The sequence below is a fragment of the Trachemys scripta genome, chromosome 4 (genome assembly GCF_013100865.1).
Source record: "Trachemys scripta elegans isolate TJP31775 chromosome 4, CAS_Tse_1.0, whole genome shotgun sequence".
Taxonomy (NCBI): domain Eukaryota; kingdom Metazoa; phylum Chordata; order Testudines; family Emydidae; genus Trachemys; species Trachemys scripta.
In genome coordinates, this window is record NC_048301.1 from 82,192,489 (window position 1) to 82,480,846 (window position 288,358).

The 288,358-nt window shown below is 40.6% G+C and overlaps 3 protein-coding genes across 17 annotated transcripts in view; all 3 read right to left on the reverse strand.

Moving 5' to 3' along the window:
- The window catches only part of PPFIA1 (PTPRF interacting protein alpha 1), a 93,263-nt gene extending 64,457 nt beyond the window's left edge, over positions 1-28,806 (reverse strand). For 5 of the 13 annotated variants that reach the window (XM_034769746.1, XM_034769739.1, XM_034769738.1 and 2 more), the window contains exons 1-2: positions 27,224-28,804; positions 25,462-25,725 (exon numbers count right to left, since the gene is read on the reverse strand). In XM_034769746.1, the coding sequence (XP_034625637.1) occupies positions 25,462-25,725 (264 nt within the window). In that variant the 5' untranslated portion in view covers positions 27,224-28,804. Of the gene's footprint in view, positions 1-25,461; positions 25,726-27,223 lie in introns of all 13 variants that reach the window. The other 8 variants (XM_034769736.1, XM_034769734.1, XM_034769735.1 and 5 more) reach the window with 5 other exon arrangements.
- A 16,585-nt stretch (positions 28,807-45,391) lies between these two features.
- FADD (Fas associated via death domain) lies at positions 45,392-52,109 on the reverse strand. Its single transcript, XM_034769748.1, has 3 exons — positions 52,006-52,109; positions 51,319-51,627; positions 45,392-50,654 (listed from the first exon to the last, which is right to left on the reverse strand). Exons 2-3 carry the CDS (start codon positions 51,614-51,616, stop codon positions 50,377-50,379), a joined length of 576 nt encoding a protein of 191 aa, XP_034625639.1. The 5' UTR covers positions 51,617-51,627; positions 52,006-52,109; the 3' UTR covers positions 45,392-50,376.
- A 25,931-nt stretch (positions 52,110-78,040) lies between these two features.
- Positions 78,041-194,188, reverse strand: ANO1 (anoctamin 1). 3 transcript variants are annotated; one of them, XM_034769758.1, is made up of 29 exons: positions 194,038-194,188; positions 193,684-193,767; positions 149,345-149,523; positions 143,104-143,430; positions 137,735-137,833; positions 135,819-135,970; positions 134,257-134,311; positions 130,468-130,519; positions 126,828-126,893; positions 126,059-126,114; positions 124,445-124,486; positions 118,593-118,657; positions 115,898-116,032; positions 111,380-111,540; positions 104,604-104,686; positions 102,557-102,568; positions 101,597-101,668; positions 99,565-99,642; positions 98,357-98,431; positions 96,372-96,573; positions 95,235-95,346; positions 94,584-94,641; positions 94,387-94,487; positions 93,758-93,903; positions 91,710-91,862; positions 89,163-89,215; positions 85,708-85,892; positions 82,484-82,589; positions 78,041-79,700 (listed from the first exon to the last, which is right to left on the reverse strand). In XM_034769758.1, the coding sequence occupies exons 2-29, from the start codon at positions 193,739-193,741 to the stop codon at positions 79,440-79,442; spliced, it is 3,144 nt and encodes a 1,047-aa protein (XP_034625649.1). In that variant the 5' UTR covers positions 193,742-193,767; positions 194,038-194,188; the 3' UTR covers positions 78,041-79,439. The 3 variants fall into 3 exon arrangements, with proteins under 3 accessions (XP_034625649.1, XP_034625646.1, XP_034625647.1); XM_034769755.1 differs by lacking the exon at positions 99,565-99,642; XM_034769756.1 differs by lacking the exons at positions 99,565-99,642; positions 126,828-126,893.
- Between the last annotated feature and the right edge of the window lie 94,170 nt (positions 194,189-288,358).

Below are 288,358 nucleotides of genomic sequence, written 5' to 3' on the forward strand. Positions count from 1 at the left end.
TTTAATATTGATTATTTGGCTCTAGCCACACCCTTGGCATCTCTAAGGCCTTGGCGACACTTGCAGCTGTACAGCGCCGTGAGTTAAACCTGTCTTCGTACAGCTGAGTAGGGAAAGCGCTGCAGTCTGTCCATATTGACAGCTGCCAGCGCACTGTCATGGCCACATTTGCGGCAATTGCAGCGCCATTGGGAGCGGTGCATTATGGGCAGCTATCACACAGAGCACCTCTTCCCATTCTGGCACCGTGGGTTGTGGGAAGGGGGCATGGGTGCGGGGGATTCTGGGTCCTGTCCCAACACCGCTTCGCATCCCAGAAATCCCTTTGTTTCCGTCCACCTTTGGCGCCATCTTTCAATGGTTTCTGTGCAGCGCGATCTGTCTGCGGGAAATGGAGCCCAAACTGAGGCGTATGCTGACTAGTCTCGCCAGCACGTCATGTTTGGCTGTCGAACTATTCCTGAAGATCCAAAGTGACAGTGAGAGTGAGGAGTCTGACGATGCTATCGAGCTGCATAACGCGTACAACACAAAATTGCTTGTGGCATTCATGGACATGCTCAGCACCATGGAATGCCGCTTTTGGGCTTGGGAAACAAGCACTGAGTGGTGGGATCACATCGTCATGGAAGTCTGGGATGACGAGCAGTGGCTGCAGAACTTTCAGATGAGAAAAGCCACTTTCATGGGACTGTGTGAGGAGCTCGCCCCCACTCTGCGGCGCAAGCACACGAGATCGAGAGCTGCCCTGCCAGTGGAGAAGCGGGTGGCTATTACAATCTGGAAGCTGGCAACTCCAGATAGCTACCGGTCAGTCGCAAACCAGTTTGGAGTGGGAAAGTCGACCGTTGGAATCGTGTTGATGCAAGTTTGCAAGGCCATTAATCGCATCCTACTCAGAAGAACCGTGACTCTGGGTAACATGCAGGACATAGTGGATGACTTTGCACAAATGGGTTTCCCTAACTGTGGAGGGGCGATAGATGGGACGCACATTCCTTTCTGGCACCCCCCCACCTAGCATCTGAGTACGTTAATCGGAAGCGGTATTTCTCTATGGTTCTCCAGGCGCTTGTGGATCACCGTGGTCGTTTCACTGACATTAAGACAGGCTGCATGACGCACGCATCTTTCGGAACACTTGGCTGTTCAGTAAGCTGCAGGCCGGGACTTTTTTCCCCAGAGTGGAAGATCACAGTAAGGGAGTTGAAATGCCCATTTTAATCCTTGGAGATCCTGCTTACCCATTAATGCCGTGGCTCATGAAACCCTACACAGGGAGCCTTGACAGCAGCAAGGAATGGTTCAACTACAGGCTGAGCCGGTGCCAAATGACTGTGGAGTGTGCCTTTGGCCGTTTAAAGGGCCGCTGACGATCTCTGTATGGGAAGCTGGACTTGGTCGAACACAGCATCCCCACGGTTATATCTGCGTGCTGTACCCTCCATAATATTTGTGAAGGGAAGGGTGAAAGCTTCACTCAGGCATGGACCTCCGAGGTTCAACACCTGGAGGCTGAATTTGCACAGCCAGAGAGCAGGGCATTACAGGGGCCCAGCGCGGGGCTGCAAGGATTAGGGATGCCTTGAGGGAGCAATCTGAGGCTGAAAACCAGCAGTGATATCTGGTGTCCCGCATGGGAGTGAAGTGCAGTAGTTCCAATCTTTAGGAATCAGTGTTTGCTAAGCAGACTTGCAGTGCCTGTTTATTTCCTGGGCTAAGGAATCTTTTACTTTATGCAATAATAAAGAAGGTTTTCAAAGCCAAAAAATCCATTTATTGAAAAGAAACACAACTGCTTGGGAATCAGAAAGGGCAAGGGGGTGGAGTGGGGAACGGTGCTATCACAGATTCGCGTATGTCCTGTTTGGTGTGCTGTGCAGTGAGTGCTGCACTTCAGGATAGCTATACTGCATGGTGATGGGGGTTGAGTGCAGAGGGTAAGGATCGTGGCTTTCAGGGCTGGGTGGTGAAGATACTGGTATTGGAGACAGCTGGTGGCGTGAAGAACCCGGAAGTTGGGGAAAGTGAGTTGGAAGTAACAGTGGGGCACAAGGGAAAGAGTTTTGGGACAAGGGCTGCGGGGGGCGCGTTTGCAGTACTGCTCCTTCTGCATGGCTACAAGCTCCTGGATAGCATCTGCTTGACGCTCCAGGATGCTTATGAGCCTATCAGTGCTTTGCTGCCGGTGCTCCGTGCTTTGCCGCCGGTGCGCTGCATTTTCCTGGTAGATCCTGCTTTCTCTCTCCCTCTAGTTCTGTGCTTTTTCATTCTCTTTAATAGATTGCCGCATCACTTCTTGCAGCATGTCTTCTTTGGTTTTTCGCGGTCTCTTCCTGAGTCTCTGCAGTCTCTGAGCAGGCGATAAGAAGGACGGCTGAGGTCTCAAGGTTGTTGCAGCTGTATAAGCAAAATGCAACATTTAACAGAGGCAACATTGTTTATACCAGAGTAATGATTTTCCCCGCACTTAAGGAGGGCACACACAGGGTCTACACAATAGCATAATTTTCCAACCCAAACAGAGCACACACAACCCATGGGAGCCTCAAAATAGTGAGTAAAGTGGACTGATTGTTTCAGGGCTATACTGTCCTCTGGGTTTCTGTGCCTTGGGGAGAGCCAACAGCTGCAGGGGGGCACCTACACTGAACACTGTCCCAACATTTTCCACAGGAGTTCGTCCTGGACAATATCTCGCTGCTGAGGGTGACCTAGGAAGCAAGGGAGGGTCTTCTACTGCAATGCGGCTTCCGCCCTGCCCCACATGCAGCTTGCCTGTGTGCAGCAAAATGGTCCCCCCGCCCCTCACGGCACAGTGGCGTGCATACCTTAGCTTGGCTGGGACAAGGACCACGGTGGCTCTCCCGATAAACCTGCGCAAGCGCATTGCACACGTTCTGGATGAGACATTCGAAGAGATTACCGAGGCTGATTACCGCGATGTGATAAACCACATCAATGCACTATTCCGCATCTAGGCATGCATGCAGCCCTAACCCTCCTCTCCCAAAGAGACTGCACCAAAAAAATTCCTTCCCGAAAAAAAAAACTTCCTGAAAAAAAGACACTTACTGGGAACCTGTGCTTCTGTTTGTCCTCCACCAAGTACCAGCTGCCGCGACTGGCTACCTTCCTCCTGGCTCTAGAAGAGCTTCTGGCTGCATGGCTCCAGGGATTCCAGGTGTCTCCATCCGCCCCACCACCCTCACTCCCGTTTTCCTCCTCCTCCTCCTCCTCATACCCCGGCTATGAAGTGTCCAGGGTGGTGCTCGGAGTGGAGGTGGGATTAACCCCAAGGATCGCATCCAGCTCTTTGTAGAATAGGCAGGTTGGGGGGGGAGCATCCGAGTGGCTGTTTGTGTCGCGGGCTTTGTGGTAGGCACTCCTCAGCTCCTTCACTTTAATCCTGCACTGCAGGGCGAACCGGTTATGGCCCCTTTCCATCATGTCCTTTGATACCTTCCCGAAGGTATCGTAATTCCTACAGCTGGAGTGCAGCTGGGACTGGACAGCTCCCCCCCCGCAAACACTGATGAGGTCCAGCAACTCGCCATTGCTTCATGCTGGGGCTCGCTTGGCGCGTGGAGGCATGGTCACCTGGAAAGATTCGCTGATAGCACTCCGCGCCACGCCTGGCTGAGCAAACAGGAAGGGGATTTTTAAAATTCCCAGGGAATGTCAAGGGCGGGTCACATGGTTGGTTACCTGAGGCCAGGGCAGTAGAGTTTGAACTGATGACCAGAGTGGCTAGAACAGGCATTGTGGGATACTGCCAAATACTTCTGGAGGCCAGTCACAGCGCATTGGGCGGCCACACTGGCGCCGCCACGCTGCAGCGGCGGCGCAATACACAGTATTCCTCTCAGGGAGGTGGAGTACATGTAGCACTACAGCCACGGAGATACAGCGCTGTATCAGTGTGGACGGGGAGTGAGTTACAGCGCTGGGGGAGGCTTTATTGCGCTGTAACTCGCAATTGTAGCCAAGGCCTAATCATCATGAGGGGGAAAAAACAAGCTTAAGAGTAAAGAAAATCTTTGGGTAAGCACCAGTGAAGTATTCTGGATGTTTTATTCTCAGGGAAAGAAATAAAAACAAATCTTGAAGGTACACAAGTCTTACCTGAAAGCATAAAGACTTAGTACTTCAGCGCACTGATACCCAATTGTCGTTTTTATATTTTGTTCCAAGAGGACTCAAATTTTTGGAGAGGGACTATAATAGGCTAACATAAACCTGAGTAAAACATTAAAATATGGTTGTGGCATTAACTCTTACTTCTGAATTGTTAACTTTAGTGAGGTTTTTATGCTATGAAACATATTTGAGCAGGTATTTGTTTTTTAAGAACAGAATGTGCAAATGGAAATATTTAGTATAATAAAACCTGTAATGCAATTAAACTGTAGTCCCATAATTTTTCCAACTGCCAGTCATTTTCCTTATGTTTGGAAAGTTATGATAGCACTTCAACAGGGGAAATTCTATGTTTTCTATGGCTTCTAAAACACAATTCTAGCATTACTAAACATGAATGGAATTAATAGACATCCTTTAATTAAAGCATATGACAAAATGTTTGGTTGTAACGATCAGTAACTAACTTTCTGTTGACTTAAACTCCACATTCAATATAACTTACAGAAAAAGAGTTACAGTACTGAATAAAGGCAGGGAAATTAGGGGACTGCAGTGGGGGGGGGAGGGAAAAAGTGGAGATGGGTGGAAATAATGATAATTACCTAGTTTTTTATAGCACTTTTCATCGGTATATCACAAAGTGCTTTACAAAGAAGAACAGTATCTTTACCCCCATTTTACAGATGGTGAAACTGAAGTACAGGGGTGTAAAAGTGAGGTCATCCAGCCAGTAGCAGCACTGGAAAATAGAACCCACGTCTCTGAATCCTAGTCCAATGTTTTTTGTGAGGAAGAGGGAGAAGTGGAAGACCTTTCAGACTCGCATTGTCCCCTCTCTGGCTGGGCTGTGGGGGATAGAGAACATGCCTCTCCTTCACACCATCTCTCAGCACAATGGCTGGGAAATGGAAGCGAATGCACCTCACACAAACATAGAATGGGGCAACTGCGAACTCCAGCCTTTGAGAAAGGTGCGGACCATGCCATATACGAACCAAAATCTGGAAGGCCCTGCCCTGTTGGGGGCATCTGAGCCATTCTTCCTAACCCCCACATGGGAGGGGATGACAACGTCCATTGAGATGAATGGAACAGTTCACACCTCTCGGTGCTATTATTTCAAGCACTGTTCATCTACATAGGTGTTCTCATCCAGCTCTCTCAAAGCCTCCCAGGCTGATGGACGTATAGAGCATCTTCACCATATACCAGGCCCAGATATAGGGCAGGGATTCTGAAGATATATCTACACTACGGAGACCATTAGCATGGCTGGGAGGCCATAGCTATGACAGCATAATCCTGTAGCGCGTAGACCCCAGCCTACACCAATGAAAGGGATTTTTCCATTAGCTTACAACCACCACCTCACCAAGCAATGACAGCTACGTCGAAGGCAGTAGCTGCCTTCCATTGACATAGCTACATCTGCACTGGGGGGTTAAGTCGGCATGGCTAGGACATTCAGGGTGTGTATTTTTCACACTCCTGACTGACTGACATAGCTATGTTGACCTAACCCTTAAGTGTAGAGCAGGCCTGGATTAGCACTCTCCTGTCTCCACCTAGTACATGCACTTCTCACAACCTCACCACCCCATGGCCCTTCCAGACTTACCAGGGCACAAAGTGGCAAAGAGGAGGGTGGAGTTGATGAATGCACGTGACAGGCTTGAAGCAGCGAGGAAATGGGGAAGCTCAGCACTGTAGCAGTGGTAAGAGCAATGAACATGATGGAGGTTATGCTGTAGGAATTGGAGCAGTGAAGCAGGGTCAGGGCAGTAAGGGGAAATGTGGGGTGTGGTGAAGAAGAGCAGGAATGAGTGGAATGGAAAAGAGACCAGAGCTATGCAGCAAGGGATATTGAGATAGCTTCACCTGTCTCCTCAAGCACCCAACATGCATGTCCCCCTCATGCCTGTCTCCACTTCAAAAGATTTCCACTGACTCTATATTAGTCCCTGCACACACTCCCCAGTTTCTCAACCTGCAGATCCTATGCTAGTGCCTACCTCTCGATAGTGGGGAAGGCTGAATCAAGAGCAAGAATCAGACTGTGCTGGATAGGCAGAGAGATGGGACACAAGGATATCATGCAGGCACAGCAAATGGACTAATATGTGGCCAGTGCAGTCTGTGGCTGGGTAATCACTGCCAAGAAGCCAGAAGCAACAGAGAGGGAGATCTGAGTTGTGGTATACTGGGTGCTGACAATTTTTATTTTTTTTTAAAACGAGGAAATTAAATTACCAAAAACTTTACCACAAAATTAAGGTTGCCCAGTGTTGCCTTGAGACTTTTAAGAATGTAGTGTGTGGCTGCACTGAAACCTCTGAAAACCAAGATATGAAGAAAAAGGTACATGACACCCCCGCAATGTAACTTTAACGCTTTCCTCTTTGAGCTATGAATATTAGGCTATGTCTACTCTACCACTTATGTCGGTATAACTTATGTCACTCAAGGGTGTGAAATAATACCCCAGAGCGACATAAAAGTTACACAGGCATAAGCACTGGTGTGGACAGTGCTATGTCGGCGGGAGATCTTCGCCCACCAACATAGCTACCTCCGCATGTTGAGGATAGATTAATTACATCGGCGGGAGAGCTCTCTCCCGCTGGCATAGAGCGGCTACACTAGAGATCTTACAGTAGCACAGCTGCATCAGTACAGCTGCGCCACTGTAAGCTCTCTTGGGGAGACATAACCTTAGCACTTTATCCTTAAAGATGCTACAGAACACTTTGGGAAAAGAGCACTTGAGATCTGTAGAAAGAAGTTTAACATCTTCTCTTTGTTAAGGCAAAACTTTAGGCCAGGAGTGGCAAACAGGATCTACTTACACCACACCTATACGTAAACATTGTGTCTACACCATACAACCCCAACCACAGCCTTGCAAAATGTTATCTCCCCTTCACTTGTGCCCTGAGGATTCCTTCTGAGATACTGCCTTCACTTACCCTTCACAAAGCCCTGGAGACCTCTGCCATGTTTGCCACCAGGCTGCTGACATTCCTTATGGCAAGAAGATACCCTAGTGCTCCTCTACTGATACAACCTTCAAAATATATCTTTGAAATAAGGCATACTTAATCTCAAGGTACACATGCACTTTTCTTCATATCAGTCACAGCTCTCCCAGGCTGATCCAGCTAATCCCTGCATCACTTTTCAGCTATATCGAACAAAGTGAAGACAGCTGGTGTGCATGCAGGTAATTGCTGGAATTCAAATCTGTGGGTCCCAACAAAATCAATGGCATATTCTCCTAGTCCTTCCTCATGTCTACTTATTGTTGATTCATAGATTTTAGAGACTATAAGGGACCATTAGATCATCTAATCTGACCTCCTATATAACAGGCCTGATAAATTCATCCATTTACTACTGTACTGAGCCTAGTACCTTGTGGATGAGTAAAGTCTCTCAAAGGCATCCAATCATTGGGCAAACTTAACTCTGCATTAATGAAGGTTTTAGGTATTTAATAAAGACACATAAGATGCAGTTTGAGCATTTCCTAAAGATATACAAGAAGGAAAAACTTGAATTTCTAGAAAAACAATTTAACTACAACATTTTGAGTATAGGTCTAAAGAAATTATAGAACAAATACAATCACTTCTCTACAATCCTCCTCTCTCCCCACACTTTAAAAAGTGGAATTAGGAAGGAGGTGGGGGTAATTTCTAGACATTACTCAACTCTATTGCTTCTAATGTGCAGTAAAAATCAACGGAGAAGAATTAGTCCCCTCCTCATGTGACTAGGAAAGCCCACAGAATACGCTGGCTCACCAATATACTTAAAATTTCTTTACTGGTACATCCATTCATATGATGGATACAAGCTTATTTTCATCATGCTCTTTTATTAGAAGCCAAGCCTCTGTCTTTAAGCAAACATGACTAAATCAAATATTTTTAAGTCACTACAACTTACATTATTTTACACCTATAAAACAAATCAAAATTCAAATCTCCTAGAATGACAGACTCAAGGGTCAAAGACCTCATATTCATCTGAATGGACAATACTTTACTGCAGAAGCTTCATTTATCCAAAAAGATATCAAAGATTAAAATATGTCTATATTTGGGAACAACAAATATTTCTTAACAGTATTAATCCTTTGTGAATCCTTTGTGAATGAAAACGTGAAGCTCGATTGAAAATGGCTTATTCAGATTGTTCTCCCTCACTGAACAGCCTTCTTAAAGTAATACTTTCAAATGCTGGCAGCAACTTACAGCCAAATGCTAGCAAACAAGAAGAATATCACAAACAAGAAAGGATTCTTCTCAACTTGAATATTTATTCATAAACAGGTGGTAGAGCTCATCCCTCCATCATATGGCTGCAATTGTTACTTCGTGTATTATGCAACATATTTTACTTTAGCTGCTCTTGGCTGGACAGCATATTTCCACTAAAAGTGTACCTACAGTACACACAAAGACTTATTATGAACATAATATCCTATTGAATCTGAACAAAAAGAAAAATGTTTTTAAAAGCAAATACTAAATTTAATTGCTAAAAAAAGTATAAACCATAATTTTACAGTGCATGACTTCTAATTGAATTACACACAGCTATTGTGACCTGGTAAACAGCATTAGTGGGTGTCCTAGACAATACAGAATTTTCCTCAAACTACAGGAGATTAAGGACGAACAAAGAATATTTGTAGTTAATATAGGAATAGTCTCTTATAATGCTCTGCATTTGACTCTTCAGTGGCATTGGGTCTAAACTTCTCATGAACACAGATGCATTTCTTATTACCACCTTAAATTAATGAAGTCTAACACTCTTCGGGACTGAAGAATCTTTCCAGGATTTCACAATAAGAACATTCAGAATCTTCACCATCCCCCAATCATGTTTTGATTGGCAACTGATACTGCACGACTTCTCAGAGATGCCTAAAGCTACAACTATCTATGGAGCTCATGTCAGTGAAGAAGCTCCCACACCTACTTTTTCCTCATCCCTCACCACCATTATGGCAAAGAATACACTTTTAGTTTAATTAGAAAAGAAAAATCCTGTGCCACCAGTTTGACATGGTATGAGGCAAATCCATCTAAATTTCAATGACATCTTTGAGAAGTTTTCTTAAGAACGTTCCCCCACTCCTTCCCTCTCCCCGCAAAAAACTGGCTGAGATCCTCTAGGATCCCACACATGCTGGGATATAACAGAGAAAGAGAGAGAGACTGTCTGTGTGGAGGGGTGAGGGTGGGTGGTATGCATGGCTCCTGTCCCCAGAATTCTACGTATATTTACATTTGTGAAAATTTAATGAGAATTCAGCATTTCTGCTGGGACCTCACATTATAGGACTGACCAAAAGCAATGCATTCTGAAAGACCAAATACTCTGAAATCAAACATTACTGAATTGCTGTTTGCCCAAAGGAACTTACAAGTATTTTTCTGTTTGTAAAGTACCAAGCATACTTTCTATTCAAAATCAATAAATAATGGTAGAATTCTTGTCAACTTGCATTTCAGTATTAAATACATTTTTAGACTTTCTATAGCGTTAAGATTTGTCTGCAATTCAACATTTATAAGACAATTAGTCACTACATGGGTATTTAATATCTAGTTTTTACTGACACCAAATCTAGATATGCTTGCAAGAACAGATGCTGGTCACAACATATTCTGCATAATAGTTTCAATGGAATGATGATCCTGTTTGTGAAATCTGTGAGAAGCAGCTGAGGCACTGCCCTGACCCACACAGTCATTCATCTTTGCCTCCGGCTGGCAGATTTACCTCTATAGCAGTGGTTCTCAAACTTTTTTACTGGTGACCCCTTTCATATAGCAAGCCTCTGAGTGTGACTCCCCTTATAAATGAAGAACACGTTTTCATATATTTAACACCATTATAAATGCTAGAGGCAAAGCGGGGTTTGGGGTGGAGGCTGACAGCTCACGACCCCACACGTAATAGCCTTGTGACCCCTTGAGGGGTCCCAACCCCCAGTTTGAGAACCCCTGGTCTATGGCTAGCAGTTGTATAGTAAATTTTTCAAACTGTGTTAAAGGGGAGTGTTTTGGGAACATCTGTAGGAGGTTAACCAAGCCACACGTTAGGCAAGTGTCAACAAGAATTCTCCCCCCCCCCCCATCCATCAGTGCTCTCATATAATTTTTTTTGCCAAGTGACGAACAGCGTGGTTTTATAATTCCAAACTTGCTCAAGCAGGTAGTGCTCAATAAGGACAGATACCTGTAACAAGTCTACCAGCATTTGAGAGAGAACTAAAGTTATGAGTGCTTAAATTTTTCATTTTATGTTTATACTATATTGTATACAGGGAGTAATATTAGTTATCCAAGTTTATTTGCCAGTTAAGAACTTGGCATTCACTCTGAGCAAAGTAAAATAGCTCATTTTATTGATCTACGATGTAAGTGTACCCTAGGGTTAATAGCTATGGGAACTGTAACAAACACTGGGAAGTTCAAGAATTTGTTAGAAGTAATTTTGAAAAATATGCTTTAAACCAACTCGGCTAATATAAAAGAATCTTAGCAATCTTAAACCTGTAACTTGATTTCTCATTTGTTGTATGCCACAGTTCTAAACGTGAAGATAAACGTCTTCATAACAGATATTTACAAGACATTTTGGTACAGTTATCTAATAAAGTAATTCAAGAAAATGATGTCAAGAATTTCCCCAGTGCATGCCTCTCTTCCCAAAATTACTAATACTTACTTTAAAACATAGTTAAGAATTTAGTTTTTATTATATAAACAAAACAAAAAAAAGCTAATTTCTATTATACAAGCTAAAAAAATATTTAGTTTCAAAGTCAGCCATTGTGAAGTTAAATGCTGTATTTATAGTTGCCTACGAAATTTTAATTCTGTTCCCTTGTGCATACAATTTGTGCAATACACAAGGAACGGTCCTGTGAAGAATACTTAGTATGTGATCTTGTCATTAAAGACTATATCATAGTGCATATGTACAAAGGGGCTGAATTAAAACTGTATAAGTCTGGCATTTCTTAACTTTCAACTGCTTGACTTCACAACCAAAATAACTTTTTAATGTTTGTTTGTTTGCAGTTTCCCTTTTTTAAAAAATGTCTAAAATAAACTGTATTATGTATAATTATCAGCTCCCATATGTCATCATGGTTTGAAATCTGTACCTTCAGCACTGCACAACAGAATACCACTACTTGGGCTACAGGACTAACTTTATTAGGTGGCTGGAGAAGATTATCATCACAAGAGAGTGGAGGGGGGGCTAATCGTCTCCCTGTAAAACTGCTATACCAGTTCCCACACCTTAAAATTGTCATGAGAATCTTTTATAATGGAAAATGTTAGACAACCTAAATATAAGTGTCACTACCACCTCCTCCTGCGATTAAGTAAAGGAATTTTCAACTGTGCCCCTCCTCTACCCCAACTACCATGAATTTTGACTCTGCATCACTGTCCTGTCCTGTAAAAGAACAGTGGGTCTTCAATGGATGTGTGAAAGGTAGGTAAAGGGTCATGTGACCTGTATGTAACTAGTAGTCGGAGTATCTGTGTATAGATTCAGGGCACCAAGGGAAGGTCAGAGTTAAGGTTCCTCTTCAAAACTAAAAGGTATCCTTAACAAATTCGCTTGTCTACTCACATTTAAATTAAAATCATGGATTGAGAGTGCTATGCCAAAGCAGTGCCAGTATTACAGGAGTTCAATGTTCATACTTCCCTCCTGAAGATAAATTCACAGTGGGGAACGCAGACTTCTTGTGCAGTGCAGGAGGAAAGGAGCCAATTTTTTATTTTTATTTTTTGCTTCTTTACTCTTAACATCTACTACTAACATCTGTACACATTAGTGGCAAGTAAAATAGAATATTCTGATTAGTTACCCACTGGATGATTTGTCAAGAGTTTACTGAATATCCTTAATGTAGCATTTACGTTCTCAATCAGGATGTTTATTCTTGCTACAATTGGTGGGGAAGACATTTCTCAGACTTGTGTGCATTCATTTTTGTTGTTACTGAAGTATACTATAGCACTTTATTCAGGACTGGTATCAGCATTTTCTACAAACCCCCCCTACACACGCACGCTTGGTCACCAGATATGCAACTTCCATGAAAAATTACATCGCGTGGTTGGCGCCATTAGCTGCTACACAGTTAGTGTTATTCTGCTATCTCTAGTTTTATACAAAAAATTGTTTGTCTATTCTCACATGCTCATTTGATACAGACTAGATAAACAGCACCTGCATTTTTCAGTCCAACAGCCGCAACATTCAGTTTAACAAACAACTATCATTATTAACAAGCTATTTAAGTAGGTTAGGATGATATGTTCAGAGGGGGCAGAATTGTTCCATATCTGCATAAGATGCGGGGGAGAGGGGGTTTCACTTCCGCCAAAATACCTGATGATGGCCATTATCCAGCACAAGATACTGGACTAAATGGATAACAAGTCTGATACAGTATGGTCATTCCTATGTTCTTATGACTTTTGTTGAAATGTTTGTAACTTCAGTTACCACTTCCATGCCTGCTTTGCTGAAAAGTGATTTTGTTTATTATACTAATAGACAGACCCTGATGGGCAAGACTGTTAAACAAATGAGTCTGGAAAGTGGTTTAATTACCAAAAAGTGCCATCTGGCAGGAAAAAGGGGCCGTAAAGTGGGATCCTTAAAGGTAATTTATGTCTACTTTAAGGCCCTTTTACACTGCCAGAACTATGTAACAAGACCCTAGGTCTTGTCTACATAGGATAGTTTTACCATTTATACTGATATAGTTACACCAGCATAACCCTCACTCTCTTGTGCAGATACTTTTATTCCAGTTTAAGAGTGGCTTTTTTTCTGTTTAGCTAAACGCCTTCCCAAGCAACATCCAGCTAAACCTAATTTTGTTCTAAAGTGACTTTTTCCAATTGACCACACTGGGATTTATACCTGTTATAACGATATTGATTTAAATTCACATCTTTAATTATAACAGTGGTTCTCAAACTCTTGTACTGGTGACCCCTTTCATATAGCAAGCTTCTGAGTGCAAGTCCCCCCCCCCCAAATTAAAAACACTTTTTTATATATTTACAACAATTATAAATGCTGGAGGCAAAGCGGGATTTGAGGTGGAGGCCGACAGCTCATGACTCCCCATGTAATAACGTCACGATCCTTTAAGGGGTCCCGGTCCCCAGTTTGAGAACCCCTGGATTATACTGAATAAAAAGCTCTAAATACAGACAAGGCATTGTCATTTACACTAATCAGGGCTCTGCGTTTAGAAGCCTCCTCCAAAGAGCTCATACTGAAAGTGTGACAGTCACTCTTCTGCAAGTGAATCACCTTTACCACCATGATCAGAAATTCCATTAGTAATTACAATGTTCTTTATAATTGTTAATTACAAATTACTACCTTGTGAGCTTTTAAACTATGAGACAAGAAAGTGGGTTCAGTTGTCTAAACATTTGACCTCAAATTATACTAAACAGTACTAAGTATTTTCCCAATTCCTACAGCCTACTTAGAACATGGAGACATATTGATATTGCACATCTAAATGGTGATTCAAGTCTTAGAATTTTCACTTCCTACTTTGGAAGCAAAAACTAATTGTATTGAGGAGTATAGAACAAAAAAGGCTCAAGTTTCAGAAGATGGCATTGTTGAACCCCACCCATAAAATACAATTTGAAGGCTAGCACAAACTGCTCTAAGGGAATAAAAAATCTCTAGTTACACTTGCCTGCCTGATGTCTGACATGTTTATAGTTGCATACAACACCAAGAGGAAAAAATGAGTGTAAATGAAAACTTTGTAGTTTTCAAAGCATTTTCTGTGGATTTTTTTAAAATCACCTTTGATTGCCAACATGCAAAAATACAACTCCAGAGTTATCACCATACAAAATACTTTTCATAAAAATAAGAACCCATAATATCCCAAAGCAGTTTTTGAACTTAGATATATAAAAATAACTACATCAAGCACTAAAACGGTTACAGTGAAAAACAATCTACAACAATACAAAAATTAGGACAAACAAGTGAAAAAGTTCTGTGATACTCTGGTATCTCAGAATAGCACCAGGGAAGCCCCATGTTCACCACTGATACGATTATGTGTTTTGTGCAAAATATGCCTTATGAGATATCATTTAAGAAGTCTTGATTTGTTGAACATTAATACCTTTTGAATTGTGTGTGTTACCATTGTATCTGAAGTTGTGTTTTGCTATGTGTGTTACTGATATATGTTGTGAGGTTGGGAAATGCCCACAGCTAGCCTTTCAGTGGCAACAAAGGAGCACCTAAGACAGATTTACATCAGGACCAACCATGGCCCATTAACGGGAATCCAGGATTTTTCTAGCAGTTGGAAGAAAGTATAAAAGAGGGACAGTGACATCATCACTTGGCCTCTCTCCTCCCCCATCTCAACATCTGGAAGATCATCTTGAATACAAAGACTTTGAAGTGGGGAGATTGGTCCCAGCCTGAATGGGAATACAGCCTGTGTATTAAGAACTCTGAGCTGTCTGTAATATCTTTTAGGGTGAAAAAATGCTTGATTCAAATCTTGCTTAGTCTACAGAATTTAGACTGTAAATTTATTTTTAGGTCTTATGTAACCAATTTTAATCTCTATGCCTGCTACTTATAATTACTTAAAATCTATCTTTCTGTAGTTAATAAATCTGTTTTATATTTTACCTTAAATAGCTTCTTCCTCTCAGGGAGATGCATTACCTATGGTGACCATAAAACCCTCACATCAGCATAGGTGGTGTCCACACTGAAGCGCTGCAGCTGTGATGCAGTAGCACCGGGGTAATCAACAGACTGACTGCTGTCCAAATACAGATTGCCAGACACTTTTCAGTGGACCCCAGGGGCAGAGGCAACGCGGGGAAGGGCCATGCCGAGTCATGTGCCCCCCCCCCCAAATTGCTCTGGAGGATATGCCCAGAAGCGAAGAGGCAGCACTCCTCCTGGCAACGGTGCTCTCAGTGTGCCTATATAGCACAAGGAGGGAGAAAGCAGCATGGCAGTTGGTTGAACTCCTCCCTGCCCCCTACATGGGGCCCTTCCCTGCTGCCGGAGTACCAGCGCTGACTGCTTTGAGGACCATCTACAGGTGAGAGGCAATGCATGGGACTCCAGCAACAGGGAAGGCGAAGCAGCCCATGTGCGGGGAGGAGGAGGAGCTCAGTCAGTCACCCTGCTGCTTTCTCCCTCCCAGCGGACACACGGAAAGTGCCACTGCCAGGGGGAGAGCTGCCTCCTCGCTTCTGGGCATCCCCAAAAAATCGGGGGAGGGACATGACCCCCCCAGAACCTTTTATTTGTGCCTTCATCCTGACTAGCTACAGCTACATGCTGCCTCTCCACATGGACTGAAGCAGTGTTGAGCCATGCTTGTGCTCCATGCAGTCCCTGGAGCCTCCAGTCCCAACCTATCCCCTGAGCATATCCCCCTCCAGTCTTGTGTCCTCCACCCACAAGCAGTCCCCAGATTCCACTACCCCTGGGCGGTCTCTGGAGTCCCCCACCCTGGCCTCATATCTTCACCCCCTCCCCGTCAGGGCCAGTCCCCAGAGCCCTCTCTAGGCCCCTCCCCCACCAGCCTCTTTCCCTTCCCAGTCTGCCTCGAGTCACCAGCTTCTGCCACATCCTGGCCTCCCCACATCTCCCCAGGGCTGCTCTCTGGAGTCTCCTTGGTCCCTCCCACTACCCGGAGCCTCCTTCCTGACCCTCTGCTATCCCAGCACCCAAAGGATAGCTGGATCATAGTCCAATGGCTTCACCTCCTGTCTCCGAGCTTAAAAGTACTCAGTCACACCCTACTCTTTTGCCCAGATCCCAGCACATACCCATTCTTCTTCCCCCGCCTCATATTTGCTACTTGGCTTAATTGAGGGCACAAAGGAAAGTTTGGGGACAGGAGGGGAAGCAGCCACACCAGGCAGCTCAGGCCAGCCTCGTGCATCCTGTTTTCAATTTAGGGAAATAAGATCACCTTACGCTCTGGACAGGATGGGCGAGGAGCTGGCAGATGATTGGGAAGCTGGCTGGGGGTCTGGACCTTGAATATACTTTGACCAAGAAATCTGGACCTTGACAAAAAATAATTTGACTACCCCGCTGTGACATTTCAAGTATAGACAAATCCTCAGTCCTGCCTCAGTGCAGGGGACTGAACTAAATGACTTATCGAGGTCACTTCTCGTCTTGCATTTCTATGATTCTGAGAGTCACTGAAGGGAGCAGGAGGATCCCAACGAATTCTTCCCCAAGATCAACAATGGAACTCAGTGGTTGACTGTTCGGAGCTATTTGAAATGACCTATTCGGTTTTGAAGCTTCAGCAACGGTATCAATCTCTGCTTACAAAACAAAAATAAAACAAACTTGGAAAACTGATTCATTTTAACATTATTTATTAGTACTCTTTTTTGACCTTGAACTGTACTGCAAACACATGACAATGACTTATATTAAGGCTCTAATACCTGCCTTTCTGTGGAAAAACATTTTTCAAAGAGAAAAAGAGGGAAGAATTAATTCCATTTAGCATTCTTCAGTGGGATCCATTTAACCCTCTTTTAAAATTCTATTGTACTGGAAAAGATGGGTGAATGCTCCACCCCAAATAAATATTTTTTTATGAAAAAGTTTTCATTCAAAATCAGGTGAAAATTAAACTTCAGTGTTTAATGATGGATCATTTAAACTTAGACAACCATTCCCAGCACAACATTATATTAAAAGTGAAGTGACCTAATTCAGAATGGAGTAAAATAATTAAATCCTTCCTCTTCAGTCAGGAATTGTCTTTATAGGTCTTGCAGTCCTGAGCACAGTGCCAATAAGTAAATATTAATTCAGTGCAGGTACTGAGCATTCTGAATGACTTATCCCTTAAGCCACTAGCCTCTCTTCATTCAAATCCCTCTGCAAAACTCAGTTGTTCCATGATACTTACAAGTAATTACAACTAATTAAACTGAGGAAAAATTGTGTGAATGAAGTGCATTTATTTAAAAATATGCACAAAAATATGAACATAAGAAAGGCCGTACCGAGTCAGACCAAAGGTCCATCTAGCCCAGTATCCTGTCTACCGACAGTGGCCAATGCCAGGTGCCCCAGAGGGAGTGAACCTAACAGGCAATGATCAAGTGATCTCTCTCCTGCCATCCATCTCCATCCTCTGACAGAGGCTAGGGACACCATTCCTTACCCATCCTGGCTAATAGCCATTAATGGACTTAACCTCCATGAATTTATCCAGTTCTCTTTTAAACGCTGTTATAGTCCTAGCCTTCACAACCTCCTCAGGTAAGGAGTTCCACAAGTTGACTGTGCGCTGCATGAAGAAGAACTTCCTTGTATTGGTTTTAAACCTGATGCCCATTAATTTAATTTGATGACCCCTAGTTCTTGTATTATGGGAACAAGTAAATAACTTTTCCTTATCCACTTTCTTCACATCACTCATGATTTTATATACCTCTATCATATCCCCCCTTAGTCTCCTCTTTTCCAAGCTGAAGAGTCCTAGCCTCTTTAATCTCTCCTCATATGGGACCCGTTCCAAACCCTTAATCATTTTAGTTGCCCTTTTCTGAACCTTTTCTAGCGCCAGTATATCTTTTTTGAGATGAGGAGACCACATCTGTACGCAGTATTCGAGATGAGGACGTACCATCGATTTATATATGGGCAATAATATATTCTCAGTCTTATTCGCTATCCCCTTTTTAATGATTTCTAAAATCCTGTTTGCTTTTTTGACTGCCTCTGCACACTGCGTGGACATTTTCAGAGAACTATCCACGATGACTCCAAGATCTTTTTCCTGACTTGTTGTAGCTAAATTAGCCCCCATCATATTGTATGTATAGTTGGGGTTATTTTTTCCAATGTACATTACTTTACATTTATGCACATTAAATTCCATTTGCCATTTTGTTGCCCAATCACTTTGTTTTATGAGATCTTTTTGAAGTTCTTCATAGTCTGCTTTGGACTTAACTATCTTGAGCAGTTTAGTATCATCTGCAAACTTTGCCACCTCACTGTTTACCCCTTTTCTCCAGATCATTTATGAATAAGTTGAATAGGATCGGTCCGAGAACTGACCCTTGGGGAACACCACTAGTTACTCCTCTCCATTCTGAGAATTTACCATTTATTCCTGCCCTTTGTTCCCTGTCTTTTAACCAGTTCTCAATCCATGAAAGGACCTTCCCTTTTATCCCATGGCAGTTTAGTTTACATAAGAGCCTTTGGTGAGGGACCTTGTCAAAGGCTTTCTGGAACTCTAAGTACACTATGTCCACTGGATCCCCCTTGTCCACATGTTTGTTGACCCCTTCAAAGAATTCTAATAGATTAGTAAGACACGATTTCCCTTTACAGAAACCATGTTGACTATTGCTCAACAGTTTATGTTTTTCTACGTGTCGGACAATTTTATTCTTAACTATTGTTTCGACTAATTTGCCCGGTACAGATGTTAGACTTACCGGTCTGTAATTGCCGGGATCACCTCTAGAGCCCTTTTTAAATATTGGCGTTACATTAGCTAACTTCCAGTCATGGGTACAGAAGCCGATTTAAAGGACAGGTTACAAACCTTAGTTAACAGTTCCACAACTTCACATTTGAGTTCTTTCAGAACTCTTGGGTGAATGCCATCTGCTCCCGGTGACTTGTTAATGTTAAGTTTATCAATTAATTCCAAAACCTCCTCTTGTGACACTTCAATCCGTGACAGTTCCTCAGATTTGTCACCTACAAAAGCCAGCTCAGGTTTGAGAATCTCCCTAACATCCTCAGCCGTAAAGACTGAAGCAAACAATCCATTTAGTTTCTCCGCAATGACTTTATCGTCTTTAAGCGCTCCTTTTGTATCTTGATCATCAAGGGGCCCCACTGGTTGTTTAGCAGGCTTCCTGCTTCTGATGTACTTAAAAAACATTTTGTTATTACCTTTGGAGTTTTTGGCTAGCCGTTCCTTCAAACTCCTCTTTGGCTTTTCTTATTACATTCTTGCACTTAATTTGGCAGCATTTATGCTACTTTCTATTTGCCTCACTAGGATTTGACTTCCACTTTTTAAAGGAAGTCTTTTTATCTCTCACTGCTTCTTTTACATGGTTGTTAAACCACGGTGGCTCTTTTTTAGTTCTTTTACTGTGTTTCTTAATTTGGGGTATACATTGAAGTTGGGCCTCTATTATGGTGTCTTTAAAAAGCGCCCATGCAGCTTGCAGGGATTTCACTTTAGTCACTGTACCTTTTAACTTCTGTTTAACTAACCCCCTCATTTTTGCATAGTTCCCCCTTTTGAAATTAAATGCCACAGTGTTGGGCTGTTGAGATGGTCTTCCCACCACAGGGATGTTGAACGCTATTGTATTATGATCACTATTTCCATGCAGTCCTGCTATAGTTACCTCTTGGACCAGCTCCTGCGCTCCACTCAGGACTAAATCGAGAGTTGCCTCTCCCCTTGTGGGTTCCTGTACCAGCTGCTCCATGAAGCAGTCATTTAAAGTATCGAGAAATTTTATCTCTGCATTTCGTCCTGAAGTGAAATATTCCCAGTCAATATGGGGATAACTGAAATCCCCCACTATTATTAAGTTCTTAATTTTGATAGCCTCTCTAATTTCCCTTAGCATTTCATCATCACTATCACCGTCCTGGTCAGGTGGTCGATAATAGATCCCTAATGTTATATTCTTATTAGAGCATGAAATTTCTATCCATAGAGATTCTATGGAACATGCGGATTTGCTTAAGATTTTTACTTCATTTGATTGTACATTTTCTTTCACATATCGTGCCCCCCCCCCCCCCCCCCTGCACGAGATTCTGCATACTTTAACCATAGCCCTCTCCCCTACAACACACTTAGCCTGCAGGCTAAGATGAGAGGTAGCATGCTATCTTCCTATGCATTTGTACAGAATCTAGCATACTGGGGCCCGTATCCCAACTGGAACCTCTACATAATACCTCTGAAGAAATAAATAAATAAAAAGGAAGGCTCAGTCATCTTTCAAATCTGCATCTAAACTAAGCCTCTTCTAAAAGTCTCTCACTAGATAAACTAAACATTTGGATTGCTATCTCCAAAATTTCCCACTTACAAACTGCCTAACACATTACTTGAAAAACAAAGCCTGAGGACAATTTCAGGTTATTTTTTAAAATGTATCTGTATTTGAGGATTTAACACATCAGGATAACACTGAAGTTAATTCACAAACATAAAATGCTCAACACTTTAAAATCAAATTTAACTAACAGGGATTTTTAAATAAGAATGATAAATCAATTTGAAAATGAATAAAGGGCACAATACCGTCAGTCATATACAATCAATGAAAATCTGCTCATCTATTGGTTACAGATGGATTTTGCTTTTTAATAGGAAAGAAACCACTAAAATAAACCCGTTAGGATTTGCACAAATTTATTTAAATTAGGGTAACTGAGCAGTCAAACCAAATGCTACAGACTAAAGTAACATACAGATGTCCTGAACATTCTCAAGCAGAGCCTGGAGTAGCTCAAATGTCTACTCAAAGATCCCAGAAGGTAGTTCTGAAACTGCTCATCTGCCCCAAGGACACTCTGACACATGGTCCTGCAAGGCTACATTCCGTCACTCCTTCTGCTCTATGTGGAAAGCTGGAAACCATTAGGAGCATTAGTGAGGCATTATGAACAGTAGAGATTCTCAATATGCAGACAGTACTCTGATTCCCACATCTCCTTCAACCCAATCAATAAAGCTGTAAACAAATCTATCCAGTGCTTAAGAGACTGGGGCTTCAATGAGGTTTAACTGATGGAGGGAAGCAATTGGAAGAGTCAGCAGTTTATTTTTATCACCTTGATTTAGGGACTTTGCCTGTTTTGGCACACATTTGCACAATCAGGAAGTCTTATGAGATTCCTGTTGCTTCTGGATAACTAACTCACAGCTTTGACCAAAAGCTTTTGTTTTTAAATTTGATAGTCATAAGTTTGCTATCAAATGCAGACCTTGCTACAGTAATAGGTACAGCCTGGGCCACCTCAAGAGCGGATTGTTTTAATAAGCTCTACATAGGGCTATACCCAAAGATCCGTAGGAAACTTCAGCTGCTGAAAAACATGTCACTTAACTAATAGTACTTCCCACAGAGAGTACATTACATTTGTGTTCATCATATCTGAGTGCAATTAAAGATGTTGTTTCTAATCTATAAAACTCTAGATTATTTAAATTCAGGATACTCCTTGACAACACAAAGAAAATCAACTGTTGCTGAAAATGTTAATAATTATAAAGATGAGACAACGGAATCCTGGCAGTTGCAACATAAGTAATCACTGTAAATTATGCTCTAAAAAAGGTCTTAAGATTAAATGTTCAATGTGGTTTTGTAAGAATCTCATCTGATGTACCTGTTCATGTTCTCCCAATGAATGTAATTAAACCAAAAATGGATTATGTATGTTCACTATATGGTTTGAGAAAGATGTTTATATAGTTACCTGAATATTTTTTTATTACCACAACTGCACCTGAACTCTCACTTGAATATCATTTGCAACCACTCACAATCAATATTTATACCTCCAAAAGTGCTAAAATGTGGAAATCAAAAATGGTACAGCAAAGATCGTGGATCAGGGTCTTAATTAAAATAAAATACTACAAACTGTTACCATAATAAAACCAAACCCATAAGCAGCTTTTCTCCTTATTCAAACTCTGCATTCCACTAGAAGCTCAAAAATGCATACGCACAATGCAGTTCTTATTCCTGACTTACATAAACTTGATTTTTTGAAATAAAGAAATTTTGAATAAGATTATCATCAATACAGAAGATAAATGATTCCATGCTATAATACTATTGTTTTTATACCATGCAAGATGGTGAGTCAAAAAATAGAGTCTGTGTTAGCACACCTTTTAATAATATAAATGAATATCCAGAAATATCTGTTTCTATATTGTTTAGCATAGTTTGTTTTAGCAACATCTAGAATGTGTGTAAAACACACATGCTGCGATTGTCACCTCTGCACAAGTTGCTATGCTTGCCAGTTATATTTTTCCCCTTTTATTTTTGGCAAATATTTGTGTTCATATAAATTAAAGTCTAATATAGAACTAACCTGAGCCACCAGTAGTGTTAGCAAAGTTACAAAAGTTTCCATACACTGTTCATACGTTAAGTGCACCCTACTAGTTCAGAATACATGTGATGGTTATAGTCTACAGTCAAGTGAAGAGGAAGGGCAGCTCCGTTCTCCTATGAAGGAAGCATTGCTCTGGGCAACAGAGAGTGAAGTTGCCCAAGACTACGTATCAGTCAATCTACTTCAGTTAGAATGAGTTCTATAGGCAACACATCCAAATTTAGTTAAAAAAAACACAACCACCATTTTTATATTTCTTCCTTTATTTTAGTAGCCTACATATTTGTCACTGCATTCCATTAGCTATCACAGGTCTTTCAGTAACTGATGGGACTACTGTACTAGAAGAATATTAGCTCTCTCTGGTATGTGTCTGACATACAAGACAATTTTATGAATTTATAAACAGTACCATTTATAAATAGACGAACTGACTGAACTGTGATCCTACAATTGAACCTGCACAGGTGGACTCCCTGAACCTATGCAGAGCCAATCAAAGATTCAGTGCCTTGATTAATAAACCAGAGTACAACAACAACAAAATGTATTACTGCTACAAATACAGTTGCCCCAGCTATCTTGCATTTCTTCTTTCACACAAACACAGCTCTGGAGTCTTCATAAATAGTTGAAATACCAGTTCATTCCACTGTATAACAAACCTAAATATTACCTGAACATATGGAAAGGGGAAGTATGCATATGGACTACTGAAAAAAAATAATAGGTTCAGTAGGGCAGTGGTTTTCAAACTTTTTTTCTGGCAACCCAGTTGAAGAAAATTGTTGATGCTGAAAATGGGGATAAGGGGTTTGGGGCGAGGGAGGGACTCAGAGCTGGGGCAGAGGTGTGGGTGTGAGGGCTGCAGGATGGGGCCGGGAATGAGGGGTTTGGAGTGCAGGAAGGGGGTCTGAGTTGGAGGGGGGTGGGGGGAGATCAGGGCTGGGGCAGAGAATTGGGGGTGCGGGCTTACCTCGGACGGCTCCCAGTCAGCATCTGTCCTGCCTGTCCTGGCACCGCAGACACTGAGCCCCGGAAGCAGCCAGCAGCAGGTCCAGCTCCTAGGTGGAGGTGCGCAAGCGGCTCCACATGGCTCTTGTCCGCAGGTTCCCGGCCAATGGGAGTGCGGAGCTGGTGCTCGGGGCGGGCGCAGTGTGCGGAGCCCCATGGCCCCCCCGCCTAGGAGCCAGACCTGCTGCTGACTGCTTCTAGGGCGCAGCACGGTGTCGGAACAGTTAGTGCCTAGCTTGCCTTCACCTGGCAGCACCGCCGACGGTACTTTTAACAGCGCAGTTGGCGGTTCTGACCAGAGCCACCGCGACCCAGTGCCTTACATTCTGCGACCCAGTACTGGGTTGTGCAGTTTGAAAACCACTGCACTAGGGCAAAATACACAACGTAACAAATACAAATAAAGCTATGACTAGTTCAAAAACCACTTTGAGAAAGATATGACCTACTCCTTAGTTAACATATTGGTAATCATATGACTAAATAATTGACTTCTAAGTCAATTCTTATCAAATACTTCCTTCGTTAAAAAAATATGCTGTATTCCTTTTATACATTTGGAGAAGAAAAGTGATTAAATTAGCTCTTTTTTCACAAAAACACCTTAATGATGACAATGACATGTCTACAATGGGCCTGCTTCGGCTCGCTCCTGAAATCAATGAGCAAACAATGGGCCTATTGAGAGAAGGAAGTTTAAAGGAACGTTCAACCTGAAACAATGTCAGTTTATAAGAGTGAGTTAACAGTTTTAAATACCATGCCTGCCACAGTTTCCCCACCAATTTGTGTGGATTTACCCATTTTAAAAATGTTTCTCCCTATTCCCTCTCATTCTCTCCCCCATCCTCCACCCCACTATTCTGTGGAAAACACCACACATGTAACTGCAAAAGACTAGCATATTAAGAAACGGCAACTAACTTTGAGTGCCCAACTTGAGACACCTTGGGCATTATTTTCAAGAAGTGCTAAGCCCATGCAGTTCTTCCTGAATTCAATAGGACATAAAGGTAGATGCTAAGCTTTTCTGAAATTCAGGCATTGTCTCAAGTTGGACACCCAACATTTGGTCATTTGTGAAAGTTTTGGCCTCACTTTATTATTTCATTATACTGCTGTAGCATTACTATATTAGCATATATAACATGACTATATATCTATATGGTATTGGATAAATTCCAGTGTAATTTGCCATATCATAGTGATTATATTTGTGATAGGAGGGTAGCTTAACTGGGAAGATGTAAAACTACTGTATTAGAGTGCACAAATAGTCATTGAATCTGTTCAAGAAGGTAGGTTTATTTAGAATAAATAAATAAATAAATAAATACACTAGTGTGAGATTATTAATATATTCACAAGTAATGAGCAAGCAGGCATGCTGGAAAAAGTGCAAAGTCATGGAGAAAAGCTATGCACTGGTTACTGTAGGGTTGCAGCTAAAGCACAGCAGCAGTGTTCCAAAAAGAGTCTTTGCAGCTTATAAAATCTAAAGCACTAAGTACAAGCTACTGTTGTCTGATGGCAAGTCTCTTTTCTGGGGGGGGTGAGCTAACCATCTTTGACTGTACCCCTTTAATTGGAAAAAAAAGCAGTAAGGTGTATGAACACTGCTCGTCATTCCTGACCACACGCTACAATGCCTATACATCACAGCACAGGATATATATTCTTTGGTATTTTGCCTCCTACAGAGGCCAGCAGCTAATACTTCAGTGGAAGGCAAAAATCAAACCCAACCTCATAATGCAATTATTGACCTAAGTCAATTCTGCAGTGTTCTTAGACTTCTGCTCCGCCACGGCAACACAGTGCACATTAACACAGTATCAGACCTAACCTTTCAAAGTTTGTTACACTTATTTTAAGATTTTGTGCTACATACAGTATTTCCTAGGTCTTAAATAAAAGCCACCAAAAAAGTCTACTTTCCTTCCAACAACCAACCTATATCTGGAATATTTTATTTCATTCACACATATTGTAAAGTATAAAAAAATAAAACGAATACTAAGATTATTACAAGATGTATGCCATTCAAAGCATCCATACCTGTGGAAGTGCCGTATTGAGCTGTCTCTGCAAGGAATCTCTTTCATGACTGACTTCATGTAGCTTGCCCTGGGTCAATACTAGCGTTTCTTGAGTCTCTCTTAGTGTGTCCAGAAGTCGATCCCTTTCCTCCAACATGGATACCATTAACTGCTCAAAATGAGAATCAGCATCCGACTGTAAAGGAGAGCCTGAACCATGGCCTCCATTTCCTCCTGAGGGAATCTCTGCCTCGCTGATGGTTGGCATCACCTCACACATCATCTTGAAATAAAAAATTCAATGTAAAGTTATCAATAGTAACTAAAAAGTGCAAAGAGTACAAGTCCAAACAAAATGTCTGTAAACCAATACGCATAAAGACCCTGCCTATACTAGGAAAAACTAGCATCCATAATAAATCATCAATTTAGCTTCCCCAGTCATACCAACACTGGAGGCTGACATAACTTAGGTGTTTACCGCTGTTGTGTAATATTACAGAGATGCAGTGTACAATGAGCCAATTCATTGAAGACTCAGTTTTTACAAATATTGGTGCAACTTCCCATTAAAGACCTTGTGATTTTCTTGCAAAGCTGTATTTCTATAGTACTACTTGTGACCTCATTTTCTAAGAGATTTATGTTTTTTCCTTTTTAAAATTGTTGCTAGTACCTTCAAAAAGTATTGAAACCACACATAGCCAACAAAAATGACAATCAATCATCTACTGTACTACAAAGCTATTTGGAAAGAGCAAAAGATGATTCCCCCAAACTTGTGAAACTCTATTCTGACATCAAGACAGATGAATTAATTCATGACAGAGCACCAGTACTTTGAGCTCATTATACTGGCCATACAATCTCTACTATAGCAGCTTGCTGCAAGAAAATGCAGTAGCACATTTCTGTTTCGGGATACAGCCATTGGAAAAATCAGACAGTTTAGCCCAGGGGAAATTAAAACCAAAGTTAAGGATGTGAAAGGACATTAAACCTCTCAGGTACTAGTATTAAAACAAAACCAACAAGGCTTCAACATGTGCCTACAGTACATTATAGGTTGTCACTGTAGAGGTCAATAGTAAAAGATGCCTGTAAAGAAAAAAAGACTGAGGCACAGAAATTTAATAAAAATATGAGAGTATTTTTGTGCCATTATGCTTCATAAATGGTAAAAAGTAACAAAACCTTACAAGAGGAGTTCAAACTTGGAAGATCGTCAATTTAAGTAGAACCCTACAGCCCATTTTGAATGCTGAGCCATCATGATTTTGGAACAGAACTTGGAGAAACTTCTGTTCCTCAAATTTAAATGCAATGAAAACGAGAAAGCATTGTTAGTCAGCATTAGCACTGAGCCACTAAGACCTTCAGGAATTCTTGGGACAGAGTGTGCCTTAGCCTTCTTTACTAGCTTACAAGAATAAAAATCCATTTGCAAACACATACAAACAGAGAAGCAATCAATTTTCTTATAGGGGTTGAAAAAGTACATTGCACACTCTTCCCATGCTTTCAACTACTATATAATGAAAATAGACTTCATACTTCATCTGAACATCTAAATTAGTAAAAGTTTATTCTTCTCCAAAACTGCTGAATAAACTTTGCATTTCAAAATTAATTCGAAGATATCTCACTCTTGGGAAGAAAGATTTTACAATGCATTTCAGAGATATTGTCTCAATAATTATATTTATATATCTATATCTCTATATCTATATATTTCATTTTAAACCATCAGAGGCCCTTTATTTTAAACACCACTAATTTACCTTGTTCGAAGAAACAAAATGGCTTGAAAACAGCCCCCAAAATTCCAGCAACCCCAGAACTTTCCTGTTCTTTTAGCAGCTTTGTGTGATCCCCAGACACCTTTCAGACTGTAGATTAGCCATCCACCTTGGGTACAATGTCCATTTACTAAACAACCCCCCACACAAAAGAATAAATAAAACTGCTGAGCAAAGAATAGGTCCAGGAGGAGCAGCAATGGTTTCAGCCGGCCTGTGAAGTCCCCAAGGCAAAAAAGAATGAGTGCAAAGAAACCAGTCTCAGCTTCCCTTCTCTCTACTGATGGCCCACAGTTCCTGCAACAGCCCAGGTGGGGGAAACATGTGCAAAGGCAAAGTCACTTCTATCCTGCTGGTGCAACAAGCTTCAACAGTGCATGGTTCAGAAATCCCTCTAAGGTCGCAATCGCATTATTCAAAAGAGTAAAAATAGGAAAAAAAAGAGGGAATAGCTTTTCTTGTGGGGTATTTAGAAAACCTCTCTCTTTTCCCCCCTCTGTTAGTAACGGTAGGATCCTTTCCTTCCCTCGGTTTCCTGGGTCTTCTCTCACACATTTATAATCCCAGTGGTGGGTGCCGCTGGATGCTGTTTTGAAAGTCGGGAGGGGCTGTTGGGGTATTTGTACTTTGGGTTATTGTTCCATCCACTTACACTCACACCAATGACTCTTCAGAAGAGGCTCCGGCGCTGAGATGTCCTGATCCAGCCCAGTAACCAGTCCTCTCTCTAAAACTAAACAACAGGGTATCCCACGAGGCGGGGGGAACAGGTAGGTCCTGGGACCTAGAGACTGACTAACTGGGGGAGAGATCGATGGTTTGGAACCGAGGTCCCTGCGATGATGGGGTTGTTCTCCTCTCCCCAGAGGCCCCAACCTCTCAGGAGACTCGAGTTGCGAGAGTGGATTAGGAAGTAGATAGGAGGCTTTTCCCCTGCCGGAGGCCCCAGGGGAGCGCCGGCCTGGGGAAGGGCCCCTTTCCCGGAGGCCTCGCTCCCCTGAGCGGCTGGAGTAGTCTCGGCTCCCGGAAGCCTTAGCGAGGAGTCGGGCTGGGGCTTCCTGGGTCCCGGAGAAGGGAGCCGGACTTGCAGAGGGGGCCCGGCCGCCGGGGACTGTTCTCTCTCCTGGTCCCCGGGGCAGAGGTTGTTCCTGGCGCTCGGATCTCTCCTGGCCTGGCCTGGCCCGGCTCCGTCCGCCGCCACCTCCACGGTGGCCGGTGCGGGACTGGCCGAGGCCGGGTAGGTGCCGCTCCGTGCCCCGGCGGCGGCCTGGGCCCAACGATGTCCCCGCGGCCCTGGGGGTGGCAGCTGGGGTGGGCAGGCTTCTCTCCGTGCGGCCGGCCGGGCCCCGAACCCGCCGCCTCTAGTAACGCCGACACCGCTGCCTCGCGTCCCCTCAGCCGCTACCGCTTGCCCCGGCGCCCTCCGCGGCTCGGGCCCAAATCAGTGCGGGTCCCAGAATGCACCGCGCGGCGCCAGGGGCTCACGGAGCCGCTGTCCCCTTTCCGAGTCTCCTCCACGTTGCGAGGTTGCAGGTTCGAGACTCTCCGCGTCCGCCCCCCCTCGCGGGCCCGACCCGGCCCGGAGCGCTCAGTACTGACGTGCCTCTGCTGCGTGCACAAACCGCGCTGCTGCCCTGCGCGGATGGGGAGGAGCAGGGTTGTGCAGCCCGAGAGTCAGAAGTAGGGAGGGCTCAGGGCGGAGGTGGCATAGTCACTACGGGCGGGGCAGTGAGGGTGAACAACACTGATGTGTGGAAATGTCCCTGTTCTTGCAGTACAGTGGCAAACGCTGATGTCTTCCCTCCAGCCACCGTGGGTGGCAAGCCAGTATATGCTAGGGCGTTAGAGGCACTGCCCTGAGCCTGCCCGCTGTGCTGCTCACTGTTGGACATCGGCCGGGCTGCCGAAACCCACGGCAGCAAACCCCCACCTACTCCTTGTTCTCCAAACTGTTAGTTTTTATTTAAAATACTAAGGATCATCCTATACTTAAAAGTTGTACCAATATCACTATATCAGTTAAGGGGGTAATTTTTAATCAATATAGTTATATCAATAAAATCCCTAGTATGGATAAAGTTATGCCTTGGTGTATAAAGGTGACTTATGGCACTTATTCCCTTTCCCATACATGAATAGCTATACTGGTATAAAGCACCTTTAAACCAGCATTAGTGCATGTACACTGGGGGCGGGGGGGGGGGGTACTGCTTTGACTATACCAAAACAGTTAAAGTGGGACAACTCTCTCGTGTAGACAAGCCCCTAAGGCTTTAGCTGTTACAGTTGTGAAGAAAACCTCAGAAACATGAACAGAGCTCTCTAAGTAACTCTGCAGACTGCCTGGAACAATAGTTCTGAGGGGCATGAACTGCCCAATTCATATGACTGAGGTTTAAAGGGTATGACTACACAGCAACTAGACACCTGCCATGGCTGGACCAGGCCAGCTGACTTGGGCTTGCAGGCCTCACATTGCTGTGTAGACTTCCTGGCTCAGGATCAGTCTAGGACCCTGTGAGGTGGAAGGGTCCCAGAGTTCAGGTTCCTGGCTGATCCTGGAAGTTTACACAGCAATGAAACAGCCCCACATCCCGAGCCCCATGAGCCCAAGTTGGCTGGCATGGGCCAGCCAAACGTGTCTAGTTGCTGGGTAGACAAACCCAAAGTTGCTGGCTTAGTGATGATAATTTAAATGTCAACATTGTTAACTATTTTATTCCTCCTACCCTCCTTGGAGTCTACAAGAAATGATCCATAGATTACCAGGCCAGTAGGGATCTATATGATCATCTAGTCTGACCTTCTGTATAACACAGGCCATAGAACTTCCCCCAAATAATTCCTAGAGCATATCTTTTAGAAAAAACACCTAATCTTGACTTTAAAATTGCTAGTGATGGAGAACCTATCAAAACCCTTGTTCTAGTGGTTAATTACCCTCACTGTTTAAAAAGAACGTATACCTTATTTCCCTGTCTAAATTTGTCTAGCTTCCAGTTCCAGCCATCTGATCCTGTTACACCTTTCTCTGCTAAACTGAAGAGCACAGTATTAAATATTTGTTCCCCATAGATTGTCATCAAGTCACCCCTTAATCCTTAACCTTCTCTTGCTTCTTGAGTCTATCACTATGAGGAATGTTTTCTAATCCTCATTCTCATGGCTGTTCTCTGAACCCTCTCCAATTTATCAACATCATTCTTGAATTGTGGAGACTAGAAACAGACACAGCATTCCATCAATGGTCACCCTAGTGCCAGATACAGCGATAAAATACCCTTGCTACTCCTACTCAAGATTCCCCTGTTTACACATCCAAGGATTGCATTAGCCTCTGTGCCACAGCATTGCACTGGGAGCTCATGTTCAGCTGATCAGCTACCACAACCCAAAATCTTTTTCAGAGTGTCTGCTTCCCAGGATAGAGTCCCACATCGTGCAAGTCTGGCCTACATTCTTTGTTCCTAGGCGTATACATTTACATTTAGCCATATTAAAACACATATTGTTTGCTTGCGCCCAGCTTATCAAGTGATCCAGTATCAGTGACATGGCCTCTTCATTATTTACCATTCCTTCAATTTTTGTGTCATCTGCAAACAATATCAATGATAATCGGATGTTTTCTTCCGCATCATTGATAAAAATGTTTAACACCATAGGGCCAAGAACCAATCCCTGAAAGACTCCCGCTTAATGATGATTTTCCATTTACGGTTACACTTTGAGACCTATCAGTTATCCAACTTTTAATACGTGGCATCTTAATTTTATATTATTCTAATTTTTAATCAAAATGTTTTGCAGTACCAACTCCAGCATTTTACAGAAATCCAAGTATAATCAACACTATTCCCTTTTATCAACCAACTTTGTAATTGCATCAAAAAATATCAAGTTAGTTTCACAGGATCTATTTTCAATAAACCCATCTTGATAGGCATTAATTGTATTACCCTCCTTTAATTCGTTTTTAATTGAGTCCTATTTCAGCCACTCCATTATCTTGCCCAGGATCAAAGTCGGACTGACAGGTCTATAATTATCCAGGTCAACCTTTTTAAATATTGGCACAACATTGGCTTTCTTCCAGTCTACTGGAACTTCCTTGGTGTTCAAAGACTTACTGAACATCAGCATTAATGGTCCAGCAAGCTCCTCAGCTGCTTTTTAAAACTCTTGGGTGCAAGTTATCCAGACCTGATTTAAACATGTCTAACTTTAGTTGCTACTGTTTAACATTCTCTTGAGGTGCTAGTTGAATGGAAAGAGTATTATCATATGATATGACTTATATGATCTGTTTTTTCCCCAGATACAGAACAGAAATATTTACTGAACACTTCTGCCTTTTCTGCATTAATATTACTAATTCTACCATTCCCTTCTAGTAATGTCCCAATACCATTATTAGGATTCTTTTTGCTCCTAATATACTTTAAAAACTCCTTATTGTCCTTAATGCGGCAAGCCATAGATTTCTCCTTATGTCCCTTTGCTTTCCTTATCAATTTATAGCTTCTGATTTATATTAATTACTATTAACTTCCTCCTTTTTCTATTTCCAATATTAATTTTTTATTTTATTAATAAATGTTGCAAGAATGTTTCCCCACTCCACCTCGTGAACCACGCTGCTCTGATTCCTCCTCTGTGACTGCATACTACCTTCCCTGTTGGAAAAGGCTAGAGCTGCAGAAAAGAATTAATTCTGCTTCTAGCAACATTAACTTTCTCTAGCAGTCTATTGATGTTGGAAGGGAGCATTTTGTCTACATCAGCTTCCCCTCAATTCCAGACGACCTCAGTTCCATCATCTTCCCTGACCCACAGATCCCTGGCTGCACAGTGGTACACAGATACTTATGGGTGCAGAGGCTTCTAGGGAAGGAAGAGTATGTAGAGTTGACTCCTTTCTACTCCTCCGATATTTTTTGAATTGTATCTGCCCTTGTGTATTCCTTTTGTTTCGCTTTCACACATTGAGTAGAGAGAAGCATATATGCCATGATGATTTTTGTATCAGCAGCTCTTAAATTCAACAGTTAGAGGTGCACTGTAGAAATACCCTAGGCCCTGATCCTGCAATCAGACCAATGCACATGAAGCCCTGCCCCTCATGCTGAACCACATTGAGCTAAGTTGGACTCCACATAGCCATAAGTGTCTGCTCCTGGGCAGCAGATTTCAGGATCAGGACCAAAATTAGAAACCTTTGTATCAAGTAATATCATACTCTGTACACATCCTATAATGTATGTTGAATATAAAAACAATGCAAGGCCTAGTTATTTTCATGTTTTTATAAAGAGTGTATTTTACAGATTATTTAGGGTTCATAGTCACTCTTAGCTCAGTGGTTTGAGCATTGGCCTGCTAAACCCAGGGTTTTGAGTTCAAGCGTTGAGGGGGTCATTTAGGGATCTAGGGCAAAAATCTGTCTGGAGATTAGTCCTGCTTTGAGCAGGGGAGTTGGACTAGATGACCTCCTGAGGTCCCTTCCAACCCTGATATTCTATATCAAGAAAAATATTTTTTCCTTACCAAAAACTTAACCAGAGCATATAGAATAGGCATTGCATGAGGAGAAGAAAACCTTGGCACCTTAGTTCCCTATAATCAAAGGAGTTTTACCCTCTTTGTACCAGATCAGCAAGCTATCTTGGTAGTTGGGTGTATCTCAATGAATAATAAGATGTTGTTATATTTCTAGCTGTGTCCACATAGAGCCATTCTCCCTGTCAGTGGAAATAAAATAATCAGCACAATGAATCCCACATGTTAAATGTCTTGTTCAGCTGTTTCACCACAAGACAATCATATAATCAAGTTGAAACAAAAGTAGTTGGGAAATGGGAGGATGAAAAAAACCCTTTTCTTGGTCACATGGTAAATTAGATCTCAGCATTTATCAAGCTCAGCAAAAGAGCAACTCCTACCACCCTCTTCCTCTTATAGTTTTACACAATAAGGTCATTGGGTTCAGCTGTGCAATGAGAACAGACAGCTGTTTCAGTATAAGAGTCCAGAGGTAAGGTTTTAATCCAACCCATCACCTCAGCTATAATATAGAGTGTGCAATCAGAATCTGAACAGACAAAAGGGCTGTTCTTTCATGGCAGTATATAATGGTATTTATGCCTTAAATTCAAATGCTGCCCACATAGTACACTGTGGTTCACTTGTATTGAGATTTTTCTTTTTGTTCCTCAAAGCCACCCTCTTACATAAAACCTCCATTGGGAAATCAAAGATTGCATGAGCTTAAAGTACCTTATTTACTCCTTGTCTTGTATAGATGACTTTGACTTATCAGGAAAATATGTTTTGTACACATTTCAAGGTCATTGCATGCTGAATTGAATGGGTAGAGAGAATAGGTTTGGTTGTTTTTTGCCAACAGCACTGATTATTCTTTTGTTAATAGATAGATGTGACTTAGACTCTGCCCTTGCTATAGAAGATGTATCTAGAGGTAGGTAGAAGAAAGAGATCACATTCCAGGGAGAAGGCATAAGAGGAAAAGAAGCCTGAGGGTAACCTACAGACAAGAGGACAGAAATAATTAATGGTAGTGTCCATTTATAAAGATAAGTGCATTCAAATGTATGTCAGCCCTTTGGCTATAGAATTCAAGATTTCCAGAAACTAGGGTCTTATTCGCCTTTCATTTACATCAGCTCTGCACTGATGTAACTCCATTGATTTTTCTGGAGTTACTCCTGATATATACTAGTATAAATAAGGTCAAAATCAGGTCCACTAAAGAATAATTGCATTTTTGAGCTGGATGCATGTTATATAAGCCAAGGGAAAACAAACCAAAAAAATACAATATCATATATTTGCAAAAAAAAAAAAAAATCCCAGATTTCTAGTTATCTCTTAATATGCATGAAAGATGTTGTTCTTTTCCAATGTTTTCCCCAAAATTGAACAAAGAAATTTGTGGCTAAAGTTTCAAAGGCATTGGGTGAGCCTATAGCCTTTATTTTATGAGGAATCACGCATGGCTAAAAATCCTGTGATATTTTCAAAATGTAGTCCCCATTCCTGCAATGAGAACTGTATAGGCAGTCCCAAGCACAGCCCCGCTGAACACAAAAGGGTCCTCTGCCTAGGAGTTTGCTTATGTGATTTTCAGTTCAGGACTGAGGTCTTAGTACTTACTCTTGTCTTACTTTTGTGATTTATAATTGAGAGGAGTATCTCCAAACTGGGAAGATTTTTAAAATAAATAACATTTTGATTTAACTCAAAGTAAGCATCCATCAAAATTCAGTAATATGTACTAGACTGTCGGCAAGGAAATTAATTTTAATAAATGTTAATCAAATAGCTTTTGAAAATAACAAAGTTTGAATAACCAATTTAAAAATTCAAACAATTATAAATTAGGGACATAAGATTGTACAGTAGATCTGAAGAAAAATCCATTTCTTATTTACTTTCTGTCACATGCATTGTTTTCATTTAATTAAAATTTACATTTTGGAAGGGCCAGATGCGTGCACAAGTATGTGACAGCAATGATAATTGAGAATAATGATGAAGCAAGAAGTGGCTAGAGGTAAGATTTCAGAAACAGCTCCAATGTGCTATCGTTCTTGAATAACTAACAAAGTGCTCAAATGTTTCGGAGACCTTGCAAAGTGTGTTAGGAAGTAAACCAAAATGAACATGAATGAAAGAAGTCAGAAATAAACAGTTGTGTTATCAAGCTACAACTGCTTATTGCTTTGGATTCAGTCATTATTGCTGATTTTTGATCCTTATTAATTTTAATTTGACTGAAGTTGATCACCTGTGTAAGTATTTGCAGGATTTGGGTCCAAAACAGTAGAATGAAGAGAAATGCAATGATGTTCTCTTAGAGCCTGATCCAGCCTGCACTGAAGTCAATCAAAACTCGTATTGATATCAGTACTGTAGGATGAGGCCCTGGCAGTAATAAATTTAAGTTATTATTATTTTAATACTTATACATGTAACTAACTTCATGTAGGTTAGTCACAATGAAGTGAAAAGGATCTGCATAGATAAAATGTTACACCTGTGCAGAGTTCTGTTGACTTTAGCAGGACTCTGAGGAAATAAGGCTCCACCCATGTGGATCCCTTTGGAAAATTTTGCAGCATCAAGTCCATAAATTGACATACAGTTGTCACACACCACCAAAATGTATCCAGTACAGTAGCTGTTGAACAGTGCCAAGCAACAATACACAAACTTTTCTTTTCTCCAATCATTCTCCTTTATAGTGGAGCTTAGGCATTACTTGTAACCATGGTAGGTAAATAATTTTCAGACAGGCTACATATGTTGGTTTTGCTTCAAAGGACACCAGCAATCTAAAAAATATGTTTCTGTGATTGATTGTAAATTATTTACCAGTTGTAATACCTAAGCTTTCCATAAATTAAAGAGGATGAGAGGAAATAATCACTATTTTCCCCCAGTGTGCTTACAATGGAAGGGCCCCCATTGACTTAGGGCCTGATCCAAAGTCAATTTAAATGCATTGGATTGCATTTTCCCACCACAGCAGGGAAGAGAAAAACTTTTTTCTAAAAAAAAAAAAAAAAAAAAAAAAACCCCAAACACCAGACAGTGTTGTTATAGTGGCAGGTTTTGTAGTTGAAACTACTTTTAACTCTTTTTCTTTAAATAGACTAGCTTTCAAGTTGATAATATCCCTTTATTATAGAAGCATCATTTGTGTGAAATTATATCCCACAGTTACTAAATCAATCATATAGAACTGAATTGGATTGAAACATCCACCTGTAGAATCTTTTACTAATTCCATTATAATATAGCCCAGACAACAGAACCTTTTGGTGCAAGTTTTCAGTTCACATGAAAATACCACTTTACAAAAATTGTTTCTAGGAAATACATTAATTCATGTACGTATGCAATGGACACAAATGTATTTTTTTCACAATTTCTAATTTTTGCCTAGAAATTTTGGCTGGACATTGATTTGTTGAAATTAAATTGCTACTATAGTTCAAAGCCATCAAAGAGAACACAGCTACGCCAGGAAATCATAACAAGCACTAGATAAAATTTTTAAAAAGCATGGAAAAAAATTCAACTTGTGGTTACAGTAATATACTTGGCCAAAATGAGCTCACCTTCAAGATGATTCCAAGGTTCCTAATTAAATTATCTGCCAATAGCTATGTCCCATTAAACTGCTATCAAAGGAAGCTCACCTCTAATACTATTGTCTTGTAAGAATCAATAGCAAGTCTCTCTTGGCTATATTAAGGTAGAGCCAAACTATTTAAATCTGAATTTTTCCTTGGGCATTTGGACATGAAGAAGGCTGCTATTCCAGGATCTGACAGGTAAGATAAGTATGTTTGAGAATCATCCATGTAACAGTGAATACTGAGGTTATAACATCTAATATTAGCTGCAAGCAGCAAGATACAAGTTTAAAAGAATTGGAACCAGAAATAGAATCTTCAGGGACGACAAGTGAAATTTCAAAAAGGGCAAATGTACTGTTATCAGAGAAACAAAATGAGACCTTTGGGGATAGTTCTCTAGTCAATGCAAAATAAATGTGTGTGTGGGGGGGGGGGGGGAAGTGAAGGAAACACAGCAAGCATGTCTTCTCTCCTTTGCAAAAATATGGTACATACCTGTACTGTTTGTTAAAGTTGTAGGGATTTTGAATGTTTGCTTTCCATTTATTTTCCACTGATCAGAGCTTTCCTTTAAAATTCCTTTTCTGCTGGCTGTTGTATGGACTTGACCCTCCATCAGTAAATTAAACATGCCCCAAAGTTCTATGTATTAAATTTTGAAATTTAAATATACTTCTCTAATAAATGGGGGGACATATCAGCTGCAGATCAGTAACTTGCTCTTATATGTATTTTTTTAACATTGCCGCTGTCATACTATAATTTTAAAATGGGCTATTCATAGTGAGTGAAATTCACTTCACATTCATGAAACCTGAATAAGTAGACAATGTGGATGACATCTGCAAGGGCTGTAATAGGTAAAAATCCATCTCTCCCCAACCCAGAGCCAGAGGACTTGCAGGACAGCTCTCTCCACAACAGTTACCCCCCCCCGCCCCCCGCCTAGGAGATGGAATACTGGCTGGCCCCTTTCCCCTTGCATGGATGGTTAGTGCCACTGGATCCACATATTTTTTATGCAGGTGGCTGGCTGAGTTCTTGTTTGAAATTATTATTGTAATGCTGCTGGACTATTACTGTATTACTTTTTATGTATTATGGTACCTAGAGCCTTCCAGGGGCATCTTTTTATTATTTAGCTAAATAAGAAAAATAAATAGTAGATCCAGTAGCTCCTCCTGTGGCCTGCCATCAGTGATGTCCTCTGTACTGGCCTGACCAGAGCCACCCTCCCAGGACACGGTGAATAAAGGAACCTGCTGTATGGCTCCTCCAACCATGTGTCCTCCACCAGCATAGTGTAGCATGGAGAATTTAAATGGCGAGGACAGCCTTGTGCAGACTATTGGCCCAAAGGTGGATTTCATTCACTATGCAAAGCCATAGAAGATAGATACCAATATATATCCTCTCAGCCATTATGAGTACATTCTGTAGATGCACCTTCTGTGCAGACATATTATCTGACTGTTTAGAATGTATTTGCTCCCTACCTTTTGACACTAATCTTTCAACTACACAATTGGATTTCAATTCAGGTAGCCAAGTAACTAGATTTCTATTTTTAATTGATTTTAGGCCAGTAATATAACTGAGAAAATAATCCCTAAGGTAAAAGCTGACTGAAGCCTCCAGTCAATTCCTTTCTCAGTCATTGGTTTCAGTATAGCTTCTCCCCTCTCCTGCTAGGGACACATCCACTTATGAAGTAACAGCTAGCATTCAGAATGAAACAAAGCATGTTTAGAATAATAACTGCACGTCCTCATTTTGGACTACTAGCACTCTGCATTTCTACTGTCATATAGTTTTTCTGTATTTAGTTCATCTTCTTTGCAGATTAGAAGTGTGTAATCTAGGGTGTCATAAAACTGCATTTTTATACTTTGTTATATTGGACTTTGGACCCAATTTTGCCATCCTTAAGCAGGCATGGCTCCTGTTGACATCACTGGCAGATTTGCCATCTAAGGACTGTAGGATGTCATCCTTGGAAAGAGTTAAAGTGTTGCTGTTGTGGATGGCTCATGCTTGTTGGACATCTTTTGCTCTTTAAATAGGTGTCACATTTCTTTATGATGGTATCACACAGTTTTTATGGAGGTGTAGCAAAAGCCACATAAAATCCATCTGCTGACTGTAAGATTAGTAGACTAGCTATCTCTGGAGACGAGAAAGATGGGAAACATTTTCCCCTCTTCCACCTTCTGACAAAACATCTATTGTCTTGAGGGAGTGGGACAAGATCCTGGCTCAGCACTGCTTGTTGCTATATAATAATTATATCTAACACTTAATTAGCACTGTACAAACATTAACTAGTTAATCATTAACTAATATCTTACTGGATGATAATGTGATGATGGCAGTAAAGACTAGCAAATCAACAGTAACAGGTGTGTGTGTGTGTGTGTAAGTAAAATGAAGGGAATAGAAGTCCAGGATGGAACAGTCAGGAATCATTAAGGGAATCAGTCTACAGTTACTGACCCAGTAATAAGCAAGGGAGACATTTTCTTGCCCTCAGTTTATTTCCGGGCTAAAATACATGTTCCTCTAAACTCTGCTCACATGAGACATTTTGACTTGTGCGATATTATTGACATCATGACTCTCTCATAAAGACTCCTAGGTTGGGCCAAAAGTAAAGCTGTTAAAACAGAGGGAAAAAAACATTAAATTCTCGTACATAGAAATGCAATATGCTCGCCTTTTGCCTACTTTAGGCAATGCATATAGCTTGTTTTAATTCAAAATATAGTTCAGAGCCCATCCCAAATCAATATGCATATTATTCAAGGGACAAAAAGAGGTTCTATTATGTGCACACTTTATTATTATTTTGTAACACTTTATTTAATGGTTCATATTTCTTCATGTACAAAAACCACTATTTTGATTTGGAATATTTAACTGCTATGAGATTAATTTGATGGTCTCAGTCCAGTTACCAGCACTTAGATGCCATCCTCACAAAAGTCACCATTGAAATTGGTACCAAATAGCACTTTTGTTGGCAGAGAGAATGACCTGTCCTTTACCACCTAGAGAGAGTCATTCAGGAGAGCATGGGGAAATTTGTACTGCTGCTATTAGAGCTGACTTATTTATGAATAACTAAAGGACTTCATTCTCTAAAGCTTCCAGTCCAACATGTTTCATGAGCACTGAACTCACATGAGCTAAAAAATGGACATAAAATGACCTCCCTTCCATTGTGGCCCATGCATGCTGCTCCATTGCCATACAATGGTCATAAAAGCCCTGCAGCCAATGATGAAAAGTTCTCAAGTGTGTACAGCAATCATAAATGATCCTTTGCTGCCATCCTGCAGGGGGCATGGGGCTAGGGGGCAGAAGAGGTCATATAGTACTTCATAAATTCTTTGCAGCTCCATGTTAAGGAACAGCTCTAGGAAGTTTTTGGGGGCTGCTATAAATCAGAGAAGCCCATGGTTGCTCTAATTTACACACGGTACATCAGCTGGCCCCTATAATGCTCTAGATTTGGGAGAGTGTAAAGAAGTTATAAAGCCCTCTTTAGTCCCTTTCCCTTGGGCAGCACATTCTCTACTGGGCCTCTTGACAGAATCTCTCCAAGAGCTATACCTTATGTGCTTAGGGTTTATATAAAAATAGAATGCAAAAAGTCTTAACAAAAGGTAGGCTCCCCCTGGAGGTTGCCACAAGGAAATAGACCCATATGGAGATACTGGCAAACTATAGTCCTTAGAATTGACTTGGCATAATAAATAGTCCTTACAGGATAGTTTTGCTTTTCCAGATCATTTTACAATAATTTTATTTAGAAATGTTTGATTATATCTGGGCAGGAGGAGGCATTTGACTTTAGTCTCAAACTCTTCATTGTAATCTCATAGTAAATTGTGCTGTTTTAGCTTAAGTAACAAATGTGATTCCAATATATATCATCTTCCAGGCAAAGTACAAACATTGCTTTTTGCAGCAGTAATCAGCTGTTGGATACAAGCTTGATTAACCACATGCCAAGGGGAACCTTGAATAAGTTCAGCTAGTTAACCTTTGGGCTAATCAAGGGAATTTTCAATGTAACTAGTAGATGTAGTGGGACATAACAGGGAATTTGGGATTATCAAAAGTGTCAATTTTCAGGCCTACCAGAATGTAGGGTGTCAATTTAATAGTTTCTGGAGATAGGTGTGAATGGCAAAATTCAGATCTGGATTTGGATTTTGGAGTTCCCAAAATAATGAAGTGCTTAGTTCTAGGGGTGGTTCAGTCCAATATATATAGAGGTGGTAGCAGTGAAATTTGCATCAAGTCCAAGTTCAGATTCCACTCTACTCTGGTGGTCAGAGGTTGATGAGGCTAGGTGGTTTGATTCAGGCCCTTCACTAATTTTGTTTTATTTTAAATATCTAGAAACTCTGGGTCTGAGTCTGAGATATGCAGAGTTCTTCCTGCCAAAATCAGCAGGAATTTAGGTCACTCAGCACCTTAAAGTAATTTTTGGCATTTTGCTGCATTGGTCTATAATTGTCCTCTATTCTTTGAAATTGCTTTCCTTTATAGTGCCAAGTGGAATGAAGCAGCTTTTCTGTGCTGTATAAAACTATCACATTAAAGTTTGGATGCTTTACCACATATTCTGGAAAGACAGGGACATGTAATAATTACAGCATTGTTGCTGGCAACTTACAGCAGAGAAGACCTTCACCCCAGAAGTTGAACTGCCAGGAGACACACAGTACATCTTACCTATATCAGTTTACAGTCCGAATCCTGGAGAAAAGCCTGTATCCAGGGCCACTTGATAATAGTTGAAGCAAGTTCTATAGAGAGCATGAATGAAAGGTTTTTCAGCTCCTGTGGTTCATTTCAGTTGCATGATTTGTGTTTTGTTTTGCCAGCCTTCAGTGATTAGTAATTGCATGCACAAACATGCAGCTTGACACACAATTTCTAGTTTTCATGAGTGAATGTGACTGCAAAAACTGATGCACCCTCAAATATTTTAGGAACATTTTTAGAAGACTTGAAAATAAGTTTTTTAATTCCTAGGCCCCAACCCCTCTGCTGTGCCCAGTCTCTGCTGGATACAGCAATGAGGAAGGGCTGTCAGGACCCAGTTGTTGCTACCTGATCCTAGAACCGTTTTTTTTTTTTTTTTTGCGCGCCAGTGTAGAGTAGTCTGAAGGCAGCTATAAACTCTGCCAACTTGTAACAGCTCTCACAGCATGCTCTGTTAGTTGGAATGGGTAGAAAGCAGTACACTCCACCCCCCAAGGTACAGGGTCATAGGAAGCTGCCATGTGGTGGTAATTAAGGAGCCAGCTAAGCAAAGCAGAGTATGACTGCTAGCAGTTCCCTCACCCCAGTTCTGCTCACTTTGTGCCACTGGAGCAGGGTAAAGGGACCAAGATCTATCTTCTAGGGTGCATGGTTTACTCCTACAAGGTACTAAACACTCTTAATTCCCACTGTTTCTGTAAATTGCTATAATTGAACATTATATGCTGTAATGCCACAGAAAGCATTTGCCCATGAGTCTACTGTTCAGAAAAGATGATAGGGTGATGGGGGGCAGGGTTCATTTTATTGTTTAGATATAGTTAGTTCTGTGTCTAGTTTAATAGATGGAAGGGGTAAGAGAAGACATTTCTTAAAAGTGGAGACACATGCCTACTTAAATTTATTAGGTATTGAATAATAGAGAGTGATTATTCTACAAGAGAAATGATAATAGCTTTGAAACCACATAAAACAAAAAGAAAAGTTTCTAAGCTACTTAAAGAGGCTATACATAGACTATTTGACCAAAGGTTTGCATGCACTCTTTTTTGATCCAACTTTAGATATCCACACTAAATTTCTGCAGATAAGTCAGTTTGATCTGTATACAAAATCAGCTATCAATTTGTATGTACAAATGCCTTTTTTGTACACAAGTGTTACAGGGCACCTGTGTTACTACCTTGTGAACCTCACTGCCTGGCCAGTTCAGATGGTTTCACAGTCACAAACCAGGCTGTTTATCTTATACCCAGATGTGTATTTATTGCCCTCCTATATAGCAATACTGTGCAATACAGGCTTACAACAAAGATAGGCTTTTCTAAAGCCCTCCCCAGCCCACACTCACCTTCTAAGCTCCTTTTGAGCAGCCCTTGTTTCCTCCCCTTATATTCTCCTTCCAATTACCTTGTTAGCCCAATGATTGTCACCCAGGTGCTCACCAGTCCCCACCAAAAAGTGTATAATTGCCTTCAGCTGGGTCTACAGCCTTCTCCAGGCTGCAGCAATGTCAGTGATCAGGGTGCTGCTGATAGCACTCTGTCACAAGTCACTTTTTGCACAGACAAAACTTTCACATATAATTGTATGTCAAAATATATGCATGCAAAATTACACCCATAGTTCTAGAGCAGTGGATACAGCCCTTTTGAAAAAGTAGCTCAACATATGAAGTACCTATTGAATTGAGTCCAGAGCCAGCAAACTTTGCTCATATGACTAGTCCTATTGACTTCAGTAGTAGTAAAGGAGTTTAGAAAAGCAACAAAAGCATACAAAACAATTTTACCAAATTTTTGCTTACAGTGGTTATTTCTTAGCACAAAAGTAATATGAAAGACCTGCTTGCAAATTTTTAATGAACACATAGATGAACATAATTTGTTGGGGAATAGTTAACATGGTTTTTGTAAAGGGAAATCATGCCTCACCAATCTACTAGAATTCTTTGAGGGGGTCAGCAAGCATGTGGACAAGGGGGATCCAGTGGATATAGTGTATTTAGATTTTCAGAAAGCCTTTAACAAGTACCCTCAACGAAGGCTCTTAAGCAAAGTAAGCAGTCATGGGATAAGAGGGAAGGTTCTCTCATGGATTGGTAATTGGTTAAAAGATAGGAAACAAAGGATAGGAATAAATGGTCAGTTTTCAGAATGGAGAGAGATAAATAGTGGTGTCCCCCAGGGGGTCTGTACTGGGCCCAGTCCTATTTAACATATTTATAAATGATCTGGAAAAAGGGGTAAACAGTAAGGTGACAAAATTTGCAGATGATACAAAACTACTCAAGATAGTTAAGTCCCAGGCAGACTGCGAAGAGCTACAAAAGAATCTCAGAAAACTGGGTGACTGGGCAACAAAATGGCAGATGAAATTCAGTGTTGATAAATGCAGAGTAATGCACAGTGGAAAACATGATCCCAACTATACATATAAAATGATGAGGTCTAAATTAGCTGTTACCACTCAAAAAAGAGATCTTGGGAGTCATTATGGATAGTTCTCTGAAAACATCCATTCAATGTGCAGCGGCAGTCAAAAAAGTGAACAGAATGTTGGAAATCATTAAGAAAGGGATAAATAATAAGACATAAAATATCATATTGCCTCTATATAAATCCATGGTACATCCACATCTTGAATACTGTGTGCAGATGTGGTCACCCCATCTCAAAAAAGATATATTGGAATTGGAAAGGGTTCAGAAAAGGGCAACAAACATGATTAGGGGTATGGAATAGCTGCTGTATGAGGAGAGATTAATAAGACTGTGACTTTTCAGCTTGGAAAAGAGACGACTAAGGAGCGATATGATTGAGGTCTATAAAATCATGATTGGTGTGGAGAAAGTAAATAAGGAAGTTTTATTTTGTGATGTTGTGAAGGCCAAGACTATAACAGGGCTCAAAAAAGAACTAGATAAATTCATGGAGGATAGATCCAAGAATGGCTATTAGCCAGGATGGCAGGGATGGTGTCCTTAGCCTCTGTTTGCCAGAAGCTGGGAATGGGCAACAGGAGATGGATCACTTGATGATTACCTGTTCTGTTGATTCCCTCTAAGGCACCTGGCATTGGCCACTGTTGGAAGATAGGATACTGGGCTAGATAGACCTTTGGTCTGACCCAGTATGGCCGTTCTTATGTTAGAAAGATGGGGGAAATGGACATGATATTAATGCTAATTGAGTTTCTGCAGTTAAAGTAAAAAAAGCTGTGGTATGCTTGAAAATACACTAAAATTAAACAACTTCAGCCTCTGTCATTCATCATATGTCACTGGAAATGTTGAAATTACTAACTAAACATACAGATTAAAATAAAACAGTGCATTGCAAAAAGAAACTCCACACTGTGATTTTTTTGTGAAGCTGTAGCTATTTTAGTGATGAATGGGTAAAATCCTCCAAAAAGTAAATCAGTATGAAAGAAATAATTCTGCTGATGAAACTTATGCCTACTTCAGTAAAATCCCTTTATAGCCTAAAGGGTGACTGCAAGTTTGTATAGGTTCCTATATACAAGTGGGTATGGGTTTCTTTATGTCATATGCATGTCTGTATGTGTTTCCTTATTAAGTTAAAGAAATCTGAGCTTCATTGACTATAATCTTGGCAGAATATAATGTATTTCCTTTCCTTTAAATCTATTATTTCCAGAATTCCCTGCAACATAGACTCCTTATATAGCTTTAATTGCTCCAACAATGAAGGGATTATGCAAGTAGCAACACTTTTTAAAGTTCTTGTAGTTTTACTAGTTGTAGGTCAACATCATGGAAGGAGGCAGCCCCTTACCCCCAGTAAAAAAAAAATTTAACTTTCCTATGGTAAACAGAAGAGGCAGTGAATTCATTTCTGTGATTTCATCATTGTACTTTTAAAATCTGCAGTAAAAACACTGGCACAGGAAATAAGTAATAAACCAAAGGGAGCAGTTCAGAAAATCTCTCCTAATGATGGAAATTTATCAACATATTTCAGGGGGTAAAAGAAGATCTCTGCAGGGAAAAGGAAAGAACCTAAAAGAATAATATGAACCAGACTTAAAAATGGAAGTTAAAAATATTCAAGACACGAAAAGTATGAGTTAAGAAGACAGAGGTGAAAGGTACAGCTCAGAAAGATTCAGCATGTACACACACAATGTGCTGCTTGTGTTAATGAGGGGACTATATACAGCAGTTAGCATGCTGGTATTTCAGGGCAGTGAAATGTGCGATAAAATGTGCTCCAGGGATAGAGAATGTGGAAGCAAAACAAACATTGCACTTAAACCTTTTGCATAAAAGGAATTTTAATTATGACCCTACAGCATAAGTACTTAAATTCTTTCATTAATTTCTGGAAAAATAATGGTACATGGATTTTTTTTACATTTAAACACATTATATATGATTCATATTCCAAAACACAAAGGCAAGTTGGGGGGAGGAGGTCAGGGAAGATGACAGGCCCACTATCTCCCCTCTCCAGTGACCTGATGAAAGAGCCCTCCAAAAGTACTGTGCCTGAGATAAGAGGTGGGAGAGGTGCCCAGCATCCTTAGCACTGGTAGCTCATTTTGATATATTTTTTTAAACAACTCATTAGCAGACCATGGGTCTGAGTAGGTAAGGCTTTAGTAATTCTCATGAAGTATTTGGCCCTCACAAGGTGGTGGAAGGATAAGGTATGAAGTTGCTAGAATGAGCATCACAGGCACTCGTATTACAGTAATACATGCACTATATAAATATATCTATATTTTCAAATGGTATGGTGTCACATTTGTACTGGAGTGACTATGCTAATGTCTGTTTAATCTCTGAGCATGCCCAGATGTCTCCAGAAGCCTGAACAGACTCAGATTGAGCTGTGTTCATGCATTTTTTTTTAAAAAGTGCTGTGCCTTCTCTCCTGCCAAATAAGCCTCCTGAGTCTCTACTCAACATTGCGTGGTCAGATTTACAAAGAAAGAGAATTTTAGGGCACTCTTTTACATCACATCTCTTCCCCATGCAACACTTTGTGCAGGGATTTGGTTTCAGGCTCTCCAGAGGAGGCAGAACCTTTCTGAGATGACACTGGCCTACTTTAGAATGATGTGGTACATTCACGTCTCCATACTGTGGCAATTGTGCCCCAGTAGTAACTATAAGAAATTCCAAGAGACACAGCAGTAAGTCTTACATGTTATATTGTTCGAATTTATGAAAATGAACATAGTAACCAATGCCCAAAATGTAGGTTTTAGTATTGCCACTATTTAAAAACAAGGTTTAGTATTCAATTTAAATGTTTTAATTCAATTTAACAAGTATAATTGAAAACCGATTTTTGTTTGGCTTTAAGCATTCACCTATATTTTTTTGTAATCTAAGCATTTCATCATTGCGCATAAGAATCAGGAAGCAAAACTCACTAGCAATGCACATTAAAAAAATCTAGTTTATTTTTATTGCACAAAAAGTGAAATACAAAAAGTAAACACAGAATGGGGAAATATTTCTAACATTTTTGAGTTCTCATGCTATTTATTATTTTAAGGATATGACTTTATGCTCTCCCTTTAAACTATATATTAAAAGGTTATAAAGGCTGTAATATGACTTCATTTATAAGCCACATAATGTAGGGATTCACAGAATTTAAATTAGAGATTAACTCTGCATGTCTTTCATTTAAACTTTTGCTGTTCATAATTTGTGAGTGGGTGAGGGAGCATTAATGACAATACTTTGTTCTCAGAGCTCCTGATAACTATGGTGAACTCTTTTTACTCCCATTCTATAATTGGGGAAATTGAGGCATATAGAGACCAAGTGATTTTTTTCCTCTCCAAGCTTAGTGGAGGCTAATGGCAGAATTAGGAACAGAAGAGAGGTCTTCTAGTTCCCCTACTAATCATTGGACACAGTTTCCCTCACAGTTTATGTGACTATAAGAAGCTGAATTTTGGATTTTTAATCATAACTTTTTGATATTGGGAACTCACGAAAAAATTAAACTTTGAATGAAGGCTCCCATATTTCTCCTTTTCTTCTGTTATGTCAAAACAGGGAAATATATAATTGACCACTGCACATTTTTACCTTTTTCTCCCCTACCAACACAGATACCAAATTCATTTTTTCATGACAGGAAAGATGTTTTAAGAAATAACATTTGTAAAATGCACATATAAAATCTTACATTACAACTTCAACCTTACATGCAGAAATTCAAACATGATCTATTTGGTGCATCCTACCAATCCCCTCCCGTCCCACCCCATTGCTTCCTTATTTCACAGGGTCAACACATTTTATATTATGTTCCAATTCTTGAGCAAATTTGGTTTTTAACCATAGTATGGGTCAGGTGCTGCTCTCTTCAAAAATACGATTCAACCACACGTAAAAACTATTCCAGTTCTCAAAAGAAGATATTCTAATTACATGCAAGAAGTACCAAATTTGTAATCTTTGTATCATATATATGTATATCTGCTGTGATCCAAAAGTCCATATGTTATGTTAAATATTAGGAATAAAGGGGGAAAAGTAATGAGGACAAAATGCTTGGGACATTGAACTTTGAGTTGTTGCAGAGAAGGTTTGTTATTTCACTTGCTATTTCACTACTCAATTACATTTGCGTTTTCTGTAAACATAACAGCTCATCCAGCCAACATTACCAAAAATCCCCCCCTGAATATAGAGAATGATGGGCAGAAATTTTTGAAACAGCTAGTGTTATCTTTAGAGTGGGAAAAATAATGAAAAAAAAATCCATAGATATTTTAACAAAATAAAATTTGTTGAATTAGTCATTCAGCTCAAGATTAGCATTTTATTCAGCACTGAATTCAGAATCTGTTTATTTATTCATTAGTTTTTAAGAACTAAACTCTTCTGAAGTCTGTATGAGATACAGGCAAAGCAAGCTATTGTTCTATTTAATTACTTTAAACTGTATATACACAAAGGCAGATATGTGAAAGCTAGAGCATCACCCTTTACTCCTTTCTATGTAGACACTAGCAAACATTGGTCTCTGGCTTATTAGGATCATAAATATGTGTGTGCCAATCTTTCATTGTTCAGTGTCTAAAGAAAAGCCCTTATGACAATGTTGTATGAAGGTACTGGGTATACATTACTTCAACCTTTCTAGTAATTGTAATCTAGTAATTGTGTTAACTTGTCAATTTCTGAAGCTCAGACATCAGCTGAATTGAAAATATGGAGACACTCATAACAGTTTTGTGTTGTTTCTGCCTGCTGTCATTCCTATTGAATTTCAGGCTTCTTGTCAATTTCTGGTGCTGAGTGCAGTGATGCTGCCATGTAGTGAGAAACTGACAAAGAGCAGGATGCTATCAGCTACACAAAATAAAACGAGACAGGTTCAGCAGCAAGGTGAAGCCTCTCCCTTTAGGTATGAATTTTACATTATGTTCTTAGTAGGATGTTTCAGAGTCCACCCGCTGTCCTAGTCAGTCACATCAATTCTGATTTCAGAGGAACTCATGCAAGATGCTGGCACTAGACATAGATGACACAGAGGCATGAAAGCAGGTCTTAAAGTAGGTGCAGTTTTCACAATCGTGGGTTAGTGTAAGGGCCCAATTTGAAGTTTGCAGGAGGCCCCACATGACCTTAAACTGGCCTTGCCCATCCATGCTTTTTTGACTGTGGGCTATTTATGGGTTCCTTGAAGGGAGTGGTGTTAAGGAACTGATGTGAAGGAAAACTGAAGAAAGCTGATGAAAGGAGTATTGGACCTGGAGCTACCTTCAATTAGAGCACCATGTGGTGATGGAGAACTGATCCTCATCTGCATAGCAAGGTGGATAAACTGTAGGTGATGGGATTATATTTTCTTCAGTAACTTCATTTCTCCATAAGAAAAGCTTTTGTTTTATTCACTCTGTATCTCTTTATCTTAACATGCGATGTTATCAAGAGCACAGACAACTGAATTCTACTTTCCCCATTGAAAACTGGGTGGATGATCTGAATGGGGGCAGTGCTCTGGCTTCTACTAACAGGGTGGGCTGTCAGAGTCTCTGAGTTGGTGGTGGCTGTGAGCAGCATCTTCAGATGTACATTTACAATGGCGGAAATCTTTTGCAGGAGGAACAAGGAGGGCCCCCTACACAACTACAGGGCAAGGTCTTTCTATGTATTTTACAGTGTCAGGATAGCATCCCTTTCTTTATGGCAGGGAAGGTACTTAATATAAACCCTTTGTCTCAGGCAGTTTATTCTGAAAACAGGGACGTTTGAGCTGAGGAAAGGCCATAAGAACTGCTGGGCTCCTCGCACTGCAATCTTAAGGCCTAATTCTATATGGTGCTTAATATCCTTGCATGAAAAAAAAGCGCTTGAAGCACCATTCAGAACATATTCCTTACCTCTCAAGATCTGGCAGGAAGGGCAGCATATTGCTAGTGTCTGTTTTGGGTTTTTTTATTACAAACAAAATTATTTAGCCACCTTTAAAAATTTGGAAATGCATAGAAGTCAGGTTCCCACAGCAATGACCCTGAGTACATATTTCAAGGCAAAATTTTAAAAGCATCTGCAGTCATGCAAAATACCATATATGGATAGTGGGCTGAGTTATGGCTACTGAAGGAATTGCAACTTTGAATTTCTTGATTTTTGTGAATTTAAGAATAATATTTTGCACTTAGGAAGAAGCACTTCATTCAAGGAGCATAAACTTCCTCATAAGCATTACATGAATAAGCTTCACAACACTCCTTCGAGGTAGGTACCACAAGTACATAGTAATATTCCTATTTGGCAGATGTGGGAGGCAAAGTGAATTTCATACTTGAGTGACTAAATATGACCATGGACATCAAGATTTAAGTGTCTACAAATCAGAGGCTAAGGCCAGAATTTTCATAAGATACTAATGATTTTGGGTGCCTAACTTGATAAAAGATAAGGATTCTCAAAGGGCAGGTAATCAGCATTTTCTGAAATATCAAAACCCTTTAAATTGCCTCAGATTGAGAATCCAAAAATTAAGGACCCAAAATCATAAGAGTTTTCTGAAAGTCTTGGTCTATGTCTCTAAATGTGAATTTAAGCTCCTAAATCAATAATGGAGTATCCTAACTCTTGTTCTAACAATTAGACAGCATTTCCTCCCTTTTTATTTAAGCTCTCAGTTTTAATGTTGCATTTTATATATATTGTTTTGATTTCATTTAGTTTTAGTCCTCCTGTTGGAAAAGTTCATGTTCAACTTTGTCTGCTACTAAGTTCATTTTGCAATCCCGAAGGGCTTTTATTAAGTCAGCAACCTTAGCTTCCTTTCCCTTCCATTTCTGCCACTCTCGAAGTGACTGCATCAATTGTTCTTGCAAGTTATAAGGATTGGCTGTCAGAATTCTGTCAATTTTTGTATCAGAAATTCCTAATCTTCGAACTAGCATTTTCCAGTTCTTCCCAACATTGTCACATATAACTTCAAAAGCTACATTCTGTTGACCTGAAAAATAAACAAAATGACAAAATCCAGTTTATGCCAAATGAGTGATTTACAAAGAGACATTTACAATGTGCATTTCTCTATTAATTCTTACTGTATAGGTTTGTCCACGTACATATTAAGGACCACATTGTCGCAGTAAAGCCACTGGATGTGCTGAGGACTGTGTAGAAACACCTCAGACCTGATGGAGTTTTCAGAGGCCTTGTCTCACACAGTGACAAAACTTGTCCATGAGTGCCAGAGTAGCGCAGCTCCCCTATCCAAAAAGCTGGTTGCAGCATGTACTCCCTCACCCTCCTGCATGTGGCCAGTGCAGAAACTAGTATGTAGAATTCCATGTGGCAGTCTACAGCCAGAAATAGTGCTAGTTTGGAAGTCCTTGTTAAGGGTGAGTGAGACTCAAATAATGCATAGTCCATGTACTGGCCTTTAGCAGAGGGGTAAATTTCATCACAGAACTATTTCCGACTATTTGAAACATTATTCGCTTTTTTTTTTAAAAGAGCGAGGCAGACCTCTGCTCCAAAGTGTTCCTATGCAACAGTGTTAGGGGTTAGACTGAAAGATTTCCACATCTAGCTTACTAAAAAAAAAAAAAAATTATCAGTGTTTGCCGCGGTGTTAGTTTGCAAAATAAAAATAAGAAGATGAGTCCACTTACATTTTTCTTTCTCATCTAGATGGTCGACAACATCGCCTTGTCCACCTTCTATGAACTCCTGTAGTTGCATTATCAGATCTTCTCTTTTAATGGTTTTGATCATGAGCTGGAGAAAATCTACCTTCTCTCTTGCAATCTCCCGCTGTTCAAGGAGGATGGTGAAGAGATCATTGCCAGTTTTGACAGACTCAAGCTTCCTTTTGCCAATTTTGCTCAGGCACAGAAATTTAAGGGCAGAGAGCTCACTGTCAGATAAGCTCATGGAAAATGAATGCAGAAGAGACAAAAATGGGTCCATTTTGGTAAGCCCTGTGAAAGAATATCAAGAAAAAAATGTTTTGTGTGTAAGAAAACATACAGGAAGTCTCACAAGTTGTTTGCTTTCTACATGCCCAGGAAACACCTTTCATTTGAAGATAAAACTTTCTTTTATTAAATATACACGTTCTTAAAAACAAAAATAAAGCTCTTTGGCATGATTACCTTCCTGGAAGGCAATGAACATTAGCTATTTCTCTACAAACATTTCTTACTTTCACTTTCACAATGCACTGTCATTATCAGTAACTAAAATCTTACACTTTCCAAAGTTTGGAACAAATTTCAATATACTTTCTCTTGGAAATCGAATTGCTGTTATGAACAATATGTGAAGATATGTTTCATTTCAGAGGAGTTGCTACTTACTTCCTGGTTTAATCTATGTTGCCCTGAAAGCCTAGCTGCGATGAAGAAAAACTTCACTGTACTGAAGGCAGCTTTCCTTTTACACAGAGATCTGACTGTCACCGGAAATCACATGAATGAGTGATGCAAACATTTCAGCCTCAGGGAGTGCTCTATTTTCCAGTGAACAGTAGATGGCAATACCATACAACTATCTATCCTACCATATATACACACTCATACCCTGAATACTGGTGCCATGTACACACATACTACTGAAAAACTACATCAAAATCTGTAGTCTAAAGATCAACAGAAGACCTGTCCAAAATGGTCCTAAAATATTATGAAAAAGCAAAGCAATTCTATTGTATGCTAAGTAAAACATCACTGTTAAGGATTGTGTATATATTTAAATCAAATCCTTCCCCTTAAGAATTGTAACATCAAGAGTAAAAACTGATGTTCAAAAATACAAAAAATAGGAAAGAATGTGAAAGTATTCAGAAGTTCTACTCTGAATTATTATAGCATAAAGGTTTATGTCACACTAAAAAAGTGGGATAAATTTATGCCAGGTGTATTCCCTTTAAGTCAGTGGATTTATACTAAGAATTGAGTTAGTGTATTCTTCTTACTAAACCAATACTAAGCCCTAATCATAAGAGAATCACAAGCCTATTTTCACACCTTGCTCAGTTCTCAGTACCTAAACTGAGATTGAACTATGACATCATATTTAAACCGGACCCGTGGTAGCGTACTTGGATTTTTCAGTGTAGGGGTAGATAAATTAGGATGGGGCAATTATGGAGTAAGTCAGGGTGCTCACTGTTAAGTACACTGTGCCTATTCCATATCGTTTCCTGGAGAGATTAGCATTTAGGATATTAATAGCACAGAAAAGTAGGTGACCAAGATCAGAATATATATGAGGGCAGGTTAAACCTTATTTGAAAACTACCCCCATAGTGAGGAATGCATAAAGTTAACAGTCATTTTATGTTATATTATACAAAATGTATGTGTTTGGTGCAAACATTCAGTTCACCACCTGCCTCCTGCTGCAGGAAAAAGCAGGTCTAGCTGCTTGGCTGGTTATCTGTGCATAGTTTCCTGCAACCCTGTTTTACTGCTCCCCCTATATTTCCCCTTGTTGTTTTTCTCCTCCCATCCCTCTGTAAATAAATATTTCTCTTTCTTCCTCACTGTCCCCCTCCCCCGTAGGAAAAAGATTTAAAGGAGCCATGCTCTCTAAACCCCAAAGGGGTTACAAATGGTAAGTGTTTAAATAAGCCAGGGGTTCTAGGCCCCCATTTGCTGAAGGATTTTATGGCTTCTGGTTAAGTTTAGCATTTACATAGTGCTTTACAATCTATCAATCAGCACTTAAATCTGAAATGCCTACTTATTATTTTCTCTTTACAAGAGGGGAATGAATCACAGCAGTTAAGTGGTAAAGTGAGTTGATAAAGGCCACAAAAGGACCCAGTGTCACAGCCAGGGTCAGAACATAGGGGTCTTTTATTCCTTGTCCCTTATGCTATTAAGATGCTTCCCCTTGTGACCAAAAGTCAATGGCTGCTCAGTGGAGGAGTCAACTCCAGCTGCAAGTATCTGTGGGAGTAGCAGCAGCTGCCTGAGTTATACTGCCATCCACAGCAACAAATTGATATCAGGTTCTTCTAAAAGCTGAGGGACCTATTATCATGAATTTCACTGACCTCAAAGGTGAAGCCTAGAATTATGAATACCTCATGATTATTAAGAAAATCAGACAAATTTTCAAACCCAGCAATCAATATTTTTAAACCTATTTTTATACAGAGAAAGCTTTTTAGTTTTAAGAAAAGCTCCCAGCATAAGTTTAGCCCTGACATTGCTAAACTCTGGGGAACTTGCGATTATGGGCTTTACAGGGACCAACCCCTGGACTTTTCTCATAACTTTGTAACCCAACCTGAACTTCTCCCCTGTACTCTGGTGTGTGTGTTGGAGGGGGAGCTCTCTCACTCTCTTCCCCAGATCACACGCATTATTAATTATTTACAGCATAGCCTTAAGTTTACTAGGCACTGTACATACACAGAAGGTACAGTCCCTGCCCCAAAGAGTTTTCAATCTCACCTACATAAATTCAAAGGTTATTGTCTGTATCTCCCACATCTCCATCCTCACACTCCAGTTTTAAGGAGGCCAAAAGCCATTTTCGACAACTTAACTTTCTGGCAAAAATAGTAAAAAATCCCAAAAGAACAAACCACCCCCAAACAAATATTCCCTTTACATTTTATCATCCCTATGGTACATGTGAAACCTTCTCTGACCCTACCTCCAACTAATCACAAAAATCAGGATTAATACTGGTGTCTTTACCAGCCTCCTCTCTTCCTCTTTGATCCAGTAGTGGGTGGATTTCCTATCAGGCAGGTGTTATAAGCTGCCTAATGTATATGCAGCACCACTGCCCTCCACTGGATGGAATATCAGACCTGCTTAAAGGACTGGTTCTGTGGGAGCCCCAAATGATGCAGGAAGGGGAGAATTACAAGCAGCAGTGTCATATGGAGAGGATATGCTAATACTGGAGAGAATTATTAACACTGATAATGTGGGACATGATAGAACTCACTCCAGGCACTTACGTTCCCTGTTTTCTAAGAGATAGAGTAGGTCTAGGTATTTTCTTTCTTGTGTCCTGAAGATGCCTTTAAACAAAGGCATGAGACACCAGAGTTACTGTGGGCTGGTGTAGTGAGGTCAAGCGGGAAAGATCCATTCACATCACAACAATTTGAAATACTCAGATTCAGAATGTAAGGAGTTATTGGGCATAAAGCCAAGTAAACAATATAAAGTCTGTATAGAATGTAAAGTATAGAATGAGGCATTTTAGTGTACATTTTTATTCTGCAATAAAATATGAATCTATCAAACAGTGCACCAGTGAAACAAGAAAATACAGGGAACTCAGTTCAGGCTGAGTCTATGCAAAGGAACTCTAAATTACAATAATTTACACCTTTTTGGTAGGTCCCTCAGCATGTAGATTAAACCATTTTAAACTCAGATTATTTTAGACACCCATAAGGGCCAGATTCAGAGCTGATATGTGAAGTGATGTAATTGCAGTTCAGTATGAAAATATGAGTGTAAGGGAGTCTAATTGGTATCACTGACACACTGAGGGGCTTAAAGATATAACTCAACTCTGTTTAATTCCCTTAGCCTCACTTCTGAAATTTGGCACAATGGAGTTGCACCCATTTTTACCAAGCTTGAATTTGGTCTGTTAAGGCTAGTCTGATACATGCACAGTTGAAAAACCCAAGCAGCTTGCTTTCCTTTAGCCTATGCCTCTAAAGCCAATTCACAGGATTGATTGAAGGAGATGTCTGCCAATGGGCAACAAATTGTAATCTTTTCAATGTGCAGAATAAACTCAGTGGTTTGAGCATTGGCCTGCTAACCCCAGGGTTATGAGTTCAATCCTTGAGGGGGCCACTTAGGGATCTGGGGTAAAATCAGTACTTAGTCCTGCTAGTGAAGGCAGGGGGCTGGACTCAATGACCTTTTAGGGTTCCTTCCAGTTCTATGAGATAGGTATATCTCCATATATTAAAAACTACCATATGTATTTGACAGTTCAGATTTCAGTGACAGTTTTCCAGATATTTAGATCTGAGAGTGATCCTGTCACAAAATCAAATGATATCTAGATTTCATGGGCAATATCTTACAAGATCAGGCAGAGGGAGCTCAAAGCTTTATAGAACATTAAACAGATCTGTGCTTCAGAGTTCTGAGAATAGCATTAGTAAGAACTCCAACTCTTTAGAGTTCTATAGGGTGCCAGTCTCCAAGGTATCTAGGCATCCACTGAAGAATGCAAAATGTTTTCTGTAAAGGATTTTGCTCTCTGCCCTCTGAGTTGGCTTCAGTTACTTTGTGCATGTAAATGTGGTGTAGATGGTACAGCTTAGATGTCTATTGAGAGCCACATAATTTGTTTACTTGTTGTTGCTTTAAAAGCGGTAAACCAGGTTGTGTGTATTGTACATTAATGATATTTAAGTAACATATATAGCACAGTGTTTGAAATCCCCTGAGCAATGACAGTTTTGCTAAGTGGGTTTGTATTACACTTTTGGAAAGTGCTTTGCGTAGGCCAGCTTTGGCGTATCTGGCTGGGTATGCCCCATTCTACAGTCTGGTCCCCTGCATACTTCTTTCTGTATTCTAATAGCTGGGATCACACAATGCTTCCTGTGGGACCAATGGTTTACCTACTCTAATCTAATGTAGGTATCAGTGCTTATTGCCATCATATTGGAGCTGCTGTATCCAGCTGCAATTACAGTGCTTTCTCTATTACTCTCAAGCAGTGCCCTCTGGGTCTGAGGTCAGTGCGTCTATATAAATTGGCCAAACAGCCTCATATAAACAATGTCTTCCACTCCTCTCCTCAATGACATGCCTGTGGTAAGCCTGGAAAATAAGGGATCTGATTTCTTTATCAGACCACTCTCTCTCATTTAAAAGAGATTGCTTTCCCTTCCCATGACTGGGAACCCTGGGTACAAAGTATATAATATATATTGCAGTATCACTTTATATATTTCATCTCTTGCCTTGTTTCTGAGCTACAAGTCTGTCAGTTCATATTTATTTTGCTTGCCTTTGATATGATGAAAGTCTAAATCAATTTGATACTTTAGCATGGTGCCCTGCTCCCTCATATACCTGAATAGCTGAGGTAAGAGGGCATGGTGCTCACTGGATCGGTAGTAGCTCATGACTGAGATTGTACAATTAGAGGAGAGCTCAGGAACATGTCTTTAAAAGAGCTGCTACCACATACATGACCTGACTATCCGGATCAAAATTGGTGCCCCAGCTGCAGGGTGAAGAGAAAGCCAACAGGTTGCTTCAGAGGTAGAAACTGGATTCAAACCGGATGGGACTTCAGAAAGTTTGTCTCCCTCCTGCTGTTGCTTTACAGGTGGATAAGTGGCTTTTGTAAGATTGGCTGGGCTGACTGTCATAAGAGTGGGAAAACTGGCAAGGGCCATGTGGTTTTTATCTTGGCAAATAGAAAGAAGAAAGGGGGCATCCAAAATGGTGTGATATTGAAATTAATTGCATTCCAGCCAGGTGTGATAAATCATTTTGCTGGCGTCCTCTTCCTTTGGAACGGAAGGGATCTCCCAAAACACATCCCAGCCCGAATGGGGCTATGAAAGAAAGCAGTCTTACTTTTCTGGCCAGAAAAAAAGAGGAAACTTAATTGAAACTGGCAATTGTCAATGGCTGAACGAGGGAGTCAATTGGTAACTGGAACTTAGAGGTGATGTCTTCAATTTAAATAGGCTTAAATAGATTTGAATGATGGAGATAAGTTACCTATCTGACTTTCAACTAAATACACCTCTACCCCGATATAACGCTGTCCTCGGGAGCCAAAAAATCTTACCACATTATAGGTGAAACTGCGTTATATGGAACTTGCTTTGATCTGCCAGAGTACGCAGCCCCTCCCACCCTGGAGCACTCCTTTACCGCGTTATATCCAAATTCGTGTTATATCGGGTCACGTTATATCGGGGTAGAGGTGTAGGTATCAAGTATCATTCTCCTTTAAGGAACTTATGGGTATCTCAGACAGAAATACTGAAGAATATTGTAGTTAAGGAGAAACAAAGTAAAAATCCAGAGGGAAGTAAAAGAACAAGGACAAGAAAAGTAATTTAGCTGGATAATATCTCATTTCTTTGTACTTCTAAGATAGATAAGCTGAGTTCCATGAAATTTGTTATATATCCAGGTTCTTACACTACTCCCATCTTGAGGGTCTTTTGTATGTGAGATCATGAATGCTCTGCATGGACATTAAAGCTCCCCTGGTACTTTTCATTAATGAAGTGGTTTGACCTTGGGTCTTTGGCCAAAACTTACCCTTCTCTACAAGTGTGCTGTGTGCAGTGTTGTGGCTGCCTTCCACTCCACAGGTGGCTGCATTTTGATGGGGAAGCTGTTTCTATACTGTTTGTAAAGTGCTTCTGGATCCTAAAAGGGAATTGTCCAGGATGAAAGGGACTATTGGAAATGTAAAATTATTATGGTTCAAAAGAGAGAAAATTAGAGATGGACTTCTGAAATAGCTCTTTGTGGGGAAAAAAACACAAGTACAGCCAAGGAACTGAATGAATTTCGGCATACATATCTTGCAAACAGTTAAAAAATGTGGCCAACTAACAACAGCAACAAAAAAATCAATTGTTACCAATGGCTGAATTTACTATTGAAACAAGGGGAGCCTTAATCCAATCAACTGTTGATACATTTATGTTGTGTTACTATTGGCAGTAGAAGGCTAGCATCAGCTAAATTAAATTAAATTACTTTTAGGGGAAAGGTAAATTTTAAACTTTTGTTCATTTTTCCCTAGCTAAAAATCTCTTATATTTGATTTTTCCTTAAATATGGATATCAATGTTTATCATACAATGTAATTAACAGACATTATAAAAGCATTATACATGTAACTATTATGATACATCCACACGTTAGCTTAACGTTACATTGCAGTCCACTAAAACCACACTTTTTAATTAAGCCACATATAAATTTTTACACCTGGGGAAACTGAGGAACAGAGAGACTAAATTATTTGTCTAGAATCACATAGTAAATCAGTGGCAGAGTTGGCAATATACTCTAGGAGTCTTGACTGCCAATCCCAAAGCTAACTTGCTATCACTTAGTGTCTAAATATTGTATACATTTATTCTCTTACTTACCTGCCATCTTCCTTACAGTTCCCAACCCAATAAAAACAGGGGAAGGGAAATACTTAACAGAACTGAAGTAAGTGTGTGTGTGTGTGTGTGAGAGAGAGAGTGTGTGTTGTCTCTGCCTATGTTGGAAATACAAATGTATAGACAGTTATAAAAAAAGAGGTTTAAAGTGCATCACCATGAATTATTTTACAGAGAGTGGGTCAATTTTTGCACCAACTTAGGCCCCACTCTTGGGAACATGTTTTGCAAATGCCCAAGCATGTGACTAGTCCCATTGATTTCAGCCTCTGGAATCCTGCTCCAACCTTGCTCAGCAGAAAAGCAGCAGATGTTCTGCTAAAGAAGCCTCTGTAGCTGCAAAAATAAGGACAAGATTTTTCCTGTGTGAATATTGCAGCTGTGAGCTCTTCCAACTGAACAGAGTTCCCTTTGGAGCCTTCAATGTTATATCCTTTATTTGGCTGAAGGGGGTGCTGTTGAGTAACATATGCTTTTTTCTGCCAGCACCCAAATATTCTGCTTCTCCACTCGCTTCCCAATGCACTCGTAGACTAGAAAATAAAATCTGGTCCCCTCCCCTCCATCAATTACTAAAACTTCCATTTAACAAAGAGAATGAATGAAGCTGGCTTCACACTAAGAAAATGGGAAGTAATTCTGAATGGGACCTCACACTAGTTTTACACCAGTGGTGTTTTCTCCACTGACTTCAGAAGTTACTCTTGATTGACAATGATGTACGTGAGAGCAGAATCAGGCCTATTGTTGTCACAGTATTGAGCACAGACAATGACTCATAATTTAATACCAAACTAAGGTGCATTTATTTCTTAAAGAACAAGTGCCAATGCAGACACCTGGGATTGTTTAGTCTAAATATAATCACTGATTAGAGGTGTGACTAAGTACATTTTACTTTTCCCATTAAAGAACATAATCAAACAGTCTTTTCCCTTTCTGTATGAGTCAGTTGGAAGGTGCACATTTTTTGGACTCTGATTAAAAAGGGAGGTGCCCTGCCTGCTCAAACAGTGTTCTTCAAGTAGTCATTTCCTTTTACATTCTGGATAATTCAGTGCTGCCAATAAGTGACACAGGATATGACTAGGCTAGTTACTCATAGGAATTCAGAAATAATGAGTAAGAAAACAAATCTACTGTCACAGAACCCCACCCTTAGCATTCAAAGTAAAGATTACCTCTGAAATATAGTATATTTTTCTATTCTTTAAACAAACCCTTCAATACATGATGGGTTCATAGTGCAGTGTTGAATTCAAATACACATTGTGACGGGAAAAGGCCAGATGGCTATAGGAAAGTAGTGAGAAACAGGTATATTAGCCCCAGGCTAAACAAATCCTGTTACCATGGTAACCAAATGGCAGTTGCTCCAGGTCAATTAAGACACCTGAGGCCAATAGTCCATAGTGGACCACCTTAGCCCATTGGCATACCACATTGAAAAAGATGGAAAACTAAAATAGGTACATGTTTCACAAATTAAACTGTTTACATAAATAATGATGTTTGAATTCTTTGCAGAAAAGGACATCCCGGAACCTGAGCATGAGGCGCTGCTTAACCACCACAATTTTAAGCCACAGAAAATGAGACTCCAGTGTAAGGGCTGGCTTTATCTGCTTCTGAGAACTTTTAGTGCCCAGATAATTAGAGCAATCATGGGAGAAGATGCAGCCCTCCTTATAAGCCAATACTTAAGGAATAATTCACTCCCCGCCAACCAATCATGAATTCCTACCTGTGATCCAATGATCGTTATGGAATGGTATAATAAAAATACTAGCCAACTCTTAAAACCCTTAGGAAATACCAATATGTATTCCCTGGGAAGGGGAAGTGGGATTTATAAACACCACAGGAATACCAAACCACTGGAAAATAGGGGTTAAAATAAAGGGTCCCTATGGGGATACCACCTGGAGTTCAAGCTACCCACGATTACCATATCAGTGGGATGAGCCAGTTATTGTAGAATACTATCCAATACCCCATAGTGAATTGAACCTATGGTTCCCAGACACATGCAGCAGAACCTGGACCAGAGAATATTCATTCGAAAGAGATACCCCAAAGTGTTTGTGATTCAAAGTGATCCAGTAAAAGTCCTGATAAATCCACTGTTAGTAAAAATAAAAATTGGTATGGATTGAAGTTAAAACGTGTCTAAATTGGAACCCAAATGTTCACTCTACTCCCTTCCTATTATAATGGCCTGGATAAAAACACATCAACACTCCAATAGCCGAGCAAAACGAGATGTAGTAGACACCATACTAGGAGAAGTTGGATTTGGAGCAGGAATTATGAATACTGAAGACCTAGAGGTAATTAAGAATAAGTTAAGTTTCTTGTCACAACTATAAGATAGTGTCATTCACAAGCAGGCAGATAATACTGTGGATTTGGTACAAATAGGTCTGGGAAACCTAAAAGCAACATGGAATATGTGGCGGTGGCTAAACACCACCTCTTGGCTGCTGTACAAACAAGAAATAGAATTAGGGAATAAAATTGCCTTGGCCATAGGATGTACTGAGATGCAAATTCTTAGTTTAGCATCACTGGAACATGAAAAGTTTTAGGTAATATCTGGGAATGTTCAGGTATTAGCACATCTTTTAAACAATGGAAGAGGCCCTTGTTTGACACCTACCAATCTGAATGGATGTAATATGTTTCCAGCATGGTTAAGTCTGATTTGTTGTTAGGTGAAATTATTGTTAAAATTGCTCACCAACAATCTATGGAGACAAAAATATGGAAAGTGAGCCTGCTCCCAAAATTGACCATGGGATCCTTTTGGCTACCCTGAGTTATAGGTCAGTGGGCTGGGAAAGAGGAGAAATTATTGGATGCCCAGAGGGTATATGAAATGGAGTCCTCAGAAATGGGTGTGCTTGTCCCTACCTGTCACCACAGAACCATGCAGCAAGGACACATCATTGGGATCATGTGTATGGGACGAACTAGAAAAGGTGACTCAGTTTTTACAACAGACACAGAGGGATATAGGGAAGCATGTCATTCAAATATTACATGCAAATGGAGACATGCTAAAAATTGCTAAGTCTGAAAAAAGAACTGACAGCCTATCATTGGTACGATGTTTTTACAGGCTGGGCCCCGACCTCTAAGGGCATATTATCTATTATGTTTCACCCATTACTACTCGTGTTAATATTGTCCTGTGTTTGCTTGCTTGGAATGTGTTGTATGTGCTGTTGGACAAAAAGAACGTTTGTTAAATTACAACCACAAGCTCAAATTGTCTCTCAGTATATTGCTATGAAATAGTTGTATAAAATATGACCCACTCAAGAATTGTTTTTGAGGGGTAAAAAGGGGGACATGTACTAGTTGTAGGATTTTATGTTTGTATTTTATATAATTTAGAATGAAGGATAAAGAATAATAATGTAGCATGTATTAAATGTATTGGTGTATGATTTGATCATATCCTGCCAGCCACCCTTTTTGAATAGCAGAAAGGAATGGCCTAATGGGCCATCGGTAGAGATACATCATCCAGAATCTGTGTCTGTGCTGATTTCAAGGCAGTGACAGACCAATTTGTTGTAGGTTTAGCATTTTAAAATAAGTAAAAGAATGCAGTGATGGTTTTTCTTTTGCATTGCAACTTGATGTTCCTGTTCAAAATGTTCTGTGTAAATTAATTTTGTTTTGTGTGTGAATGAAGAATGTGTGTTTTAAGAGATAAGTGTGAAGGCCATCGCTGAATCAGGTGGTCTAGGGAGGAACCGGAGACAGACGCAAGGGTGCCAGAAGGCTGCAACACGCCCCTATTGAAATGTCAGAGGAGGGCAGATTGACAAGTCTAAAGATGAGACAGGCACCTATCAATGGGGACAAGATAGCTGTGATCAAAACCAGCATGGGATAACTCCCTGAGTAACTTGATGAAAGAACAAGATAAAGGATGAGAAGGACAATTTAAGAAAACAAGCACTCGTCAAACAACAATTGATTACAGCATGAGGATGCAAAACTCATTGGTCCCAATGAAGGAAAATCTCTATATAAACAGGGTGCCTTGCCATGAAACTTTGGGTTCGTCCTGCCAAGACTTCCCCAGAGCATTGTGTTGCAAGACTTCCCCAGAGCATCGTGTCGCAACTGACGGAACCTGGCTCCTCCCTACCTGTGATCAACCTAGCTGATCACTAGATTGATCCGGACTCTGGACTGGAAACTATAACATTGACTGGTGGGACAGTGTGTGTGTGTGTGATTGAATGCATATGCTAATTGTTGTATCTTCAATAAATGTGGCGTATTGCCTTTTCCCCTGAAAAAGATCCTGTGTGCTTCTTATAAGCATAACAGGAGGCTCTGAGGTAAGGGTGAAGTAGATGTAGAGGAAGTGGGGGCTGCTGTGGGGAAGTGGCCCAGGGAATTGTACTCATCCTGTTTCAAAAGTCAGCTACCAATAGCTGCTACTATTAGGGTTCCTGGACTGGAACCTGGAGTCGGGGGTGGGCCCGGGGTCCTCTCCACGAGTAATCACAGAGACTGTGCAACAGAGGGTTGCTTCTTCCCACCTCCCTTACTGGCTTATGATGAAAATGGTTCAGTGGACTGTGACCCTTGCCTCTAGAGAGAGAAGGACTAGGTAGAGGGTCACAATGAGCCTCTGAGGCTAACATAATCTGCCTGGAAGCGCAGGACACACTGAGACTAGGTCGGAACTTTGTCACAACTGGTGTCAACTATGGGATCGATTGTTCACAGCATGGCAGAAGACAGAGGTTAAAAAAAACTGCACAGGGGGTTTGGGTTTTTGTTGTGTACCACAATGGAGGAGGTGGTGAGAGCTCTTGTGCAAGCCACAGAGGCCCAGCAGGAAGCCACCTGGGTTCAGGTGATGGCGCAATAGGAGTCTATGCGGCTACAGCAAGAAACCAACCAATTATTAGTGGGCCAGGTGACCCAAGATCGAGCCCTCCTGCGAGAGGTAGTGGACTAGCTGAAGATCCTCACCACCCAGGCCCAGGGGTCTGACGGGACGTGAATCCTGAGGGCCACTGGTTGTCTGCCAAAGATGATGACAGAAGATGATGTAGAGGCATATCTCCTCTCATTCAAAAGGACTGCTCAGTGTGAGGTGTGGCCAGTGATCAGTGGGCCAGCATTCTTGCCCCTTTTTTGTGCAGAGAGGCCCAGAATGCCTACTTTGATCTGCCTGCCGAGGATGCCACTGACTATCCCCGGCTGAAGGCAGAGATCCTAGCACGATCAGGGGTGATGGCAGCAGTACGGGCCCAGAGGTTCCAGGAGTGGAAATATCAGGAGAACAAACCTCTGAGGTCCCAGCTATTCGACCTCATACACCTCGCACGGAAGTGGTTACAGCCCGAGGTGTGCAGTCCGGGGGAGATTTTGAAGACTTTGGTCGTGGATCATTACATGCGGGGACTGCCGCCAGATTTCCACCCAGAGGTAGGCCAGAACAACCTGTCCACCTATGACAAAATGATCACACTGGTAGAAAGATGGATGACAGCCAGGGATTTGACCCAACTACCCAAGGAAGGCCCCTTATGAAGCAAGCGCCCAACCTCAACCCTGGAAGGTTGGGCAGCCAAACTCCCGGGGAGCCCTAGGTGGAAGAAGAGGTGGGCTGAAAACCAGCTGAGAACCCAGAAGGAAGGGAATGGCCTGAGTGGGGGAACCCTGAGAATTAACCCCCTAACCTACGTGATAGAGGAGTGACTAGAAGCAATTAGATGTTATGCATGTGGGGAGTGGGGACACATAGAAGCACAGTGTCCCAGCACTGAGGAGCCTATGCAATGTAACTTGGAGGATTGGGCGATCCCGTGCTCCCTTATGCACCTCACGGTGGTCAAATTAGCCCTGCATAACTATACCATGCATGTGAGAATAAACGGGGCGGAGACTACAGCGCTTGTGGACTCTAGGAGTGCTATCACACTCATATTGGGTAAACTGGTAAAAAGTAGCCAGCTGCTACAGGCCAAACGCCTAGCAGTGATGTGCGTACATGGGGCCCTGAGCCATTACCCCACCATCCTGGTGGAGATAGAGGTTCAGGGGAACCTCACTGAGGTGACAGTGGTGTAGTTCCTAAACTCCCATATCCTGTAGTCATTGGGAGGGACTATCCAGGGTTTGATAATTTACTTCCCCCGGAGAGGCTGGAGGGAGGAAGGAACCCTGAGGGCAGCGACTTGTCACCAAGGGAATGTCAACCCCCGATGTTTTCTGAGATTTCTCAGGATCTGTTCCCAGCTCCCAGAAAGACCCGGAGGACTAAAAAAGAGAGGAAGGCTGTGAAGGCCTTGGGAATCCGAATCCTGACTCAGGGCCAGAAGACCACCCTAGTAGGCAGATGGACATGGGAAGCAGACAGAGAAATTACCACCGTGGAAGGTGAGCTGGAGGCTAGCCCCAGCCGTGATGGCAGCGAGCTGCTAGAAGAAGCAGAAGCCGGCCCCTGGCAGCTCGGGCAGGTTAGTCCCGGAAGAGAGACTTTCTGGCGGGACCAGGCTGAGGATCCCAGATATGATAACACCAGGAGAGAGGTGACCGAGATAGACGGGATACCTGTGGATGGGAAGGTCCAGGGACCGGGACCTTACTTTGTAGTGAAGAAAGATCTCCTGTACCGGGTTGTGCAAATGCAGGAGCAAAAGATACTGCAACTTCTGGTGCCACGAAAGCATCAAAAAGCCATCTTGAGCCTCACCCACACTCACCTTTTTGGAAATCACCTAGGGGTAGAGAAAACCCAGGCACGGATCCTGCGGAGGTTCTTCTGGCCAGGAGTATATGAGGATGTCCAGCGGTACTGCACCTCCTGTCCGGAGTGTCAGCTGCATTGCCCTTGCCCACACTTGAGGGCCCCTTTGATACCTCTTCCAATAATAGAGTTATCTTTTGAACGAATAGCCATGGATCTGGTAGGGCCCCTAGAGAAGACAGCTTGGGGCCACCAACATGTGCTTGTTGTCCTGGACTATGCAACCCGGTCCCCCTACGCAACACAGCTTCCAAGACAATAGCTAAGGAGCTAGTCCCCCAGATCTTTGCCCGGATTGGGCTACCCAAGGAGATATTGACTGATCAAGGGACACCTTTCGTGTCCAAGCTGATGACAGATCTCTGTTCATTGCTCCACATACAAGCCCTACAGACTTCTGTATACCACCCACAAACTGATGGTCTTGTGGAAAGGTTCACTAGAACCCTAAAGGCCATGATCAGGAAAGTGGTGAGCCGGGATGGGAAAGATTGGGATACTCTACTGCCTTACCTCATGTTCACCATCTGGGAGGTCCCTCAAGCCTTCACGGGCTTCTCTCCGTTTGAACTACTATACGGGTGCCACTCCCGGGGCATATTGGATATAGCCAGAGAAGCCTGGGAAGAGGAGCATAGTTGAGCATGTACTGCAGATGAGAGATCGTATAGCCCGAGTTATGCCCATTGTACGGGAACACTTGAAGAAAGCACAGGAGACCCAGTGAACCCATTACAACCACCAAACAAAGGTTTGACAGTTCCAACCGGGGGATCAGGTGATGGTACTGGTGCCCAGAGAAGAGAGTAAACTTTTGGCCCAGTGGCAGGGACCCTATGAAGTGGTCGAAGCCATGGGGAAGGTGAACTATAAGGTGAGGCTGCCAGGCCGCCGGAAACTGGAGCAAATTTACCACATCAATCTTCTGAAACCTTGGCATGACCAAGAGGCATGCTTAGTCACCCAGGAGACCCTTTCCCAAGAGGATAACCTACACGAGCAAATGAGGATATCACCCAACTTGACACCTAACCAAAAGATTGAGGCAGCCAACATGATCAACCACAACCGAGATGTGTTTCCTATGAGACCGAGACCTATCACCATATCCGCATGATCCCCGGAGCCAAGGTAACATTGAGACCCTACTGAATCCCAGGAGCCAAAAGAGAAGAGATCAAGGCTGAAGTGAAGAAGATGTTAGAATTAAGGGCCATTGAAGAATCTCACAGTCAGTGGTCCAGTCCAATCATACTAGTGCCTAAACCTGATGGTACCACAAGATTCTGTAATGACGTTCACTGATTAAATGAAGTATCCCAGTTCGATGCATACCCCATACCATGTATTGATGAACTGGTTGACCGACTGTGTAGTGTCTGATTCCTAACTACCCTGTATTTGACAAAAGGGTATTGGCAGATTCCCCTGACCAAAGAAGCTAAAGAGAAGACAGCGTTCTCCACCCCAGAGGGGCTATTCCAGTACACTGTCCTCCCTTTTGGGCTACATTGAGCCCTGGTTACCATGGTAACCCAATGGGAGTTGCTCCAGGTCAATTAAGACTCCTGGGGCCAATTAAGATCCTTCTAGAAAGCAGTGGAGACAGCTAGGTTGATTGGGACACCTGAAGCCAATCAAGGGCTGGCTGGAACTAGTTAAAAGCCTCCCAGTTAGTAGTGTGTGTCAGAAGCTGTAGGAGGAAGCTGCACTGCTGGAGAAACTAGGCAGTAAAAACCCTATCAGGCACAAGGAAGGAGGCCCTGAGGTAAGGTGAAGTAGATGTAGAGGAAGTGGGGGCTGCTGTGGGGAAGTGGCCCAGGGAATTGTACTCGTCCTGTTTCAAAAGTCAGCTACCAATAGCTGCTACTATTAGGGTGCCTGGGCTGGAGCCTGGAGTAGAGGGTGGGCCCGGGCTCCTCTCCCTGAGTAATCACAGAGACTGTCAGACAACCGAGACTGTGCGACAGAGGGTTGCTTCTTCCCACCTCCCTTACTGACTTATGATGAAAATGGCTCAGTAGACTGTGACCCTTGCCTCTAGGGAGAGAAGGGCTACGTGGAGGGTCACAGTGAGCCTCTGAGGCTAGCATAATCCACCTGGAAGTGCGGGACCCACTGAGACAAGGTCAGAGCTTTGTCACAACATACAAACACAAACTAAGGACAAGTTTCTCGCACTCAAAAGCTTATAATCTAGGAAGACAAGTGACACATGGAAAGTGTGGGAATTGGATACAATCAAATCTATATAATTTTTATATATACACATTATATACATTTTTTAGTTTATTAAAATTATAACAATTAAAAGACACCTCCAGTATGCCTAACTGCACCTCAACATAGTTCAACACTTCACACTTTTTTGTGATAATTATAAAGCATCTTTCTTAAATACAAAGTGCATACAATTACAACTATGTGGCTTGCAATTTGAGAGCACTTGTACACACCTACACCCACCCAGCCACATTCTCACTCTATTTTGCCATTTTTGTGTAACTTTGAGGGAGGACCTTTAGAGCAGAGGGGGCCTTTCCTTCCATCTCTGCTCAATCACCTGATAGTGAATGACTAATATTTCTTACTCGTGGTTAAACCAAACAGTGGCAGAGAGGTCCTTCTGTTGACTTTAGAGCTACATCCCTCTATTTAGAGTTACACCTGAACCAAAAGCTCAGAGCCAAACACCTATGGACTTGGGAGAAATTTGACTCCAGATCTGAAATTTGTGGCTCTTCCCTAGAAGGGTTCAAACCAAATCCCATATGATCATACTGGCTATTAGGAGAAGTTCAGTTTGGGACCATCTTTACTTCTGCTCTTTGATCTCATGGAGGAGACAGGATACCATCACTGACATGTAGCTGCTTCACTTTTCTTTCATATTCACTGCTAGAATTCCTATTTCTCCTTTCCTGATCACCAGTATAAGGTAGTGCATGCCAATTTGTCCTGCACAAACACCTAGTTTCCTATAATTTATATTCCCCCCCCCACTTTAAATTTATATTCACTCTTGGCTGCCAAGTTCTCAGTAGCAAAGAAGGACTTTGGATTCCTTCCCATTGCCTACTTTCTTTCTTTAAGCTTACTATTTTATGCAATTAAATTTTTAGACTACCTTTGGGAACAATATCATCATTGGGCATTTAGGCCAGCTTGATGATTGTAACTGGACATCTATAGTGTTTTTAAATGGTAGAGTAGTCCCTTGCTTTGATTTTACTATAAACGGAAGTCTGAATCTTTGGCAGGAGCACAATCTCCAGTGAGAATGCAGTACTTGAGGTAATCCATACCTGAGGCTGAGAGGAATTGCTCTGCCCCTTCTTTAAGCCTGAGAAAAAGAAAAACCTTCTCCAGAGAGCTCTTTGGAGTCCTTCCACTCCAGTGAGCCCCAGCATGAGTTCTTGGAATCCACCTTTATCATGAGTTATTAGTGAGCTGACGTGTACCACAGCATCCTTTCAGCGAGTAGTCTGCGTGAGAAAGGGTTGAACCACATCTCGTAATAGCCACCAGCATTCCTTTAGCCTTTGTTTGAAAGCTGAGGCTAATGGCATCCCTATTGAATGCTATGGCTGCATGGGGAAGTAGTTTACTGACTGGCCAAAGCAGGAATCTCACAGTGGTAGTGAGATCACTTTCTTGCCTGAGATTTATTTTCCTCTGGCGATTTCTTTGGGCTTAGGCTTTGCGTAGCTTTAATGTTGATTCACGGTAAAAAGAGCAGTTCTTGCCTGCAGATGCTACATTTTGCCATAGCAATAAATCATGGCAAATACAGCCTTTCACTTTTCATAATCCAAGATTTTAGCAGTTTGGAAAGCTCCACAGAGCTTTACAGTCAATACCTTTACTAGTGTTTACATGTATACAGGTATGTTGGAGCCAAATATACTCAGTACTTATATAGGATAACTTGGCTGACTGGCAACATGTTTTACCTGAACTACTTGTTGTATTTATAGTTTCTATATCCACTTTTAGCTTTTCACATTAGGATACAGTAAGCATGATCAGTACTATATCCTGTCCTATATGTGGGTAGGAAATGTCTTTGAATTTGGTATTGTTTCACACAGACGCTGTAGCACTGAATCCACAAAGGGAGAAATACCAGAGAGCAGTTCCCTTAAAGCTACTAAAATGTTATCTGCAAGCAATTAAAAAAAGATGCCATTTTTAGCTCCTTGTCCAGACTTTAAAAAAAATTGTTTAAAGGGCTACTCTAGAGGGGTTAATATAAAATGTCACTTATCTTTTTCTCCCTTCATATCTCTGCAAAATCTTTCAATTCATTATATTTACTACCCTCTCTTTCCTCCGCAACAACAACAGAGGTTTCAGTGATTATTTTTCTGAATTGGACAAATTAGAGGCACCATCTCAGGACTCATATGCAACTGTACAATAAATCACATGAGCACTTGTGGTTTAGAGACCTGTTGAACTTGCAGGAGGTTGAGTTCTAACCCCTCTGTGGCTTTGGATAAGTCATGTCTCAGTGACTCAGTTTCCTTCATTGTAAAATGAGAATAGTAATATTTTCATGGGAATAATTGCTTCTTTTATTATGGTATGAGCCTGGGGATAGGGCATGAGCCCGGATTCCATTCTGTTCCTACACAGACTCCCTATGAAACCTTGGGCAAATCACCTCTTCTCTGTATACTTCTGTTCTTCATCTGTAAACTGGGAATACTACTACTACTACTTTACCTCGTAGGATACATTAAAGAGTATGAACTGTTCAGATACTCATACGGTCCACAATATCAGAGATAGATAGGAGTTTATTTGTTTGAATGGTGCTTTGAAGATGAAGGGCCAGATACTCAGCCCCTGCTTTTTTCATGCAAAGCAGCAGAAAGACAGCTTAGCTGGCTACCCGAGGATTCCCTGAGGCACTTCTAAGCGATGCTGTGGACTGAGCTAATACAGAACGAGCTCTGGGCTCAGACTGTCAAAAACAACTCCTTTACTGCTTCCCCATCTCCGTTGCAGCTAGCGCCTTTTGGCTGTAACTGATATGCTAGCAGCTAGAGGGTTTCAAATTCCATTGCACTGCGATCCCCTTCTGACAACAAAAATTAATATATGACCGCAGTGCCCTGTGTTACTCTACAACCCTGCCACCTGGGGCTGAAGCCCTTGGGCTTTGGCTTCAAGCTGGATGGCAGGGCTCAGCTTTCAGCTTTCTGCCCTGGGTCCCAGCAAATCTAGTACCAACGTTGGTGATCCCATTAAAAGGAACTCACTACCCACTCCAGGGTCATGATCCACTGTTTGAGAACAACTGCTAGGCCATAAAAGCAACATGCAGTACATCTTGAGAATTATTATTACATAGAGGAAATGGATTTTAGCTGCAACCTGAACCAGCTAGTTAATAAACAGTGCACTAAGGACCTGATGCAAAGATATCTAAATTCATAGATAAGTCCGAAAGGATCACTGTGCTCATCTAGACGGACCTCTTATATCAGTATACAAGAGGCCACAGAACTTCCCTGAATTAATTGCCATTTGAACTAGAGCATATCTTTTAGAAAACCATCCTGTCTTGATTTTAAAATTGCCAATGATGGAGAATCTACCATCACAACCCTGGGTATGTTGTTCTGGTTAATTACCTTCACTGTTAAAAAATTGCCCCTTATTTCAATCTGATTTTGTCTAACTTCAACTTCCAGCCATTGAGTCATGTTACACGTTTGTGTGCTAGACTGAAGAATTTATCAACTTTTTGTTCCCCATGTAGGTATTTACAGACTGATCAAATCACCCCCTTAGCTGCCTTTTTTAAAGCTAAATAGATAGAGCTTATTGAGTCCATTATTATAAGGCACATTTTCGAATCCTTTAATTGTTCTTGTTGCTCTTCTCTGAAATCTCTCCAATTTATCAACATCTTTCTTGAATTGTGGATACCAGCAATTAACACAGTATTTCAGTAGTGGTCACACCAGTGCCAAATACATAGGTAAAATATCTTCCCTACTTCTACTCAATAGTTCTTTTTAAACATCCCAGGATCACATTCTTTCTTTTGGCCATAGCATTGCACTGGGAGTGCATGTTCCGCTGATTATCCACCATGATCCCCAGGTCTTTTCAGAGTCATGCTTCTCAGTTTAGCATTCCCCATCCTTTAAGTATTGCCTAGATGCTTTGTTCCTAGATGTGTAACTTTGTGCCATATTAATAATGCACATTGTTTGCTTGAGCCCAGCTTATCATTACTTACCACTGCCCCAGTCTTTGGGTCATCTGCAAACTTTATCAGATGTTTTCTTCCAGGTCATTGATAAAAATGTTAAAATAGTGTAGAGCCAAGAATGGATCCCTCTGGGACTCCACTAGAAGCACACCTGATTGAAAATGATTCCCTGTTTACCGTTACATTTTGAGATGTGTCAATTAGCCAGTGTTTAATCCATTTAATGTGTGCCGTGTTAATTTTGTGTTGCTGAAGCTTTTTATCAAAATGTGCAGTACCAAGTCAAATGCCTTACAGAAGTCTATTACATCAAAACTATTACCGTTATTCAAATTTCTAATGTAATCAATAAAATATATTTTTAGTTTGAAAGGATTTAGTTCCATAAACCTATGTTGATTGACATTACTTATATTACCTCCTTTAATTCTTTATTAAATTCCACATCACCCGATTCCATTATTTTGCCTGGGATCAATATCCGGCTGATAGGCCCATAATGAACTGTGTTGTCCAGTTTGCCCTTGTAAAATATTGGCACATTAGCTTTCTTCCAATCCACTGTAACTTTCCCAGTGTTCCAAGAGTTATTGAAAATCAATGATCTAGTGAGCACCCTGGACAGCTCTTTTAAAATTCTCAGAGGCAAGTTATCTGGACCTGCTGATTTAAAAATGTCTAATGTTAGTACAGTAACTCCTCACTTAAAGTCGTCCCGGTTAACGTTGTTTCGTTGCTGATCAGTTAGGGAACATATTCATTTAAAGTTGTGCAATGCTCCCTTCTAACATCGTTTGGCAGCTGCCTGCTTTGTCCATTGCTTGCAGGAAGAGCAGCCCATTGCAGCTAGCTGGTGGGGGCTTGGAACCAGGGTGGACAGGCAGCCCCCTATCAGCTCCCCGCTCCCCTAAGTTCCCTGTGCTGGAGCCGCCCAGCAGGGTATCAATTGCCGGCAGTTCAGCTGTCCCTCCCCCACTGCCATGTATTGCTCCTGCCCTCTGCCTTGGAGCTGCTCCCAGAGACTCATGCTTGCTGTGCAGGGCTAATGTCAGGGTGTCCCCCTCCCCACCGCTCCTGCACCTCACGTACCCCTTCTCCATATAGAGCAGGGAGGGGACACGGATGGAGAGAAACATAGAGAGCTTGGGGCAGCAGCTGCTATCTCAACTTCCTGATCCGTTTAAAAAGACAATGCACTTAAGAGTGGGTCAGCTTACTTAAAGGGGCAGTGTGCATCTCTCTCTCTCCCACACACAAGGTGTGTGTCTGTCTCTGTCTGCTATGCTGTCTCCCCTCCCTTGTGTTCATGCTGCCTTGTGTGAGAGGCTACATTAACAACAATGTGTTAACCCTTGAGGGCTCAGTCGAGTGCTAGTTCATCATTTAGCAGCAAGGCATTCCCTGGGAAATATCCCTCCCTCTTCCATCCTGTAACTTCACCACCTCAACCAAGCTTCACAATCATCATAGCTGTGAACAGTATTAAATTGTTTGTTTAAAAACGTATACTGTGTGTATATATCTATATAATTTTTTGTCTGGTGAAAAAAATTTCCCTGGAACCTAACCTCCCCATTTATATTAATTCTTATGGGGAAATTGGATTTGCTTAACATTGTTTCGCTTAAAGTTGCATTTTTCAGGAACATAACTACAACGTTAAGCAAGGAGTTACTGTAGCTGTTTAACATTCTGAGTTCCTATTGGAAAGTGTTTCACCCCCATTATATGATATGACTACATGAAACTGTGTCCCAAATACAGAACAGAAATATTTATTGTACACTTTTCTTTTCTGCATTATTATTGACAATTCTACCATTTCCATCTACTAATCATTGTTAGGATTCTTTTTATTCCCATTACACTTAAAAACCTCCATCTTATAGTTGGTTCTTAATTCCTCTGACCATTGATTTCTCCTTGTGTCCTTTTGCTTCCTTTATCAATTTTCTGTAATTCTTAGCTTCTGATTTGTATTCATTACTGTCAACTTTCCCTTTCTTAGTAATTTGATTTACACTGAAGTCAAAGGGAGCCAAAGAAAGACTTCCTTTGATTTCAGTAGGGTTTGGATTAGGCCCTAAAAGAGGATGCTAAAAATAGAGAGATACTTTTAAAGTGTCCTTTAGGTCTTTTAAAAAAATGATGTCCCATTTAAATAATTACTTTCTTTCCCTAAGTATGTGTCTGTTTGGCTAAAATAAAAAAATACTATTGTAATTTATTACTGTATTAAAAATGGCATATTGTGTTTAAGTCTTGAAAAATAGCAGCTTACATGTGAAAATAATTGTGCAAAATGAGTAGAATAATAGTGAATTTTAAGACACATAAGGATAAAAACAAGGAGAGTTCTTTACTTCTGAAAATGTCATTGGAAAATTAAAATGCTTTCAAATTATATAAAAGCGTTAGTGCTACCCAATCCTCTCAAGTAAGAAGATGAAAAGCAAATTTTTATTATTAAATATCATGCAACAACCAGAAAGATCATTAGCAGCTACAGTACCATACATCACTGAAGGGTTAAAAATAAAAGCATATCTGTGCCTTGACTTGAGTCTTATTTACCCTCAAGCAATTTAAGTCTGCAAAGTATTTGTAGTGCAGTAACTTAGAAACACAATGACAAGGAAATCCAGAACGTTTAGTCTTGTAATGTCAACAGAATTGGGTGTGAGTAATTTCCGCTTCAAACATACAAACAAATTGTCTTTCCTACTTTTGTTAGTGAAAGATAAGTAGTGTATTATAGCAATATTTTAAAATGTTCTAGCTAAATACTTCCAACTCTAATTTTTCCTGCCCTTCAGTCTCCACTTGCTAAGTGCACAGTGGACTATTACTTTTCTATTTCACACATTCACACAAAGTTATCTTTGCATTCAAAATTTTTTTTGCCCCTTGGAGAAAATTGCTTTTGCATTTGTGGGATCACTAGCATTCGACATGCTCTGCAGGAAGCAACCCTAGTGTGCTAATTGATAGGATGTCAGAGCAGACACCTTCATGTTAATGCAGTACTCAGCTGAGGGAGATGCAAGTGCTACCCATCTTCACACACTGGACTCCTGCCCGCACTGTAGCGGAGAATCACATTCAGGTCTTTGTAACTAGTACTATTATTTCTTCCTCACTCCCAGCACTCTGGTTGTGAATTAATGCTCACCGGTGTTTCTGTTTAATCTTTTATGAACATAATCATTCCTCAAACTGTTATCTGAAAGGTGAAACAAACTTGCCTCCACTTGCACCAAGAATATAAACAGAGCTTTCATTAGCATCAGATAACTAACTGAATTCTCATCTCTATGGCACACCTGCCTCCTACTTTGTTATCAGTCTTTCAGAAGTGACAGTCAAACCAACCACCAGTTAATCAATGCCTTATCGTCTTTTTACAAGATTTGCTCACTCTGGTCCAAATCTATTACCTGAATAACATGAACTGTGACTCTGTGTTTGACATGGGTTATTGTTAAAGTTTGTTCTTAGTATATTTGATAAGACATCTTTAGTACAAAACTAAGGCCTTACCTTTGTTTGGATAACACACCAGCCCAAGCACAATAATATAAAACACTGCACATTAATCAGGCCACTGAAACCAATATTTCAAGTTAAGTGTGTGTTTTAATGCTTTTCTGATTTGGGGCCTTATAGGTTATATTAAACTCCTAAAAATAAACTATGTAAAGTGTCTGTGTGTAGTCTAGGAACACTTTTCAATATCCAATATCTCAGAACATTACACGCTACTTTCTAGTTAAATTCTAAGTGCACTGATCAAAGTTAGCTGAATTGCAGATTTTGGGGGCTGAAAGAGAAGACTGGTATGAAAGAACACTTTTTCTTTTTTGCTCTACTGGAAACTCCAATTCAAAGGTTGGAGGACATGAAAATTAAATTGCTAAATCCAACCATGTTAGTTGAACAGGTCTGACAACTGCAATAAGAATATAATCTGCACAATCTACCCCTTTCCTCTTCTCCACTCTTCCACAATCCGAGATGAGTTAAGCAAAGAGCGATTTGAGAGAATGAGCCAGTGTTACTGCTTTAGTTTTACCCTGTGGTACAATAACATTTTTACCTGCTATTCAAACACACATCTTTGCCAGGAGTCTAATTAAAACTATGCTAATGAAGACTCTTAGGTGCTGAGCAGCCTCAGCTCTGACTGAAGTCAATGGGAGATGAGGGCAGTCAGCATCTCACACAAGGGGCTAACAATCAGTGCCGGTGCTAGTCCATTGTGGGCCCTCAGCAGAAATATTTTGCTCCCCCAACACATTAATTATGAATAGTGCTTGAACTGCTCAGGGCCCTAACTGCTTAGTCTGCTTATGCCTAGCACCAGCTCTGCTTACAATAGTATCTATAAACAGATTGATTCATGTATAATGGCAGAAAGATTTCTCAGCTCTTGTCACTAATGCCCACACAAAGCACAGCGTAAAGCAGTGGTGGCGGCCTGTCAGGGTAATCTGCTGGTGGGCCGCAAGACAGTTTGTTTACATTGACCATCTGCAGGCACGGCTGCCCGCAGCTCCCAGAGTGACCGCGGTTCGCTGTTTCCGGCCAATGGGAGCTGCGAGAAGCGGCAGCCAGCACATCCCTGAAGCCCGCACCACTTCTCACGGCTGCCATTGGCCGAGAACAGCAAACTGCAGCCACTCGGAGCTGCGGGTGGCCGTGCCTGCAGACAGTCAATATAAACAAACTGTCTTGCGTCCCGCCAGCAGATTACCCTGATGGGCCGCGTGCAGCCCGCGGGCCGCAGGTTGCCCACCACTGGTGTAAGGAGTACTGCATGTAACAATATTACTACATTTATGCAAACTGTAGTGCATTCATTCAACTCATTTTCCACGTCTCTCAAGTCCAACAATACTCATGTTTGCACACAGTCTTTGGTGATGACGGGGAATAGAATCTGTCCCACAGGAGAAACTCTTGTATATTTAAATTTATTCTGAATAAATGTTCAACAAAAAAATTAAAGCATTTACTTTTCTTAAAAAATGGTTTCCATGAAAGGATTTTTATATAGTCATCTAAGTAGTAATACAGTATTTATATACAAAATCTCATTTCAAACAAACAATTTACTGTACAAAAGAAAGTATAACCATCAGTTACTCTTATGACTTCAGCAAATAATAAAATTTATGACAAATATGTACTTGGGTATAGTTTACTATTTACAGGAATGTCAGTATTAAGCCAAGAATATTAGATAAATTATTTACAGTTGAAATTCCTTCAGAGTAAGTTCCCTCACATTTATCTTCATCAAAGGTGTCTGTTTCTTTCTAGAGACTTTTTAGGTTATTCATGAATGAAATAAAGATTATATTTCTATAAGGAGTATGGACAAAACTCTGCTTGTCTTACTCATGCTAGTGACTCTGCTGCAGTCAGTGAGCCTGATTTTGCATACAGGTACTACCAGGCATAGTGCTTACTCTGTGTGAGAATAAATCAGACAGGATTTGGCCCTATTTTACTAAACATCTCAAATTATAATTAAAAAAAAAATAGTGACATTCCTGCAAGTCAAAATATTAGAGAAACAAGCATTAACAAAATATAAGCCCTTTATTAATACAAATCTTTGGTTGGATCAATATTTTAAATTAGTTTCAACAATATTTGGTTATTATAATTCACTTCTTTCCACATAATTTCTCTTCTGGTGTCTTTTTGAACAGACTACAGAAAAAACATCTGAAGGTAATCACATACTTTATAGTAAAACCAATAAATATTACAAAACAAAGTGTGGTATTTTTAAAGTTCTATTTTAAATCTTTAAATTACATTGGCAAACAAAAATAAAAAAGACACCCTCTCCCCCATTTATTTTCATGAAGTATAAGTCTTTTGACATTTGATTTTGGAACAAACCATACAGTAGATAGACTGAAACTTTTGGTTTTATTTTAGTTATTTGGTTTAGTTTATTGTTTAGCTTGCTGTTTTCAGTATAAGTGCCATGGACAAGAGAAGGTGTTAAAGGGAATGAGGTTAATTGCACCAATATTATTAGGAAGTGCAGTTTATCACTAGACAAACCTTAAACTAAATTTACTATACATGAAAAGAGTTGCACTGATGGGGTCTGGATACGCATTCCAGATAAGGATTTTAGATTTATTTTAAGGAAATGTCTATTTTTTATTATTTTTTATATATATATATTATATATATATATATATATATAATTTTTTTTAAGACAAAATAAAAGTCCTGTAATTGAAGTTCTGATCCTGTAGTTCCAAAGTAGGCAAAACTTCCATTAAAGACAATAAGATCATATTCACACAGAATCTACCCTTACTCTTCCTGGCATAGTCTGTGGTAGATGTTATTAGTATCAGAAAGTCTGCCATGCTGGGGAGACTGTAGCCAAGCAAAGTGGCTGTGACATTGTGACCTCCTCTTCATTGCAAAGGAGAGTGAGCGATAGAGAAGGAGCTGGTGAGGAAAGGTGGATTCAATGTACCCTTTCAGCAATGATGGTGCCTGGATATTAGGTGGGGCAGTGTAAACTACTGTAGCTATACATGTGCTCATTAATTCAGGACACTTTTAAAAATGTTCCACAGTGCTCTGGCTGCTGGGAAATCCTATGAAATTGTGCTGCTGCTGTGCTGCTACTGCTTCAGAACCCTTAGTAGACTATAACAAGACCACAATACTGTCTAGGGCACTGGAGCACCTGGGCATCAACATGAATCGTTCACCTGATGAGCTTTTTGGGTCAGTGAAGAGCTGTCAGTGGCGCACAGAGTTGGGGTTAAGGTTAACGTGTTCTGCGCTGACTTCATCTTCTCATTTTTCTGAGTGGGGAAGTGCCCAAATGGAAGACTCTAGTGCACAGCAGACTGCTAGCAGGGTCCCTATGGAGTCCCAGCTTTTTAAAAAAAAAAAATAAAAAAATAAAAATAAAAAGCTATTCTCTCTCCCCTCCTCCCCCCATCCCTGTCGATGGGGTGAATCTCCCAATGGGTAATTTACCCTGCACCAGCTTCAGTGTATATAGCCTAGTGACTGCAATGGGAATTTTGTTTGCCTAGGATCTGCAGGTTCAAATCCAGATTATGTCTGGCAGGGGAGCTGACCTGCATCTTTTGAAACTGAAGATGCCTTATAAGGTTTATATTGTTTCCTTTCTCCTGTTATATGAAATGCTAGAGCACATTGTAAAATTGACTTTGCATATATTTTGTAGATCTGCCCGAAGCCTTTCAGGAATGGACTGCTAAAAAGATTTAAAATTATGATTTGAAATTTACTTTGGTTATTTCTTAATAAGCTAAAGTCAGATTCTCAGAGAACATTTCTAAGTACCAGCATTTTGTTAACACACACTAACATTCATAGTGTTATCTAACTATGAAATATAAAAATTCCCTGCATTACTTAAAATTCCTATCCGCAATAGAATGTGGCCTTCCATATTTGTAAGAAGTGCACTTCTCACAAAGATGGGAGCAAAATGGTTGCACATACTTAAACATTCACCTGGTTGTCCATAAATCAAGTCTTGCCCTTTAAGTGATGGCTTGTTTATCAATGGAATGCCTGAACAAAACAAAAATACCCTCCTCTTCTATACATCAATGTGATATGAATGGCAAGAGGACATGCTCCCGCTTTGGCTCCTTGAGAGCTTGGGGCTGTGGTTGTTACAGTTTTCACCTTTTTTCATGTCCTTGTCTTTCCAGGTTTCTAGCATTTGCAGCTTTCCCTGTTCTTCTTTCATGAACACCTCCACCATGAGAACTTTCTCTTTATGAATCTGCTGACTAATGTCCTTGGGAATGTCTGGGATAATCCAGTCCACAAAGTCACTCATAAACATGACCAAGTTCTGAAAAATAGATTTTAAGAAAATGTTAGCAAGGTCAAATGAAATTAGAATATATAGATAGATATATAGATAGATATATAGATATTTAGATTTTTGTTGTAGTTCAGAAGGGGCAATATTCTAGGCTGGGCCTTTCTCTTCATCACAAGTATGTTGAAAGTTCCACGTGTCAGCTATTTAGCTTTACCATCCCTTTCCCATAGGGGAAAATGGCAGGGCTAGGTCTCCCTGACTGATGCAGAAAATATACAGTAATGAGAAGACAGAGGGAAATACTGTAGTTGGTATATGGCTATTTATGCTTGACATTAACAGTGCATGAAAAATGACTAAGTAGGCTGAGATTTTCTGACGGAACAGTTCACTGTTACAAAATGCTGATTTGACAAAACAGAACATTTCATGGGAACATAACCATTTTGTCAAAAATGTTGATGGAATAGTATCAAAACATTTCAATAAGGTCAAAATGTTTAGTTTTGATTTCAATTCTGATGTTTATGTAATCCATTATGTGAAATATTTTTATTTAGCAAAAAATACAGAGATTTTGGCCTTTTCCTCCCAATTTCAGAGGAAATCAAATTTTGAAATCTTGGCATTTCCCATGGCTAGAAATTCATTTTTTGGCCTGCTCCAGAAATGACTCTAGATGAAATCCACTCAGGACTAGCATAGCAGCCTACGTATCACTTAAACAAGCTTGGTTTAAATAATTTTGAGGCCCTGTGTTCTATGGAAATTGGGGACTGTGATGGGGCAGAGCGGCACTGCACTGTTACCGCAGGGGTTAACCCTTCCTGTCTAGCAGAGGAAGCCATGCCCCTGAGCCTCTGCTGGGCATGCTCCAACTGGAGAACAAGTATAAAAACCTGCAGAGCTGCTCAGTCTGGGCTGACTGCTGGAGGGGAAGGAGACACGCTGCCAGCTCCCAAGGAGGGACAACCTGCGCTCCAGGATCCGGAAGCCAGCCAAGCTGGGATGCACCCTGATGCCCAGACGGAGTACGTCACAGCAGGGGAACAGAACGGAGGACCACCCGAAGCAGTGAACCCAGAGTTTATGGTAGGAAATGACCCAGGGGAACTTTAGAGGAAAACGGCATTAGAGCCTCACAGATGCTCGGCGTGTTTCGGGCGGATCCCCGCTGAGCTCGTGGCAAGGGGAACTTGCCACTACCAGGGACCTGGGTCGGGACCCGGTGGAGAACGCGGGCCCAGGTCCCCCACATCACGGGAATCCTACAGACTCTGGCCACTAGGCCACGCTACCCTGTCTGAGATGGGTGATTATATGGGCTCTGGCCCTTGGGCCACACTACCCTGACACTTGGGCAAGTTACCCGGACTCTGGCTGTTAGGCCACACTACCCCACCTGTGAGGGGGGAAATTATATGGACTCTGGCCATTGGGCCGCACTGCTCCAATGCTAGGAGTAATTTATATGGACTCTGGCCATTAGGGCACACTACCCTTCCGAAAGGCTGATTGCGTGGCCATTAGGCCCATCGGGCCGCCCACAGAGAGGCGAGCACACGAACTTGGGAGTGGTGAGGTTCCGACACCCCATCCCACCCCTGCCACAAAGGGGCGGTGTGGTGCCAGGCCTGCCACAGGGACCTACATTCAAATTAGGTCCAGTGACCGCCACACCTCATCTGCTGTCATGACAGGGGTGGCTGGGCCAAACCTGAGGGATGCTGTGACTGCTTGAGCTTTGTTCCAGCTGCTGCCAGATTTGCACAAGATAAATAGGAGGGCCGTTCAGCAAGCACACCCAACCCATACATACTTACCACACCGAGCCCCAAATGCACCTCCCGACCAATATATACACCAACTGCCCTTCCCCAGTCCCCACTTATCCTGACAGCCCCCCATATATCCCATCAGCCCTGACATACATCCCCCCACTGAAGCCCCCAGAACCACAGCCCCAGTTGCCATAGCCCCCACATCCTGGCCCCCCAACATGCCCCACTGTCCCCCAACAGCCCTCATAATTCACCCCACTGCTTCTTAACATTCCCCACTTGCCTCCACCTCTCACCCACAGCCCTAAATCCCGTCCCACTTGCCCGATAGCCCACCAACAACTTACCCCCAGTCCCTCACCCTCTGCCTTGGGATCTTCCTGGGGGCTCACCAGTGGGACCCCCATTCCTCCCCGTCCCAGCCCAGCACTCTGCTGCTGTCCTGGGCTAGGGAGGGTCCTCCTAATCCTGGCCACCCAGCGACTCTCTTCACTCCCACTGCCTGCCCCCCGCTCGCAGGAAAAGACGGGCAGGCAGCCAGGCCAAATTTGAATGAGTGTCATTTCTACATGGCACATGGGGTCACAGCGCCACTCAAGTTTGGCCCATTGCAATGCCACCCATCAAATCCGGTGAGCAGAGCACCCCCTATGTTGGGAGACCTGTGCAAGTGTACTGAGTGCACATTGGTTACTCCAAGTCTGCTCTTAAATCCTTTCTTAACCCCTGCTTGTAGGATTTAAATGGGACCTGTGTGATGCCTCACCTCCCATTAAAGTTACTGGTCTATATACACTGCATGTGGTGCAGGGAGCTGTGTATCCCTGTGGAGGATACATCCTGTTGCTGTTCGGTGGCTTTGCATCATGCTTGAGAAGGTAGTGAAGATCAGTGCCCTCAGGAAGAACCTCTGACTGGTAAATGATATTCAGTGGACTCATCTCATTTAGTTAAGGAATAGTTTTATGTATGTATATGTGATGTCTCTTTCCTTGTTAGAAGTCTGAAAAGATTTACATCGAACCGTACCTGAAAAACTATCACAAATGCTAATCTTGCTGCTAGGACAGCCCAGAAGTCCTTTGAAATTTCATATTTGTTTTCAGACCATGGGGGTTCTCGGTAATCTTTGTATCTGTAAAACAAGACGTAATAAATCAAGGATGTTGTTTTAAAATGTTCACACAATTAGGATTTAGTACGGAATATGCATTAAACACTAATTCAGACCTTCTTGATACAAATCCCTCTTACAGAAAGGCTGTGTAAAAAGCCATCCAAACAAGACAAAACTAATACAGCCTTGAAATGTTATGTGGATTAGAAGATGACTATTCTTAAATGTTTATGCTTTCTGATCAGTATGAACAATATAAAGAGTAAAGAGGAGCTGAGCTGCAAAAGTCAGATCACAATCTCAACTTCTTCCAAGTTTGGGAGGTATTTTATGTTTCAGGTGCAGCTATAAGAGCAAAATACTAATCTCAGATTGATATGGTGGATCAGAACTCCAATATTTAGATTTCCACAGATAGGAAGAACAGAAAATTGGAGTCAAGCTCTTGCTGAGTGGATATGAAAGAAGAATTTCACCATAGCACTGGCTTATATATTCTGTGAATCTGATGTATCCACAGCAATTTTATTTTGTTTTTAAAAAGTATCCTGACCAAAAAATGGAAGAATTTAAATTAGCACCATTCTATTATATGTATCCAGGAATTATATCTCCATATTCTGAAATGTGATTTTACAAGAAGAAAGGGAGTGTGAGAGAAAGATGGAATGGGAATTAAAAAGGGACTTGTGGGGAAAGGAGAGAAGAAAACAGTGCTGTGTATTGGGTCATGAAGCCTACTCTTTCCTTCTAGTCATAATTCTACACTGAAAACATTTCAATCAAACTGGTATTTCCTCCCTCAAGAGAGATCATGTCAGGGATACAGAGGAAAGGAAAGGTAGGCAAGAGTAGATAACTTTGCTGATTCTAGTTGGTTTTCACTTTCATGTCACAGTAAAAGTGATTTTTAATTTTAATAGGCATCTTAACAGTAACTTTTGATTTCTTCGATAGTTGTAAATAGTGTAAATTAAGAAACTCTGAATGATCTGCCTTTTTCCCCCCCTCTTGTCAATTTCTGTCATTTTTCCAATAGAAACAGACCAAAATCCTGTATTTTTTTTTCTGCAATGTCTCCAATCTTTGTCCTTATCTTTGCTGTTTGAATTGATCTCATTGCTGCTCTTGGCTTTGATCCCCAATTGCAGGCTTTGAGAACATTTTGAAGCTGATGCATATCTAAGTTAGCCTAGGCAAAGAATGCATTTCAGTGCTGACCCAGATTTCTTGACCAGCTGAAATATTCAGCAAGAATTTTCCTTCAAAAACGTGAATAATATGTAACATTTGTTTTGATCACACTAGTTACATGTATATTAGAATTTTAGATGGGCCTAAGACCAAGGATTTAATTCTGTCAGTGCTGAAGTCAATGGGCATTCCACACCAGGAGGGATGGCAGGATTGGGCCCATAGTGTAGACAAAGTTGCCATTATTGTCAGCTTGAACTACTGGATCAACTGGACAGTATGATAAGTAGATCTTGAAGCAGTGTCATTGCATTAGTACATCATGATTAGAGTTGGCAGACTTCAATTTTAATTTTTTTGCATTTTTGATTAAGATGGATTATTATTATTATTTTAAACAATTTCGATTATTAAAGTTGTCAGAAGCTAAGGGAGATAAGGTTGTGGTTGGATTTAGGGAAAGTGCTGACAATGACGTTGCAGGGAATTCCAAGCACTGTCCGCTGGGCTGCAAGGACCCAAGGGCTGAAGGGCCCAAGACATTAGGGAACAAGGTGCAGTGGAGGCTTCAGTGCTGGCCCACCAAAGCAGAGACCCCCCCCAGCCAGGACTGCAATGAGGAGGATGAAGACGAACTATCGGCCTCAGAGGAGGCCACCTTGCTGCTGAATGGCTCCATCCCCAAGCAGGAGGCATTCAACAGCAGGGTGGCCTCCTGGTGGCCAGAAGCTTGTCCTCCTCCTTGCGGCCTTGGCCGGGGGCAGGAGGGGGGAGGGTGTCTTTGCTCTGCCCTGCCCCACCAGGACCATAGCCTTCCTTGCACTTTGTGCTGAAGGAATCCAGCATCACTGGCCCAATAGTCACAGACTCTCTGCAGCTTTTCTGCGATGGCCCCATTCCCTCACTTCTGTGACAGCAAGGCTGCAGATGGCTCTCTGCACTGTTGCAGAGCCAGAGACATCCAATCTTTGCAGACACAAGGTGCATGGGGAAGGCTGCGCTTGCACCATTTGTAACCAATGGATATTTCCCCCCGCGTCTATTTCAATTCGGCAGTTGAAATTGATGTTTACCGATCTCTATCTATTTAAATTGATTCCTGCCAAGCTGAATCATGATGCAATATTGTGAAATCTTGGCAAAATGTCATCTTGTTGCCCCAAAGCATCAGTATGCTGTGAAGTGACGGCATCAAAACATCATGTCACAGCACAACATTATGATGTGATGATATTTTATAAGCCTCAAAAATATAATCATGGAAACATAAGATCTCAGTAAACTGGCACTATCCTGGAACTAGCATGTTCCAGAAGACCCTCATATGATTACAGAACTAGAGGGAAATACTGGTAGTGACTGGAAATGATGCAGAGGCTTTTTGGTCAAGCAAAGGAGAAAAGTGCTTTGCACTGATTCACCAGCAGCTTTGGATGACTAAGAAGTCTTGTTGCCCTATCCTGAGCTTGAAGGATGGTGGTTATTACTTTGTAAATGTGGAGGAGAAACTCCTAAACTCACCAATCATGCTAGATCCTGAAGTTGGATAGAGGAGTTACATACAATGTTGGAGGCTTGGGTTTTTTTTTTTTTTTTTTTTGCTCCTTCCTCTAACACAAATAGTTGATAAATACTTAGTCAGCAATAAACACTTTGCAAATGCCCTGGCAAGTATTTAACATTTACGTGGTAAGCTCATTTTTTCAAACTAAGCAATGCATATGCTGCAAGTGCTGTGGTAACTTTACCTATATGCAAAGATTTCAATGGTAACTGCTCTCTATATAGGATAAAGAAGACTGAACTGCCAATAGACTACAACAGGACCTAAATCAGGTGGTATGTGACTGTGTAATTAAGAGTCCCACCAGACACATGAAGAAGCTAGTACCTCCATACAACAGGGAAAATAATTTAAAATGGCTATCATTCAAGAGAGTACCTGCATATCTGAACCACGTAGCCAAGTTCCATTGGTTCATTTGGAGCTGTTCCTCCTTGAAAATCGCTGACATTAAAAGAGGATAGCGTATGGTTCACGAAGCCATGCATGGTGCCATTCTCACTGTACATATACAGGTACACGAGGCGTGGAATGAAGTCAGATGTGAATGAGATCACAAATGCCTAAGCCATAAGAGTAAAGAATGAATGCAATATTCAGGTAATGCTTAGCGGATAATATATGCAAGTGTATCTTCCCCACATAATGCTTATGAGTCAAAGAAATGTTATGCAGTGGGGTGATTCAGACAATAAGTCTAAGTCTGCAGCCCAAAGGATGCTAAGGATATGGAAACCCCATCAATGTGATGTTTGCTGCTCAAGTTCCAGAGCTGTGTGGTGTCAACTCTAAGTAGCTTCATGTTGGCTGAGATCTCTATGTAAATAACTTGAGCTCCCTGGGGTATCCAGACATTGTCCCCTTTTTCATGACTCAGTCCCCATCACCCTTATGTAGCACAAAACCTCTATCTGCTATTCCTCGAATTCCACAAACACGTGTACAGGTCCTGGACACACTACTTTTTCTGTTCCCACTTCAGCTCCCTCCCAACCCCTATCGCAAGCCCTCACATTCTGTGTTTAGGGTAGGCAGAGAAGATTGCAGACTGAGCTTTAGGCCTTGAAGATGGGGGCTTCAAATAAATGACCTTGTGGAGACCCCAGATTTGTTTCAGTTGGCCCTGCATATCAGATAATAGTTGATCACAATAAAAAGGGAACAAGATCTCCTTGTAGCAAAGCTGCTAAAGATCACTTCAACTTGATCAATGATGATCAGACCCAGACTCTAGAGCTTCTTAGACTTTGCAGGGTTTTTTTTGTTTGTTTTTTGTTTTGGTCTTTTGCTATTCTTAGATAAATGACTAGAATAAATAAATAGCAGGTATTTTTCTTATTAAATACCAGTAATGTTTCCAACCTTAAAGGCGTCTTAGATTTTACTGTGCTTTTCTGTTGTGTATTAATTATATTACATCTATGACTGTACAAAATAACTTGTGCAACATTGCTAAAAAGCAAAACACCATGCTGTTTCCCTCTGCTCCAATTACAACTGGTCCCAGATGGATTGTATAAGCTCTGATTGATTGCTCTGGATGTACTTTTATGTGCTGCAAATAACTTATGGTGAATCAACTCTTTAAATGCCCTCTGCTTTGCAAAAATCTGTTAATTTTAATGAAGGTTTTTAACTAGATCAAGATAAAACAGCAAGCATGTTGGGCCAGATGGCCTTTTTACAGTCACTAAAATTTCTTATTCTCCTCAGGTTTTATAAATAAGTGTGATACACAGAATACAAGGGCAGCCAATTTAGTTGTGTTCTCAATACCTTTTGGCTTTTCTCATTTATCGCTATCATGAAAAAGATTGTAATTTGCATGCATCTCATGTATGTATGCAGTACAAAAAGTTTTACTTATGCTATGATAGAAAACAGAGAGTAGATAGATTAAAGTAAGGAGAACAGCAGTGGGTAATGCCTGAAGAGAGATTGCAGGGAGGAATGTGGGAGAATAGGAAGAATTTTCTAAGGAAAAAGAGGAGAAGCAGGAAAGATGAGAAAGGGGAAATTAAAGGCAGCACACCAAAATAGAAGATTGATTGGGAACTAGCTCTGCCAGCAATTCTGGGTGCTGCCTCTGTGAAACTTCCCTGCTTGGAAATAAGGGCTTGATCCAAAGTTCTCTGAAGTCAGTGGAAGTCTTTCTATTGATTTCAATGGCTTTTGGATCAGTCTTCAGTGGAGAAATCACTTCCCAAGCTACTGAGGTGCATGGTGGAGCTAACCTGCTTAGAGGGATGGTGATGGGCTATATGCTCTTTGCTATCCTGAAGACCACTTCAAGAGTGGCACAAGCCTCTGAGTGGCCTCTCATCTTCTCCTTCCAGTTAGAAGAAGACTCCACAATGACCACTGTTTAGTAGCTAGAGAGGGAGCTTAAAAGTAGAGCTGTGCAAATAATAGATTTGTTTAGTCTGTCAAGTCTAAAAATGCAAGAAAATAATAATTTTGGGTTGACCTGAAAACAGAAATTTTCAAAACTTTTAGTGAATAGAAAAGTTTAAAAAAAAAATCATTTTGGGTCACACAAAATGTTTTGTTCTACTCAAAACAAAAGGCTTCATTTTGATTTTGAGCCTCTCTTTTTTAATTTGTACAAAATGAAATTCAAGGTAATTTCAAAATAAAAAGTCATTTTGAATCAAAATGTTTCATTTGAAATGTTGAAATGAAACATTTTTACTTTTTCAGAATTTTTTGTAGGTTGTTGTTATTATTATTATTGGACCAAAGCAATTCAACAAAATCTATACAAATTTGCACAATGTTTCCTGAAAAAAGTTTTCATTGAAAGATTTCATCCAGATCTATTTATAAGATAATGTAAGGGGAAATCACATCCTTTGAACTTAAGGCTGGGAGAAAACCAGAGACTCCACAGATGCACAGTATTCAAGATGAGCCACATATCCAGCATTGTCTCCTCTCTCGTTGTTTCTAGACCCTCTTTTCACCTTGTTTGTAACTTTGACACAGATCTAACTTTTGTTGGGTGTGAAGGGACTGTGAGATGAAATAGTGTTTGTTTATGTAAGACATGTAATATATACATACACACATACAAACACAGAAAAATGTGTAAATGTAAACGAAAGTTAGAGCTATTCTACTGTTTTAACCCCAGTCTAAAAGTTTTCTGAAGACTCAAATGATCCAAAGCAGTCTTATTGTATGACACATTGACATAGTCTTGCATGTTTTCCTAAGGGCCTAGTCGGCATTCATTGAAGTGAATGAAAACATTCTTATTAATTTCCGTAGCTACACAAAGTCCTAAAGACATGGATCATATCACATCTTCCTAATAGGAACACATCATTAAGAGCCAGATCCCCAGGTGGTGTAAACTGAATGCAGTCAAGCTAAACTGACGTACACCAGCTGCAGATCTGGCCCAATAAGTGTAGAGGGGTGACAGGTTTTTTTAATTAGCGTTTGTTTAAAAATGTGGTCAAGGAAAGATACTTGCAAAATATCTAGACTACTAGGAAGCAAGGCTAGTTTAAGGTCAGCAGATGCAGTAAAAATAGTCTGGAAAAAAGATGCCAAGACTACCACTGATTATGTTTACTATGGCTTTTATTGCAAATTAGCGTTTAGTGCTGAACCTTTTAATTTTGCAAGTTTTTATAAGGCATAAATAATATATGATACACTGTGACAATGTAAAACTAAACCCTGGATCTGATTCTCTAGTCCATTAGCTTGCTTTAAATCATGTGACTCCACTGATTTCATTGGAGATTAGTTAGAAGAAAACCAGTGTAATGGAGTGGAGAATCAGGCCCATTGCATTCAAATTTTACTGATAAAGAATTACTTACATTTATTATTACAGCAAGTTTTCCTACACCTCTGAGGATATTATACCAGATTCCTACGGGAAAGACAAACATGGTAAATGCTTTCAGATTGTTAAGCTTATCATTGTTAACTGAAACTCTGTACATCCATATTTAGACACCTGCCTCATTTTTAAAAGCACCTGAGTCAGCCACTCTTTTGTGGGGGAAGGGAAGGGAAGGTTACTGCAAAATGGAAGAGAGTAGCAGATACATAAGGAAAAAAAATCATGACGTTTGATCAAATGGGCCCAAATAATTTTCAGTAGGAAGGAGGAAAAAATGACACATGGGGAACTAGAATCTCCACAGAAGATCCCTTTGCAGAATATATTCCTCTGTTGAGAGTACCAATCTTAAGGGATCTGTCATAAACCAGGGCTTTCCACATGGATGCCTTATTTCTTTGCATTGCCTCTGCCCTCCTCACCAGCAGCATGGTTCCAATGGAGCCTCTCTGGTAAGGTTTCTCCTTCCTGCCCACTTCACTGTATCTGGGAACCTCTGAGCATGGTTTCTGCAGTATGGAGGCTGTGCATTCAAAAGATATACTGACAGCATACTAACTTAGTATCATCCTTGGGGGTGTGGTGGAAGGACGATGCACAAAGATCACCCAGTCCCACTGCCCAGTCTCTCCTTATATTCTGTGGTGTCTTGGTATAACACACCGACTTTGTGTATGTGATAACGCACCCTACCCGTGACTGTCCCCCAGGATTGGAACAACCTTCTGGTTACTAATCACAGTTAAAAGAGTTCTCCTTTAGCTCAAGTACTAGGGGCCTGTGCTTTTGGTGCTGAATGTCCCAGGTTTGATCTGTGCCAATGACTCTGGTATCTGGATGTATAAGGCCACAGTTCATGACAAAACTGCACCCCAGCTGGGACTTGAGCTTCTGTAGCCTTTAGACACTCAAGAGGATGTTTACTATACATAAAGTTTCCAGGGACTAGCACCTTGTAACCTAGAAAATCCTATGCAATTAAGATAAACCCTGAGCAACTAATAAGTACAGGGGCGCTGGAACAAATTGTATAGTGGGGGTGCTGAGAGGTATTGAATCAAACTGTGAATCATGTATATGATGGAAACCACTTCAAAAATCAAACGGTGCGGCAGCACCCCCAGCATTCCTAGTTCTAGCACCTATGAATAAGCATATGGTAAACTCCACCTTTCTCATCATTTATTCTGAATCTGGTCATTGTTAGTATATTCTATTTAGCAACAGTGACTTAATTCAGGTTTCAGAAAAACTAGGGTAGTAGACAAATGCATCTGTTTTTCCAACAGAGTTGTAACAGAATCATATATAGGGCCTTCTCCTGCTCCTGTTTAAAGGCCAATCTTGGGCTGTGTACAAGTTGTGCTTGGTGAAGAGCTCATTGTGGGGAACAGGAGCAGGCCCCTGGTCACTGCCAATGACTGCAAAGGATTTCTATTGGCTAGAACATCCCCTCTCATTATGCATGCTCCTCCTTTCTTTTGGTTGATTCCTGTCTCAAGCCTTGTGTGGTTTTCTTCATGACAAGGTGATATTTTGGCCCTGTGGAACCTTGGCAGAAACTCAATTCATCTGAAATTCTCCTAAAAGATCTCAATAGCATTTCAAAAACACAGCAGTTGCTGAAGAAGCCAGGGAACTACAGAGAAAAGGATGTGCTGGTGATGGCAAAACTTGACAAAAAAGAAGGGAAAAGACCACAGAGACAATCCCTCACGTATCCTTCAATACCTAGGCACAATGGAGAGCATTTAGAAATGCCCCAGAACTGGGGAACACATTGTATGGTAATTAACAGTAGATTTTCTTTGCTCATATTGACTTACGCTATAACTTGAATAATTCTTTTCATTGAGTTTTCTATTTGTGAATTTCCAGTATCCAATTAACTGGTAATGAGGGAAAACAGCTTGCAGGGGCAAATCCATCTCATCTTCTCTGTCATCAAGAGATCCCTCAGGTAGCAGATCTGGTATTATGCTTCTATGCAACTGTAGGACCTGGTTTCAACCAGGTCCACTGCTGTGTCTAGCCTCCAATGTCCCAGAATTCATACTGGCCAGGAAGCAAGCAGCTGAAATAACTCCCCCATGTTTCAGCAGTCACTCAGTCTCCCCTTTGCTCCTATGCATCTCCCCTGCCCAGCTGAGGAACTGGCGTTTTTAAATGCAGAAGCTTTTGTTTCCGCAATAAAACTTGCATGGCCAGGAAGAACTATTGATGGGGAAAACCATGCACTGTATCTCACTGTTTTATTGATCATTACTGATCCTCAGATGTTTTATGCTTACTTAATAAAATATTAATCTGAATTTAAAACACTGCTCTTAATATTTTAAACATAAAGCTTTGATAAGTTATGACAATTCACAGCTAAGTTACAATTGAAAACATTAGAGTGTACTATAAAGATCTTCCTGTTAATTAAGCCAACTCAGCATAAAAAAATTCCTGCCATCAATCAATAAATAAAAAAGGAATAACATTACCAAATAGGCTAGTCATGAGATATTTTACTTACCTATATCTTTTGCTCTGACTGCAACTGGTCTTCTAAGCTCAGTGACAAATTTCTTTGCATCTAGACGTATCTCAATGATGTTGTTCAACAACGCAAACAAAGGAGCCAGCGGGAAGGATGCAACAAACAAGGTTACAAATCCAAACTGGATAACTGAAAAGAGAAACTGTGTCACTGAGAGTGCTCTGTATTTATGAACTGTGCTTTGGTGTGTTACAACAAATTAATGCTTTCCCCCTAAATGTTTCTACAAACCCTAACCACGGAGAGACACTTGCGAGTTATACCTCTTACAAATTTCAATATGTAGTTGATTAATTGGTGCTTCGTCCAAGCATAAAGAGCCATAAGTCCCTGTTCTGATACTTTGTGCTGGTCAGGCAGCACAAACCAACCACGAAGATGCCCTAAAGGGGCAGTTGGGAATTCTTTTGACATAATTAAATCCCCTGAGTGGTGCAAAGATGGTTTAGCCAGCTTTAGGCCACCTGCTCCCCATCTGAATAGGAAGCATGTCAGAGGAAGGGAGGAGTCATGCTGGGAGTGGGGCTGGAATGCACCACACTTCAATCAATCCTGGAATGGTCCTTATGAGACTGCAGCAACCAGCATAACACAGAGCAGTCCTCAGCATCCTCCAGGATGAGGGGAATGGGAAGGTGGATTATAGCCACCTTTCCACTGCTTCGTCAACAGCAATAAGCTGACACTCTATGCTTAAATTAAGTACTAATTAATCAATTACTAATAGGGCTGTCAAGCGATTACAAAAATTAATCTTGATTAATCACACTGTTAATAATAGAATGCCATTTATTTAAATATTTTTGGATGTTTTCTACATTTTCAAATATACTGATTTCAATTACAACACAGAATAAAAAGTGTACGGTGCTCACTTAAAATGTATTTTTGATTACAAGTATTTGTACTGTAAAAAAAACAAAAGAAATAGTATTTTTCAATTCACCTAATACAAGTACTATAGTACAATCACTACTGTGTTGTAATTGAAATCAGTATATTTGAAAATGTAGAAAACATCCAAAAATATTGTTTGTCTTAGCAATTGGCTGAACAGGAAGTAGGACTGAATGGACTTGTAGGATCTGAAGTTTTACATTGTTTTGTTTTTAAGTGCAGTCATGTAACAAAAAATATCTACATTTGTAAGTTGCACTTTCATGACAAAGAGACTGCACTATCGTATTTGTATGAGGTGAACTGAAAAATACTATTTCTTTTGTTTATCATTTTTACAGTGCAAATATTTGTAAGCAAAAATATACACTTTGATTTCAATTACAACACAGAATACAATATATATGAAAATGTAGAAAAATATCCACAATATTTAATACATTTCAAATCGTATTCTATTATTTAACAGTGCAATTGAGTTAATCGGGTGAGTTAACTGCGATTAATCGACAGCCCTAATTACTAATAACAATGTGTGTTTGATCTGTGTGAGATCACTGGCGTATCTGTGAGGATTCAGCCCAGAATTCAGGTAACAGGGCCAAATTTTGTGCGCTCTTAAACCAGAATTAACTCTACTAACTTCAGTGGAATTATCGCTGGCGTACAAGGGTGCAACTGAGAGCAAAATTTGTCTCTTGGAGCCAAATGTACACGGTGTTATAAATATAGTGTATTTCAAACTGTGTGTTAAACTGTAACAAAGATAAACAGATAACATCTGGTATTTCAGTACTGTATCGAGGTATCCGGAACCATGGACACAAACCTATGGTATGGGAGGTAGAAGCCAGTCCTTTTCCACTTGAGCTGTTATAGGGCTCTTTTATCTTCTCTAGGTTAGCCACTCTAGGACAGTGGTATACATACACACAGGCCATTATGCCATACCACATGAACCAGTTAGTCACCCGTAGCAGCCAGCAGGGTTTCGGTTACTGCCAGGGAGGACACTTTTATAAAGTAGTGTAACATGAATCATATCTGCTAGTTCAAAGAACTCAACTCACCATCTCCACCGTTATAGTCATGACAGTTTAAATTTAATTATTTTCCACTTCACTCACTCATTTCCATGTATTCTGGAGTAAGTCCAGCAAAAGGCTCCAAGTTATAGTCCACTTCATAGCGTTGTTTTTTTTTCAGATGCTCCTCATGATCTAAAGAGCGTCGTCGCTTTAATTTGATGTATCTTATTAATTTCTTCATTTTTCTGGAAGAAACAAAAATGATCAGCTTAGCAGGTTCTCCTCCCACCCCGTTTGGATGCTTCAGGAATGACAATTAAATTTACACAATAGACACAAAAAAGCCTTATGTCATCAGTTTTCATAATCTGTACAAAAAACTGTGTAAAAGCCAAAAGGTAAAGACAAGCAATTAGGGATCAGCACTCACTGATATTCAAATCTGGTAACAACTGAACCAAATACTGAACATCAAACCCAGCTGTAAAGAGTATAAAATCAATAGTCTTTAACACTTTTCAAAGAAGTCTGCATGTTACAAAAATACACGAGGAGTTTGAAAATGCGATAGGGTACAAAGGCACAGCTATATTGCAGGCATAGTCTTGCTGTAAAGATTTCTTGCATGAGGACTATAAGCCAAAAGCAGCCAGATGTTTGCATCATAAAAGGTTGTTATGCAGTGTACTTTACGTATGATATAAAATGAAGGTAACTATATTACTTACGGGATACCAATCTCAAAGAGATTATTCTGAATCAGCTGTTTGCCCAACATGATAATACTAAGCTGGATACACAATTCCATTAAGCAACCACCAGGGGCACACTAAAGCCAAGAAAAGAGATTAAGTCAGCATTTTTGCCAAATCATTTGATTGTGAATTCACTGTTATTTTCTTGATCAATGATGAATAGCGATTACCTCTTCCATTCGGAAAGAATGAAAAATGTAGACATAGTCTCCTGGACGTCCAACAAATCTAGGATAGTTTGGAAACAATGGTTGGAATTATGTTCTGCCTTTTTTATACATCTGATCCTTCAGTCCTTCATGTAAAATAGCTAATACTTTGAATGAGAGTTACACATGCACAAGGAATTTAGGATCAATTAATAATTTGTCATCACATAGTAAAGTTCAAAAAGGACAATTTTAGGTACTTGTGTTTGGAATATTTTAATTTTTTTTTAAATTTAATTGGTGAATTAGTTAAATTATAAAGTTTTTACTAAGTTTTCTGGTATATCCTAAGTATTACAGACACATATCTGCAAACTTATTTTAAAAAGTACATCTAAAAAAGAAAAATAAACAAACGTTAGTTAAAATGAGACAACATGGGGAGATGAGAAAGAGAAGTGGGAAGTCAAGCAAGGGGACAACATTAGGAGAGAGAGAGAGAGAGAGAGAGAGAGAGAGAGAGAGATAAATTCTATGGATCACACACTATCTTTAGATGTATGTAAGAGTCCCAATACTAGCTGCACACCAAGACTCAACCAGAACATGGCCCTACAAAAATAATCTCAAAGTAACTGCTGAAATTTTAAACTACATGTCTAGATTACTCACCGGCCTTTGAAGAAAGCAACATAGAAAATGGGAGTGTAGGCATTGACAAATTTCAGAAGGAAGGCCTTGAATATCAGCCGCTCTTCAAAACTCTTGTCTGTTTTTGGGACCTCTGAAGTAAACAAGACACACATAAAGGAAACTTCTGGACTGGAAAGTGTTAAGGGTCTATGAAGTTGGGACTTTGGAAAACTCCCTAATGTAATCCAAACAACTATCCCCTTAAGGAAATATGAACATATTTAAATTGAGGTGGAGAAACCTGATCACACTGAAGGCAATGACCAATGGGAAAAGAAACAAGCCACATAGATAACTTATTCTGGTCTAATTAATATATGTGAGGTTTTTAAACAAACAACAACAACAACAGAGCGTAACAAAACAGAAGGGCTGTCCTCAAGTCCATGGGAGCTGCTTGCATGTATTGATGGCAGAACTGCACATTTAAACAAACAGCTATGGCAGGGGAAGATAAGAAAATTGGTTAGAGAAAAAAGAAAGGTAATTTGGGGACCTACTTTACAGTATTTCTCAAACAGGCCCAATTTGACAACTCTGTGTCTGGAACTCCCCTGAATCTCACTTGCAATGACAATATCCAAACTACTTGTGTCTGTAAAATTAGTATGGATCTAGCATAAAACATGAGATTGGATAAAATTTCTGGCCCTTCTGCTTCTGGTTGTCTGAAAATAGCACAAGAAAATTGGTTCCACAGTGTTTTGGCACTTACTTTTTCTTTTTCACTTCTAATCATTATTTATTTAGCACAGAAAATATAAAGACATGGAAAACGGATCTGTACATTACCAAACCTTAGAAAGACCCCAAATAAGTTGCATCCCCAAAATAAGTTATGACTGGGCACAAAAGTTTTAATTTATCTGGAACCACTTTGCCCACTCATAATTGGAGCAATAGCAGCAAAGAGAAAAAGCAGCTAAAAATAAAACCAATTTCATGTGCCCTTTGATGTTTTTTCTTTAAGCTAAGGAGATAGAATTGCAGCCTTATGGTTGAATTTCATGTTTTTGCTCATCTGTCTGAAGTTAGAAAATGATGCTATGTAAATAAGTAGTTTTTGTACTTTACGAAATAACTAATCTAATAGAACTGACAATGATTTATACCTACCAATCTGAGTTAGCCACCTGGCTATGCAACCATAAACTTCATCCAGAATGATGATCACCACCAGATTAATAATAACTGCAGTTGCAGTGACTGTTACTCTAACACTAGACCGGCCAGAGGGAGTTGAGCTGAGGGCTAAGGCTGCTGCAGTGGAGATTCTGTATATAATGACTCCAAACACGATAGCAAATGTCAGTCCAATCTGGGAATAAAAGATGGCATTATCTGTTATAAAACACCCCACTGTCATTCATCAGCAAGCAGATTTAACTCTGAAATGCCTCCCATGTACTCCCTGGGCCTGATCCCAATCCCACTGATACCACTGAAAGGACTCTTATTGACTTCAATTGGCTCTGGCACAGATCCTTTGTTCCTAGCACTTTGATCATAACAGTAATTTCATATTATGGTGTTAGCAATTAATAAAAAGGAATCTAAATGCAAATGCTAGAGGTATAGTTTATATTAATATTGATGCACTTCACTTTTAATTGATGCTCATAACATTAATGGATATGTGTTAAGTGGCTTATTGTAAAGGAAAATCCAGGAATGAACGTGGCCAGTAGATATGAAGAGGAGAATATTTCTGAGAGTGATATGGCTTAGCTTTTCTTTGTGTCTAAACTTCTGAATGTCCCTCTGAGACCTCCAATTTTGTGAGAGTTCAAAGATTAAACTAAAAGTAATGGTGCTGCAGATCAGCTACATATTATTTCAAGAGTACAACAAAACCCAGAAAAATATAGCTGACTCCTGAAAGATTTGGGAAAAAAGCCCTGCTTAAATTGCTACACTGCTTAAATGGAAGAGTATATTAAGAACATGATCCTGTAAGATACTGAGCACTTTCCTGAGAAGTGATTAGCTCCCACTGAAATCACAGGAGGCACTCCGAACCTCTCAGGATTGGGCCTTAAGAGGACATATTTCTGTCCTCTGATCCTAAATGGTGCAGGCCCACCCATTCAGAATAAAGAATTAAAACACCAAACTTTGCTTTACCTCCAATGAAGAAGTGGGGAGTCAGCTACCTGTGCAGCACTTCTGCCCCCTCAGAGGCCATTCCATGGGTCTACACACTGGAATAGGGGGCAGCAACTAGATAGACCAAGATAGACTACGGCCTTGGACAATTTTGTCCTTCCTCATCCTCACAGAGATTCCCAGGAAGAAATAATATAGCCTAGGGCCTATATTATCTTTTCCATTGAGAGTCTCTCTTTTCTCTTGCTCATACAGACACACTAAGGTGCAAGACAGATAAGGCTAGAGGGAATCCCTGATAATGAGGCTGTACTGGAGCTGTGCTGCTAAGGAGCTGAGGGGTTGTTAGCCACCAACGATCAGAACTGGCATGGAAGCACATGGTCTCTATTTGAATGCCCCTGGCCCCCCTTAGAGTATCCAAATTTGGAGACCCCAGGATTTATTCCATGGAGACAATTCCACAGAACAATTAGTTAAGAACTCTGGAATGGGGATCCCCAGCCACCCCTCCTGCAGGTATTACCATGAGAAGGGACAAATCTGAATAACTAGAGCAATTTCTGCCCATCTTCTGAGTTACAGACCCTGTGTTGTCATGTGACTGGTGAACTTCAACTGCTCTGACTCAGATGTAAGAGAAGACATACTTAATTTGGAACCTGTAATCCAAAAGAACCCATGACTGACAAACTCTCCAAAGCAGACTGTGTGCGGTAAATTACCATCCCTTTCAAAGCAGTGCATGGGAAGTGTACAGTTCTATAGAGAAATAGATCTTTGTTTCCCAGTCCTCATTAAAGACACTATGAAAGAAAGACATACAAGCAAAACAAAAGTCAAGTACCACCTGAGCAAAGTGATTTTCAAATTATTAAAATTTTAAAGTGATTGAATAGCTTTTTTTTCCTAGACAAAAAGGTGCCCATTGTAAAAGGCAGATTTCACAATCACTCAGTAAGGTGAATCTTAAATATTTTCCAGGAAATACTTACCATGAAGATAATGCCAACAAAATTGGTAAAATATGCTGGAAAACGATCTTTCCATGTCAGTTTCTCTTTATCAGTCTAAAATATGAAAAAAAAAAACCCAACACCCTGTAATTTAATACAGTATCTAAAAAGATCCCTTCTATTTGTTCTTGTAACAAAAACAACAAGGCACAGGAAAACAGTCAAACACGCAACCAGTTAGAAGGTGGAAGGATACAGTGTTTAAAGATACAATTTTATACAGGTAAACGTCTTACAGCTTCAATTTGGTGCTAAGCTCTGCATTGTATAAATGAGTCTGAACAGCTTTTTTGAGAAACACACTTAAGTAAACTATTACGCTGTGAAATTAGATTTCTCCTAGTGTAAAATATTTCATTTTCCTTTCCCAGAAAAGATTTAAACTTTTTTTTTGTTAGAATATGTTTTCAATAAAGCACCATTAGGACTGTCCCTGCAAGCCTTACTCACATGAGGAATACTTAATCCTATAGGTTGTCCCACTGCAATATAGATTGCTCACATGGGGGAGGCTGTTCAGGATTGGGCCCTTAGTGCAATGTTGCCAGGGTCGATTTTGCTTTGCTAAGGATCTAACCCTGTGAACACCTGACTATGAGTAACTTTTACATACATGAATAAAATTGATGCCAGTGCGACTACTCATGAGTTAAGTTACTCACATGCAAAATCTCTGCAGTATCACATTTACTATATTTGATCACTCTATTAATTTTGATCACACAATCTATCTGGGAATGACAGTCTCATTTAGAAAGTCATCTCTGATCTGATTTCATTTGTAAAATTTGCAGAATGAGAGTGATTTCTTAAAGGCAGAAAGAAAATGTCAAAGGAAAGTAACATTAAAGAAGATGACACTACATTGTACTGAACAACAATCTCATTCAAAGTTACATGCATGTTGTCTGATAGAACAGCAGGCAACTCTGTCAAACATGTGGCACATGCTTCATTACAAAAATGCAACATCCATTCAATATGGTAACCCAAAGATTAGCCATGCAGTGCCATCCCCACTACACGTAAACACAGTGTCTATCTGGGTGCTGAAGAGAGGAGAAAATAACAACTGAACGTGAATATTAAACAAAGGTTCAACAACCAAAGGTTGTTGAGAAAAACAATTTGTGTCTTCCATAATTACTCATAGTTTGAGTTTCTCCATAAATTTGAATGAAATGTACCAATTTCACCCCAGCCATGACTGTCTTAACTCTCTGTCTCCATTTGTTTCCTGTCTCTTCTGGCAAATGTCGACGCTTCTGATGGCAATCAAAGGAAACAAAAAAGGACCATGCGATACAACGTTACAAAGCATTGACTAACAATGCCAAATTAATCCACACACTCTGCTGAGAAAGTACACAGTGCAATTTAGCAACAAGTACTCCATTAGTTTGCTCAATGTTTTGGGTTCCAACTTCAGGTTTATTTAAAAAACAAAAACAAAAAACCAACAACCCACTGTCTGGAAGAAATCCCACTTTTAAAGGTGACCTACAAAGAATTTACAAAATATTAGGCTCATGCCCTTTTCTTCTTCTTTATGATGTACAAGAAAGCCTGAAAGACTTCTCTTCTGAAAGTTTTTATTCTTTTAGAGGTTTGGTCTGAGAAACATCAGGAATTTCAGGTCTGTTTTTTCATGGTTTGACTGGCTTCCAAGAGGTCTCGGAAGGGATGTTTATTGTGAGCTTTAATACACTGGCACTTTAGGCTGAAATTTACAGGAGTGAGACGTGTATTTCTAAAGTATTTAAAAAAAAAAGTAGAAAGCCCTCCACTTTTGCTGGGGAAATAAAAACAATGTATTCAGATCTTCTTTCTTCATCACAAAAAGCTTTTTTTTTTTTTAAAGCAATGCTGAATGTAAGGTATTCCACACCAAAATTAAAACCTTTTAATATTAAAGAGGTTAAGCGTGAACATTTTCTGTAATAGTCTAACTAAAACGTATCAGAACCAACTGATTCCATTGTTTAAGAATGGCCAAACTATACATAAATGTAAGCGTGTAAGAAAACCAAAACAGACAAATTTAAAATAATTCCTGTCCAGTCTATTTAAGGTGTCCATCATTAAGTAACCTAATTGTCATATGGTAACTGGCTATACTAATAGCTTGCATTTACATAATACCTTCTATCTTGAAGGATCTCAATGTGTCTTACAATCCAAACGTCTGCTATGCTGTACAAGCTACTCACAGGTATCACTTCATGCACCACTGAAATGCAGCCACCTCTGGGGTGACATGTAGCAACTGTTTAACCACAACACAACAAAAGAAGTTGGGACCAGAAGTGAAAGATACCTTACACAGCTGAGATGGCAAGAGGATTATATTTAGAAATGCAGAAGGTTATTGCCCAACCTGGAATTCAGCCAGGAAATTGGGGTTAGTATTAATTATTATTATTATTAATTATTTTAGTAACCATTTTATTTTATTAAATGCCATAGGATTTTTAAAAGCCACAAACATCAAGACTTAAGTGCAGAAAGCCAGATTCCAATCCAGTGGCTGAACATGTGTCTTTTAGAGGCATTTTTAAATTTGTGAACAGTCCATTCCAATGGATACATATGCCACAAAGAAGGAGAAAGCAAATCTTAATTTCCCAATGGAAAAGAAGGGAGGAAAATCCATCAGAGATGCTTACTGAGTTTTCCTCTTCCAGATACCTCTCCTGTGGGAAAATCTGCAGTAGGATATGAATCAGCATTTTGTTTTTGCTCAGTTCTTATTCAGCCAGACTTTAATTGGAATAAGTAAAGGACCTCAAGGTTTGGCCCAAATGATTAGCATGTTGTTATGATGATGGATGCTAGGAAGGCATGAGAATTTCTTCTGAGAAGTTCTAGTTACTTATAATACTGCAAGATACAGTTTACTGTTCAGTTACAGATTTCTCAAACTTTATCCATAGCCTAATAAGAATTCAAATGATAGTTGAAGAATTCTATTAAAATACATCTTATACCCAAATACTGAAGTCATTTCTATATTTGTACAAGCTTTATATATATTTATAAAATGTATGTGCCACTGTAAATGCAATTAATTGTTAAAGAAATGTTTGGAAGCTTACATGTGATATACAACAGTGTCTTTATGTTTATTTTTGTTTCCAAAATCTTGGTCAAGTCATCTGTAAATGGATTTATTCACCAAAGAAGTTTACGTGGTTAAATACATAAATATTTTTAGCATACCTTTTTATGTATGTATTCTTTCCTCAGTGATTTTTCTAATACTTTAGCTTCATATTCTGCTCTGGGATGAGCCTGTGAAAGAAGTCACATTTAATAGTAAAGAAATTATATCTATTTCCTAGGTCATCTATATATGAACAAATGATAAGTCCAGTTCCTACTAATTTCCCGTTTCTCATACTGAATTCTAATTTACTATACAGATCACTAATGTAAAGTTGATAGCATGTTGTAGCTAAAATCTCTGAAGTACTATATCGTTCTAAATTCTATTCCATGGAATAAATGTTTAGGAAACAGGAAAAAAGCTCTACAGAATATATCAAGTGTAACCCTGAGCAGATCAAGCTTGGGTCATTGTGATTTATAGCGTAGCTTGCAGACACTACAGATCACAACATGTGATGTTCCATCTTGATATGAGACATTGCCATTTGGATCAAGATGAAACATTGCATTCTACAAACTATAATCTCTATGAACCATGCTTCATGAAGGGTAGCTGTTATCTGCTATAATTTAGGTAAAATATGTGCAGCTCTTGGGGTACTGGCAAGTTGCCAATGAGGCCTTCAGATGGCCCAAGTTTGGATACCAAATGGATTCATACCTACGGCAACATCCCTAGAAAGGTACATCTCTGCAATGCAACAGACACTGCATATTAGACTAGCCACATACAATGAAAAAGAGGAGATGTAGGAAAATAACCCGAAATAGAAGGAACAAGACAGCTGAAGGATTCCAAAAGTACCCACAAGAATGCACTGGATGGAAAAATAGAATGGATTTGGGAAAAGAAGTCCAACCACTGGAAAAAAGGAAAGAAAGGAAGAATCACTGTAGTGGGAGCTTTAAGGAAATTAGATGCTGGAAAAAAAGAAGTGGGTGAAATGAAAAGATACCTTTCACTAATAGACAGGTAATAAAAAAGGTAGAGCAATTAAAAAAATTCCAAACCTTGACTGCCTCCTTCAGGAAACCAGAAAAGAAAGAAAAAAACAAAACACAAAAAAAACAAACAAAAAAGATGATTACTGAACTGTTGCAAATTGCACTGAATTTTTTTTTTTTAATCACATGGAACAACATGATAGATAGAGTGCACTGATAGACACAACCAGGAAAAAATCAGTCTGCTCTTGTTTTCATATTGAAGATATACTAACATTACTGCATGAAAGAGTTTATTGAATAAATGTACCCAACAGAAGATTAAATATTTTAGTATTTTAGGATGCCATCTGAGATCCTGATTCAGCAAGCATTTAAGCATCTGCTTAAGTCCCACTGAAGTCAATGGAAAGTTGGGAGCGTAAATGTGCTGCTAAACAAGGGGCTGTATTAGCTAGCAGAGACCATATTAAGTGAAGAGTAAAATATACTTTATTAACAGCTGCGGTCTCTGGTCTGACATTGTTTTTACTGCAGAGAACTCTGAACACACTCACGAAGGGGATAGCTGTTGGAAAGATACAGTTAATCCTTTCCATTTTCATGTATGCTAACAATTAAAGATACCAAAAATAAAAGGACAGTCATCTTACGATAGCTAGAAAAAAAAATCCTCATGTTGTCATCCAACAAAATAGCAGGTCCCAATCCTGCAGTGTGCGCTGGCTCAGGATATGCCTGCATGGAGCACTTACCAGGACTGGGGCCCTAGAAACCAAACTTTCTTCTGAGAAGTCAATTAAAAATAAAAAAGCTTTTGTAGAATTACAATATCAGGCCCATCACGTAGCATGACACATTGTTTAATAAAAGGTCTCCTAAAATACATTCCCATAATTGAATAGTATTTATTGTGAATATAATCACTATGTCTAGATTGCACAGGCAGCCATGTTTCTAATAAAAGAACTACAGGCATAACTCCCAAGAAATTAACTTTACAAAGATATAGGGCCCAGTCCAACTCTCATGGAAGTTTCTGGAACAGCTGCAGCTGAGTGATGTCTTTGAATGGTTTTTTGGGCTGAATAAAGCCCAAAATATTTACCACTCAGAACTCCCATTGCCTTCAATTCCAATTTGCAATCCAAATATTGTTGCTGAAAAACCCCAAACACCTGAGATGGAATAAATCTAAACTTTCCTCCTTATCTTCTATGGGTATGCCAAAGATGCTCAAATGTATTGTGCAGCTAGGGTCTCATCCAAAATATATTGAAGTCACTGATAAACTACAACTGCCTTCAATGGACTTTGGATCAAGGGCTTTGAAATGCAGATCCTCAAAATGACTCTTTTCCTTTTATTCCATAAACATTTTAATATTTAGCACTCTTTTGCTTGGATCTTCCTACCTTGAACCACTCCCAAATATGTCTTTTGGTACACACAGCAAAGACAACCTCCAAATTTGTGTCCTAGTGTTTTTATACAATGCTCCATACCAATGTACCTGCAGTATTTTCCACAAAATTTGCCTAATTAAAACGTGATCCTGCACCATTAAAGTTTATGGGAGCTTTTCCCATAGACTTGAATGGAGCAACTATGCCATTTTCAGAACCTGATTCTTCATGCTGGTTTTACAATGGTGTAAACATTATCAACTTTGACAGACCCATTCCTGACTTATAGCAGAGTAGCTAAGAGGAGAGTAAGTCTCTCTGCTTTTAATATCCTTTCTTGAGTCAGGGAATTATGTATGAGCTATATATTCCGGGCCTGCATTACTAGGTATGACCTAACATCATTTAAAAAAAAAAAAAAGTGTGTGTGTGTGTGTGGGGGGGAGGGTGTTGTAGATATACAATTATGCTTCCATGGTAACAAGATGTGTTAGCAATACACCCACAATAAAAAAAACCCTCAGAAATCGTTCACATACAGAATTTTCCTTTGTACCAGGAATTACTGCAAAAATCTTGCAGTATTCCATGAAGCAAAGTCTTAACAGTTTAGAGTACAGCACCATTTACAGTGTAATTATTGAAGTTAAAATGTAACAAAACCAAACCATGAAATGGAGTCAAACCAAACCAACTTAAAAACTAACCTCTTCTTCTTCAAACCCAGTCAAATCCCATCTATAGTTGAGACGCATCTGTTTTCTCTTCCAGTGTTCCATAAAAGTGGCAGCTGGGAATTAAAAATACTTTGTTAGAGCATAGTTATTTGGATCATATTTAAGGTCTTTAAAATCAAATTGGCCTGGGTTAGAATTTGTCTAAAGTATCTGCTTAGGTGTGTTAGGTCAAATTTAGTCTCAGTTACCCTGGTGTAAATCCAGAGGATCTTCACTGAGAACAACTGCGAGCAGAATTGGCCTGATAGCTACAGGATGTTAATAAGTAAAACTATTATGCATAAGGGCCTGATTTTGCATATCTGGTACATCCAAAACTTCCATTAGGTTTGAACAGAAGGTGGCTAGTTATTAGGGCAGTTTAATTTCAGGAGCTGTTTTTTAAAATAATTTATAATTAAATTGTAAATGGAAATTTATGTTAGTGAGAATTCTGAATTCTCCAGTAGGAGTACTTGGTAAATACTCTGGGAGCCAACTTTTAACTATGGGAGACAAAAGAAATGCTCTCTCACATACCCACAAAACCTTTGTTTGTTCCTGATAGTGGATAGTTAAGTGCACAATTAAGGCTGGGATTTTCAAAGGTACCTCAGGGAGTTAGGTGCCCAAATCAAAATTAACTAATATTTTGTGTCTCTGTAAGGATATTACAGGCAACATTTGTATATGGCTGCCTATCAATCTGAACAGTATTAGCTTTATCCATACACAACAGTTGCAGATCTCTAACTATACTGGTATAGTTAAAGTGGCACAACATCCCTCTTCCCCATCCCCATGTGTGGGCACAGTTATATTGGTATAAAGGTACTTATAGGTTATTTCCATTAGGGAAGGAGAATAAAGGAGAATAAGCTATACTGGTATAAGACACCTTTATACAGATGTAAATATGTCCACACTAGAGGTTGTACTAGTATAACTGTTTCAAAAAACAGTTATACTAGTACAACTTGCATCTGAAGAAGTGAGGTTCTTACCCACGAAAGCTTATGCTCCCAATACTTCTGTTAGTCTTAAAGGTGCCACAGGACCCTCTGTTGCTTGTTTCAATAAATAATCACAGCCCTATCCAAAATAGTTATACAAAAACTGCATATAGATCAAACCTTATAAGTGTTGGAAATAGGGAGCTTTTTAATGGCCATTGTAAGGGGATCCACGGTGCAGCAGTCATTTTGTTTTTAACAGGGTAGACCCAGGAAAAAGGAACAATGTGAAAACAACTCTTGAATTGCAGCAAAATTTCCGCTCTTTATCAGTGTATGTGCCTTTGAGGTGGAGGAAGTTCTCAGAGGACATACATTTTAATGCTGGGAACAAACCAGCACAGTTCAGTAAATAAGTAATTATGAAAGCAAGTCCATTGAGAAAGGCTAACCCCCTGAGAATTCTTCTGCAGTGAATACTAACAGATGTGCTCAACAAGATGTACCATGATATTCAGTAAAACCTTGGAGGCAGAGAGGGGGAGAGAGAGACTAATATAGATAAAAGAGTGACTGGAATCAGGCGGTGCTTTTAGCGTTCATCAGTCCTCCAAGTGAAATTCTCACGTACAAAGCCTACAACTGACCCCCTTTATAACTCTTGTGCTTCCTGTAATTTGGTAACATCATAATTATATCTTAAAACAGTCTATGATATAACCCTTGAATCCCTGCCCCTTCTCTGTGCCCTTGGGAGTTCTTACACTGTGGTCTGTAGTTTCCACGTACAGTGAGAAAATGAAAGACACATTGTTTCATGCTGCTACCAGAAATCATTTTACAGCATCAACTTGGAAAAATGTAAAATGAAAATATTACATCTGCAACATAGCCATCTGTTAGCTCATATGAGAAGCACCAACAGACTGTGGCTGGTTCAAAGAAGTAGCAAAGAAAGAATGACTTTCTGCCAAACACACATGCATTTTCATATTTCATCTCTGCCCATAAACACAAACGGAGCTCAAAGGTTCTGGTAGATTGCTTTCTAGATCATTATGTGAGCTGAATTTTGAGGGATTCTGGATGAGGTTTCATACCACACAAATTCAGACCTTATTTTTAGGGGACAGAAAATCAATGTCAGATTGCTAATTTAAGAGATGGGGGACCCGCAGCTCCCAGGTGCTGTGGGTGGCAGGGGGTCCCTGCAGCTCCGAGCTCTGAGTCACAGCAGAGGGGATCTCAGCAGCCGCAGGTGGTGAGGGGACCCAGAACTCTCAGCTGCTGACCCCAGAGCTCCAAGCTGCTATGGGCAGCAGGGACCCCTGCAGCTCCTAGCTGTTGTGGGCAGCAGGGGAACCCCAGATTTCTGAGTCGCTGCAGGTGATGGAGGGCCCCTTACAACTCTAAACAGCCATAGGTGGTGGGGGGCCACCTGGAGCTCGAGCCACTGCAGGCGGCCATGCAGCTCTCAGCTGCCGCAGGTGGTGAGGAAATCTGGAGCTGTCAGCTGCCCTGAGCGGCAGGAGGACACTCCTGCTCTTCTCCCACAGTAGGGCTTGGGCTCAGCTCCATTTTATCACAGTTATTTTTACTAAAAGTCAGGGACAGGTCACGGGCTTCTGTGAATTTTTGTTTATTGCCCGTGACTGTCCCTGACTTTTACTAAAAGTAACTGACAAAATCTTAACCTTACTGATAACTAATGAATGGACTCTTGTCTCCAAAGCACTATAGCACGTGTGTTGGAGGTGGCATGAGAAAGACCAGTAAGTCACTGAAACAAAGTTATGGTACGGGGAAAACCCTGTGTTTGGGAAGCACAGTGTGCTATTGGCTCATAGCAACAGTAGCAGATGTGGAACTGTGTGGGTGCCAGGCAGGTTGGCCATGTGCGAGAGGAAGGATGATCTTGTAGCTAAAGACCTATCCTGTGACTCAGGTTATTGTGGTTCCAAACTCAGCCCTTCCAGAGATTTCCTGTGTGATGTTGTGGAAGTCACTTAGGTCCACATCCACAAAGGGTCTCAGGCACCCAGATAATCACAGGAACAACACCGCAGTCCACAAGGCCTGAGTCAGGTGCTTAGGCTTCCTATACGATGAATGGGGAGACACAGGTGCCTAGGAATGCAATCCACAAAAGCCAGTAACCTAGGCTGGGAGCCAATGGAATAGTTGATATGTCCTGAGGCCCACCCCTTGCAGGGAGGTGCCTATATCTGCTTGTGATACATGAACTGGGGGAAGATAAGTGTTCCCCTGCCAAACTTGTTTGCAGAACCTGATTCAGTAGGTGTGGTCAGAGGCTGCCCAACTCCATACAAAACAGCTGGGTGGGGGTGGGGGTAGGGGACATCTCCCTTGTAACATTTAGCCCAGTGGTGAGGGTACTCACCTGGGATATGGGAGACCCCACGTTCAAGTCTACCCCCCTCTGCCTGATGAGGAGAAGGGATCTGCCTCCTCACCGCTGAGTGCTCTAATCCCTAGGATACACAGTGATTCTCCCTTTTCCTCCAGCCCAATTAATATTAATTAATCAATGATGTATTTAAAGTGGAACAACTTCAACAGGAGAGTGAAGGAGTCCCACATCAGAGTATCCCATAGCCCAGTGGTTAGGGCTCTTAGAGAGGTGGCAGATCCCTGGTCAAAACCCTTCTCCTCCTCAGGCAGAGGGAGGACTTGAGCCCTTGGTTTCCCACTTCCTAGGTAAGTACCCTCACCACTGGGCTAAAGCTTATAAGAAACCTTCCCTTCCCCCAGTTGTTTTGTGTGAAGTTATGTGGCAGCCTCTGAGCACACCTACTGGATCAGGCCCAGCACACAAGTTAGGTGAATGAATGCCTATCTTCCCCTGGGTGTGGATTGCTCTGGGGCTTAGGGTAAGAGATAGACATCTGGGTACCTAGAGTAGGGTTGCTAATTTTGGTTGGATGTATTCCTGGAGGTTTCATCACATGATGTAATCTTTACTTAAAGATTAATCTTTAATTCCTGGAGACTCCAGGACCATCCTGGAGGGCTGGCAACCCTAGCCTAGAGGGAGGCAGCAGGGTACATGGCCAGAGGCAGAAACATAGGTGTAGAGTGCACTTTTAGGGCATGTCTACATGTATAGCGCTGCAGTGGTGCACTTGAACCGATACAGCTATGCCGCTGCAGTGCATGTGGTGAAGACGCTTTATGCCGATGGGCATAAAAAGCGCTCTCCTGTCAGCATAAAAAACTGACCCCGGTGAGCGGCGGTAGCTATGTTGGTGGGAGAATTTCTCCCGCCGACATAGCACTGTGCACATGAAAACTTATGTCGGTGTAACTTCTGTCACTCAGGGGGGTGGAATAGTTATACTCCTGAGCAACATAAGTTTTGCTCACATAGGCAGTAGTGTTGACATAGCCTTACTCTAAAAAACATAGGCAGCTGAGGGAGTTTTGTGGATCATGGTGGCCTCTAAAAGTAGTACATAGGTGCCTAATTCTGGGAGTTGAGTTAGGTGCCTATGTACCTTTATGTATCCAGGCTTGAGGCCTTGCTTTGAGGTACTTAACCATATAAGTAGTATTATTAAAGTTAATGGAAAACTCAAGTGTTTAAGTTAGGCATATGCTTAAATACTTTTTGAAAATCGAGGCCTTGATCGCCTTATATCTCAGTTCTTCATTGTAAAATAGGGGCAATACTTCCCTGCTCCAAAGAATAACTTCATAAATGTCTGTGAGGCTTTCAGATGCTCTGGTGATGGAGGATATACAAGTATCCAAATACACAAGCAGTTGCGGAGGAGGTGTTTTGCAGACACCCCCCCAAGTTGTTTGTTTACTCTGACTTTGCATAATAATAGAGATTGCCTCTTCAATCACCAAAAATGGGTGGAGGGGACTAATATACTCTCCCCAGGCAATCTTCTATGTCATGATACATTTGAATAGGCTACAGACCAATTGGAGTACCTGTCAATTCACAGAGAGAGAGCGCGCAAGTAGATATTTGATTACCACATGACAGAATCAGACTATTTAAAGTCTCTGATATGGGTTGGCATGCTGCTCCGGGTTATATCACATTTCTCAATATATGTAACATGACAAGATGCTGTTCAAGATAACAGATACTCATCTCCACAGATTCTGCACCTCTCCTCTTCAGATTTTCTGTTGATTATCTTATTATGCCTGTTTGCTGAGTGCATTTTAAACCAACTCTCAACAGGACCATATAGTAGGTACCCACTCCACTTCCAACCTTACCTTACATTGAATAGAATATTCAGTCATAGCTGATGGTAGTGCAGCTTCTATAAATTGATGATTGTGGCCAGGAAAACAAAGTTCTTACTTTATTTTGAAGGATACACTAACCTCATCTTAAATTACTGCTAATAAACAAAATGGTTCCCTATATATCTCAGTAAATGGAAACTAGGGTTGTATTTCCAGAACTAAATGAGATACAGTATCAAAAATGGAGATCACTACTCATACATGAAAGCCTGCATAGGCAAAGATCTCTTTGTGCTGCTTTTAGTGACGTACTAAGTGACATTGTGGCTATTCAATGTGGTGGATGTTGGGAATGAATCCACCCCCCCAAGCTGGAGGCAGGCTATAAGGCTGAAATGCAGCCTGTGGGCTGGAATGGCAGCTAGTCTTCATCTGTGCTCCCTACGTGCAAGGTTCCTATGTATTAGTTCTGTACACAAGTGGCTCCAGACTATTTATCTCCAACTCTCCTAATGGAAACCCCCTGACTTGCAGAAGATGTGATTAGTCACTTAACTGGTATTCCCCCTCATGCAGGGCCAATGTGACGGTTCCATAGCCAAGAGGGCCTTACATGAAACCTCCACCAGCAAGCGAATGTCACCCACAAAGATTAGTAATGCTAGAAATTGGAGTTCTCTCTGTTCAGCCAACCAGCTAAAAGGAAACTATTACTTGGTGCTTCCCACCAGTGGCAATGATCTTGACTAACTGAGTTCTCCATCCTAAAGGAATAAGTCCTTGGGTTACCTCAGCACTGAATCTCTTTTCAACAGAAATCTCCTGTGTAGGGGTTTTCTGATACCGTCTGGGCTACTGTCCACACTGGGGAATCTAGCTGAGACAATAGTAATAATGTTTAGCACTTACACAGTGCTTCTAACCACTTTACAAACTATCTAATTCATTCTCACAACACTTCCCTGGGACAGCTAATATTAACAACTCAATTTTACAAGTGGAAACTGAAGCAGAGAAACTTGCTCAAGAATTTCAGGAGGAATCAGCAGTTGTAAAATAATTAGATTGCAGCAGCTTCAAGTTCATGGTCCGCTGTGCAGACCACTAGTCCAGGCCTGTTCCCTGATAAACTTAATTGCAAGCACAGCAAGACTCAGTCATGTTTTGTTCTGAGACATGAACGGCCATTACGCTCCTCTTCCCCTCTCTGCCCCACATATTCAATACATCTCTTCAGCAATGTTCTAATTTGGAAACTGGCTCTGTAAGTAGATTTTGTTGGCAAGCTATGCAATCCCCTTAATGAAATCTAGACATGCCATGCAGCAGTTTTATGACATATGCTTAACAATTTCATTTTATATTCATCTGAGCAACCTCCTGAATTTTAACCTTCAGTCCAGAATATAAATTTAGGGATGACAGTTTCATTGGAAAGAGGGGGGGAGGGGGCTGGGTGGGGAGGAACATGACATAATTAACTGTCCAAGCATAAAAATATTGGTTTAGCTTTTTTTTGTTTTTTTTTTCCCTCCTGTATTTAAAGGAATTAAAAACCCCACGTCAAAGCCATAAATTTCTTACCCCACAGAGCCATAAAGACAGAGAAGAAGACAGTTGCTGGATTGTCAAACAGGTGACTCGCTCGAGCAGTGGCACAGGAAGAGCTCATTTTCCAGTAACTGCATGTATTGTCACATAGAGGACACATGGTGATATTGTTTCTCTCATCACACATCTCCATACTGTGAGGAAAGCAACAAGTAAATGCAAAGAGTAAGGTTAATACATTTAATCTACCATGCACAGGTTCTCTCTTCTGATAAGACATTTGTCCTCTGCATATGCTCCTGGTCACTGAATGCACATTCAACCTGCAGGGCTGCCAAATGCTCCCTTCGTATTTCTTCTCACTTCTCAACCTCTTCTTAGTATTGTTACTTATTTTGTATTATGGTCAGTCCTAGAAGCCCCAAATGACATCAGGGTCCCACTATAGGTCTGATCCAATTCCCATTCAGGTCAACAGCAATCTCTCCATTGACATCAAGAGGAAATGAATCAGGCCCTATGCTATCCACTGTATAAACATAAAGTGAGAGAAAGAGCCTGTTCTGAAGTGCTTACAATGTAAAGCAAGGCAGACAAAAGATAGGAGAAAAATAAATATTAACCCCATTTGATACATGGGGAACTGAGGCAGAGAGAGAGAGAGAGAGAGAGAGAGTGTGTGTGTGTGTGTGTGTGTGTGTGTGTGTGTGTGTGTGTGTGTCTCAGACCTGGAAACTGAACTCCGATCTCCAGTGCTTTAATCACAAAACTGTTCTTCCTCTCTACTGTCCTCAAGACGATACCCTCACTTAGCTCTGTCTCTGGAACTACACTATCGGGAATATGTGACCTCAGATCAAGGCAACAAAGTTAGAAGAGGCACATTAAATGAAATGGATCCAATGTTTTTGGCTTTGACCTCCATTCCATTTACTGGGGAAAAGAGACTGTCTGGCAGTCTGGTCTAAAGTTTGCTGTGTGGTATGAGAAAAAGTATCTTGGAATTGTCATTAGACCACTACTACATTCATGGATCTTAGCATCACATTTTTTAAGGTGCCTCAATTGAAATGCTAATTTTGCATCTACAATCAATTGCAGGTACAATCAGTCGCATGCGAAAGTGATAAGAGTTTAGGGGCTAGATAGTCCTTCGGAGCTAAGCTAGGGATAGGGACTGGTGGGGTGATAGGCAAAATTGATTTCAACCTGCGCCAGTGCCCAGCATAAAGTACAGCAGGAAGCAGACTGCTCTACTTTAAGCATGACTGCCTATGGTTCCCAGCAATTACTCTAGCAGCTGGGGCATGAAGATGAGCCCACTACATCATTTACACAGAAAAATCCCCTATGCTAGAGGCTGATAAGGGGATAGCAGAGTAGCTTCTATGCTGGCTGCTAAACTTGTCAACAGTTGGAGTGATGCAAAGCAACCCTATCAGACCAGAAAATTTCCCCTGGACATCCAACTACATGATTTGTGGACACAGATATCGTTCCTGGTTGATATCTAAATTTCTATCATTTTCACATGAAACGGTTTATGGAAGCAAAACTGGAAATGCAAAATTAGAGGCTTTTTTGGAAAATGTACAATAAATAACTAAACAACATCAGGCACCTGGATTTTACTAATTTGACCAGATTACCTAGTTTAGACATATGTATTCTTGAGCTGTCTTTGTTGTTCACAGTAGATGCTATCCACTACTTTATAACAGACATATCGTCTGTGTTCTGGTTACACAATTTTTTTTAATGTTCTTTTAAGATTAATTTATATAATGATCTGATCTACAATTATGAAAAGGACAGAAAAGTTGCTGTCAACAAGTGAGCTAAAATAAATTATTTTTAGCACATACCTCATCAACAGGCCACACATGATTATTTTGTCACATCTCTGGAGATTTAAGTGTATATAAACTCAAAACTAAGCAAGTGCTGATTCAACATAAGCTTAACTGTGACCTTCTATTTTGTCTACATGCTATCTGTTTTTTACCCACAGCTGTTTTCTAGATTCTACTTTCTGAAAACATATTTTGTTCTGTACATATTTTATCTTTCTATGGTGGAGAACAAACTCTTAGATGAACACTGTGACTACTTATACAGTGTCATGCACACCTATGGCACTGTATTAATAAATAATAATAACAATTCATTATTAGATTATTAAGGTGGTAGAATACTGATAACATAGCATTTTTGCCAAGTACTGAATATTGTAGGATCAGTCCTGAGACCTGCTTCAAACCCTTTGCGGAGCTCCAGCATTAAAAGGGAACAGAAAGAGGCCAAATGTTCCCTGCTAGAGAGTCCCCTGGTGTGGAAGAGTACCCATCACGTGTAAAGTGCTCAAATGGATGAAGCATGCAGGAGGTGTGGCCAAAGCTGACTGTGCTCTGGCAATTGCAGGCTGGCAGATAGACACTTGGGACCCGTCACCAGACAGCATATATTAATGCAGTCCATCAGACAGAGGCTGGTGTAGAGCTGGTTCCAGGAATGGTGAGTTGTAACTAGCTTCCTGGTGTGCCAAACTCTAGGTCTTAATGACACTACACTTTCACAGATATGTAGCATTTTACTTTGAGTTTTTAGTTGCTTCAACCAAGTACCAGAAGGAAAAACTGTTGTTCAGTACAAAATCATGCAATTATCTTAATTTATTTTACATATCCTACAGCACTGATATTTCCACTATACCTGACAAACTAAAACAAATGCCCAGAAATCTAATTTTTTCTCATCTCCAATGGCCAGAAATAGTTCACATCAATCTGATGATGCAGCAGTTCTAAATTATAATTGTTCCAGAGCCAGGCTGCCTAGATTCTTAAACTGCTGGCACGGACATTCTAGTTTACGATTAATTGTATCTTTACTCCAACAGCTAAGAAAATTTAGTGATGTTTAAACTTTGCCAAATTATCCGATGGGGCACATGTATTCACTAAAGCCTTGATTCTGCAAACACACATGATTAACTTTATACACCTGAGTAGTCACATTGTGTGTTTATGACTGCAGCCTAAGTGTGGAATTCAACCTGATGCAGAGAGGCAAGGCTTGTACTGGAATTTTGCAAGGGAGAAAGACTGGCTGCACAGGGTGAATTCATGTACCTCGTACACCTTTTCATAGATTTCATGGCCAGATGGGACTATTAGATCATCTAGTCTGCCCTGTATATTCTAGTAAATTTCACCCTATTACTCCTATACTGAGCCCAATTACTTGGGTTTAAATTGTTGTGTGCCACAAGCAGAAAACAGGAGAGACTGAGGTGCCACCAACACCTTGAAGCCCTGGAAATGGAAGGGAATTGATTAGGTGAGATTTGCCCAGATGATCCTAGCAGGTGATTTGTGCTCCATGCTGCAAAGGAAGGTGAAAACCTGCTAGGTTCCTGCCAGTACGATTTGGAGGGAAATTCCTTTTCAACTCCAAATGTGGTGATCAGTTGGATCTTGTGCATGTGAACAAGATACACCAGTCAAGCTTCTAAGAAAAAGTATTTTCTGTGCCTCCTCAGAGCATTAGGTTCACCCTGTCCGGTATCCTATCTCCAGCTGTGGCCACTGCCTGATTCTTCAGAAGAAGGTGACTGCCCCCTGCTCCCACCCCAAATACATCTGGCCAATTGTGCTTTGGGGGGAAATATTCTTCCTGACTCCTGCAGGTGACTGACTGAATCCCTGAAGCATGAGATTTGTTCATAATCATTATCTTGAAGCAGAGCTGCAAGTGTTTTGAACATGGAGAGAGCTTCCTGTTCTCTCCAAGGCCCATGAAGGGAACAAACGAACATCAGGATTCACAGACTCTAAGGCCAGAAGAGACCACTATGACCATCCTACGTCCCATGTGACTTCCTGCAGACACAGGCAGAATTTTTCCTAGAAGCTGAATTTAAATATCTTTCTAAAAGATATGCTTTATCTCATTTTAAAGATTCCAAACAATGATGGTGAGTCCACCACCACCCAGGTAAGATGTTCAAAGTTAAATCATCCTCCCTGCTAGGGAATTACATCTTATTTCTAAGTTGACTTCCAGCCATTGGATCTTGTTATACCTTTGTCACCAAGAATAAAAAGCCCCTCCATCAGATATCTTTTCCACGTCTAAATACCTGTCACAGTGATAAAGTTACCTCCCAAACTTCTCTTTGATAAACTGAACAGATCAAGCTCCTTAAGTGTCACATTGTCATTTTTGAACTCTATACAGTATGAATTCTCTCTATGCCATGAATGATGCGCATGAACTTTATGAAGGCAGTCTGATAAAAGTAGGGGAGGGGCTCCACCATCTGTGTTTATGAAGATCTAATGATTCTATCACACTGCATAAGGGCCATGGCCAGTATTCCAACTGATGGCCTGGTCTCAGGTAGGATTGAAGATTTCACTGCTCCAACCCTACTCAGCACCAACATAAAGCTTGAATAAATGATTGGTGTCATAAATATAACAGCCTGGATTCTGAATGCTGTTTGGATGTGTAAAGAAATAAAAGTGAGCATTTGCATATTTTTTTTACCTTGGTATATTCTCATCCACGGTTGCACAGCCATACAGAAACACAATAACCCCTACAATGGAAGCAGGAATGAGCATTTGAGTATAAACTCCCAGCCAGGCAAAATACAGTCCAATCTTCTCTCCAAAGTATTTTCTGAAATACATTGAGAAAAAAAAAACAATGAAATGTTTACTAGATCTTAAAATATATCATGGCTAAAATTATGAATCACAGCAGTATTAAGCTTGAAGGGGAAAGTAAACTCTTGACTAGCTGGAATGCATTTCCCCTAGGAGGATTCCTTTTTGCACGCCCCTTGGAATGAATCCAGTGATGGAGGAACCAAAAAAGTCAGTTATCCCTACTAGCCAAACTCTTTTGCTCCTCTGTGGGTCTAAACTGATATATTTAGATTAACCATGATCAAATTTCCCTAAACAAAAATTTTGCCCTTTTCTTTATTGAAATTACTCCATGGTCCCTGAATCTCAACAATGACAAACAAAACTCATCCTCAATAAAAAGACAAAAAAAAATCAAAATCTTGTATTCTTTTGTGCACCTTAAATTCCCATTGTGGTAAGCAAGACTTTTGAACCAAAGAGAGAGTGAAGTGCGAATTTAGAAAAAGAAAGCCTTGTCCCTGTTCCCATTAGAACTTTAATTTAAACTTAACTGCAAACTCAAATGCATCTTCTGGTTTAAGTCACTTGAAGGGACTGCTGTAACTATACTAAATGTCTGTTTCTCATCTGGACCCATCACTTTCTGATTTTCATGCTTTGTCGGTCTGTCTAATGGTCTATAGTCACTGTAACAACTAAGCACAAATATCTAGGTATTATCAATATCCTGCCACAGTGCTTCCACAGAGCAGGGGCGGTGAGTTATATAGGCCCATGGTGCCCGGACTCCAGCAATATTCAGGGCCCAGCTCCACCAATGTTTGGGGCCGGGTCTCTCCCCTGGCCCCGCCTGCTGCCCCTGTGCACCTCCCCTGGGCCCCGGAGCATCCCTGCCTCAAGCGAGTGGCTGCCCCCTGCAACTCCTTGCTATGCTCCGCTCTGCTGGCTCCTGGCATCAACTGCAGCCACAGGGTCCTAGTGCCCCCACCACTAGTGCCAGGGCAGGCTGCTCCTGCCCCTGCCCTTCCGCCTCAGACCCTTCCCTTTTCTGGCGGGACCCTCCACCAGCACCCCCACACCTGCGGTCACTGCTCCTGCCCCAAGCTGGGCAAGGGACAGGCCCATCCCCCACCCCTAGTGAGGCTACAGTGAGGGGCAGCAGCAGGGGAGAAGGCGCCAGTGTTGGATTAATAATTTTGCTGCCCCTAGGCCAGGAAATAATTGCCGCCCTGGCCCCGCCCGACTCCGCCCTTTTCCCACCCCCATTCCAACCCCCTCCCCAAAGTCCCCGCCCCAACTCCGCCCCCTCCCTTCCCCAAATCCCCACCCCCGGCCCCGCCTCTTCCCCCAGTGCGCGGCGTTCCCCCTCCCTCCCTGCAAGCGCTGGGAGGGGAGAGAAAACAGGACGTGGCGGCGCGCTTGCAGAGGAGGCGCAGGTGAGCTGGAGCAGGGGGGCAGGGCGCGGAGGGGAGCTTCCGCCCCTGCAAATTTGCCACCCTAGGCCTTGTCAGCCTAGGCAATAATACGGCGCTGGGAGGCGCACATGTGATGGCAGCCCCTCCCCCTCCTTGGTATCCACCACAGGGGAGACAAGGGTGCTTACTGGACCTGAGATGGGTCCTAGGAGCACATGCAGTGACAGTGGTGTGAGGTGAGTGTGCTGCTGGGAGAGAGGAGGGCCCCTCCACCAGAGCTCGTGGCTGCTGGCGGGGAGAGGGCTGCGGGGGAGTCATCCTCTCCGGCCCCAGCCCTGGGGAAGCCTACCTGCACCCCAAACTCCTCACCCCCAGCCCCACCCCACCCTAGAGTCTGTACCCCCAGCCAGAGCCCTCACCCCCCCCACCCCAACCCTCTGCCCTAGCCCTGAGCCCCTCCCACACCCCAAACCCCTCATCCCCAGCCTGAGTCCTCATCCCCTCGCACCCTAGCCCTCTGCCCCATCCCTGAGACCCCTTCTGCATTGTGAACCCCTCATCCCCAGCCCCACTCCACAGCCCTCACCCCTGCACCCCAACCCTCTGCCTGAGCCCCTCCCATACCCCAGACCCCTCATCACTAGTCCACACCAGAGCCCTCATATTTTTGTATTATTTAAAAATAAGTATATCGCCTTACAAGGCAGGGGTGAGGGGGCGGGACTTGGACCTGTTCTGAGCACCACCAAAAATTATACAAACCTGCCATCCCTGCTATGGAGGGAAGGTAGCTTTATGTTCTACCCAGGGAATCAGCACGTATACTGGGTGCCCCGGCCCTGACCCATCCGTAGCATGTTCTGCCCCCCCCCCCTCACGCTGAGCTGCATCAAGGACTCCAAGCCTATAGAAGGTTTGTGTCTTTCTTCATCATCCCCCAGAGAGGACTTTCCACTGCCAGGAATCCCCATCCAGGGAAACCAGTAGAATCCAGGGAGAGAATCAGGCCCTGTATCTGTATCTGTTAACTTTATGAGGGCAGTCTGGTGGAAGGTAGGGGAAGGGCTTCAGGATCTGTGTTTATGAAGATCTAATGATTCTATCACACTGCATAAAGCTTTATGAAATGTCTAAATTTCTGCCTGGAAACAGGACATTTAGAATTCTCCTTACCTCACCAGGTCAATTGGCTGGTATTTATAAAAGACTCCATAGCTTGCCCATTCCTCACACAGGAGCTGTAAAATAAATCACAAATGCTAAAATAAGACATCATGTAAATGAGCCATTTCTCCTTTTGTTCCAAGTTACTGCACTGTTCACGTCATGCTCTGGTGTCGCTCTTCTTGTGGTTGCACATACCTCAATCGACCAATACATGCGTCTGCATTAAGTATTAAAAACAAGCTTGATGGTTTGGCACACTGCATGCTACAATGATGAATTCTACTGCACTAAAAGCTCTCCAACAACAGCACTAATGGATAGATGTAAGGGGGAGGGTAACCTTGATTTTATGATTTGTTGCAAATCATACATCAGTCAAGTCTTTAGCAGAATGGATGTGGGTGTGAAGGATGGTTGTTCTTGGAGTTATTAGAGAGAGAGAGAGCGAGCGCAAACTAGAATAAACTAGTTTGCTGTTGCTGCACTAATATTTTGCATCTGTAGAGAGGAAGTATACTGAAGTGTCCAAGAAACTGCATTTAAGATCTTAAGAAGAACACAAAGATCTTCACTAATTATTTTCAGTCAGGATTTGAGCCAAAGAAAATAAAGGTCACCATTAATGGCTCACAAAATGAAATTAAATACTCACAAAACTAGGTTAATCTGAAAGCACTCAATTTATTACATAATTTACATTGTAAACAAGACTACACTTCTGAGATTTGATTCTTCCTGACCCAGTCCAATTCTGGAGAGAGAACAAGGAGGTATTAAACTGGCTACTTGACAACCTTCTTGCCGTTCAGCACATTTTAAGGTCTATATCTTGCCACACAATTAGTTTTGGTACAAAAATCTCATTGATTTCTGTGAAAGTTCTTCATGCAGAACCAGGAAAAATAAAGCCTTAGGTTCCCATGATCTACCTCTGAATTCCAGTACAATGATAGTCTCTATTTTTAGTTTTTTTTCTTTAGCTTGAATTATTAATATAAACAATATAACAATGATTAATCCATGCAAGCAATATCAATGAATAGGTCTGTTTGTTCTAATTGTCACCACGGTTTTCATTCAATCATTTGGCAACGGTAAAACCTCTCAAATTTAAATGCATGAGTTGATTGCTATCACTATGTTTCCTTAATTGTAACTTTTGGTAAGAAAAAAAACCAAAACACATCAAATGTAGCACAGAGAATCAGAATCAGATTAATTTAATAGCAAGTACATTCTGAAATAATAAGCAGGATTCTTTTAAAAGTTGCTGCTAACTGCATCTTTTTTTTGCTTTGTTTTTAGTTTAATTTTAACCAATTTAGCATTCCAGCTATTATCACAGGTTACTTGCACCTTGGTTCTAGACATGAGGAAGCAAGCAAGTGAGCTGCATGCTCACTTATTTCCCACTAGCAGAGCATGTGGTAGGTGACTGGGCATGGATATGGGAATAGCCTGCGCCCCATCACCCGTACTTCTGGCTGGAATGGAGGTATAGGGCCAGCAGCAAATTACTAATCTATCCTGCAGCACATGGATAGCTGGGCAGGATTTGATTTGTAGGTGTGCCTCTGTATGTCAATGCCAACCATGGCTATCCACCTGGGTGGTGCAGCTTATGCATCACTTACCTAAAGCTGGGCTTAAAGTCAAACCCTCTCTCTGAATTAACAATTTAAAAACAGTAAGTGGAATATAAATAGGCCGTGTGGGGCTGAGAATGGGGATGTGAACACTGGCCTATTTACAAAACCAAAGAGTGTTTAAACTGATTCATAGATGCAAAATAATTAAACCATAAAAACTAACATTGCCTAATTGTTAAATAATTAATTCAATAAAAGCCTTTTAACTTGTATGTCTTAGACATAAGGAGTTCTAAATTAAATTTCCCTTAGGTGCAGATAAACCAATTTCAGATATTTTGTTCATATAAGAATAGGTAACAACAGGCTGATGTTTCCTAAAGTCATTAGCTTATTTGAACCATGATGTGGTGAAACCTGACATCTCAGCAGCTTACAATTCTATCATGAAATAAAATAAATAAATAAAACCAAAAGCCTCATTGGCAATTTAACTGCAACCCAAATTAGTCTCAGAAGTATTCTCCCACGTTCCTACTCTTAGCAAAGGAGATCATATGGATAGCTTAGTGGTTTGAGTATTGGCCTACTAAACCCAAGGTTGTGAGTTCAATCCTTGAGGGTTCCATTTAGGGAACTGGGGCCAAAAAATAGTTGGGGATTGGTGCTGCTTTGAGCAGGGGGTTGGACTAGATGACTTCCTGAGGTCCCTTCCAACCCTGATGTTCTCTGTATGAATCATAGAATATTATTCTTAGAGAAGTTTTACAGTTCCCTTGCAGAGTTATTACTACAGCCTTCAAAGCTTGCCTGCTCTTCTCTAAATGTGTTCAAATCATTCAGAATAATTACATTTTTATTTATATAACAGATGTTTAGTCAGTAAATACTAAGTGGTTTCCTTATTTTCCTCTCTGCAACCCAAATCAATTAACATTTATTTTTTTGAGCACAACAGTAAGAACAGTCATTTTAGGAACTGAAAGTTGAATGTCATCCTTTTATTATACACAAACATTCATGCTGATTTGCTGTTTAGATTTTTATTTTAATCTACTTTACACCAGTGATTCAGATTCTTTTGCTACATCACCAAAAGTTTTGTTAATTTGGGATCTATAGCCTGAATTTTAAAAAAGTGACTAGTGATTTTAGTCATCTTGATTTTCAGGTGCCCGAATTGCAACATTATAAAAAGGACCTGATTTGATTGGGCAGGTGCTCAGCACTTTATAAAAATCAGGTCCCTTTCAGGTGTCCTAAATTGGGCACCCAAAAAGTGAGGCACCTAAAATCACTAGTCACTTTTGCAAAGGTAGGCGATATGTCTATATATTTGTATGTTTAGTATGGTCTTCCCAAAATTTATCAGAAAGATACCAAATTAAAGAGATTTTGCATCAATGCATATTTTTCAATTTTGGAGGACACTTCAAATCTAAAGGTTTATATTTGTAGTTCAAATATAAACCTATCACACCATTTCTGCTGTTTAGCTGCCTGCTATTCAGAGTGCAGCTTCAAATCAGTGATTACGAAGCATCAGTGCAATGGTGCTAAATATTTATTTCAGGGCTATCTCTCAATTCTTCTTTATTAGTTCTGTGATAAAGATGTAAGGCCTGAGCAACTACTAAATAAGATTTGAGAAAGTTTCAAGAGTAATTATTAAGAACCATGACAGTTTGCCAAAGAACTATTTGAGGGAACTGAAAGTCAGCAGAGAGTAAATATTTCAGAATTTGTAGAACAATGAACTCATGAGTCTTGGAAAGGCACTGGTCAAGAAGATAATCCAAAAACTTTGAAGAAATTTAGTCTTTTGCTCTGATTTTGTTTGAATAACTTGTTTTTCAATAAGGAAATTACACATACATGATATTTTTAACTGAAGTATAAAAGAGAAGGCAGCAGAGGGCTAGTCACAGAACTAGAAGTCAGAAATTTGACTATGAATCCTGGCTCTGCCAATGACCATTCTATGTGGTCTTTGGCATACGCAAATTTCCAAATGTACCCTCTGATTTTGGGTGCCTCCATTTTGGGTGCCCAACCTGAGATGCCTTTGGTCTGATTTTCAGACATGCTGACCACCTGCACTTCCCACTGACTTCATTTGGAGTTGTGGGTATGCACCAATTCTGAAAGTCAGCCCCAAGCTGTCTCAAGTTTAGAAACCCAATAACAGAGGCCCCAAACTTAGCGTCCTCTTTAGAAAACTTTGGCCTTAAGCTTTTTGTTTCCGTTTTTCTGTCTGCAAAATGGAAACCCCTCTTCACGGAAGCGTTATGAGAATTAATTTCATTATACTTGCAGAACACTATATATGTACCAAATATTATCTTGTGCAATTGTCCTCCCATAATTTATTATACCTATCTTATAACCTTCCTCCTCATTCCCGCTCTTTTGTATTTTCTATAAAAATATTATATATTTAAAAACAGAAAACAAAATCTGATGAAATTATATCTATCTATCACTTAAGACGGTGTCTTGAAACACAGTCAGTCTCAGCCAGTCTGAAGCACCCTGCATCAGGAGAATAAGGCTTAAACAACATCCTTTAAGTCATGAACTTGGCTAAACAGGAATTAAAGTGAAATCCGATACTGCCTGTATGGCCCATCTAGGAGATGAACTGTAGCACAGGCTGGGACTTAAAGATAAAAATTAGCCCTTAACTTAGTTACATGACAGCAAAACCTTGTTTGAAACCAGGCAATCTTTTTTTTGTCCAATAAATTCTAAGTATCAAAATGGTTACTTTTGAGATTATTTTCCTCAGGGTCAGATTCTTATCCCCTTACTCCAGACTAGCATGGCTATGTGTGCAGTTAAGTGCTGTTCAGTGCAAGTAAGGGGATCAGAATCTGGCTAAAAGTGTTCATATATGTGTTGGCCTGAAATGAAGTTTTGCAACTGTGACAGTCTGTACCTTCTTTTCAAGACTATGATAAATTTTGTACAAACTATGCTTTGTAAGGTACCATTTGAAAACTCATGATTTGCTGATAATTTTTGTCCTGGTAATATATGTGTGGCAGCATTGTATATAAAGTTATAAGATTCTACTATATGATATTACTAAGATATATTCTAAATCTGGGGAAACAGCCACAAACCAGTTCCTCAGAGACAAAAGGCAAACTGACACCTCAGCCAGGGGTCAATGAAATTGAATGGACTATCATCTGGTTAAGTGGCCATTCTTCAGCAGGATAAAGAATGTGAGTGAGAAGTCTACATTTTGGCAAAGAAACAGCTGGAGATTTCCATTCCCAAAGACTTTGTCTCTTGAACCCCAGCTGGTTCAAAGAAGAGGAAAAAGACTAAAGAATGGGGAACCGATGCCCCAATTTCTCTCCCCCTTCATCTCTACTTATGGCATCAATAATACTTGAAGGACAAAGGAAGCATCATGGGACTGGGGAGGGATCCTGGCTGAAAGAACCAGCCAGTAAGACTGATAGAACATGTGGTGAGAGAGAGACCCTTTGCTTTGAGTTCACATAGCTTGTTAAATTAGTTGTGATTTACTTTTATTTCTTTGTAACCAATTCTGACTATTATGCCTCATTACTTGTAATCACTTAAAATCTATCTGTCTGTAGTTAATAAACTTGCTTTATTGTTTTATCTAAACCAGTGGGTGTTTGGATTGAAGTGTTTGGGAAACTTAATTTGGGTTAACAGGATTTGTGCAGATCCTTTTCTATTAATGAAATTATATACTTTATATGAGCTTGTATTGTCCAGGAAAGTGCTAGGCCGTACAAGACACACATTTCTGGGGGAAAGTTTGGGACTAAGAGTTTGCTGGTGTTGCCCTGCAGTATAATTCATGGGTGGCTGGTTATAGCACTCATGCAGAATAGCTGGGAGTGATTTATATATGTATGTGTGACCAGGCCAGGAATGGTTGCTCTCACAGCAAAGCAGTGTAAAAGGCACCCCAGGTTGGAGAATTGAGGGGACGCAGTTGTCCATCAGTCCAGATTGTATTTAATGTCACAGCAACCTTAAGAGAAATTAGAATGTAAATGCTGACATATTTCCTATGATGATGTGAAATGCACCATTGTTACATAGGGTAATTTATTCACATCCATGTTGGAGTAACATTTAGAAATATTTCTGCTATATGGCACTGACTGCCTTTCCATGATATTTTCTGGGAAATCTTGGCAAATGTCCAATTCAAAAGTCCAATGTGACTTGTGAGGCTAACACTCTTGAGAACTTGCTGAATCGCATATATCAACTTACTTTTCTGTCATTGAGCTCAACATTTTCACCTTCGTAGTCACCCTTTAAAAAAAAGAAAAATTGCATTACCCAACAAGTCACACCCAGCGCTGCTATGCGTCTCACATACCATGTATCCCACTCACGTAATGAATCAAAAACAGAAAGGCAATTTGTAAAATAATGCTGCATTATATGGGTCATTTCTCATGGCACACTTTGTCTTCTGTCATCAAGCACATTAAGAAAAAGTTATAAAGTTGGTCACTGGGTAAAAGAAATGAATAAGTAATAAAGGCAGCCTAAAAACGTTAAGGGAAGAATATGATTAGAGATAGGCCCACATTTGAGTGATATTTGGGGTTTAGTTCGTGCATTATAAAAAGAGGAGACCAGCTTAGATGGCTAACCCATATCCAAACTGTCCCAAAGCTCAGGGGTGATTAAGTCTGGGGCTTTGATTTGGGGCCATTTCTAAATATGATAAGGAATACAATTATGGAACAAATAAAATATACATATCAGTGGCTATCAGAATCTGTCTACATGTCTAATAAAGCACAGCAGAACATTAGCATGTACATGAAGTGGAATTTATTTAATCTTTTTGAACGCTAAATAGTATCTCTATAGTAGATGCTTGTGATAAATGCCAGATAGACAAAAGGCCAGATTCTGATTTCATTCACACCAATGTAAACCAGTGATAACCCCATTCAAGTCAATGAAGTTTTATTAGTTTTAAACCCCCTGCAAGTGAGAAGATCATGAGGTTCAAAGGGCCTTTTCCACCATGATGTTACTTCATCTTCACACCACGATCTTTTATACACTCACAGAGCAGATGCAGCAGGGGCATTAAGCACTGCTCTGTTGACATTAACGAAGCCTATTACAGATGGCCCCTTCCTGTAATGTTTCAACGCCATCCACTTCTCAGTCTCTTGAGTAAGGGTGTCAGTTAATGCTAACTGTGGTGTACCTATCAGTCCACTTTGGCATGAATAGTGATCCCCAAGTCATTTTATAAGGCTATCAAGTCAGAGGATGAAATCTTTGGGTCACTACCAACCTGATATAGATCCACACCAGTGCACCTGTGGTAAATGACTCCCTATAAAATTCCTTACTGTCCTCTGATCCTACCAGTCCCTACTGGCACTGTGCATTAAAGTATTTGGACACTTTCCCAATGGCAACCCATTATACATACAATCACTGACATTTCCTGTTTATATAGGGGGATGCCAGGGGAATGTAGACCAGGAAATTAGCCACTTGGAGTCACTGATATTAATACATTTCCTCACCATAGTGCCAGAGTCCTTGGGAGCAGAAGGTCAAAAACTAGCAAAAGTATTTAATTTGCCAAGCCACGTTAATAACTCCACTAACTTTATATTAAAATAGCATTTTTGATGACCAGGGAACTAACTTGGCAGGTATTATTAAAAGCCAACACAGCTGACAGGTAAAGACTGTACAAGTTGTGGAAACTCATTATAAAAGCAGAGCAGTAAATTAAGCTTGTGAAACACTAAAGATGTTTGGGATGATGCCATTAATATATAACACACTAAGGATTTCTTGGTGTCAGATTTGTAGAAATGTAAAATATATTCCAAGATCACTTACATCATGCAAAGGATATGCAGCACTGTAAACTCCATTGGCAAGCAGACTGGTGATTCCTTGAAAGAAAGAAATAATAGCGATGTACAATTTTAAATTTGGACGGTCTCAAGTTAACATCCAACATTGCTTAAGAATTCCCTCAAAATAGCACTCATTTGGTTAGCTAATAAATCTGCCACCATCTAATTCCTCTCCATATAGTTTCATTTTCATTCACACAGATCATTAAACAGGATTCATTTTACAAAATGGAAAACTGCAGAGAGTAAGAGGAAGTCATATGTTTGAGAATGAAGAATTAGGAGACAATGACTTGAAATGAGTCATTACAATAAATGACATTTTCTGAAAAGTCAGTCTGATTTGAAGAGCAAGGCTGCAGATTTTAAAGCAAAAAGGCTGGATGTAAGAAGAATATGGCTGGATTGATTGTGTAAGGGAACATACCTACTAGGGTTGCCAACAGTTCTTTATTATAAGGGACGTCCCTTATTTTTAAATCTTTGTAGAAGAAGGTCAGAAGTTTCTGAGTGCTGCAAAAGGCAGCAAGGAATACCCCAGGCAAATGTCGGTGAGTACTGCTTATTAGTAGTATTACTACTATCAGGAGGAGGGGCAGGAAAGGGGTGCTAAGAAAACAGTTTCTTATTTTTGAAATACAAAGTTGGCAACCCTAATACATACGCACTCATCATACACTCAAAGTTTTTCAGATTGGTTAGCAAAGTTGTAGGGAAAGTCTTTGCAAAGACCTTCACATAATACTTACCATATTTACCACATTTCCATCTTTTATTTAAAAGGGTAGTTTCCGTCTTTCTTCCCTCTCCTGTCCCTGTTTACACATTTGTCTATTAGTTACATACATGAGCCTTAAAGCAGTTAATGCTGCATCTGTAACGTGTGTGGGATGGGGGGAGCTCTGAGGAGTTTATTCTCTGCCTTGTGGAGAATGACCTCATTCTTTAATTTTGTGATAAATTAAGAGAAGTGAGGACGTAACAGGAGAAGTTATACATATAGTTAGAATTGTGCAATGGGTGAAGAATGCACTTAGAAATCTCATCTTGCTACAGAATTCCAAAGACTGCTTAGCAGGATACAGATCCTTGGAGGCTATGGTATATAATTTCTAGATACTGTAAGTTTTATTATAGCTGTTGGCATTAATATAGCTACTGCCAAATATGGAGTTTCTACAAGTCTTTGAATGGGTCTCGTTACCCACTGAAGTTATGTTTGGTGACTCTGCTATCTAATCTTGAACGATGACTTTTAAGATCACATCCTCAGTTGGTGTAAACTGACATTGCTCCATTGATTTTAACAGAGCTAAGCTGATTATCACCTGATCAAAATTAGGTCAATGTGTATAATAAGAGTTTAAGAATATTACAAAGAGAAAACAAAACAAACAAAAAAACGACATATTATGGTGTGTTCTATCTAGACAATTGTTTATTGATCTCTTACTGACATAACAGCATGGATCTGGATGTAGAGAAATATAGGGTATGTCTACACCAGCAGTTCTCAAACAATGGAGCAGGTCTCCCAAGGAAGGCATGGGAATGTGACAAGGGAGGCACGAACTGTGTGCTTTTTTTTTTTTTAGGAGCTCTGGCTGTCAGCCCCGCGTGGCTGAGGCTCATGCAGAAGAGCTGTGCACACCCAGGAGGCAGGGATAAAGTGTACAGCTAGAATCCCACCACTTAGGCTGGCTCTCCTTCTCTCCTGGCCCCATCCATCTTCTGGAGGTGGCGGGGCTCTGGCTGTCAGCCCCGAGGTGGCAGCAGCAGTGCCGAAGTATTGATGAATATCACTTTTCACATGGTCTCTCTTACTTCTGTGCTGCTGCTGGTACAGCGCTGCCTTCAGAGTTGGGTGTCCAGACAGCAGACACTACTCTTTGCTTTGCCTTCAGTGCTGGGTGGTGGTATATATACTTGGGGGGAAGGGGGGAAATAAACAACTACAGACACAAAGAAGGGGCCCGATCAAATAAGTTTGAGAACCACTGGTCTACAGTATCATGTGGTCACGGCCTCTGACACATGCTCAAACCCCCTTACCATCCATGGACATGGATATGCTCTTCAATGTCGATATACCTTAAGAGCATGAGTGTGTTTTTTGGTACTGTCAGGGCCACCCAGGGGGTGGGGCAAGTGGGGCAATTTGCCCCAGGCCCTGGGTCCCACAGGGGCCCCCATGAGAATATAGTATTCTATGGTATTGCAACTTTTTTTTATGGAAGGGGCTCCAAAATTGCTTTGCCCCAGGTCCCCTGAATCCTCTGGGTGGCCCTGGGTACTGTGGGCATTTTTACAAGCTCATTGAGGCCCTGATCTACAAATGATCTATTAAGTGACTGCTGGAGGAGTTGCTGAGTGTCCTCAACCCTCAAGAGGTGCTCAGCACTTTTCAAGGCCATGCTTGGGGAAAAAAAAAATCCTACCAAGACTGCACAATTATCAAGTAGTAAGAATTACCTGCAGGTTTCACACTGCCTTCAGTTAGAAATGGGTAGCAGGCAGGTAATGCTCAGCTCTAGTGACTGCACTGCTGAAGATTTGAGCACCCCACCTACTATATATGGACATGAAAAGTTTTGGACTACAATTTGCAGTTTCACAAGTATGCACTAATAAACAGCAAAAGACTAGAGTGTTCACTGGGCAGCTTTGTTTTTTCTACTTGGCAGCAAAGTTCAGAGGAAAGCACTTCCAATATATCCCAGTGTTACTAGTATTTGTTTAAATCTGTTCCAAAACTTTCTTTGATTATATAATGACCGAACATACAAGGTCAGATAGAACCACACTGATTTACACCCACTGATTACGTGACCCAATCACCTCTTTATATCATGCACTGTGTGTGTGGTTTTTCCATGCCCACATCTGGTGAAGGCGGTAGAAGGAGGGGGACCCAAAAATGTAACATCTTTTTCCTTATTCATGTAACTGTTAATGTTGTTCCTGTTTCTGACCAGGAAAGCAAGCAAGCAGCCAACTCTAGGACAAGATTCCACATTGAGCTGTGGGACTTCCCCCTGCCACAGTGCAAGTTCGTTATTTCGGCTATGAAACCGATCCAGCAGAAGCTTTGAGAAAGGGAGGCCACTCCTGAATTTGGATTTCCCAACAGGAACAGTGCCTGGTTGCACCCAAAGCAATCTTAAGGTATATAAGGACTCGCCACCTGTACACTGTAGGTTGTGACTTAAATTGCAAAGTCAGAGTATACAAAGCACTTCTGGCTTAATCATCCCTCCATTATTTGATGGATTTCTTAATAGCATTTTTGTCAATATTTGTTCAGAGCTACCTGTAATTCAAGTTTCCATACTTGTATTTAACTACCTGTGGACAAATGAATGTTTTAACAGTTGCCAGTTTTTCCATTTGATTTTTTTTTCTTCCATGTGATATCAGGTGTGGAGATGACTGGACATGAGGAAATTTAGTTTTTGCCGCACATGATTTGGTATATTATGAGCTATTTATTCACATCAGTGCCATAGTTTAGTGGATCCTTGCATATCATAATCAGTGTTAAAGAGACTATAAAACAGCTGAAGAAGGGATACATGGTCAGCAGGTCTGTATCAGGGTGACCTGATTTTTATTTCTTCCTGTTTATTGAATTTAACAGTTGGATCAGTTCTGAAGGCTAAAATCCCACATCCATAGGCAGCAGTAGGGTAAGTTTCCCCATATTACACCTCCATTAATCACTGAACTGGAGAGACTACCTCTACTTCTAGTGATGAGGGATTAATCTAGTCCCCAGGCCCACTCCCATACGTGGTCTCTCTGCTGAGTTAGTGAAGAATGCCAATAAGGGCCAATTATGGTAGAGTTTTGAAGACTTGTCAACTGAGACCATTTCACACAAGCCCTTAAAGAGCTATCAGATGAAAACAATTTTAGGTGACTATTGAAATAGACTGGACTTATGTGGCTGGATCTAGATTGTGATCCTGAAGCTGCTGAAGTCCATGGCAATATTCTCATTGACTTCAATGTGGATAGGATTGAACCCCTAGTGATCAAGAAACGATCACACATTATTAGTTGCGGGGCCATATCTTAGTGTTTTATACTGCCATCCAGTCCCTTTGTGAATGACTTCTTTGTGCCTGAAAATATTAATTTTGCTTTACAATTTGCTTAAAGATCTGACCATAAAATTGGTTTACAGCAATGAATCTACGTCTTTACAGATGAAAAATGTTCCTGACTAAACATAAATCATAAACACAATAACTAAACTAAATGAATTTAAATCAAAATATGGAGGATAAAAACAAAACAAACAAACAAACCATCCCTTCGGTTGCAATTTGCAAACATTTGTGACACCTGAAAATGAAGTTGAACTCAAACCTACATAAAGTTCCTTACCCATGCTATACTTGGCTTTGGTACATGTTGTTCTTTTCAATATTTCATAAACCTATATTAACAAGATGGAAGAAAAGAAAGAGTTACTTGAGATACTGCCAGTGAACATCAAGATGTTCTGTGCAAATGAATCTTTTTCAGAGTACAACCCAAATAAAAGTTTTTGGCACAATTGAGCTGTTGGTCACAGCTAGTAAATCAATGTTCTCTATTAAAAGCTTGATATTATTATGATTTAAGGAATGTTATTTTCATATACAGTATCTGTAGAAAGAAATAAAAAGCTTGAGGACTAAACTGTCAGTTAGTAAGATATGTGATTTTTATTTGTTTGAGGGGAAGTGGGTTAGAATTAACTGTTCGGTATGATAGTGATGCTATTCATAGGCACCATAGGAAACACATAGATCCCAGATTAAAGATCTTTTCCTACAAGGATCTTGTATGTTAATAAACTGGCATATAGCGCTAGATCCTCAGCTGGTGTAAATTGACGTAGCTTCATTGACTAAAATGGAGCTGTGCATATTTTACCACCTGAGGATCTGGTCCATTAGATGTAGGCAAAGCTCCAAAAACTCACCATTTTGTCAGTCACTGAGTTACATAATAAAATATGCATCTGAAGAAGTGGGCTATAGTCCACAAAAGCTTATGCTCTAATAAATTTGTTAGTCTCTAAGGTGCCACAAGTACTCCTGTTCTTTTTGCATAATAAAATAACTTGACACTAAAATTTCCTAGGCATTATGACTTCAGTGCCAAAAATGGCATTCGCTTATGATTTAATTTATTGTTGAACATGTTTGTATGTTCCACCAGGAAGCCTGAGTGGCTGAATTCTCACCCCTGTTGTTTCAGTAAAGAGATGTGCTCTCATACAATGAAACATATATTGGACTGGAGGGAGGCTAGGGGAAATTCTTTTGTAATTAAAAATGAATTAAATAAACAAACCCTGTGAGGGACAGCACCCTACGCCCCTTTACCCGGTCTACTCAGGAGAACCACAAAGTGGTTTCTTCAGGATGCTGGCCTGCTCTCTCTCTCCTTTACACCATTCCCCATCCTACACCATTTACAGATGGAGAACTGAGACACAGAATAGACTAAGTGACTTGCCTAAGTTCATATAGGAAACCTGTAGTTGAACTGAAAATTGAATTGGAGTCTCTTGAAGCCCAATCAAGTTCCCTATCCACTAGCCAACCTTCCTCCCATCTGTCATTCTGCCTTAAATCTTACTGTTTGCAGTGTTGTAGCTGTGTTGGTCCCAGGATAAAAGAGATAAAAGGTGGGTGAGGTAATAACTTTTATTGGACCAACTTCTGTTAGTGAAGCAGACACACTTTTCAGTTTGTGGACTTTGAAAGCTTGTCTCTTTCACCAACAGAAGGTGGTCCAATGAAAGTTATTACCTCACCCACCTTATCCCTTAAATATTTCTTAACTTGGTTGAGCTCTCACTCTCACATATGGCAACTTGGTTGAGCTGAGGGGTTGTTAGAGAAATCAGTTCAATAGTCTCATATGTTCACTAATCATTATATGTTATAAACTATAGTCCTATCTAGATTCATCAACAAACATAATAACTCTTCTTGAGACACATGCATTAGCTTCTCAAGGGACTGCTTGATCATATGGTCTTCATCCTTGTTCCCTGCCCAAACCTTTCATCTCCTCCCTTTGCTTTTTTCTTAATTTAGGGCTATATTGTGACTACTCAGGGTCTATACAGCAGATGAGCAAGGAAACAAGTGGGCAGGAAGTTAGAGGAGCCCCAGAGGAATCATTCCTCTATTATTATTTGCACCTAAAGGTCCCAAATGAGCTTGGGACCCCATTATTATTTTCTGTATTTTTGTAGTGCCAGAACTCCATTGTGAAAACATGGCAAGAGACACCCTGCCCAGAAGAGCTTACAAACTAAATGGACAAGACAGACAGAAGACAGGAGGAAACACAGACACAGAGAGGTAAAATTACCTGCTCATGGTGACATCATAGGTCAGTAACAGAGCCTATAATACAACCCAGGTTTCCTGACTCCACATCCAGTACCCTATCCACTAGACTACATTACCTCTGACATGCCTAAGGCACAATCTAGTCCTTAGATTGTAAATGCTCTGGGGGCAGGGACTATGTCTTTATTTGCATTGCACATCTGTGGCACAAAACAATTAATAAATAATAATAGCTCTTCAGAAGAGCTTGAATGCTTGTCTCTCTCACCAATAGAAGTTTGTCCAATAAATGGTATTACCTCACTCACCTTGTCTCCCTATGGCACTTCTACACACAGAGCATTAAATCCTGCAATGGAGTTGTATGGGGTGTAAATTAGGGCAAATTTATAAAATGCTGAACAAGCAGTAGAAGAGGGAGTGTGTCTAGTGAACAGAACACCAGATCTGGAGGCAGAATCTGTATTCTATTCCTGGCTCTGAACCAACTCACTGTGTACCTTTGGGCAAGTCACTTCACTCCCAAATGCTTCAGTTTCACCATCTGTAAAATGGGAGGTAATGATACTGACTTCCTTTGTAAAGAACTCTGTGGATGAAAGAGTCTATACACCTGCTAAATATTATTAGAGTTCTGAAAAATCTACCCTAGCACTGACTAAAGTGCACCATAGATGTGAATGTCACAAGTTAATATACTAAGGGAGAATGGTCATTCAGACAACTCTGATTGAAATTCAGTGACTTCTGTTCCTATTAAGATTGGTTTAATGTCATTTTTGTCGTTGTTAAATACAGATAATATTTTAAAAATTAAATGTAAATTCTGCTCCGTAGCCCAAAGCTGCTTTAAAAATATCCACCAGTGTCAGTAATATCTAGCTCTTTAGATAGTGTTTTTCATCAGTAAATCTCAAAGCTCTTTACAAAGGAGGTCAGTAGCTTCACTTTACAAATGGGGGAATATAGGCACAGGAAGGGGAAGTGACTTGCCCAACGTTACCCAGTAGACCCGTAGCAGAGCCAGGAAAGGCATCCAGATCTTCTGAGTTCCCATCTAGTGCTCTATCCATGAGTCCATGTGGTGTCCCAGCATTATTGAGATTCTAAGGGTATGTCTACACATTTGGTGGTTTGTAAAGTACAGACACTGCATGCAAAGTGAGCATGTGTATAAACAGCAGTGCAAACGGTGAGGCACAGCTTAGGCAAGTGGAGTAGAGAAAAGTGCCCAAAATGCCTGAATCCCTGGTGAATGTAGCCTACACTGCTCTCTACATGCCCAGACAGCGCCTCTCATGTCTTCGCTGCTATTTTTAGCAGTGTATTGTCCCGCTGCCTCCCTGCTGCCAGAGACTTTCCCAGTTGCAGTGAAAGGCTCCGGCAATATTGAAAGGCTCTGGCAGGCAGGAAGCAGTGAGGAAAGACACCTCATTGCCTCTCCGTTGCCAGACTCTTTCACTGCTACGTGTAGCTACACACTGCAGTCAGAAGTGTGGACACACCCTGCCTTTCACAGCGGCATGTTTCTACACATGTAGTGCCTGTACTCTACACACCACTGTAAGTGTAGACAAAGCCTAATAGAATCAAAACTGAGTTATTGTGCAAAAGGCGGCATACTGTTAATCCCAAACAGTATTTAGCAGCCACACTAGAACTGCGCCCTGGAAATGCTTCATTCTGTTATTTAAACAATTTCTGTCATTGACAATTAGTGACATTTGGTACTGGGAGTTTGGATTAAAACTAGCAAAGGAGCACTTGAAACCCACAGGGAATACCCCTGCTGTAAATTATTTTAAAATACAATACTTACTATCGTGCTTCTAGTTTTGCTGTCAAAAAAGGACTCTTTGTCAGACAAATCAAATCTGTTAAAACATTAGAAAGGAGAAAAAAAAAAAAAAGATTGCTCATTAGTAAAAAACTGCCTATAATTTTCTACACTTGGTGACCTCTTTTCATTTACCCCAGGGATACTGCTGAGCAGTAATGTTTACTGCTTGTGATGAATGTTGTTGTCAATGAATAAACATAAAATGAATCTAATCTAATATCCCTTCTAAAAGAAATGCCCATCCCAAACTTCCCAGTTTAGGGGGTTTGGCAACAGGTTTCATTGGTTTTATAGAGTCATAGATTTTTAAGGCCAAAAGGGACCGTTATGATCGTCTACTCTGACTTCCTGCATAACATTGACCTAGCATTTCACCCAGTGATTTTTTTTGATCTAGCCAAGAGTTCTTTTGTTAATCACGCTGGCCCAGTGTTTGCCTCCTTTATTCCGTAATTATTCCTTGGGGAAAAAAAAAAGTGAGACTAGACATGTGTAAGATCCTTCTCAATCCAAGTGCAAGTTACTAAATCTGACTCTTTGTGATACTCGGGCATCTGATTATTTTATTGGATGAACATCCCTCATGCTATAAATTCACATATCAGGTCAATTTCTACAAATCTGGGCATATATCAAAGGTGACAGTCTGCAAACATGTCATTTACATGCACCCATATTCTGCCTGATACCATCCTACTGCACAGCTCCCTTTCATGTTCTGTGTCCACTAAAAGGTAAAAATAAATGTCTGTGTGGTGGAAATGCTGTGCCCAAAGACTATTATTTGCTCTGGGGAGCTGTGTGTGGGTATACATATTAAACCATGCCTCTTCTCCTGGAGCCACATCCTCTTAAAACCTCTCTGCTCCTGGGATGAGACACCAGGAGGGCCTGTAGAATGATCTTGCCAAAGATTTCCAGAGGAGACAAAAAGCTTTTGCCAGCCTCTGCTTTTTCCATTTTTCCTTACATGCATATATACACAATTTCAATTATTCTTGAGATCTCATAATGGGCTCAGACCTGTTCCTATTGAAATCAATGGCAAAACTCCCACTGACTTCAAGGAGAGCCAAATCAGGCCCTCCCCTTGTAGATGGTACACAATACATGTATTACCAGCCTCCTTAATAGTATATGGGCAATCAGTTATGTTTATCAAACCACACTCCTATCTACAAATCTTACTGAACACTTCATTTTTGCAGTGAAAAGGACCATAGTAAAACCATAAGTATTATGATATAAATTTATCTTTGAAGTCAAAAAGACATATTTGTTACTCTGGTCAGGAGGGCTGCTACATAAATGAACACAAATGCCACACAGAGATTCTTAAAAAGCCCAATTCCTGCACAGTGAACTAGATAAGATTTAACTTATTATGAAAAGGAAAAGTGACCATTTTAATGATCACTTCTGCAATATCAGTTCTGATGCACATTTTTCTATTAACCTATTCATGACTGTGTCTCAAGTGGTATTACAAAGGCTTGATCCTGTTGATGCAAACGGTTAATTTAGACGAAGCTTTCACTTACAAGTGTTGTTTCTCCCGGGAGAAGGGGTAAGAGAGGCGTTTCACTGTCTCTGGTTTGTGTTCTGCTACTTTTGGCTGGATAGGGTCTGTTATTTTTTGAATTACAGAATTAATTTTTTTCAAAAGACCATGGGCTTGATTTATCTGATACACCTGAGAAGAAGGAAATAAACAATTAATACAGTATTGCTCTCAAATTATTAATAAAAAGCTACTGAAGTATAAGGAATAAAACCATCATTTAAATAAATACACTCAAATAAACTAATAAGGAGCAGTGTGCTATTGCTCTACCTTCTTTAAAAGGTTGAGAAACAGATGGACAGGTTGTGAAAGGGGCAAATTGAGGCAAACTCAGAGTCCAATTATTCCCTAAGAGTCAAATCCTGCCCCTTATTCATTCCAAAGGATAAAGCTGGACTGCTTCACAGAGCTAAAACCATAGAGCTACTCTGTGGCCACTACAGCAGCTTAAAGGTTGAAGTAACTTCTGTGGCCTTTGTAAGCTGCTCTGTGGGGTGAGAGCAAGGACTGGAAGATCCACATAGCAATGGATTCCTTCTCCCAAGAACTGATGAGTGGTAACCACATCAGGAGCACACTTCTGACCTCCAGGGTGCCCAGGGAAGCTTGCATGTGAATGCCCTGCATCATGGGCTGTTAGCATCGCACCCATTCCATGTAATGGAACCACAGTGGATCTACTTTTCACCACTGCAGTAAGGGCAATTTGGGCCTTTGGTACCAAACAAGAGACAAAGTTATATAGGAATTGTATTAGAAGATAAAAGAAAAGAATAAACTTCACAGCCTGAACCACAAAGTTCCACTCTAAAGCCAGATACAAAAAACCTGAGGTGTCTAGATGAAGGGGTTTGGTTTGAGCTCATTTCTAGGTGCAGCCAAGTGAAAATTCATTCCTCATTTCTGCTAGTACAGGCAATAACTGGACTATGCCTGAAAGCTTAGAAACCTCTCACTCACTCGTTTGACAAAAATGCCCTTTCCTATGTGATACCATTGTTCCAAGGAGCTTAATGGCCTTAACAAAAGAGGAAACATAATTAAAGTAAACAAAGTGATAAGTGGGCTAGGATGCCACTAATACAATATTTAAACCAAAAGTTTAAATTTAGTTTTACTTGCAATAAATTACTTTGGGCTTTGAGGCTGTCTCTTGTTCCATTAGAGACTTCTTTCTCTGCAGTGTCTGGAACCGGCACTTAAGATATCATTAAATATTAATCCACCTCTAAGTTATGTTCACTGAATAGTACAGCTACATATCAAAGATTATTTAAATTTTGGTCTCTGGAGAAAATACAATATTACTTTTATAATGATACTTCAAATATTCCAAAGGGTAATTTATTCTAAGCTAATTTAGTTCCAGACCCTGCAAACACTTACATGCATGATTAACTTTATGCACATGAGTAGTCTCTGAGCTCAATGGAACTATTTGCTTGCAAAATGCTACTCTCACATGTGTGTTCAGGATTGGGACTTTGCTGGAGTAAGAAAAAATAAACATTCCACATAGTGTATATTTAAGAGTCCATTATCAGCTGCAATCTACCATTTCAAAAGGTACTGAAGGTATGAAATACCGTACAAACTCGTTTGTATCATGTGAAGAATAAGACCAGGAGCTAGGAACTCTTGATTTCTGTTCCCAGTTATGAACAGGATTCTTTCTGTAGCATTAGACAGGTTAATTAGGCATTCCTCCTCAATTTCCTTAGGTGTGAAAGGCAAATAGGAATTCTTATCTCCCTCGCAAAGTTGTTATGAGGATTAGTTAACGCTTGTAAAGTACTGGGAGGATGAAAAGCCCTACATAACTGCTGTGTGTGTGTGTGTGTGTGTGTGTGTGTGTAGGTGTGACTCTTGGAGAAAAAGAAAATGATCACTAACCTTTTTTGTGGGCATCTTGAGTTTCAGAAATTCTGCCTCCCGGCACAAAACATTCCAAGGTGCATGTATTTTTACGAATCCAACCCCATGTATTTTAGTCTAAAAGAGGAAGAGAGAGAGATGATAATTCAGATGAAATAAAATAAGATGCTATTTTTCTTCCGGTTTCATCACATTGAGGAATCAAGTAGTCCACAACAGACAACATTATAAATCTCATTTGTTTAATACAAAACTGGGAAACAACTGCTTCTAAATACCTACAATATTATCATTGAATAAATCATCTGATTTACTGTCCACAAGGTGCTCAAACCACAAACATGAAACGCCATTGTCCTCCTACAAAATAATTATCCCAAGGTAGAAAAATTATCTTATTTTAAAGTGAGAAAATAAGAGTTGTTTGGAAAATGAAAGGTATTTGCTATGGACAAGAAAAATATACCCAGTCACTCACATTTGAATCAGACAAGAGTATGTCTACACTGCAATTAAAAATTCACAGCTGGCCCATGCCAACTGACTTGGGCTTTCAGGGCTCACAGGCTAGGGACTGTTTAACTGTGATGTATATGTTTGGGCTCATGGGGGGGCTGGGCTGTAGGACATGGCGAGGTGGGAGGGTTGTAGACATACCCAAAAGGGCCTGAGCCTGTGAGGTTTGAGCATCTTGTGCAAGGTATTAAATGGATTGATGTAAATGCAGTTGAGGATAGTCAGCAGCGTCTCACAGCATATGCTCAGAGCCTCTAAGGCTCAGAATGACAGTCTTCTTGTAAGAAAGAAGCAAAAATGCATCATCTGCAGAGCTGTTGTATACATATGAGCTTAAATGGTAAACTTTTATATTAACACTACAGAAAGATTTATAGGAAAATATCCAATTTCTTCATACATTGGTCAGGATTCTTCCCTGCATTAGGGCTACTTTGTACTGTATGGCTGACATATAGCAGTCCTAAAGCCAGCATAGCTGACTATGTGAAGAGTTGCTGTATTGGTTCCTATAACAATCCTGCCCCCAGCCCTCCAAATGCTAGCATAGAGGGGACGGGCTTGGCTGTCCCTGCTGAATTGTGCAGAGTTGGAGTTCATTCATCTTTTCTATTATACAACTTATTTTTAACAAACATTTGCTCTCAGTGGCATGTTCCTCACTACCCCAGTAGTGACTCAGCTGCTGAGAGAGTCCATGCTTGCAGCTTCTGAGCTGCATGTACGGAGTGCAGTATGTAACTGCAAAGTGGAACAGATAGGACATGCCAATGCATTTCACAAGAGCAGACCGGTGACATTTGATTCGAGGCACACTGCTAGGCTTCAAAATCAGCAGTTAGCATTAAGAGGAAGCCATGGAGCTCATTAACACATACAGACCACAGGAATTGCTCCCATCTATTTTCTGTCTTCCTTTGGCAGCCAAGTTTACAAGTAATATTTGGGACTTCGGATATTTTTGTACCGTGTGTCCTAAAAGCTGCGGAGAAGATTTGACTTCCTTGTTGAAGTACCTACTTGCTTCATCTCTGGCATGCACATAAACGGAGGCGCTTTCACATGAACAGCTGTGTTATCTATGTGCAAAGGCAAGTAAGTCTGCCGAGAATTTTAAAGCCAGTAGTACAGGTATCTGAAGAACAGGAATCTTCAAAAGCATAACCACTCTCTTGTAACACAAAGCAAGGAAGAACCTGGGGTGATTCTATGCTTTCGAAAGTATATATACACTCACAAAGATGACAGATAACAGTATTGGGCCTTTTTGTTCCCGTGTGCAGTGGAAGTGCTGGAAACTTCAAATATGCATGAGGAAAAAAATGCCTTCCTCCTCCTTCCCCCCCAAAATAGAATGTTGTCTAGATGCCATCATGCCACTGAAAAGGGGAATCCTAGGAAGGTGTGCAACGAGCAAAAGGAGAGTGCCTTGTCCGATTCCTGTGCTTGTCATCCTCAACCATATGCGGTAGAGATTTTCCAACACTTACAGCCACCCGTGATCCTTCAGGCCCTTGTCGGATACACATGTATTTAAATGTACATTATATTGTGATAGTCGTTTTCTCCCCTTACCAGTTCAAAGAATTAGAGTGAATGGTTCTTATTCATCACACCAACAGGCTATTCCATTTAAACTGAGGTATAGTTTTAAACAGCAAAAGACTTCAATCTTTCTGGCTTTATCTTTCCATTCTTGCTGCTGTACTTGCTTATGCAAGTATAAAAGCTTGTTTTCAGCCTGCAATACTCTGCACCTGCTTTCTGGAAATACATTACTCAGGGGACATAAATAGTTGCCATCCTCCGATGTGTCATAGCTTCAAAAACATTTATGAGTTAACTTCACAGAAGAGAGTTTAAGCAACTTAATATAGATCTTCCTTTTAACAAGTGCTCACTTTTACTAATATTAAAGATCTGCAGTGTGACTTCATGGCTCTCCCAATAATGCCTTTCAGACTCAAGCAAGTGGCTGCAAGCATTTTGCCTTACACTCAAGCTTTGGACATGAAAGTTGACGTAGATCCCTGTGGCTCTCATCTCTGTACATTTCTTTTCTGTTTTAATATCTTGTATTGAGAGGACAGTGTCCCTCAGGACGGGTATGCATGATGTCCTAGTTTGAACTCAAAGACCTTCAACATTATTTAAAGTAGTATTATGTATCATAGGTGGGGACACCCTGCTGTGTAAACTATTTTAATCTGCATGACTTGGCACAAAGAGATTGCCAATCTACTATGGTAGTTTGCAAATTAGATGGAAGACTCTTGTTTCTTACATTTGGGAATATAGAACCTGAAATGGAAACTCATTTCACTTTTCCAGGGTTTGTCCTATCTGTACATTCATGAATGTTTAATGGACATATTGAGGATTTTTTAATGCACAGATCTAAGACCCAGCTTTTAGATCTTGTAAATAAAACTTACAAAATATTTACTTTCTCCCTCTGCAACCTCAGACATATTGACTGGATCAGTTAATTAAAACATAGTTGCTTCCTTTGAAATGAATCTGACCATGGCTATCTCTGCTAATCACACTGGCAGCAGATCACAAACACCCCCAATCATTTTACATAGTCAAACAGTCTTTTAATAGAACACATTGTTTTTGCTGTGCAGGTGAAAGGAGTTATGTACAGCATCACTGATCTCGAATTATAGTGGAAGGATGAAATAACATCTGAAATCCGCACTTAATCTAGACCATTTACACAAGGCCCCCATGAACAGATTTCATTCCTTTGGAGGCTAAACTGAAATGTGACAATTTCAGTGTAAGCTCTTTTTCAAACAGATTGGAATTACAGGTGGGCCCAATCCACAGAATTTAGATGCAGTTTGGATATTGACTAAGTTCAAGGGGTGTTTGAAGCTGGAGTTTTTTTTTCAGGCTCAGTTTTAGCTGTAATATTAAAGCGTCAGTGACTTCTGTTATAATAAAGGATACGCCATAACATGAACTTTCAAGAGATAGTCCTAAAATGAGAAACTTCAGATCTAGGTCAATAGTTTAAACACACCAATAGAAAGTTGTTCAATCTAAGGGTTAGGTCAAATTCACATCTTGATTTTGAACAGTCCAAGAAGTTCAGGGATGTTCATATCTCAAGGTTTGATGTGGGTCTATCTTAAGAACTTTCAAAAAGTCTCTTAAATTACAGATTTAAAAAAAATTCTACATATTTTAACAAGGAGGCTAATTATGAAGAGTACCATGTAGATCAGTTAAAGATCACTTTTAGCAATTCCATGACAATTCCCCGCCCCCCATGTCTGTATTAATGTTTTTGCTGTTTTAAAAGACCATGATGTTCAGAAGCCTAACTCTGAGATGTATTAAATACTGTAATGATTGACACTGGTCACCTCTTCTATACCTTCTGTCCTCATCCATTCCACTTTTGTCCTCAGTTCCTCTCCAACAGGGGGAGAAAGCTATGGCCAGGACAAACCCATAAGAGGGGTACAATTAGAGGGAAATACTGAATTCCTGAGGGAGAGAAGGCAGGATTTGCCGGCCTTAGGTAGGAGAAAGGGCTCTCCAAAATATATGGATATCCGGAGAGCCGCTGAGAAAACTTACACACATCTGGCCATCTGCAAAGATATCCAGGGCATTCACTGATGGCTGGCCCTTCTGTGGTACTCCCCTGGCTTCTCTCTTTCCCCAGCAGTAGGACTCCCTCAGGAACCATGCCTCTCTGCCACCTTGTTCCTTCGCCTTCCCCCCCCCCCCACTATCTCTCAGGGGCGAGAGGGGAGGGGTGTCATAGACAATAAGAGACAGGTCCTGAGGGATGGTGGGGCTTAATATTAATAGGGTCAGAACTCATTTCCATGGGAATTTCTTAACTGGTTTGTCTTGGAACAATGCTAGATAAAGACTTCTCCATGCCACTGTCTGGTCACCCTCCCACCCCAACCCACAGAAACCTGTAGTGTCTGCATGGAGGGCCTTGTGTGGACTAAGTGAGAGGGGAGTGTGTGAACAACTAAGGGGATTCTATTCAGACCCTCCACACCATGAGACGCTATATATGCTACTGTCCTGAATGTGTTCACAGTATATTTGCTTGTTTAGGCCATGAAGTTGATTAATGCTATGGACATTATATAGAATATGAATAGCTGAGAGAATCTGAATATTGCTACTGAGCATATAGAGTAACATTTTCCCAGTGGTTTCAAAATGTGCTATCAGTTTGTGTTATATTACATTTATGAAGCAGCAATAGTTATATCCTATTATGCAAAGACAAAAATTGAGGTAAAGTGTACTCTTCTCACAACTATTAGGGTTTACGTGTTACTGCTCTCAGCTGACATATCAGGCTCTTTGGGGCTGTTGATACCTATCTTAGTTTAGTGCAGACTTCAGGCAGTTAAGATCTAGAAGAACATTACACTTGTATACTTGTATCACCCATATTTTTCTAGAAAATATCTATCTGCCTGGAAAATGTCAGATAAGACAGTTCGAGAAGTGTTCCAGTTTTATTCTTCACTAAATGCTCAGAGTAATTCAATTCCTTGACGATGAAAACGCAATGAGAAGCCTGCATCGCATTTTTTTTTCTTGAGAAATTAAAATATGAATTTAACTTTTTTAAAACATTCACTTTTATATACTGGGAGATCAACTACACTATGGGCTGACCCAGTGAGTTGCTGAGATGACTGGTATGAAAGGGAGTTGAGGGTGCTATAAAAAAAATAAAGGCCAAAATACTGGGAGGCCATGAGCATCTGTAACTCCCACTAGAATCAACAGGGGTTTCAAGTTCTCAGGAACTGCTTGATATTTCTCAGTATTTGGCCCTTACTTATCTTATTAAGATAAGAGTTCAAAAGTTTATTTACATCTTCATCTCTTTCCAATTCCAGACCAGCCTCCATGAGGTTGCCTTCATACTCCTCTCTGCGGAATCTCTTATCATCTTCGTGATAGTCCATGTGAAGCTCACTTTCTCCCACGTCAAGGTGCCCGCCCTTCCCAGGAAGCTGATGATCCTGTTTGATACTTCGGGCACTTGAATCATTGTGATGAATTCGTCTAGTGAGCGTCTTACTGACTGAGGATTTCTTGTAATGGTAAACCAAGATGTAGTCCACTTTCCTCTTGCCATCTCTAAAATAGAGTCCATGTTTGCAGTTGGCATCTGGATCCTGACACAGCGAGTTTAATAACTGTGAACAATGGGGGAGGGAAGAAGAATAATTAGTACACTTGCATACAAGGACACCAAACAAACCAAACATTAAAAGAAACCACATTCACATTGTTTCTCCTTGTACAGAGCAGAGAACATCTTATCCTCAAAACACATGAGAGTTTGAGGACTGCCTCCTGTGCCACTTAGTCAAAGATTTTGCAAGTTAACACCTGCAATTCTGTTGATTGACCAGTTGGAGTCTTATTGGTCAGAAATAAATAGATAAAATGACTGGGATTTAATCTAATTACCAGCACTCTAGTTCATAAGTGAGCTACTTGGGGGTTTGATTTCCCCCCTTTGTAGGCTAATCTCCAGTAAGATCATCTGTCCTTCACCAAAGACATCTGTATTTTAATTCTGATAAGCAGATTAATTTCATGTGCAAACATTTCTCACTTCTCTTATCTATGGCTGCAAGTTTGCATCATCTGAGAAAGAGATCAGCTTAGCTAGAGACTAACAGGAGCCAGCTGGCTACGTAGCTGAGCCAAAAATGCAAGTGGATAGTAGACAGGGAACAGGGCCGGCTCCAGGCACCAGCTTGCCAAGCAGGTGCTTGGGGTGGCCACTCCGGAGAGGGACAGCAGGTCCAGCTATTCGGCGGCAATTCGGCGGACGGTCCCTCACTCCCGCTCGGAGCAAAGGACCATCCGCCGAATTGCCGCCGCAGATCGAGATCGCGGCTTTTTTTTTTTTTTGGGCCGCTTGGGGCGGCAAAAGCCCTGGAGCCGGCCCTGACAGGGAACCGGGTTCAGTCCTTGCTTAGTTTGATTTTTTTCTCATGTACAGCCCATGTCTCATTGCAATTTGATGGTAACAAAGGGATGTACTCCAGACTGGAATAATTCACTGCAAATTAAAACCTATTTACACTGGTATTATGAGATGCTAGAAACTCCTTTGAAACTGCAATTCCAGTAGAACCCTAAATCAATCATTTCTTTATTAATTCTAGACTCAACAGGGTAAATACAAAAAAATTAATATTAATAAAATATTAATACATAACACTATTTATACGCCTTTCTCATACATTGCGTTTCTCACACAATGCCAAATTCTGCCTTTGGATGTGCACACATAACTACAAGGGGAGAAATTGGCTAATAGATTTTACTTGTTTTCACAGTAAATACTAATGGCAGCAGTTACACTACAAAGGTTCAGGGGCCCTTGCTCATTTTATGGCTTTTAATTTAGCAGGCAGAATTTTAAGGCAAGAAATACTTTCCTCTGTAATAAATTGCTGGTGCAAATGGAAGCAATTGGCCATCAGTTGCAAATCAAAAAGTTCAATGTCCAACTGCAATATGTGCATCTGCAGTTTGTTTGGTACATAAAACAGTGGATGCAAGCATTTGGGGGAAACACAATTGTGTTCACAAAGAGGCCATCTTCAAATGAAGAGAACTACATATCGTTACCATTTTTGACCCGAGTGGCTAGTCAAAGTTTGCGGCCCTGGGATATCCCAGTTGGGAGCAGAAATTGGTAACAGATAGTTCTTTGATGCAGTTTTGTTTATTTACAAAAAATGTGCATAGTCCTGTGTCTCTAAATGCAAAAGGAATCAAATAGCAGGAAACAGTTTCTTTTGCTCATAAACATCAAAAACACTCTTTTCAGCCTGCATCCCTGCCTGAAAAACTCCTTCCAGATTCTTCCAGGGTCAGACACCCTGCTTTGGAGCTGCTCCTTTTGGCTCTCTCTCTGTCTATTAGGCCATTTCTACATTATAGATGCTACAGTTGCATAGCTACATCACCATTGCTGTGCCACCATACTGCTGTAGTGTAGTGGAGTCAGTGATGGGAAGCATTCTTCCACTGACCTAGCTGTGTCTACACCAGGGATTAGGTCAGGATATCTAAGCGCTCTGTTATGTTGACCTAACTAAGTGTAGACCAGGCTTCTGTCTCTCCCTGTTTCTGTCTGTTTAGCCTTCTCTCCTTCCTTCCACCCACACCGGACCTAAAACAACACTCAGCAAAAGCTCCTAGGTGGGTTCACATATGCCTTTTGTCTTAGGTGAGGGGCTTATCTTTACAGTTATGTTAATTGAAGGATGTGGTCATACCATATGGTGAGGTTTTAATTCAAAGTATTACAAGGTTTGACCTGCTCATAACATTCAGAGTGCAATTAATTTCAGCCTACAATAGACTCAATATTAAGGTCTTAGGACCAGATTAAAACAAAATCCTTCAGGATGCATGAAAAATATGTAAGTTCTGCTAAAAGGTCAGTTTTTATTGGAATGGGTAGGCTGATTTAAAGAGGCATCATCCCCTCTTCCTCTGATCCTGCACCAGAAGCACCTTCCACATATTTAGGGCTTCTTGGGTCTTGTTGAATGTGGCCCAAGTACATCTCTTTCTGCAGTATCAACCTACTGTCCTTCAAACCTGCAGGAACCTGCTGTCTTAGAACTCCTCCTGGGATAGGGCAGTTCCATACTTTATCTAATGTAAGCCAGTGCCTTCAGGGGACAAACTGGGCCCAAGATTTTTGCCTATTATTAGGCCAAATTCTGAAGTCATTTACACTCCGGCAATATTCTGACTTTGGCCAGCAATTCCCAATCTGCCCGAGTTGGAAGGCAGCCGATAAATACTTTAAATAGGGAGCCAGGCTGGGGTGACCAAACAAAAGTCTCTCTTGGTTTACGAGCATAGTAATAACATAGCTAATGGTAACGATATAATTTACTCATTGTTCATTTGTTGATGAGGGAAGAGCCCAGATGGGATCACTCCTTTCCTCAGCATCCACCTTCAAGAACACCATTTGGACATTCGGTTTTCAGGGGGCAATTAAAAAATGTGCAGATTTTGTGACAGAAAAATATTCTGGGATACAAAATACTTCAGTCTTCATACAGTTAAACCTCTTAAGTGCAACAGCCACTCTCAAAAGGCCTGGGAACTCTGAGGATTCCATCAAGATCATGGTCTCATTTAATTTTGAAAACTTGGGGTCAAATGATGAATTCCTCAATAAAATGCAGTCTGGTCTAAAAGGTAAAAGTTAGGGCCTGATCCTATGAGCACCTACTATTCCCACAAAGTGAATGGGACTTTCTGGGGTGCTCAGTAACTAATCAGTGGGCCAATTCTGAAACATGCCGAGTGTCTTCAATTCTTATTGAAATAAATGGGCTAGACTGTGGAAGTCACAAAGAAGCCATTTTTCAGCTCCCAGGTTCAGTAGCCAGTTCTTCATGGGATCAAGCAGATGGTTCTAGCAGATTAGAACAAGTGTGCCAGTTGTTTATGGCCTACACCCAATGGGCCACCTATTATCTGGAGATCATCAGAGAGCAGTGCACTGTGGCCACACCTTTCCCTACCCCCAGAACACCCCCAGAACAAATAGGGGTGGCAAAGGATGGCATAGAAGATTTATTTGCTTTCTGGTCCCTTTTAGCCAGCAGAAAGGGGACAGATTGCATTAAAGAATCTGGCCCAGTGGATGATGAGGACCAGTAGCACTTCTCTCAATTGGGCTCTTCCTTTGCAAACTCCATTTGTATTTCAAATGTTTGTTTTTAAATCTTGAGAGATTGGAGTCTTTCCATAGTTAAGGTTGCCTGTCTCCCTCCCTCCCTCCCTCACACACACACAAAACACACACACACTTTAGAGAATAATTATAAATTTTCACCTTAATAAAAACAGATGTTGTTCACTTTTGGGCGGGGGGGCGGGGGGGAAAGGAATGTTGTAATGGTTTTTGTCATGTTGTTTCCCCCAAGCAGCATGGTCAACTTACTTAAAATGTGTTTTATTCCAGAGTGTTTGGTGAGCTCTAGTGCATATGTTTGGATTGGACAGTACAGATGGTTTAATTTTAGAGTCATTCACTAATGATTTGCTAAGGTTTAAGAACTGCACCAGTGCTCCAAAAAAGCATGGGAACAGCACCAAGAGTCAGAAACAGAATGGGAACTGTACTGAGGATCCAAAAAAGCAGGGAAATGTGCCAATGCTCTAGGGTACAAAAAAAAAATATGGCTCCTTCCTCTCTCGGTCCCAAATGGACTCACATTTGTACAGCTTTCATTCCCACATGATCTTCTACGGAGACTATAAGCACTGAAAGGATTCAACCAAGTATTTAAGCAGCTCATGTGCTCATTTCATTTTCTAAGCCCAACACAGAATCTAATTGATCTTAGAACTTGTTAAAATCACTGGGACAGGGAAACACAGAGACAAACACCTCCCACCCCACAGCTCAAACACAAATCTGGGTTAATATATCAGAGACATTGAGATTCTCAGCTCTGTATCCCCTCTCTTTCCCTTCCTTCCCCCCTCCCCCGCCACACCTCACCCCCGAGTCCTACTTAAACTGAGGTAAAACCTGATCGGTTAAGGACTTTAAGAAGTCCATAGTCTTGGCCTCAATACAATTTCTACAGTATGAGGATATCATGAAGTCCACATCTGAACTGGCAAGGTGGAAAGATTTTAAGAAGCTTGCAAGTACAGCTTGGAAGAAATATTGGTGCCGTTCTATTAACCAAGCGGCTACACTCCTGTAATCTATAATATAATATCATTTATGTACTTGGGGGAGAATACACAGTTCCACATGGCAAGTAAATCAGGAATTTCTTGCTATAATGCTATTAAAATGCTAAGGAAATTCCCAAACCAATAACTACATTAACCTGGAGTTAAGGTTGCGAAGATATTGGTAGGCCATATCCTCATTTGATATAAATCAGTGTAGCTAAATTGAAATAAGCAGAGCTATGTAGATTTACACCAAATGAGGATCAAACTGCTCAATCTAAAGGTAAAACCACTAAAAGGACATTTTAGTTTTAAATCCCCACACTTAGGAGGCTGTTCATGGGCTATTCTTCACTCCCAAGTCAATTCCAATTAAGTATTCTTTCTCCATTGTGGAAGATAATATTCTATTTCTACTACATTTGCCTTGATCATTTAACATTGTTGTTTCAGCCCTTCTTAACCTCTATTCCCTCATCTATTATTATTAATCTTATTATTAATTTGTATAACCATAGTGCCTAGGAACCCTAATCATGGACCAGGACCCCATTGTACTACATGCCGTACAAATGGGGGGGGGGGGGGAGGAGACAGATCCTGCCATAAAGAGTTTACAATCTAAGTATAAGACAAGAGATAACAGATGGACACAGATGGACAAGGGAGTTCAAGGAAACAATGAGACAACATTGATCAGCGGGATAGCAGTGGTATCAACACACCTATACACATTCTGACCTTTTACATGTATTTGACATTACTGATTCCTAACCACCTGGGCATCTACATTACAACATTTAGAAATTACTCCAGGGGTATTTAAGGTACAAACATTCTAATTAAAAAATTGAATGACGGCATAACAAATAACAGTGAAAATCCATTCAGACAACAGGAATCTATACTGCAGGTTATTGGTGTAACATTATCAATGCAAGCAGATGTGTAGCTTTTGGGTGCATATTTTTAGACATTTAAGGGTTCTCTTCAATACAGCCACACAGATTCAAAAAGCTGCCATTGCCTCGTTCGCTGGTTTGTTTAATCTGGGAATAAGCAGCCCTTCATATGATTTAGCTCAAATTAGGATCCCTCAATCTCTTCCACTCTCTTCCTCCTATATATGAGTCAACAAAAACCCTTTAGGAGTTGCCTGTATTGTGGTTGCTGGTAACTGTTCACATCTGACAAGGAATAGTGCAGAACTCACACTATCCAAATCCCCAAACATATATTTTTAACATTAATATATTTTTGCAGCGGGGTGATGGTGCTGAGAATAAAAGCACTCGGATTCCAGGGCGATGAGTCAGGGTACAAAACCCCAGAAGATAAGTAGCATCTAATAACTGCTCTACTCACTGTACTTTCACGCTGGATGTATCCGATGTCTTCAATAGCTCGGATGTTGATAATATGAATCCCCTTCTCCTCAGCAGGTAGAGAGGAATATTTCTCATTCACTCTCATTGCAGTCTTATTCAGAGCCTCACCAAGATCTTCTGGCAGAAATTCCACCCCATGAAATGCACTGTCAGTGTCTAAAAGAAAAAGGAACAGGTTGGTCTAAACACTTTCATCCCAGTCTTAGTCCCTCCCAATGTACACCATCTGAAACATAACCAGTTCTTGCCTTTCTCTGCCCCGCCTTCCTTCTCTGTTCCCACCCTTTGTTGTTCCTCCCCTCTCAGCCTTACCTCCTGCTACCCTGACTGTGCCCTCAGCTCTTTCCAGCTCCCTTCTGGATAATTACTTAAATTGCTTTCTACAGTGCTTATTAAAACTCAAGATGTGTTTTCTAATGGTCTCTTCTCAGCCCCATAGGGACTTGAATACATTTTAGTTAAAAATAAAATTATTCTGCACATTAGCAGCAGAGTGGATCTTGCATGCCATTTTCCCATTGTACAGTAGAATTTTTTCCCCTATGTTGGTTACAAGGGACTCCACATTTTTTACCTAAAAGGCAAGGCCACCATTTTGGGGGAGCAGTTTTGTACAGGAGCTCTGCTTGCAGTGCACATCCTAGCCCCAGGCAGAGCTCTTAATTGCAGCACAGCCTGAGTGTGAAATGTGAGTTCTGCAGAGGAGAGGTGCTGCTCCCAGCTTGTGCCCCCGGGGCAGGGAGTCCATATTTTGTTTACAAAAAGAGGCAGGGTGATTAAGATAAGAAAGAGCTGGTAATTAAATTAAGCATCTGGAAGTCATTAGATGAGCCTATAAAACAGGAACCCCTTTGCAAGGGGCTTGGGGTGGGGGCAGTGTTGAAGACAGAACACAGGGGACTCAGAAGAAATACAGCCCAAGTTACATTCAGAAAAGAGGGAGCTGTCACGGGGATAGGTGAAAAGAAGGGGCCAAAACCAAGGGAAGGGATAGCAGTGGTATAGATAAAGTTCCCACTCTACCTGTGGTACTTATGTGGCCACATCACCATAGTATCTGAGTGCCTCACAATGTCTAACCTATTTATTTTCACAGCCCCTCTGTGAGGTAGAGCAGTGTTGTTATCCCCATTGTACAGATGAGGCACTGGGCACAGAAAAACTAGAGACCAGATTTTCAAAGGTATTTAGGTATCTAGTAAGACTTTCAAAAGTGCCTAGAAGGTTAGGTGCTTTGTAAGCCCCACTAGATGCCTAACTGCATCTTTGGGTGCCTAAAAACCTTGAAACTCTGTCACTAAGGCACTGGCCTGAGGTCATAAAGGAAGTCCATGGTGGGAGTAGAATCCAGGTATCTCAGGGCTAGCTCCCCATCCACTGAACCAGCCCCTTTCTCTGCTGGGGGAAGAAAAAAAAAAAAAAAAAAAAAGAGACTGACAGATGGGAGCAAACCAAGAAGGGCTGCTCTCTGAGACTCCACCAAACAGTCCCAAGGCGGTTGGGAAGGTTGTCATGGCAGACACCATGAAAAGCAGCATAGAGGTCAGGAAGTATGAAGAAAGAGAGAGTACGAGAGTCAGATGAGAGGAGATCACTAAACCCCCAAGGAGTTGCAGGTCCTGCCATACGCTGGGTTGCAGAGTAATGGCTGCTGTGAAATTTTACATTTTAATTCAACACCATTTTGTTTTGAATTTTTTTTTTTGAGTTTGAGTAAAGGCAGGAATGAGAAAGTGTTGTAGACGTATCAGATGTGTTTATGTCTCAATTTCTTAGGGTTTCAGCTGTATTCAGGCCAATTCCAGAGCAAAGAACAGAAATTGCATCCATAGAGTCCATAAAGTCAACGATTATTGTCATGATTTGTATTATTCACTGGGCACCATCTATGTGCTCAGCACTGTTCAGAATGTCAGAAAACATAGTCCCTGAACCAATGTGTATAAAATGTGTAGCACTGGATAAGATGGCTCAGATATTTAGGTGTATAGATATTGAGCGCATCTTAATATCTATGAGTGGAGGCACTGATGACCGTAGGAGTTTTACCTGTTTAAGGACTGGAAGATTTGACCCTCCAACTATTTTCAAGAGGAAGAGCTGCCCAGAGCTCCTGTGCCTGTTTGTTTTCCTTTCCTGCCTGCAGTGGTCCTGATATACTTCAGAAGTCTCAATTTGTTTCTCAATTTTAAAGTGTTTGGTTTTAAATATTCTCCTGTGAGAACTGCACATCAGTCACTGTAGTGTTGTGTTTAAGAGCTTTCTGGAAAGTAACTAGCCTTTAAACAGAAATGTAAACAGTGTTGCCAATTCTCACGATTTTGTCATGAGTCTCGTGATAATTATTGTTTTCCTTAAAGCCCGGCTCCTGGAGTCAAGTGGATATGTGATGATTTCAGCCTTCATTCTTAAAGAAAAAGTAAGTTTCTAGCCCTTGTGGCAGTGGAGAAAGCTTCAAAAAATGTGACCCCTGTGCAGCCTAAAGGTTCAAAAAGCAGAAGGCAAATAAAAAGAACACCAAATCTATTATTTTTACATAATCTCATGATTATTGGTGAGCCTGCCTCGTGATTTTTGAACATTTGGGGTTGGCAATACTGTGAATTATAGGGGTGAATCAGGGCACAGCATTTCACTGCAAATAAAATTCTGCAACATTTTACAAATTTCATTTTTCTCTTCTCTGAATTTATTCAACCCATACTTCAACCATGAGGTACATGTTCAGAAGGGGGCAAGTCAGGTAGTTAATGACAAGTTCTTGTGCCAGAAATTCATTCTGTGGGTGCAAATTGGGGCTGCCAAAAGGGAGTCTGGTACCTAACTAGGCTGATAAAATTCCCTTGTATATCTTTAATACAAGTTATACAGGCAAAGAAGTTCTTTGGGTTTTTTGAGTTCATGAATTCTTAGCTTAATCTGAAATTGCCAACCTTCAACCAAATTCAAATTTACTATTTCAGATTTGGCTCAGCTGTAAGAAATTATTTGCCACAATAATATTCTGTAGAGGTGAATTCCATTGTGAAATTAAAGGTTGGCTAAAAAACTCTATATAGCCTTTTAACCAGTTTGAACATATACTTATTGTCACAGCTGGCACTACAGAAACACATACTGTGATAAGGGCCATCACAGAACATTATAGCCTGTGATAAATATCAACATGGAAATATATACTGCAATAGATTTTACAAAACCTCAAAACCCAATGTGATCTACTCCCATTGAACCTGCATAAAACCCAAAGTATGTATCAGTCAAAACACCTTTTGTGTTGTGATAAAAGCTACTGTGTTAAAATATCAATATTTACCTGTAGTTCTACTTCTAGAAACTCAATAGAAGCTTTAGGCCTGATTCAAAGCTTCCTGGACTCAATGGAAAAATTCCCATTGACTTCAATGGGCTGTGGAAACGCTTAGCAATTTTGAGGTATATAAGATGTGAGTGACAAGCACCTCACAGAGAACTGAGGAACTGGAGAGTGAAAGTAAACAAAGGCTTGAGGCTGCAATCCTCACTCATGCAAATTAACACTGCAGTCAGTAGGTGCTTTCCTAAATAGGATAGCTGGATTATGTAAAAGTTTCATCTTCTAATACCACATAGAATTTACAACACAATCCAACATATGAACTAGCTAATATGTTTTATTGAACAAAACTTGCATTTAAACTTGAACTCTTCTGCACATATTGTATTGTAAATATATTTTATATATATTAAAGTGCTGTGTGTGTGTGTGTGTGTGTGTGTGTAACAAAAAAAGTCAAATATTAAATTTAATAAAAAAATTTATCATTTTAAAAATTACCCTTGCTCTAATCCTCCCCGCCCTCCAAGATACTAGTAAAAATGAGATAAGGTTGTTTGGAGTACCTTAACTGGGTGTTTTTATACTATCAAATTCTGAACTGAATTTGCAGTTCCTGCCTTTCTAATGTTTGGTTGTTAAAATGACAATGTTCTTGTGTGTATTTTTTCCCTATAAGGTTATTGATACTTCCAAAAGTGTAACTCTAGCTTAAAGTCGTTTGTCCTTATAGTCATTAGAGATTTCTTTAGTGTTTTGATAAAGTTATCAAGAAAAAAATTCTGGTACCTCAATGTATCTACATATATTTTTGACTAATTACAGGATATAAATTACATTATATCCTAGATTTATGGAGTTTTACATGCTAGAATGGCACTAGAATTTCTTCAAATTGACACCTGTAGACTTAAAAAGTTTTCTTTCTGACTGCTTTGCTATGGACTTTAAGAAGTCTGCATACTTCATTAAGTCTATGGAGACAAAAAGTGTCCCTAACATCCAGTATGTTTTACTAAGGACTTTGAGGTATCCTTGCAAGGCTTAGAATCTCATTTGTAATTATTACATTAGTTCAGATTCATTGGGTGATATGATTATCCTGGCGTTTTGAGGATTAGGGCAGAGGAGAGTTCTTGCTCCAGGCTCAATTAATCTAGTGGCTTCAAAACTCACTTAGGCTAGGCAGGGCTAGAAGGTGGATATTGTAATACCTTCCAGATTCCTTGCAGGCTAGATGAGTTCCACAGAAGGACATGTAGGAGTTAGCTGTTCCATTGTAGTGAAGGCATTGACCCAGGATCTGAGCGGAGATGTGTACGTCACCTTGGCATATTTCTTGTGCTTGTCAGAGATTTGGGGCAGCTATCCTTCTTCTTTAGAGCTATGGGATCCAGATACTAGGATTCTTTGGAATTCCCATTCAGTTCCCATACTTCTTTGAAAGCTCTCATGCCACTTTAAAACTATGTATATTTCCCACACTTCTTCAGAACCTTGGCACAACTGTTGTGCTTCTTGGAAACCTGGATGCTCAGCACCCACACTCCTTTAGAATGGTGTGCATTTCTGACACCTTCTTCAGAATACTGGTGCACAGCTCCATGCTACTTTAGAACTGTGGTGCTTTTCCTACACCTCTTCAGTTTTGTGGCACAACTATAACTTTTCTTTGGAACTTAAGCAATTCAGGAGAACCTGGATGCCCAGCTTGCACACTGCTTTAGAACGGAGGTGCCACTCTTCTTTAGCATCTGGGCATAGATCCCAAACCTTAGCAAATCATTAATGAACAAGTTCAAACAACAAAAGGATTTTCTTTGAGGAATGTAGAGGTGTGGCCAGGGTTTCACTGGAAAGCTCAATGCAACTTTATATTATGGAACATTAACTATTTTAATCATTCATATGTACACACAAATATAGGAAAAAAATATATATTTACACACCCGCTCCCTACATATATGAAGGTGATATCCCTGTGCTAAGTCGCAGAATCCTAAGGGCTGAGTCATTCATTCTCTAGCTATGTAGTGTTCAAATGGTTCTATAGCATATATTGAACATTACTCTGAATTTTCTTGTGCCTGATAAAATCCCAGTGACTTCATTGGGACTTTTGAGGTCACCAGGAACATGGGAGTGGATCATTACCTCTTTCCTAAGCTAAAGAATCTGTATATACCTTCAGCATAGTAAAATGTGTGTTTGTGAACTGAGGGGTGTTTGTCTAGGAGTTATCCAAGAATTCTAAAACAGATTAAAATACAGTGATGCAGCAAAACATAAGCATGGATAAAGGCTTAAATAAAGAGAAAATCGGAAGTGGTTAATTGAGCCCTGTTTGTTGTGAGGTTGCATTTTTGAACATAAAATCATTGAGTCTACAATGGGATATATGCAAGATCAGACTGGAACTGTCCAGATGACTCAGTGCTATTGTGTGAACTCAAACAATCACCCATCTGCCAGTATATATTTACATCTGTGTTTGCACACCAGTAGCCTGGCAATATATGAAAGAACAAAATGTAACCGTAGTAGGTAAGGAACCAAACATTTTGTTTTATTATGACTACGAGAAAAATACGTGAAATGCGAGTACTTTATTGATATAATCCTAGTTAGAACAAGTTTGCAGTCATTTTCTACATCAGAATGTCATAATATAATTTAATATTGGATAGGTCAATCCAAGCCATTTAGCTAAGATCCCAACCTGCATGTAATTAGTGAATTCAAATTTGCTATTTGGCATAAAAGGTAAAAGCACTCTGGTGCAAACCATCAAGTTTATTTTTGGGATACTGTTCAGAACAATAAGCATAACTGAATTTTAGTTTGAATGGCTTATGGCCATACGTTATACCTCAGACCTTCCCTTTGTATTTTAGCAGCATTTAAACAATTGTTGAAGCCACTTTACATAAACGAAAGTCTTGATTTGGAAAACTATATGGATTTCAATTCCTATTTTATTATAAACATATTAAAAAACACAATTCATGTTTTCTCTGATTTGGAAAACATTTCCAGTGGTATTTATAGAAATATTAGTATACATAGAAAAATAGCATGTTAACACACTCTCACTCTGCAGAGTCAAGGGCATAACCTAGTATTTTTTCTTAGGATGATGCCTTTTATGGAAATTACCAACTTCACTGTCTCTTTACCCTAAGGTCATTCTTGATGTCCCGGGAGTATGACTATCACAACCCTTTCTGTTAGCCAATCCGAACACATGAGATGCATGTAAGTGCTGATACAACTACTGCTCTCTCAATGGCCAACAGAGAGGGCCAATAAGCTATTTCTTCTCTATCCTGGCCCTTGCATCTCATTAAACCTACAGGTATGTAGTATATAATAAAATACTGTACTCTGTCTCACCAGCCTTGACCATATATGAATTATGATGGTGTTGTATGCACCTGGCTAAACAACATTTAAACAATAGTTTCAATGAACTGGGCATGCCCGTGTTCAGTCAACATTAGGCATAAATGTCTTCTATTTTCTTGACCTGTGGTATTGCCAGGCAATTCCATTATTCATTAATGTCCACGTCTCTATATCCCTGAAAATTCGTGAAGATAGGTAGATTCTTGATTTGTATTTATGTGTCTTTAGGGAGAAATCACATTCAAGATTTTTGATCCACAGAGTAACTGGTCATAATAATTGCTGTTCTTCAGCAGCAGTTTTTTTTTTTTTTTTGTGGTGAGCAGTATAGATTGGGAGAGTAGGACAGTGATGATGAAATACTAATATGGACCCTTGTTGCATCTCTCGTGGACCATCTCTCTCTCCCCCCACATTTAGGCATTAAGGAGATGAAAGTAACCCAACTATAGGCCAAAAATGGCCAATGGGCACAGAATGCAAGGATGGGGAAGGATGATGGGTTTGAGCCAGAGCTGCAGCATTCTCCCCTTCTCCAATAAAGATTTATGCCTCTCCATCTGATTACTTGTGGTTGTAATCCCATGAATATTTGGGAGGATCAGTCATTTGGAAGGGGAAGGAAAGCCAGCTGAAAAGGAGCTCAGAGGTGTACAATATCATTCCCTAGCAGCAACATGGAAATCTTACCTGAAAATCCCCTAGGGCTTAGTGCTGGTGGTTTGAATGTTAACTTTCACTCTGCAGCTCAGATGGAGGGACAGGTGCATCCAATGAACGTCTTCAACATTTTGAGGCAAGCTATGCTTAGGGAGGAGGGACTAAGATAAAGAGACTGAGGTACACTCTCCATGGAGTCCCTGCACTCTAGGGAGTTTTCCTCTGGATCCTGAGACATCCTTTCCTAAAAGAAATGATGTGGCAGGATTTCCACTGGTTTTCCGCTGAAAAGTTTCAGAAGATGTCAAAAGCAATGTGGCCTTTTTGTGGAGGATCCTGTTGCTTTGTTTCTTATGAAGTAGGTTTTGTTTGTTTGTTTTTCCAGGAAAGAATGTTGAAATGTTACAAACAATATAAGCAAATATCTGCTGAAAATTCAAATCAAACTGAACTCAAAGCTTCTTAGATTAGGAAAAGTTTAAATAATTTATTTTGCTTGAGATCTAAAAATCTTTGCACTTATCTGAACACCTTAAGTTTAGAAATTGCCAGTACTTCCCTGGCTTAAATGTAGTCTTTAGGCACAGCCCCCATACAGTTTTTAGGTTGGGGCATAAATTGCATCACTCCAGGAGTAGCCCTGGGACACTACAACCCAGGCTTTTGAGTCATGATTCCACTTCTGTTGGCGTGTTCTGGAGGTGAAGGGAGTGAGTGGTAAGGGAGGGAGCGGATGGTCTATTACAGCAGCAAGTTATGACCACACCCCTTCTCCCCCCCGGCACCAATATAACCAAAGGGGCACTGGCCAGAGAGTGAGGACTGTAACCAATTCCCAGCTATCTGCTCAGAGGTGAGCTTTGGACTCCGGGTCCAGGCAGGCTGCCCCAGGGTACAAGGAGAAGGTAGTCCAAGTCACAATGTAGCCCCCTGAATAATTCCAGTTAGAAATATAGTGTTACAACAGCTTTTTTTTATTTTCTTCCAGTAATTCTGCTTCTGAATCTGAAAAAAAGCTTTCAGTTGCTATGATCCTATGAATCTTTTCAGGTCCACCAACCAGTTATTCCTCAGGGCACTACCTACTGTTGGAGGCTGCATTTTTGTGGTGGAATGTTGTGTTACATATACAAGGTCAACTCAATCTTGTGATGTCCCCTTCCATTCTTAGAAAAAGGGGGTGGAATTCCCTGGTTACTTTCCTAATATGAATGCAACAAGTCAGCCAAACTCTGCCTAGAGGTAGATGTGTGAGTGCATGTTTTTGGGAAGAAGGCCATGCATGTAATAACCAGCTTTGTCAGACAGACAATCCTCAGGGAAAAAGAGGTACTCATGAAACTTAAAACCCCAGAAGACATACAGTTGCGATGAAAAACAAGCAATAATCAAGCACTGGTCAAACAACTAAGGTTGGTAAAGCACAGCTGCAAATCACATACTTGTATGAACCAAAGAGAAAGCAGCCTGAGGGAGGAATATTATGAATAAGAAAACCAGAAGAGACAAATTTTACAATAGTATTTTTTTTCCAGGGTGACTGTTAAGTGGGACAGTGAGGGGGAGGGGGAAGGGAATGGCACGTACAGGAATATTTTTCCCAATGAATTCCCTTCCCTGTTGAAAACATTTGTTTCACTTTGCTCAGACTTTAGAAACATGATTGTTAAGACTCTCATCCAAACGGTCCTCTCATAACTACAAATGGATTATTTTCTTTCATGCAAATTTGGGACTTGATCCTGCAACCTTAACTCACTTGAGTAATACTCCCTCCCTTTGACTTCAGTGGGAGTACCCATGGGAACAGGACTTCAGGTGTGAATAAGAGCTGCAGTATTGGACCCCCTGGTTGCATAGCAAAACAATTTGTTTAAATATTTTTAGTAATAAGCACTTACGGCCATTTAATTTTAATTAGAATCAATGAACGATCAGCAGGCAGGCTGAGTGTAACATACAGCTCTCAAGTAAAGTATGTTCGCAGCTAAATGAATACCATGAAATCACCCTGACTGTATGTAAACAAATTATTGCAGATAGCTGAATGAAATGTTTCTCAGAGAGAATTTAACTGAAGTTTTTTTTCTTATCTCATATTCATTTGTTTTCTATTTAAGGATTATCTTTAAGAAAATGGCTGGAATAAATACATCTAAGTTTGAAACCTCAGTTGTTCCCAACACACACTGAAATTCAACAGAGAAAAGCACATTGTCCTGCCAACCTTTGCATGAATATAAGGATTAGAGTCTCTCATGTCAAACAAAGAATTACACCTCTACCCAGATATAACATGAATTCGGTTATAACGTGGTAAAGCAGCGCTCCGGGAGGTGGGGCTGCGCACTCTGGTGGATCAAAGCAAGTTCGATATAACTCGGTTTCACCTATAATGCGGTAAGATTTTTTGGCTCCCAAGGACAGCGTCATTATCAGGGTAGAGGTGTAGTTTCATTGCCACATAAGAAATATGGGTCTGATTTCTACAGTGGTAATGCTGGAGAATTTAAAAATCATTCAGCGATTAGCAGTAAAAATAAACAGGATTTTTAACTGTGTGAAATAATTGTTTAAAAATCATATTATAGGTCCTTCCCAAAAGGGGCTTTGGTATTGCAAATTTGTTACTAGAATCCTTAAAATTAAGGCACCATGTTTATCACTATTTATTGTATTATGGTAGTATTCAGAGGCTCCTAACCTGGTCATTGTCCCATCATGCTGGGTGTATACAAAACCCATGTTAAGAAAACTGCTTGGTAGTCTGTAACAAATATATTTGTTTGCCACTTGTACTGACTTTTCCCCTCTCTAGATTCTACATTTGGGTTATACTGTGCTATACTTCCGCCTGCTACGAATAAACAAAAATTGCTGTTTCAAAGCAGAATTTTCTGGAAATCTGACTTTCCACAGCATGGCTTTGTGGAAGATACATTACCACCTAGAGCAGGATTCTCCCTCAGCACCCCCTGCTTTCCTTTGATTTTCTGTCTACCTGAAACATTCAGAGATACAGGTTGTTCCATCAGGCTTAAGCTAAGCGGAGAACAATCTTTTCCACAAAGTTGATCCACTTGCCACCTCCTCTTTGTTTTCTTTATACATTTTAGTGCTCATAAAAAAAAAACCAAACAAACAAAAGTCCTGGATTAACAGACCTGGAAACTGAAATCCTCTCCTTGTCTCCAGGACAAATACAGCAGGGATAATGTCAAGGAACACTCCGCCACCCCATCCCACCAATGTTGCTCATTTCTGACCTATGGTGAGAAGACAGTTCAGTCTCCATGGTCCATTAAAACCTTTACTGAGAAGGCCACTACTTTATTCTACACACAATATTAATAGGTTCTTGTGAGGGAAGCTATTTATTTGCATGACTAATTGAATAATTTGCACAATTCTTATTATCTACGTACCCCACAGTTGTTTATGGTAATTTACAGCCAAATAAAAGAAACAATGAGCCAAATTCTGCTCCCATTATACTGATGAACATGTGGGATAATTCCAGTGAAATCATTCTGTATTTACATCACTGCTACTGAGAGGAGAATCACTGGAACCCCTGCAAAATGATTACAATTGAAAGGCCTTAATCCTGCAACCCTTACTCACATGAGTTCAATGGGCTTACTCAAATGAGTAAAGATTACTCCAGTGAGTGTGTTTTGAAGTGTTGGATCTGTGCCAGGGGCAATAGAAAAGAGAACAAAAAAGAAAAGAGGGTAGAGCAGGTAATGAAGGGTGGTTAATTGCTTTTGTAGCCTATGAATTCTGATAGTTCCTTTTAAATGGAACTTTTACATAATTATTATTAATTTGCATGGCCCATGGGAGAAGGGATGTCACGCCTAGTGTGAGGAGCAGTGCAGGAGAAAGGACAGAGGCGCATGTCGGAGAAGAATATTAAGATATGTTAGTCTAATATATATGTTTGAGCTATCACAGATATCGATCTACTGCTTTCTCTTGTTAATCCAAAATTAGTAAAAATGTAAAATGCACTTAGCCATAACAGCTTGCAATGCTGAACTTGTACAAGTGGGGGTACAAACAGGATTACTTTTATTATTTTAGCATCTGGAGGCATTGGTGGCTCCATTGTGCTACCCACTGGGCACACAATAAGAAGACAGTCCATGCCCTATATAATTTACAGTTTAAGGCCCTAATCCTGCAATGATTTATGCACATATTTAACTTTACACATTGAGCTCAATGGACAACTCACTGCATAAACTTAAACACATGCATTAGTACTTGCAGGGTAGAGGTACAAGTAGACTACATATTGTTTTGTCTATATATTTTATTGTAAATTAATACTACGTTGTGCTCTACCACCTTTTGGGTCTCTACAGAAGCATGTACAGTAACTCCTCACTTAAAGTCCTTTCGCTTAATGTTGTTTCGATGTTACGTCCCTGCTCCATTACAGAACATGCTTGTTTAAAGTTGTGCAATGCTCTCCTATAACTTGTTTGGCTGTTTGTTTTGTTCATGGCTGGCAGTCCCCTATACGCCCCCCCACAGTGCCTCCCGCCTGCTGGCAGACCCTGTGGATCAGCGCCTTCTCCCTGCTCCCCCCCCCCCCCGTCTCCTACCTGCGGCAATCAGCTGTCTTGTGGCATTCAGGAGGCTGGGGGGAGGGGTGGGGGAAGAGCGAGGATGCGACGCGCAGCCTCCCCCCTCCCTCCTGAATGCCGCAAACCAGCTGATTGCCACAGGCAGGAGGAAGGCGCGGGAGAGGGGGGGCGGGAGCATAAGGGAGCTGCGAGCCTGTTTAATACATGTATTAAATTGCTTGTTTAAAATGTATATAGTGCCTTTTGTCTGGCAAAAAAAATAAAATAAAATAAAAATTCCCTGGAACCTAACTCCCGCTATTTACATTAATTCTGATGGGGAAATTGGATTCGCTTAACATCGTTTCACTTGAAGTCGCATTTTTCAGGAACATAACTACAACTTTATGTGAGGAGTTACTGTATGTTACTGAAGATTTTGCACGCATATAAATGTGGTCTAAAGGCCACTTAGTGTTCCATATCTAAATGCTGCCATTTCACCTTACACTGTTATACTGTCAGATCTCTCAATCTACACACGGCTGAGCTGAATCTGTTCTTGTATGGGAGATTTACATAGAACACCAATAAATAGCATGTATTGCAAAGTGGGGTGGCCTTGATTCAACAGGTAGCCCAGAGAGTTGGTACAGAACAAATGCCTCAGCACTATGTTAAGAAATTCTGTGCTTAGAGAGGTAGTATCTGTAATCATTAAAGATCTCGCAGTTTCATCTGGATGCAGCCATCTTCTTCATTCCCTGTCCTAAACTGTAATGCAGTGTTACGGTATGATGTTAATAAACTGCTAAATTTCATTGGTGGGTGAAGTGATCCTTTTCTATCACCTTTTCAGTGAGAAAGTACAGGGGTATAATAATAGAAATAAGGTTGGAAAAACTCATTAGATTGGGAACCATCTTGGATGGATATGAAATGTGCCTTTAATTTAATTAATGTCTGATGGGGTTCAACGGAGGTAGACTACATAGGGAGCCTTCCCCCCCATCCAAATAACAGGGCAGAATCTCTGCTTGTTCTCAAGGAGGTGTTAGGAGAGAGTCGAATACCACACAGATCCATGCACTTCAAGAGGGTGTAGCCTGCTAGCCAAGGAGGAGGTCCAGCCCATAGCTTGCTAGTGCACAAGCTGGATCTGTGGCATATGCTGTCCAAGGAAGCAAGCTGCTCCTGTTTAGGATTCCTGGGGGAATCCCATCCTAGTAGCAAGATTCTTGGAGCACAGAATTCAGCTGTCAGCATACTCTCAACTTTCAGTGCTGGCCAGAGACAGAATTTGGACCAATGTATTTATATAGAACTTTGAGATCCTCAGCCGAAAGGCATACTAAAAGTGCAAGGTCTTATTAATTTAATGTTTAGTCTAAAATAATGAATTACTGTTTGAAGCAGCCCATAAAATCTTTATATTTTGGCCCTCACAAGGAACGCCAACTATGACTGTGCAGCCTACAATATGCACCATAAACAGAGTCTCCTTCTTAACAAAGGTCTATTGTATTAAGCTGCTGTTTTGTAGATGAAATAAACACATCTATGGCAATTAGTTACATCATGTTATCTCACAGATTTAGAGTGGATTGAAATGATTCCAGAAATTGGTAGACAGGGCGTTGCCTTAAAGTCTGGTTGAAGTTAAATACCGGTACTTTCCAACCAGCTCCTTGTCAGGAAAGTACAAGTGTTACTACAACCAGGGAAATTAATGAAGACTCACAGAGGGCCAGATCACCCTCTCTTGCAGTAAAGTCCATCTGAAGGTACAGTGTATAGGAATTGGGTAGTATCCCTTGAAAACAATTGTTTTGTCTTTGCTTTCTGCACAACACTAAGAATATGAAGACACCATACAGGCAGTCGGATTCCAAATACCCACATATACTACCTATATTCTAAACATACAAGGCCTAGCTATGCATATACACTGCTGTTCTGTCAAGTTCCAGTGGCTTCAGCAATAATACACAGGGAGTCTCATAAGAGGGCTCACAAGCTATCTGAAGAGCTACTACCCCATTCCTATACACTACAAAAAGGGATAGGAGAGGAAGTCTCCTGGAGGTTCTCTTCATGGAGTTTCTTCTTGATTGTTCCAATTAGGGTGACCAGATGTCCCGAGTTTATAGGAACAGTCCAATTTTTGGGTCTTTTCCTTATATAGGCTCCTCTTACCCCCCACCCCCGTCACAATTTTTCATACTTGCTGTCTGGTCACCCTAGTTCCAATGACCAGCAATGAATTGTACCCCTTGGAATGAGCTGTGGGTTCTATCCCCAAACTTGAAGAATCTCATGAGTTTTGGAAGTGGTGGGGGAATGTGCATGAGCACAGACACACAGTGCTTCTAGGCCTATCCTGTTCCCAAAATCACCCCTCTCTCTCCGCTTCCTGACAGCGTAGTTCCAAAGGACATCAGAATCAGACAGGACTTGCCATACCAGATATTACGACTGTTCTAATGTGGTACCAGTATTAGATGCTTCAAAGAAAAATAAAATATTACAGCATAGTTGAACTTTGAGTTTGCCATGTAGCTTAACTAATTTCAGGATAAATTGGTTCTCATTCAATATCTTCTATAGAACACCATGCAGAAAAAAAGACCTGCAACCAAGAAACTCCAGTAGATAGAGGCTAGTTTTCAGATGTACTACGACCCGACAACTAGAGAGAACACAAAAGAGAATATCACCTATTCAGTGCTACCTACAGAGCATCAGAAACTATTATGGTTACAATATCATTCTTATTACTCAAAGCTTAGCTACAAATGACTTCATGCAATAGTGTTCCCAGAACAGGGCCAGATTCTGCATTTCTTGTGCAGACAAATCTGTTCATTTCCAAATTGCAATGGAAATTGTGTTTGCAGGATTGAGCCCATAAAACCTATTTTTATATTGTGAATAGAAAATATATAAAACTACCATATATCTAACTTAAAATAAGCAGCCAGCAAATAGGTTTATGGTTAGTGTACTTTTTCCTGCTTTTCAGAAAAATAGCTTTAACCTTTAAATCGAGGATACAAAGGACTGTAAACAAATGTGTTTTCAGCACACAGAGAACGTATTGTTCTCTTGTGGAGAGGAGGGAGTCATTTATAAAATTATTAATGGTTTCTTCATGATCAAAGGTATTTTAACATCACTGTGAATCTTTAGTGTAGAAGGTTTAGGCCAGCATAGTAAGGCATAGAGCAGGCCATAGCGTTCCATACTCATTATGTGTTCTGATAACATGAATGATAAGAAGAAAAATGGGAAATGCATTCACGACACAAATGAAGATATATGGAAAGGGAGAGCTCACATTAATTCTTGCCATCGTTTCCCAGTGAAACTCCTGAAAGTGTTGTGTTCTTATTAGTAGATTTGCTCTAGGATGCACTCCTGGCCCCATTGAAGACAATGGCAAAATTCCCATTGACTTCATGGAGCCAGGGTTTTACCCTAGAAGTTTAAAGAGAGGGATTCATTCTCTCTCTGCTCGCCGCTGCCTCCTTCCAAGATGGGATTAAGTTTATATGCTTCCACCATATGTTATTTCTATTTTTACTTAACTGAAAAATAGTTTTGCTTTAAAGAAAATAGTAAGCAAGTGCACTAGTTCATTTATCTGGTAAATGTTTGTCAGATAGTTCAGTGGGAATACTAAACAGTGGAATAAAATGGAATTAAACCTTAATATTTTGCTCTCCAAGCCTAGAAACATGATGGAAAATAATATTCCATATGATAGAAAGTTTGTGTTTTTATTAAAATATTTAGAGAAAAGTCATTTTCTTTTTTATTTTGGATACCTTGCTTCAGCATATCTGTAATTCCAAAAAGAATTTCAACAAACAATCTATCTGCAAACTTTCCTGTTTTAGTCTTTATAATTTCTGTTCCACACCAATATGTTCAACTTGTTTTCAAAAGCATCATGCATTGCTTGCCAGCTAAAAGGTTTTTGTTTTCATGAATGTGCTTCTATTTCTGATATGAAAACATTAGCATTCAGTCTTTGTGTTCTTCAAAAATCATATCAAAGTGATTGCCTTTAAAATTATTATACACGGAGAACAAATTTGTTGTTTGAAAATGGAAAAGAAATTCATTTCAGCTGGCCACAGTACTTTTATTGATAGTAATATTTGACTAGAGTGCAGGGAAACAGTACTAAATGATGGCCTATAGATTAAAACCAAATATGGTGCAATATTGAGTTACGGAAGGAACTGTTTCAATCCTCATGTAGAAAGTTTCCTGTTTTTGCCCTTGAATTTACTCACATGCTGTTTTCTTAACCTTTTGGATTTTTGGAATCTTGGCTGTTGCTATTTTTTTTATTAGGGCTGGCTGTGCACTGGAGATATTCTATGACGTGATGTGACGGAACAACAGTGGTAAGAGTGGAACAGGTGTGATGACACTGGATAGTCTATTGCCCCATGTAAGCAAAATATTAACTTCTGGCCTTTAGCTCCCTCACCCCGCCCCTCCAACATAAGCATCAGAAGCAAGCTCTCCACCTACCAGGACACACCAACTCAAAGTGGCACCAGACCCTGCCAGAATAACAGATGCAAAACCTGTAGACATATGTCCATTGCTATGATGATCAATACCCCCCAAACACATCTTTCAAGATTTAGGAGTCCTACATGTGCCTATCACAACATGTAGCATATCTCATCCAGTGCAGCAAATGCTCTGACGACGACTTTGTGGGTGAAGCCAGATAAATTACTAAGCTCTCACATGAACTCTCAGAAAAATTATAAGACAAAAACACCATATCACCCATAGGCAAATACTTTTCACAAAGTAATCACTCCATATCTGACCTCTCACTCCACATCCTTAAAGGAAATCTGCACAGCCCCTTCAAAAGACAAGCCTGGGAATTTAAATTCATAACTCTGTTGGACATTGAAAACCATGGACTTAATAGAGACACTGGTTTTATGGCCCATTTTTTACAACACCTGTTGCCCACTAACCTTCCACTGTCCTAACTGAAGAGGTGTTAATTGCCTTCTTCATTTTAAGTGGTCTCCTACAATGTGTAACAATCTGCCCCACCTTCTATTTAGTTTGGACACTCTAGGGTACGTCTACACTACCCGTCAGATCGGCGGGTAGTGATTGATCTATCGGGGATTGATTTATTGCGTATAGTGTAGACACAATAGATCGATCCCCAATTGCTCTCCTGTTGACTGCTGAACTCCAGCAGTGTGAGAGACAGAAGCAAAGTCGACGGGGGAGCTGCGGCCATTGATCCAGCGCTGCGAGGACGCGAAGTAAGTAATTTTAATTCGATCAAGAATACGTCGACTTCAGCTACACTATTCTCGTAGCTGAAGTTGCAGATCTTAGATCAATCCCCCTGCCCCCAGCGTAGACCAGGCCCTAGTTTCTTTCTCCAGATCTGAAGATCTCTGTGAAGCTTGAAAGCTTGTTCCTTCCACCAACAGAAAATGGTCTAGTAAAATATATTACCTCACCCATCTTGTCTCTTGTATAAACCTATAGGAGGACAATGCCCCTGACCTGAAAAGCATATAGTCCAAGAATTAATACACACACAGACAGGGCCAGATTGCTGGACCAGTTTTTACAGCTTCTTTGCACAGCAAAGCAGCCAGATTTGTCCCTGGCCTAGGAGAATCTCCAAGTGATACGGATACAGCATAGTGGGCTCTGTACTACACCCTTCCTTTCCAGCATAGGGGCCATGCTGGAGTAGTTGGGTGTGTGATGGGGGCTATTGTATGTGGTGCTTCAACAATTTTCACTGGCATAATGGCCCCTAAGGGGCCAGCTGGTGCAAAATACAGCAGCCTTAGTCAGTAGGGGAAAAGGAGGGGAAGTAGGTACCATGAGGGTTAGCTTGGTCCCTAACTAGATCCAGAATTGGAGAGGACAGGGAGAGGGAAGAGCATAGTGGAAAACTGGTTTAAAACCACTTTTTCTCCCAGTATACATACATAGTACACACACACAGTGCGCACAGACGATGGTAGTAACAGTAAACATGATCAAGCAACTGCATAGCTCAACCAGGATACAAGTACAATTAAAGGAAAAGTTATTTCAATATTAGCACAAAACCACAAATTCCTTAATCTATTTTCTTTATGTAATTTTTACCTGGGGCCTGATTCTGGCTTATGTGGCCTTGAATTCAGTTTCTTGATGTTTAGCTCTTATTCCATATTTTCAATAAAAAATTGTTTACAACTGATCTCCACCATTCTTATCTTGTTTATTCCCTGTTTCTCTGCAGGGCTAATTCCTGCCATTGGTGGCCCTATGGACCAAACAGAGGAAATGTAATTTGTACCTCCACAAACGTTGCTGCAAGTTCTGGATTTAGCAGACAGGGGACTCAAGAGAGCATTAACCTATATTCCTGACTCATGTGCTGGGATGTGTCTCATAGCCTGAGAGGCTGGAATAAAATGATGGCTTGTGGAAGGAGATACCCTGGTGATGGATATATAAATATCTTCACCATTAAGTTTAGACAGAGCATGGCTAACTCTAAAGCTGTTGAATGCCCACTATTACAGAAGCACATATACGTATACTAGTATTGTTACCACTGAACAATGTGGGCCAGCTGAAAGGAGTTGAAAGGACATGTCCCAGCACCTTCTCTAGCCTGCCATGTGGATTTCTCCACTGCACTGTCAGGATTCCTTTTCAACTAGCCGTATCAGATGGCTTCTCTACTGTCTCTGGCTGAGCAGGCCTTCAGGCACAAGTGCAGGACTTGGCCCAAGGCCTCCTAAACAAGCTTCAGCTAATCAAATACCACCAGCAGCTGAAGACAGACAACTTAGTGTCTTCATTCTTATTATTAAAAAAGATAATAATTTAGGATCATGTTGACATAGCTGGAGACACACTGATCTGGAACTTTTCTGGTATGTTAATGCCCAATTTGGCACTTTTCTTTATGCAAATTGCATCTGGGTGATTTATGATATTAGCCCTGGAGGTTTGGATGGCATATCACATTCCAGCTCAATAAACAATTTGGAGTGCTCTTTAAATGTTGAAATACTGTGGCAACAGCACACCCAAGTGAAAATATGCTCCATATAAATCAGTGAGAGGTGGTGGTTTTTCTGTTTGTTTTGTTTTTTAACCAACAAGCTATTGTCTGACTTTAATTGTATTTTTAATCAAGCATATTGCATCATTGAGGAAGGCCAGACAATTCTAAGATTTACAGACATCATTGGTGGTAACATCATTGTTCACGCCCACAAGATGGACATTTCTATCCACTGATTATCTTTTAATCAAACCTAACATTGGCTTTATCTGAGTAAAGCAATATTGCATCAAGAGCTATGTGATGTGATAATAACTACACACACTGATAACATCAAAGACACTCATTTAGAATCTTCACTGGTATGTACTGCTTATGGAAATAGAGTTCCATGTGTGAAAGAGAATCTTGTATTAGCTGTTCTGACGCTCAGAAGTACTGAGGAGTGGTATAATCCATGGCAACATAGTTCCATCAGAGTCGTGGTGGATGGGGGACTCAGGGCAGAGGCACAGGGCATCTGCAGCATGACAATGTGCCTGTAGTGGATGTGTGGGACATTAGAGGGATTCCCCCGACTTGCAGTATTGACAGAGCCTCAGAGCTCTCCCTCCTCCAGCTCTCCTCCTATAGGTTTTACAAATAAATGTAAACAATTATTTTAAAAGTTCTTAATATTCTCCACACTCTTACTGATTAGGCTCTGAACAGCAGCAGAAAATGGAATAGAAAAAGGACAATAGCCAGCCTTCCCTCTCATTACAATTCAAATAAGAAAACCAATTGGAATGGTCCAACACAGAAAAAGTGGGGCCAACTTTTTGTTTCAGAAGGTGGAGGAAGTATCAGAGGGACAGACACTGTAGACTCCATTCTGACTAACAGAAAGGAACTGGCTGTGAATCTGAAGGTTGAGGGAAATTTGAGTGAGTGATTATGAAATGACAGATTTTATGATTCTAAGGAAAGGCATGAATGAGCCACAAAATAAGGACAATGGACTTCAAAAAAGCACTTCAACAAACTCAGAGAACTGGTAAATAAGGTCCCATGAGATGAAAATCTAAGGGAAAAAAGGAGTTCAGGAGAGCTAACAGTTTCTCAAAAAGAGACAATATTAAAAGGCACAACAGCAAACCATCCTGATGCAAACAAAAGAAGCCAATATGGCTCCATCAAGAGCTCTTTAATGAACTGACAATCAAAAATCCTACAAAAAAAAGTTAGAAACAAGTACAAATTGCTGAGGATGAGTACAAATGAATAGCACAAGCATGTAAGGGCAAAATCAGAAAGGCACAAAATGAATTGCAGCTAGCAAAGGACATAAAAGGCAATTAGAGGTTTCATAAATACATTAGAATCAAGAGAAAGACAGAGGAAAGTATAGGGCCTCTACGTAGCAGGGAAGGAGAGGTAATAAGAGACAACCTCAAGAAGGCCTATTTTGCTTCAGTCGTCACTAAAAAGGTAAACTGTGACCAGACTCTTGACCCAATTAATATTATCAACAAGGAGGAAGGAACACAAGCCAAAATAGGGAAAGAACAGGTTAAAGAATATTTAATAAGTTAGATGTACTCAAGTTGGCTGGGCCAGATGAAGTTTGTCCCAGAGTACTTAAGGAACTAATTGAAGCAGTCTTGCAGCTATTAGTGATTATCTTCAAGAACTCGGAGGACGGGTGAGGTTCCAGAGAACTGAAGAATGGCAAACATAGTATCTATCTTTAAAAAAAAAAAAGGGGGGGGGGGGGCGGGGAGGACCCAGGGAACTGTGGAATGGTCAGCTTAACTTTGATATCTGGAAAGATACTGCAACAAATTACTAAGCAATCAATGTATAATCACCTAGAGGATGATGGGGTTATAAAGAATAGCCAGTATGGATTTGCCAAAAACTCATGCCAAAGCAAGCTAGTTTTCTTCTTTGACAGGGTTACTTGCCTAGGGAATAGAATGGAAGTTGTAAACTAATATATCTTGATTTTTGTATGGCTTTTGACACAATCCCACATGGCATTCTCATAAGCAAACTAAGGAAACGTGGTCCTGTTGAAATTACTATAAAACAGGTGCACAGATGGTTAAAAGACTGTACTCAAAGAATAGTTATCAATGGTGTGCTGTCAAAGTGGGAGGATGGAACTAGTGGGATCCAGTAGTGGTCTGTACTGGGTCTGGTACTATTCAGTATTTTCATTAGGACTTAGATAATGGAGTGGAGAATAGGCTTATAAAATTTGCAGATGACACCAAGCTGGGAGGGGTTGCAAGCACTTTGGAGGGCAGAATTAGAATTCAAAAAGACCTTGACAAACTGGAGAGTTGGTCTGAATTCAACAAGCTATAAATCAATAAAGACAAGCGCAAAGTACTATGCTTAGGAAGAAAAGAAAATCAAATGCATAACTACAAAATGGGGAAGAACTGGCGAGGCAATAGTATTGCTGAAGAGGATCTGCGGGGTCTAGTGAGTCACAAATGGAATACTAGTCAACAATGTGATGCAATTGCTAAAAAGGCTAATATAATTTGTGGGTGTATTAATAGAAAGATCCTATGTAAGTCACAGGAGGTAATTTTCTCATTCTACCCATTGCTGGTGAGGCCTCAGCTGGAATACAATGTCCAGTTCTAGGTGGGCAAATTTGAGAGAGAGTCCAGAAGAGAGCCTGTATGGGACTTTGCCTCCTGATAGTTTACTGGGAGCCTTGACCATCTAGAGGAGCTCGGCTCTTTTAAGGAATGCTGTTCCAATGCTCTGTGCTTCTTCCCTGGCACCAGAGAAAGGGATTGGTGCCGACTTTCCAATGCAATTTCTGGAGGGGCACTGCTAAGCAAGGTAGAAATACCAGATGCCCATCCTGAGCGGGAAGGTTCAGAAGGTGGATGATCTTGCAAGTGACCCTCACCAAGGCTCTTTAGTCACCTGGAACAAGGGTCACGCATCAACATAGACTTTTTGAAGCTGGCACGAGGCTTAAAGCTTGGAGATCGGCATAAACCCCAGTTTATTCCCCTTGTATAGGAGGGATTTGATGCTCAGAGCTGTAATAAAAAACAAAGCAAGCCACGCTAACTTACACTAACAAATACTACTAGCTAACTATTTACAGAAGGGAGATAAAGCCCCTGCAGTGGGAGAAAATGTACAGTAGCAAGCTGACATGCTCTGAATACTGATCCTGGGCAGAAAGAAGGAACTGAGGGTGGTTGGGGGTCTGAATACCATAAAGCAATGGTGCATGAGTACTAGGGGCACATGCACTGCCCTGACGGATACCGACAGGGGGGAAAATATGTCCAGGTATAGTACACTGGGCATGTATACTCCTGCCATGGACTGGACACATGCAATCACTCGAAGAAGAATATTATTGGCACCTACATACTCTGATAAATGCCTTACTATTCTCTATGTCCCCATTATGATGCTTCTTTGTGATATTGGAGATATATAAAAAAAAAAAATCTCTGAAATACTATAGGAATTCCAGCGCTATTTGGAAGAGGACTAAACTTCGAAATTTTTATTGAAATTTTTCCCTCTTCTTTTTGTTGAAATTGAAAATGTCCAGGAAAAACACTTAACCAAAAAAAAAAAAAAAAAAATCAGACTCAAAATTTGGAAAAAATTTCAACCATCTCTAAATAGAATTCACAGAAAGAAGCAGAATTGATTAAAAAAAATCTTAGACTATAATACAGTGCATTCTACCAGAATTACCCTGTATGAATTATCTGTATATACAGGCTACTATTATATGGATTATGAAATGTATTGATATCTTTATATATTTCTTTAAAACCTGAACAATCCTTCATCCTATCTGAGCCTCAGTAAGCTATGGAATTAAATTACATTGCTGAATGGAGCCTTAGCATCATGTAACATTACACATGTGAGTAGTTCCATTGATTCACTTGCTTTAAGTTATATACCTGCTTATTGAATCAGGTCTTTAAAAACAGTTAAGCAGATCCCATTAATAGGGCCGACCTTAAGGACATTTGAAACATGAGGCCAGAGAGAGGGCACTCTCAGTTGTGAGTATACCTGGGCTTATTGCCACCAAACCTCCTACACAGTTCCATCACGTTACTTTAAAAACAGTTGCTTCCCACTGGCAATACTTAAGTGTTTAATTACATAGAGGTAGAGCTGCGGTCTTCCTGCTTCTTCTATTTGCACATTAAAATAAGCTTCCCCCTGTCCCAGAAAAAGGGCTGGAAAGGGAGAATGTGAACCAATATATCTATGGTAACAGAGTCCAAGAAGTTTTGACACATCATCCCTTTCTGTTCATGCTGGAAAGTTCAGTGGACATGGTCGGAACTATATGCATGTTGTAGGCAGCAGAATAAAGGATGAAGATAATGGAAACCACCTGGAATCTGGCCAAACCCTAGCCAGAGGTCTAACCCAGCCATCTTCTTCTCTTGGCATATACAAGTCTTTACTGACTCCTCTAGAGTCCATCCCTAGATCCTAGTGGAGCCTTGGCCCTTGCCTTTAAACAACAAATTTCTAAAGCCATCTAAGCAAAAAGTGTATAAAATTTGAACACTTTTACATTACAAACATTAGTTTAACACTCTCTTACCTTACAGGCACATTAATTAGTTCTTAGCAATTTTCAGGGGTGCAATAGCTGTTGGTATCAAGGGGGGGGGGAAAAAGGTGGAAGTACTTTTATAAAGCCCTTTCCAAAATGTTTTTACCACATCCTGGATAATGGAATATGTACTCATGCTGGGGTGAATAAGAGCATGTATCACTCAGAACAAGACAGAAGTCTCAAGTTTTCCATCTAAAGGTGAACCTGTCATTTTTGTTAATTACAGTACCTGTTTACACAAAAGCCATTACAGTATTCAAAATGAATAGGACTTACCATACTGTAACTGCAACATTTTTGCATCATTTCTATAAATACTGCATAATATTTTATGAAATAAGGCCCAAAGATTTTGAAGTTGCAAGAACACAGAATAGTACTGTGGAGAGAGTTTTCCTCCTTCTATTTTTCTTTTAAATTCAGTAAGAGCACATGGATCTTTCTCCGTTCCTTTAGCATCTACTGAGAACTCCTTGATTCTATGTTGCAAACTCCCAATTTTAGCAAATTCTCTCCACACTGAACTTTTGTAAAATGCTTAATGAATTCAATGACTTGTGCATTTGTAATATTGTAATATTCCTCCTTCCATGCCTCCTGTTTGGCTTGTTCTCAGTAACTGCCTCTCACAGGAATCTCCCCTTACACACCATAAAATATATTTTGATGACTATCAACTTCATTTACACCAGAGAGATCATTACATGGTTTTCTTTTCATGTGAATAACAGAAGGGTAAAAACTAACAGACTACAAGCCATCCCCTTGTAAAGCACTATATTTAGGATTTACATAGTAAGCTTTTCTTTTCCACTCTAGCACAGTACTAGTGCAGTAGCAGTTTGTAGTATGTTAGTGTTATGTGTTGTGTACATTGTTATTAGTGTAAAATAAAACTTACAGGAGGAGGTAGCAGGAGAGAGGTATCATTGAAGAAGGGGTAAGAGGCCAGAGACAGAAGAAAGTTTCAGTGATGTCACAAATAAATTTATATCCCAGCTTTGGCACTACTGTAAAATGCTGGTAGGTTTACTAGCCTATGCTAGTATGCTTATATCTCTCTGCACTGGCTTCCCCAGCTCTTCTGCATTCAGCTGAATCTTCTGAGTATGTAAAGTATCTGCAGCTCTGCTCTTGTCTCCATTCTGATTGGAAGTATGCCTAGACCCCCACACACCCTATGCTTTATCCACTGTTTTGCTGGACTTGGGAGTGAATTAAAACCTTAATTTCTCTGAAGTGGAAAGTCATTTTAATCTTTGACCTACAAATGGTTGATAAAGGGTTTTCCAAAGCTATTAGTGAAGTTACAGGATTGTTAAACCAGACTAGAACCTTCATAAAATGAAAGGGAATGTCCATATGCAGATGGCAGGACAGCTGTTTTGACTGACCAATATTGGTACCCCTTTAACATTTCATTCCCTAAAGCACTTAATAAATTAATATAGTAGAGAATTTAAAGCACATCAAGGACATCATTACCACTATACGCTGGTACTCAGGCAATTACCACATCACTGGACCTTCTTCCTGATCCTGAAAAAATATTCTGACCAGTCTACTCAAGAAGAGGAGAGCATCATCTCCACAAGAGGTGAACTAAAGGCTCTATTCCCTCTACAGCATGTCAATTTCTGTATCACCTTATTCTTCCTATTTTTCTTTGGTTAGACAGAAGTTAAACAGAGTCAAGATCAGCAAGCCAGCACAAATCTAACCTTACAACACTTTGCTCTGACCCGGTTGGCATGCTAAAGTTATTCCATGTGCCATGCTCTGCCCACAGTTTTCCAATAACTGACGTGCAAACATTAAGTGACTGCCAGCACATTTTCTTTATCTTTTGGTTTTCTTTGCTCTCCCTTTTTATCAGCATGTGTTTTCTTTTGTGTCAAGAAAACACAGGCTCAAACTTCAACACAAACTCTGAGCACTACCAGATAAAGCTGACTTTTCCCCCTCCAACAGAAATATTTGGAAAGGATGTGAAAAAAAACTTTGAAGGCAGGATTTTTCCCTTTAAAAGACTAAGTGAAAAAGAATATAGGAGTTTAACATTTAAAACTCAAAACTTTGAGTAAATCTTCACTTTGTAATTCCCCCCCCTTTTCCTTTTGTTCGTGTTCAAACTAAATTCCTTAGTTTGCTCTTGTACAACAAAGCAAAGCAAGCCCTAGCAACAGAAATCCAAATACAAATTACTCAATATTGTGGAAGTATAAAAGTAACAAATAAATGTTAATTTGTATGCTATAACATCACAAAAATCTTGTTTGACCCTCCCATCATCACCCATGCCTCCCTCCTTACCACTCCCCTTGCCCACTCTGATTCTGGGCCACATCTTCAGCTGATATAGATGGCCTTCAGTGAAGCTACTCTGATTTATATCAGTTGACAATCTGGCAGCCATGCCTTCTTCCAATTACAGAAGTTGGAAATGAACCAGCTTCCAAATCAATATTCACTAAGCTCCTTTAAATCACTCCTAACCCTCCACCCACCCCTGTTGAATGTCCAAGGGGACATTAAATGAAACTGAAAGGCAGCAAAGGGAAATTTGATAAAAAGAAATACTTATTAACACAATGTGCATTAGCCTCTGGAACTCATTGCCACAAGATATCAACTGAGTCCAAGAGTTTAGCAGATTTCCAAAAGGGATTAGACATTTATATGGATAAAAAGAATATCCAGAGTTGTAACAGTAAATGCTACAAAACCAAACACGAGTTTTAGAAGGGATACAAAACCCTAATGCTTTGGGGTTTATCTATGCTTTATCTATTGGGGCTGGGAGGAAACTTCCATTGGGTCAAGTCATCCCATCCCATACCTGCCTGCTGCTACACCTTCTTCTTAAGCATCTGGTGCTGGCCAATGTTGCAGACAAGATACTGGACTAGATGGACCACTGGTCTAATCCAGTATGATAATTCCATGTTCCTGTATTAACATCCAAATGCATCTTGCCTTTCAAGTTCTTGTAGTAATTGTACTATTCTGTGTTCATCCTCAGAATATATGTTCTCTGGAGTATTTTTACTACTGCAAAGTGTTGTGTACATCTGTACTGCAGCATAAATAGGAATAAACACTGTAAAATGTAACCCACGATTCACCAAAATTTTAATCCCACCCAAAGCCTTTAAAATCCTCCTGGACCCTTCTTCCCAGCTGAGCCTCTTAGGATGGACTGTCTCTTTTGTGCAATTCCCAAATGAAATCTTATCTTCCTCCTGCTCCTGAATCCTTGATCATTCTCCCAAGTGAGGCAGCCCTGCTTTCCCCAGAATACATTAATCAGTTCAGATGCATGTTGCACAGCTGCCTAATACTGACTCATTGTTCCATCCGGTGCCCTCTGACCGTGGGAAGCTAGGGGAGTGGAGGGCACTCAGTGCCTCTCAGGAGCTACTCAGCCTATAGTTTACTGTTGTGGAGAGACTGCAGCAGTAAATGTAGAGACATGAAAACAATGAATATCTGCATTTGTTTTCTACACTGCACACTAAACCCGAGCTCTGACTCAGGTTTGAGCTCAAGCCCCTCTTCCATTCGCACACAAAATCAGTCTGACTCGGGTCAGCAAGCACTCAGGTCCTAGGACCCTGCTGGGGAATGGTCAGAGTCAGAGTCCCTCTAACTCAGGTTCAAGGCCTCTCATTTTGCAGTACAATGCCGCTCAAGCAACAAACTTGAGTCAGAAGGTTTGCATAATACAGTATGTACATATTTGCTGTGAGACCCAGGTCCAGAAATTGTATGCCCAGGTTTACAATGCCATGTGGACACTCCAACGTGGGCTTGGAAACACCAAGTCCACAAGCCCAGGTCCCACAGACCCAGGTTTACGGTGCTGAGACACAAAATGGGTTAGCATCGCTCTTTGGAAGCCTTGCTTCAATTTCTTTTGCTCCAAAGAACAGTGTCCTGTTCTGACACACAGTTTGGCATATTTCAACATAATTTTCAATCTCTGCCCAGGAAAGGCTGGGGATTGCAACTGTAAGAGCATTGCAAACAAGGTGAATTGGAGCTCTGTAGGGATGCTTGGTTCTAACCAACACTCTATTCCTCTCTTGTACAAGAAAATTGTGTCTTCCTTTCCCTGCCTGCTGACCAACAGATAACTCAGGAATATAAAATCATTCCTAGATAGAGCTTCAGATTCTATAGTCCCTGGAGTATACAAAGCTCCCATTCACTTCAATGGGAAATTATGTCTGCATAAACCATGGGAGTGGAGAGTACTTTTCCTATAGCTAGACACCTCGGATATAGTCCAGCAGTTCTCTGTGTCTATTGCTTCCTTCCCAAATATAACCATACCTCAAACTCAATAAATGACCAGATTTTTTGTATGAAAAAAAGAGGAAAAGTAACCGGAAAAAAAAACCAAGATGCAGAATTAAACAACCTTCCTTAAAATAAACTCTGTGGTAATGTCTGCCTATTGTCAAAAGTTATTAGGGAATAAATGTGACAGATCTGTCTGCTAAAAGACTTCATTTGAACAGGGGACATACTTAAAACTTGTCAGAGATTTCCCCTTTGTTAATATGTCTGCTTACGCTTACTATACACACCCTGTTACATTGGTATATACTCTTGCATTGTAGAAGGAGCTGATTTATTTGTTGAAGGAAAGAATGCACTCCTTTTCCCCACCTAATTCTACCCGCTTGGGGTTACAGCCTTTGTTTACTCTGAATACAAAATAGCAAAGTCTTAGACTAAAACCAGACTACCTAAAATTACTTCTGCTTACAGGATAAAGTCAACAGGGACCAGTTAATGTAAACAAAGGTGGAATTGACCCATCAAACAGTTGTATACTAAGTTGCCTACACTAGATATTCTTTAAATAAAAGCTAGCACTTGTCAATATTTTATCAGGCAATTATAAATCACTAATTGTAGAGGGGACAGAACAATTCAGGGCAAAAGGCTCAAGAAAAAGAATGAACAAACTAGAGATGGCCCCAGTCCAAACACCAATGAACTTTGTGAGAGTTGGATATCTAGAGCTAAGCCTTGATCTGAATTTTGCAATTAGGCCCTGTCTATGTAATATATAAAACTTGAATTCCAAATCCAAACCTCCTCAACTTTGGAAATGTTTGAAATCTGGACACCACCCTGCACCTGAATTTCATAGCTTGCACACATATCTAGCACGGGCTAAAGCTTAGAATGGATGATGCAGGGAAAGTACAGTTATTTAGGAGGAAAATCTTTCAATTCAGGGGCTAATCTGTGGAATGGACTCTTCTAGTGGCATCAATAGAAGATGTAATCATGAACATATTCAAAAGGCGTTAGAAAAGCACTTAAAGCTGAACTCCTGTGGCTTCTTGTCATGCAAAACTCCTAATGGGAATTAAAACATGTAAAATAAAAATATAGTAAGCTACATACATTGGGCAGATGGGATTTAAATGGACTACAGAACTTCCTTCTGTACAAACAAAATGGCAGCATATGAAAGGGAGGTGCTCCTTCTTCCTTTTCATCAAAACATGCCAACTTGCTATCTGATCCTGCAGTTCTTAACTATGCCAAACTCCCACTAAATAGTATGAGAGTACTGCATGCATAAGGATTCCCATAAAGGCATATTAGTCAATATCAGAATAAGGGAAGCAAAAACTCTCAATTCAAATGGACAGCTTTGAAAGCATGACCCCAGCCTGAATCCCAGAGGGTTATGACTTTTATTATGATCCTATCTGTCTCTGAACTTGGGGGGAATTTGTTTGCTGTATTAAGGCTGAAAGTGGAGAGCTAAAACAAATGATTTGACAAGCACAGTCCCCTGATACTCAAACAAACGAAGTCATTCTGAAAAAGTTGACCACTAAAGTAATTTTGTAATAGAGGCAGTGTGGTCTGGTTTACTGAGCACAGGACTGGGGGACAGCAACATTTAAATTCTAAGCCCAACATTGCCACTGATTCTTTCTGCAACCTTGGGCATATCCCTTAACCTCTTTGCAACTCAGTCAGCAGAAGTCAGAACATTTAACTACGTACTACACAGAAATGTTGAGAGACTTAATTGTGATGATGTGAGGGAGATTCCCACACCTGGGCCATTCTTTTTAGGTGGCAAATGTGAGGAATTGTCCCAAATTGAGGTGTCAATAGAGGATGTTTTGGAACAAGTTGATAAATATTAGATGGTATTCACCTAAAAGTTCTGTAGGAACTCAAATATGGAATTGCAGAACTACTAACTGTGGTATGTAACCTACCACTTAAATCAGCCTCTGTACCAGATGACTGGGGGATAGCTAATGTAACAGCAATTTTTTAAAAGGCTCCAGAGGTTATTCTGGCAATTATAGCCCAGGAAGCCTAACTTCAGAACCAGGCAAATTGGTTGAAACTATAGCAAAGAACAGAATTATCAGACACATAGATAAACACAATACGTTGTGGGAAGAATCAACATGGCTTTTGTAAAGGGAAATCATGCCTCACCAATCTATCAGAATTCTTTGGGGGCGGGGGTGTCAAATAAACATGTGGACAAGGGTGATCCAGTTGATACAGTGTACCTGGACTTTCAGAAAGCCTTTGACAAGGTCCCTCACCAAAGGCTTTTACACAACTTAAGGAGTCATGGGATAAGAGGGAAAGTTCTGTCATGAATCAGTAACTGGTTAAAAGATAGGAAACAAAGGGTAGGAATAAATGGACTTTCACAGTGGAAAGAGGTAAACAGCAGGGTCCCCCAAGGATCTGTACTGGGACCAGAGCTGTTCAACATATTCACACATGATCTGGAAAAAGGGTAAACAGTGAGGTGGCAAAGTTTGCAGATAATACACAATTACTCAAGATAGTTAACTCCAAAGTAGACTCTGAAGAATTTCAAAGGGATCTCACAAAACTGGGCAAGAAAATGGCAGATGAAAGTCAATGTTAATAAATGCAATGCATGTTGGAAAACATAATCCCAACTATACATACAAAATGATGGGCTCTAAATTAGCTGCTACCACTCAAGAAAGATCTTGGAATCATCCTGGATACATTTCTGAAAACATCTGCTCATTGTGCAGCATCAGCAAAAAAAGCTAATAGAATGTTAGGAACCATTAGGAAAGGGATAGATAAGACAGAAAATATAATGTTGTTATATAGAATCATGGTACACCCAAAACTTGAATACTGTGTGCAGTTCTGGTCACCCCATCTCAAAAAAGATGTATTAGAATTGGAAAAAGCAGAGAAGGGCAACAAAAATGATTAGAGATATAGAACAGCTTCCATATGAAGAAAGAGTAAACAGATTGGGAGTATTCAGCTTAGAAAAAGAGATGACTCAGGGGGAAATATGAGAGAGGTCTATAACATCATGAATGGTATGGAGAAAGTGTTGTTTACTCCTTCAGATAATACACAAACCCAGGGGTGTCACATTTAAATAGGCAGCAGGTTTAAAACAAACAAGCTACTACTTTACACAGTGCACAGCCAACTTGTGGAACTCATTGCCAGGGGATGTTGTGAAGGCCAAAATATAACCGTGTTAACAAAGAATTACATAAATTCATGGCAGATTGACACTCTTGGCTAATAGGTCCATAATGGCTAAGATACAACCTCATAATACAGATGTCCCTAGACCACTAACTACTAGAAGCTGGATGACAGGGGATGGATCACTTGATAAATTGCCTTGTTCTGTTCACTCCTTCTGAAGCATCTGGCACCAGCCACTATCAGAAGACAGGATATTGGACTAGACGGACCACTGGTCTTACCCACTATGACCATCCTTGTGTTCTTATGTAAGACGGAATGAAAAGCAATCAGTGCTGAATTTTATTAATGAAGAGTTTAACAAATGTAGGAGCTCATCTGAACCACCATCCACACACAGGCCTGAATTTCAGCAGAATTGGATTTGAATCCCTGGATCTGAATCTGTCATTACTGATCTGGTTCAGGATTGCATCCAAACCAAGAAGGGATCTATTTTCCACATCTAGTTTGAACAACATACAATAAAAGAGAGGTCTCATGAAAGGACCAGTTTGAGATTAAATATTGTAAGGAACAATTTGTGAGCTTTTAGCACTCTTGAATCTGAATCCAGAGTAGCCTGAGTTTGATCTTGAGCCAGAATTCTGAACCCCATCTTAAACAGGCTCCAGACCCAAAATGATCACTATTATCAATAAAGCATTGAGCAGAAAAGTCTTGCTATCGTAAAGTCATGCAAGGAATAAAATTTCCAACATTTTTGAACGCAAGTTGAAAACTCACCCAATTGGGGCTATTTTATTGTGTGGTTTTTGGAACAGAATGTGGAAGCACAAAATAAGTTAAAATGATAAAGACCTGAATAGAAAATTGCAGTTATAAATGGAATGGTTGCTGTGAGCAGATAGTTCTGTACATCCACATCTGTTCCAGTTCAAAGCAGTTCATGTGAACCAGTGGGAGAAACTGTCCCCCCCCCCCCCCGCGGCCTTAGACTACACTGCTACAAACCTATCTGCATTTGCTCAACCACAGGAAGTGGAAAGAGGTGGCAACCACCCAAAAATTGGCTCAACCTGAGTTTCACTGGGACAATATCTCCCCGCCCCATCCTTTTTGCTTCCATCTTCCTGATCCCTGCAACACTGCAGCATTATTAGGAAAAAATATAAAAATTAGATGGATTTTCAAATATTTATGGGAATTCAAAAATGTTTGGTTTTGCTAAACTTATCAAGTCATTTGCAGTTTAACAAAAGCTGCATTTTTGTCCTTCACTAGAGATTAGTTTTTGTTTCACAAGTGTCCCCTCAGGGGTCACTTAGATGATAAATAAGGAAAAAGCTGACAGGAGAGTCAAGTGGGGAAATGGATATTCAAAATAATGAGGCTGCTCCAAAACTAATTCAGGTTCCGGACAGAATGCAAACTTCCAGCGCACAGTTTATTTTAAAGTGTCTCCTTCCCCCTCCACTTCTGTCTCTGTTTTATCTCCTGTAGTTTCATCTTTTTTAATGTCTTAAAACCTATTCCTAAAAAAAAAAAAAAGACAGTAATAATAGAAACAGCCACACAGAGAAGAGGCAAGATGTAAACATTCTGTTCCAAAGTCCGCTGTGAAACAAAAGGGCAATGGGATTACATTTGGTAAAGGCTGAAATCTGTCCAGTGTTTTGAGCTGCACTGAATCCCACTCTTCTTAATGTGTTGGGATGTGTCACCCCTCTGACTAGGAGAGCTGATTATTTTTCAATTTGAATATTCTTCAGTTGATTAGTATTGAGCCACAGGTAGTTCATACACAGAATGCATTTGTTTTAACTATTCTTTTTAATAGAGGATAGGTAGGGTTTAAATAGATGTGTGTGTTTTTTCCAGCTGCAAAAACTTCCAGGCTTAAGTTCTGCAGTTGATTCTGTGTGGGCAGTTCCATGCCCCAGACTTTACTATGGGGTCTGTCTGGAGAGAGACAGTTGCATGACTGGATCTTCACTGCTTTCAGGTGAATTATGTGAACATACAAAAAACAGTATCAGGCCCTCCAGAGCTGCTTTAACTGGACATTGCTATAAAGATTTAGTGCTAGATCTGCCAGTTAGTGAACCTTTAACTCCAATTAGACCTGTGTTCCTGCTCCAGAACTGAACATAATAGCAAAACTCTCACTGACTTAGCACCCACTGAAGTAATTAAAAATATTCCCGAGAAAGGGATGCAGACTCTAGCTTGTAATGTGACTCAGGCCTGGTCTACACTGGGGGTGGGGAGGGGGCCCAAGCTAAGTCAGTCTAAGTTATGCAACTTCAGCTACGTAAATAATGTAACTGAAGTCGACCTACTTAAATCTACTTACTGCGGTGTCTTCACTGCGGTAGGTCGACTGCTCATGCTACCCCGTTGACTCCACCTACGCTTCTCACTCTGGTGGAGTATCGGAGTCGACAGGCGAGTGCTCGGTAGTCGATTTATCGCATCTTCACTACACGTAATAAATCGACCCCCCTGCTGGATCGATCACTCCACAGGTAAGTGTAGACGTGCCCTCAGTAGTTAAAAGAAAGTAGTGTCCTGTGTTTCACTTTAGGCTATGCTAGTGGGGGGTGCTGAGAACATCTTGGAAAGTACTGTGCAAATTCAATTCCCTCTGAAGGAAGGGTTGCCAATTTTGGTTGGACATATTCCTGGAGGTTTCATCACATGACATAATCTTTAATTAAAGATGAATCTTTAATTCCTGGAGACTCCAGGATAATCCTGGATGGTTGGCAACCCTAACTGAGGGCAGTTATAAATGGAGGCTGCTTAGAATCTGCAGGATCAGGCCTTTAGCCACTTAATCACCTTGTTCTTCACCAAAAGTGATCTTTGGGACTACTCACATGCTTAAAGATAAGCACATGTTTAAGTGTTTTGCTGGATTAGAGCCAGAGGACTCAGAAATTTGCAAGACTAGCTTTGGATAAACTACTCTGGAAAAATACATTGTAAGAGACAGAAACTGACTCAAAAAAAGAAAAAAGCGTCCTTCATTTACAATAGAAAAGTAAAAAATGTTATGTTTTGGAAACAAGAGCCTAGCTTCTTTAGCAGAAGGATTATTAGCAAGCGGCTAAGAGGAGAAAGATTAAAATGAAATTCATGTACCTATCATTTAAAAACAACTAACTTGAAAGGCTTATATTTATGCCGCAGGTATTACTATGAAATTTTAAAGTCTAAAGTGTGAAAAAGGGTTCTGCTTTTCCATTGGCAGGGCATAGAGGTTCTGCTTTTTATCATCCAACTAATCATTTATATTCTGGCAGTGATTTCCCCCTCCCCCAAGATTCATACTTCTATCTAAATTTATTTACTGGAACAGCATGAAGAGAAAATACCTTTTAGATGATCATTTGAAATGGTATTGTTAAGGCGCAGTTTTTCTTCCAGTTGATGTTAGCATTATTATCAGTTATTATTATAACCGTAGTTTGAGACCATATTTGCTCTAGGATGAAACTAATATGGACCTAAAATAAAGCCATATTTTCTAAATGTGCTGATCAGTCAATGATCTCTTTGAAGCAGATAGCATGACAGCTTTACACCCAGATCCTGAACTGTAGCTGAGGAACACCTGGAGCAGCTCAGAAGTGGGGTTGCAAAGATGGCTTAACACTATTATTGCACTCACCTGATTCTGGGCAGAAATATGATGTTTTGGTCTCCTGCCCTGCAATTTGCAGCAGCCTACTTTGCAAAAATGCCACTATGTGGTTCCACATTATTGTCTCTCACTGACTCCATTTCAAATTTACTCAGGTTGAAAGGAAAAAGGTTTTGCCCTCAACTGCCAGCCCAGCAAATTCAAACTGAGATCTGAAAGTCAAGTCCTCTCCTCATGCATAATCATTTGTAACAAAAGGTTTGGCAAGCCAATCATACTCGCAATAAGACCTGTGCAACGCCTATTTTCTCCAAATGATGCTCTCAGGTACATCTGTGCAACCCCATTGCAAGTTCATTATGGTTTGTAAGGTACTTTGATATCTGCAGTTGGAAGGTGCTATAGAAGTACAAAAGATTTATTCATTATAAACCCACCTCAGCAGGGTTATTCAGATTAATGTTACATATCAGTGTTTAACCCTTGGATCAATCTAGCATCCTCATCCAACTTAAAAGAGAATTTCCTGAGTATGAGAATGTCCTTAGGTACAGTAGCTCAGATATGCAATACATTCCTGTGTTTGGAAAGCCTGAACCTCCTATACAACACTGGGGCACAATAGCTGAACCTATCTCAGGGTTTCAATTATAATACTGAATTTCTTGTCTTTGTTGTTTGGTTTAAGTCAGTCTCCAAGGCGTGCCCTAAACTGAGCTTTCATTTTGAAATGCATTTTAGCTCAGACTCAACTGCCTGCCAAATATCATTATTGATTAGGACTGTAAAGGTGAAATAATATTTCAAATCTGCTTCCCTGTGATCAGCAGAGGACCTAGAAAATTGTTCAGACAGAATTCAGGTCACCTACTAATAAGATTCTACTTTTAGAACATTGAATTCCATATCCCTGGAAACCTGCAATCCCATGACACTGAATTAAAATGATTAGGGCTAAATTCTGCCTGTGTTTATAGGTGTCTTTCATTGAAGAAAATGGAAGACACAAGCATGAATCCAAGGATAAAACTAACTTCTCTTCTTTTTTTGCTGGTCCAACTTTCAAACTTATTTCATTTCATTATCTAGACATTCAGAATCTATGATTTGGATGCAATTCATTCCTGTGCAGAAGACTTTAACAAGGCTTTATATACTGACATTCACAGAAACTCTATTTTTCAGCAAACAGTTAAACAGTAATTCTAAGGACAGGTGTGGATAAAGCTAAACATGTTATGGCTCCTAAAAAGACAAAAAGGAAATAATCCTTCCATAAGGATTGTATGTATGTACTACAAAATGCTAGTAGTGTGGATTAGAATGCACAGACATAGTACATACGGTATGTACCAAAAACTTAAGAGCCTGTATCTCATAAACCCAGAAAAGAAATGCATGGATGGGAAAAGGGAACATTCTTATTTTATCATCTTGTAAGACACACAAGGTCAAGGAGTAGATATCACTTAGAAACATATACAGTATATTGATATGATCTAAATTTCTTTAATCACTTGTCTGGACACAGCAGCCCTGAGGACTCTACCTATCATATTGAAGTGAGGTTTTAATATTACCCAAGTCACGTCTCTAGACAATTCAGTCATTCCATTTCTATTAGGTGGAATATTTTGACATTAGTACAATGCATAGTGGACTTCAGTAAGCCCTCCCCATCCATTGTCCCTATATCATATCCTATAAGGCAAGCCCTTATATCAGGCATACATTATGCTGCCTAAAGATGTACCTTTTAGTCAGACATATAGTACTCTCAAAAAGAACAGGAGTACTTGCGGCACCTTAGAGACTAACAAATTTATCTGAGCACAAGCTTTGCTGTGGGCCACAGCAAAGCTTGTGCTCAGATAAATTTGTTAGTCTCTAAGGTGCCACAAGTACTCCTGTTCTTTTTGCGGATACAGACTAACACGGCTGCTACTCTGAAACCTGTCATATAGTACTCTGTGAGCTGAGGGGTGAAAACATTATCTGCTCTATAAGGTTTGCTTTTGCATTGGATATACAGGGTGCTGTATGGATCTGATCCTGGGAGGTGCTCGGAGTCTCCTCTAAAGTGATGTACTCCCTCAATTCCCCATTGACATCCAAGCATATTTAGATTGGGCCCTATATTTTCCAAGGACACAGTAACTTATGTTTTGTATAGGTTGGAAGATCCTGATATTTTAGTAGATAATCCCCACAAAAAGGTGGGCTCTTCACTTACTTAAAACCTGAATGAAATACATATATCTTCAGACCTATTTGAATTCAAGATTATGGGCTTGTTATCAGCAATATGATGAATTGAGAGAATGTGCTAGGAAGCTTAAATTATTTAAAAAATGTTTGCTTGACTTAATGAAGTGGAAATAACTGTTATTTTGGACTATAGCCTGATCAATATTAGGAGTGATGTTGAGGGAATAGTTAATTGGAAGCTCCCTCACGATTAATTATTTTAGTAATTAACCAACCTTAATAGATTTCTTAGATTCTCTTTCACTGATTGTGCGGATGCATTTATTTACGAGGTCTTTCCAACTATCTCCACAGTTGGAAAGGGACAGGAGAGGGCATTTCCCCAATATTCTACAAATTAAACATGTGAACATTCTGTATTAGAAAGAAACCTGCAGCAGACCCCCGAATCCAGTCCCCTTCCATCCTCAACACAGATCACGAACCCAGAATCCTAATCCTACCCCATTGCAAATGTTGAGACAGTTCAGTTTCACATCCAAACTTGGTGACTCAGCTGCTGCACTTTAAGTCTCCAGGTAATTATATGGTTGAATAAAATATATTAAGTCACAGGAAATAAGAAGGAAAAACCATTAATTTATTTTTAGAAACCTTGACTCGTCATTCATCAAAAAGAACATTCACAATGTGCACTCAGATACCAGCATCTGCGCGAGGTTTGCCTGACCACATGCTGAAATGCATATTACATATAGAGAACCATTTTTCCTCTTTAGACCAGGTTCAGACTCCGTGCCAGTGAACACAGGATATATACAGCAATGTAATAATTTCCACCAGTCAGTAGAACTGTTCCAGGGCTTCATTTTACATGATAGAGCTTGCTTTGACATAGTCTGTTCAGTCTTATCCTCTCACTACTTCCACATCTGATGCCCTCAAACCATTCAATACACATCTTCCATTGATAGTGGCAGTGTGCACACTTGAATACTGGAGCAGAGGACACACGGCCTAATTCAGCTCCCTCACACACACAACCACCAAATGGGCCCATACTCATGTTCAGTTTTAATGTATGCCTGAATGTTCATCTCTCAGCAACCCCATGAACAGGTTGTTCCTGCTCATAACACCCTGTGTGTTTGTGTGCATACACTGCCACTATCAAGTCAGGGAGCATATGCACACAAGTCAGTGAAACACACCCACAGGTCTGCTGCTCTCCCTGCAGTGGCTCTGGTGCTGGAATAGGAGCAGAAAAGTGTATGCACACAGATGCACGTGCAGAATTCTCCTTTCAGATATCAGTACCACAAAACAGTTTGGGTCAATTTAGTGACTTTTGGCACAAACACTTCCTTCTTTTGTACATCGCAATAATTATTTTCCTAGATTGGCACAAAGTTCTTTGAATTTCTACATGCCAGTCCAGGAAAAAAAACAAAACAAAAACAAACAAACAAAAAAAACACAGTCACTATACACAAACACATGGGGGATGGGAAACAAGATCTTGAAGTGATAATATTACAATATGACAGACTAGACATAAATGAATAGATTTCTTCCTGTTATTGATCACACTAAGCAGGCCCAGATCCAGTAAGGAGTTGAACACTTTCAAACCCCACTGAAGTTAAGGAGTCAAATCCTGAGAGACCTAAATAAGGCCCTATCCTATACCACTGAAGTCAATTGTAAAACTGCCCCAAAAATAAAAGCGATGGAAAAAGATGGCATGGATAAATTATATTTTAGAGCAACCTATTTATATTTAAGGCTACAGTGAAGACAAGAGTCTAAAAGTCTTTCATCCTTACTTTAACATTGGCCTTGTGATGCTGCTAGATTAAGTATCTGCTCAGGATAGCTGGCTCAGGACAGTGGTTGTGTGATTTACCTAGTACACCACCTTTTAATGACAACATGTTTTGAATTTTGTATTTGTGAATTTAATTGTTGTCCATGAGTTTCCTTTCCTGTCATTATTAACCAGGTGCTTTTATATTTGTTTAATCTCTTCTCCTTGGACAGAATTTTGCTGTTTGATCTAATCAGCCATGCAGATTTCTATTCCATATTCTGAGCTTGTTCTGTGAGCGGAACTGCAACTGACATCAGTGAGTGCAGAACAGGCAATAAATATCTGTAGTGTGGACAGGAGAAAGAATTTTGCACATATTGGTGCATACTGATCAAATTTCCTGGCATACAGACAGGAATGGTCTGACCACAGGCCTGGTAGCCAGAAACACCTGAGTTTTAACCCCAGATCTCAAACTAATTTGCTCTATAGCCAAAATTAAGTCACTGAATTTCTCTGCCTGAATCCTTCCCTCTCTGTAAAATGGAGATGATAATATTTACCAGCCTCACAGGATGTTGACATGATTCCTTAAATTTTTGTAAAGCAATTTGAAAAGTGCTGTAAAAAGGCTTAGTATCAGGATTATAATATGACCAATAAGCATCTACGTTGTGCAACTGACCTAGCAGAAAAATGTTTTACAAGTTCCCTTGTAACCTCTTAAAAAAAAAAAAAAAAAAAAATGATGATTCTCTGTAAAGATAGCTAACTATCTATGGAACTTTAAAGATTATTTAAAAAGTGACAAATTCCATCTTGGGAAGTTGCACTCTAAGGGTTTAGAACCTGCAAAGCCATATACATGCAAGTAGTCCTAACCAGTGCTAATAATCCCAGAGTATAAATATTAGCAAGGACCATTTGCATGAATAAGAGTTTTCATGACAGGGCTCTAATTTACAAGCCACCTATTTTGATTGCTACTAAAAGGCTAAACTTTACTTAGCTGCTACTCTGAGATAATTTAAGACATTGCAATATTTTCCTATACTTAGAACAGAAAATAGCAGCAATTTCTCAGATACCAATGTGTTCTAATCTTTGGCACAGGACTGACTTTTTAATAGTACCACTGGCGTACTGAAGGTGTCAGTGTGAAAGGTGTTCTACAAGTGATGAAGATATATGCATGAAAGCATTGCTGGAACTATCTAACTGCTCTTAAAGTCAAAGTAAATTCTGCCTGCATCCGGATTATAAAATCCAATTATGTTTATGGCAAACATGATTGGGGCTCATAATTTTAAATTTGCATATACACATTTTCCTCTTGTCCCCATCAATGCTATTACTGTAATCTCCCAAAGTATACAGCCCAATTTCACATAATATGGTCACTAGCCTAGCGGATCCAGTTAGATATTATATATCCAGAGGTATATTGTCAAGACTCCAGCCATTATCACAAGGGGAAAAAAAACAAAAACAAAAACAAATTATGACATATGCCTGCTTATGCCTATGGAGTCAAAATAAATAGATTATTATTTACCTACAAAATAACTGTGAGTGCATAGGAAATGGATCTCTGATGACTACAGTACTTTAAATGCTTTGTCACCTTGTCTGATGTCAAGTCCAGGTATTCACTATAGGCCCAATCCAGACAGTTGCTCAACACCCTCATCTCTCTCATTGATTTCAGCGTGCTCAGCACCATACAGGATTCAGCCCTCACAATATACATTGCGAGGCTGTACAAGTAATTCAACAAAACAGCTCCCCTGATCTATTAGAGCTTAGTAGCCTATACAAAGGAACATTTAAGCACTTTGAGTTATACTTAGCTTTGTTTTTAGAATGTATGGAAAATACCCCTACAGCTGGTGGATGAATTAGAGCTAAATGCCTCTCTTGTATTTACATGTTGGGTTTACTCTAATAATGTGTGAAGAAGGCTGCCATAAATGCACCATAAAGAGCTGCTTGCCAAGGTCCCAGTTGTGCAAGGTGCGGAGCAGTTCCTGAGAAGTGCTCAGTGCCTTGAAGCCAATGGGAGATGAGGGCATTAGCACGAGGATCAGGCCCTGAAATCTGGGATGTTTGATAAGATTTCCCAAGAAAAGTGATTCTGATTTAATACAATCTCTCTCCCCACTCACAGTGAGTCCCCAGCATTTCCTTTTCTCATCAGAATCCAGGGGGTATAATAAAATTAAAAAGGACATTTTTCCCCCTCTTGATGCCAACAAATGCTCCCACTTCCCAGGGTGACTCTTCTTCTGTTTTGGCAGGCTATCCTTCCATATTTCATAACTACAGTTGCGTAACAACAGACCATAGCTATAGCAGCTTCTGGTTGTGGTAAACATGCTGGGTCTTAACCCCATTACCAGCTCTGCTGTGTCACTTATTTCCTGATACTCACTTGCTGCATAACCCCTTGCAGTAACTGGTGAACTGTCCCGCTTGCCAGGCTTATGGAGGACTAGACATATTGTACTGCAAGTTATTCAGCAAAGTGAGACACCTGGCTGCAGACCCCAAGAACCATCACTGAATCAAATCTACCTGCTGGAGGTGCTCGGGCTTAACACGTACCCATCTCCATAAATGAATACGTTATTTCAAATGAAAATAAAGTTAATGAGGTGAATGACTGCAGAGCTGGAAGAGAAAGTCTAATTAAAATCAAAGCAGTTATTAGTCTCATATCACTACTGATTAATTATTAGCTGGAGATAATGTCACTTTAACTGGTAACGGAAATAGCTCAAGTGTTATCAAGAGCAGAAATGTAATAAAAACAATAAACCTATAGGCCTGCTCTAGAAGTTCCAATTCAGAGCTGAATAATCTCTTCTAGAGGGAGAGCCAGGGAAATGGGTATGGGGTGAAATCCTGGCAAAACACCCATTGACTTTAGTAGGGTCAAGATATCATCCCGGAGGGGAATGCAGGGAAGGGGTTGATGGTTTAAACTTCACATGGAAGTGAGGATTTGCTTCCATTCTAGCTCTGCAGGAGACCTCACCCTCCAACCCCAAAGATATCCTGAGCCTCATTATATATATTATATAAAAATACACACACACACACACACACACACACCTCTATCTTATAGAACTGGAAGGGACCCTGAAAGGTCATTGAGTCCAGCCCCCTGCCTTCACTAGCAGGACCAAGTACTGATTTTGCACCAGATCCCTCAGTGGCCCCCTCAAGGATTGAACTCACAACACCCTGGGTTTAGCAAACCAATGCTTAAACCATAGAGCTCCTCCAAACTGCTCCCTAAGGTACCATTTTACCTGTGCCAGCATGGTTCCTTCAGACATTATGTTGCCCATGCCTCCTTTATAGAGGGAGCCCCAGCACTACCTCTACTTGCAACTCCACAGCATAAGAGAATGCTGACAACTGTAAGCAATGCCACGCACTATCACATGCCTGTGGGTTTGTGGGGCCCTGACACAGCAGATGACACTCATCCCCTTTGATCTTTCCCCTTCATGCTACCAATGAAGCCCAAAATTCACGGAAGGGGCTTCTGACAAGTCAATGGCAGAGGGGCACTGATGACACTTAGGCTCAACTATAGTTTCACATAAGTCAATCTATTTTTGCAGATTTTTCTTTTGTTCACCAATTCTCTTCTGTTTTTTTTTTTTTTTAAATATGTCCCTCAATCCTTACTCCAGGCTAAATTGCAAAAAGCAGTCAGTGGAAGTTTTGCTTGAGTAAGAACCAAGTAGAGACTTCAGGAATGGGTCTTACATCTTTTTGCAGTGGGAGCAAAGGTTCCCAAGGTAAACTGACAATCTACAGCTCTGCAGTATAGTTAGAGGACTTACATTTTATAAACATTCAAAAGAAGCTTTTTGGATGGCTTGTCAATAGAAATGCAGTGATGTATTTGTGAGACCAAAATTGTTCCCTGCTCATATTGATGAGATTGGGTACATTCAGTTCATGCTGCTAATGGGTGAATCAGTAAATTAAATGGAGAATGTCACTAAAGTATTATTTACAATCTCAGAGCTCTATTAGCTTATCACTTTGATTGCCTAATGATAAATAGCTGCCTGCCTCATGAGAAATAGTATTTCTTTTTAATACCATGCTAGCATTTAGTCCTCATATTGATTTCACTGTTCATGTTCTTCGATAACATTGGCTTCCCCTGTTTTTCATTACAGAGTGCTCCTTCATGTTCATCTTTGAAATGAAGAAGTTACACCTCTTCTTCTACTATGAATATGTTAACATGGGGGCAATTAATGGACAGCAGAAGAGCAATATTTTGATATAAAACCCAGCTGTTTTCTGTCAGGTTGATTTCCACAAGTGTTTTATTTATTTTTATTTTTTTTATCCTGAGACACTCTGGCTGGTCTGAGATTTGATGAGCATACAGTGTTACTTTTAGAAATGGGCTGAACTCCAGTTAAATATTTGGCTGTTTAATAGGCAGACTTTAGGATAACAGTCTTCGTGGGAATCCAAAAAATGGGAGTAAAGAAAGGGCTCCCCGTGCTATTCTTAGCAGCACACAGTTAGATTTGGAATTTTGATTGTAAAGCATGGAATTTATAAACGTTGCCATTCTAAATTTACTTCGTTTGTATACAATTCAGCTGGATAATCAAGTGTTACGGTATGTTCCTGCTTAGCAGCTCAGTTCTGAGTTTAACAGCCTCTAAACTAGGAGAAAATTTCATTCAATAAACATTGATAGTGTCATTTCTTTTCCAATTGTTGAAGTAAGTGAAGATTTATGATGTGTGCATATAGACACATACACAGATACACATGGCAATGATTTATTTCTAGGGGGAAGCCAAGGAAATTCTCTCCCTGTGCCCCATATCATTGAAGGTATCTGTTCTTTGGTTCTAAACATTAAGTAAGTTCTCAGCCAAGGAATGTACTTTCACTCTCCAATCGATAGATGTCTGTTTGCACTCGTTATTTAATGATAGTGGGATACACAATTTACTTTATTTAACAAGGGTATTACTGATCAGCTGCACACCTCATTTGCACACACAAAGACATTTCAGTTTAAATCCATCTTTGTTTGTCTTCGGTTTTATAATATGAATTAATTGAAATAGTATTTGTTAATATATCATTACCATATACTGCACTTTTCAGTGTTTCATGGGTAGATTAGCTTTGTAAAAAAATGAGCTTTTAATTGCTATATTTGGGCAGCTATGACTGATCATGTTTTATGTTTCAGAAGAAAATAAAGATTTTATTTTGCCAGTACTTTGCTAAGTAGGATATTGCTCCTGGAATTTTAAAGTATTAAATAAAAATTGCTAATAAGTTTCTTAATATGGCACTTCTGATGGGGAAACAACATTTGGATAATCTGGTTTTCCTTTAGAATTACCAAACTAGAGTAGAATGATTTTCCCTCCAATAACATCCCCAAGATCCAAACTTTAAGACCTTTTGAATTTCCCCACATTGCTATAAACACTTACGTGGCCCCCAAGGTGCCTCTGGGGGGATTCTCTGAAGGTCAATCTCATCCTTATCCATTTCTTATCCAAGCCTGGAAAGCTCAGCTGCAAATTAGTACCAAAAAGAATATTTGAAATTGAAGGGATCCTTCCTCTTTGCTTTTTAAATTTTTAGGGCTTTCATTCAATGGGCACAAGAAGCCAATCAGCTACTGCAGGTTGCCACACAACATATTTGCAAGCAATCCTACTACCACCACTAATAATAAGAGCAGGGTCCCTGGAATTGAAGGCAGCCAAATTTAAGAAAGAAAAAAAGAAACGGAGAAAATTCCCAACTTGATGCCCTGGAAAACAGAGCAGCTTAAAACGCACCTAAGAGCTGACCCTGCTCCTCTTGCAGAAAGTCACAGATACAGCCTCTGCCATGCACAAGGGTTTTAAATTGATCGCTGCTGCAGCCGCTGCTTGAGGAGCCCCCTTGGTGAAGAGCGAGGCACTGACTTTAAATAGCAGCGCTCTGCTCTGAGCCCAGCTCACACTAACTGCTGCTGCTGGAGGCATACGCCAGTGGGAACCCAGCCCCCCACGTGACTCGGATGGGTGCAGAACTATGCACGAAAATCCAGCCGGGAGCAGGAGGATGGGAGCGTCTCTTTCCAAACGATCCAAACCTCTGCCGGATCTGGGGCTCACCCACGCACACGCTGACCCTAAGCAGCAGCAGGAACCGCCCGAGGAAGAGTTGGGGGCACTTCCCGCTCCCGCAGAGACCAGCTTCGGGCTCCCCGCATCACCTAGGGTCCCCACTGCGCCTGTGGTTTGCTTTGCTTGCTTGCGTGTGTCTGCTGGACTAACTAGTTATCCCGTNGCGCCTGTGGTTTGCTTTGCTTGCTTGCGTGTGTCTGCTGGACTAACTAGTTATCCCGTTCTGTGGCTCTGCCCTGAGGCGCAAGTCGGATGGAATATGATCTCTCTCTAGTTTCACCGTTGGTTGACAGGCGTTTTAGATCCGAGCACCTGTAGCTGGGTGTTTTGTACAGGGATTGTGGGGAGCGGAACGTTCCCTTTACAGGAGGAGACGCATTACTGCTGAACGGGCGGGTGTGGTAATCCCAGGCTCTGGTCAGACTCTGAAGTTGCGGGGAGGGGTGAAATTGGGGGTGCCTAGAAAATGGAGAGATGTTAGGATGGAGGCTTTGAGGCCAAACGAGATTTCAGGCTCCCTCCTCCTGTTTTGCTGCAGGCAAGAGAAGAGGGAGAAGGAGGGAGTGCTGAACCACAGCCTGCAAAACAGCAAGAAAGGCGCCTTCTTATGTATCCATAAAACCCTGCCAATGACACCCATAGATAAATATAATAAATACCAACCCAGATCTACCTTAAACAAAGTGGGTTTGCAGCAAGTGAACTGACCTTGGGCGTTTGAGTAACCCGCCTGAATGATGGCAGCAGCTGACATGTGCAGGGAGAATTCCTCTCAAAGGTCACTAACATTTTTTTTCTCTAGCAGGCTGCAGAAGCACAGACAACTTTTGGAAACCACACACTGCAGCCTCAGAAGAACTTTTAACGGGGTTGGGGCGAGTTCTTGGACATCCCCCTCAGCATTCAGGGTGCTGAGAAAATTAGTGTGTCTTGACTGCTGATAGTAATCAGAGTAAAAGATAATTAAGATGCTATTAGCACTATAAAGTCTTTGGTGGTTCATTGACATCTTCAAAGCCAAATGCCACTTAACAGGGTAATTATTGAAGATATTGATTTCTTTCTTCTCTGTGTAATATCTGACCTGTCTGCTTTTGGAGGATTTTCAATGTCCTAATCTTCTTTTGTGTATCATTGTTTAACTGTTTCTTTAACTTCCCAGACTTCATGGATGCTGAACCTGTCCATGAGCTTTCATTAAAGAAAACAAATCCTTTAGCACATTTTGGGTTTTTAGTAATGGGGGCTAGAGATGGTATTAGAACTCAAACTCTTACCGTCTAGGCATAGCACTAGGCCACAGAGCTGATTCCTTTTCTCTCTCACTGAAGGGGTGCTTCAGTCGTCAAACTCCTAATTTCACTCTCTCGGTTTTCCTTGGTGGTTTAACTGGTTAGGCTTTTATGGTCACTGCAGTGCTAAAACAAAGAGAACAATCTTTCTCAGAATAAGTTTGAAATAGGACGTGATGGAGTGGAAAGACACAGTTGGGTAAATGTATAATCAAGGGAATTTTAGAACTTAGATAATTTCTTGACAGAATGTAATCCCGAGAGGCTTTGAAAATGAGTCAGTGTGCTTTCAGGCTATTTTTAAAACCTATTATTTACTCTCTTAATTTTTATTTTTATGCAAATATGAATTTAGGAAATTTTAAAATGTACAGTATTTCCTTTATTATTAGAGTAGCAGTACAGTATGTTGTGTTGTAGATCTGTGATATATTTGAGCCTAATCTTGCTACACATACTCATGTGAATATAAACTGCTAGAGGATCATGCCCATATCAAAGAGAGTTCTCTTTTCCTTTGGCTAAATTTCATTCATTCCTGCTGGAGCGTCACAACAGAACCCAGTATCTGCACAAGATCAAAATATATATTTCACAAAGTTTAAAATATAAAAAAGTCAAGTCCCCCCCCCAATAGGTTTTGTAAAGTAGAAACTGTGGAAATCTTCACATGCAAAGGGGTCCAAATTCCAGTACTCTTACTAAATAAAGCCTTATAGATTAGTAGTCTTGACTATTTAGGTGCTACTCTGTGCTAGATTACGATATTTTGTCACACTTAGACCTCATTTCCAGGCTTTATTGCATAGAGTAACACTCAGCAACCTGGGATTTAACTCATCATTTTTGATGAACGCTCCCATACACAAAGTACAGCTGTATAGGCATCCAGTTAAAAGAGCAGAAGTGATATTTTCATGATTGGTGGGTGTGAAATCACTCATTTATCTAGCTGGGGCTGACCAACGTTAAGCCATCAGTCGTAAGCAAATGGCTTAGCTAGTTGGATTTTAAGAAGGTGGGATACCTCACAGATGGTAAGAACCCTGATGTGAAGATTCTGGGGATCAGGACCTTTCCTAAACATACACACAATACATTGCAACAAAGTAGCCATTCATGCCTTGGTTGTTTGATAAAGGCTATTCTTTGCAGATGACTTGAAGGGGACTACAGCCCATTCAAAGGCAGCCCTTCTCATGATGACATTGTTTTGTAACTGCCTTAGAGAACGTTGGTCTGACAAGTAAGATTTCAAACATCAAGTTTCTGTGCCAGCCAACCAGTGTAATTATTTTAGGGGTTTTATATGTTGAACCAGACTTCTGGATGAATGGGGACAATACTAAATATTAATGACTGATCAAGCCTTCATTAAGGGTCTTGAAAATTTAAAATACAGTATGTGCCATATACTCTTATAAAGGATCAAATTTGAGGACAAAGTCTTGAATTCAAAGAAGCAGTCCTGTCTCCATCAGTCTACAGGATATGTTGCTTCCACTTATGATCATTTGCATTCATACAATCATCAAAATACAGTGCAATAGTACTTTTCACCACATTGGTGAGTGTAGGACCATGGACTTCTTTACTATCCTAATGTCAAAGTACCAGGTAGCTTTCATAAGGAATGTTGGTGCATTCATGGATATAAAATAATCAGATAAAAGCAAAAAAAACAAACAAACAAAAAAAAAACCACCATTGTACAGGCAGTGCCAGTAGATATGTGATTTGGATAGCACACTAACATCCTGTGAACGGAGAAAGAGCCAATACCAAGGCATGGAGCTCAGACTAAAGGTCTCTTCTTGCCTTGAAGTCTATAATTCTAAGGTGAACTGGTTCATGGAAGAAACAAGACTAAAAATCTTGCTTATTTTATTTATCCCTTTTATATCAGACTACTTATGTAAGTATAGCAAGCAAAATCTTCCCCTCAAAAAAGGTACCATACACTCAAATAGAATGTGCACCTGTACAACGTTAACATATGTACATTGGAGAATAGAGCTGTTGTCACAGGGTGTCCTGGCTCTATGGCCAGGAAGGGGTGCTAAGTGTGGCCTTGTAGGTGCTCCCTGCCTCCCTATCCCACAATGTCATCCAGAAGATCACTAAGGCTTTATGTAGGGAACAATGCAGCCTTCCTGAGGGGGGTGGAGGTCTAGTTGATTAATAAAAGATCCAATGAAAATACAAGCAAGCCTTCCTCCCAGCATCACAGTTGGAAGATAGATATCCTGAGACAGATTATTTCCACCTAGGTCCATCTCTTCACTCCAGCAGGGCTCTCTCTGCCCAGACCCCTTTCCTGGAGTCAGACATCTTGCCACTATCTAGCCCTTCCCCAGAGGTAGAGGTCTACACAGATCTGACAGCTGCAGCTCTTTTCTGGTACAGCATGTCATTCCTGATAGGTTGGGCTTGTCAGCCATTGCTTGGGAGTTACCTGTCCTTTAGAGCACACTTTCCAGAGCCCTTGCTCTGGTGAGGTCTCTTGGGAGTGCCTGTCCAGCTTACAGTCTCTGTAATTTATCCCAGCTGCATGCTGGTAATCCTTTATCAGGCTCATTAGCTGCCAAACCTACAGATTTAATTCCTTTCAGGTGTATCTGACTTGGCTCATTCTCTCTTACAGAAGCCTGTGGCAGGTAGGCTGACTCCCCTTAAAGGGCCAGGCTCTGTGATAGCTGTCAACTGAACTTTCAGTAAACGTCAGTGAAGTTCTGTCAGTGTTTTAACCAGGAGCTCTAACAACAGTATCCCTCCTCCGTCTGTGATAATCCCCAATATACTACTGGAGTGTGTACTTGCAAGGAGGAAATGGAACGGACCAGTGTATGTATTCATTTGTCTACCTATTTGAACAAAAATGCTTTCTCACAAGCAGAGAAGAAGACAGCACCACTTGGCAATCAAGCTTATATTACATGTACTTGCATGCAATGTTTATACTGTGCTCCTGAAAAATATACTGAATACCTGGATCGTATAGCAGGGCTCCCCTCACATACTTTGAAACACAGAAAACAGACATTTTATGGGGCTTCAGGGTTTTTCCCAATTGCCTTGCAGTTGCCCTGGAATGATTTAATTAATTATTTTTATGAACCCTGTGGATGGCTTAGAGGTGAACTCTATGGGAGGCAGGGAAATCACTCTCATTTTCTCTTAGATTTGGTAGTAGAATTTTAATAATGGTCACCCAAGAGAACAGCTTTGGCAATAAAGTGAAACTCTTTGAAGATAATCACATGATCATGAAACAAAATACTGACTGTGTTTACAAGAACAATCCCATATCCAGTGTATTTTCTTCAATGGTGGCACTGTAAACCATAACCTCCAACCCCCAACTGTCAGTTACAAAATGTCAACAGGTAGGGCACATACAAGGAATACAATTGGACCATATAATACCCAATACCTAGCTTTCATATAGCACTCTTCATCCACAGATCTCAAAGCACTTGATATCCTGCTATTTATATCCTATCATTCCTGCTGAGAAATTCTTAATGAGGTCAGCTGGAGTTTTGCATTAAAAAAAAAATGAACGATAGGATATGGCCCAAAATGTAATAACACCACCTCACCAGTATGTGATTTCAATAAGACTAGCCAAGTTAGTAAAGGTAAGCATATACGCTAGTGTATGCAGGATCAGGGCCCTCTTGTATAGGCATAACGAGCACTGGCTGACTACTTCTTTCCCCTTCAAATGAAAAATCACATACCAGTTAAAGGTGTGTAAGTGCTGTGCTGAAGTGCTAGAAGGACTTAAGTGCTTTGCTGAATTTGGGAAAGGGTGAGACAGGTATTTAGATTTCAATTTATAAACAGAAATGTGCATTATGTCAAATTAACTCATTGCATATAGTAATATATGCCCTAAAAAATGGGATGCATTTTTAGGGCATAGGACTGGGTAAAGATGTCAAACTGGGCATTTGCTACCCAAACTAATTTATTGCTTTGTCAATAAACACTTGTGCCAGGGTTATCGGCAATGAAACGGGTGGAAATTGGATCACTATACATTTTAAAAGTCATTTAGGAAACAGATTTTATTGTACTGACAATGACAGAAGAATGAAGAAAATAAAACCTGTTAGCAGAGCAGCAGGAGAGATAAAGGTTTCAGATACAAACTCTTTTACTTTAAAATAAAAAGGGATCCCCATATTTCCTACCTTGGGATCTTCTCTTCTTAGCTCTACATGAAGTAACCATGAATAGTGTACAATGTTCACTGTGGCCCTGATCCTGCAAACACTTATGCACATGCTTAACTTCAAGCACTAGTCCCTCCATTGACACTTCTCACATACTGAAAGTTGAGCATGATCATAAGTGCTTGCAGAATCTGGGCCTAAATTTTATAGCATTTGCTTACACACAAAACACATTTGACACCCCATTTTCCCTTGTATTACTTGTGTTTACTTTGCTCACTTTACAGCAGCCAATATTTGGGGTCTCCTCAGTGGCTAACAGTAACTAGTACAAGTTTTAGCATTAGTACTGGTAAAAGTTTTCAAGAGACATTTTGAGGAAGTTAAAGGAACTCCATGCTTTTCCCACGGAGGAGGAGGATACTGTGGGGTGTAATGCCATCTCTGGGTCCAGGGAGGACTTTGAAGGCTAGATTTTGACTAACTGCAAGAAGTTGTGTATAAGCTGCATTGCCATGGGAGTAGTCAGAGAGACACTGACTCAGACACACCTCTGAGTCACAATTCCTCTTGCTCCTTCCTTGCTCTTGAGGGAAGGAAATTATAGCAAACCCCATGCCAGCCCAGCTGCACTGGCAAGTGGGGGGAGGGATGGAACCAAGTCACTTGTCATTTTCCTCCCCGCCCTACCCCAGCCACTGACAGCCACTTATTCCTGCATGCTTGGACCTAAGGTCTATGTAAGAGACCATAAGGGGAGTTATGACTCTTCTTTCTCCCTTGCATGGGTATGTAGTTCAAGTCACAATCTAACCCCAAATATAGGTTCTGAATGGCAAGCTCTACTTATGCCAGCCACTGCTGCATTCTAAATCTTGTCTTTCTGACTCTGAGGTGCCAGTTAGAAAAGCAGACAGTGTTCCCACTAGACTAGAAAGCAAGATCCTTCATGGTTCTTGTTACAGCTAAAGTTCCTTCAGACCCCTTTAGATTACATGGAGAAAAGAGTCAAATATTTGTCTATATGCTTTGGCATTTATTTATTTATAATATACTCTTCTCCAGAGATGCATGTTGAATTCAGCGACCCGTTCCACACTGTGATGTTGCCTTTCCAAACTAAGATCACTGTACAATTGACAAGGAAAGGAAAGGAAAAAAGCAGAGAAAAGAGGTTAAGCCTTTTATCCACTCCAGGTATTTTGAAACCTGCTCGGTGCTCCTTCTAGTACATCTCTTTAGCAATTTGGTTAAATGGATATTTGAAGACAGTGGCATACATATAATCAAAATTATCTGAACAGCATAAGAGCAGCAGTTACTCCTGTATGCACATTTATCATTTGATCACAATAGCTCCTTCTGGCCTTAATCTATAATTATACTTCCTCTCTGGTTTATATTGAAATCAGAGACGTTTTGCCGCTGGCTATAATGGTTTAAGGTAGACAAATACCAGAAACAGACAGCTAAACGTTGACACATCTTTATTACATATCATGGAATAAATCACTAGGACACCTACCTATCAGTGTGTCAATTATTTAATGGCACATTTGATGCAGAGACAGCAAATAATTTAGGGCCAGATTTCATCAATTTTATTATTCATATGGTCCCTCTGAAACCAACAGGGCTACTCATGGACTAAAGTGCTACTCAATGTGAGTGAAGGTATCAGAATCGGGTCATTACAAAATGTATAAAAGATACACTATGTTGCAAAACTATCTGGGTGATGTTACCAAATGTACTATGGTTACACAATGTCTCAGGAAACAATCACATGTTTTATATTCATCCACTCATGCCATAGGGTCTAATACAATAATTATTTCCCCTGGTATTTAAGATGCAAGTATTACAAGACCCATTTATAGTCAACCATAATTAGTATTTTGAAACCTTAAAAGTTTCTTATGCAGAAGGACTACTACAGAGTTTGCCTTGTGTAGTCTTATGTTTCATACTTAACTGTATTCTACTGTTGTCAATATTTCTGGTTTGTTTGTCTTAAGTCAGTTGTCTTATGTGTGCTGATAGCAATAATTCATCTCTAGAGCGCTTGTGTTAAAAACTAGTGGGGCCCAAATTCAATCATGGCCCCTGAAAGTTTACTTGGGGAAAAAAAAAAGGGAATAAACTATGCAGAAATCAGATGCAAGGATGGTGCTCATAGTTAAAGGAAAAGATGTGTTGTCTTCTTCAGTCCTCCTACCTACATACCTCTGTCGTATGTGCCCCAAGAAAAAGTGTTTCTACATGGAATAATTTAGCCAGGGAAGAATACATAGATCCAAGCAGGACTAAATATCACATAAGGATATGAGTGTTGGGTTTGGAGGAGTGTAGGCAGTTGAAGATCGCGTGTTCAGTCAATTTTGGTCATTTCTGTTGTCACTATGTATTGAGTTGTTGGGGAATTGACAGGTAGGTTTATATTAGTATATTTTTTAAAAAAATAATAAAAGGTGCCCAGAGTATTTGATGAGCACATTCGTGTTATGCTTTGTATACATCTAAATAAATAAAATAAGGCTGCTATGATTGTTTCCTGATTATTATAAAGTGCAAGGGCAGTGTGTGTTTGCACATACACAACCACCATGTGAGCAATCAGCAATGGTGTAAAGTATGCTGCACATATCCCATTGCATTATTAAAATTAATATACCCATAAAATACACCAGGTGCAGCATCTGCAACACAGTGGGCTTCAATAGAAGCAGTAGTGTGTTAAAAATGAATAAGAATAATTTAAATTTAAGGGGAACCTGTCTAGATTAATTTGTCACATTTCAGTCTAGAAGTGTCAAGCAGGCCATTTTGTTTTAATCTCATCTTCTCTTTATATCCTTAATAAATTGATTATTTCAGACTTAAACTGTTGATTGGAAATTTCATGAAGACTGTCCCAGAGAGCACAAACAAACAAACAATCTTCTACCTCTAAAGAAAGGTAGCTGAAGATAGGTCATTTGGATCTTATCCTGCTTGGGATTCTCAATCAAGAGCCTGGACTAAGGAATCCTCTCCCAGAATGTGTGCTGCTTTCAGGAAAGCAGTCAGATGTATATACAGGAAAGTCCTAATAACCATAGATGAAAATTCAATTTAAGGGGCTTCAGATAACAGTGTATATACCATCATGTGTTTCCACAGATGATAGTGTTCAAAAAACGCATACACAAACTACTGTACTTGCACAAGCAAACTTGTGAACATATGGTGGCTAGTTTGAGGTCCCTTTCAAAATTTGCCTTAATGTCCCCTTTTGAAACACAATGCATTTTGGCATCCTTTAGAACTTGCTGGATCTTTGTACTATACCTGCATATGCCATCCATCCAACCTGTATCTGCACCTCACTATTCCAATTGCTGTGCCTCAGTCTAGTATTTCTCTTTTGGTAGATATGCTGCTGACATGTCATCATACACTTCTAAATCAATGTGGATAATACACTGACACCTCAGTTGCAACAGATGATGGATGTAATTTTCTGCCATTAACCCCAGTCCCAATCAAATGTGCGCTTGACAATTCTGCTGCTGACTCAGAGGAGAATTCCCAAATACATTTGTATTAGTTCTGGGACCTGAATGCCATGTTTTTTCCCCTCTCCTAGGTCTGTTTTACATGACTAAACACAGAATGTAGTCATTAGCCACTAAGTTGATATTATACATCTATGAACAACTTTTTATGGCCCCAAAAGACAGACAGGGTACATTTTATAGCCTTTCACCCTCATTTCAAGATGCTGTAAAAAAAAAGGTACATAGTGTTAATATCTCCTTTTACAGATGGCGGGACTAAAGCTCAGCATAGTTAAGTGACTTGCCCAAGGTATGAAAGCAAGTAAGGGACAGACAGACCTAGCTGTAGAATACAGGTGCGGATTCTGATCTCAGAGAATTTCTATATGCCTGTATAGAACATGTGAGAGTGACATCAGAATCAGGCCCCAAGTCTTGTAAATCTTTGCTTACCATGCCTTCTCTGATTAAGAATACAGGACGAGCTTCTGCCAAACTTACACTGAGTAGTAGCTCACTCCACAGGTACCTAGTTTTGTTTTAGTAATCATGTCTCTGTGAAATACCTCTATAATAGTGAAACAAATATTTTTGGCTCAAGACAGCCATTGCAATAATTAAGAGATAGTAAAAACAATTCTTTGAAAAATAGCTTTTTTAAAAATGACACTTTTAAAAAAAATTGTCAGCACTGTCCAAATTTTTCATTTTCATGTGAAATTTTTTCAATAATATTTTTCATAACATTTAAACATATTTAAAACATTTATATAGAAAAACAAAAGTGACCCATTTTGAGCCCTTGAAAATGAAAACTTCAAAAATTCAAATTTTCCCCCTTAAAATTAGATTTTTCAACTGGCTACAATATTTCAAGTTCTACTGTATGAAGTTTAGTTCTTAAAAGGATTAAAAAAGCACCAAGCAAAATTTATCCGGTTCTTTTAAACACAAGAGGGCACCAGCAAGCTAGTGGAGTAGGATGAATGATTAATTTTTTCTCACGCATGTTACATTAGAGAAACCTGCTGCAAATCTTCACACTTTTTAAAGTGAAAATGATTTTGAGAACAAAGGGTGGCAATGTAATATGCTCTTATTCATTTACTTAACAAGGATTTTTGTTTTAATTTATGTCATGTGCCTCATATGCTGTTTCTTTTGCTAGGTGGAATTTGAATTATTTCATATTACAGAGGGTAAAATCCAGTTTCTTTTACAATATAGGGAAGTTATTTTAACATCTCAGTAGAAATTGTTGAATGCCAGGGATGTATGAGTGAGAACACATGCATGTGCCTTTTTTTTTTTTTAAATGAAAACTGCAGTGGAATTTGGAGGATTATGTGTTAAGTCAGTCCAAATGTCAGCTCCAGATCTGAATTTTGTATTCCTTTCATAGGCAATTCCAAACACTCAAACTTGGGAGCTTGAGATGTAGATTCAGGTTTGAACTTTCCCATTTTAAATGGAGGTTTGATTTGTCAATTTGGAACTTGAATCTGGGGTTTGGATTCAAGGCCATCTCTTTACATATGCACATACCCACAGTAAAAAGAAGAACAGGAGTACTTGTGGCACCTTAGAGACTAACAAATTTTGTTAGTCTCTAAGGTGCCACAAGTACTCCTGTTCTTCTTTTTGCGGATACAGACTAACATGGCTGTTACTCTGATACCCACAGTGAAATTCATCTCAGGGCTGAGAGTCAGCATGAGGTCTATGCACCATTAAAATTCCCAAAACAGGCCAGCAGTGGGACATAAGAGGTAACTAGGCCTTGGATTGTCCCTCTTCATGGGGTGAATTTTATTGAGTACATATAAACCTCCCCCTCACCCCCCCGCCCTAATAAATAAGACTCAGCTTGAAACCAGTGCTGTTCTGTATGGAACTATTCATTGAGTGATGTGCCACAGGCTCCTAAAATTTTTCTCCTACTGTGGGATGGTCCAAGAGTTGTACCTGTCATCCTGAGTTATGAAGTAGCATTTCCTTGCAATGTACTAGGATATATAACTGAAAAATGATAATTAAAGCCCTGAATGCTCAGTGTATGCCTTGCTTTCCTAATTCTCACAATCCTACAGCACAATCCTGTGTCATGTTATGAGGTCACATGTGAAGGATCACTTACCAGTTATTTGCTATTTCCACTCTTGCTCATAAAAAGTTACTCATACTCAGTGAGCCAACATAACATTTGAGTGTAATGAATGAGGGGCGGGGGAGCAATCTTTGGAATTTTAGGATTTTGGGAATGGCTTTGACAGAATGCTTTTGTTTCTAACGTTTAGATTTTTTTAAAAAACCTTTCCTCATTGACTTCTACCATTAGAAATGTTGTCCTTAACTATTTCCAGCTTTCTTGGGTGCTCTCTCTTCCTTGCTGGGTTTCATATGCCCTTGTAATTCTCAACATAATTATCTAACCCAGGGGTAGGCAACCTATGGCACGCGTAACGAAGGCAGCGCGTGAGCCGATTTTCAGTGGCACTCTCACTGCCCGGGTCCTGTCCACTGATCCAGGGGGCTCTGCGTTGTAATTTAATTTTTAATGAAGCTTTTTAAAAACCTCATTTTTTATTTTACATACAACAATAGTTTAATTATATATTAAAGTATTATAGAAGGAGACCTTCTAAAAACGCTAAAAGTATTACCGGCACGCAAAACCTTAAATTAGAGTGAATAAATGAGGACTCGGTACACCACTTCTGAAAGGTTGCCGACCCTTGATCTAACTCCTCTGTCTGCCTAGCCCATACAAACAGAAATTGAGCTATTTTTCAAAGGAATAAACCCTTTTTAGACGAGTTACAGGTTTTAAAGCAGATTCTTCTAACTGAGAACTGATTCAGATATGTTTCAGAGAACTGATTCAGATATGAAGATGAACAAGTCATTTATTATTCACTACTGTAATAAACCTAGGTAATATTAATATTAATGCCTTATTCAGTCTACCTATAAATGATCCAAGCAAGGGTTTTAACTACTTCCTTTGAGAAAACTATGCTAATTTCAACATGTACTGAATTGCACAAAACTTTTTTCCCTGTGTTCATACAACTTAAGCTTGCCTGTTTTAAACTATTACTTGCTAGTCATGGACTTGTTTTATATAGAATTACCAGTAGAGTTTAAGGATGAGAAAACTTTCCTGGTACTGTAAATAAACCCTCATTAAAGAAAGCATACGATGTATTCTTTCACTTCAATAGGCTTGCAAACATCATGCAAACTTAGAATGATTTTGTGACTAAAGCACAGGTGTGGCAGTCAATAGATCAGATCTTTCCTAGCTCTGGCAATGACGTGCTGTGTGACCATTAATCAGTTAACTTTTCTGAGGTTGACCTCCTCATCGAGGAAATATTTACCTATTGTAAGGAATCCACACTTTCATGACAACAGACGCAATTACTAGGAAAATCAAATGCTACTGCAGACCTGGAACTAAACCCCTACTTTTGCAGCTCTGAAAACAAAGGCCTCGTTTGATCTAAAGGATATGTTCTCTAACTCAGTGGCCCTAACCTTTCCAGACTGCTGTACCCCTTTCAGGAGTCTGATTTGTTGTGTACCCCAAGTTTCACCTCACTTAAAAACTACTTGCTTACAAAATCAGACAAAAATACAAAAGTGTCACAGTACACTACTACTGAAAAATTGCTTTCTTTCTCATTTTTGCCATATAAACTATAAATCAATTGGAATATAAATATTGTACTTACATTTCAGTGTATATAGAGTAATATAAACAAGTCATTGTCTGTATGAAATTTTAGTTTGTACTGACTTTGCTAGTGGTTTTTATGTAGCTTGTTGTAAAATGAGGCAAATATCTAGATGAGTTGATGTACCCGCTGGAAGAGCTCCACGTACCCAGAGGGGTACACATACCCCTGGTTGAGAATGACTGCTCTGCTCTAACTGACAGTAGCAGCAAATTTCCTATCATCCCTGTGGGCCAATCACTAGAGGGTAGAGGTCACACATCCAAAGCAGGTTAGCTTCCACTCCTTCTCTTATTTAATATGAGACTGTTGGTGGGGATGGAAATGGGGAGGGGAAAAGCATTTGGTTTGGAAATGTTAAGCTGGTACTTAAGGGAGGAAGGAGGAGTAAAAATTGGCCTGTCACTTCCAAAAATATCAGTGGCCTTCACTGCCTATATATGCACACACTAGTCTGAATATGATCATGATTCAGCTATTTTATTGTGATTGGGTTCTTGCACTTGCGAAAGCTTATGTTTCCTCCTTATGTGATTGCACAATATTCCCTATTTATCCAGAACTACCCTCAGCCTGCACCACTTGAGCCAATAGCAGTCACCTTACTACCTGTGAGGGCTGTGGTGCACCATTTAATGGGGGGGCATAGATTTGCACCCCTGCGTCACCCTTCTCTTGCCCTCTCAGGCATCCCACAACCACCTCCAGCAACTGACCCCCTGGTCCATTAGCCCCTACCCTCTCCAAATTTGAGTGAGTAGCACTTGGGGTCACAGCACCACTGGAGTTTGGCCTAACCAAAAAATGGTCAGGCCATGAACCAAGTGCCTCCCCACAGCTTCGTGGCCTATGAACTGGAATAAGTTTATTCACTAGACTTTACAACTGGGACAGATAGTTTGGATTATAGCAAAAGCAAGGCATAACCTATTCTACTTCAACCCAGGACTGATACCTATGTTTTTGTTGATCCTTTGTCTACAATTAGTACTTGCTGTAGTGTTTCTACATTTATCTTTAGTTTTTTCTCCCTTGTAAAATACCTTAGATTCCTACCGCTTTCTTTCCATTATGCTAACTTTTTCAGCTACAGATATTTTACATTTGTTCATGGACTTTCATCCCTTGCCATTTTATAGGCAGATGTACATACAACACCACTGACAACCATCTGCTTTGGGTGGTATCCAAACAGAATGCAACACAATGAACAACAGAGAGGGGTGGATCAAGGACACCAGAGCGAGCCTCTACTTTGCAAACAGTGCCCTTACATCTTTCATGTTCACATAGAACATCTGGTTCTCATCCATAAGAGCCTCATGCAAGAAAATTGCATGATAATATAGCTACCTCAGAAGTATGAATCTACTGTGTTGGGATTTGAACATGTTGTTCTAAGGAAGCAAGACATTCCACACATGATACTTAAGTTACTATCTACAGCTTGTCAAAAGTTTTCCACTAGAAAAGGCTCTTTTGTCAAAATCAAAACTTTCTGCAATAACGTGTCTCAATGAAATTTCACCTAGAAAAAAATTGAAAAAGTTTCAATGAGGTCAAAAATGGAACACTTCAAACTTATCAGAACAGAATGTTTCAACTTTGTTTTAAAATGTGTTTTATTTTATGTTGTATTATAAATTCTAATTTTACATAAAATCAAAATCTGTTAATGTTTTATTGCCCTGAAACTAAATATTTTCAAAAATTTCCATTTGTAGCATATTTCAAAATGTCAGAATTTCCCCTGGAAAGGAAATTCTGAATTTTGACTAGTTGTATTATTAAGCCATCTGCTAAACAACACGTTTGAAAAAAATTCTGATGGTCAACACACCATAATTCACTTTCTATTTTATTTTCACTTTCCAACTAAGACTATTGTTTTATCCTTTGAAAAATAATGGCCTGAATTCATAGCATGCCACGTAACACATTAATAAAAGGCAGCTTCTAATACTGTACATACTGTGGACACAAGCTTTGATATCCAATAATGCATGTTTGAAGGCAAAGCTCTCCAGTCCACATGTATCTTTCTCATCTATACTGTTGTATGCAGCATTGTTGTAGCGGTGTTATCTGCCGTGTGTAGCTCTGCTGCAGATTCTCCATTTGTTTTGCACAGAGAATTTCCACTAACATCAATCAAAATTGGATCTGCAGAGAATTGTGCTCTATAGCTGGTTACCTCTAATGCTTTAATTTTAAAAAGACTTGTAATGCTTACTGAGCACATTTGATTTTTACAGAATTGTTAAGCAATCTAACAAACCTCAGATAAACTTGATTCTAAAATATACTAAAGAATCAAGATTATAAAATTAAATAAATTATTTCAGTCAGTTTAATGCACAGTAGTAAAATCAAAGGGCTTCCTTACTTGGTAACAGTGGCAAGGAAGTACATTCTGCAGTGGAAGGTGCAGTTGCAGTCCCCTTTTCACATATTCTAGTTTCAGATGCTAGAGTGTGTTAGAAATAAAAGGAAACCTATAGTGAAAATTGGACCTCTTGATTTATATGAACAGGAAGTTAACAGGGAAAAAATAAAAACACGCTGATAAATAAAGGTGGAGTTCAGTGTTCTAATGGAACATATCTTGAATTTCTTGAGCAACAAGTTTATAATCTTAATTCGCAATTGACGTATACGAACACTGGTTAGAGAGTTTCATCTTCAGGACAAGTTTCACAGGCCATCCTACCATGGCTAGGGCAAATTTTGCGAGGACACAGTGACATGATTAAATGATAAAAACAAATTTTGCTTCAGAAGTGTTTTGTTTTTTTCTTTAATGACATTGACTGTGGAATTTTTTCTATGTTGAGGAAGACAACTCTTTCATCCTAAACTTACTCAACTGCTGTTCCCCACTCCAGCAGGAAAATCACTGACATTTCTCTGATCACATTGGAACATAACAGCATAGTGTAATTCTGAGTGCATTTTGCCTGACTTGTATCAGGGCCTGATCTCAAGGGGTGCTGAGTACCTAATGCAAGGGAAAGTCTAAGGAAATTGAAGGTGTTCAACACCCTGCAACATTGGCCCTAAACCCACAGAAGAGCTTAATGTATTATTGTTAAATAGGCAATGGAATTTATGTAAGAAAACATTTAATGAAAACTACATGGAGACTGATTCTCCTCTGTCTGCACTGGTGTAAATCAAGAGTAACTTTACTGACGTCAGTGTAGGTACACTGGTAGACAGAGGCCTAAAGTACTGGATTGAAAGTCACTGAGCAGGGCTTAACATTTACATTCATCTTATTATTACAGTAATACTAATGACCAACACATTGCAGTGTGAAACATTTATAAACACTTCCAGGGTATTAATGTTATCCACGATACATTGCAGCAGTAACCTTGCTTGTGTGATAAATAATAAGTTTTCAAGGAAAAGACATGTTTGTCTCAAAAATTGCTCTCTGCGGTTTTGGTCTTTTTAATTAGTTCCGCTTTCTGTCAGTCTCTGGGATTGATTTTTACAAGTTTATTTGTTCCAAACTCTGTGAGAAATTCTTATATAAGTGCGCTAGAACTCAGGTGATATTTTGTTCATCTGTGAAGCTTTATTAAAATGTTTTGAAAGTGAAAAATAGTTTCTATAAATCTGTTAGAGAATCATAGCCAGTTTTAAAAAAGAAAGAAACTTGGAAATGGGCAGGAAAGGTTGAAATATGTTTTCTCTAACAGCTTGAAACATCGTATTTCATGTTGCTATTATAAACAGTGAAATGCTATATTACCTTTTTTGGTTAAAAATGCCTATGAGCTATATGCAGAAGGTATTCTGCCTTAAGAGTCCCCCTCCCCCCCCCATGACAATTACATTACATTGTAGTTGGCATACCATATTGGTGCTACTGATTTGTAAAGAACTATTGAAAAGTTCTGTTTTGAGGTACAGTTCACAATCTCTCTGTTTGGATTAACAGGAGAAGAATGTTTGTATGAATTTTTTTGTAAAAACATGAGCTTCCAATGTTTAATGGAAGTGATATAATAACACAGTCCATGTCTCCAACGTTATCTTACAATGAACAGCAGAACAGTTTTAAATGCAAACATAGATTTCATAAACTTGAGTTTATTTATTTGATCTTTTTAAAATGAGGGGGATGAATCTTACAGTCCAACAAAGGAAACATTTGTTAGACAAGCATTGTGTTAAAGCTTATGCACTGGACCATTGTTTCCAAGGAATTGTATGCTTTATAGTCAAGATAGCTATTTACCTTTGATTACACAACTTTCAATAACGAAGTCTAAACTATGTAAGGGTCTTTATGTAGCTTTGCATATCTTTTTTTCTAGGTTGGTTATCTGTTCAATTTAGGTCTAAACATAGGTTTAGCATTTAAAAACGCTGCCCTGCCCTCTGATATGCAGACATGAATCACCGCATACCTTCCCAATTATGATATTTGTATAAGTGAAGTAGCTGATCTTACAAAGATACGTGCCAATACCTGCACATGTGTTGGGTGGCAAGACTGGATTCTAGTTCTACTAAAATCACAAAAAGGATGACTATCAGGGAGGATGTAAAATAAGCTCTCCCTATTTACATCTGCCAAGGACATGCTAGTCGCCGCTTCCCGCAGCGCCCATTGGCCAAGAATGGCAAACTGCAGCCACTGGGAGATGCAGGCAGCTGTGGAAATGTAAACAAACTGTCTGGCAGCCTGCCAGCAGAGTACCCTGATGGGCCGCAGGTTGCCCACCACTGCCTTAGACTCACGAACTCTACCATTTCATGATCACTTTCACCTAAGCTGCCTTCCACTTTCAAATTCTCAGTGTGTTCCTCCTTATTTGTCAAAATCAAATTTAGAACAGCCTAGTCCCTAGTAGCTTTCTCCACCTTCTGAAATAAAAACATACAAAATAATCAAAGCTGTATTGGAAATTTTGGGTATTGTTGCAGGGAATGCCTGAGATAGTTTTCACAGGATTTTACTAAAGAGGTACAGAAGCACGTCATCACAAGTCATTTTATTTAAATAAAATCAAACAAACAGGGCTGTGTGTAAAAGAAGAAAGTTCATCAGGCTTCCTTCAGTTTCCCTAGTCTAAGCACCAACATCTTAATTTTCTCTTTGTCATAGAAGATCACAGAGATGATTCAAAACACTGCATATGCCCGGCCACTGAGTTATAAGAGGAACTCGGCTGCTATTCCAATGGAAGTCAATGTTATTTTTGCCATTTTGAGCCTAAAATAAGTAACTCTCAGTGCTAGATACTATGGAGGCTTTGCAGATTCATTTGAAAAATAGAAAATATCTTTAAAGTAAAGTAAAATATTAACTTGCTTTTTCCTTTTCTAAATTCAATATTATTTTTCCAAGTTTAGTTCAAGTAAAATAGACAGTTAACATACTGTGATGAACAAGTGGGAAATGACTGCCTATGAAGAAGTACTGCAGAAGAGGATCTGGGTGTTATAGTGGATCACAAACTAAATGGGAGTCAAACAATGTAATACTGCTGCGGGGTTGGGGAGGGGGAGACAGACCACATTCTGGAATGTATCAGCAGGAGTGTTGTAAACAAGACCTGAGAAGCAATTCTTCCACTCTACTCAGCATTGATAAGGCCTCAACTGGAGTACTGAGGCCAGTTCTGGGCACCACATTTCAAGAAAGGTGTGGACAAATTGGAGAAAGTCCAGAGAAGAGAAACAAACATGAGTAAAGGTCTAAAAAACCATGACCTATGAGGGAAGACTGAAAAATTAGGGTTTGTTTAGTCTGGAGAAGACTGAAGGGGGACATAACTGTCTTCAAGTACATAAAAAAAAAAAAAAAAAAAAAAAAGAGGGTGATAAATTGTTCTCCTTAACCACTGAAGATAGGATAAGAAATACTGGGCTTAAATTGCAGCAAAGGAGATTTAGGTTAGACATGAGGAAAAGCTTCCTAAAAGTAAGGGTAGTTAAGCACTAGAACAAACAACCTAGGGAGGTTGTGGAATTTCTGTTGCTGGAAATTTAAGAACAGGTTAGACAAATACCTGTCAGGGATGGTTTAGATCAGGGGTCGGCAACCTTTCAGAAGCGGTGTGCTGAGTCTTCATTTATTCACTTTAAGTTAAGGTTTCACGTGCCAGTAATACATTAGCGTTTTTAAAAGGTCTCTTTCTATAAGTCTAATATATAAAAAGAACAGGAGTACTTGTGGCACCTTAGAGACTAACAAATTTATTAGAGCATAAGCTTTCGTGGACTACAGCCCACTTCTTCGGATGCATATAGAGTGAAACATATATTGAGGAGATATATATACACACACATACAGAGAGCATGAACAGGTGGGAGTTGTCTTACCAACTCCGAGAGGCCAATTAAGTAAGAGAAAAAAAACTTTTGAAGTGATAATCAAGATAGCTCAGTACAGACAGTTTGATAAGAAGTGTGAGAATACTTACAAGGGGAGATAGATTCAATGTTGGTAATGGCTCAGCCATTCCCAGTCCTTATTCAATCCTGAGTTGATTGTATCTAGTTTGCATATCAATTCCAGCTCAGCAGTCTCTCGTTGGAGTCTGTTTTTGAAGTTTTTCTGTTGTAAGATAGCCACCCGCAGGTCTGTCATTGAATGACCAGACAGGTTAAAGTGTTCTCCCACTGGTTTTTGAGTGTTATGATTCCTGATGTCAGATGTGTGTCCATTAATTCTTTTGCGTAGAGACTGTCCGGTTTGGCCAGTGTACATGGCAGAGGGGCATTGCTGGCACATGATGGCATATATCACATTGGTAGATGTGCAGGTGAACGAGCCCCTGATGGTATGGCTGATGTGATTAGGTTATTGCAGGAATACTACCAATACAATAGTGAGCGCACCATGCAACAGACCGAAGTGTGATTCTACTCGGGGGTGGAGGGTGAGGGGAAGACTGTAAAAATGGCAACTTCTTACTGCTTGTGTAATGCTGACAGACCCCGGTTGTCAGCGGGATCAAACCTGGGACCTCTGGAGCTTAGTGCAGGAGCCTCTACTGCATGAGCTAAAAGCCAACTGCTTCTTGGCTAAGGCTGTAGAGCAGACTCATTAATATCTCTGTCTCTTGCTAAGTGGTCTTGGTGCCACTAGATGAGAAAGAGAACACCGCACGGAAGAGGTGTGTGGGTTACACATGCATTCAGAATTATACCTGCCTTTAAACCACTAAAGATTTTTCTGCTCTTTTCTACTGCTAACTCTGCAGAACCAAACCAATACAATATTGTGAGTGGGATCCGGTTTTCTTCTGTTGATTATGCACACAAGAGTTTGCCAAGTTCCAATCCGTTACAGGTTATATCTATGCAACCTTGTTAACATAAATGGGTCTGCATAGGTATCACAGATGGCATAATTTGGCCTGAAACAGTTATTGATCATGTACAATTAAGAAAGAACCCAGCTTGATTCTAAGATCTCAGATTGAGATTGAAGTGGGGGGACTCTGATATTGAAAATCTTAAATTGATAATACATTTGATACTGAAATTGTTGAGTCATTAACATGAAACGCCACAATTTTAGTCACTTTTCGGAGAGTACAAATGCACTTTGTGTTCAGTGGAGAGAAAGAAAATGGTCTCATCTACTAAATACATAATTACAGGTAACTTCATAGTCTGTATGGACATATGCAGAGTTATGACCATACATTCACAACATACACAATGCACTCAGATTAGCAAAGTTTTCTGCATGCCTACATACAACACTGCCTTATGCCTCATCCTACAAAACACAAATACAAATATTAGAAAATATTTCAAAACTAAGATCAGGTGCCACCTATCAGATTGTCCAGATAAAGGGCTGCTTTCCAGCAGATCTCTTCATTTGGAGAATCTATTCCTTCCATCTCTACAGAGTGGTTATTAACATTAACAGATAGTAACTGCTCTGGAATGGGGAGGAAAAGGAACAGCTGGGTGGGAGGAGAAAAGTTATAAAACCAGATTTGTCTTTGTCAGGTCTACTGAATAAATACTGCTAATGGGGTTTCCAGCTCCTGAGAGTCTCCTAAAGGTCTTATTTTCGGGACAAAGTCACCATGGGGGAGTTGCCAAGAATAAACCATAATTTAAAAATAACTATAATTTCTCTCTAATCATCATCATAGCATCATAATTTCCCACAGACTTGAACATAGTTAGTGAGATGCTCCTTCTAAAGATATTTCTGTTCTAGGGGGATTCCACTTCCAAGATTTTAGCATGTTATTACAGAGTCACTATATGGCTGCCAAGGAGAGTCCGATGAGAAAAATTACAACCATGACATTGCCTTGTGAGGTCTCTTCTCATTCTCCATGGGACTGGGAGAAAATGAGAACTGAGAGTGTTGCACCTCTCAGAATTTGGCCCATTTTTGCACTAATTTCATTCTAATCTATATAGATTCTTATATCGTGCTCATCACCATATTATCTGAATGCCTTCCAGTAGTTCATTAAGCGACGTGACTAACATCCATCACATGTTTGCTCTCTCATCCTGTCCCCAGAGGGAGGAGTGTGTTCAGTAGAATGTTTATTATGGAATTTATTTTTATAACATATAAACATGTAACAACATGTGTATCTTAGAGAAGGCCAGGTCAAAGAACTGTGCCTTGCTCTTAGAGCAGAAGGTTGTGAGGATTGTGATGGTCCTCAATTCTTGTGGGAGTTCATTTCACAGACTTCGGGTGGTCTCTGAAAAAGTGCTGACTCCTGCACAGAGGAGTTTTACCCTTAATGTAGAAAGTTCCATTGTGCCAGAGGAACATGGTTGTCCAACAGTGTCTTCATCCTGAGCTTAAAGGCAATCTTTTAAATATCCTGGGCCCAGGCCATTGCCACCTTGAAAATAAGGACCGAGACCTTAAACTTGATGTGATGTGATGAACTTCAATAGGAAGCCAGTACAGAGCACAGAGCACAAGTTTAATGAGCGCAGGGTAGCCTGTGCTGCTGAGGAGATGCATTGCAGTGCTCTGTGCTAGTTGCACTTTCATAAGTGCTGAAGGCTTCATGCCGAGGTTTATCACATTGCTATATTTCAGCCAGGAAGTGACAGAGTTATGAATAACCGAGGCCAGGTCACTATTCACCAGGATGGGATGGAGCTCCTAGCTAACCAGAGATGGCAGAAAGCATTATTCTCTGGTGCGGCTATGTGGGAGCCTCATGTCACTGAGAAAGGAATCCAGGAGCAGTCCTAAGCTACAGACTGCATTGACCATGACTGGGTGTGTACCTTCAACCAAAGGACCTAGTATCTCGCTGTCTTTGTTAGTGTTTCTCTTGAAGAACTTTTATCCATTTGGATGTTTCTTCTTCTGAAAAGATTCAGACTGCAGGAGCTAAAGTCTCCTCCAAATTTGCCTGAATAAGAGAGTCATATTGAGGTATAATTAGAAGAGATAAGAAAATGAAGGTAGATGAAGTAGTTCTGAGGATATGGGAAATAAGCTTGTTCTGACTGGAGCCATAAGAAACTTAGTAAACATTTACCAACATTTTGCAAAAAAAAAAAAAAAACCCTAGTTCTTGCTATATGTCAAGTACAGCAAGAGTACTTGTCTGTTTTATTACAAGAACTCCTGAAGGCAAATTCTGAAGTTCTTAGTTAGGACACCTCCTCCTCTCCCTCCCCCCCCCCCCCCCCCCAAAAATTAAGCTTTAATACCCAGTCACAACTCTTAAGGATTTCTGCATTTGGCCCTTATTACCTAATCTTAGTTAAAGATGGCATCAATATTGCCTATGTAGCTATGTAACTAAAAGGAGATGTTGATTTTTTTGGAGAACTGGGGCTATAAATACAGCAGGACTCTACCCTACATAATCTCTCTCATCCATCATGAGCAAAATGCAGGGTCATGACTTGTTCGGCATCACTCCAGAAAGTCTAACAAAAATATTCTGTACAGACAAATATAGGTGGTCATAATTTAATTGGAAATCCAGGTATCTGACTATTGGTCACTCTTTCATTTCTACTGTACTTTAGAAATTAGCCTTCACCTCACTGCAAGAAAAAGAGTTCTGCTTTTAAGTGCAGTTTCCAAGGGATAGCAGAATATGTATTTACTTTATGAAAACGGACTGAGTACAGCTATGGTTGGGAAATGTTTGAATCCCATGATGGGCTTCAGTCCTTGCTCTGTCACAGACATAATACCAAATATTTCATTTTTGACCATACTTTTCATTCTCTGAATGAATTTTCACACTCCAGAGGATAAACACACTAAAGGTAGACTGGATAAACATGGGTTGTGTTTATCCTTGGAGTAAGTCCATTGATTTCAGCTGAGTTGCAACAGGGATAAATTTGACCCAATATTTTTATCTCCTCTCATTTGCTAAAGTAGATGCAAACAGTAAATCCTAAAGCAGGATTTGCTATTTACAAGTGCCATGTAATTTATGGGATTCTATAAGCAGTGATATTAATGCCCATGATAGCCAGAGAGGTACAAGGATTCATTTTGCTTGTATCACGTATGAGTGCTCCTACAGGATTGTTTTCACTCTTAATTCCAGCTAATCATTCTAAAACTTTGTTAATATAAAAACCTGTATTATGTGACCACAAACTGACACCCTGTTTACCCACAAAACTCTGACCAAGTAGTCAAGCTTCTACTTGTGTACCGTGAGTTGTGCATACATCGAAAAAAATGAAGGAATCATTGCTCTTTAATCCATTTGCTATTAAAATGGGTGTAGCAGGATTGTCAAGTCTTTTCATACTTTTATTTCTTGTACTACTAGAGCTCATTCCTTTTGTAGAAATGGATTATGAATGTCACTGAAGAGGCCAATACTCATTACGGAAGAATTTGTGTAGGCTGAGTGTATGACCTGGTATTGCATAAATAGATACCAAGTTTAGAAGTATTGCTTTTAAAGATACAACATAAAGGGGATGAGGTCTAGTGATGAAAGAACAGAATTGCAAGTCAGCAGTTCTGGATTCTATTCCTGGTCATGCCATTGACTGTCACTTGTAAAGACAAGCAAATTTCTCTATCCCAGTTTCCCTATCTTTATATTAGGGATAATGTGCACCTAATTTAATTGATCTTCATAGTTACCTTGGGCAGGAACTGGTCCCCTTACTGGGACCTCTGTCTAGGCATTATCACACTACAAGTAGATAATAAAGTAACTAACCTTGGAAAAGTATCTTGAGAATATTGGGTCGTAGCTCCTGTTGACTGTACTATCATAGAAAGTTTATAATATCCTTTACTCTATACTTGATTGTGCCTGTTCATGATTTTTTATAACCAGAAATTTAGGAGCATGATGGTTAATATTATAATAGATATATAGGGCCCGTGGTTTAAAAAAAAAAAAAAAAAAAAAAAAAAAAAACTAAATATACTGCATATACAGATATATAGCACATTCTGTGGCTACAGCAGACATGTACAGACTTATCAATATATTGGTGATATGGCATACAGTGAAATGTAATGTCTACCAAACAGGAAAATATTTCCTATGAAACAAAACAGAATCATAGAATCATAGAATATCAGAGTTGGAAAGGCCCTCAAGAGGTCATCTAGTCCAACCCCCTGCTCAAAGCAGGACCAATTCCGAGCTAAATCATCCCAGCCAGGGCTTTGTCAAGCCGGGCCTTAAAAACCTCCAAGGAAGGAGACTCCACCACCTCCCTAGGTAACGCATTCCAGTGTTTCACCACCCTCCTAGTGAAATAGTGTTTCCTAATATCCAACCTAGACCTCTCCCACTGCAACTTGAGACCATTGCTCCTTGTTCTGTCATCTGCCACCACTGAGAACAGCCGAGCTCCATCCTCTTTGGAACCCCCCTTCAGGTAGTTGAAGGCTGCTATCAAATCCCCCCTCATTCTTCTCTTCTGGAGACTAAACAATCCCAGTTCCCTCAGCCTCTCCTCATAAGTCATGTGCTCCAGACCCCTAATCATTTTTGTTGCCCTCCACTGGACTCTTTCCAATATTTCCACATCCTTCTTGTAGTGTGGGGCCCAAAACTGGACACAGTATTCCAGATGAGGCCTCACCAATGTCAAATAAAGGGGAATGATCACGTTCCTCGATCTGCTGGCAATGCCCCTACTTATACAGCCCAAAATGCCGTTAGCCTTCTTGGCAACAAGAGCACACTGTTTACTCATATCCAGCTTCTCGTCCACTGTGACCCCTAGGTCCTTTTCTGCAGAACTGCTACCTAGCCATTCGGTCCCTAGTCTGTAGCAGTGCATGGGATTCTTCCGTCCTAAGTGCAGGACTCTGCACTTGTCCTTGTTGAACCTCATCAGGTTTTTTTCGGCCCAATCCTCTAATTTGTCTAGGTCCCTCTGTATCCGATCCCTACCCTCTAGTGTATCTACCATGCCTCCTAGTGTAGTGTCATCTGCAAACTTGCTGAGAGTGCAGTCCACACCATCCTCCAGATCATTAATAAAGATATTAAACAAAACCGGCCCCAGGACCGACCCTTGGGGCACTCCGCTTTAAACTGGATGCCAACTAGACATGGAGCCATTGATCACTACCCATTGAGCCTGACGATCTAGCCAGCTTTCTATCCACCTTACAGTCCATTCATCCAGCCCATACTTCTTTAATTTGGCAGCAAGAATACTGTGGGAGACCGTATCAAAAGCTTTGCTAAAGTCAAGGAATAACACATCCACTGCTTTCCCCTCATCCACAGAGCCAGTTATCTCATCATAGAAGGCAATTAGGTTAGTCAGGCACTACTTCCTCTTGGTGAATCCATGCTGACTGTTCCTGATCACATTTCTCTCCTCTAAGTGTTTCATAATTGATTCCTTGAGGACCTGCTCCATGATTTTTCCAGGGGCTGAGGTGAGGCTGACTGGCCTGTAGTTCCCCGGATCCTCCTTCTTCCCTTTTTTTAAAGATGGGCACTACATTAGCCTTTTCCCAGTCATCCAGGACCTCCCCTGATCACCATGAGTTTTCAAAAATAATGGCTAATGGCGCTGCAATCTCACCCGCCAACTCCTTTAGCACCCTCGGATGTAGCGCATCCAGCCCCATGGACTTGTGCACGTCCAGTTTTTCTAAATAGTCCCGAACCACTTCTTTCTCCACAGAGGGTTGGTCACCTTCTACCCATGCTGTACTGCCCAGTGCAGCAATCTGGGAGCTGACCTTGTGTGTGAAGACACAGGCAAAAAAATCATTGAGTACATTAGCTTTTTCCACATCCTCGGTCACTAGGTTGCCTCCCTCATTCAGTAAGGGGCCCACACTTTCCTTGACTTTCTTCTTGTTGCTAACATACCTGAAGAAACGCTTCTTGTTACTCTTAACATCTCTTGCTAACTGCAACTCCAAGTGTGATTTGGCCTTCCTGATTTCACTCCTGCACGCCTGAGCAATATTTTTATACTCCTCCCTGGTCATTTGTTCAATCTTCCACTTCTTGTAAGCTTCTTTTTTGCATTTAAGATCAGCAAGGATTTCACTGTTTAGCCAAGCTGGTCACCTGCCATATTTACTATTCTTTCTACACATTGGGATGGTTTGTTCCTGCAACCGTAATAAGGATTCTTTAAAATACAGCCAGCTCTCCGGGACCCCTTTTTGCCCTTCATGTTATTCTCCCAGGGGATCCTGCCCATCTGTTCCCTGAGGGAGTCAAAGTCTGCTTTTCTGAAGTACAGGGTCCGTATTCTGCTGCTCTCCTTTCTTCCTTGTGTCAGGATCCTGAACTCGACCATCTCATGGTCACTGCCTCCCAGGTTCCCATCCACTTTTGCTTCCCCTACTAGTTCTTCCCTGTTTGTGAGTAGCAGGTCAAGAAAAGCTCTGCCCCTAGTTGGTTCCTCCAGCACTTGAACCAGGAAATTGTCCCCTACATTTTCCAAAAATTTCCTGGATTGCCTGTGCACCGCTGTATTGCTCTCCCCGCAGATATCAGGGTGATTAAAGTCTCCCATGAGAACTAGGGCCTGCGATCTAGCAACTTCTGCTAGTTGCCAGAAGAAAGCCTCGTCCACCTCATCCCCCTGGTCTGGTGGTCTATAGCCGACTCCAACCACGACATCACCCTTGTTGCTCACACTTCTCAACTTTATCCAGAGACTCAGGTTTTTCTGCAGTTTCATACCGGAGCTCTGAGCAGTCATACTCCTCTCTTACATACAATGCAACTCCCCCATCTTTTCTGCCCTGCCTGTCGTTCCTGAACAGTTTATATCCATCCATGACAGTACTCCAGTCATGTGAGTTATCCCACCAAGTCTCTGTTATTCCAATCACATCATAGTTCCCTGACTGTGCCAGGACTTCCAGTTCTCCCTGCTTGTTTCCCAGGCTTCTTGCATTTGTGTATAGGCACTTAAGATAACTCATTGATCATCCCTCTTTCTCAGCATGAGATAGGAGTTCTCCCCTCTTGCACTCTCCTGCTTGCGCTTCCTCCCAGGATCCCATTTCCCCACTTACCTCAGGGCTTTGGTCTCCTTCCCCCAGTGAACCTAGTTTAAAGCCCTCCTCACTAGGTTAGCCAGCCTGCTGGCGAAGATGCTCTTCCCTCTCTTCGTTAGGTGGAACCCGTCTCTGCCTAGCACTCCTTCTTGGAACACCATCCCGTGGTCGAAGAATCCAAAGCATTCTCTCCGACACCACCTGCGTAGACATTCGTTGACTTCCACGATTCGACGGTCTCTACCCCGGCCTTTTCCTTGCACAGGGAGGATGGACGAGACCACCACTTGCGCCTCAAACTCCTTTATCCTTATTCCCAGAGCCACGTAGTCTGCAGTGATCCGCTCAAGGTCATTCTTGGCAGTATCATTGGTGCCCACGTGGAGAAGCAGGAAGGGGTAGCGATCCGAGGGCTTGAGGAGTCTCGGCAGTCTCTGCATCACATCATGTATCCTAGCTCCTGGCAAGCAGCAGACCTCTCGGTTTTCCCAGTCGGGGCGGCAGATAGATGACTCAGTCTCCCTGAGGAGGGAGTCCCCGGCCACCACCACCCTCCTCCTCCTCCTCTTGGGAGTGGTGGTCATGGAACCCCCATCCCTAGGACAGTGCATCTTTTGCCTTCCAATCGGTGGAGTCTCCTTCTGCTCCCTTCCCTCAGATGGGTCATCTAGTCCACTCTCTGCATTAGTACCTGTAGAGAGAACATGGAAACGATTGCTCACCTGTATCTCCATTGCTGGTGCAGGGACGCTCCTCTTTCTCCTTCTGGAGGTCACATGCTGCCAAACCTCCTCACAATCCTTCTGTCCCTGCTGCGCCTGCTCTGAATCTTCAGAACATTGTGGTCGTAGAAGCATTTCCTGATGTCTGTCCAGGAAATCTTCATTTTCCCTTATGCAACGCAGAGTCGACACTTGTTTCTCCAGCCCTCGAACCCTCTCTTCCAACATGGAGACCAGCTTGCACTTTGTACAGACAAAGTCGCTTCTGTCCTGTGGAAGAAAGACAAACATGGCACAACCTGTGCAGGTTACAAAAGCTGATTGCTCACCTTCCATATCACATTCCTCTTAAGAGCTTCCTCAACTGTTGCAGGAACTACTCAGAGAAACCTGCAGATGAAAGCCTCAGTGCGCTCTCCCCACGCGAACTCCCAGGCAAACTCCCGCTGTTAGCCTCTGCTGTTCGCCGCATACTTGTTTCATCATGTTGCTTGTTTCATATGGGTAGCAATGCCTGTAGTTAAGGTCATCCACCACTTTTTATTGTAAGACCATGTTTTTCATTAGTATATAAGCTTTACCAGAACTTAAACCATTTGGGTTGAAATGTCATATGCTGAGCATCTGCTTAAGGCAGATTTTTTGAGAAAGTTTCAGCTAAAGCAGTTCAGCTGTTGAAAAGAAGGTTAAGAAAAATGTGTTTTGCCCATGTAAAATAAATAAATAAATAAATAAAATAAATTCTTACAACCATTTCATTGAGAAGTTTTAATACCTTCATGCTTTGGAGACGGGACTTGAAACTAGAAATTAAAGACTATCATAGTGCATACACACAAGGGGGCTGAATTCAGGTTGCATAGGAGACATTAAATCTGGCTTTTCCTAACTTTGCAAATTTAATGCTCTTATAATGTATTTTTTGGAATGAAATATCAAATTTAAAACATCTCCTAAACCACTCAAAACAAAAATTTCCTCTTACAATGCAGAAGTTTCCTGCGCTATACCCATGGGCTTGACCCTGCAAAACTTTATTCACATGAATAAACTATTTACTTTCACAAGTAGCCCTACAGAAGCAAGTGGGCACAACCAGGAATTTTGGAACTACATACCTGAAAGGAGATATTTCTAGGTTTGGCCTGTATTATGCAAGAGGTCAGATTAGATGATCATAATAATCCCTCTGGTCTTAAAATCTGTAATACAAAGAAGTGTATTCTACAGATAGAGAACTTTCAAAAGTGGGACAAGGTGCATATATTCAAGGATGGAGTGGGGAGGCAGGGCAAGATAGTGAAGCAGTGCTCTAGTCTTTCACCTTTAGACAACTGTGTCCAAATCCTGGTTTAGGTCAAAGTACTTAAGAGTTTAGCTGTTATGGTCCAAACCTAGTCCCTATTTGTTCAAGTTACAAAACCACTACAGGATTGGCTGCTCCTTCTTAATGACCCATGCCTGGTTTCATTAGAACAAATGGGAGTTATTTACTTCAACTTGAGCATGATGGAATTATAAGAGGACCAGAAATAATAAGGGGCATGCAGATAAGGATCAAGATACTCTGGCTGACTTGTGGCATGTAGTTTTCACACGCATGGCACTTTAGTGGGTGGAAGTGGTGCATTAGCATTAAATTCACACACCAGAAAAAAAAACAAAACATGACTGAAAGGTGCTGAAATGAACATAACTCCTACAGTAATGAATAGATTAGTCTAACTTATCGTGTAAAACCTGACCGTCTGTTTTACTGAAGAAAAATGTTAATATATTATGCTCCCCTCAATACATTTCATTGGGTACAGCACCACAAAACCCATTATTGAATGCTGAGCTGCCTTAAAGAAACACACTAGTATATTCTGAACAAGTCTATACATTTTGAGAGAGAGAGAGAGAGAGAGAGAGAGAGGTGGTAACTGTGAGGACTCTCATATCAAGGATAGTGACAACATCAGAACAATGAGTAGAAACTTTGCAATCCCTGTGTCATGTTACCTTTTATTTTCTAGAGGCATTTCCCTGTGGAATGTCATTAAAACCTCAGTAATGTGGATAAACTAGTATTGCTATGTCAACAATGAGGAGATGTATTTTTCAGAGAAGGTACTAAACTGGAGAGAGATTTTAATAGTATCATGGAGTCTGGACGTAATAGAACTGTACAAAGTTTTCCTTACAAATAAGTGGATCGCTGCTGGTTTCCTGTTTAATTACAAACCAGACATTTTTGGTCACTTCTGAGTTGAGATACAAAGCCTTTTACATTTTAGATGGTACAAACCCATCCCATTAACCTTTTGGGGCCTCTAATTCCCCATTATAATCCTTTAAATTTAAAACAGAAAAATGTAAATGTAATTGGTAAACTGCATCAGCCATCAACCTTCAATAACTGATGCTTTTAAAAAACACACAACACCACTTTACTGAACACCCTGTTTAGAAACAATTCTGTTCATTAGTTACCTCTAGGGAGTCATTTGGCACAGACAATGTGGAAAAATTGAGTTCTTTCTTACCTTTAAAGATAAGCTAATGCATAAAATTATGTTCACTATTTGTTATATTATTTCAACTCTTGACTGGAGTCTGCAAAAAGAGACACTGAATCCTCCACTTTAATCCAGGTTTGACTGTGGTTTTCAAAGGAGCCTCAGAGAGTAAAGGTACCTAAATCCCCTTGACATGCAATTGCGTTCCAAACTACCTCAGGCTTCTTTGGAAACCCCAAGTTACATATTAAAATAATTAAATTCCACTTCTTTAGAATACTTTTTATTGGTTCACAGACATAGAAACTCTTATAACAATTCTCACACATATTAAAGAACCCGAATCAGCAGTAAACAAGACTTCAAAGACAGTGGATATAGCATGACAATTTCATACAGAGACTAAATATTTGAAATCTGACCTTTCTTCCCCCCCAAAACTAACATGCCTAAATAAATACATAAAACTACACACCTCTATCCCCATGATTATTTCTATCACAGTACTGCCTCAATGCTTAAAATGGGGCCTTTGTATCATTGCAGTAGACACTATCCTTCAGTATGTACCCTTGAAAGATCTAAAAAACCCAGCCCAACTCCAGTATTTCATAGTTACAAGTTTGTCCACATCCATCTCAATTTTGTTGTTCTGTCTGGGGGACAGTTCAAGTATGGCCTCCATACCTGAGGGAAGAGTGTTTAATCAAATATAGGAACCTATACTTTTGGAAGTTACTATTAGTTATTTTGCATTACTAGTTAAAGGTATGCCCAAAATCTATCATCATTTTTCAATAAAGAAAACAGGCTAGGAGATTTAACAGTTCTCCACAGACACAAATGGGGGATTGGCCTGGAATACCATGTCTATAAAAGTTGAGATAACAGACAGAGGTCACTTGGTTTGAGAAGGTGGCTGACCCTGACCTGTTACTCAGAGAAAAATGAAAGCACTGCTTCAAGTGGACATCAAGTAAGATGTTTTCTATATCTGTGTTAGTTCTTGCTGAATATATTTGAATTAATGTATCTCCATCATAACATTGCTGTTAGAAATGGAAGCAAAAAGTTTAGCCCTAACTGGACTTTTTGTGATCCCATCAACCAGGTAAAAGACTCAAACACACAAACTATTTCACGATGCAGTAAAACAAACCTCAAGCCTCTCCCACCCAAAAATTAGTGAAGAGAAAAGCATTTGTGTAGTATAAGATGGTTTTCATGAGTGAAAACTAAATGTAGCATGCTTGGAAAAGCAGCAGTGGAAAATATCCTTATGTTTGAAGAAGTCTTGATTTTTACATATTTATGGAATTCATATTTTTGCAATTCAGTGAAGCTCTGAGCACATGCATACAAATCAATACAGGCCAAATCCTGCAGTCCTTAAGTCAGGCAAAACCGCCATTGATTCTAGTGGGAGCTCAGTTAAAGTCAATGGGAACTTTGTCCGCAAGGTCTGGTCCTGTAGTTACATTGTATTTGTCCTTGCCATCTTCATTATGAATTTAGAACATGCATTATCCCAGAAGAGCCTGATGAAAGAGCACATGCCATCCAAAGGAAGGTTGGTTCAAATTCTCTAACTGGTTTTTCTACATTTTATATATCAGCTAAAATTCTGCTTACCTTTCTCATGGAAGTAGTCAGATTGACTAATGGGATTACTGATCTGAATAACAAACCGTAATTGTCTCAGCTTTGTCATCTTGCTGTATTTTCTATAAATCCAAGTCATCTTTTTCACACATATGCGTCTGTACTATACCAAGGAACCTAGTATTAAAGCACATTAAGAACAGTTATTTCCATTGCATTTGGCAACCTTGTTGGCAGTCTTAGAAGAGAGGCGAAGGATGCTGAGCCACTGACTCAAACCTAGCCCTAGACTGAAGTTTTTTTATGCACAGGGCTGATACGGAAGAAGCTAGGCAAGCTTGGATTGCTGTTACACAGCCACCATTCAGTGGGTAAGGATGCTGAGTCAGCATCTCAAGCCTAGCAACAGACCTGTCTCTCCTCCTGCATCTGCTCTGTGCATATAGAGAACTTCAGCCTAGGGCTTCTAATTGCACATTTAGGAGAAAACGCCTATTTTAAAAGGTGTATGCATTAGAGGCATACCATTCAGGCCCAATTCAAGGGTCTTTATAGGAGAACTGTAATTAGACCTACAAGAAAAATAGGGAAGTTGGTTAATTAAATGCCTTTTTGTCAAGATATGATTCTCCCTGAAAGAGTTTTAGGATAGCTCGCACATTTTCTAGAAGGCAACAGGATTTTTCTACTCTAACCATCAAAATTCTCACATCAATTAGTGTGGATTTAGCAAAAAAAGATTGGATTGATCCATAGAGATGGAAGACCAAAATGGTACTTCCAGTACACAGGATATTCTACTCCACAGTTTAAATCATAGAGAATTACATGACCATTTTGGAATGGATATTTTTCTGTCCTTTTAGTTGCTCTGTGTCAATACATGGTCACCAGTGTCAAGAGTATTATCAGTGACTAATGGGACAAATTCAAATAATTCAGACATTGGTCATTTTATATTTAGTTAAATAAAATTGCCTGGAATTCACATTGTGGATCTCATGAGACCTTTGATCTGATTTTCATTACTTCTCAGTTTCAGAGAAGTCAGAAACACTGAACTATATTTCCTGGCAGTATTTTGGAAACTCCATTTCTGAGGAACACACCAGGCAATGCAGAGGCATGCAAGAATTAACACAAAAACTAAAAGGTTAACTGAACTCCTCTGAAGTTTAAAGTGTGACTTTCATTTTGGTTCAAGACTGGACCCAGGTTTGTATCTACTTATATTTGATGATAGAAAACAAAAAAAAAAAATCTGTCTCCATTATCTTGAATAATAAAAAGACAGTGGCCAAAAGCTGGAAGCCCTTACTCAGGCAAAACAGTGACTGAAATCAAGGAAGTCATTAGTGAACAAAACTGAATGAGGACTTTAGGATTAGATTTAGAATAATGCCTAAATATATTAGCTTGTACATAACTTTACCCATGCAAGCAGTCCAAAGGGATAGTCATAAGCATGTACATAACTTCCATATTTGAAGGACTGGCACCTCACTTTTTATCGTTATGTTAATTAAACTAGTTACTTTTTATGTCTCTAATGAGATCAACCTCAGTTTGTGTTTACATTCAGTTTCACTTTCTGGTTCTCACTCTCACTAAACGTCCTGATCCAGCAAAGCTCTTAACCACTTGCTTAAAGTTAAGCACAAGCTTAAATGCTTGCCTGAATCAGGGCCTATGCTGTGGACACCTCAGACACCACAAGGAGGGTAGTACTTTAATTTAAAATGAACAACATTTCTCTTTCTGCACGCACACACTCACAAAAGTTTAAAATTCTCACTATCCTAGAGTCTATTTACAGTTCAAAAGAGTCAATTAAAGGCTTACATACTTGTTTACATTTTACCATGATTAACTCTACCACTTTATCGTCTTTTTCCCTAAATGTGTCACACTCTGTATCCTTTCATTAAACACTGCAACATCATAGTTTAACTATGTTCTTTTGATAATAAACATGATCTAAATATACCATTTGTAATAGTCTTCCTCATTTTGCAATAGTAAAGTCTTCCCACAGTGGGCTCTGTGCAGTGTGGTCTCCTGGGACAAAGTTAAATATAGATAAATTTACTATTGCAATCACTCCAGAACATTGTCAATATTCCTAAGAGCCACTTGTTGTCTGAGGAAGATTCAGTAGATCTAGATCAGGGGTCAGCAACCTTTCAGAAGTGGTGTGCCAAGAATTCATTTATTCACTCCAATTTAAGGTTTTGCATGCCAGTAATCCATGTTAACGTTTTTAGAAGGTCTCTCTAGAAGTCTATATTGTATAACCAAACTATTATTGTATGTAAAGTAATTGAAGCTTCTTAAACATTTTAAAAACCTTCATTTAAAATTAAATTAAAATGCAGAGCCTCCCGGACTGGTGGCCAGGGCCCAGGCAGTATGAGTGCCACTGAAAAATCAGTTCATGTGCCACCTTCGGCACGTGTGCCATAGGTTGCCTACCCCTGATCTAGATTTACACTGAGGATAAGAGTGTTTTTGATTGCTCTGATGGAATCCGTTGGAAAAACAGGATATTATTTGCATAACCATATTAAAATGACTGGCAGTTTTCCTTCATGAGGGCAAAACAAACTTCCTGACAAAGATAATCGCTTAGCAACCCTTTGTGGTAACTGGAACACCAGCAACAGAAATATTTACACAGTTTTTATAGCACTTTAGGACTTCGCTATCTAGAAGGCTGGAGGAATTTTTTTGTACTTCTAAAAATGGATGCCAGACAAAGGGCCTGAAAAGAAAAAATGCACTAACTTTTTGGAAATATGTATAGTGCCTACAAAAGAAAATTTTGGCACTCAGTGCACTGCCCAGACTCTGATGCTTTTTCTTTGTAAGATGCAGTTTGTGAATTTGTTTGAATATCATTTTAAATATTCTTTCTATTGAATATTATCAGCGGTCAGAATTTCCAATTGATCTCAGGTATTGTAATTATGTTCTAGTCTGAGTAGAAGGAAAGACCTGTGAACTAGCAAAGGTTAAGTTTTTCAGCGTAACCACTGCCACAAATGGAAAACAACAAAAAGCTGAGAAGGCAACATGCATTTGATAGCGAGTAAAAATACAAAGAGGTCTAAAGAACCTCTTAAATTCCACATTTGATACCTATTATCTAGGTCATTAAATAGATCAAATACTTAGATTACACATGCACAATTTATACTGCGTAAATAGTACATACACAGGACTACTCAGTTAGAGAATGATGATGGTTTAAGGCCAGGTTGAGAGACTTTTCCTTCCTTACACACACACACACACACACACACACACACACACACACACACACACACACACTAAAGTCAGTGGGACAATGTGTGTGAATATTATTATGGCCCCCTGCTGAAGAAAACATACCTTTAAGGGTGCTTAAATATTAAGCAAGTGCTGAAGTACTCTCCTGAATATGGAAAAACTTAAGCGTATGCTTGATTGCTTTCCTAAATTGGGGGCCTATGGAGAGGAAAGGGTTTTGCAATCTGGTCTTTATGGTGTAGTGCTTTAGTCACTGCTAAAATGTCAATATTTACCAACAGCTACCCACAGAATTTTATCTGAGTTATTGAAGTTCTTCCTATTCTGAGCAGAGAAAAGCGATAATTATCTCAGGGTAGGTCTACACTACTCGGTAGTTCGGCGGCAAGCAAATCGAACTTCTGGGTTCGACTTATCGCGTCTTGTCTGGACGAGATAAGTCGAACCCGGAAGTGCTGGCCGTCGACTGCGATACTCCAGCTTGGCGAGAGGAGTACCGCGAAGTCGACGGGGGAGCCTGCCTGCCGCGTCTGGACCGAGGTAGGTTCAAACTAAGGTACTTCGAACTTCAGCTACGTTATTCACGTACCTGAAGTTGCGTACCTTAGTTCAAATTGGGGGGTTAGTGTAGACCTGCCCTCAGATACTGATTGTGTTCAGTGAGGGCAAATGCTGATTTTTTTGACCGCTGACAACCACATGACAATACCAAGGTACAGGTGGATTTGAAAGCACCTACGGTGATTTACTGAGATACATGGCATCTCTCTCAAATATGAGAGAAGGACTTGAAGGTACAACTCCTGTGCATCATAGATCTGCTCTTTGTCATAATTGTGAGTCGACCGGCTTTAACTCTGTCTTCAGAGAGTTGTTCCATACAGAGGAGACCAATGTTTTCCTTGGATGAAGGCCTTGCTACCCTGCAGTGGAAGAGAGAAGGTTGGGAGCTAATCACAAAAAGAAAGGCTGAAATCCTAAACCCATTATTCATGCAGCTAGTTTAATAATGGTTTGTAATTTAAACACAAGTATCTAATCAGCTTTGACCATGAGCACCAAATGCTGCATTACACAGGTATTCAATTCCATGTTGAAATTCAGCCAAGTTCAAATTCCACTAGTATTTTACAAAAAACATTTTTCTTTGGCTGCAGATCTGGGTGTGGGAAAGTATTTTACCATTTTTTCTCCTGTGCCATTAGTGTAATTAAACCAAAAGTGGTAGATGGAGAAATGCAGGTTCATTATACAGTCTCCATGCTCCCGCTATAGACACTTCCCTCTCTGGAAGTACAGTACTTGCAAAACCTAAGTTTCTCTGTAGAACATCATATTAAGAATCCAATCCAATCTACCAGACCCTTATGTGCATTACTCATGATGTGAGTATGGTTCTCTCATTGAATCTCATGGAAGAGTGCTGAAACAGATGCAAATCAAGATCTGGAGAGGGATTAATAATTTTTAGAAAGAAAAAAAAATCATGTAGTAGCATGGAGAAAATACATGTTCTTGCTATCTCAGGCCTATTATGGGATGGGGAGTAGCCCAATCAGCACAGCCAAGAAAAACAAATTCTCTTATTATCATTATGTGCTATGAAGACATTTAGTACAATATGCTGATAGAGTGTTATGTGTTAGTCTACTCAGCAACAAGACAGAGTTCTTGTTCTGTCTTGTTTACTTCATCCTTGCTCTTTAACTTATCCTTGTGTGAGACTGGAAAAACTTCCTAACTGTCAGGGTGGTTAAGCACTGGAACAAATTGCCTAGGGAAATTGTGGAATCTGTTTTTGGAGGTTTTTAAGAACAGGTTAGACAAACACTGGTCAGGAATGGTCTAGTGCCAAGGGACTGGACTAGATTACCTACTGAGGTCCCTTCCAGTCCTATGGTTCTATCATTATGTTCTGCTATGAGAGCCCTCTCACTCCAGTAGCCTTTAGGGCCCTAATGTGTCACACCACCATTTCCATCCTGCCGCCCTGCCCCGCTGCCCCCTTCCTCCAATGGTTTTACATAAAATTCACAGATTAAAATGACTAAGCAATTTAAGACTTCAACTCATGCTAGGATTTCCAGCTTAGGTTTTCAGACACAAGTGGTTGGATAAGCTTCTTTTATTCCTTGGATGGGTCACTGGCAGCAGAGATCAAACATGGGACCTTTGCACCTGAAAGCAGGATCCTCCACTGCTCAGCTATACAAACCAGCTCTCTTAGCCAAGGCTGGAGTAGACTCATCTATTTCTATGTATGGCTCAGCCACCACTATAGGGAGACAGCACCATGCTGAGCAGGTCTAGGTTACACATCCTAATTTGGGGTTTGATTCAGATAAGCATTTAGAAAAATAAGGGCAACATTTGGAAACCTAGCTGATTTAAGGGTCTAACTTCAAATCCACATATCAGACCTAAATAAGAGTGGCCCAGTTTTTTGTCTTGTGGGTGGTCAGTGCCTCTGAAAGTCAGGCAACTCTTGTTTGGTGCGGATATATTCATTTAGACGATCTTGCCCCTTAGAAGGTCACTCATCATCTACATCCCTGGAAAAACTATAAGTACCTTTCTAATTTGAAGAGTCTAAAGCTATCCTTTGTCACCAAAGGCATCTCAAAGACTGCAAAATTACTGAACCTCTCAGAAAGTTTGAAAGTGACTATTGTTGGTAACTCATAATGCATTGACTTATGGGAACAAATCTCAGCTTGTGAAAACTGTCATACTACCAGCTGCCGATCTGGCCCAGGAGCTGTATGTAATTAATCACTCTCAATGTGTGTCCTAGGGGTTCTGAGACAGTGTGAATCTATGTAGCTTTACTGAAGTCAATAGAGATCCTCTGCTGGTGAAAAATCAGTGTATCAGGTCTCTTATGTTGAGATCTGTGTTTAGGCTGGATCTAAGGGAGTGAAGTGCCCAACTCCTGTTGAAAGCCAGTAGGATTTGGGCATCTAGCTCCTTTTAGGCTATGGTTTTCAATGAATTCTTTAAGCAAAAGTTAGGATGTAGGTGGAAAGAGGGTAACAACTAGACCATCGTTCCTTGTGTAATTTAATGTGAAAAATGCATATTTGTTCTTAGCATTTACTTTCAGCATGCCAGCTGAGATTTCTTGTAAAACAGAAAATGAAGCTAGTCAAATCTACCTACTGCTGTAATCTGAATCTGTAAGACTTTTGCTAAGTTTTCTAACAGAAGAATCTGTGTGGCGTTTTGTTTAATTTGTTTCATTATCTTAGTCAAGAAATATGACACAACACTTAAGAACGTAAACACTCTGACTTATGACAGTTTGTTGCTATACAAGTAAAAGACTTTTCTCAAAGCCATGGCAGACATGAACATACACAAAGATGTTCTGCATAGCAGAGAAGGCCACACACAAAGTTCTGTGAATTTAATTTTTTTGATTCACATTCCTTTTCTCCCATAAAACCCAAGGTGGGCCATGGCTGTTTTTCTCATAAATGCTGAGAATTCTCAAAGCCTTGCCACTAGTGCCTCGAGTATGGAGTGTCAGAAAAATTAGACCCTATTTTCATGTGTACAAGGATCTAGTGAATTACCCATAAGAAAAGCTTAAATGGAGTGAAGTGTTATGGAGATCTTATTCCTCTACATTCTAAAGAAAATTCCCTGTTTGCCATCAAACCTTACTCCTAATGCCAACCAAAGAGCCAGCCACAGGAGATATTACTGGTAGAAAAATGCATTCTGAAGGTTGGCATCTCTGTCTTGCAGCTGCTAAGCACACACTATGGGTGGTCGGAATGGTTGACTCCTATACTGCAGCAGGCCAGACAGCAAAATAGAGAATAGCAAAGGGGAAAGGAGACAGACTCCAGTAAACATGTACCTGACCCAAATTTGTCTGGTTACTGAACCTCTATTTAGAGCTAAGGTGACCATACATCCTGTTTTGGCCAGTACAGTCCCTTTTCTAAGCCATGCCCCAGCCATCCCGACTTGTTTTTGGCAAAAGTGGGCATTTGCCCTGTTTGCTCTTGCTGACTTGATCAGGTGGCCTGAGCAAATGGGACAAATGCCCACTTTTTTGACAAAAAGTGGGGTACAGATGAACGTGCGGGGAGACAGGCAGGGCCTGGGCAAGCAACTACGCCAGCCCCAAGCTCGTGCGGGGCTCGAGCAGTGCCACCAGCCCTGCACAGGGGGTGGGGGGGACCCATGCTCAGGTAAGCAGCTTAGGCCAGCCCCACGCAGGGGGGCAGGAGGGCTCAGGCAAGCCCTACACCATGTCCCTTTGGGATATGGTCACCCTATTTAGAGCAGAAGTAGTATCTAGAAACATGTGGATGTCAATGGAGCTATGTGACTTTACACTAGCGGAGGACCTGTATCTTAACATATGATTTCCAAATATAGATATCTGTACTATTCTCCTATTTGGAAGGTTGAAGGAATGAGTGAGAGTGCAAGATGCTCTCATCTTAATCCTTTAAAGCATGGGATCTAGGAATATGTTCTTCCTTCCTTAAAAGGACCCTTCCACTATTGAGACTGAAAAGAAGTGAGCCAACAATGACATTTGTATATTTTACTTACATAGACAATCAACTTCTCTCCTACTCTTTTGCTACCTGTCTGTTGTGCCCCATCTAAGATTAGACCATTAGTAGTTCTGCTCAGGGACCATATCTTATCTGTTTTTTTAGGGGACTAGCATAGTTGCAGTGCTATAGAATATATAAACAACAATCCTGTTAGAACATATTTAAATATCTGCGATGTGCCAAGCAGCTGGGCAAATTCTCAGGCTTTTCCTCTATAACTCAACAATCATGTGAAGCTCAGATTCATTGTACCACTTTTTGACACTAACACAATTAAGCTGCTGTACTTCTTCCTCATACCAATATCTGACTAATTGCCATTTACTTGGACACAAAGGAAATCCATATACATAGATTCAGCGATGGAAGTATATTGAAACAGTAAATGAAGCTCTGCACTGGCTAAGGAACTGAGGGAGCTGAGGGAGAGCCCTGTTCTTCACAGCAAGGAGAGGAAGGGGAAGCTTCTCTGCTTTAGCAGAAGAGCAACAGCTGTCCTCCTGTGAAACCTCTTTACTTTAACCCTTGGCACATTTTCCAAAAGCCATCCTGGTAGTACAAAAGTCAAAAATATAAAGGACCAACATTCCAAATATCTACAATAAAGGGGTTTTTACACTTCTCAGGACAGGAATCATGTTTGCATTTTTATCTTCTATAAAACTGAGCACAACAACATCAGCACTCATTGTTTAACAAACAACAAGCCTAACAGGATGGTGTCCCAATAGGTTCATAGACAAGCCTTTCATCTCTGGATACCTGGGTATATCCTAATTTACAGTGGGTCACATGTAAAAGTAAACTTGGTGGCCTCATCCATCTCTCTATCATGCAGGTTAACATAATTAAGCATATAGACAGTTATTCCCCTCAAAAAAAAAAAAAAAAAAAAATCCAGGGACAGCAGGGATATTGTTGCAGGTAGGAAATGGGTGGTATCAACAAAGCTTTGGCAGGGAGCTTTTGAAATTCTTGCTCATGGCCTTCTTAAAGATATTGAGTCTCACACTCCATTTTAAAAGGGGAAAAAAGTAGTATTAAAAACTCCACTAATCTAATTACACAGTAATTTATCCAGCAGTGCATGCATTTCTGGTACTGTGGGTATGGAAACAAAATCCTGACCTAAAAATCACCAGATATTTTTCCTAAAACTGATGAAAGATGTATTTTGAGACTATAAGCCAAGTTTCAGGTCTTCATTGGACTTTTTTGATTGTCATGAATTTATAACAAGTATCAGCACTGAAAAGAGTTCACCATCTCCGATACCACACTGACAGGCACTGTATGGGAACCCACACAGAGAGATAGGTCTGTGGGGATATAGGCTTTTTTAATTTATTTATTTTTTGCAGGCATGAATGAGATGTGCTTGTGCTCAAGTCCAAGCTTCTTTTTATCATAACCTTGTTAGTGCAAGCATTCATTTATTACATCAAGATCTGAGGTTTCCCCTGTGGAACATGATCTTGGCTTCCTATGAAAACTTGTATGCTCTCCTGGAGTTTAACATCCTGAGGCTGAATCCAGCACCTCTTTAATGGGTGGGTAAATATTTATACCACATTGTCCAGAATTTTGCATAACAACGTCAACTCTTTCTGTCAAGAAAGCCAGTACAGGTCACTCTGTCAATGGCAAGGCTTCTCTATAACTAAACACTCACTGGCCACTAATTTATATGCATTATAACTCAGATTTAATAACTTGCATAGGCCAATAAAATAAACCATTCAGACACCAAATATATATTTGCTGTGACACTATATTTACATTCAAGTACACAAAGGGTAGTGACTCAAGGGAGGACTTTAGAAGAGGAAGAATAGAGGAAGATTTTCCTTTCCCAGTTGTTTAATAGCTTACTGTATTTATGTAATGGTTGGAGGCAAAAATTGGAAATCTATTTAGGGTGGGAGACTTCAATCACTGACTTCAATGGGCCAAGTGATTAACACCACTCTTTGTTTTCTTATAAAATACATAGAGATGGGACTCCACCCCAAATCTTTGAGCTAAACATACTTAAGTTATGGGTAAGTTTTGCATCAAACATTTGGGCCAACGCCCATCCCTGATAACTGGATAGTAATTGTTCTTTGCATGAAACAAGAGACCTCTCGGATGTAGACTGCAGAGTACAACTCTCTAAGTCATGTCATACGATGTAGCCAATAGTGAACATACAGTATAGTTCACTTATTGTTTATTATTTGTATTACCATAGTGACTAGGACCTCATTGTGCTAGGTGCTGTATAAAGCACAGAACAAAAAGATGGTCCCTATCCCCAAACAGCTCACAATCCAAGTAGCTGTACATTATTTTGCCCTTCAAATTTGACACATTCTGAAAAGTCAGTAGAATACAAAAGATTTTGTATATATTTTTTGAAAAAAGTAGGCTTGTCTTCCTTTTACAGTTCTGGATAAATGTACATTAAAAGGCTCAAGAGAAACATATAGAGGCCAGTTCTAATTATTGGCCTGTACTGCCCATTATGTTCTAGTGCAAGTGTACTTTTGAAACAGTTCAAAAACAGAAGAGTTCCTTTTCAGTGCTCAACACCATTCAGTACAATTCTAGGTACAAAGACCTTATACATTCTCTGTAGCAGAGAAGTGTCAAAAGCAGTTTATATTTGATACATTCTCAATGCAGTGGGATTAGCATTACATTACGGTATGCTACTGAAACCTCCTCAGGCATAACTGATATCTCCTGGCCTACATAAAAAGTGAAATATATTTGCAAACAAGTTTTGAAGATCAGGTGCATAAAGAGGCTGTCACACCAAAGTGGACCCTTCATACTGTAGTTAGCTCTATGGCTATCTGCATATAGCAGTGGTGATTGTTGTATCAAACAAACCAATTCTACATAATCATGAGTGGTCTTCTCTTATTAAGCTCTGCTCTTGCACAGTTCTTTCTTTAATAGGTATGTTAGCCACAATAAGTTTCTCTACATTTAACTTGCTCTAGTAGAGACAATCTCTCTCTATGCAGGACTGATATTCAGTCTTGCAAGGGAGGAAAGCTACACAATCAGGCATGGACAGACTTAGAATGCAAGTTCCTTGGGGCAGAGATCATCTTTTAGTTCTGTGTTTGTACTAGGTGCTGGGCAACGTGGTCCTGGTTCACCACTGGGTCTCCTAGGTGGTAAGGTAATATAAACAATAATTAAAAACACTGAGGCCCTAGGAACACCATGGCATAGCCCACATTCTTTTCACTCACCTGAAATTGCAATATTGGGGGTTCCTCTCCCTCCCCACCTCCAGAGATGCAGGGTCATGACATGGGCCCCTTTACTTTTCCCAGGAGAAATAGCAGAAATTCTCTCTCTCCTGCCATCTCCCCATCTTTAAAAGCAATGAAAGCAGCAGGAGAGTCCCCCCTCCCTCCAGCATGTAGTGGCTTGGGTGGATTAATGGCTGGCCAGACCCATTGCAGCCATCTCATCTTATTATGAAGAGAGACCTATTCTGAAATAGTGTAGAAGAGTTGACTCATCACTAGAGTGCCCCCTCATGGGTAAGCATGGTACAGCAGTCTCTCCTTTGTAGAGACCCCTGCCAAACATCACTCTGATCCCAGGGTAGTCCACCTTTCCTCCTGACATGGCAAGGGCTGCCCGGGGAGGAGGGGAGGGGGGGGGGCAGCCCTTGCCATGTCACCCTAAGTAGATTTCCAATTTTTGCATCAAACCATTACATAAATACAGTAAGCTATTAAACGCGCAAGTGGGGCAATTTGCCCCAGGCCCCCCCCATGAGAGTCTTCGGGGACCCCCCATGAGAGTTTTCGGTGGGTCTTCAGCAGCACGTCCTTCAGTGCCGCCGAACACACCCAGATCGAGTGAAGGACCCGCTGCCGAAGACCTGGAGCTTCTTTTGCTCCGGGTCTTCAGGTCCTTCACTCGCTCCGGGACCCGCCACCGAAGTGTCCCAGGCCCCCTGAATCCTCTGGGTGGACCTGGACATGGCCCTCCAGCCAGGTCACGCTTTGGTCCCTACCCCTTCCCAAGTAACAAAGTCCAGGAAAAAAAAAAAAAAACACCACAAATATCCAACCCCTCTGTGAGGTCTATTGCCCTCAACTGTAGTCCCAGAGGTTCATACCCCCCACCCCCATGTTCTCCAGTTCTCAGGGGCTTCCCATCACTTTACCAGTGGCTGTAAGGGAACCCAGGCCCACCTTCTACACCAACAACAAACTATACCAATTGCCAGTCCAGTAACCCTAGGACAGGCAATCAAGGTTCACGCTGCTGGATTCCAGCTCCCTGGACTTCTTCCTAACAAGCTTTCCCTGGGCTTTCTACTGGCCCTGCATGAGCCTTCTTGTTCCTTTGCTCTGACTATCAGCAGAGTGAATGTAAAGTTTCTTCCTACAGCCCCCTTCCTTTTCTTCTTCTTATGCATAATAGAGACATAAATGCACCTACTGAGTCTATAACCACCACCTACTATAGTCCTCATACATTCACACCACTACACTCTCTTGCCCTGCTCTACAGCCTTAAAAAACAAACATAGGATCATTTTTTTTAATGTTACCCCTCTTTCCCAATACTCTCACTAAATACCTTACAGTATAGTCTGTCACCTCAAAGCAGCTAAACTCTTCATACAGAGCCTTTCTTTCCTGGGAACACTCCCAGCATTTCCATATCAGGTGAGCAACTGTTTCTTTATCCTCACATGTGTCACATTTGTATTTATTCAATAAATATAAGTTATTATTCAAACCACAGCAACCAGTTAACAATCTAAACATGAGAACATCTCTAATCCTTTTATACCTTTGAAATGGTGCATTATCATCTATCTGGGAGCATACTTCACAGAATCTTCTTCCTCTTTTCTCCTTATTCCACAATTCTTACTGATTTTTTTTAACTCCTTTCCAGGCACTTGCTGAACTGCCTCTGTTTATAACACCACTCAGCCTCACCCCAGCTGGGTTTCATCATTAATTAGACTTGACCCATTCTCCAGGTGCAACCAGGTGGGCTAATTGAATTCTCTGACTGTTTTTAACTCTTTGTTTACCTGTGTGGGGTAGACACCTCATCAGAGATGGTTATTATTATTTATTATTTGTATTACGGTAGCACCCATATACTCTAGTTCTGGACCAGGACCCTATTGTCCTAGGCACTGTACAAAAAGAACAAACAGATGGTCCCTTAAACCTTCCTTAAAACTACCTTTTTCTGTGATGCTTACAAAAAACTTGAGAACTGTTGAAAGGTTTTGATAGGGTTCACAGAAAGGGGCAGTTTTAAGGAGGATAAGACATTAATTTTATTGATGTTTTAGTTCCACTACCTGGAACTAAATTGCCTATTTAATTATTGATACAAAGTGGAACATCTTCAACAGGAGAGATTAAGGAACTCGCCCCTGCCCCTGCCCCCCGAATATAGCAAAGCTCCTTAGTTAAGGCAGCCACCGGAGAGGAGATCTCAGTTCAGATAAATACTGCCTTCCCATGAGGTAGAGCAGGAAATTGAACCTGAGTCTCCTACATGCCGAATGAGTGCTCTAAGCACTAGGCTGAAAGTTCTACTATGCACACTAGCCCCTCCTACTCTTCCTCCTTCCTTCCATTCTCTGATTGTGACAGGGACACAGTCTGTTAGGTGGCCTCTGAGCACACCTAATGGATTGGGCTCCACAGATGAGATAGGTGGAAGAGCGTGCCTGTCTTCCTCTAGTTCGTAGATCGCACTTGGGCATAGGCAGGAGATAGGCTTCCAGACTTGCCTAGAGTGAAGCACCAGTGTGCATGCCCAAAGGCAGACACTTAGGAGTGTTAGGATTTTTTTTCCTGAAAACTTCGGTGCCAATTGAGTTGAGGTGCTTACAAGGTTAGGTGGTAACTGAATGGGGGTTTTGTGGCTTATGGTGGTGCCTAAGACTGGGACGTAGGCATCTAAGTGCCTTTGTGAATTTGGTTCCAGGTGCTCAGTCTATTTAGTTTAACAAACAGAAGGTTAAGGGATGACTTGATCACAGTAGATAAGCACCTATTGGGCGAGCACAACTTTGATAAAAAGCTCTTCAGTCTAGCAAACAAAGGTAGAACAAGATCCAATGGCTGTAAGTTGAAGCTAGACAAACTTGGACTGGAAATAAGGTGCATATTTTTAACAGTGAGGGTAATTAAATATTGGAACAATATTATTTGCCAAAATTTATGGATTCTCCATCACTGGCAATGTTTAAATCAAGATTGTATGTTTTTCCTCTATGTTTTGCTCTACTTGAAACAGGAATCAATTCAGGGAAGCTCTGTGGCCTGTATTATACAGGAGGTGAGACTGGATAATCACAGTGGTCCCTTCTTGCCTTATAAACTATGAATTTATAAAGAAAAGCATTGTCAACAGTGACCGGTCAAGGAGGATGAGAATGGAGGACTGGTTCTGATCTTTGGCTAGGAAGATGTTATTAAAGACTTTGGCTAGAACTTTTCAGTAGAGTACAAGGAGCACTGATGGCCTTAGTGTTGATGGAGTCCCACAGAGAAGTGGGTCTTGGAATTAGCACCCTGTTGTGATGTCTGGGGTAGCTCATGAGTCTCAGAGCTATTGTGTCAGGCTGTCTGAAGACCCTAGTAGACATCACTGCACCTGTTACATTCAGGTCATGTTTTCTAACATTTCTTCACAACTATGAGGGCTAGAAAGTGTCTTTTTAAAAAAATAAAGCAAGCTGAAATTCTTATGTAATCATCTCTGTCCAGGAGCTTGGGCACTACACATGCACTTGTTTTGCCTCTGCCTCAGTCTGGCCCTGTACACAATACAATAATAGTAGGTGCAGATAGAGATCTATATCTCTGTGTTATTTGAAGTCCAGATGAAAAACAAAATCACCCCTAACATCTGGTGTCCCACAAAATGAAAAACACATACTCTGATTTACAGCGCTGCATGTTTTGTTACCTATGCATTCTATGGAGGTGTTGCATTTAAAGGAGAGCTATGAACGATTGGTATCATAAGCAGTCCACACAAGCAGAACCTATAAACCAATATGAATATTTTCTCTTTCAAATAATTAATTTCCAATTGAAGAATTCTTTTTAGAAATGTGAAGTAGGCAGAAGTATGCTAAGCACTTCCTTTCTTCTGTTATAGTATCATAGCAGACAAAAGTCCTAAAAACAACTAAAGAGCCTGATTCACAACTAGACAAATTAGCATTTGTATAGGTATTCTTTGCAACCCAGTTACAAAAATAATTCAATAGAAGATAAGGAGAAAGGAATTGATAATGGGTCCTGAAAACATTAGTAATAAATCCATTTTGCCTTTTCACTGTTCACTACAGTGAAGCAACCCATGAAGCATATGATAAATTCCAAAGTAAAGTGTACCTTCTTCTCATGGTTCAAGATGCATTAGGATGAAGATGAAGATGAAGATGAAGTAGGAGAGTTGTGAATTTCAGTACATTTCTATTGTTCTTGTCATAAATTGTGTCAGATGTTTTCAAATAATTTTTGAATGTAATATCATTTGAATGTAGAGCACTAGACGGAGTTTCATCCAATTTTTTTGACAACAAAGTTGTATTTCTTTTAATGAACTTATTCACAGATCTCTAGAGAGTACTCCTGTGGCATAACTCCTGATTGTCACTGACAGATAGGAAGTAAAGGAAAGGAAGGATATAAACAGGAAAACCTCCACTAGTATTTAATACAGTAATATAGATGGCTCTAAAGCAGGAGTGGGCAAACTACAGCTCGGGGACCACATCCAGCCCTCCAGACATTTTAATCCAGCCCTCAAGCTCCTGCCAGGGGTGGGGGTGGGGGGTTGCCCTGCTCTGGCATTCCAGACGGGGAGCAGGGTCGGGGGTTTGCCCCACTCCATGCATGCTGTGGCTTCGCACGGCTCCTACAAACAGAGGCATGTCCCCCCTCTGGCTCCTACATGTAGGGGCTGCCTGGGGGCTCCACATGCTGCCCCTGCCCCAAGTGCAGCCCCCACAGCTCCCATTGGCTGGGAACCCTGGCCAATGGCAGCTGCGGAGGCAGCACCTGCGGATGGGGCAGCGCACAGAGCCACCTGGCTGTGCCTCTGCATAGGAGCCAGAGGTGGGACATGCCACTGCATCAAGGAGCTGCTTGAGGTAAGCACTGCCCGGAGCCTGCACCCCTGACCCCATCCCGCACCCCAACCCTGAGCCCCAGCCGTGATCCCTCTCCCACCCTCCAAACCCCTTGGTCCCACACCCTGAACTCCTCATTTCTGGCCCCACCCCAGAGCCCATACCCCCAGCTCGAGCCCTCACCCCCTCCCACATCCAACCCCCTTTTTCGTGAGCATTCATGGCCCACCATACAATTTCCATATCCAGGTGTGGCCCTCGGGCCAAAAAAGTTTGCCCACCCCTGCTCTAAAGGGACTCCTCTTCTAGTAAACTTCCTTGCTCATTGAAATTAGAGGCATAAAATGCCTTTTAGGCTTGACTAAGCAGGGTAGCCTATGATTTTACACCTTCAGATTATTGTGTGTACATCTTATATACTTTGACATCTAACTAACTGTGGATAATTTTCTCTTCTTAATGGACTGTTTTTTAAAAGGAGCTTTAAATTGTATAAAGAAGTCTAGCTTTCTCCAACCATACTTTACATTCACTTACTGGAAAAAACTATCAAACATACATTTTTAGAGGCAGGTAGAACTTGTTTGGGCTTCTCTCAGAAGAAAATAGCCTCTGGTACAATAGATTTCAGATATATATTAAATCCAGATTATATTTGGCCTCAATGAGCAAAACTTTAGATCACTATGTCGAGATGAAGCAGAATCTGGTGGCTAAATACATAGAACTGTTCATCAAGCAATCTGCTGTCTATCTCTGACTCTGCTGCAGACTTGCAGTGTGACCTTAGTTGAGTCACTTAAATTCTCCCTATCTCATTTTCTCGAGCTCTGAATATTAAAAATATTAATTTATCTCACTGTGGGGTTGTTAGGCTTTAAGCAATTTGGTGAATTAAATTGCTTTGATAAAGAATGCTCCACCAATGCCAAGTGCTATAGAACTCAAAGTATCATTATTATAACCATTTTCTTGTAAAGGAAATAGATGAAGACTCTACAGGTCTGATGTTATGATATTTATTGGTCATCAATGCAATCTCAGAGAATACCAGTAAAAGTGCAATCTCATAGTCCATGATTAGTTCAGTAGAAACTGCATCTCGTCTTTTTCCAATCTCACCACAGAATAAAACTAAATGGAACAGCCCCATAAATCACACATCTGAACTGTGTCTTGTTTTTATTCTGGGTAGGCGGGACGTAATGTACTAGTTTACGAATCCAATCTATGGTCTCCTGTGTTTTGAAAACTTGGCCAATGATTGAGTTAGAAATGGAGTGTCTTGATGTTCTAGGGCACACTGAGAATTTGTGAAACACAGTTTGGAAAGCATCACAGCGTGGCAGCCAGGCACAGGAAATTTGATATGTAACAGATTTAGAAGAGTTATGAGGAACTACTTCCTTTATGATGACGTCTAGGAAGTCATTTATCATCCCACAGAAGAGTCTGGCACCTTCTAGTGTTTATCTAAGGAAAGGAAATGAATCCCAGCTTCTAATAGAAACAGTATTTGATTAATTTCACAATGAAATACAGTGGTCAAAAGAATTTTAAGTAATTATGGGCTCCAGCATTTGACTGTACCTGGTTCTTGTCTCCAAGAAGGGCTCAATCCATTATTTTCTTGATGTTTTCCTTTTTTTTTCATCCCTTTCCTTGTTTAGGCAATCTTCCAGTATAAAGATCCTCATAGATTCACATATTTTCAGATACAATGTAGAAATATGTTTCATTGAACAAAATAGATTTTTAGATACATCAAAAAAGTGTCTAATAAGAAAAACAATGAAGAGTACATTATATCTTTTTCATATCTATAATGCAGACTATAATGCACTGGTTAAAAGACAAAGCTGGCTCCCATACATAGGGTCTAAATTTTTTCCATTTACTTTAATGGACTTTGTACATTTTACAGTACACTTCCTAATTTCTGTGCTCACCAACAGGTAATGCAAACTCAGAAGTCCATTTATAAGATGGAAGTGGCATTAGGATTGTAATGGTCCAGTAATGCACAGCCAGCAGGTACGCACAGTTCTGGAGGTCTCCTTTGCCAATACATTCATTTTTCAAAACGATTAGATGTGCACTGAGATGTGATTAATCTTTAATACCCGAAGCAATTCACCACCAGCAGTTTTTCTTTCATGCTCCTATAGAAAAGGAAGCTGTAGATAAAAGTACAAGTCATCAGGTCTCATTGAGTGACTTGTTAACAATAACCTTTGTTTGCATAGCTGAAGGCTATTTCTGAAGCTAGCATCCAATCACTTTCCCAAGGAGTAGATTGCGAACAGTGTAACCAAATTATAGGGCTTTAAATTGTAAAATAATATTGTCTATCACCACCAATGATGTGCTTGTTGCTTTGTATAATGGAAGACATAGTCCCAGTCCTGGAGTGTAGGTTGATCTTAGTGTCACAGTTCAGACACATAATACATTAATTCATTAGATGCAGTCCAGTCCCAAAACCATGCAGGTTGGGATTTGTTTTTGATGGATTATCATTAAAATCTTAGTGGAAGAAGTGTGTTTTAAGGAGGGATTTCAATGGCTGTTTGGTGGAGCAGATAAGGGAAGAGTGTATTCAAGCCTTCTTACTGGCTTGAAACAAAGTGGGAGAAAATTATTATGAGAGTGGGTTAAATGGGAAGTATGAGATGGAGCAAAAATAGCAAGAAGATGTATGAGGAGAAATGAGAGGCAAGATACATGAAAAAGCAGATTTGCTCAGATCCTTGGAGGTGAGGATCGGAACTTGATTTGGAAGGGGATAGGAAGCCAGAGAAGGGATCTGAATAAGGGACAGACACCCTAAAAAACAGGATGGCTTTTGTGGTAGAATTTTGGATGGACTGGAAGGTGGAAACCAGGATGCCTGGGAGAAGATGGCTGAGGTAGTTAAAGCACACGATGGGTTTTACCAGTGATGATGGGCTTAAATTGCAGCAAGGGAGATTTAGGTTGGACATTAGGAAAAACTTCCTGTCAGGGTGGTTAAGCACTGGAATAAATTGCCTAGGAAGGCTGTGGAATCTCCATCATTGGAGGTTTTTAAGCGTAGGTTAGACAAACACCTGCCAGGTCTAGATAATACTTAGTCCTGCCTTGAGTGCAGGGGACTGAACTAAAAGACCTCTTGAGGTCCCTTCCAGTCCTATGATTCTATGGAGAGGAAAGGAAGAAGTTATAGACATTTTAAAGGAAGACTTGATGGGATACAGTGGCAGCCTGGATATAGTGGAGACGGAAGAAAGGCGGTCAAATGTGACACTAAGGATATGATCCTGGTGTCTCCAGTCTACAACAGTAAAGCTAATAGGGCAAGTAGGAAATGTAATGCATGACAGGAGATCTTATTCTGGCATCACTTTGTTCAAACCCAAGTATCACAGATTGCTCCATACACAAATAGTCATCTATAACATATAATACAAGGTACAGGATAATCCTGCTGGTTAACAACTAGGTGGGTACAGGATGGAAGAGGAAGGAAGAGAAGGGAACAAGGAAGCTGCCCCTTATTTGTTCGCTTTGCAGGGGCCAGGCACAAGTCCCGTCTTTACCCTAAGGGGACAGATTGAAGCTAGTACTGACAGCTATGCAAGCGACCTGAAAGCTATTTAAGAAAGTGGAGGGCTATGGCCCTGTCCTGTATTCCCTCTTGGCCAAAGGGGAGGAGGAATGCATAGTGGATCCCTGTAGCAAAGAGGTGTGGCCTCCCTCAGGGATTGGCAGCAAGGAAGGGCCACACACCCCCTGGTGGGCAGAACCAGGAAGTCCACGCCCACCATGCTGGATGTAGAGAGGCGGGACAGGAACAGGAAGCATAAAAGGCAGACCCTGTAGTTCGGTTAAGCAGGAGCTGCCAAAGGAGGCAGACTCCTCCAGCTCACTGCTGGAACCGGAACCTGAACCTGCAGTAGACTTCTGCTGCCCCGAGGACACCTCCCAGGGAGCAGGATTGCCAGACACGCCCGACACTGAGGAGTTGCTGGGATTGCCACTGGCAGTATACCCCGAGGAGACCGCTGCCGATACTCTAGACTGTTTGCTGGGCGCCTGACCCCTGCTGGCACCCCATAGACTCTGCTTGGTGCTCACCCCTGGCCTGAGCCCATAGACTGTGGATGGTACTCGCCCCTGCACGAGGGCCAGAGCACTAGATTACAAGGTGCTCCACCCTGCCCAAGGGCCTGGACCCCTGAACTGTCCCCAACTACTGTACACCACTTGAGGGTTGGAACTCTAGACTGCTTGGGACCCTGCCTCGCCTACAGGCTTGGGCCCCGAGATTGTTCGCTGCTCTCCCATGACAAGGTTGAGCCCGTGAGACTGCTAACTTTCCTCCTTTGATAGACTGCTACTCCAGGGGCGTGACAGCAAAGAGGTGTGGCCTCCCTCTGAGATTGGCAGGAAGGGAGGGCCACGCACCCCTACACACCTACAATCCCATAAAAGGGCCTCCACATATTTGGGACCTGAAGTTACTATTGTAACATGACAAGGGGATCATTTTTCCTAAAGAAGAAACAGCCCTTGGGAACTGTTGAAAAAAATATCAGCTTTGTGCTATTGATGTGAAAAATCCATAGAACTGGATAAATGCGCATGATATGCAGAGCACAAGTGAAGCTCAGAGCTATTCACTATACAGCAGGGAAAGGAACTAACTGCTCCTTTGAGGTGAGATACAACAACAGAAACTAAAACCCATTAGTGTTCCTGGGATTATTGTAGTGGATCCCTTTCTTCAGAGCTTAAAGTGGTGAAAGGAGGAGGCTGAGGTTGAACAATTGCTTAGGGAAGGGAAGTGGATGTGATCGCTCTCCAGTAGCACCATTCCATATGATACACAAGCCCCCTGCAAGGCAATGAGAGTGAGCTATGGACTCTCCCACTCTCCCTATCCCAAGAACTGTATACAGGTGGGTTTCTGTCAGCCTTTCCTCATTAGATATATTTCTCTCTCTAACCCTTACTTCAACTGTAGTCTGTGATTTCTCTGGACTCTGCTTCCATCATAGTCAGCACCACATGGCTCCCACCACAGGATGATTCCCTTGTTTTAGCCATCCTTTAAGATTAAGGATTTTTGAGATGACCCTTCCTGTCTTCCCCTGTCTGCTGCTCTCAGAACCCCAGACCACCTTAAAATCCCATCTCAAGACTTCTCTTACTCCTCAGACTAGTTCAAATAAAACAACAAAATCCTCCTCCCAAAGCCTCTAATTTCACTGTGGTGCTGGCAGACCAGGAGCCAGCTCAGGCCAAGGCCCCTAGGCCTCACTGAATGCTGATAAATGCATAGCTGGAAACCAGTCTGGCTCACCCCCTGAGTAGCATTGTTAAAATAGATGTAAAGTTGATAAGAATGTTTAGACTTGATGAAATCCTTGTAGGATGCTGCATGTATTGATCTCATTTATAACATCTATAGCCCATAGTATAAAGTTATTTTGAGTGCATTGTAAACCTCTGTAATTGTGCAACTCACCAAACAGGAAAGAGGCATTAGTTAGTATAAAGTGCTGGTCCTGCACACAAGAAGGCCCAATGAAACCAAATGAGCCATTGTAAAATATCAAAGGACAAAGACATTGTTGATTTCTCTCCACCTCACCCACGAAGGGGGGATTTGTGCATGAACTCATTCCATCAGCTTCAGCTCTGGGGAGATGGAATAAAAATGCCTGACAAGAAGAAACTGGATCAGTATGCTGCTTGGATTTTGGAGAGGGCAATATATCTAAGCATAAGCAAGGGATCCCCAAGCTATTTGGCTTGGGTTAGCCCTAAAAGACATATAGGGCTTGCATATTATAGCACATATAGCTTCTGGAACCTCAGACTCTGTCTCCATTTATGTGTGTATGTTTCTCTGCTTTAACCTTGTAAAATAACTCTATTTCTTTTTCATAGTTACTGAATCTTTAGTACTATTGGATTGGCTAAAAGCATGGTCTTTGGTTTGAGATCTCAGGTACAATTGACCTGGGGGTAAATGACTGGTTGTAACATGAATACTGTTGTGATTTTTGGCATAAGGGACCATCTCTCACAAAGGCAGGCTTGCGTGGGTGGCAATATAGACTGGAGTGCCAAAGGGGACTGTCTATGACTCCATGCTAAAGCTGTAATAGTGCTTTAGGAATTCACACTTGTTACTTGGTTGGTGAAATCTAATTACACTGCTCTATAGCCAAAATGCTTCTGAAATAAATGTAGTCAAACGTTACTAATTCTGGGTCACTGAGAATGAAAATGATGCTTAAAATTGTTGATTGGCTCTAGTTTTCAAGATATACTACTGGGTCAGTATATACGACCCTTGACTTGGGAATGGCGGAGGATAAGTGAGTTATAAAGGGAAGGGATCTCAATTTAAACCAGAAATGACTAAAATACATCTTTGACTGGATCTATGAATAAATCTATGACTGGGTTTGGACAGTACTTGCTTTTTAGGCAAAACAATGAATGATGCAATCTGAAGCTGGTATTGCGTCATACATGATATGAATTGCATCATATTATTCCTAGAAGTCATGGATGATGCAATCATAATTAAGCTTACATCACTCTGCTGAACAAATTGCCCTATAGAAATAGCTCTAGAAATCATACAGTGTCGTGCTCACTTATTTGTCAGTGTTTGATTTTGCAAAGGGACACATTTCTGTTTAGCCAAAGTGAGCAGAGATGCCTCGTACTTGTGTGAACAGTGCAGTTAACTTCTGCTATGTTTGTGGTGAAGTGACTTTTGCATCACAAAAGCGCAGTATAACCACTCTGGTTAAGAAAGCCTATCACCTTTCTTTTGGCTGCAAAAATTGGAGATCAGGACAAGAGGTGGGCCCCACACATATGCTGCAACACTTGTGCAACAAATCTTCACCAGTGGTTGAACAGGAAAAGGAAATCTATGCCTTTTGCAGTGCCAATGATTTGGAGAGAGCCAACAGATCATACCAGCAATTGTTCCTTCTGCATGGTGCCTCCAGTTGGGAAAGGTGTGTCAAAGAAGAAAAAGTGGACTGTGCATTATCCAAACATTCCATCAGCTATACGCCCAGTCCTCCACGGAAAAGGACTGCCGGTTCCTGATGCACCAGAATCATTCTCACTTGAGTCAGACGAGGAAGAGGAAGAGGATGAAACTTCTGGTCCTGAACCATCAATGTCACAGGACCCACATTTTCTCCCATCCTCCTCCTCTGAACCACACCTCAAAACACAAGGTGAACTGAATGACCTTGTCAGGGATTTGGAACTACCCAAGAGGAAGGCAGAGCTGTTGGGCTCCAGACTACAGCAGTGGAATCTCCTGGCAGGTGATGTTAGGGTTTCCATGTTCCGTGACCGTCAAAAGGATCTTGTCCCATTCTTCTTCATGGAAGGTGATCTTGTAGCCTGCAACAACATCGATGGTGTGATGGCAGCCCTCAACATCGTTCACGATCCAGATGAGTGGAGACTGTTCATTGATTCATCGAAGACGAGTCTTAAAGCTGTTTTACTGCATAATGGCAATGGTTTGCCATCAATTCCAGTTGGTCATGCAGTCCATATGAAGGAAACCTATGACAACATGAAACAACTTTTGAGGTGCATAAACTATGACCAACATCAGTGGCAGCTTTGTGGCGATTTGAAGGTTGTTGCTCTCTTGCTTGGTCTGAAGACTGGATACACAAAGTACTGCTGTTTTCTCTGCGAATGGGATAGTCGTGCAAGAGATTCCCACTACATCAAGAAAGATTGGCCACTCCGACAGTCATTGGAGCCTGGGAGGAAAAGTGATCAGCATCCACCACTTGTTGAATCAAGGAAGATTTTGATACCACCCTTACACATCAAGCTGGGTCTGACGAAGAACTTTGTCAAGGCCATTGACAAAACACAAGCACCTCCGTGGAAAATTTCCAAGGTTAAGTGAAGCTAAGATAAAGGAAGGTGTCTTTGTTGGTCCTCAGATTCGTGAACTTCTTCGAGATGATGCATTTGACCATGCACTGCGTGGCAAGGAAAAGATGGCATGGAAAGCCTTCCAGTTAGTGGCAATAAATTTTCTCGGAAACAACAAGGCAGACAACTACAGGTTGTTGTTGGAAAACCTCCTCAAGGCATACAAAAGCCTTGGTTGCAACATGTCACTAAAGATACATTTTTTGTACTCTCATCTAGATTTTTTCCCACTGAACTGCAGAGCAGTGAGCGACGAGCATGGCGAGCGATTTCACCAGGACATTGCAACAATGGAGAAACGCTATCAGAGCAAATGGAGCCCATCAATGCTTGCAGACTATTGCTGGACAGTGACAAGAGATGCTCCATTTAATGAATACAAGAGACAAGCCAAGAAGCGCCGAGTAGACACTGACTAGGACTAAACTATGTACATAATAGTTTTTTGCCTTTTGTTTCATAATAAATTTTATTTATATAACCCTTTCGCTGATTTTTAAAGTGTTACATAAACAGGACAGGTGATATGAAAAGACCTAGGTTTACAATTTATGATTAAAACTCTACTATCTACACAATATACATAGACATAAAATGTAAAAACTTAAATATCTTAGAAACAGTAGCCAATCAGGTGTTTTAATTGTCATATTTGAATTCAGCACATCAAAATACAGAATAACTAGCACATTTTATCTCTGAAGCAGACGACTTCTCAAAAATTGTAGACCAGTGTTATAGAACATTAAACCAGGTTGGGGTTTTTGACCTATTCCTTGACAGTCTGCCCTGAGGTTGGCACTCATGGTCGTGTGCTACTCTAGACAGCTTGATATTCACTTTCTCAGCTGTTGTACCAGAAACATGTTTATTGCAATATCCTTTATTTTGTCTTGCCATATCTATGGATGCTGTAGCATTCTCTAATGCTTTGCTATATGTAAGTTGCACGGATATCTACTACATTTCTTATTGTCTTATTTTTATTTTTGCAGACTTTTTGTTTTTGGCTGTCCTTTACTCTTACTGGTTGCTTGATGCTTTCCATCCCTTTTGATTTCATTTGATTCTGTGTTTCTGGCCATTGCCATGAACTGTAGCTCTCCCATCCCCATCAAATTCAAAGAACAAGTTTATGAAAAAAACATTATCATCTGCCTGAGAATCCCTAACTCTGCCCCTGACCCATTTGAGTCACTCAGTAAAAAGCTGTGTAAACATTTTAAGGAACTGCCAGAGAGAGAACAAACTTCTCATGCACAGATTAAAACAAGAAGTGTCAGTCCAGCTTGGTGGTCTAAAATTATGGCAAAATTGCTACAGTGGAGCTTCACAGCTCATGACATCACACACCAGTGATGTGACAACAGAAAGTAGACCCTGTGGAACCAGATTGAGACAGCTTTTTATTTTTGGCATTTCTCCATGATATGGATACAGAGCTATTTAGCTCCAGATAAAGTCAATGGGCCAAATTAATGCCTGGCACAACACTGTTGACCCTCCTAGACTTCAGGGGTGTTACACCAGGGATTAATTTGGCCCTGATTCACCTACCTAAATCCACTCCTCCAGTGAAACAATACTCTTCTTATGGCATTTAATTGACCTTGTTTTGAATGATGAATCAGAGATAAAAGTATAAAGCCATATGGAATTGCTGAACTGGGAAAGGTTGCTGGGTCGAAGAAGCCTTTTATGTTTATCTCTATTCTGTGTTCCTGCTGTGTCACTAAATCCTTAAATCCACTCTCTCAAGTAAAATGTTCATCTTCCTCTCTAACTCATTAAACTTTACTTTATTTGATGGCCTTACTTGGCAAATTAGTCCTTTTGTTTACAGTGTCAGTGAAATCTCTGGGCCTGAATCCTCAGTCTGTTCTTAATTTGCCTTTTTCCCTTCACTTGTGATGTTCTCAGTCTCATTTCTCATTCAGTTTCATCAATATTGATTAAAGATTTTTCAGTACCTCTAGAACTAACCTTAAAAGTGCTCTCTCTTTTGTTGAATTAATCCAACCTCTTTAGCGTAAGTCTTCTGGTTCTCTCTCTCCCCTCACCCCCCATATGTTGTATCCTGTGCAGGACCATTTTTGACTTGCAGGAAGGTAGTCAAAAGCAAGAATACCTGATAGAAGCTAATCCCCATGATGGCTTTAAGAAATAAATGCTCTTGGCCTGGCTAGTTTCTCCTCTCACTTACACCAGTGTAAATCCTGAGTAACCCCAATAAAGTCAATTGAGCTACCTCAGGAAAAACTTGGTGTGAGGGGAGACTCCTCACACTGACCCCACTCTTTCAAAATGGTGAAATGTACATTTTCTTTACTTTAATGGCAAAAGGCCTTCTACTGATCTATTTACATAACTGGCTGGGTTCAGCAAAAGGGTAGAGACGGCAAGCAGAACCCACTCAGACTGTTAAAAAAATCTTGGCTCACCATTCACACCCTGCTTCAAAGAAAACTTTCTTCAGGCGAAAGTCAGGAAAAAAGCAATATAAAAAGAGGAGACGTACTTACGAACTGGAAAGGAGGGAGCAAAGGGAAGTTAGACTAAGTGTTGGCAGTCCCTAATTTTTAGGTGCCCTATCACCAGGTTAGGCACCCAGGCTTCTTATACAACACATGAGGAGAGTTAGGCATCTCAAATGGGAACTAACAGAAACCAGCACTCTGGTGGGGATTAGCCTAAAATAGCCAGTAGGAAATGCCAAGGAAAGGGCAGGGCCTAAACCCCAACCCACAAAAGCAGTAGGTGCCTCCTTCCATTTGGGTTTCACAGCTGGGAATGCTTTCCTGGAGTTAGGCTAAGCCAGGTCAGGTCAAGAAAAAAACAAGGAGGGGGAGTAACCTATACCTTTAGTCCCATGGTTAATGTACTCACACAAGATGTCAGAGACCCAGTTGCACCCTCCCCTCCTGCCTGATACAGAGCACAGGGATTTGAACCATTGTCTCACAAATCCCAGGTGATTGCCCTAATGCCTATGGGACATTTTGGGGTGGAGCTTTCTTCTGTTGAACCTGTTCCATACTTTATAAAATATTTAAATTTTACAGGAGCACAGCTTGAACTTGGGTCTCCCACCTGCTACATGAGTACCTAACTACAGGGCTATAGTCAATTTCTCACGCTCTTTGGCCCAATGACTATTTACGTATTGTATGAGTGAAGCAACACCCATAAACCTTTAAAAATCTGGGCCACGGTTATGCTGTACTTCATGGAAAATGTAGTTTAATATTTTTGTCTTGTGTTATGCAATTTGTCAAATTTACTAGATTTTTCACTTGTGGCAAATCATGGCAGTTTCCTGGAATTTGACTTAGATCCTTGTGTAGCAGCTTTACTTGGTTACATAGGACTCTTTCTCTCTCTTCATACATTGAGGCTGATGACAATCTACCTGTAGTCCCATTACATGGATCAGCATGATGCCTAATTGTGCCACTCTAGCCTGCTCTATCTTGTTTGCCCAAAGCTTTATTTGCCAAAATTCATCTCTGGTGTATATCCAATGATGTCTATGTTTACTTTTTCTATGTTGTAACAGAAGCCATTGCACTCAGTGGAAATTGACCTCTGCTACATGTCATGGTAAAATCTTTAGTAATCCTGACCCATCTTATATGAATTTGGCTGGTAAATAAGGTCAGTCTCCTCTGTATGTCAAACCTTCATTGCATACATCAACCCCTAGTTCTCGTTTGCCTGAAAAATCCAAATCCCTTAAAATCATGCACCACCCTTTGTCACTTCAATGCTTTTAATTTTGGTATTAGCCAAATTTTATTTCTGGCTCTCTCCCATCAGGGCCTCTTCCATTATCCTTGTCATTTAGTCCAGAGGACAAAGGGATTAGCAATTATCTAAAAATATCAATAAGGATGTCATTAATTTTGGTTACTTCCTTGGAAACTCACATACACATACTGTTCAAACTTTTGTCCACATAAGTGTATTCAGTCTTCCCATAGCCTTTCCCTTATGCTCTAAACAATCTTTCACTCCTCCCACTCCATGTTAGGAAATCTAACCCCCATGGGCCAGTAGGTCTTCAGACTCTCCCTGCTCTGTAAAGACAGAAGCTAAATAATTGTCAGATTAACCTGACATTTCCTTATCCTGTCTGAGATTCACCCTTTGTTCTTAGTGATTGTTTCCTCATTTACTTTCTGTCTACGCTGAATCTCCAGGGTTTCATTAATGTCGATTGAAGTGTTCTGTTACTTTGTTTAATATTTCTTTCTGCTAATTAACATGTAACATACTATGTTTTCTTATTCTTATCAAATGGTTCATCATTTTAAAATAACATTTTGTATCTATTATTATTCAAGCACCCAAAGATAAGCTGTGTGCCTTACAAAAGAAAAAACAATCCCTGCCCAAAATAGTATACAATCTAGATTCAACATGATACAAAAAGTGTGTGTGGATCTGGATGATGGGGTGGTCAAATACAGACAAAATTGTGGGAAGGGAGAGGAAGAATAAAGGAGATGAGAACAAGATAATGTGCTTACTCAATAAGTGCCTGATCTAATGCCCACTGAAGTCAATGGGAATCTTTTCATTGATTTAGCAGTCATTGGGTAGGGCCTTTTGATTCGACCAACATCTTGATGGTTACATTAAAACAGCGTATATATTTATCTATTAGTGTGTTTAGCATTTCCTCCTACACACTTCTCAGAGGCAAGATGGCAGAAGTGAGTTTTTAGAAGGGATTGAAGGTGGGCAGGAGGTGACTTGGTTGAGGGAAGGCATCCCAAATGTAAGGAGCAGCATGGGAGAAAGCACAAAGATGCCTATAAAAGAAGGATACAAACTGGGTATCAAAGTTGCTGTGCCATTGATGGAACGAGGTAACAAGGCTTGTGTGTCACTGGTAAGAAGGGATAAATAAAAAAAGTTAAAGGCTGCCTGGTTAGTGAAGTACACTTTGATATCGCACCATTCATGTAAGAATCTCAAAACACCTGAAAAATAATGACCTCACAGATGTATTTTAATAAATATCTAAATTTTCCATTGTACAGATGGAGCAATTGTGATATCGAGTGGCTATGTGATTTGCCCACAGGAAGGGAGCAAGTCAGTGGCACAACTGGAAATCCAGGAGGCATGAATCCCAGGCGTCTACTGTAAATTCTAGACAACACTCCTTCCATTTTTATTTCTTGACTACACCATTTTGTCAGGTTCCCTAATCAGGATGACTTGGAATGATTTTTAATTGTAGTTTTGCTTCTTTCATGTTTCTTGCTTGTCTGGAGAAGCTCACATTAAAGAGTTTTAATTAAAACTCCTCAGGGCATTCAACGTCCTATGGAAGTTGGGTTTCTTAAAATCGAAATTGTTCCTGTGCTGCTGCCCCTGTAGCTGCAATATTGCACTATCACAACATCTCCTCCACAGTCTCTCATACTGGGATAATAGCAGATAATTCACTAACTGCCATCTAGTCAGCAATGTCTCCGTCCTTCCACAACCTCTCCTCTGCTGCATATTTAAAGACCTGACCACTTACAAAGAATCACTTGGCTCATCTCATCTAACTTCTGATCACACTGTCCAGCCAAAATATTTGACTGCATTTTATCTGCAAACTCACTGTGACTCATCCTAAATGCAGAACCCCCACTCCTTCTGCCTATCACCTGTCATCTTCCTAGTTTAGCTGTTTCTGTTACTGTAATTACAGTGGCATCTACTCTAGTGAAGGATGAAATATGCTTTCCATTCTAATCCTCAGTTTTCCACAATATTATTAAAAAATATCATCCATCTACATATCTTTTGGGCTGAACATTTTCATGTTTGGTTTTAGTCCCAAGAAGTTTTGAGAGGAAGTTTGAACCATTTTTCAATTATTTAGCATGAATAAAAAGTATGCTTTCTTTATGTCTTCCAGTAGTGTTCTGATAACTCAAAAATGGATAAATTAGACATTTATACATGGGCTTGTTTTGTGGATGTCACTGAGTTACTTAAATCTGTCAGTTTTAAATTTATGAATGATTAATGTCAATTTTTCTCAGGTGCATTATAACGTCTCCATTATTATTTTTTCTAACACAGTTGAAGGACCCATTTGTTAATGATTTATTTGTGTAAGTGTAAATCTCACAGGTTGAATATCTACATATCAAGCAACTTACAAACCAGTGAATCATGTTTGAGTTAAGGACAGCTGATTGAGCCAGTAGTCTGCTGCCCTTATAAACTCTACAGAGATAAAAAAAGCCACCTGGAGGGGGAGCTTTAAGTATATGCTCAGGAACAAAGAATATACAAGATCTGCTAATAAAACCAAAATCCCCAAATTGAATAGCCCTGAACTGTTATTTTGTGTTTGGAAGGGTAAATTCTCTTCTGAGTTATTCCTAAAATTTAAGTGGTGCATAAGACTTGTGCTGGGATGGAAATAGCATATAGGGTGTAATGAAGGCTCCCTTTCGTAATATAAAGATTGAGGCTTGTTTACTCAATTATTTCTGGAAGAGTGACAATGTCATTTTTTACACCTCATACTTGGTTGCCAGTCTAAAACTTGCCAGGTTTTATTGGAGACAGGAATAGGTGACAGATCATCCTTATTCTTTAACACAGACCAAGAACTCCTTTAAACCTATGGATTAGAAAATGTATTTTTTAGGCTCACAAACAATAGAGCCACCAGACACCATTTATAGCTTGACAAAAAGGGGTAAATAAGTTAAGACCAGGATGCAGCAAAGCACATAAGCATATGCTTAACTTCATCCTTTCTCAGCAAAGCATTTAAGAACATGCTTAACTTTAAGCACATGCTAAATTCTGTTGTCTTCAATCACACTTAAGCACTTGCTTAAAATTAGGCAAGTGCTTTGCTGAATCCCCTTCTGAATGCAGAATACTTCAGAAGTTACTTCCTTAAGCAAGAAAAAGACCTGGGAATTAGAATAATATGAAACAGTCCTTTTAAAGAGTTTACTACAAAATGTCAGCTTCTGTACTGCCAGTCTACCATCTCTCTCCACCTAGATCAGGGGCGGGCAAACTTTTTGGCCTGAGGGCCGCATCGGGTTTCGGAAATTGTATGGAGGGCTGGTTAGGGGAGGGCGTGCCTCCCCAAACAGCCAGGCATGGCTCGGCCCCTGCCCCCTATCCAACCCCCCCCTGCTTCTCGCCTCCTGACAGCACCCCCCAGGACCCCTGCCCCGTCCACCTCCCCTGCTCCCTGTCCCCTGACTGCCCCCAGAACCCCCACCCCTGACTGCTCCCTGCCACCCCTTCCAACCCCCCCTCCTTCCTGCCCCCCGGGACCCCTGCCCCATCCAACCACCCCTTCTCCCTGTCCCATGACTGCCGCCGGAACCCCTGCCCCTGACTGCCCCCCCGCTGCCCCATCCAATCCCCCCCTCCTTCCTGACTGCCCCCCCCCGGAACTCCCGCCCCCATTCAACCCCTCTGTTCCCTGCCCTCTGACCGCCCTGGCCTCTCCACACCCCAGCCTCCTGAACTCCCCTGCCCTCTATCCAACCCCCCCACTCCCTGCTTCCTTACCGCGCTGCCTGGAGCACCAGTGGCTGGCGGCGCTACAGCCACGCTGCCCAGACCACCAGGACAGGCAGCCGCGCCGCCCGGCTGGAGCCAGCCATGCCACCGCGCAGCTCATAGCACTGGGTCAGGCCACGGCTCTGCAGCTGCGCTGCCCCAGGAGCTCGTAGCCCCGCCCAGAGTATTGCGTCGGCAGCACAGTGAGCTGAGGCTGTGGCGGAGGGGGAACAGCAGGGGAGAGGCTGGGGGCTAGCCTCCTGGGCCAGGAGCTCAGGGGCCGGGCAGGAGGGGCCCGCGGGCCGTAGTTTGCCCACCTCTGACATAGATATTTCTGTGGTCCCATCACTGTACTGTCTGAATGCTTGTTTCAAAAGCTTCTTAAAATTTGGGCATTATTTATTTCTCACTATAAATCAGTATTATACCACCAACCAACTAATACATAACAGCGGCAACAAATCAGACTCTCAGAGTAACCAGAAGTGGAAAAAAGCTTGCAAAAAATCCAAAAGAAAGAAAGATCTAACTTTCCAATCTAAATAAACCAAACATATCTTGGCAAGAGATGTCAAGCCCCATCTACTGGCTACTAAACTGTACTTCCAGTTTACCAACCTTGGGAACACAGGCCACATATATTAAAGGAACAAGTAGATGCATTAGCTTTGTAGAATGTCAGTCCTATTCCCATTTTGCAATATTTTAGTCCCTATTCCTTGAATATCTGCTGTATTTTCAAATGATAGAATTGTTGTAGTGATAATTACTGAATTCTTTTATAGTCACAGAAAACTACTTCATAGGAATGTGAAGTTGCAATATTTGACTGTATGTAGATACCCTTTTCAATAAACATAAAAACTTAGGAATTAATCTTTTGTTTTGTTCACAGTGGCTTTTATACACATCAGTTCAGTTTTTCCATGAAGATTTCAATTTTATGGTAACCCTGCAGTTCACACTCTGTCCACGACTCAGTCAAAACTCCCATCCAATACAACAAGGGACAACAAACAAAATTTACTTGCAAATAGCTACCTAAGATAGTTAAAATAGGAGGAGAGATCTAATCACAGCAGTCAGAAGAGGGAGCTGTGCTTACACAAACCAAGAAGGGAGGCACTCTCCTCTGGTCTACCGGAAGAGGGGAAGCTGTCCTTCACCATTATTATATCTTGCAGCCCCTCACCCTATGTTATTTCACTCCTTGGTTAGTTTCCCATATGTGCATGTATTTACCTTATATTCATACACAAATACACATTTGGGAGCACAGATGAAATCAGTGAGAGCTTTGAAGAAGTAAGGACTGCAGTATTGGGGTCCTGCATTTTGAAGTCAATGGGAATTTTGGTTGAGTAAGGAATACAGGATTTCATCTAGTCATTAAAATATAATTTTCACCATTACACTTTTATTCGTTTAGGAAAAATGGTCCCTCTGCAAAAAAGAGAGTTTTAAAAAATCATATTTAACAGACTGAAAAGTTTAGCTGGTACAAAAATTTAAATTTCTCAAAAGACAATGAAGATGTACAAGTTTTAGACAGGGATGGTACATTTCCACCTTATAGAGTGTTCAATAAATACATCAGCTTTCCAACCACATTGAGCCAACGAGAGAAAAGAGCAGCTCTGCCGGAAATCTGGTGTGGAGAAAATTTAACAATCGGAAAGAGATGTGATTAGTGCTAATAGAAAATAACATCCCATCTGTTTTATCTTTATTTACTTTTAAGGGAACATTCTTGCTTCAAACCTGTTTCAAAATGCCACTGTACTTAGGTCTAACATTTATTATTACTAAGAAATTGGTAGAGCAAAGTAATTCTAACCTGCATCATGTCTCAGCTCAATGAATGTACCAGTTACACTTGCTATTTGGACTTCCTTTCCTCTAATTCCATCCTAGATGGTCTCTCTTACATACTTGCATTCCACTGAAACTGGTCTCACAATCTCTTCATGGATAAAGGCTGGAATTCGACCAATTCTATTCTTGACAAATGCCATCTTGTCACCCTTAAATACATTCAAAAACCTACTAGAAAAGTTGTCTGCCTGACTCCTCATTTCAACCATGTCACCAATTTCTTTTTGTATCCTTATAGTGGCTCTTTTCCCCCACTAAATCAAGTACAATCTACTTGTTTTCAATTTTAAGGGACTTCATGGGTTATTCCTGACCCCAGTATGATCTCTCATAGCTGCTGAGCTTTTGATCTTTGCTCTGCTCCACCAATGATGCCGTCCTTCATTACCAATTAATCAATTTTCCCCCACACATTCCTTTGCACTTTCTTCAGTGCTGCCTCTTATTCTGGGGCAGAGCACCTCATAAGTATCTGCAAGATCACCATGCTATCCTCCTTCAGATCTCTATTATGCCATGATGCCCACGAAAACCTGACTACAGATGGGCAGTTTTGCTACGGCTGCATTTTATTACATACAGTTAGCATCATTGTTACTTGTGCATCCCACATCTGTTTGTGGTATCTGTCTGTTGTGTTTCATAATATACTTCAATCATAAGCTGTTTGGTGGAGGAACTGTTTTTTTGTGTGTGTAATGTGTTCTAGTGCAATGGGATCCCAATCTCTGAATGGGGCCTCTAGGCAATATCACCATTATCACTGAAATTCTTTGTGAACCTAAATTCAACGGCTCTAATTCTGCAATAAACTCCATGTTAGCAGACCTCTCCCTCTGGATGAGCACCATTGAAGACAATCGGGCTCCACATGGATGCTGGGGTCATCTGTACAAAGCTCATTTTGAGATTGGGATCTGAGTTCTTGAATCTATTTTTATCAGCTCATCAGTGGGAAGCTGAGAATAGAACATGACTTCTAGTTCACTGGCCTGTAACTTTCACTCTATGCATCCGAAGAAGTGAGGTTTTTACTCACGAAAGCTTATGCCCAAATAAATCGGTTAGTCTTTAAGGTGCCACCAGACTCCTTGTTGTTTTTGTAGATACAGACTAACACGGCTACCCCCTGATACTTAGAAGAGAGGGGCAATGAATGAATGTGGTGAATATTTGAAATCGATTTCTGAGCCCTATTGTGGAAATTACAGACAGGGTATTTGACTGAAGGGACACAATTTCATTTTATGACTGTTTGGGAGAAACTTTTCTTGAAAGTTCAATGGGAAAGAAAACTGTCTTAAATAAAATAAAATAAAATAAAATAAAATAGCATTATCAAACAAAATGATCTTTCAAAAGAGTCCCAGGTCAGTTAGTTCACAGTTCGGGTTTCTGTTGTATATTCATAAAGCCAGAACATTGCACTGAGGAAAACAGAGTCAAATGAGTGAAAAATGGAGGAGAGTCCTTCACATGTACTGCAGTGATGAGCACTTTTCAAAGATTGATATGAATGCAGAGGAATGATACTCTGGTGTCAGTAAACCTGCAAATCTCGAGAGGAAGGATTGCTATGTTATGGTCTCTATTCATAGCACTAGATGATCAATAGCTGGACAAAATTGTGTCCCTTTTCAATTAAAAAAAAAAAAATAAAAAAAATTTGTGAGGGGTGGAGGTGGGGAAGAAAACAGGCCCACTTTGAGCCCTGTGAAATGGAATCATCCAAAATTAATGTGTTCCATTACATTGTTTTTGGACCTGCTATGATGATCCATTGGTTATATTTTTATATCTATTCTAGGTTTTCCCATATTCACCTCCCAAATCTTCAAGAAGTTATAACAAGACTTAGCACTTCAATATTATCTTTCATTCCATGACAAAGCATTTAACAAATATTAATAATTAACTTAGCACACTCACCTATTAACAGATGAATAAAATGAGGTACATCGTGGGTGGGTGACTAAACCAAAGACACAGAGGATCTGAAACATGGAGTATTTCCACTGGATTCAGTGGGTTTGGGATCAGACCCAGAGTGACTCAGCACAGATGTGGGAATAGACCTCTGGGGCCCTGACTTCCAGTCCCAAGAACTAAGCATTCAATCAGTTCTATTTATTTCTATTTGTTGCTACATATGTAGATGTGTTCATTGTATTTTTCAGTCTTTTTACACCAGTTCTCCAGTCCCACACCTCCTTCCTTCTCCTTCTCCTGAAAAAGAATAATTTATTTTGTTGGAAGTTCTGGTATGTAAAAATCTATCTACTGGAATAGGCCATGATTCAGAAAAGTATTTAAGCACATCCATAACCTTAAGTATGTCAGTATCCTGTTGAAACAAGGGGGAGTAACACACGCACATGCTTAGGCATCATCCTGAACTGGGGCAGTTAGTTTACTACTGAAATTCTTAAGCATTCAGGGTAAAATCATACCCTGCCGTGCACCTAAATAAAAGCGGCTTGTTTTGGTAGCTTCATTTTCTGGAAACATTATTTCAGAAGTTGTGCAATGTGTGGTCATTGAGAGATTCTGGTATGTGTATGCAGTATTAGTCACATAATTCATCTCTGTGGAGGAGAATAGAATTCCCACCAATGTTTCCTGGAACAGTCTGAAGTGCTGATGATTTTAAGGGAAGAGAGATCATAAGTCAAATGTGGGTAGCTACAGTGTTCTAGAGAGTTCAGACAATTTTAGTCTTTTTTATGCCTTGCCAACTCATGATAAGCAGACACAACAATCTGGATGAGACAGAGGCAGAGACATTTGGAGAATCTGAGGCTAAACTAATGCAATGAAGAATCAAGACCTCTGTGTCTACAAATTCAGGGGAAATATCTCATCACTTGTGAAGCTGGAGGATGATATACAATATAGATAAAATTCACCCCTGGGTAGAAGGATGCACAAGGCCTATGAACCATCGAAGACCCACTTAAGCGCTTGGGGCTTGAACCTACACTCGCTGATGTCAGTGGCAAAGCTCCCATTGACTTTCATGGTGCAGGATCAGAGCCTAAGTGCATAGTTTTATGTTGCCCCTTGTTCAGGGTCATCTTTATGCCTTCCCACTTCTGTATACCCCAAATTGAGACTCTTATCCTACAATCACATTATTGAGTCTTTACTTAGGCAACATTCCTACCAACATCAATGGATATTGGGAGAATAAGGTCTTCAGAAATGTCCCTAAATTCTCACTAAAATAAATAGAATATGATATTAATATGAGAATAATTAATTAGCCAAGGTAATTTATTGTTACTCCTTCATCTATGTTACAATATATTTTTTCTTTTTAAAGCAATTCTTTTAACAGCTGGATTTCACACTGAATAATATGGAACATGGTTTGGGATAGAGAGGATTTTGTGTGCATTTTTCTCTTGAGTTTCACTGTATTAAATTGTGAGGCATACTGGAATTCCAGATGACATTGTGTTTGGGATACCTAAACATGTGTAATATTTACAATATATTTAAATTTACAATTGTTCAGTAGTTAGTCAAAATTTCTTATATGGAAAGTTTTTCTGCCAAAAAACATGGTTTAGTTGAAACTGAAATTTTTTTCGGGAAAATGTCATTTCCAATGAAAAATTTCCTGAAGGAAATGTTGAAACAATTTTTTTGTTTCAAATCAACATTTCAAAACAAGATAGTGATTTGGTTGCATTCCAACATAAAACATTTTTTTGTTGTTTAAAAAACTAAAACTACTTCAAATGTCTATTTGAAATAACAATTTTAATTTGAAACTGTACAAAAGTGTTTTTGTGGGTTTTTTTTTTTTTTTTTTTTTTTTTGACATTTCTGTTTAGGAATTTTTCAGCACTTTGATTTCTGTTCCAGTGCAGAATGGAAACTAATTCTGAAATGGCTGGATTTTTTGTGAGACAAAACTTCTATTTTTACAAACAATTATATAAACATGTATGCACTAAAAGTCTGGAGGGAAAAGATCTGCTATTCAGGGAAAACATATTAGTTCCTAATGCATTGAAGAAATCGTTGAAGAGCTGGATATTGCAGTGGCAACATTACCCTGCATCATAATGCATGTCTCCTTTTAATCTTGAAATGATCCATTTGATTTCACTTTGTGTGTATAATGTGGGTACATTATTACTTATATAAGGAACTTATTACTTTACAAGAGCTAATTTTAATGAATTTATTCATTATTTGGTGTATTATTTTCAATAACCAATTTCTTAATACTGCCACCAGATGGCAGCCTCTACACATCAGTGAAATGTAGGTGTTATTTTGTTAAGGTTGTTTTTCATGTCCATTTATTGCAGTGCCATTCAAAGTGACTCTGTCATTGTACATACTGATTCCCAGGATGCCTTCATTTCAGCCATTTAAAAATCACATGTAGCTGAACCCTGTGTGCAAATTATCAGCTTTGGCTCAAACTGTTGTGCTATCTGTAATGTTTTAAATGGCTAATATCTCTAACCCTGCACAGCAAAAAATGTTAAGGGCCAGATTCTGAGCTGATGTAAATCAGCAAAGCTCCACTGACATCAATGAAAGCAAAGAATAGTAAAATTATTAGACCAAATCATGAAGTCCTTACTCAGGCCCCCCATGTTCTAATCACGATAATACTCTCGTCTCATCTGTATGGGAGCCTGCACAATGTGGATCACACTGGGGGCCGGGGGGTTCTGGAATAGGAAGTGCCACTGCATAGCATGCTGTCTCTCCCTCCACCCCACCCAGGCCCCATGGAAGTCCCTCTGTGGGCATTCTGTAAGGCCCCAGCAACATGGATTTGGAGGGGGAAGGAAGCAAACCATTCTTTTCCCTTCCCGAAGCCTAAGGGCAAAGCAGAGGAAGTTTCGCTGCTGCCTCCTCTTTGATTTGGATGCTGCCACATCATCTTTGCAAGGGAAGTAGGGGGAGCTGGCAGGAGTTGTCCAGTCCAGGGGACAGTGGGAGACGGTGGGCCCAGGGGACAGTGTGGAGACAAGGGTCCTCTTCACAGAATATACAAGATTAGGAGATGCAGGGAAATCTCTGCTTTTTTTCTGTTCTTAGTTATGCAAAACTCCTAACTAAGAACAGAAAAACTCCTAACTAAGAACAGCTCCGAGTCAGTGGGCCTGTTGACAGTGTAAAGGATTGAGCAAATATTCCTGGATTTGACCCAGGAGAATTAAGCACAGCAGCAACATCCTAACCTCCCCCATAAGATGTACCGAGAAAGCCTTGTGCTTTGTAAAGTGATATGGGGTAAGGTAAGATGGCCCACAGGGCAATGCACTTCCTGCCATAGTGTGACATAATCTATAAAATGGCATTAGGAAATCAAGTAGTTTGATTTGCCTGTTAGTGAGTCATATAGCTGAGAAATGATAGTACAGTACAGGAGAAAGATTGTCACAATGGTGACAGTGGTTCTGCACTTCATAGGTATTGCTACATCTCATCTAGTAAATTAGGTGGGATGAGAAAAGTAAATACTGTAGCAGAGAAAAGGTGGTCAGAAAACAAATTATTCTAAGTGCCTGATGCTGTAACTCTTACTGACTGTGGGTAGTACCAGGGCCGGCTCCAGATTTCTGCCACCCCAAGCAAATAAATAAATAAATAAATAAAGCCGCGATCGCGATCTGCGGCGGCAATTGGAAAAAAAAAAGAAGCTGCGATCGGTAGCGGCAGTTCAGTGGCAGGTCCTTCACTCCTAGAGGGAGTGAGGGACTTGCCGCTCCCGAATTGCCGCAGGTGCCGCCCCTCTCCCTTGGCCGCCCCAAGCACCTGCTTGTTAAGCTGGTGCCTGGAGCCAGCCCTGGGTAGTACTTATGGATGTGAGCGGTCTTACTGAGTTCAATGTAAACACTGCTCAAGCTACATGAGGAGTAACAGAACTGCTCTCTTGTGAAAGTGTTACTCACAGTGCGTAAGGGTTGCAGAATTGAATCCTAAGTTATTTTTCCCCTATAAGCCATGATTTTCAAGAATGTATGTGCCTAATTAACTTCAGGCTCCTGTTTATGCAAATCTCAGACACCTACTTTAAATGTAATAAAACAGGGTTCTCAAACTGGGGGTTGTGACCCCTCAGAGGGTCACAAGGTTATTACATGGGGGTGGCGAGCTGTCAGCCTCAACCCTAAACCCTGCTTCATTTCCAGCATTTATAATAGTGTTAAATGTGGTTTTTAATTTATAAGGGGGTTGCACTCATAGATTTGCTGTGTGAAAGGGGTCACCAGTACAAAAGTTTGAGAACCACTGTAAGGAATATATAGGTGTTACTGCATAGCAATGTTCCTTTTCTGAGTTACCATGCACCAGTGATCATATTATTTCCCAACAGAAACAAGTTCTAACACTATTATTATGGATGGATATGAACCAAAACCATGGATAGAAGCATCTTTGAACTTTCTGGAGGAGATGAAATTCTGAATCCAAATTTCATAGCTGGCTCGTATCTTTACAATGGGCCATACCAACACTGCATCTGAACAGAGGGAGTTTGCCTGGGATCTATCTGAGAGGCGGTACGCTAAGTGCTGCATTAGGGGGGCTGTGTTGGTGAGTATCTGAGTGTCTGTTGCTGGGACAGTTTGTCAGTTTGACCGTGTGCTTGATTGCTTGCTTGTTTGTTTGAAAAGTGTGAATTGGGAGTGTTTTGTTCCAGGTGGGCCTTGTGTGGGCCTGACTGGTATATAAGGGCAGTCAGCAGCGAACCAGCAACAGGGCAGCAAAGGTGGGGGAGTTGCGTTGTATGTAAGAGAGGAGTATGACTGCTCAGAGCTCTGGTATGAAACTGCAGAAAAACCTGAGAGTCTCTGGATAAAGTTGAGAAGTGTAAGCAACAAGGGTGATGTCGTGGTCGGAGTCTGCTATAGACCACCAGACCAGGGGGATGAGGCTTTCTTCTGGCAACTAGCAGAAGTTGCTAGATCGCAGGCCCTGGTTCTCATGGGAGACTTTAATCACCCTGATATCTGCTGGGAGAGCAATACAGCGGTGCACAGACAATCCAGGAAGTTTTTGGAAAGTGTAGGGGACAATTTCCTGGTGCAAGTGCTGGAGGAACCAACTAGGGGCAGAGCTTTTCTTGACCTGCTGCTCACAAACAGGGAAGAATTAGTAGGGGAAGCAAAAGTGGATGGGAATTTGGGCGGCAGTGACCATGAGATGGTCGAGTTCAGGATCCTGACACAAGGAAGAAAGGAGAGCAGCAGAATACGGACCCTGTACTTCAGAAAAGCAGACTTTGACTCCCTCAGGGAACAGATGGGCAGGATCCCCTGGGAGAATAACACGAAGGGCAAAGGGGTCCAGGAGAGCTGGCTGTATTTTAAAGAATCCTTATTACGGTTGCAGGAGCAAACCATCCCGATGTATAGAAAGAATAGTAAATATGGCTAAACAGTGAAATCCTTGCTGATCTTAAATGCAAAAAAGAAGCTTACAAGAAGTGGAAGATTGGACAAATGACCAGGGAAGAGAATAAAAATATTGCTCAGGCATGCAGGAGTGAAATCAGGAAGGCCAAATCACACTTGGAGTTGCAGCTAGCAAGAGATGTTAAGAGTAACAAGAAAGGTTTCTTCACGTATGTTAGCAACAAGAAGAAAGTCAAGGAAAGTGTGGGCCCCTTACTGAATGAGGGAGGCAACGTAATGACCGAAGATGTGGAAAAAGCTAATGTACTCAATCATTTTTTTTGCCTCTGTCTTCATGAACAAGGTCAGCTCCCAGACTGCTGCACTGGGCAGCACAGTATGGGGAGAAGGTGACCAGCTCTCTGTGGAGAAAAGTGCTTCGGGACTATTTAGAAAAACTGGACGTGCACAAGTCCATGTGGCCGGATGTGCTGCATCCGAGGGTGCTAAAGGAGTTGGCGGATGAGATTGCAGAGCCATTGGCCATTATTTTTGAAAACTCATGGCGATCAGGGGAGGTCCCGGATGACTGGGAAAAGGCTAATGTAGTGCCCATCTTTAAAAAAGGGAAGGAGGAGGATCCGGGGAACTACAGGCCAGTCAGCCTCACCTCAGGCCCTGGAAAAATCATGGAGCAGGTCCTCAAGGAATCAATTATGAAACACCAGAGGAGAGGAAAGTGATCAGGAACAGTCAGCATGGATTCACCAAGAGGAAGTCGTGCCTGACTAACCTAATTGCCTTCTATGATGAGATAACTGGCTCTGTGGATGAGGGGAAAGCAGTGGATGTGTTATTCCTTGACTTTAGCAAAGCTTTTGATACAGTCTCCCACAGTATTCTTGCCGCCAAGTTAAAGAAGTATGGGCTGGATGAATGGACTGTAAGGTGGATAGAAAGCTGGCTAGATCGTTGGGCTCAACGGGTAGTGATCAATGGCTCCATGTCTAGTTGGCAGCCGGTTTCAAGCGGAGTGCCCCAAGGGATGGTCCTGGGGCCGGTTTTGTTTAATATCTTTATTAATGATCTGGAGGATGGTGTGGACTGCACTCTCAGCAAGTTTGCAGATGACACTAAACTGGGAGGCTTGGTAGATACAGAGGGACCTAGAAAAATTAGAGGATTGGGCCAGAAAAAACCTGATGAGGTTCAACAAGGACAAGTGCAGAGTCCTGCACTTAAGACGGAAGAATCCCATACACTGCTACAGACTAGGGACCGAATGGCTAGGTAGCAGTTCTGCAGAAAAGGACCTAGGGGTCACAGTGAACGAGAAGCTGGATATGAGTCAACAGTGTTCTCTTGTTGCCAAAAAGGCTAACGGCATTTTGGGCTGTATAAGTAGGGGCATTGCCAGCAGATCGAGGAACATGATCATTCCCCTTTATTCGACATTGGTGAGGCCTCATCTGGAGTATTTTGTCCAGTTTTGGGCCCCACACTACAAGAAGGATGTAGAAAAATTGGAAAGAGTCCAGCGGAGGTCAACAAAAATGATTAGGGGTCTGGAGCACATGACTTATGAGGAGTGGCTGAGGGAACTGGGATTGTTGAGTCTGCAGAAGAGAAGAATGAGGGGGGATTTGATAGCTGCTTTCAACTACCTGAAGGGGGGTTCCAAAGAGGATGGAGCTCGCCTGTTCTCAGTGGTGGCAGATGACAGAACAAGGAGCAATGGTCTCAAGTTGCAGTGGGAGAGGTCTAGGTTGGATATTAGGAAACACTATTTCACTAGGAGGGTGGTGAAGCACTAGAATGTGTTACCTAGGGAGGTGGTGAAATCGCCTTCCTTGGAGGTTTTTAAGGCCCGGCTTGACAAAGCCCTGGCTGGGATGATTTAGTTGGGAATTGATTCTGCTTTGAGCAGGGGGTTGGACTAGATGACCTCCTGAGGTCCCTTCCAACCCTGATAGTCTATGATTCTATGAACACACCTAAACTTTCAGGATGTCTGAAATCCTGCGCTGGCAGTAGTATCACCCTTTGGAGTCAAGGATAGAGCCAATCAGCACACAGTACATTGCACAACAGTGCTGGAAAGAGAAATGCTGGTCAAGAAGAATGGGAATGCTAAAGGTGCCATGGAATTTCTAATGTCTATAAAGGGTGGAAAGAACCTTAATTTTATAAAGTTGCATCCTGAAAAACTCCACACAGCCAGTTGCTTGGAGTTCATTTTATCTATACCACAAGGTTAGTGTGCTGAGACATCCACCTATGAATGTCAAATACAACCCAAGTGAGTTATCTGGATGCCAAATCAACCTTTTCAAATTCTGAATGGTGGTTCTAAAGAATCTGAACCTGAATCCCATAGCATGCTGTAAGTTAAAGGATATTGCTATATGCTTAGGTATCTTGCAGTTAGGACAGTGAAATTGTAAGGCCCCAGTCTTGTAATATGCTCCATGCAAGCAGAACCCTGCATGCACCTGGATCATATTGCAGAGTCAGGACCTTAATTTTAGTTTTTTCTTCCTTTTTTTAAATAAGACATTTCTATAATTAAACTAGTCTAAGGCTTGATTTATGGTGTAATAATTCATGGTGAGGTTCACTGTTAGTAGGAGGCCAAATATACCTAGACATGATATAATATCCCCCTCCCACACTATTCTCAATTGCTTTTACCCATTCTTTTGTTCAGAATGTTACAAGTGGAAACAATGCTTATGAAAATGATTAGCTAATAGCACTGACTCCAGCCAGGAAATATGTTTCCTCTCCCCCCACCCCATCTCAACCACCAATCCATATCTCAATCCTCATATAACAGTACAACAGCACCCCTGCTAGTACAGTCCAAATAGTGAGGACTCTCCTGGACAGAGACTACCAGTCACATGGGGATTTTATTACATCCACAAATGGGGTCTAATTGAGCAAACCTTTATGCACATGATTAACTGAGTATGTTAACAACCCTATCAAAATCAATGGGCCTATTCCTGTGTTTAAATCCAGCACGTGCATACATTTATGTAGGATTGGGGCCTTAATTGGGATTTGCAGCCTGCTGTTCAAAATTAATGAAGAAAGTTCATTAGTTGGCATGGTAACCAGATCTGCACCAGTAGGAAGGACTCTCAGAGTGGAGGTAAAGAGGTTTCCTTCCCAGTTCTTGCTTCCCTCAATTAGGGCAGGAAAGTGCACCCTAGCCACAAAAATAGGCCAAGATATAGCTTGCATTGTTCACCAAATGTAATTGCTTATTGACTACTGGGTGTGATATAAAAACGCCTGTGAATGATGGAACTTCTATTACACCTTAATTCCTGTAACTTGAAATCACTGATTTGTCCCTCTAAATATTTATCTGAAAAGTCCTTCCTGGCTCCACCTTGATATGGAATGCTTACACTCAGACCAAATTTTGAATGCTAAGCTATGTTTACAGGGTTTCTGGATGGCCCTTAACTCTACCAGATCGACCAGATGCTGTTACAGATAAACAATTAGACATATTGATCAAATCAATAGTGCAGACAACCAAACCACAGTCACTGTATGATCAAAGGGCAAGTCAGCTAACTTACTGATCACCAGATAATGGGGTTTAGGCACCAAAAGTCCAACAGAAGCTCAGTAAGGCTGTTATGATCCTGCAGTGGGAGATGAGGATGTGGAGCTCTTCACAGAAGCTGCTTAGCATTCTACAGGTTCAGACCCCACATTTTTATGCCATTATGAATTTGGAATTTCTCAGCTGATCTCATATTTAATCAAGATGAATGCAAGACCTTTTACATGTTCTTTGTTTAATCTTGTATTTTATCTCCATATAAAAGAAAGCAAATTTTAATCAAATAATTGTAATGAGCAAAGGAGTCACACAAATGATGTGCTTTCAAAATCATGATACTGAATGATTTTGATAATTGGATTTGGCTTCACAATCATAGCTTCAATTTGGTTTGACTTGCAAGACTTAAATGTCTTTTTTAAAATGTTGCTTTAGCCAGGAGAGAAACAAATGTGTGTTTGCCCTGCGAATCCACAGTGACTGCCCACTTGAGTGTAGGAGTGAGTGCAAATTGATCCTGACACTCTGTCATCAGCACCCAGTGCTCAGCTCCAACTGGGACTGCCACACACAGCAGTTGTGAGTTCATGCCACCCCTTCTAAAGATAGCAAACGATGATCAAGAAGTCTTTGCTCTTGTTTCAAGCTCATTAGATGAGTGATGACAGGTTATAGTGGGGGTCCCTTGTGGCCAGACAAGAAGCCGGGCCCCCAACTGCTGCTGTCCACTGCAATTGATGTTGAATTTAGCCAGCTGTTATAACAACCATTATGATATAGGATACAGACCTCCCTGTGCTCTGGTGTACTAGCTTGGCACTTTTTGTAACTATTGCTTTCTAAGAGCCTTCTCAATCACAGTGCTTTATGCAATTAATTAAATATGTGATTATATCCTTACTGCCTCCCCTCCAATATGTTGGAAGCAGCTTTCCTCCCAGTCATGCTCCCTCTTATCTGCTGAGCTGAAGCCAACTCAGTTGGGGAAAGCAGGTAGCTGGCACTCTCCTCTCTGCTATGGTTCTCTTTGTTGGATCTGCAGGTTTGTGTTCTTCTTTGCTTGCAGAAATGGAGGGAGGCATTGGGATCTCTTCTCACATCCTACCTTATAAACAAAGACCCAAGGGATGGATGTGTTATTAGCTCTGTTCTGTAATCTCCAGTCATCATCTCATGAAATCAAATGTTGGATTCTTTTTCTGGTGTAACTATATCTTACTATCAACAGAGCCGGGCCCAACCAGGGGCATTAGCATAGTGAAACTGGAAAATTCTGTGAACTGAGTGAAAATGTTTACAGTGGAAATTTGTACTGTTTATGAAACTTGATTTTGTTGGTTTCACTTTATGCAGGTTAGATTTTTGGAACATCATGATGAATGAGAGAGTATCAGAATATTCTGCAGGAGTAAAGTTGTTTGCATTCAGAATCAAGAAAAAGTGCAGTCCAGAAAGATTAGTAGCTAATTGACGGGCAGCCAGCAAAAATAGTTTAAGATGGATTTATGGCACTGTTTCCCCATTATAAGTATAGATAATGCGTTCAAAAAAATAAGAGCTGTGACCAAACATTTACTTTTTACTAGAATCAAACTCAAACTTTTTGGTTCTAAAATATTCAGATAGTTTTTTTTCTAAATTCCAGACTTATGCCTGACTGAAGACAAAATACTTAAATACTACAAGAAAAGCTGTTCTCTCACTGTTATGAAAGATGAACAGAAGTTTCAGGAATCTCCCAATATCCTTCTATCTTAACATTTCTAGACTTGTATTTCAGACTGAAAAGTTTTATTTAAGTTTCATATAAACATCCAAAATGTAGGATTCTTAGTCAAACTAAGCCCTCAATCTGAACCTTTTGAGGATTACTAGATTCAAAGAGAGCATCTGCATCCTCCTTTGCACCCAACACTCACACAATTCCTCCTTCCTACTAGTTCCTCAGTTTCTGGTTACTGCCTGAGTCAGATAGACCAGTGGTCTAATATATTGTGGTAGGTCCAATGTTCTAGCAATCTGGATTTCAGCAATCCAATTGTGACGTTGCACTCCATAATGTTTTATGGAAATATGCTTATGGGTGTGAATATGATGTAACTGGAATATGCTTTATGCAAAAGGTCTCTTGTAAGGTATCATTAAAAAGCTTATGATCTACTGAATATATTCATCCTATTAGTATGCATGTATCATCCTTGTATCTGAAGCTAGAAATATGAAGTATAACTCTGAGGTCCTATTGTAACTATGCAAAGTATGGGCCATTAATGGTGGTTTTGAATCTTGATGGCTCCCATTGACTAGGACAATTGGTTGTAAATGGTTTATTTACCTGCACACCTTCCTGTATTTGTGTGAGCCAGCCCAGGAAGAATGAAGGCTGGGGTCTCACAGGACATGTGAAAATGTCACTGGAAAATGATACTGGAATCCATCTTAAACCTGGTGCTTTTCCATTTAGAAAGAGGGGTGGAGACTTAGAGAGACAAAATATTCCTGCCTTGTGCCAAAGCTATAAAAGGGGTGGAACAGAACAAAGGAGGCTGCCAGTCATGAGAACACCCCTGTTTTCCACCTAAGATGTCTGCTGGAACTAACAAGGTCTGTACCAGGGGAAAGGATTGGGCCCAGACTAGGAAGGTGTCTAGTCTGTGAAAGAAACTTATTGGAACATCTCTGAGGGTGAGATTTTACCTGTAATCAGTCTCTTAATGTATTAGGCTTAGACTTGCATGTTTTTGCTTTATTTTGCTTGGTTACTTACTTTGTTCTGTCTGTTATTACTTGAAGCCACTTAAATCCTACTTTTTATACTTAATAAAATGAATTTATTTGGGGTTTGGATCCCACTGGGGGGCTGGGTGTCTGGGTGCTGGAAGCAGGGTACCTGCTGAGCAGTTTTTGGTTAAAGTCTGCAGTTTTGAAGGTGTGGGACCAGACCTGGGTCTGTGTTACAGCAGGCTAGCGTGTCTTGCTCAACCAGGCAGGGTTATGGAGTCCCAAACTGGCAGGAAAACAGCTCAGAGGTAATCTCAGCACATCATGTCACAGTCCCAAGGGGGTCTCTGACCGAACCCATCACACCAATATTTTGCTATCCATTCCCTACGAATATTTGGCAATATTATTTGGGAAATCTATGGGGGAATCAGTGGTGGAATCTGATCAAGACCTTAGATGTCTATACACAAATGCAAGGATATGGGGGATAAACAGGAAGAACTGGAATATTAGTATGTAAGCTAAATTATGACTTAATTGGCATTACAGATAAACCTAATGACTGAAATATTGGTATAGAGGGGTATTACTTGTTCAGGAAGGACAGGCCTGGTAAACAGTGAGGAAGTACAGCATTTACATCAAGAATATATACACTTGTTCTGTGGTCCAGAAGGAGGTGGGAGACAGGCCAGTTGAGAGTCTCTTGGTAAAGATAAAAGGGGTAAAAAATAAGGGTGACATCATGGTAGAAATCTACTATATACCGCCAAATCAGAAAACTGAGGCAGATGAGGTATTTCTAGAACAAATAACAGAAATATCCAAAACCCAAGACCTGGTATTAGTGGGGAACTTTAATTACCCAGATATCTGTTGGAAAAGTAATACAGCAAAACACAAAATTTCCAATAAGTTCTTGGAATGTACAGGGGACGATATTTTGTTCCAGAAAGTGGAGGAAGTAACCAAGGAGGCAGCCATTTTAGACTTGATTCGACCAACAGGGAGGAATTGGTAGCAACTCTGAAGGTGAAATTAATTTGGGTGAAAGTGATCATGAAATGCTAGATTTCAAGATTCTAAGGAAAGGAAGGAGTGAGAGCAGCAGAATAAGGACACTGGACTTCAATAAAAGCAGGCTTTAACAAATTCAGGGAACTGGAAGAAAATCTAAGGCAGGCCTGCACAACATGCGGCCCGGGGGCCGCATGTGGCCCACGTGGGCTCACTGTGCGGCCCGCGTGGGTTGAGTAGGTGGGCTCACTGTGCGGCCCGTGGGGGCGGTGAGTAGGCAAATGGGCAGGCAGTTGCAGGGAGTGAGTCGGCGAGCCGGGGGTGGGGAGCTGAGGAGGCGAGCGGCAAATCGGTGGCTGACCTGTTCTACTGATCTGGTCTGGCTCCCATCCCCTTTCCCAGGGCCAGCTCCAGGCACCAGCAAAACAAGCAGGTGCTTGGGACGGCACATTTCTAGGGGCGGCATTCTGGCACCCGCCATCATAGACTCTGGGGCATGGGGAAATAGTGCCCCCGCCGCCCCAGCTTGCCTCCACTCCGCCTGCTCCCCTGAGAGCGCCACTGCCACTCCGCTTCTCCCCCCTCCCTCCCAGGCTTGCTGCGTGCAAAACAGCTGTTTCATGCAGCAAGGCAGGGAGGGAGGACAAGCCGAGCGGCGGGGCACTCGGGGGAGGCGGCGGTGGTGGAGCGGAGGTGAGCTGGAGCGGGGAGTGGCTCCTCTACCCTCCCGTTACTTCCTGCACCCCCCACCCTAGCTCACCTCTGCTCCACCTGCTCCCCTAAACGCGCTGCCGCTCCACTTCTCCCCCCTCCCTCCCAGGCTTGCCGCACGCAAAACCGCTATTTCGCGCAGCAAGGCTGGGAGGGAGGGAGGAGAAGCCGAGCGGTGGGCACTCGGAGGAGGTGACGGTGGTGGAGCGGAGGTGAGCTGGAGCGGGGAGCAGTTCCTCTACCCCCCCCCATTACTTCCTGCTTTCCCCGACCCTAGCTCATCTCCGCTCCGCCTGCTCCCCTGAACGCACCACTGTTCCACTTCTCCGCCCTCCCTCGCCTGAAGCGGAGCAGCAGCACACCAGGGGGAGCAGGCGGAGCGTAGGTGAGCTAGGGCGGGAGGTCACGGGGGGCCCGCAGGAAGCAATGGTGGGGGGGAAATGCGGCACACCGGGGGAGGAGGCAGGGCTGGGGATTTGGGGAAGGGGTTCAGAAGGGGTGGAGTTGAGGCGGGGCCGGGGGCAGAGGGGCACGAAAAAAAGGGGGGGGCGGCCAAAAATGTTTTTGCTTGGAGTGGCAAAAATCCTAGAGCTGGCCCTGCTCTCTCCAAGTGTTGCAGCTGTCTGGAGGTGCCTGCCTTCTACACCTTCCTCATTCACACCTCATTCATTCAACAGGGCAATTGATTACAAAGTGGGAGGCGGGGGGGAGATCTTATTCTACTTCTAGCAAAAAGACATTTTTCTTTTACCTTAATTATACTACCTTTGGGGCCCGCTATAACAAATTACCGATGTTCAATACTGCTGTTTCAGCGGGGTGACGCTGGGGAAGGAGGGTTTGTTTCCGCGGGGCAGGTGGCGCTGGGGGGGGGGGGATGTGTGTTTCGGCAGCGCTGAGGGAGGGTGTTTTTGTGGGGCGGATGGTGCGGTGTTGTGTTTTGGGTGGCGCTGGGGCAGGGTTGGCGGCTCTAGGGGGTTTTCGGCCCTCAGCTGTTTTCTTTGGAGTAATATAGCCCTCGCCACTTTATGGGTTATGCAGGCCTGATCTAAGGGAAAAAGGAGCTCAGGAGAGCTGGTTGTTTCTCAAGATACAATATTAAAGGTACAATTGAAAACTATCACAATGCAAAGAAAGGATAGGAAGAATAGTAGGAGGCCAATATGACTCCATTAGGACTTGAAAATCAAAAAGAAATCATACAAAAAGGTGGAACATGGACAAATTACTAAGGAGGAATACAAAAAGACTAGCAGACACATGTAGGAATAAAACCAGAAAGGCTAAGGCACAAAATGAGAGATCCTAGCAAGGGACATAAAAGACAATAAGAAGATGTTCCCTTCTAGAAGAAGGGAAAGATAAAGGAAAATGTAGGTCCCATACTCAGTGGGGAAGGAGAGCTAATAAATGATGACATCAATAAAGCTGAGGTGTTCAATACTTATTTTACTTCAGTCTTCACTAAAAAGGTTAATGGCGACCAGACACTCAACACAATTAATGTTAACAATAAGGGGGAGGCAATGCAAGCCAAAATAGGGAAAGAGCAGGTTAAAGAATATTTAGATAAGTTAGATGTATTCAGGTTGGCAGGGCCTGATGAAATTCATCCTAAGGTACTTAAGGAACTAACTGAAGCAATCTTGGAACTGTTTGCAATTATCTTTGAGAACTCCTGGAGAAAGCTGATGTCCCGAAGACTGAAGAAGTGTAAATATAGTAGCTATCTTAAAAAGGGGAACAAGACCTTGGGGAATTATAGACCTGTCAGTCTGAATTCAATACCTGGAAAGATACTGGAACAAATTATTAAACAATCAATGTGTAAGAGTCATAAGGAATAGCCAGCATGGATTTGTCAAGAACAAATCATTCCAAACCAACCTAATTTCCTTCTTTGACAGGGTCACTGGCCTACTGGTTGGGGGGAAGCAGTAGGTGTATTATATCTTGACCCACTTGACATGCATAAGCAAACTAGGGAAATGTGTTCTAGATGAAACTATTATAAGGTGGTGCACAATTGGTTGAAAGTCCATACTCAGAGAGTAGTTATCACTGGTTTGCTATCACCTAGAGGGCATATCTAGTAAGGTCCTGCAGGGCCAGTCTTGGGTACAAGTCAATATTTTCATTAATGACTTGGATAATGGGGTAGAGTAGGTTTATAAAATATGCAGATGACAAGAAGCTGGGAGGGGTTGCAAGCACTTTGGAGGACAGGATTAGAATTCAAAACAACCTTTACCAACTGGAGAATTGGTCTAAATTCAACAAGATGAAATTCAATAAAGATAATTGCAAAGTACTTCACTTAGGAAGGAAAAGTCAAATGCACAACTACATAATGGAAAATAACTGGCTAAGTGGTAGTATGGCTGAAAAGGATCTGAATGTTATAGTGAATCACAAAGTGAATATGAGTCAACAATGTGATGCAATTGCAAAAAACAGCAATATCATTCTGGAGTGTATTAACAGGAGTGTCTTATGCAAGACACTTATGTAATTAGCCTGCTTTACTTGGCACTGGTTTGGCCTCAGCAGGAGTACATTGTCCACTTCCGGGCACCACACTTTAGAAAGATGTGGACAAATTGAAGAGAGTCAAGAGGAGAGCAACAAAACTGATAAAAGGTTTAGAAAACCTGATATAGGAGGAAAGGTTAAAAAAACTGGGCATGTTTAGTCTTGAGGAAAGAAGCCTGAGAGGGGATCTGATAACAATCTTCAAATATATTAAGGGCTGTTCTAAAGAGGATTGTGATCAATTGTTCTCTGTGTCCACTGAAGGAAGGACAAGAAGTGATGGGCTCAATCTGTAGCAAGGGAGATTTAGGTTAGATATTAGAAAAAACTTTCTACCTAAAAAGGCTAGTTAAGCTCTGGAATAGGCTTCCAAGGGAGGCTGTGGAATCCCCATCATTGGATGTTTTTAAGAACAGGTCACACAAAAACCTGTCAAGGATAGTCTAGGTTTACTAGGTCCTGCCACAGCGCAAGGGCTTGACTTGATGACTTCTTGAGGTACTTTCCAGCCCTACATTTCTGTGATTCTATGATTAAAGTGATTCCAGGAAATAAAATAATCCTGCTGTTGTGTGTGTGTATATGTGAAAAAGAATTGAACACTAAAATGCAAAGAAGGGGGAAAAACCCTGCAAACTTTGCTTTGCCATTTGTCAATGGAGTTATTAATTTGCAGCTGGTGGATATATATTTTTGTTTAGTTTGCAGCTGCTGGATATATATTTATTTAGATCTCTAATCACAGTCCTATCTTCTAGAATAATGTGGACAACTAGAAATAGAAAAGGGTTTTGAACACTGATTTACAGTATGCTGGAATGGAACTTCTCAGAATATGCGGAGAAGATTTTATTTCTACTCTGTATTACAGATCCAAATATTGATTCATTGTCCTCAAACTTTTTTTTAAAAGCATAACTCCATAGTTGCTGCTATACGAGACAATGTTGGGCAGCAAGGCATAACTTGCAGGCTAAGAACATGATGCAGCCTTTGTACTGTCTGTGATATTGGGTTATGTCGTTTTTGAAATAAATTGCCATAACAAATACAGTATTCTTATTTCAGTCATTGTTTTCTGCTCTCAGGGAGACAAGGATCTTCCTTCTTTCCTCTTGAGAAATTTGTAATGATGGATGAAATGTCAAGATTCATTGAACGAAGTATTGATCTAAATCCAAATAGAATAAGAGACCTTTTATGAAAAACTCCCACCACATTTATGAGAAGTGTGAGCCAGGGTTTTGACAGAGATTTGTTCTCTTAATGACTCTGATTTAATACATTCAGAATAATGTAACAATTTGTGGGATGCATGCCTTTAATTTCCTTCTTACTAATTTTATTCTAAACATGAAAATATTTTTTCCTTTTAATACTAAGCTATTTTCTGACATCTTATACCTTGAATTCAGTGCTATGGCGCTCTCAGTGATGCTGGCTTATTTCTAAAGATGAGCGGATATGTTTGTTGTCATGGCATAATGAGGATGTAATTGGTGCAATCTTCATACATCATACAAATTGTGAACACACACTATGAGTGAAATTCGTGGCCTTCTGAAGCCAATGGCAAAATTCTTATTGACTTCAATTGGGCCAGGATGTCACCTTAGTTCTTTTACTCCTTTGTGTGTGCTGTATAGAGTCATAGATTTCATAAATTCATAGATTCCAAAGCCAGAAGGGACCATTATACAATCTGACTTCCCGTATAACACCGGCCACAGAACATCCCAGAAATAATTCCTAGAGTATATCCTGACACAGATTTGAATAGGTGAGTCCAAACTGATATAAGGCAAATAATAATGGGATATATAAATTCATGTAACTAACTAAACTTTTAAACTAATTCCCCTCAAGTTGACCAGTAGCATGAACCATTCATGACTGTGATACTGAAGAAGGAAAAAATTACAATATTTTCTAGCATTCCCAGTAAATATTTGGCACTTGTAGTCTTTGGAAGCTCCAAATGTTTGCAGTCCTGTTCATGTCAGAGAGCAAAGGTTTCAGTCAAAAGCTGAAAAGTTTAAACACCAACGTTATTTCTTCTTTTTATGCTACACACAATAAATCTATGTTAAAGGAATGTTATTAAAGTTGCAAAGCCAAGCACTTAAAAAAGTTAGGAAATGCCAGAATGAACATTGCCTGTGCAACTTTAAAAGGGATGTCTTGTGTATATGTTTTATGACAGAGTCTAACTATATGATCACGTACTATTTTTTTTTTCATAGGAGTCCTACCACATAGTGAACTTGATGGATGATGCTTACTTAATAAGCAACTATTCAATATACTGTTTTCTCCTCGTTGCTCAATGTGTGGCCCTAGGCCTTAATTACTGCGCACTATTCAAACCCTGCTTTGAAAAGAGAACTATTAATTTCCTCAAGGGGTTTTCTAAGGCACTCATCACTATATTATCAGTGTGCTTCACAAACACTAATTAATTTATTTTCATAATACCTCTAAGAGATGTCTTTGACAGGGTTACTGGCCTATTGGATGAGGGGGGAAAGCAGTCGACGTGATATATTTTGATTTTAGTAAGACTTTTAACAAAGTACGACATGACACTCTCATAAGCAAACTATGGAAACTTGGTTAATTAAATTACTGTAAGGCGGGTGCACAACTGGTTGAAAGACCATACTGAGAATAGTTATCATTGGTTTGCTGTCAAACTGGGAGGAGATATCTAGTGGGGCTCCATAAGGGTCAGTTTTGGGTCCAGTACTATACGATATTTTCATTAATAATTTGAATAAATTAGTGAAGAATACGCTTATAAAATTTGCAGATGACACCAAGTTGAGAGCGGTTGCAAGCATTTTGGAGGACAGGATTACAATTCAAAACACCCCTGACAAACTGGAGAAATCATCTGAATTCAACAAGATGAAATTCAATAAAGACAAGTGTGAAGCATGACACTTAGGAAGGAAAACTCAAATCATAACTACAAAAGAGGGAATAACTAAATACAGTAACTCCTCACTTAACGTTGTAGTTATGTTCCTGAAAAATGCGACTTTAAGTGAAACAATGTTAAGCGAATCCAATTTCCCCATAAGAATTAATGTAAATAGGTTAGGTTCCACGGATTATTTTTTTTTGCCAGACAAAAGGCACTATATACATTTTAAACAATTTTAAACAAGCAATTTAATACTACGCTGGGGGGGGGGAGTAGTGTGCACCTGCTGTGTATTTACAAACATACTGTACATACAGTACAGTACTATAGTTGGGAGGTGCCCCTGCCTCACCCTCCACAGGCACAGCCCACTGGCCCTGGAGATGAGGCAGGCAAGGAGGCTGAAGGTGCTGTAGGCTAGGAGAAGCACGTTGCGCAGCAGTGGCAGCTTCCCCTACTCTGCAAGCACCGGGGTGGGCCGGGGGAGGAGGCTCAACCCTCAGCCCACCCACTGCCCCTTTCCCCCCCAGCCTTGACCTGCCTCTTCCTCCCCACCTCCTCCCCCTTTGCTTCCCACGCTGCGTCCTCGCTCCTCCCTTCTAAACGCCACAAGCCAGCTGATTGCCACCGGCAGGAGGCAGAGGAGGGAGGGAGAGCCTGCACGCCGGGTCCTCGCTCCTCCCCACTCCGTCCTGCCTGGAGCAATCAGCTGGCTTGTGGTGTTTAGGGGACAGGGGGGAGGAGCAACGACTCGGCGTGCAGGCTCCTCCTCCCTCTCCCCTACCTCCTGCCCAGGGCAATCAGCTGGCTTGCGGCGTTGGGGAGGCAGGGAGGAGGAGCCTGCGTGCCGAGTCCTCGCTCCTGCCCCCTCCCTCATACCCCCGAAATGCCGCAAGCCAGCTGATTGCCGCAGGCGGGAGGGAAGAGGGGGAAGGCGCTGATCCATGGGGTCTGCTGGCGAGCAGGAGACACTGTGGGGAGGGAGGGCATAGGGAGGCTCCCAGCTGTGGAGAAAGCAGGCAGCCAAACAAGGTAAGAGTGGAGCATTGCATAACTTTAAATGAGCATGTTCCCTAATTGATCAGCAACATAACAACGAAACAACGTTAACCAGGACGACTTAAAGTGAGGAGTTACTGTATGTGAAAAACTGAATGCCCTTTTATTAATCTGTTTTCCACTAGTGAGTTCATGACATGAGATTATGCACATTATACATGAAGTGAAGAAATAAACTCAGTACTTCCTTTACTGTGTTATGTAGAATAATCTCTGAGGCCTTTTATGATTTATTGTATTCACAAGATAATGTACTGTGATTCAAATTCATCCCTGATATAACTTGAAATTCCAACATAAATTAATTTAACCAAATTTGTTTTTGTTCTGATTTACTGAAATCCTGGGGAAAGCAGTTGTATTTTAGGATGATTATGTGTATACAAGTTGTTTTCATATATTTGCCATTCATTCTCAGATTGTTTAGTTAAGAAAAAGGGGGGCTTGTGAAAGTGAGGTCCGGCCATCTGTCACTTCTAATACATTCTGTGAAGCTTTGATTCCTAGATTCTTGCCAAATTGTGTTATTGTTCAGGTCCTTTGTCTTCCCATTAATATCCTTAATGTTATGGTTTTGTCTGCACGGTCAATGAGATTAGATTTCATTAGCACAGCAAATTGAAAAAAAAATATATGGAAGTTATTATATAACAATTAAAGCACATCTGTTGCCTTTTTCAGGGTGTCAAAGTCTGAATTCCATTGAACTAGTGACATGGCACTTGACCAATGCTTAATTCAGTTATGGTCAATGAACTGCAAAAGGATTACAATATCAGCAGCTAGTTGGTTCAACTTAATCTCTGACAGCTTTGTTTAAATTGCAAAGAAAGGTGCCTCTGTGAAAGAGAATGAAACAATTACAGCAAGAAAACGTTAACATTCTCTGGGCCCACTGCACACATTGCATTGCACTGGTGCTCTTCTTTGGTATTATGCCAGAACTTCAGTTCCCCATGTGACCTAAATACTCTCACATTTGTATTGTCCCTATTGAAGCCCCTGACCAATTAAAAAGCCTCTGGAGATTTTTGAACCTGGAAGTTTGGCTGCCAGAGCATGGGACCAAATATTTTCTTATCATACAGGTATCTGATGTATACAGTAATCTGGAGACCTAGGTGAGTTAGATGTCCAGCTCCCACTGAATTTCAGTATGATTTGGACAACTAACTCAATTAGGCCTCTTTGAAAATCCAAGCTTCATTGTATACATGGGCAGCAGGTAAAGCTTCCCCCCAGGGAGGCTAGCCCCCTGCCCTACCCCTTTTGGCCAAGGCCACCCCACTCACTGCTCGCAGCCCCTCTGTGGCCGTGGCCAGGGCAGTGGGGTCTGAGAGCTCAGACCCCTGCTGGGGTCGAGCTCTCAACCTCAGTTGGAACCATACTGAGCTCTCATCTCAGCCTGGGCTGGAGCTCCAAGCCCAGAGCCCCTCCCCATTCCGCACCTTCCACCTGCAGATCTGCCCATGGCCCCATCCTGTTCCGCCTCTTCCTCTCGAGGCCCCGCCCCCCGCTTTGGCCCCGAGACTGGAAAAGCTATCCTCCAGCCCCAGGGCTATGGCAGGGGGAGATTTTTCCAGAGGCACCAAATCCTCCACTGCCTCCTCCCCCCCACCCCACCCTACAGCGGTGCGAGGTTTGGGGAGGCTTAGCTTTCCCCAGTCTCCATTATGTGCCACCTATGACTGTATAAATAATGTAAATATGAATTCACACACCAGGCTGTAATTAAGTCTCTGGAATTATCTTCTGAAAACTACAGAGGCAGAAAGAGAACCAGCAAATACATTTTCAATTCATACCATACAATTTAAGGAGCTCTTGTATGTTTGTAACAAAATTGTTACATATTCATCCATGCAAATTTTATTGATTTAACTACCTTATGCAGTATGTGACGTTATCCAAAACACCAGTGTTTAAGTTTGATGGTCATCATCTTATTAAAGACAAGAATTACTTTTTGTTTATGTGTTAGAAATGTAGGGCTGAATTATCAGCGGTGCTAACCTCAGGCTAGGCCCAGCTGTGGGAGACGATGCAAAAGAGGGTCTAAGCCACTTTTCTGCCTCCACTCACCCTGGAGGTGGCAAGAGGCCAGCTTGAGCCCTGATGCAAGTTATAGGAGCCCTCTGACTGCTATAACTTAGACTGGTCGGAACAGTCCCTTAGGAACTGTTGGATGACTAGACCATACTATATTCTGGCCACATCCCATTCCAATCAATACAGAGAGGGGTGAGTGAATGGCATTAACAGGGGAATTGCAGCTTTAAGTCCCTTTGCACATCTGCAGTATAATAAATCAGATTTAGCCTGTACCAAGGAACAGGTGCATAACATATTAAAGATGCAAAGCACTTCCTATGAGATGCTGAATGTATTTATGTCCGTGGCATCTGAACATAAAAATCTTACTGGAATTGCTTAGAGGAGTGGGTCTTCCAGAGTCAAATTGTCTGTCTTCAAACTGAATAAATACTTTGCCATCTAGTTGCATGTATATGGAACAATGGCTGCCTAGGTTCAACAAACATTTCTTATGCTTTGTTTCCTATTTTAAAATGGCAGCAGAAACAGAAGTCATATTCATTGTTCACGTGAAAGCTCAGCTACCTGTATTGGTTGTCATGTTATAAAACTGTTTGATAACATGCTGCTTACTACCTATTGAAGCTTTAAGGCAATCTTGGCGAAGTGCCAGCCTAAGCATAGAAATTAATATCCAGCTTATGTCTTTAAAAATATTTTTGCACTGGTATGCACCAACAATCTTTTCTAACATTTAGAATTTCTCTTGGAAATTGTTTTATAGAGAATTGTCAATACTTTGGTAGAAAAAGCAGAAGCCAGACCTTTTACAGACCTGGCCTGGAATTTTTTTGGCTTAAAATTCTGAGTAACATGGGCACACACACACCGGAGTTCAGCAAAGCATGGGGATTTCTTTCAATGTTATGCATTAGATTGCTTTGCTTTATAAAGGCTTGCTCCAAAGCCCACTAATGCCAATTAAAATACTCTCATTGATTTCAATGTGCTTTGTATCAGGCCCTAACTGTCTTAATAGTGTATTGACTTTATTTCCGGTTACGTATTCAGCACTCATTGAAACTGCCTTTCTTATGAGTGAGCCTTTCTATATCCAAGCAGAGACATGTTGTGGGTACACTACTACCCACCTCTGGAGCAGTACACTGTGCTAATAAACTAGACATACCTCCAGCTCTTGCACCTGTAATTAACGGGTAATGATATAAATACTTGCATGGCACAAAACCGAACGCCATCAGGACATTATTACCAGCAATGTTTTCTATGGATTTAGATACAGACAAATTGTAAAACAGACAGTTAGCTAAAATTCTAAACCATACTGGATTGAGTTTGATGTTCAATTTGTTTTGCCTCTGCAAAATTTAAAACACATTGACTACATATTACTGTCTTTTAAAAAATGTACAAACAGAAAACAAAAACAGGTAAAGTTCTGTGTTTGTACAGCGCCTAGCGCAATGTGGTTTCGCTGCTCCATGATTATGGCTCCTAGGCACTATGGTAATACAAATAATAATAATAATAATTAAGAGTAATATAGCTGAAATGGTGGATCCATGTTAAATATTCACTGAATGCCATCTTTTTGGATGCCTTTCGCCCCACAACCATTTTCAACATTTTTTATATTTCCTTATAAGTATTGTCAACCCTGCCCTTGTTAATCACAGTAAATAGCTGAGGCTATATGATTTCTCTTTATTGTACTCCTGGTAAATCAGCACTCCCTGTCACAGCTTGATATTACTCACTTTAGTTATCAGTAATAAACAAGAGAATTGTCATAAACCAGTAAAACTGTAACTGGTGGTGAAAGGCAAATTAGAGATAAACCCTGTGATTAGATGTTTATAGCTGATGAATAGATATTTAGTCAACTGACTGTGTTTCTCTCAATTTTTGTTTCTTTCCATTACTGGCTTATCTATGTGAAATCGCATATGAAGGCGTAGGAGGCTAGCTATGTGACTGCTACCCTTTACCAGAAAGTAAGCATATTGAAGAAAGCACTATCATTGGATAACCAATGTTCTAATCCAAGCAATTAAGGAATAACAACTGTGTAACTCTGAACTCCTTACCTACATTAAAAGGTCATTTGTATATTTTTATTTCATTAGGATTATACTTTCCTTCCAGCCTTGTAGCACACTGAACACCAGAGATGTTTATAAACATTATGCACATCTGGAGTAACAAATAGGTAGCAGGGTATACAGTGGTTAAATAAGCTCACATCTCTGTGGTTTTGTGCTCTTTAAGCCATAGTCTCATGCTCAAGAATATCCATGATTTAAATTGTATTGGGCTAGTGTTTGTAACGTAATTAATTGATGGACCTGAAGAACAGTCTTTGTTTCTTTTGCATCCGAATGGAATTTTTGTAAGTTAATATGTCATTTTGTAGAGTTTACTGTCAAATTCAGCCTTCAAACAGAAGTCACAAGCTCACTTTTGCCAGGGGATGTCTCCCTCTGGTTTGCAAAATAAAACCGAAACCTAAGGACTCTGGATCAATGGCTGTATTGTCTTGTGACGTGCTGAACAGGGACACATCACTGGACCTATAGGATAAGATCATGTGTTACATTAAATGAGGTAATGAGACACAAAAGAGAGCAAACTCTTTCCTCACATTCAGGACCTCAATAGCATATCATTAAGCCAGTTTTCCTACTTTTGAGAAGAAGAGAGCAGGGTTCATGTTCACATGACTCAGGCATCTGAAAATGCACAAAGAACTAGCTCCCACACCTAGGCCCAAAAGAACTGAGCTCCCATGTAGGTATCTAAATGAAGTGGCCAGCTTTTCAAAAGTGTTCAATTCCCAGAAGCTCCCCTTGAGAATAATAGAAAATGTCAGTGCTGGGCTTTTTTGAAAATCTAACCCTAAGCGGATAGTTATTGGCACAATATTTAGCACATTAATTCTGCTACAGACAAATCCATGCTATTGCTTTTTCTCAGCAGCTATTCATTTTCAGAATGTAGTTTATATTTTACTGGCTAAAGCATTAGAATGAAAAAATAGATTGACTACATCTTATTTAGTTTCACTTGGTACAATAGTATGAAAGAATCTAAAAATGTCAAAATTTCTGAAGATTTGGTTATATTGAACCATAAAACCACAAAACTGAGGAAAGTCAGAGATGAAGCTGAAATGTACTGTATCTCTCTAATGCCTAAGATACCAAGGATACAAAGTTATAGTTCAGGATATGCCCTGACTGATAAGCTGTGGGAGACTACTTGATATATCTCATCCTTACTTTGTAACTTCTTGCTTCTGTGGCTGTAGGAATCGCAACAGGGTTAAATAGCGGTGTGAGTAGCAAAAAGATTCACCCTTCTTTGGGTCTCCTCTTTTCAAGAATAGCCACATTTTTCTGGACTAGTTTGGTAAATCCACTGTTCTTTCAGCTTTTGGGGCCTGACCCTCATCACCTTCTGTAGAACACCATCATGAATTTGTGGCAGAATGGCAATCCTGTGAAAGAAATGGCTTGCAGGATGCAGAGTTTGCTTGTGCAAATGGTTCACTCCCTATGCATTGTTATTTTATTCTACATATAATTACTTTCATTAACCACTTTCTAAGAGTTAAGCTAGCAATACTACACTTTATAAAACCCTATGAAATGCTAACGTTGCCTTACGTTCATGTTACTTTAGTTTTCTGGAGAAACTTCCAGTTCTTGTGACTCATAACACCACCTACTGGACAACTTTGTATGTTATGACCTAAAGTGTGACTAAAATGCTTTGTTAATCTGTGCATTGACCTATGTGGAATTATAACACATTCATATACGTACCTGCTGTTGTCACCATCTAATATATAGCTCATGGCCATTTGTTGAAATTGATTATTTCAGTCATGTTAAAATCAGTTACTTCTTAGTGTCAGTGAATAAATATGTGCCAGGGTTTAGAACATGATGCTTTGCTGTGCTTTAGGCCTGGGGTATATGTTCAGAGCAAAGATTGGAAATAATGAAATAATGATTCACTTTTGGCATTTTTTAAATACCAGCAACTAAATGCTCATTCAGCTAAACAGTTATCTGTGTCTGTGTGTGTGATTTTATTTCTGTCAGCAAACTGCAGATTTCCTTCCCTCTTCTTATTTCAATTGCTGTGGAAGCTGGATTTCTTAGATACTAAGACTTCGTTAATAGGCCAATCTCTCACAGATGTCACCACAGGGCTCTAAAGACTCAGCCTAATGTGCAGTGGAAGGAGTCCTTCTGACTTAGTAGTCATTTGATCAGGCTCTGAGCTTCTGATAAGAGTCCTTATCAACTCAGAACAACTCTGTGTGGGCACAGGGGTCCAATCATTTGTAGGTTCACAACCTAAGTGAATAACCATGGACCAGATTATGCCATTAGTTGTTAGGCTTTATGAGACAAACTGGGAGTTCTGTTTAAAAAGTAATGGCAGAATATGGGCCAATGTTAGAATCTACCTTCAAAAATATGGATTTTATTGTATTGTATTTACAATAGAGGGGGGATTCTCAAGAGCAAATCTCAGGACTCTTGTTTTAATTTGGA

Bases quoted from the DNA above. Each gene is read 5' to 3' on its own strand.
- FADD (XM_034769748.1), bottom strand. From the start codon at position 51,616: ATGGACCCATTTTTGTCTCTTCTGCATTCATTTTCCATGAGCTTATCT. The intron at 50,655-51,318 runs GTAAGTGGACTC...TTTATTTTTCAG, and splicing joins TCTAGATGAGAAAGAAAAAT to GTCAACAGAATGTAGCTTTT.
- ANO1 (XM_034769758.1), bottom strand. From the start codon at position 193,741: ATGGATAAGGATGAGATTGACCTTCAGAGAATCCCCCCAGAGGCACCT. The intron at 89,216-91,709 runs GTAAGTAAAATA...TCTTTCCCGTAG, and splicing joins AGTCAGAGCAAAAGATATAG to GAATCTGGTATAATATCCTC. The intron at 82,590-85,707 runs GTACTCTCTTGA...CTTGTTTTACAG, and splicing joins TACGTGGTTCAGATATGCAG to ATACAAAGATTACCGAGAAC.